This window comes from Chiroxiphia lanceolata, chromosome 2 (assembly GCF_009829145.1).
Source record: "Chiroxiphia lanceolata isolate bChiLan1 chromosome 2, bChiLan1.pri, whole genome shotgun sequence".
NCBI classification, from domain to species: Eukaryota; Metazoa; Chordata; class Aves; order Passeriformes; family Pipridae; genus Chiroxiphia; species Chiroxiphia lanceolata.
Window position 1 is genome coordinate 56,906,776 of NC_045638.1, and position 251,078 is coordinate 57,157,853.

The 251,078-nt window shown below is 40.4% G+C and overlaps 1 protein-coding gene and 3 long non-coding RNA genes across 38 annotated transcripts; 2 read left to right on the top strand and 2 right to left on the bottom strand.

The window, feature by feature from the left end:
* Window positions 1-112,310: 112,310 nt before the first annotated feature.
* Window positions 112,311-155,508, bottom strand: LOC116783192. 4 transcript variants are annotated; one of them, XR_004355555.1, is made up of 9 exons: window positions 155,361-155,508; window positions 134,494-134,559; window positions 129,288-129,412; window positions 122,321-125,065; window positions 120,374-120,539; window positions 119,128-119,228; window positions 117,923-117,981; window positions 117,482-117,689; window positions 112,311-112,714 (listed from the first exon to the last, which is right to left on the bottom strand). It is a non-coding gene; the product is annotated as an uncharacterized LOC116783192 (long non-coding RNA). The 4 variants fall into 4 exon arrangements; XR_004355552.1 differs by having other exon boundaries at window positions 120,374-125,065; XR_004355554.1 differs by lacking the exon at window positions 155,361-155,508 and adding an exon at window positions 136,511-136,640 and having other exon boundaries at window positions 120,374-125,065.
* An 8,081-nt stretch (window positions 155,509-163,589) lies between these two features.
* LOC116783191 lies at window positions 163,590-239,767 on the top strand. 5 transcript variants are annotated; one of them, XR_004355548.1, is made up of 8 exons: window positions 163,590-163,852; window positions 185,416-185,516; window positions 190,520-190,569; window positions 218,500-218,590; window positions 230,264-230,422; window positions 231,960-232,159; window positions 233,560-233,646; window positions 235,252-239,767. It is a non-coding gene; the product is annotated as an uncharacterized LOC116783191 (long non-coding RNA). The 5 variants fall into 5 exon arrangements; XR_004355549.1 differs by lacking the exons at window positions 163,590-163,852; window positions 185,416-185,516; window positions 190,520-190,569 and adding an exon at window positions 211,685-211,777; XR_004355551.1 differs by lacking the exons at window positions 163,590-163,852; window positions 185,416-185,516; window positions 190,520-190,569; window positions 218,500-218,590 and adding an exon at window positions 229,394-229,588 and having other exon boundaries at window positions 235,237-239,767.
* On the top strand, window positions 164,869-171,129 carry LOC116783193. Its single transcript, XR_004355556.1, has 3 exons — window positions 164,869-165,309; window positions 166,390-166,574; window positions 170,291-171,129. It is a non-coding gene; the product is annotated as an uncharacterized LOC116783193 (long non-coding RNA).
* LOC116783189 lies at window positions 169,528-211,372 on the bottom strand. 28 transcript variants are annotated; one of them, XR_004355527.1, is made up of 11 exons: window positions 211,169-211,372; window positions 209,649-209,769; window positions 206,404-206,478; window positions 203,756-203,821; window positions 200,816-201,040; window positions 200,643-200,721; window positions 181,264-181,761; window positions 181,006-181,146; window positions 178,271-178,531; window positions 172,941-173,124; window positions 169,534-169,616 (listed from the first exon to the last, which is right to left on the bottom strand). XR_004355527.1 is itself a non-coding variant. In XM_032680527.1 (9 exons), the coding sequence occupies exons 3-9, from the start codon at window positions 206,444-206,446 to the stop codon at window positions 189,018-189,020; spliced, it is 402 nt and encodes a 133-aa protein (XP_032536418.1). In that variant the 5' UTR covers window positions 206,447-206,478; window positions 209,649-209,769; window positions 211,169-211,372; the 3' UTR covers window positions 188,454-189,017. The 28 variants fall into 28 exon arrangements, 3 of the variants coding, with proteins under 3 accessions (XP_032536418.1, XP_032536419.1, XP_032536420.1); XR_004355529.1 differs by lacking the exon at window positions 172,941-173,124 and having other exon boundaries at window positions 178,271-178,411; XR_004355528.1 differs by lacking the exon at window positions 172,941-173,124 and having other exon boundaries at window positions 178,271-178,422.
* Window positions 239,768-251,078: the final 11,311 nt, after the last annotated feature.

Consider the following 251,078-nt stretch of genomic DNA (forward strand, 5'->3'; position numbering starts at 1 on the left):
GCACCCTTCTTCAGTTGGGGAAATCAGCACTAGGAGCAACATCCCACAGTGATGCCAACAGCAGATGTAGCTTTCCGGTTCCTATTTAGCAGTCTCAAGACCGGCTTTTCGGAAGACAGCCTTTCCCAGCAACTCCTACTTGACTCACATGCAAACACCCCAGTCCCACCTTCTTTGTAGCTCAATGGCCACATCCACATGCAGCGCAGTACAGAGGTTTAGGGGTGCATTGTGGTCTCCTCCCAACATCACTTATCACATGTGGGTGCAGGTCACCCTCCTGGGTTTGATTTGGGGGAACTGAATCCCTGCAGGGGAAAGTAGTCAGGAAACTGCTTCCTACATGCATCCCAGCCACTGCCACTAACATTAGGATGAATGTTCAACCAATGATTAGTCTGGGGAACTCAACTAAGTCTGATTTGATATCAAACACTGTGCCACATGTAGAGAGCCCAGTGTGAGCTGCTACTCCACTCCTGTTCAGCCAAATGATTTGCTAATGTAGATACGGCTAGTGATATGGCTAGTGATTTTGCAGAAACTGACTGAAATCCTACTAAAAAAAAAAAAAACACCACTTGATTGAATTCAGATTCTCAAGTAATTCAAGTGATTCTCTATTCACGTCTGTATTTCACTCTGCTGACTTTTTTTCTCCTGCATTAATTTTTAAGAACAATTATATGTAACATCCCAGACAAACCTCTAGAATAGCCAAAGACCAGCTATTACTTGTTTGAGGACACCATTCAAAGCATCAAGTAAGTGATAAATTTTTACTAGCAATTGTATTTTCAGAACAATAAGTGTGCCAGCATTTAACCCACTTTCAGTGTGACATGACAATTTCATATTTGTACAATTAATATTTATAATTAAGGAAACATTTGTTTTCTCAATCAAATCTTCATCAGGTGCCAAGATAAATGCCATACAGAATTCAAAGTACCTTGCATCAAATACTATTACATCAAATACTATTACCTGTGTTTACCATAATGGTAAACCCATTTTAAAAATACATCAAGTTATCTGCATAAACATTTATTGAAAGCTTTTTTAAAAATTATAGTCTCCTTCACAGAGTTATTAGCAGTCTGACAACAACTTTAATTTCTCCAAGATGAGAAGAAGTCAAATGGAAACGCACGATTGGTGTTCTCATCCTATACGTGTCATACAAATAAGACTGTATCTTTCCAGTTCTCTCAAACTTTCCTAGTGTTCATGTCTTCTAGAAAACCATTATTTACAATAAAATGAGTTTCTTGACTTGTTCTTTTCAAACTTGTGGACAGAAGCTGTTCAAGCCTCTCATTTAACATACCTACTTTAGTAGCTGCTGTTAAAACATTTTCTTGAATTATTGTTGTAATGGAAAATACATCATCACTTTTCCAGGATTATATATTTTCAGCTGTTTTTTTCCAACCAACACAGAAAGCTATTCTCATCTTCTCTGTGTTAGTATAAATAATTCTACCATTTCTATCCACTCAGAGAAACACTACTAATAGGTTTTCTTTCCTAAGGTGCATCAAAAACTTCTTGTCCTTAACTTGTATGATCTGTAACTCTGTTGGGCAAACACCTCTACTTACACTTGCAAATTTATCACTATTCCTATCTTCTGATTTAAATTAGTTTTTGTTGTGTCACTCTTTCTTCCAGTTATTAATGTGGGGTTTTGTATAACAAAACAGCTTGCACTTCAGCTGTGTTGTTTTGGTTTATAACAACTACGGCTTTTTAGAAAAATGTTTTTAAACAGTTTGCAATTATCATTCACATTTTTCTGTTTAAATTCTCCCAATAGATCTGTCTTATAATTGTTTTCAGCTTTACAAAGCTGGCCTTTTCACAGAACCAAGAATCTACATTACTGATTAGTATTTTACTCTTCTTGCACACAAATACTATGAAGACATGAACTTTTGCACATGAGCAGACATTTACTTCAGTCCTGCAATCAATTTCTCTCTATATGTCATAACTAGATCAGGTTTTTGCTGAAGAAATAAAATCTCTACTCAGTCATAAGGGGAGGATGGACTCAAGGCTTTGATCCACATTTGGTAGAGAAATTTGGACCCCTGTAGTCCTGGATGAGCATCCTGACCCCTGAATAATGACCCTTTGAATCCACCCTCCTACCAAACCTAGCCTTTGTTTTTCAATTTTATTTTGCTTTAATAATAGAGCTTTAAATGCTCCTTGATTGTAGTTAATCTTTGTGGTCAAAGTTGCATGTTCATTTTCTTATTATTCACACTTAGAATGAGGAAAGTGTTCAGATTACCTCAAAAAGATATTTTAGTTAAGTCACAAAGAAAAAAAATGTGCTGTTCATATTTGTCTAATTATTGCCAACCACTTAATATTCTACTTGTGCACATTATCTCACCCAACTTTGGTACCACTGCGTGAAACATACACCCAGTTACCCAACACCGAGGGGTCAGGAATGACTGAACTTGTTGGCGTCGTGTCCTTGGACTGCCTCATTCTTTACATGCTTGGGAGTCTGATTTTCTACCAAGCAAAAGTATATTGTTCCCTCTTTTTAACTTCTTCATTATGACTTTAATATCCTCCTGGATATTCAAACCAACCCCTCAATTAATAAATTGTTTGCCTTTCCTGTGAGTAAAATGTAGCCAAACTTTGCCTGCCTCTGTTCTTAATGAAGGTAGACAAACATGCTCTAAGCCATCCCTCTATCTTCAAATATGGTCAGCTTGTAGCACTCATCTATATGTTACTTCTGAGCCACTCTCTTTAGGTTGCCTCCCTCTGCTTTAGGGATCCAAATGTATGTCCTGGGAGGCCACCTAACAAATTCAGGGCTGTCATCACAGAGTCTTTTCCTTTGAATCCAGGGTAACTTAACAAGACCAGTGGTTTAAAACCTCCTCAGTTTCTCCAAGTCCCTTGAGGTCTATAATTGCTTCTGCTACCCAGTACCATTCTCTGATGAACCTGCAGCACACCATTCGTACAGAAGCCCTCATTCAGACATAGTTCTCTCCCTTCCATGGGGCTACATTTGCTTCGGACAGTGATTCTCAGAGATTCTGTTATGCATGCCTACCTAAATGGCCACAGTCATTACTTTCAGATGGATACCTTACACTCATGATCTGTGTTTTTGTCATTTCTGGCTTAGTCCTGCAGCACATCCTTCACCCTGGGGCTACATTGTGATTTAATTGGAAGTAGGTTGTGGTGGGGAAGGCCATCACGCACCTGAGATGTGCATCTTTGCTCTGGGATCCAGGTCAGCTACTTTTGAGTGACCTGACTGATTTGAATATGATGGTTTGGACACAGGAAGCCCAGAGTCTCCAGGGAAGATCCTTCCTAAGACAAATAGTCACGTGTCTCTCAGAGATGCAGACGTTTAGAAGAGACTGGATTATATTCCCTTCAGTATAACAGAGAAGGCATAGCCAGCAAGATACTCACAAAAAACTTCCATGCCTTCATAAGTCCCTTCTTGTAGTCTGACACCATCTGTATTTATTGACTTTTAAACATGCTACAAGACCTGTGTGCTGGAGCAGCTCTTTGAGGAACCTTAAGAGGACTGATTGATAATTGGGGCTCCAGTGTTTATTTACTCCAGTTTGGTAGAAACAGTGAGTCAATTATATTGTATTTTGATTTTGCAGTTATAAATTGGCAGAGTGCTTACAGCCTATGTAGGAACATATTTTGTTTATTTTAAATATCTGAAAAAAAATTGAATAAATAAAATGATACAGTTGGGGTAAGATTTATGGTGTCCTGAATTTTCCATGATTTTAAGTGGTTGAGTTTGTACATGACGTGTTAGTCAAGTATGCAGCCCAATACCAGTCTTGTCTAGCTTTTGAAACAAAAGATCTTTTATTGTGGTGAATCACAGAGAAAGCTTTGCAGGTCCTATTTTTATGATGATACTTACAAGCAAGAATTCCCATAAAGTCCCATTGCCCTTTCTGCATAGGAAGGGTTAGGATTCACACAGCAGATACATTGCTCTCTGTCAGTCAGAAAGCCCAACACTGAAAAAAAATGTAATTGCTGAACAACTTCACAGTTTTTGCCATCATTATCCACACAAAGTATCCAATCTGCATCATTCATCAATGAACAGAGAGAACCATAATGGTGTCTCTCAACACCATTCATTCAGTTATGTGCCTCATTTAATTTTCCGATCAAATTAACTAACAGCAAACTGACTGCTTTCTAAGCCAAGCTCAGAACTGAAAAATTCTCTTTGTCCTGTAATGTTGAGAGTAGATTTATGAAAAATACTCTTGCTTAATAAAATAAACTGAATAGGTACTAGAACACACAATTCATGGATGTCATACAGTCCTGTGAATGTTGTCTTCAAAGCAGATACACAGTTTAGCCAACTCCTTGCTTAGAGTATTCCAATAAAATATATCCTGAAGTCACTGGGAGTCTTTCTGCTGGCTTCAGTAGACATTAAAGTACCTTCTAAAAAGCCATCAAGGCTCAACAGATGAGCTTATAGAGGCTTTTCTGACTGTTAGGACAAGCTTTCCTTAAAATAAATTTTGACTTCAGGAAGGCTCCCTAACACATTACCAACAGGACCATGAAATGTTTGGCTTATCACAAATCCTTCCTCACCAAACAGAAACCTTCTAATATACTGAGTAGCCACAGGAAACTCTTATGGGAAACTCTTATGTAAAGTACTTTAAGGTAAATTTGGAAATTAATAGATTAGAAATATGTTGGGTGAATCATTAACTGAGGTAATCCAGGCCTCCTTACCCATGTGCCACCATATGCTCTATGTTCTTCCTTAAGCTTATCCTAATGCGTTTTCCTTAAGCTCTTTTCCACTTCCTTAGTTCATGAAATAAAGCAATATTAGCTCGTCTCAGTGTTAACAGATGTTACAAGGAATTATTTTAAAGTCACTTATATCCTGTATCTCTCCATATCTTTCAGCTCAATTGGAGCAAATTTTAGGAGTTTCTGCCCAGGAGAAAAAGAAAACTCAAACTCTAGAGATTTACACCACACCCTCACTATCATTAAATAAACCTAGCATCAAGCTAAATCACTGCAGTCCAAGTATTTTTATACTTTTTAGAAGTCTTCTCACATCCTCTGTTCTCCCTTGAACTGGCAGAGATCCAATTTGGGACACTAAAGTTCATGCACTTTAGTGTACAGCTCTGATTTGGAAAATCAGAGAATGGTGAAACCTCAGGGCAGAGAGAAGTGGTTGCACTCATCACTCCCTGCCTTACAGACATAATAGCAAATCTGAAGTTTCAGGAGCACAGCAAGAAGCTCTAGTGGATGCTGATTATTAATTATTATTACTCACTGCCTTTCAGTGGTATACCCACCCAAATGCAGCCTTCCTAGCAGGGAAATTGCAATCTTAGTTCAATGGAGAAGAGAAGAAGGAACACATAATGGGGACATTTTAAAAGTGTGCTTCCCATAAATTCAGTGGAATACCCCAAATTTTACCTGTCTACCTAAAGCCGACATAATAACAACACTAAGAAGCTTTCTTGGTTGGTATGGACCCAAAGGTCAATGAAGGAGGTGGAAAAAAAATCATATGTACTTCAACAGGCTGTTCTTTAAACCCCAGTTGTTTCAGAAATTGCTGGAAGATGTTTTCCAGGAACACTTCATTTGAAGATTTTAATTCTATTTAAAAAAAATCTCCCCCAAAAAACCACTCAGTGATATCAATATAACCTATGCTTCACGAAACTCTCAATTTCTCCTTTGTGAGCCCCTCTGCAGGGGTTATGAAGTAGTCTGAGCAGTCAGTGCGTGACACAGATGCTTCAGCAGGCTCACCCCCGAGTACAGACATGACTGGGACACAGCACCATTACCACCAGGTTGTCAACATTAGGCTTCCCCGGGGTGGAAACCAGGGTGGGAAGTAGTAGGCACTAGAGTGAGCACTGCTGAACCCTGAGGCTCAGGTAGCAAATGCCAGGCATTGGGGATCATGCACAGGCCCCTCTCTTTTGCTGCAGCTTTTCTGTCTTGAGGGTCTTAAGGTAACAGAGCTGGGATTTTTGTCTCAGAAAATCGCAGTTTTTGGTGCAAAGGTCTCATATTCAGTGTTTATGGTCATCAGGGAGGGACAAAACCACCCCATTTCTTTCTTATAAAATTGTCTGTGCTGTGTTAGACTTTCAAAGGTATACGTGATCCAACAATCACAGAAATGCTTAATGGAAAATGAGTTTACTTAGTTATTTTTATTGTTTGTTCATGATCCTGGAGTAATTTCATGTAGTGGCTGGCTCTCTCACATGTCATTTTTTTCAGAGAAAACCTGCACTGAAATGGGACTGGGTACAGATCATACTTTCCTTTGATTTAGGCTCCCCACTATTCCTCCAACAGGAACAGCAGGACTGGAGCAGATTCACGTTAGGGCAGAACTTGGCCCACTGATGTCAGCCATTGGAATACACATACAATATGCTGTAAAAGCAAGTATTAATAAAGACTGTACAGTGAATGTGAAGAGATGGGGCTGAATCATATTCTCATCATGAATGAGTGATGACACCCTTTTATACAAACAAAAGAACTAATGTCTACTGGAAGGATAGCCTGGGGCAGTATTGCTTTAGGAGAACAAAGGCACTTAGTTTGTTGGAACATATGTGGTAAGAGTGCCGACAGATCAAGCAAAAAACACAGTTTAGCTAAAGAAGGACATTCAGATCTTCCCTGTCGATGGGACCAGGGGTCTGGCATTTACAGATTACACATTGGTTAATTAAATAGAAACTGGTGACAAAAGTCTGATAACAATAGTAAGACGGGGGAGGAAAAGAATCATGAAATGCACAGTTCTCACATGTTGTTACTGAGGCAGAAACATGGTTCCTACTTGACTTAAAGGCCCACAAGATATGCAGGGAAGCATATACCACTGAGTGAGGAAGAGCATTTCATTTTACATGATGATGTCTTCAGCAGAACTTCAGCTGAAGAAAGAGACATTGGGAAGGGGCAGACCTTCAGCTGAAGAAAGAGACGTTGGGAAGGGGCAGACATCAGGGCAGCCTTTAATTCAGAAGGAAGTTGCTCAAAAAAATCAAATTGCGATTTATATGTTTGTGAGCACCAAGTAGTCAGGGTATTTCCTGAGAAACTTTTTCCCTCAGGTGAAAGACAGTGACCTACATCCCCTAGGCTGCATTGCTGTTCCTCCTGGTCTGCCCTGTCACTCTGCTTGGCTTCAGCAACCCCGTGAGAGAATCAGTAGGATTAGAGCAAGAAGCTTTCCTGGGCAAGGGCTTTATCCTTCAGGCTACGAAGGATGTCTTGGTTCTCTTGCTGAGGAGCACCATAAATATCACATCACTCAGGGAAGTTTCAGTGCCCACCTCCACACCCAAGTTGCAATGCCAGCAACTTCAGAGCATGTGTCCTGGCCCCAGGGTCAGCCTCCACCCTACCAATGAGAGTTTTCTGAAGAAACTAGTGAAAGCTACATACTTTTAGGCCAACACATGTCATTTCTTTTGACAGAAAATTGCATGGTGCCCTGCAGTGCTGACCAGCCTGGCATGCTCTTGGGTTTGTAAGCCACCCTCAGCCATTTCATGGTTGGCTGGGTGACTGCGCACTTGTTCCTCATGAGCACTTGTTTGGGGGATGAGGGCCCCCAGACATATGCCCCAGGAATGCAGCATTTGTATGATTTATATGTGCATTTTATACCACTTATGGGATACATATATGTAATGTAGTCATGACCCTGCCCTCCTCTGATGACAACATCGCAGTACAAACATCATGGCATCACTTATGCCAAAACACAAACACCATAAAACAATCATCACGCTATGGGGGCTATAAACATCACAACATCAACCCAGGCCCTAACAGGCCTAATTCATTCCTTTAGGCAATGCTCCAGGAAAAATGACACAGGAAAATAAAAGAGAGAGAGAGAAAGAAAAAAAGCGAGGGTAGTGTATGGCACATGCAGGTGGGGAGCGTGGGCACCTAAACATCCCCTTCCCCCTGGGTTCCCCAGGAGGTATCTACACTTTATTAAAACTGGCTCTTCTCATCCCTGATTCATGCATCTCAAATCAGGATAAACTCCTGTAACCACATTAGTCAATCCAGACAGATTCATCCATTACTTAATGCATTACTCAGATTTCAGTAACAGAAGGTATGTGATCTAGAGTCAAGTTCTCCTATGCTTGGATGAAAAAAAACACTAAAAGAAATTTGTGGTAACTGCATCTGTGAGACAAGATTCACTGATTTTGGGAATGACGGTTACAACTTTTCTAGCAAGTAATTAAAAAAATACATGTCTCTATTTACATTAACAGCTTTGTTCTGATGATCATGTCAAAGGCCTAATTGACTAGCAATGAGTTACCTCTGCCAACAAAAAGCAAAGGGACTTTTTCCTCATCCCTATTTCAGCAGCTTGGTTTGGTCCTGTACAGTTTTTCCTACAGTAGCAGGTCAACACAGAAGATCTGTGGCTGTTTATTAGGAAACAAAACAGGGGAAAAGCCAAAGTTAAGGCAAAGAAACCATGCCCACTGTTTCATGGTCAAATTTTGAGAGAGAGAGAGAAAGAAAGAGAGAAAATAAAATCTATAGCTCAGTGTTTTGATTTAAACTCAAACTTATCTATCAGAGATTGTGTGGGCAGGAACTTAATTTGTTCTTTTGCCAAGAAATATCTCCCAAAGGTTGCAGGGGATTTGAAAACAAAGAAAATGCATTTTAAAAGATAACAAACCTCCTCTGCTCCTTGCCCACTCTTGGTTTGAAGCTCAGTTTGGGCATTAGTGCATTCCTCGAGTCCTCATCCATGGTTCTCAGCAGTGTGCTTGCTGGCTGCTCTCTGTGGCCACTTTGGCTAGAGGTATCCCTGCCAGAGGATACAGAGCTGTTTGCTGCTTTGCTGTTGCAGCTTAGGAAGAAAAGCCAGGAAGTGAGTTTGTGGGACTTTGTATCTGCAGCCTTGTCAATGTGTGTGTTGAAATCTCCCAGGATGACAAGTCAGGGCATTTCATCACCATTGTCAACAAGGTATCAGTGAACTCCTTTATGAACTCTTTGGTCTGTAGAGGTCTGTAAATGAGCATAAAACTCTATGTTAGCTTTGGCTCAAGTTTCTATTGTCAGATGAATGAATTCAAACCTTACTCTCAGCCTCCTTTGGGCTGCCAAATCCCACCCAGAGGAACTAACTGGGGCAGCAAACTGCTTTATCAAAACTCTGTACCCCTGTACTTAGCTGAACTATTTGCCAAGTGCTGTGGATGATGTCCTTGCATTACAGGAAAGATCACACACACCTAGAAAAGTTCACGAACAGCATAGATCCTTTCTAATCCTGCTCATAAAGTGACTGGAGACTTCCCACCTTGGGGAACATTATATTCACTCATCAAGGGCTATCAAACACTCCCATGACTGCAATCAAATTGCATGGGTTAGGGCTTCAACAGCTCACCTGCAGGAACCTGGAAGTATTGGAATTTTTTTCTCCCATGTGCATGTCTCTGACTGGTTAGTTTCTTCCTTACCTTTCTCTGAAGTCTTGCCACAACTCAGTGCTCAAGCGGGTAGCAGAGAAAATTGTCTCTGTTTTGTTTTGTTATGTTTTGTTTCATTTTGTTTTTTGAGGTGTGTCTTTTTCATATCTCCTGAGATAGCAGAAGTCACTCTAAACCTTTTAAAACCTTTTAACTTCTAAAACTCCATTGTCATCTAGGAGAAATCACTGTTCCCTGTAATTTTGGCAGAAATCCTCTGAGAAGGACAGACTATTTGAGGGCACTTTTCTGAGACCCGTTCAGCCTACATTCACATCTTCCTTAGGTCTGCCCAAGGATGGCTTCTGTCCTTTGTGGAGTCCTAGAGAATGAAGCCAACAGCAAGAATGTGAGTGTCAGCAGCATCCACAGCAACACAGGTAACCAGACAACAAGGGACAATCCCAGCTAAATGAACAAGACTGTGACCATGCTGCTAAGTTTAGAAAAGCACCCCTTTTCTTGCTTATAACACATGGGCTATAGGTAAAAATAGCCTCTAGTCAGCAGCAGTGTATTGCTCACATGTGTGGGCAATATGACAACAAGTTTATTTTCAAGCCCCCTTTTTCCTATTAGTTCCTCGTCTTTGATTTTATGTGGGTTATCCAAGGATGAAGGTTATCTGAGGACTTATTTTCAGAAACAGATATTTTTAAAGGGCTGGAGGTTATCTGAGGTTTAGCTTGAAAATAACAGTACTTTGGAGAGTTTGCAGCCCCACCTAGTATCATTTAGTTGAAGATATGCCCACATGCACGACTAGTCAGTTCACTCTGGTAATTCAAAAACGTTGTTGAATTCTTCACTGATGCAATGGTTTCATTTGCCAGCTTTTATAAATAACACTTTCTAAAAATCTCTGTTTACCCAGGACATCCTGGCTAACAGTGTTTTGGCAGAGGGTACTAGTTCTCTCATCATTTTGTAGCAAGACCTCAGCAAAGCAATACACACAGACATGAAGCTGTCAGCCCTTACAGAACTCCAGTTCAAAACACAAGAGTAAAATCTTCCTCACTATCAACCCATATTAAACCTATTCTTCACCTTCAGCTCTACCCTTCCAAAAGATTCAAGTTCATAGTCTTGCGTTTTCTCTTCAAGGCATCCATTGGTCACAGACTGTGACATCTTAAGTTCATCTAAATCTGTAGGAAGAAGGGTGGTTTACAAGTGCACTCCTGACATGTTAAAACTGCCCACAGCAGGACAAAAGCCCATGTGGAAACAGAGGTTTCCTATAGGCATATCTTAAAATGTGCAACAGATTCATCAAAAAATCAGTGGGCTGGATAAATCTCATTACGAGCAGGTACACTATCAGTGAGTACACACTTGTTTAGCTTCTTTTTGTTTCTAAAACCCTAAAGCAATGTTGATAAAATAAAACATAAACTGGAAAGACTGTGATCCCATCTGACAGATCCTGAGAAGAGAAGGAGGAAGCCACAAGGGGCAGCGTTAGTCACCTTCTTTAATACCAGCTGGATGGGGCTGGAATACCCTGATGATGAGACCAAGCTTGCCCCAGGCAGGTTTCACACAAGTTTGTGTGGTTCATTTCAAGCCATGGAGTGAGCTGGAAGGAACTTCTCCTACAATGCTTCAGGCAACTTCCAAAACTATAAAAACAGTCACAAACTAAGACTCTGTGTATCATTACCTGAATGTAAATAAACATCAGCAACTTGCCTTTTCTATTGAAACCCATGTTTGCTTTTGTTTTAATTGAGTTGCTGAAGAGAGGGCACCGATGTGGTTAGAAATAGCACATTGAGAGGTCAAGAATTCAATCTGTTCTAGAGAGGCCTACTGCTGGTTCTCTTGGCAGGGCTCGCACAGGGCTGCCGTCAGCCAGTCCCCAGGAAGCATTCTCACTTGCGGATCAGGGGCGGTGTGAGTGGCCAACATTCAGCCTTGGCTGCCTAACCAGAAAAGGTTTTCAAAATGTCAGCTCAGATCAACCTGAATCATTTTCCCAAGGCACAAAGGGATGGAGGGAGAAGTGAAAAGTGTCCTGTACTTCTGTTTCACAACTCTCCGTTTAATTTTCAGTTATTGGAATGAAATGTAGAGGGAACAAAAGGCCAGGGAGGTCCTTTACCTTCCCTTTCCCATAGCCCAGCTTTTAAGGAGTCCACGATATGAGTAATCCAATTTCATTTATTTTTCCCCTTTTACTGAAGAGATTTGATCCCCACTTACTCCATTCACTTCCCAAGAGTGCCTCAGAAACCTTCTCATGCCTTTCTGGGCATGACCCTCCAGTCAAAACCAGCTGGTCCTCAAGATAGACCAAAGATTCCGTTTTTAGGGTATACGATGGGGAATATACTCATTTGGGCTGGCAGTATAAGTTTGGAGCCACTCGGACACAACTGCAAATGATACCTGGCTGGCTCATACATTTGATGCACCCTCTATCTACCTTGTGATTGCGTGAGGGTGTTAGGACATCACCACAAGTTTCGGGAGTGCCCCCTCGCACACAAGCTTCAAACCCACGGATTCATGATTCACTCAAGATGACTGCAATCACATGAATGGAGTGTCTTGTTTCATCTTGGTTTTTTTTAAAACTTCAACTGGAGGGAGGCAGTCCATCTCAAAACGCCAAGCTTTGGCCCACTGCTCCACATGTCTGAAATCTGATGCCTGTGTTCGATATAAGGCTGGCTGAAACCTGCAAAGACTGAGAATTTAAGCCTCACTGTAGTCCAGGGTACTGAGCAGCAGCATCTAAACAGAAATAGCCTTTTGGGGTTGCTCTGTATGATGCTGGGGTTTTGCAAACCCTTGCATTAGTCTCCAAAGGAGAGATATAAAAGCACTTGGAAGGAAAAGGCCTTTCTAAGAGCAAGAGGCAGAAAAAAAAAACAACAAAGACAGCAAAGCATCATGCTGAAGGCACCAGTATAGGAAAGGGCAAAAATGACATTTCAACATGTGCTATGAGGGAATTGTTCAGCATCAAGAGAAGGCAGAGAAACAGATTTTCCTTCAGTAAAGATGCCATGGTGCTGTGTTCAGTGTTCAACAGCCCCATGCTCTAGGCAGCAACCAGAAGCCCTTAACCCTAATGTCAGTAGAGGCACAGAAGTGGTTCTCCTATGTTACTAAAACAGCCTGGGCTCCAGGGGATTCCCTGTCCCTCTGAGCACTTTGTGCCCATCTGTGTTGCAGATAGCAATTATTATCTCATCCAAGAGAAAATGAGCAGCGTTTGCAAAGAAGAAGCAAAAGAACAGCAGGCTTTGCCAAGCCAAAGAGGGCTCTTCAACAAAAAGATGGTTATTTTTCAATAAGGGCCTATTTTTACTAAAGTGTGGTAAAATGTGTGTCATTGTGAAGGGCCACACATGAAAACACTTACAAACATTGGCATCCATGTGATATATGGCCCTTGTTCCTATGGAAATTTTGTTCAAAAGAAAAATATGTATCACTAACTCAGTATGTTTTCTTAGAGTGCAACTAACCCTCTTCAGGACTGTTTGGATGAAGCAGTATTTTCAGAGGACTGATTAGGGACAGAGTTTCAGTCTTAATTATGAAAACATTTGTTTTTTTTAAATCAAAAGATGCCCAGGCTTCTTGGACTCGTATTTGACCCCTCGTAACTTAAATACTATTCTGGGCTGCGGTGGTTTTTGTGGGTGAGATTTTGGCTATCTTTTCATAACTAGGAAAAGCATCTTGCCAAAAATCATGATTTTAACATTAGATTTGCAGTATGTATGGCTATTCCTAAAGACCCAACTCTTGACTTTTGTGAACTTCTGAGAAAATCCTGTTTGAATTTTATTTGTTTGCTGGTCTGTTGAAAAAAAAAATTAAAAAAGCAATTTCTGAGCAAACACAGGGCACATTAACTTTTAAGATTCCCATACCCCAGATCAAACGTAAGAACTGCAAAAGTATTCATTTTAACTAAGATTTTTGGCCTGTAACTTTTCATAGTTATAGGTTGAATATGTACATTCAGGTTATATATTATATATAAGATACACATGTATAAATATAATTTATATTTTTTTCAGGCTTACATATAAATAAATATATTTAACAAATATTTTCAGCCATACAACCTCCAAAGGTTACAGGCCTGTGACAAGATTTGTGACATTCAACAAAGTTAAACTGACATGTTAACAGGATACCTAAGCAGAAAACTTTGCTGTCCAACCTACATCACAACTAGAGAGCTTTTGGGATATGAGGCTTTACATAATTTGGGGAATATATTTCCATATACATCTCTAAAGGCGAAAGAAGGGGGACAGTAGTAAAACACACACACAGTCACTATTGATAGTGTCTGACAAGCCTAAATATTTCTCTAATACTCTGTATTGTGCTAGCGAGTAGTAGATGTAGCATCTGTGAAGAGCCATTTCACCCTAAGAAAGCCTTCATCTAACATCAAGGAGGATTTAACGCATCTTTAATAGTATTTCAAATGACAGTCTCAAATATCCTTTAAAACAGAGGAGAGACATATTGGGAGATACCCACAGGTATCATTACTGCCCTCCTTGTGGATGTTCCTTTGGGGAGGAGAATAAACAAACTGTTTTTCCTTTAGAAAGAGAGGTGGAGAGAGAGAGATTATTTCTAAGTGGATGGAAAAAAAAAATAACATCGAGTGCAATTAGCAGATCTAGAGGAGTAGTTATAAAACCTACATTATGTTTGTAACACGCGTCGCTGCAAAGATACACTACTCTTCTGATAGACAGCAAGAGGTTTGTTGTGATGCAAATAAATGTCACAGACCAAGAAGAAAATGGGCACAACCAGCCCTGAGCAAAAGCCTCTATCCTCTACCAGGCACATGCACAGAGGGGAGCAGGCAGGCTCCCCTTTTTTTTCCTCAGTCCAGGGCACTAAAACAAAAGAAGGGGCAAGCTCCAATCCCTCAGATCTGGAGAAAATGGTACTTGCTATCTCCATAACAGAAAATAATTCAGGGGCGTGGAGCTAGATAGCGAGATGTTGAACATGCCGCTCACAGCCAAATGCCAGATCTGGGAGGTGGCTGGAAATGCTCACAAACACCCATTTACCCCCTGTTTCCTCCTCCTCCTTTTCTCCAGCCTTGGCACAACAGTTTTTCTGGGCTGGTTTTCAAAACCGCCTGTGGATTGAAGATGAAGCCTAAGCACCTGACTTCAGTAGTCTGGATTGTCCATCTTGGGTAGTGCAGCTCCCAGGCTATCTCTCAGAAAAGCAAGTCTAGGCCTTGTCCTGCTTCCTTGCAGGGAAAGGCTTCAAAACATATGGCTTCAAAATAAAGGGGAAGCACAGACTGATTCTCAGCACCCAGTCATGTCTGTGGCACCTTTACAACTGGCTCCTTCCCCTTTAACAACACCATTTCTTGAAAATCCTCATTCTTTTCCCTCCTTGGTTGTTTTATGGCTGTGAATCTCCCTCTAGAATGAAAATAATGCACATTGCAGTCTTCTTTGTTGCAGTGGCTTTGACATGCCAAGTATTTTCATGCACATTAATAAAGCAAGAACCAAGAACTGGCACAGCTTTCTCTCAGTTCAGTTTGTGCTTTTAATACTTGTTCTTTGGGTGCAAGCCTTACTGTCAGGTCTATTCTTTATGAGATGGAAAGAAGCTCTTCTAGTCTTATAATGGGTTTCATTGAAAAGCAAAGCCACTTCTCTGCATTTATTTTAGTCCAGAGCTAGAATAGAGACCAGCATGATGAATTTTAAACAGAGTTCACATCTGGTCCAGAAACCACAATCAATTTATTGCTGTATCTGAAACATTTTCAGCATCTGTCATATAATATATTTTCACACGTTTCTAACAAGACATTTTCTTGGACGTAACATAGACAGGTATATCTGTCAGTTCAATTTCATGCAAACAAAACAGAAGAATTTTTGGCATGGTTTGTTATACTGTCTTTGGAGCAGTGTAACTATCATGTGAAAAGGGTATTATTTAAGCATGCCAGAAGCTCAGCAATTTCTTCCAAAATGTGGAACTACTGACTACACAGCAGATTTTAATTTTTTAAAAAAATCTACACCTTCCCTTTTTTCCATTTTGACAGAATCCATTATCCAATGAATTTGAGAGAGAGGTGCATACCTCCATATTATGAAACCTATCTTAGCCCATACTGGGAACTCTCACGTTTTATGTTAAAGTGGAATCTTCCACTCATGATGGCCATTTAATCACGACTTTATTCAAAGTTTTATTAAAAATTAAATAGCAGTGCAAATCATATTAAAATTCTTAAGAGCTTCATGTTTTCACCCAAACCTGTCATGGGCTTTCCCACACAGAACTACAGATGTATCAAATAGCTTGACAGCACTGCAGCCCTATAAATAGGCAGGCCAATTTGCCCCCATATTGGCCCCAGTACAACCATTTACCACCTCATTTTTGGCTACATAAACTGCCTCTAAGCACTTTCTCGTTTGAAAACCCTGGAGTTTCTGTAAGAGCACTGCATCAGCAGACAAAATCCTGCACTCCTCACCCTTCCACCTGTGCTCACATAAGATTGTCCACAGCCGTTACCTCTCTGAGGAGACAAATAGAAGGCAGTCAGCGATCTGTGATGAGTATCATGTCCTAGTAATAATTTACTTGGTTTGTTTGCCCTTTATTATCTCAATTAAAATGAGACAAGATGAAGTTTGTTGGGGTGTACTGGGGTGCACCCACAAGTGAGTGAGCCTATGCTTTTGCTGTAAGCACACTTGAGAAGTGGGGAATTTGATGGGCCTGCTGCATAATAGTCCGCCACTGTGGGAGGGAGACCCTGAAATGATTGAATATCTGTTCCTATTAAATTAATATCTGCCATGATTAAGGGTGTCATTTAGCTCCCTGAACCATGAAGGAGGGCCATACTTGACTATCAGCAGTAGATAAAACAACACAGTCTCTGCCTGGCAGAGTGGTTTTGGTCTTTTGGAATTGGCTTAGATACTGGCTATAAAACTGAGCAAACTAACTATCTGAAGAAAATGTGCAAGCAAAATGGAAGAGGTGGAGGTTTGTAAGCAGTGACTGACCAAGGCTGTTCACACTATGGAGGAAATGAATATGGAGACCATGATGCCACAGGGTTTGGTGGCACTGTGCAATAGGACACTGGGGACTGGAGGGTCAAAGCTGAGCAATTGAACAAGATGTTGGTTTTGGTCATCCCATACTAGTACTTGCTTATTTTTTCAGCCTTGCAGAGGTTTTTCCATCACTGAACAAAGAGGAAAATCTTGTGAGGAGGGGAGTATAAAGCACCCCCATGCGTCCTTTTCCTCAGGGATTCTCAGCAACTTGTTTTCCCATGCCAAAATCTAGGTGGGAAGTGACAGTGCAGGGGCCAAGGCAGGGCAAGGTGGGTGCCTGTTTTCTGGGCTGTGGTGCTTTCAGACTGGTTGTCACCTCTGAGTTTCTCCCCCAGAAGGTCTAGATAAGGCTTGAGTCACACATGGAGCTTGAAAAAAGGTCGACTTGATTTTTATTGCATTTTAATTTGTAATAAATGTTTTATTGACTTTTTTGATAAGCCTGTGGTAGTTTGAAAGTTTGCTTTTATGAAGCTGAGTTATTTATCTAACTTAAATACCTTGTGCTCTTAACAAAACTTAGGAGCCTGATTCATACTATTATTCTTGTTTTATTTTTCCTCCACTATGAATCCAGGTTTTCACAAGCAGATTCTCTCAAGACTTTTCATGTGGACCTGGTTCCACAGTAAAAATAAATGTATTTCCAGTGAATATGCCACAAGAAACTTGCCAGCTCCTTTGAATAAGTTTAACCATTTGACTACTAAACAGTACAGCAGGTGCTGAGCAACTCCGTGTCCCACACATGTCTGATAAAAGGTATGTATCAAATTAAAGTGCTAGTATCTTAGTGAGACTTTGTTCTTTAAAGAAACCCATTAAAGTTATATTGGCATAGGCCAGCAAAGGGTTAAAGAAGTATACATCACATTGTGGCATGTCCTGAATTAAAAAGAAAAAATGGAATTACTTCTGGGGGAAATTAGGTGATATCTAATATTTACTTAGAATAGAGATTTTTCAATATTTATTTCTAGTTATTTTAGCCTGAAAAAGAGGACACAGTACTTCACCTGTGACTTTAAGGGCTCTAAGGTCCCCACTTAATTGCAATTTTTAAAATAACTACACATTGGCTCTTAGTACCAAGTTACTCAATCAAGTGCAGGACGGATGAGTTACAGAAAATCACCTGTGGAAAGAGCCAATTTTTATCTTTCTCAAAACACTGTGATATGTGTTGCCAAGATTTATAACTTCCCTAGAAGCTGGAAATCCAGCTTTCTCCAAAGACACGGAGAAGTCAATGGCTGCTCTGCAACAAGAAAGCCAAATCTATGGAAGAAAACAGACTCTTGAGGAAGTGGAACGCTTACATCTATTTACACATCTGCAGTCATCTGGGACAACTGATATTCAAAAAAGAAAATTCTCATATCTTTCTCCCACTTAAGTCATAAATATTTAAGACAAGGTCCTCACCTCTCTTAAATTTTCCTAGTGTGCTGTAAAGAGGTCACAGGCAGATAGGGACTGACTTGAGAAGTAGATGGAGACAGGGGCTGCAGATGGATGATACAGAGCGGCAGGAGACAGCTGAAGGGGTTAGCACATCACCCAGCACATCCCATGGGCAAGGGTCAGGTGAGCAGGGCACCGAGCATGACATCCTGGCACACCAGTGGCTAGTATTTCTAATGATCAGGCTGTGACTTAGGCTCAGACAGGTCTCAGCCTGCATCGAAAAGCAGATAAGTGGTGCCAGGCTGTATCAGATTAGGAGCCGCACAGTCGTGTTTCTGATTGCAAGCATTTTAAATCAAAATGCAATGATCAATTTTCTCCTCTCTCCAACTGTGCAGTTCTGCAAAATATTTTTACGGTCTCAGCCTTAAATATTGATGCTGAACATATGTATAGTATGACAATCCACAGGCATTTTGTACTTTAATTCTGCAGTGATAACTCAGCTGTCTCCAATACCTTGCACACTGCACTAGTTGTAGTTTAGTGTTCAAAAAACTGGGACCACTGTATTTCTTCAGCTTTTATTCAAGTTGGTGTTCATACACATTATGCTTGTTTCCTGTCACTGAACATCTTGAAGCCATAGGAAATCCATGTGAGTACCCAATTTGTCTGTGATGAGCCAAGTTTGTGAGTTAAAGCAAGACCACTTACACATCTTTCCAAAAAATAATATGGTCCATACAACCCCAATCTCAAAATGTGATATTGCCTACCATGGCCAAAATTATGAATGAATAAGAGTACAAAAGGCAAAAACTCATTGCCTGGCCTTTGCCAGAAAGCTCCATAAAATTTCTTCCACTGCAACTTCTAACTAAAAGGCAAATTAACCACTGCATCCAAATTGCCCACTCATCAACCTTGAGTAGGCCAGTTCACTTTAACACTGGTTGTTTGTCAGGCTGGATCCAGTCTTAGTGGGTATAGCCCATACATCTAATTCACAACAGAGGATCTCCTGAAGCTACCTTAGGTTGTAGACCTAAAAGGCTCAAAGGGAAGGAAACTTTAAAATGCATTTTTCAGCAAGAAAAAAAATACGAAATTTCATCCAGATCCATTCTTGAACGGTTGCTTTCAAAAAAAAAAAAAAAAGCCCTTTGCTCTGCTGTCACTCAGTCTGCAGCCTACAGATGACTGGGATCAACACTACAGTTGGGAGCAGTTTGCAAAATCACTGCAAAACTGCACTTCCAAAGGAACATGGTCACAGTTTTTTGTGCAACCAGTGGTTGTACAAGTGTTTTCCAAGAGACAAAGGTCAAAGCTGGCTCCCTACTGCTGTCAGTTTCCATGAGCATCATCTTTAGGGTCTTCAATTTTTCTGATGAACCTGATTATTAAAATTACAAATTTTGGTAAAACATCATCATACTGTGTATCTAAATGTTGAATACTTCATCTCTCTCCCTCTTCTCCTTCCAGCTAGTAAACACCAATGGAACACAAGACGGAAGTAGGTTTTCTGGTTTTCTCTTTTTTTACTGACATGTGAGGTGGTAGTTAGTCTGAAGAAGACTTCTGTACTGCATTAACTCAGAATTAATTGTGTGAACATACCTGGCAATTATCCAGTAACTAGCAGAGAACAGAAATACAGAGAAGGCCTGTTTCTCCTCACTTACTCTGATCTGTGTATGGCCACAATGGTGCATGTCACACAGTGCATCTGGAAAATCTCATCACAGTGTCAGGCAATATCTATATCCACCTCTGCTCTGCTCAGATGTAGACCTATGCAGTTAGAGGAGAGGAATTCCACCCATAGACACTTCCAATGACTAATGCAAAAAACAAATACAGAAGCATTCAGTGAGTGCTCCCCATTACCAAATAGTTCATATATTTTATTCAATAATCATGTAATGCCAAAGGAGGAGTAAGTCATCCCAGAGTCCTGAACCTCCAGCTGAGAGATCTAATCTCCAGGCATCAAGGGGAAGCACCCTCCTCGTGTGGCACAACTCTTTGTATTGGGTTTGCATGGCCAGGTTTTGTTAGAAGGGAGTGCCTTCTGTAAGAAGCTTCTAGAAGCTTCCACCATGTCTAGCAGAGCCAGTGCCAACCAACTCCAGGATTGATGGGCCCGCCACTGGCCAAGGGCAAACCAATCAGGAACAAGGGGAACTCCTTCATGATAACATATTTAAGAAGGAAAAAAAAAGTTATTGGGCAGATGTAATTGCAGCCAGAGAAGAGAGGGGTGAGAATATGAGAAGAGCAGTTCTGTAGACACCCAGCTCAGTGGAAAAGGAGAGGGAGGAGGTGCTCCAGGTGCCAGAGCTGAGATTCCCCTGTAGTCCCTGGAGGAGACCTACACCGGAGTAGGTGGATGCCTGAAAAGAAGGCTGTGAATCTATGGGAAGTCCATGTTGGAGCATGCTCCTAGCAGGGACCTGCAGACCCATGGAATGAGGAGCCTATGCTGGAGCAGGTTTCCTGGTAGGACTTGTGACCCTGTGGGGTACCCACGCTGGAGCGGGCTGCGCCCAAAGGACTGCACCCCGTGGAAGAGTGACCCGCATTGCAACAGTTCATGGAGAACTGTTGCCTGTGGGATAGACTCACATAGGAGAAATTCATAGAGGACTGTCTCACGTGGGAGGGATCCCATGCTGGAGCAGGGGAAGGACTCCTCTCCCTTAACAGTGGCAGAAACAACTGTGATGAACTGACTGTAACCCCAATTCCCCATCTCCCTGCACCACAGGTGAGGAGGTAGAGTTTGGGAAGGAGGAAGGGGAGGGGGGAAAGGTGTTTTTGTGATTTATTCTACTTCTCATTATCCTGCTCTGATTTTGTTAGTAATGAGTTCAAACAATATCCTCAAGGTGAGTCTGTTTTGCCTGTGACGGTATTTGGTGACTGATCTCTCCCTGTCCTCATCTCAAATCATTAACCCTTCATTATATTTTCTGTTCACTGTCCACTTGTGGAGGGAAGTGATAGGGTGGCTTTGGTGGGCAGCTGACATCCAGTCAGGGTCAACCCACAATAGTTTTTCTTCCTACAGCCTGATGAGGGGACATGGAGCTGCTGTGCTGAGATGAAAATTGTATGCACAGATGCAGATCCCTTCACAGTCAGTGGAAATGAACCGTGCACCCTACCAGATCACGGTCCTTTTAACATCTAGAGGGATGCTTCCTGTATTGAACAGTGACACATGAACCACACCATTCAACCCTGATGAGATGGGAGCAGTCCTGGGAAAGCACAGCAATATGACCCTGGGACACACTGGTGAAAATTCAGTGAAGTCATAGTAATAGCACTTCTAATAATAAAAAACACGGTGCGAGTTTTGAGGACCCCTATCTGGGATTTGGGAATCTTAATTCTACCCTATTTTCTCTTTAAACAACCCAACCCTCAGCTGCTCATTTGAATCACTGAGTCTTAGATTCCAACACTCACCAGCAGATAGTGGTCTGTCAACTCATCCCTGGGGGGGTGAGAATGAACACCAAAACTTCCAGGCTTTGACAACTCTCACCTCAGGGCGGGTCCATACATTAAGAAGTACATTAATCATCACAGATTGGACCTGTACTTTAGCCACTGTGAACTGCACAGGAGAGGCAGCTGTAAACATTAATGTTTTGACCTGCAACTGTTGTAAGGGAATTGTCTGGTCTGATTGGTTTCTGTAAAAGTAGTGTAATAGGGAATGAAAGAAACAGTTTTCCAAAGGACCTCAGCTAGCAGTCACATGCATCCTTCTACCCAAGTAGCTCTACTGACTTCTCCAATGTGCTCTAAGAAGCCTCTGAAAGCTGTTTGCTGAATGACTATTTGAGTTGATTTTGTCCTGGGCAAATCATACCTTCCAAAGGACAATTTTTTCCATTGGGAAGAAGCTATCAGTGAAGTGCTGCTGGAATTGAAACAGAAGTCAGCAGTCTCAGTGAAGACACAAAAAATTGATGATCAATTTGTCTTGTTTTTCCATAAACCATTCTTTCCGCATCAAACCTCAGACATGATAACTGTATAAAGAAAACTTCCAGATCTATAGCAATGTGTTGCAACAGAGCAAGCTGCTTTTCAGAGCCAGAAGTCTGGCTCCTTCAGCAAGCACTACCACTAAAAAGCTGTTTTAAAGGCTATAGAAAGCACACTCTAGCCAACTTGCCCCAAAATGTGAAATCAAATAGACTGTGTAAGTTCAGTATCACTAAGGCTGGTGAATAATCAGTGGAATGAAATTCCTGCCCAGAAAAATACCCTGTCTATGGAGTAATGCTGTAGACACCCCTGAACAGATGGGATGCAGAAAGGTCCATGACATCTAGAGATGAAAATAGCTTTTACAAAAAAATAAAAAAAAACAAGATCACAGGCCTGATTCTGATCTCACCTTGCTGTAAATCGTAAGTCACTCCATTTAGGCTGGAAGTTAAGTCAAATCAATTTAAGACCCTTAATTTTTAGGGAAGGATAATTACTTTATTCCCTCCTTTCCAATTTGAAGCAGCCCATCAAGCATCCAGCTGGCTGCAGGCTGTAAAAGAGCATTTCTCTGGATGAAACCAACCCTTCTCCCTCCTTTAAATCCCCTGCCCTCTAGTAAAACACTTTAATAATGTGTAAGAGCTATTTTTGTTGGGGTATGCCCAGTTGTCCTAGACATAATATAGACTGTCTCCCAGTCCAAAATCAACTCAGGTGGCCGCTGTGAAGCTGTGAAGTCAGAGACATGCAGCATGGGAGCACCAGAAGTACCTTTTAAAACAAAAGGTAGGTCTTTCCCCTTTCTGTGTCAAATCACCTGTAGCCAGTAGAAATTCCGCTAGCAAGTGGCTGCCTGCCCTGTCATTGTCCTCTGAAGACATCTGTCTCTGAAGGGCTCTGTATTTAGGTCACATACATTTTCAAAACAACTCAATTTCTTTGTGGAAAATTTAAAAAACTACTCCAAGATATATTCCTTCCTGCATCTGTAAGGATAATGTTACACATCCTGATCTGCGTGAGAGATGTGTCCTGGTTTTGAGCCAGACACTACAATGCTAAGACGTGCAGCTTCTGTGCCCAATCCAGCATCCAAACTGAAATTATAAAAAAACTGTACAAAACTCTCAGAAGAACCCATGTGATTCTTACCTTTTCTCTCACTTGCCTGATTGCAATAGCATTAAATTTTCACAAAGTGGGGTTAATTTTACCTTTTTAATTTAAATGAAAATGTTCTCCTTTTCCCATGCGAGCTTGTAAAGTCATGGGAACATATTCTGCTGCCTTCCTGACATAAATCAATGGATATATTGGGGGGACAGGCCAAAAAATATATACATTTCTTGCCCTTCAGCTCTATTTCACCCATAAGCATTTGCCCACATCCTGGAACAGAAGAAATGTTTTCTTTCCATTGAGTTTCCGACTTTCATATTTCTACAGAAGTTGGCCATTACCACACAGTTGATACTAACAACTTGACTCAGAATCTGTAAGGAAGATAAACTCTTTTAGCAGAATGACAATTATAATTCATCCAAAAATACCTACAAACAGTGAAATAAAGTGAAATACAAGTAAATGTTTTTCTTGAGGATACTGTCTAATACAAACCCCTTTGCACTATGATTCTTCTTCAAACATACTTTCATTTAATAGGTAATTGCCAGCTTATTCATCCTACTCCTGTTCAGAATACGCACAAATTCATTGTCTTGAGTATAACAAAAGACTAAAAATCTATGGAAAACCGGATATTTCTTGGCCAATAATGTGAAAACTGTGACAGTTTATAAATTCAGACTGCTGGAAAGTGCAAGTTTGTGGTCCTTACTAAACTACCACACACAATAGTTACAGGCAAATGTTAAAAAAGGTAGGTTAGAAGGAGAGAAAATCAAAGTTCATATTAGTTGCATGTAATATACTGTAAGATACATCTGTCGTTCCTGTGGACCACTGTTCATCTAGGGGCCTGTGAATGCATGATGAACCTCAGGGCATGATTCTTTTCCATGTTCTTCATAACAAGTATGTTTCTGCAAAAAGTAGCATTATCCATTGTCTTATCTTCAAACCTATCTTGAGCAAACCTACGCAGTTTCTAAAGTTCACCCCAATGCATTCTGTGGCTGTGATTTAGCATTTTTCTGCTGTCAAAGGAACCTGTACAACTCCAGCCCCATTAATATGAGAGTGTAATCTTTACTGAATTCATCCTTAAAGCAACCCTCACGACAAGGGAAGGTCACCACCCCTCCCCACCCCAAGGTAGAGAATGACATCTCAGGAAAATCATCCTCAGGATCCATCACAGTGCTTAGGCAGTTTTTGATACGTGAATACCTCCTACTGGACAACTTTTCCTTAGAGTCTCATCTGATGGTCTGAAGGACCCTGCATACTAAAATACCCCTACCACTTCATCTGGTAGTCTGAAAAACCCACTCTGTGCCAAAATAATCCTAACAGCTCATCCTGATGGTCTAAAAGATCCCCTGCACCAAAGATCTGGACTTCATAGACCTGTGTGGGTCCTGCTCAGTTAGAGACCCACTACTCTTGGTGCATCACTCAGAAGTGCTTTGCTGAAGACAACATTTGGGGAGTCTGAGATGGTTCAGAAACATTAGTCCAGACCCACTATCAGCACTGTATCCCACACATGAGACAAAACAACAATGTAATCCTCAACCATAACCAGCCACTGTCCTGTGTTCTCACCTGCCCTGCTGACTTCACTGCCACCTTGCATCTCCTGAGGTCTGCACACAGCTTGCACCTACTACTGACTATTTTTGCTCAATTTAGCCCATTGCTCACCCTCTTGGAGTCCCTCCACCACTTCCCCAAGTCAACAAACATCCTGTCCAGACCTACCCAACACTTGTTAGCCCACTGACAGTGTTTTATTTCTTGACAAGTAAATCAAGCTTTAACTTTTTTTCAGGCATTTGGCTTCAGTCTTTATGTATAGTTCCCCATGCAAATGAAGGCTCCTCATGCATATTCACTATGTATCCCATGTCTCCAAAAACACGTCTGTCAGAAAATGATCTTCCTATAAGTTGTCCATTCTATATGTTCCACTTTCATTGGGATTTCCTTATCTGAGCCTGGTAATATTTCTTTTTGACAAGACAAAAATTTGTTTCAGAAGGACAAAATAAATTTGGGTTGAATTTGGCTAATCCTGTTTCTTTTTTCAAAACGGCATTGATTGTTCCAAATTTGACCAAAATTTAAAAGCAAACAAAAAAAACCAAAAACTGTTAAACACAGAAGTGAATGATCTCCAATCCGAAGATGACATTGTGCAGCGAACCAAATTATTTGAATCCAAATAGTTTTTCATTTTTTCTCTTTGCAGAAAATGGATCAATTCCTGTCCCAGGTGAGGATCTAAGCCTCTCACCCCTTTTTATTTCTGACATGTCCTGAAGACCTATCAATCCTAATGGTCTATGGCAGCACACAGCAGCAAACAGGGCTGTGCTCCTATCTTTCTTCTCCCTATGTGGATCCATGAGCTGGTCACTGGGACTAGATTCACCCCAGCTTGCTTCAGAAGTTTGAACCACCACTTACCAACCTCAGGTCACCCCAGAGTAATGGTCAGTTCTGGGGGCAATCCATGGGGCTTGCTTTCTGTTCAAGAGGCTGAGAGAGATTTACAAATCTGAATACATGATAAGATGTCAGAAAAACCCACAGTCTGAGATCAGCTTTTAAAAGAAAAATAGTCATATGTTGTCATCAATTTGTCAAAAGGTTGAACATAAACATGATTGAAGGCACCTGTCAGTCTTGGAAATAAAAGTTAATCATCTAGTCTGATTGACTCTAATCTATGTTATTTCTGAATTGGTCTCACACTTTGAAGTTTTGACATCCTTTTTAGCAAGGTGAATGCAAATACTGTTTCTAGATAGTGTGTCACTGCAGTGGTAACAGCCACTCAGGGACATTCCTCTTTAACTTGAAAGTTTCCATGTAGTAAAGAGATTGTCTGAATTATTTTATGTTATGTTTATTATTATGTATTACTACTTTGATTTTTTTCTTATTTACCTTGACTTTTTTACTTTCCCAGAGATACACAGTGAAATGACAACATGAGCAGTATCATATTACAAATCTATTTGGATATTAGGGAAGAAGATCTTACCATTAAGGTGGTGTGACATTAGCATAGATTGCCCAGAGAGGCTGTGGAACCTCTATTCTTGGAGAAATTAAGAATTTGACAGGACATGACCCTGAGCAATTTCCTCTAATAGAGCTGGACTTCAAAGTCAGCTCTGCTTTAAGTGGTGATTGGACCACACAACCTTCAGATGTTCTGTCCACCCAAGATTATTCTACTCACTTATGTGTTAATGTCTCCTTAAACCTTAATGCCTGTAAATCTTAACCTCCATTTAATTTTTCAGCTTTTGACAAGTTTTCTCAAACAACTTCTCTAGTGTCCCAGTTGTTTTGATGCCTTGAGGAAAGACAAGAAATTGTTTGGTTTTGTGTTTGAGACCACTAGGGTAGACGTGCTTCATTGCTGTGGCATGTCCATCACTGGGCTGACACCAGTCCCAGGCCTCACCTGTGTGCAGCTACCTAGCAGCTGTGGACAGAAGGCTCCATGAGGAGCTCTGGTCCCCCATCAACCTACCAGGGCTCAGAAGCTGAACCTCCAACATCTGCCCACTTCCTAGACATGTGAAGACATCCATCACATGTGAACAAGAGGTTAAGGCCAGCAGGTTTGGGCTGCCCTTCTCTGGCAAGCCATCAAGTTGAAGCAGTTGCTCAGCAGAAGTTTGAAGACTGATTTTTTTTACTAAGGAAAAAACTTCCCACTGGACATATGTCAGTGTCCAGATCTGGTGAGAGCTGAGGGAGAGCTCAGACAGAAGGTGAACCGAGAACACAGTCATAGCCCAGTACACCTGGGGACCTAAGTAGTACTACAGAAATTACTTTCTTTTTCCTTAATAAAGCCAAATAATTTATTTCCTGGCCTTTGCACTTTTATTACAAGCTGCTATTCATAATTGGCTTTGTTTGTTTGTTCTATAGTTTTATAACTGGACACTTTTGTAATTAAGAGTGTTTTTAAGTGATATGTGTATAAAATTGAAGTGGGCAAGTGGAAAAAATAAACAGAAGGAAAGTTTTTAAGAAGTTATTTGAATTGGCTGTGATATTCTTCCCCACTAGCTAGTGAGGTTTTAATTAGCATTGAAAATCATAAGTAACTGGAGATGAAAGAGCCCTATTAGGTCATCCAGCCCAGTTCCCTGCCAGTTCAGAATTGTACCCAACAGTGTATTTCCCAGTGTTTTGTCAAGTCCGGCACTAAGCCTGTTCATTACATGACTAATATGCTCTTTTGAAGTAGCAGGAGGGAAACTGCTCACAATCCAGATCCAGGCATTTTTTTACAGTTTATAGAAAAAAAGAATGATAAGCAAAGATGCGAACCAGTATAGAAATTTATATGCAGGACTCCACATGGGGCATTTATTCTCATTCTTATAGGGGAGCTCACACGTGGCCGAGTAAATATGAATGATGAACTAAATGTCATAGCAGGGATTGCGGGAAAAGTGTTTAACTGCTTCACTGAAATGAAGGGGCCCAAAAGAGGGAGAGAAGCGAAGCTGCAAAGCCGTCTTCACTCAACTCCTGGCCTAGGTCAGCCTTCATCCCAAAGGAACATCATGCATAGTTCACTTGCATTTTCAAAAAAATCCGAGCAAGAATTAAAAAAAAAACCAAACAAACAAAAACCCCCTCTAGATTATATGCCTTGGTTGACAAATCCCATAAAACAAGCAGCCAGCAGTGGGTTGTCAAAAAGAGGTGAAGATTTCGGATAGACCTACAAGTCAAACCAAAGATCAGAACAGCTAGTTTGAAAACTACGGTTTGGTAGATGAAGACAAAAGATCCCTCCACATCTGTAGCAAGGCATCAGTAGGATTCTTCAAAATATCTATGACATTTTTCTAATAAAAATGCTTTGCATAGAATACAATTCTTTATACATTATAGTAAGTAAAAATTTTAGGCAGTAAACTGCAACAGCAATCTCAATAAAAAAGACATCAACATGGACCCAAAAAAAGCCAGTTTCAATCATTAATCTACTTAAATACAGTTTTATAGATAGGGTTACACAAATAAAACTTCTCCAGTGCTACAGAAGATGCTTCCAAGTAAAAAGAATAATTTAAAAAAAAATGGAAGCAAAGTTGATTGGGGATTCAAAACTAAGAAGCACAATTGTAAATGACAAATGGAGTTTCTTATGTCAAAAGCATAATGACATTGCCTAAAAGGCTATCCTGGTGCATCGTGTCTGGCTTAGATGGAGTTCATTTCCCGGTAGCAACCCTCACAGTGTTTTGCTTTGTATTGGTAGCTAGAAGGATATTGATAACACACCAGTGTTTCGGCTACTGCTGAGCACAGCATCAGTACTGTAACATTCCTTCTGGGAGGGGACACAAGTAGGCCAGCTAATCCAAACCAACAAAAGGGATATTCCATACCATATGACATCATCTCGGACATTAAAGCTAAGGAAAGTAGCAGGAAGGGGGGCATTCGTTGTTTCCAAATGCTGCCTGCTGAGAAACCATCACACATGCTGAAGCCCTGCTTCTTGGGAAATTGGTCAGCCATCACTGCTGATGGGAAGTAGAGAATAAACCTTGTTATCTTTTGCTTTCCTTTTGCCTTAATAAACTGCCTTATCCTAACCCACAAGTTGTTTTCCATCTTACTCTCTCTCCCCTTTGCATCTGGGAAGGGGAGTGGGTGGGAAGAGCAGTGGATGGGCACCTGGCTTCCAGCCAAGGTTAACCCACCACACTTGGTGAATGGAAAGATGAAATTAGACATAAGGGAGCAATATATGACAGAAAGGTGAGGAAGGAAGAGAGCAATTAACATAACCTAAAACCCAAAGTATGTAAAACTGAGACAGAGATCTGAAGACATCAGGATAATCTACTCCTAATAATAACAACAAAGGATAAGTTCTTGTTAAAAATCATTCTAGATAATATCTGAATTTCAGAAAAATATGTGAGGAGGCAGAAGTGTCAGGCATCTAGTTCTGGTCTATGTGTGGAAAGCACGGTAAAATATAAATAACATATTCATATCATCTGAATATTACAAGAAACATTTGAATCCATCCCAATAAGAAAGATGTTGAAGATCTAATAAGGTGAAAACTTTTGTATGAGAAGGCCCATAGAATGTACATTTAAAAGTTCTCAGACTTCTGCTTAAGGCAGGAATTTGCTAACTTATATTCAATTTTGATGTTCTCTGAATGCTGGATCCATGCCACAGGCTTAAAGCATACAGAGGTGAACCAAAACAGAGAAAGGTCAGCCCATGAGGCACAAGTAGCCAAAATCTGGGTAAGTGAATGTAAGCCCTAGGCAAAATTTAAAAGTTGTTAATGAGTAATTCTATCAATAAAGAATGGGATGATGAGGATATAATTATCAGTAATCAGTACAGTTTCACAGGAAAGAGGTCTCGTCATCCTAAAAATTAAGTCAGACTGGTGTTTATTAGGTTGTTAAGTGTGCAGCTAAAGTATACATCAACTTCTCGGGTGTGTTCATCTCCCTAAAATTAACATTATCCACAGTCAGTAAAAGCTGTAGTAACTGAACAAAGTGCCTTCAGTACATATCCAAAAAGTAGTTATCAGCAGGTGAATTTTCCATAAGGGTGCACCTGATCGTGGGTCATCTACCGCCACCACCTGCGACTCCTAGAAAGCTTCCATCAATACTGTCTCTGCACAAACCTAAACATCCACTGGTCAGATTACGTGACTAATACATCTGTTCTAGAACAAGCAGCAGTTACAAGTATTGAGGCCATGTTACTGAGAACACAGCCGCAATGGGCAGGACACATCTCCAGGGATGAAGGACCACCACCTCTCTAAGATCTTGCTTTATGGTGAACTTGCCACCGACTGCCACATGAGAGGAGCCCCGAAGAGAAGACACAAGGACTCCCTGAAACAACATCTCAGCCTTGGCCACATTGATCAACATAACTGGTCTACTCTGGCCTCCAATTGGGAGGCCTGGAGACACACCATCTATAATGCTGCTATGCTTTTAAGAAAGCACGCAGGATCACCCTTGAGGAGAAAAGACAACGCAGAAAGAATCGTACCTTGCAGAATATACCACCTAGGGAGTCTTTCTGCTGTGCCTTTTGCAACCAAACATGTCTATCTTGTATTGGCCTTTTTAGCCACCAACGTGCTTGAAACAAACATGGGTAGAGCCCTTCCCAAATCTTCGTTCGCGAAGCCCAGCCATGATGATGCACCTGATGGAGAAGCCTGCTGTGATCACAGTTAGGCTGTACGCTATTCTGCTCGCTTTTCATCAGTGGTTCAGGAGTAATAAGGAAAGAATGTTTTAAAGCAGTCAAATGAAGAACTACAGACCTAAGAAGGAATAGAGAGCAATGTGACTCTATGAGAGTCCTAAACCTCTTTATATTTTTCATCAAATTTTTCTCATCTTCAAACTGTGTGATGATTAGGTTAGGCAGAAGAGTTCCCAAAGGAGAGGAGAGAGGAAAGCTCCATCTCTCTTAGCATGATGAGAATATTCAGTTGCTACCTCAGAGCTCATGGTCAGATTACATGTCCAGTGACTTAGAACTATGGCTCCAACAGAAGAGGTGTAACAACAGCAAAATCCACTCAAGAATGCCTTACTGAGGTAACAGGCATGGAGATTCAAGCCCTTGGCTGAGCTTCACCTTCTCATGCTTCAAGAGAGGGCCACAATTAGCTTTCTTTCTGTGAGATCTCTGCAGAATGAGAAAGCTTTTTAACCCTCTCAGATGTGAGAATGTGCCAAGCAGTAAAAAGGGGTTTTCATGAGTTCCATCACTCCATCCCCTTACAAATTATAAAATAGCAAGCTAAGGCCAGAGAAAAGCATGCCCACCTGGGCATTGCCCACAAGTGGGTAGTGAGATGATATTCACAGTAGACATACGTCCAGATCTGAGATTTAGAAAATTTTCCCTCTATTCTGGCAAGACAGAAAGAATATTTCCTGCAGTTCTGTCATTTTTCTCCTTAAAAGTATTGTCAAATACCAGAGAAGACAATTAAATAATTTTTAAATGTTTTTAAAATTAAATAAAAAGTTCCTTATTGGGAGAAAATCATAAAACACAATCAGTTTCCAATATTTTTCTAACAATTAGAAAAAGGACTGGGGTGTGACTTGATTACTGTGTATATATAAGTACCATAATGGAGAGAAAATGCCATATACCAAATGGCTGTGGCACCTGGCAGAGAAAAGTATAACAAGAACCAAAATCTGGATTCAGCTTCCGACCAAATTCAAATAGGAAATAAGGCACAATTTTAAACCATTGAAACAAACTACCAAGGGAGTATCAGACTCTGTGTCCCTGGATGTGTTCAAATCCAGGCTGGATATGTTTCTGTGTTCAGTGATTTAGCCAACTCAGGCATTATTTGGCTTAGTGGGAGGCTGACTGGGTGAAATTTAATGGATTGTGATGTGCAGGTGGTCAGACTAACTGATCTAATGGTCCCCTCTGGCCTTAAACTTTGTGGAAAACTTCAGATAACTAGCAAAGCAAGTGCAAACGACCCAGAGGCAATGTATTGCTCCAAGTGCAGTTGACTAATTTTAAATAATTGATTAGAATCAAATCTTCTCTTAATCACAAACAGAAAAAAAGAAAGGGAGAGAGGGAGTTAGCCCCTAAGAATAGTTCACTCAGCTGTAATCCAGAGAAAAATTGCATCAAAGCCCCCAGAAAAAAAGGTTTGCAAGTCTTTTTACAAAATCAAACCTAGATTTTACAAGAAGAAAAATGGCTTACATACTTAAAAGTCCACTTAGCATTTGGCATAGAGCTATTCCTTTCTGTTCTGAGTGCTAGCACACTTCAAGGGCACTGAGGATCCGATTACTATCCTACAAAGTGTAGGGGTTGGCTGAACAACCCCAGAGTAACTCAAATACCAGGGAACCTGGCCTATTCCCTGTCCATAAAATACACAGAAAACGATCCCACTCCCTGACATTTTTTCAGCTGGGACAGCTGCTATAACAGCTCAGAGCTTTTCAGCCTCTGTACAAAGCTCATGTATAACCTCTTCAAGTTTTCAGTCTGGAACCACTTTTCTTCCAAGACCATTTTGCTGGAGCAACCGAAAGTGTTCAGGGAAAAGCTGTTTGATAGCCTCTGGAGGGGGAGCATTAGATCAGTGAAGAATTTAAAAAGTGGGGAGGGGGACAGGGGAGTGGGTTAGAAAGATTTACAGCAAAAAATAACATACAGCTTGAGTCTGGTCCAAGAGGAGCCACAGGGGGCTGGTGCCAGTCATCACTGATGAAAGGGTTTGGATTTGTCAAGGAGAAAGATGCTGTGTAAAAATTGCATTCAAAGTCCCAGTGAAATTGCATTAAGAGGCTGGTCCCTTGGAGCTTTGCCTGAGCAATGAGTCCAGATTTGTGCACTCTGGGATGCATACCAATCCCCTTCTTCATGCCCCACTCTTCCACAGCAGCCCTGCGAATCCAACATAGGCTGCAGGGAAATGCTGTGTTTAGAAAATCAGCTGCTTCAGCTCTCACTTTTGGATTTAACTGTTTAGCAATGTTTTCCAGCCACTTGACTCTCTCCATCACCCAGCACAGCCAGAGGGCTTAGCCTCTTTGGAGTGTTTCTTTATGTGTTTTTTTGCTCAGTGGAAATTTGCTATAGTTATGATATGACTCAAAATCCTCCCTGTGTGTCTGCTGTTGGGTCAGAGAGCCCCACAGCCCACTTTTGCTTGGGAGAAAGCTTAGCAAGCAGCTTCAAGAGCTGCTTCCCATCCTTCTTCTAAACCCTGCCAGCCCCTCAGTGCCCCTGGCACCCACTTCTACAGCATCAGGGAACAGAGACTAGCAATTTGTAGTACTGTGCTGGTTTAAAGGCAAACCAGCTGGAGAAATGAACCCAACTCCAAAGAGATTATAAGTCAGAGTTACAATTTAATAAAAATAATACCATAAATACAATTATATGGACAAACAATTGGTTTAACTCACAAAACCCAGATGTATAACCCAGCACTCTGGGGCACAAGCAGAGTGGTGTTCGATGGCCCCCGTGCTGAGCCCCACGTGGTCCCCCTGAGTCCAGAGTAAAAGGAGAGGGAAAACTTGTTGGTGAGAGTGCTGGTCGCAGTCTGGTTGAGGTCTACTGCATGGGCAATCTCCTGTTTAATCTGTTCGAAGGCTTGTTGTTGTTTGGGGCCCCACTAGAAATCAGTTTTCTTCCGTGTCACAAGGTAGAGAGGGCTTACAATCTGACTGTACTCAGGGATATGCATCCTCCAAAAGCCCACAATGCCTAGGAAAGCCTGTGTTTCCTTTTTGCTGGTTGGTGGAGATACAGCTGCTATTTTGTTAATCACCGCCATTGGAATCTGATGACGTCCATCTTGCCACTTCACTCCTAAGAACTGGATTTCCTGAGCAGGTCCTTTGACTTACTTTGTTTAATGGCAAAACCAGCTCTTAGGAGAATCTGGATTATTTTCTTTCCTTTCTCGAAAACTTCCCCTGCTGTGTTCCCCCACACAGTGATGTCATCAATGTACTGTAGATTTTCTGGAGCCTCATCCTTTTCCAGTGCAGTCTGGATCAGTCCATGGTAAATGCTGGGACTGTGTTTCCACCCCTGAGGCAGTCGATTCCAAGTGTACTGCACACCCCTCCAAGTGGAGGCAAATTGTGACCTGCCCTCTGCTGCCAAAGGAATGGAGAAAAAGGCATTGGCAATGTCAATGGTGGCGTACCACTTGGTTGCCTTGGACTCCAGCTCGTACTGGAGCTCCAGCATGTCCGGTATAGCAGCACTCAGGGGTGGTGTGACTTCATTGAGTCCACGGTAATCCACCGTCAGCCTCCACTCTCCACTGGACTTACACACTGGCCATATAGGGCTATTAAAGGGTAAGTGAGTCTTGCTGACCACCCCCTGGGTCTCCAGGTCATGGATCATCTTATGTATAGGAGTCATGGAGTCTTGGTCGGTGCAGTATTGCCGACAGTGTACCATTGCTGTGGCCATTGGTACCAATATTTCTTCAACCTTCAGCAGTCCCACAGCAGAAGGGTCCTCTGAGAGACCAGGCAAGATGTTGAACTGTCTAATTTCCTCTGTCTCCACAGTAGCTATGCCAAAAGCCCAACGAAGTCCTTTTGGGTCTTTGAAATACCCACTCCTCAGGTAATTTATGCCAAGGATACATGGGGCCTCTGGGCCAGTCACAATGGGGTGTCTGTGCCATTCCTTCCCAGTCAGGCTCACTTCAGCTTCCAGTACAGTCAGTTGTTGGGATCCCCCTGTCACTCCAGAAACAGAGATGGATTCTGCTCCTACGTATATTGATTGCATCAAAGCACATTGTGCGCCAGTGTCAGCTAAGGCCTTTGTGAATCTGATGTGCCAGGCCACCGAATCCACACCATCCAATAGACCCAATTGTCTCTCTCCTCTACCTGGCTAGAGGCAGGGCACTCCTAGTCCTTGTCATAGTACTCACTGCACTCTTCTTGTAAGTATGACCTAGAGGTCCCTTCGAGAGGATCAGACGTATCATCATTCCTGTACCATCTGGAGTCTCGCCCATGAGAGACTGGAGCAGCATTTATCCTTGAAGAGTTCCTTGTGGTACTTGTTCCTCTTTTCAGTTCACGTACCCGGGCTGCTAAGGAAGAGGTGGGTTTTCCATCCCGCTTCCTCATATCTTCTTCCTGCTCATGGGGGTAAAACCATAGATTACCACGTGGAGTGTGCCCTCTCTCCTTAGCTGGGGGACGTCTGCTCCTGATAGCAGAGACTCTTGTTTGTCCTGGTGAGATATGGAAGATCCCTTCCTTAATTTCCTCTCTTAGCTTCTGGTGTCCCTCTTCAATCTTCTCTTCCAGGCTTTGGACATGTTCAGCCAGTTTGGTTTCCATAGATGAGACGTGGGTTTTGTAATGGGGCGGTGACAGTGTCTCCATAAATCCTGAGTTTACTAACCAATACACCCACCTTATCCTCTCCCTCCCTCCATTGCAACATTGCTAAGTAGCAGGAATACATTTCTCGCCCGAGTTGTGCAAACTTTAACCACATCTGAGATGCGCGTTGTACACCATCTGGACTTTTAGGGAATCTTTCGTCCTCTGAAAAGATTATCTCCAGTATGGCTAATTCCCTTAAGCACCGGATACCTTGTTCCATCGTGTTCCATGTCCTTGCTGTACGTGGAGGTCCTCCTTACAAAGGTATCTCTCCCTCACACTGAACAACAGTCATCACCAGAGGCTGAGAGTTTCCTGCCTCTTTCCAATCCCCTGATCAATGACTACATCTCGAGACAGGGATCCCAGTTGTCTGGCTTCACTCCCATCTAGAATTGTATCATTAACTGCGGCATCCCAGATTCGGAGCAGCCAGGTCAGAATGGACTCATCTGCCTGTCGCTCAAACTCTCTTCGGAGCTCATGTAGCTCACCCAGGGATAGGGACCGAGTGATTATTTCTGGCTCTGTCTCCTCCGGTGGATGTGAAGGTCCTACTTCTTTGTCATTATTCACTATATGAACTGATTTAGTCTTTGATTTCCTTTTCTGGACAGGGGCAACTGCTATTGGCTTCGGTTGTCCTTCTGGCTCCTAGACGGTTTGTGTGGACATGGTGCTGGTTGATTTATTTCTTTTTCCTTCTGACTCAGCTGTGGTTTGGGTGGACGTGGTGCCTGTGGATTTGCTCCTTCTCTCCTCCCCCTGACAGTGCTGTACCATGTCAAGTAGTGTGCGGTAGGCAGTGGCCAGGGCCCAGCAGGTTGTTGTGAACTGGCCATCTCTGGAGCTGCCAGAGTATTTTTCCTTCACCAATCTTATGATGCTGACAGGATCCTGCAGTTGTTCAGGGCTGAATTTCCAGATCATTGGGAAGACAACTTCTCCAAATAGTGGCCGATGTCCTCCCTGCCACTCAACATTATCTATTCCCAGGGCAGGCCTCCAGAGGCCTTGTTCTGACCCTAAACATGGTGTAGACAGAATAGAGCAGACAAAGCAACACTAACAACAACATTACACTATCTTTAACATCAAAAGGAAACTCAATATTTTTAAAGACTGTTGTAGCAGGTCTGAAGGGGAAGAAGGAGGTGAAAGGCTGGGAACAACCATTCCCTCCTGCTCCCCCAAAAGGCTCGGTGCGATTTTCAATGAGGCCCCAGAGGTAGCAACCCAAACCAGGACAGGCAAACAAGACTGAATACACATTCACAATGAAACTCACTGCTTCTAATGTTATGATGACATAAACATAGTAGTATATTAATAAAGCAATTTTGATCCCTCTCCCTGGTCTTAAAGAAAGCATCAAAATAGGCAAATAGTTCCCCCATATGTGGAAATATGAACAGTCTCAGATACAACATCCATGCGAATACATCAAGCAACATGGTGATCAGGGAGTTTCTTTATGCAAATACACAAATGCTTAAAATGAAATTGTAATTCTGACTTCTCTCTCCGCTTCATGTTGGGCCAAGAAATGTGATGGTTTAAAGGTAAACCGGCAGGAGAAATGAACCCAACTCCAAAGAGATTATAAGTCAGAGTTACAATTTAATAAAAATAATACCATAAATACAATTATATGGACAAACAATTGGTTTAACTCACAAAACCCAGATGTATAACCCAGCACTCTGGGGCACAAACAGAGTGGTGATCGATGGCCCCCATGCTGAGCCCCACATGATCCCCCTGAGTCCAGAGTAAAAGGAGAGGGAAAACTTGTTGGTGAGAGTGTTGGTTGCAGTCCGGTTGAAAGTGGTGGTCACAGTCCAGTCAAGAGTGGTGGTTGCAGTCCAGTCGAGGTTCTGGTCCTCCTCTGGATCCAACGAATGGTACCAGAAGTCCCAAGACCCCAAGATTATATGCACTCAGGTTCAGGCAGGAATGCCCAGAACCTCCCCCAGAGTGAGGAGTTCTACAATGAGTGATTGTAAGTCATGGGTGTGAGGACAGGAGCATCCTCCTGTCTCACAGGCCTCTTAACACCCAGCGTATAGCCTGCGGGGCCAGGTGTGCTCTGGGCAGCTGCTGCAAATGGTCTATTGTTAACAGTTTCTGGGAAATGGCATGGGGGGTGTAGAATACACAGTTTGGGTTACACCCACACAGTGAGGAACTGGTCCCAGCTGTTCTAACTAGGACAAGTACATTGCTAGTAAATGTAGTTTGCTTGATTTGGGGACGCCTGGTGGTCTTGGGGACCCCTGGTGGTCTAGTGGTTAGGATGCAGCACTCTCACCGCTGCGGCCCCGGTTCGATTCCCGGTCAGGGAAACTCCCCCGGGCAGATGGAGCTCGTCAGCCCTGTAAGGCCATCCATCTAAGAGAAGGTTACTCTAAACAAACCTACGTCCTGAGGACCTCACTGCCACTGTCCAAGCTCGCTCGGCCCCGGCAGATGAACTTTAGGATTAAAGGGTGGGCTCAGCTCAGCGCACGCTGTGTCTCACCTAAAAAATCCACTGAGCAGGCTCGAAGGGTAATGACCTTTCCCAAATCTTCGTTCGCGAAGACTGGCCACGCTACTATACTAGTTTGCTTGATTTAAGGGGCTGATGGCTTCCCCTCCAGTATTTGGCATGGAGATGTTACCCTTGGCTATGCTGATACTCAAGGGCAGAAGTTTCCATCAGCAGCCTGAAAGCCCTCTAATGGAAACAAAAAGGCTAGAGTCAATATAAAATCTCCACCAGTGAAATCTGAAGCATTCAGCAAGTAACTGCGAAACACAAAACAGTAAACAGTCTTCCAGTAAGCTGTTCACTGTTGTCTTTTGACCAAAGCAGTCAGTCAATATTCAGGGTATTAATCTTTCCAGTGGGCTGGAGAAACTAATGATAGTGCCAGGTTTTTCTTTGATATGAAGTTTGAAAGACTGTAAACAGAGTCTTATTTCATGGGACAAACTGTGAATGGAGCATCAGATTTGTCTCTTTTTAGTCACATTAAATCTAAAAATGCTTCACAGCAAAAATGCCTTACAACGCAAGGTCTTCTCCAAGGTGCTGTTGCTTCCCAAGTGCTGAGCAATGACACTGAATATGCCCAACCCCTCCTCCAGGAAGGACTGGCAGCCCCCCCCCATAGGCCAGCTGCTTGGCAGCTCCAAACTCTGACTGCACATTGGGCACAGGCTCTTGTGTTTCAGCCCTCTCAGACCAAAATACACCTCCCCATAGTCACCCCAAATTAGAGAAGGTCATATCTGGCACCAGTCCTGGCAATGACAACTAGGACAGCAACCTCAGCCCCACAGGTTCCTGCCCTGCCCCTCCACACCCCAGGCACTAGGCTTCTCTGTGCGCTGGCCTCAGGCCATTCAGCCTGTCCCAGCAATAAATAAACACTGCACTGTAAGCTCTCCTTCACTCCAGGGCAGAGCAGGGGCTTTCTCGGAGGCCTTCATGAGATGCGAAAAGGTTTTCAGCAGCTGCTGTAACCCTGAAGTATTGCTTCAGCTGCAAAGACACATGCAGCACACCTAACTCTTTTAGGAATTTCCCTTTATTACACTGTCTAAAATGTGTCTCTCATAACTTTCAGGTTTCAGTCTCAAGGGTGAAAAGTTTGAGATCTCGCTGGACTCACCTGGACAGTTTCTTAGGGACCTTCAAGGGGAATGACTTCAAACTAAGGGAAGGAGCTTTAGGTAGGATATTAGGAAGAAATTCTTTACTGTGGTGATGCACTGGCACAGGTTGGCCGGAGAAGTTGCAGATGTCCCGTCCCTGGAAGTGTTCAAGGCCTGGTTGCATGGAGCTTGGAGCAACCTAGTCTAGTGGAAGGTGTCTCTGCACATGGCAGGGGATTTGGAACTAGATGATCCTTTAAGGTTCCTTCCAGCCCCAACCATTCTGTAATTCACATCAGGTCCAATTTTGCATGCTCAATCCAGGTTCTGCACCGCATACAAATGTAACTCCTGGTTTCCCTAGGGTTTATTATCTTATTGGGTTGCAGCCATGATGAGAATCATGCTCCCTCTGGAAAAGAAGCAGTGCTATTTGTGCCACAAGACCCATCACTGTCCCACACTGTGATCTAAAGAATCTGCAACACAGCTCCAGTAATGTGAGGGATAAACTGAGGCTTTAGGCATGACTTCATTTCTTGCTACTTTTTTCTGACTTGCAGCGTCATCATTGGCATAAACAGCCCCGACTTCTCCATCAGCTATTTCCATCTCCACTTCCTCCTGCACTGAGTGTTTTTCACATTTGTATAGTACTTGAAGCTCAGAAAAGCTCATCTGACTGTGACGGAAACTCTGGCATGTAGCTTGATTTTTTTTTCCCCCTTTTGCTGAACTAATTTTTGCATGATATGCTGCCAACTTCGCTATCCCTCCTTTCCCTCTATATAAACAATATTCTTCTTCCAAATATTTCTTAAACATTTGATAAAATGTGTTGCATACATAAGATGACTTTGGCTTAATTTTGTAAAGAATTGACATAATGCAATATACTAACTTAACTTTGATTCACTAAAAAAATATATGCCATTAAGAGCTATATATACTTCTGATTTTAGTGCACAGCCATGATTGACTGTTTCAGTGGTAAGTGATGAAGGCATGGCCAAATATAAATAAAACCTGTACACCACCTTTCAAAGACATGCCTTTTATTTATTTTATAGGAATGGATTAGGTTCTAAAGTTTTCAGGAGGTGTTGCTTTACCAGTGGCACATCTGCAAGTACAACAGTGTTAACCTTGGTTTCTTGGCTAGATTCCAGTGTGGTTAATTATATTCTACACACTGTGAAATTCTCACATAATTTTCAATTAAGGAAGTTATTTACCACTTCTCCAACTCCTTGAAAATTGTTGGTAAAATCTGCTGCATACAAAATGGCTGCTGTGCTCCATTCCAACAATGGCTACATGTTAGCCAACACTCATGCGCAAAGATAACTTGGATATAAAACAAGTTTAGTCCTTTATTCCAATCAATGTCAGTAGAAATCCTTTGGTCTTGTGCTTCATAGGCAAAAAAAGGAAAGTCAGGGGCTGGGAACATTGAAGATGTCTAAACGTATGCATGTACCTCACCTTGTTAGGACTGTTTGCACTCAAACTTTAACTCAAATAGTGAATTGTTTGCATCAAAAGTCCCTTTTCTTGTTGTCAAACCCCTGAGAAGGTGACAGAAGGATTACATTTGGCTGATAAGGTCCCCCCAAGAAGAAGAAAAATCAAGCTAACATTTAGGCCACCCTTTCAAGGACCTCTTCAGACTGGGGGCCTCTGGCAGTGAACTTTCCTGGCAAGCATATTTCTTGCTGGCTGAGATATCTTCAGGCACATCCAGAGTTGCTTTGCCCTTGTCTTGCTTCATGCCTGCAGTGCCCCAGCAGATTCTGGTCTTATTTTCCATCCCATCCGCTACGCCAGGAGGTCATTGTTGTTAATGAGGGCAATGGGAAGGAGACTATTTATGGAACTGTGACCTCATGTCAATAGCTTGAATTTCATGCCAGATATTCAATAGCATGCCTTGTTTAGCAAGTGAAGAGCCTTCTCCAATGTGACCAGGTCTATACTATATCACACCCTTCATGGCCCTGCACCTTCAGCATTCACTGACAAGGCTGAGTCATGCTCAGAGAGGACACTGCCAGGATCACTGTGTGCTTCAGCTTTTACAGACCAAAAAGGGAAAACTTCCAATTCAGTAGGGAAGGATGCATGCTGGACTGTGCTTAGTCAAACCAAGGCTGACCTTGGCCACAGGCTCAGCACACATATCTCCTGCAAGGACAGGGTTGTGTCTGAAGTCACATTCCTACACCATTGTATTCTTCCGAGTCCCTGGCTACAGTGGCTTGTTCCTTTCCATCTCTGCCTGGTCTTAAGACATTGGAGTCTTCATTCTTCCTTTCCAGTCCTTCCAAGTTTGATTCACTCCCTTACTATTAAATTGACACATTTCACTAGCTCTTCTTACCCCACTATTGATATTTTCTATAGTCCCTTACCGCCACTACAAACTGCCATGTTCAGCATGTCCACTAATTGTTGGATGTCCCTGTGCTTTCTCATCAGAAACACATCCTTTTGTGAAATAAAAACAGAAAAATCTTTGCTCTCTCCTGTGTTTTTTCCCAACTCTGACTGAAGATTCCTCTGTACTGGAGGAGTAGCTATTCTCTCTGTTTCCAACAACATTATGTGACACAGACATGGTACTCTGTACACTGGATAGTATGACTAAGGGTCTCTACCAAATGTGTCACCCTCCTATCTATCCAATTGTACATATGACAAGTCCTCTGTACTGTAACACCATCTCAAAACTGCCATGCTGCCAAAACCTCTTCTTGCAATACAGTTTGTGAGCAGATGCCTCACCCATTCACTTTTGCTTGGAAGTCACAACTGAGCACTGCCTCCCTCCACTATCGCACTCTCACCTCTCAGATCTCTTGCAATAGGATTCATTATTTCTAAGATTTTATACAGGTAAATGACATTATCTTCAGGAGGTGCTTCTCTCATCATAGTGAGAGAAGAGTGGTGAAGAGTCAAATCTGTCATTTTTTTCTACTGACAGTGCCCTCACCATCTCATTTCTTAAAATATTTTCAGAAGTAGTCTATGCCATGTCTTTGTCAACATAAGGAAGGTCTCTCAAGGTATTACATTTTATTTTGGATTGCTAAAATTGAGCTTAGCTATGCCAAAATTACTTTTCCAAATACAGTCACTATTTTGAAGGCCAAATTGTTCAATAATGGCCTACATCTGTCAAACAGGGGCACTACCACTGACCAAGTGATAAATTTAATCCATGAGAAAGCTCAGAGCACATAAACTATATTGCTCCCCATCCGACTAAGCTAGAGAGTAGTTAACTCTCTGTGAAATCATTATTTTATAACATCTGAAAAAATGTTCATCATAATGATTCTGTGGAGGCCGTTTTAGAAGTGGGTATAATACTGGAGTGCCTGTGGTAGTGACCCCCTGGGAAGAGGCCCTTGTAAACCATTCATAAACAACATTGAGGGGGGAGCTCTGTGTGTGGTCTCGACTTGATCTCGCAACTTTGGGAGTTGAACAGCTCAAGGTGGATCCATTTCATAATCACTTTATTTGTTTTGAAATCTCTCAGCATCCTTTAAATGACCTTCATAGGAGTATGAGGCAAGAACTTTAATTATTATTGTACATAAATATAATGCTTATCACAGAGAGGCCCTCAATCTCTGTTGGAACTTCTATGTGTTACTGCAATAAAAACAAAGTAATACCCCCACTAATTACAAACTGAGTACTTAATCTCTCCATCAGTAAGTCTGATGCTGCCAGCATGGCTCACAGAACTGCCCTGGTAATTGGCACACAATAAATTGTGCAAATGCTACGTGACAGACATCTATTTTGAATATCCTTCTCAGCTCCTTGACTTCCTGTGAGTTTCTCAAAATAACTTGGTAAACAACCTGCTAACACGGATGGTGGGAGCACTGCTAAAATTGGTCCCTACTTGCCCACACAAGCCTTGAGATTCCAGGACTTCAGCAGTCCAGACTTTTGTGGTCATGCTGGGTATATGAAGTGACATATATTGCAGTTTCTTGGCAAAACTGAATTAATGGTGGCATTCAGACCACCCTGCCTTGTAATTTCGAAAAGGTCACCTCAAAGGCCACTGGTGCAGACACAGGAAGAGACAGTGTTCTTATTTTATACAGCTGCATTGCAGAAAGTCCCAGCAATGGAAGGAAATAACAGATAACTGTTGATCCAATATATTTGAAGAGTTTGGTTGTAGAAGCAGGAACCCAACTTTACAAACTATTCCCTTCCAGCAATGCTTTATACAAGAAAGGGGAATATTTTGAATGAGCTTTTTATATCTCTCAAAAAGTCTGCCTGCCACTTCACAGAACAAATAAGAAGGTGTTGTCCTTAACAGAAGGAGGTAAAATCTTATTTCAAAATTTGTTTAACAAAATGTTATCAACTGAGTATGTAGAGGTGGAGAAAGAACAGAGATTACTTGAAAGAGTAGTATGTCGGCCTTGTCACAGCAGGACATGATATCACCATTTCTTCTAAAAATACAAATAAAATACCTTCACAGAGATGTAGGACGTCTTAAAGATCTGAATGAAAACAGAAGAATTATTTACTCAATGGACAGTAAATGCAATCTAATCCTTTCCTGTTTATTTTTTTACTGCATAATCAATAAAATCAGCTAGGAAATAAAAACTGGAACAGTTTGTTACTATGGCAATTGTGTCTTGCACAACAAGGTTTGACATTATCTGATGGGAGGTTAATTAATAGTTAACTTGGATAGCACAATTACCTCGTGAAACCACATTATTAAACCTCTGGCTGTAACCAACTTGTAACTTGAGAAGAATTTGCTCACATCTGGCTCTGTCTCATGTTGGAGACTGGGGATTTTAATGTCTACTGACTCCTGCCAGTGCAGCCACGTGGTGTACATCCAGCATGGAATTCTCCTGGTTGATATCTAAACATCAGTTACATAAACACAGGATTGACTAAAAGGAAGAGCAAACCAGTCTGCCCTAAGCTTTATAGAAACGGGTGGTCAAGTAAGAACATAAACTCTGTTTTTGCGATTGGTGCTTTTCTCATTAACTGGTATGGCGCCTCACAGGTATATGATTTGGAAGATACATCCTCAGCCCAAGCCCACTGGGAAGCCTGGGTTTCTAGTAACATTACACCTGTGACTATTCTCGTGAAGTGCAAAGACCAGCGCATAGAGTACTTGCTGGGTGAGCTGACACAGTTGTGTGTTCATCACACAGGGTTTGTGACCCGCCTGTCTCACTGTATCAAGTCTCAGCTGATGTTCGCAGAACCTCTGACAGAAAAGAGAATTCCTTGCTTCTGAAAACTAGCTGAAAAGTTACTCCTCATAATTTCAGGAGGTAAAGTCCACTTCTAAGATTCAGACAGTTAGTGGACCTACAAAAAAAGCTCAATACTCTCTGTTTGTTTCTATACTGCTAAGTTAACCAGTGCCTGGAAAAAGTCCTGAGTCCTTAAAATAGGGATCACCCCTACTGTTAAGCTGTTAGAGCAACCTGATTTCAGCACAGCTGGGGCTTGTGCCAGTTAGAGCGTCCCCCCACAGTTTCCAGGCATAGTTTGGGAGCCAGAGAGTGTCCAGGAGCAGGTAGTGTACAGGCAGGAACCCTGCTCTGAGCACCGAGGTCCTCTGCTGGCCCAGGCACTCTCTACTTAGCCTCATGGGGGTCAGATGCAAGCACGTTTCGTGTGATAACACAGACACAGCTTCAACTCTCAGAAGAAAAATCTGGCTTAAAGTTGTCAGAAGATATAAAAAAGAGCAGATATGCTTAGTACTTGATGATTAAAAAAAAAGAAGTTAAACCAAACATTTTTCAAAGCTAAAGAGATGACTTCACTGAGGACAGAAAAGTCTCTTTATTGAAATGCTACTGAATTACTTTTATACAGAAATATGTAAAATTGTTTTTATCTTGATTTCAAAAGGAATTTTATTCTCCTTTTTATTTTTTTAGATGGAGGTGTGGTTTTACTTTCACTTTCTCCATTTCTCTCTGTTCTACCTTTCTTCACTGGAAGAAAAAAGCAGGGAAGTGGAATGAAAGGAAGGGGAGATCTTTGGGGTTCTGCTCTCATTTGTTTTTCTTTGGTTCAGAAGATGGTAAGGAAGAATAAAACAATTCTCCTTCTGAAGAAGTAACAGCCATAACACCTAGCTGTTGAAAAGAAGATGAGAAATGAGAATGAGAATTGCCGGAAAAAAATTGTAATAGACATAGGGCCTGGGCAGAGAGATGTAAGGCATTGGAAACAAGGTTGCACATAACAGTTGACTGGAGATGAAATCCATCTGGAGCTGACCAGCTGCTTTGGGTGTTTGTTCAAGCTGTACCAACATGACTTGAGCAATGAGTCTTCTGCTGGTCCAGGTCCAACCTCGATTCTTTAGTTCCGTCTGCACGCTCTGGATGTCTGCATCTTCAACAAAAAATAATCATCAAGGTGAAAAAAGGGGTTTAATTAGGCATATGGCGCTCTCAAATGGGAAGGACAGAGGCAGACCCTTCTTTCTATAGCAAGGAATTTTGTTTAATTTCTGACTTGGGTAAAAGACACATACACTGGATAACGTAAACAAAAGGGAAATAGTGTGATATTGGTCAATAAAACAGTGAAAGAAAATCCAGAAAGCGGAGAAAAGATGGGCATCAGTGATTAATATTAATCAAATCAATTAAGATCTGTTGAATCAGCAAAGTCACATGTTTGAGATTTACTTCATTTGCTAACTAAATCCTGGCACGATTAGGTGTGATTCAGTTTATATACAGACACTTTTCTCGGGAAATCAGAAGTACTAAACACAATCTGTCTATTTGCATTTCATATGGGAGAAAATGCAATGTAGTATGTCGGCGGCAGAATTTGGCCCACTAATAGAACTCTAGCTCACATTTATCACGAATTCGTTTCATTTCATTGCACTAATCTGACAAAATCAAGGGTAATTCACACTGAAAAAATAATATTTTTTTTAATGGAAAGATAACTGTAAAGCTTCCCAGTGCTTGGTAAAGCCTAAAATAGAATCCATTTCTCCCATTTCTAATTTGCAAGTCCATCTCTCAATCTAGCACAGCAGCATTGCTATGCAAACACTTGCACAGTGGCATTAAAAGCCATAGGCCGGAAAAAAAGCCTTGGGGAAAGCGCAAATCTGAGACATTGTTAAGCATTTTGCTACTTTTTTAGGCTGATTGTGCTTACATGATGATTGCCCATGCTCTGTTCCAGTTCTTCAACTGGAATCACCAACTGAGACTGAAACCCTGGTCACTCTGTGGTCTGCACCCTGAGAAAATAGAGGATTTCATAATTCATTGCATTTTGTAAACAATTCCTTGCATACAAAAAATCCCCCATAAATATTATTTTTATCGATGTAGATTTCAGAATGCCAAAGAGCCAGAGCTAGTTAAGGTTCAATGACAGATTTGACAATTTGAAGTCCATTTTTTTTCTGTTATATTATTAAGAAGAAAAGCAATGGCCATTATGTCCTAATTTGTAAACACTTTATTTGGTGGTTGAGACTGGAAAGTATGTAAGTGTTGTTTGTCCTGTCAAAGACTTTGGAATGGTCTGAAGTCTACAGAGATACATCTGTTGCTATTTATTGGGAGTGGAGGAGTTGCCTTATTTCTAACACAGTTTATAAAAGCAAGAAAAATTTTAAACACTGCCATTAGAATTTAATAAGGGTGCTTTTTCCTCCTGACAAAAATTAATTAGGTCTTTCTTTGAACTTCCAAAAAGAATATGTATCTCGTAACACAGAGACCCAAAAATATTCTTCAGTTTTGCATCTAGATTTTGGTTGCAAATTCTTGCAGATGTTCAAGTTCAGAAGTGGACTAACAGCAGGAGAGCTAAGCTCAAACACCACATTTCTGTTCTTCGCACATTCTCACACCATGGAAGTGCCTGAACGCCTTCATGGGAGCACCCAGCAGTGAGCTGCTTCCCCCATCCACTGCTCACAGGACAGAACCCACACCCAATACCAGGATTCATCCTGTTGCAGTTTTAAGCATAGAGCTGGAAAACCACTTTCTGTGTGTCATCCCGTAGATGCCAGCAATCCACAATTATTAACTTGGTTTTAGTCTCACAACACCTTAGTGAGGAGGGAAAATTTCATACCTGTTGTACTGAAAACTGAGCCAAGGATTGAGCTGAATACCATCTTAATACCCTGCCCTGTCTGCTATTTGTCAGCTTTGATGGCATACGTGCTGCTGTGCCAAGGCCCAGACTAAAGCAAAATCCTCTCTTTCCATCTTCTTCCCTGTAGAACAGACACAAAAAGGGGCAACCCAACCACAGAGTGCTTTTGAGCTCTCTGTGGGTCTGGCAGCTCTGGGATTTTAGCATGCAGTTAAATAAGACATAGTCTCCTGGGGGGGAAAAAAAGGAGAAAGTGTTGGAAATTACTCCATTCCTAAGAAACAATGTAGGAAGAGGCAGAGACAGAGCACAAAGCAAGTCATGAAGAGACCATCAAGATCTGCACCAGCAGCAGAGCAGAAGAGTTATAGGGGATGCATGGAGAAGACCTTTACACCAGACCAGTATTTACACTAGACTAGCATTTAAAGCAAGCCTACTCTCATAATAAAAGTGACAGTTTAACAGTCAGAGCCATAGGCATGAGACTGATACTAAGCAATTATATGGAAACATGTGAAGGGACTCAGGGATAAAGAAAAGAGAAGTAGAGTGGTACCACAAACTTTAGCCTCTTTCTAAGTGTCAAAATGTGTCTATAAAGGAAGGAGGGGGTCAGCTTGGGGAAGTGAGACAAATTATGAAGACATGTCTCTGAAGTGTCGTTGCCTCAGCTTCCTAATATTATGGGGAAAAATTTCTTTGTGACATTCCAGCCCCACTGAGAACCATGGAGCTGTACTTTCATCCCATCTTTGTGACACACCTCTTGTAAAATGTAAAACAGTGCAGGCAAATTTTTATATCCTCAGGAGTAAAATTCATATAGATCACATTTGTTGGCTTTGAAACCAGTAGGAATCCATCCTCCTGGTCCAAAAGTCAATATTTATAGCAGTAACAGTTCAAGACCAATTCATTTTTCCCCTGGAGAAAATGCAAATGACAGGGTGAAAAAAATTGTTAACTAAAATCTGGAAAAAAATATGCCATGGTAGTGTTTTTTGGGAGCCATAATGCATGTCTCCTGTGACTCTTTCCTCTTCTGCACTCTGAATTCTCTTATTATGCTGCATTTCCCATGCATCACAGACTTTGTCTTGTGGATAGGAGAAGGAAATCCCCTATGGTCCATGACATAGGAGTAAGTTCTTCCAACTATTTCCACCTTTGATAAAACTCATTCAGAATACAATGAAAAAATTATTTAAAAAAACTTGAGTTCAGCTAACCCAAACTTGAGCAGTGCTATTTTTACCTGAAATTATTTCAGTCCTGGTCAATGCACTTAGGCCTTCAAACAAAGCAATAAATAGGAAGCACACATAGAAAATTAATGTTTTCAAATGAATAGTTTCAATGAAATACTGACATTCTGACAGTGGTTGTCATTGTGAAATGCCACTCAGCACTGGTAAGTATTTTGATTTTAGCATTACTAGCAGCTGAAAATATATGAGAGAAATCCAGCTCAACACACTAACAAACAACTTGAGCTGTCCGCAAAACATTTTATATGAGTTATTAGACTAATGGGAAATTAAGTTGTTTCAATATGAGAAGTGAGTGTGATTCAATTTCCTTTTAACTTTGTTTTTGCTCATTTTAATTAATATTTATAATTGCTACAGTAATAATGTTGCTCACACTGATCATAGTTAAAAAAAATATTCCCATTTTCCAGATCCCCAGCCTTTCCGTGGCCCTTTCACATTATTGGTGGCATAAAAATTCCTTATAAATCTAATTCAAGAGACACTACAAGCCGTCCATCTTCTGTGCCACATTAGAAATATCCGTAGGATACAGGAGGCAGGTGGGATGTGTCACAACAGCTAAGTACAATTTCCAACAAGATAGTCTGTCTTTAGGAAATTACAGAATCCAAGAAAAGCAATGGGTGGCATGAAGCCACATTTATCTCCTCTCATAGCTACTTTGCATACAACCATAGCATCCACTAGCCACACCTGAAAACTCCTACATTACACTCTTAACAGACTCAGAAACACTGCACTGTAAAGAGATTCCTCTTGAAGAGCTGCTGGGCACAGCCCAAACAGCCCCGAAAACAGAATCTGAAATACATTTATTTCTTGCTAAAATCAACATCCCTGATATTCTTTTAGGAACCATCAGAAAATACTACTTTCTGAACAGCATTCCTTGAAAACAGTACTTTATTTTTAGGTAATTTTCCAGTCCTAAATTTGCCCAAATATACCCAAACGCAAGCAGCTTGCAGAAATCAAGGCAGAATATCACATCAGTTATTAGAGAAGGTGATGAGTGTTAGATAACAAGAGATCCATTAAATATTTTGGTCTTCAGTGTAATGAATACTTCAAAACAGTCACATGAAAGTTAACAGTCACCATAGAAAGTGGCATATGCTTACATAGTAGGAACAACAGGATATACATTAACACACTTTATTAGTAGGATCAAAAAAGCATTGAAATTCCAGTCACAAACTCAGTGACTTTGCAAGAAGCAAATGACATACTAAAACCTCAGCTCTTGCAGAAACAGCTCCTTCTTTAACTGTTACTGTTCTTTTTAGTTTTAAAAACCTTCTCATCCATGTATGCATTGTCACAGCCTTGAAATTCTTTTTTCTCATGAGTGATTCCCCATTTGCTTTGTTTCTGCATCACAGTGTCATCTTAGCCACAGAGTTGCCAAGTCTTCCTTTTTTAAGGATATCATAACCAGAAGACTTGCAACTCAAACACCTAATCTACTTTGCAGGTGTTCAATATAATAAATTTGTGTACTAAACAAGTAATGCAACTAACTATTCCTTTATGAGGAACCACAGATCTCTCTCTCAAAATTCATTGTTAAACCTTTGTCTCCAGAATGAGATGCTCACTTCTTTTATTCCAAATATATCTATGTCTGTTAAAGAAATCAAGATATATTTTTTCACAGGCATCTGAGAATCATGTTCCTAGGTTAATAATTAAACATTAAGTGTTATGATATAATAGACCCTGTCACTACTTTCAGAGATCGTAAACCCACTGTGAGTTAGAGCCTCTAAGTGAAACTGTTTTAGGAAACATGGAAATATGTTTTGTTTCAGTTTTATGGAAAAACTCTCCAATCTGTGATGGCTATGACAGCCTATTCTGAACCCATATATCTAAGCCTTTCTCTCTCAGCTATCCTTTCCAAAGCCTGAATATGTTTATGATATTCATAAGGATAACAAACATCAGCTCCACATCAGAGTAACAATCACAATTAAGACTCATTCTTCAAGCTTCACCTGTATTTGTCAAGTGCTTTTGTATGCTTGGGATGAACAGCTTCGAGATCTGGAAAGGATTTCCTCTGGGCAGGCTAAGAGAAGTTTGCTGTCTCTTCTCCTGGTGTAATGCACCAACACCTATCACCTTGAGCCACACAACCACAGTGGCACAAGAGGCTTCCTGTTCTCTGTCAACAGCACTCGAGTTTTGACAAGAGGAATATTCCTCCCTGTCCTGGCAAGTGAGTAAAATGTGATAGTGATAAACAAGAAACTGGGCATAATCTCTGTGAAATCTATGAAATTTGACTACACTCCAGAATCCGAGTGTATTTACTAGCTCTTTGGAGAGTTTGGTTACTGCCTTTTCAGTCATCAATCACTAATATAATTAATAGGGTAAATTAATATGACAACTGACTCCTCCTGACTTAGCTTGTAAATGACACCTCTAGGAAAGAACCAGTTACGTTAATTACCAAGGGACAGTTGTATTGGTCTGACTAAGATGGAGTGAATTTTTCCCATAATAACCCTCATAGTTCTGTGCTTTGTATTTGTAGCTAAAAAGGTGTTGATAACACCCTGTGTTTTGGCTACTGCTGAGCAGTGTTCACACAGCATCACACACAACATTCTGTCCCCCATCAGTAGGCTGGGGATGGGCAAGATCCTGGGATGAGAAAAAGCCAGGAGAGCAGACCCAAACTGATCAAAGAGTATGCCATACCATATGACATCAGCTCAGCAATAAAAGCTAAGAGAGAGAGGAGGAGAAGAAGGGACGGCATTCACTATTACAGTGCTTGTCTTCCAGGACAACCAGTGCACGTACTGGAGCCCTGCTTCCCAGGAAGTGGCTGGTCATCACCTGCTGATGGGAAATAGAAAATAAATCTTCTGTTTTCCTTTGCTTCTGCATGCAATCTTTGCTTCTGCTTTTATTAAACTGCCTTTATCTTGACGCAGGATTTTTCCCCATCTCCCTGTCTTCCCCCTCTATCCTGCTGAGGACAGAGAGAATGATAGAGTACCTTGGTGGGCACCTGGGGTCCAGCCAAGGTCACCCCACCACATCAGGAAATCTGGGTTTTTTTGTGAAAGGTATAAGACTGTAGGCTGAGGAAGTTAGAGGCTGTTATGTGTCTTTCTTGGTTTAAACTAAGAGCTGAGTTATCTTTTGCCATGTTTCTCCAGTCTCACACCGCTGCATCCTTCAAATACGTTACAGAAAAAACTAAATGGTAAATGCTGCTTCAGACCGTATCTTGTTTGTAGCTGATAACAGGGGGTGACATCCCCGAAAGGAGAAAAGCACAGGTACAATAGCACCTCTGCAATTAAGCATTTGAGTTGTGGGATTTTGTAACCATAATTTAGGTCCTACTCGACTTTCTCCTTTCTCTTTTTTCATTGTCCCCTAATTCAGTCCCATAATTACTTGTAGTTCTAGGTCTCCCCATGGACTAATAAAGCTGCACGTTCTGTTTACTGGTGACACGTCAATTTTTCCATGTTCTGATAGACAAACATGACCAACCCAATGCTTCCCCAAATAGCTATGGCATGATTTTAACATTTTGAAGATTCGTATTCTCCAGAGAATTCTGCAGGTACTTCATACCTCTAGAAAGACTATGATGCTTGACTTCAGGCACTATGGGCCAATATTTTAGTAAATGTTTTCACATCAAATTATAGGATTGCTTAAGCCGGAAAATATGTTTAAAATCATTGAGTTGCTTGAGCACTGCCAAGTCGACCGCTAAACCACGTCCCTAAGCGTCACATCTACATGTCTTCTAAATACCTCCAGGGCTGGGGACCCCACCACTTCCCTAAGCAGACTGTTCCAATGCTTGACAACAAATTTGGTAAAGAAATTTTTCCTAATATCCTATCTAAACCTCCTGTGGTGCAACTTGAGGCTATTTCATCTTAACCTACTAGATACATGGCAGAAGAGATCGACCCCACCTTACTACAACCTCTCTTCAGGTGGTTGTAGAGAGTGATATGGTCCCCCTGAGCCTCCTTTTCTTCAGACTAAACTAAACCCAGCTCCCTCAACCACTCCTCATAGGGCTTGTGCTCCAGATCCTTCAACAGCTTCATTGCCCTTCTGTAGAAACACACCAGCACCTTAATATCCTTCTTGTGGTGAGGGGCCCAAAACTGAACACAGTACTCAAGGTGTGGCCTCACTAGTGCCATGTACAGAGGAACAATCACTGTCCTAGTCACTCACACATGTAAGTACACAAAACAATTACTCAGTGAGATAAAAGGTCAGGTTCATAAGAGGCTGCCTTAGCGCTCTTTCCATCCCTGCAGTTATTTTACAGAAAGAATGTGTAAGGCCTAAATATGGAAAAGATCTTACAGAGTCCAGTAAAATTTTGGAGAAGACATCCAATACATCTGAAGTATATGAACATGTATTCTGTTCTTTTTCATTTCACTGATATCTGTGATGATATGCTGAGCACAAGTTCGATGTTCATTGACATTCAACAATGAAGAATCATTAATCAAACCTCATAAAGAAATAAGGAAATTGTAGCAGCCCTAAAAAATGTCAAGCTGGACTTCTCCAAATTTATTTTCTTCCTCTATATAAATCAGAGTTCAGTTTACACTAATTGTTGTGGGTTGAATGTGAAAGGTATGGTTACGCAGCCACTGAATGTTTGAGCTTATTTCAAATATCTGGACATATTTGGTAAGATTTTCAGACCCTACTTCATCTCTGTCTCTGCTGCTCTGTGGGAAGACTGTTTCTTAACAGCTTGACAGCCCTCTCCAGATTTCCCCTACATTGAGTTGAAGTGGGTACAAGACACAGCTGGGGATCTCAGTAAGCCTTACACTTTCAGGGCTTTAGTTAATCGCCTTCCTTACCTTCCCTCCTACACAGATGGCTCATGAATGATGGAGAAATGACATTTTATATCTTATCTGCAGTCTTTATAAGAAGTAGATTGGGAGTTCCTAGTGTCATTCCCAACAGAAGAAAGAAATCTACATAGTAAATCCTTTTCCATCACTAGCACTGGCTTTTTTTAAGTGACAGACCATTGTGTCGTCCGTATTATCTCTAAGATGATCTCTCTTCAATATTTCTTCAGTTCTTGCCCTAACAAAGCTTAAGCTGACTTAATGCAGAAATAAAGAAAGTTTGTGCTAGCCAGTGATATGTCTACTGGGGGAAACCATGAAGGATTTTCATTTCCAGGGTTATTGCTAGGGCAACTTGTGAGGGGTGCAAGATGGGGTTGCTAGGAAAGCAAGAGCAGGAGTATCTTCGCCCAGAGAAAAAACATCACCTAACCACAGGAAGGGCTAAATCTAGCCCTGATGCACAGGCAGGAGAGAACAGCATCTGGTCCTCACATAACAGAGAGTAACTGAGTGGCATCTTGCACAGAAACCAAAAATGTTTCACTGTGGCTATGCATATCTTGCAATAAATGAATTTACTGAAACAGAGGTAGCTTGGGTAGTGAAGGTCCCTGTGCCATATGAGACCATTTATTCATCCCTTCTGCTGGTGCCTTTCTTTTACTGCTGCTTTTCATCCTGCATCATCTCAGCTAGGGAATGGGTGTGGATGGGAAGAAAGGGATGCTCCCCATGGTTGTACCATTATCCAAAAGGGGAAGTGAGGAGAAAGGAAAAGGGAAAATAGTTGAGCCTGTTGGGACCTTTCCTTTATCATTACCATTTGTCTCAGTTGTCTACCCAAATGAAAAAAGCCAAAAAAATATATCTGAGGAGTATGTTCCTGCATTCGCAGATTCACTCCATGAATTTGTACAATTTGTTAAAATCTTCAGTATCTAAGATACTCTTTGTAAAATGGAGCTAGGAGGTGCTGTCCTTTAGAAGGCATTTTCAAAATCTCATATGAAAAGTACTTAGCTGTATGTCTCATTTTTACCATTGCAGTTGTCCTGCTCGATTTATTTCTTCCTGAAGAAAGTGTGCTCTACAAAATAAGATAATACATTTTCTTGGCGGTGTTCCTCTAACACATGAATACAGTCCCCAGCTCCACTGAACATTGTAGCAGACAAGCTGAAGACATTATTTGTGAAGCATTTTAGTCTTAGACAAGTGAAGGAAATTAATTGGTTTTCCATACAACCCTTTAGTCAACAGTGAGCTCATGAACAGCATTGAAACCACACCTCTTCAAAAATATACATTATCATACTTTAACTACATTTTATCTGCTCTGTACTTCAGCAGGCCACTCTAAAACTCTTAAAGACTCATAGAATTTGACTGGTTTTGAATTAGACCATAGATATCTTACCTAACATTCAGCTACTCAACTGCATGAATTTCCATCTGAAAACAAAAGCCTCACTTAGAAATGGAAAAAAATTTCATGCCTTATTCTCTAGCTCTGTTCTACAAACCCATGTATGTCTGTCTGCAAAGAGCAGCTACCACATCTCACCCGAAGTATACAGTGCCCACCAGAGGTTTTAAACCTTTAGCAAGGTTAAGAGCCAACATAAAAAGTAGAGAAGAGTTCTCTGCAGCTCACAGTGAACTCAGCTGGTCTTCCAAAATCCAGAGACCACCTTACTTATTCTTGAGTACCTCCATCTGATACCATGGCAAATCAGATCTAGATCCAGCAGCTATGGAAAATGGTGGACAGTGATGAGGTCCTCCATATCGCCATAGAAGTGTCCCAAGAAGGGAAATGTGGAGAACAGAATGGGCAGGGGCTACCATCCCCTGGTCTCATAATGTACTCTAGATATGATCTTTATATAGCACTCTTCTATACCACAATGTGAACAGCACTGAATTGTCCCAAGCCTTCAGTCCCATCAACACATGATGAAAGTAACAAATTTCCCTTGAAATCCATTTTCAAATCATAGATATTGTATATTGTGGAAACACATAAATAGCTGCTTGTGAGTAACTAGGCTGCCACAGCTTCTTGCACCTTGATGAGCAGTGGCTTTTTCTGTAAGCATGAAAAAATACCAGGTAAAATATTGAAACCTGGTGCCCCAGTCAGATATAAGACATCATTTCCAAGGAAACCAGATTTTGCAGAGCTCACCAGCATTTCTGGAACCTGACACTGTCCAAGGGCATCAACTTGAGATGCAGGCTCCCCTTGGTGACAGTGGGATAGGTAGAAAGTTTTCATAGAAATGTAAGAAAGCAGTCCAAGAAGTAGGCACTAATTTAAAATATAAGATTCTAATTGAATCCTTTTGTGACAGAGGCAGTCCCAGACATTGGAATTTGTCTATCAAACCTCCTATAAGTGTGGTGCTACTGTTTCTAAACTACTTTCATTCTATGGAGTCTCCAGGTCCAAGCAGTATTTTCTGAGGATTGGTCTGATCCTTTGTTTAATGAGAACACTGTGACAGAACAGCTATTGCTCCTGCAGAGATCATCATCATGTCTAGGCTTCGTGAACAAAGATTTAGGAAGGCTCTATCCACGTTAGTTATAAGCACGCTGGTGGCTTATGAGGCCAATACGAGATAGACATGTCCGATTGCAAAAGGCACAGCAGAAAGACTCCTTAGGTGGTATATTCAGCAGGACATGATTCTTTCTGAGTTGTCTTTTCTCCTCAAGAGTGATCCTGTGTGCGTTCTCAAAGGAAGCAGCAGAGTTATAGAGGTGTGTCTCCAGACCTCCCGATTTGAGGCCAGAGTAGACCAGTTATGATGGTCAATATGGCCAAGGCTGAGATGTTGTTTCAGGGAGTCCTTGTATCTTCTCTTCGGGGTTCCTCTCATGTGGCAGTCGGTGGCAAGTTCACCACAGAGTAGGATCTTAGGGAGGCGGTGGTCCTTCATCCTTGAGATGTGCCCTGCCCAGCGCAGCTCTGTTCTCAGTAACATGGCCTCAATGCTTGTGACTGATACTTGTTCTAGAACAGATGTATTGGTCACATAATCTGATGAGTGGATGTTTAGGATTGTACGGAGACAGCGTTGATGGAAGCTTTCTAGGAATCGCAGATGGTGGCGGTAGACGACCCATGATTCGGAACCATATAAGAGAGTAGACAGCACTATTGCTTTGTAAACACTGATCTTGGTGCTTTTCTTCAAATGTTCATTACACCATACTCTTTTATGGAGTTTTCCAAAAGCACTATATGCTTTTGCTAACCTGTTGTCTATCTCTTCGTCAATCTTACCATCCGAGGAGATGAGGTTACCTAGGTAATTAAACTGCTGAACTGATTTGAGCTCTGATTGGCCAATGGTGATATGGGGATGATGGAAGACTTCCTGAGGTGCAGGTTGATATTCACTCCTGCAGAGATACATAAGGATGAATTATCTCTTTGTTCTTTTGAGAAAGTGTTTCTGTTTCTTTTGAGTGTACCTTTGAATCCTTGAGGTTCCTATGTCTATGCAAAATCTAGGCGTGCTGAGTAGCAAAAGGTTTACATGAACCTGGTTACACAGTGGGAAAAGAAGGTGGATTTTGAAAGGTAAGGGATTTTTGCCCTACTAGCAAAAGTCATAAGAACAAGCCACAGCCTGCTGTATGGAACTTATCTTTTGCATGCCAGTTTTGGGGGTTTTTAGTGAATACAATGAAATTTCTTTCTGTAAGACAAAACTAGGGAATATGATCTGGTAGCCACGTGGTAAACACAAAATGAAATCACAGATGATAGTCTCTTCAGAACTGGTGGTCACACTACTAGGACTGTGTCCTTTGCTCCCTTGCATTTTATTAACCTCTGAAGTGGCAGGCAGAGAAAGTAAACTGGATGTGATATTCTCTTCCAGTCAGGAGAAGAGAAGGATTATCAGGATATGGCAGTTGAAAGTGGCTGACCCGCCAGCAGCTCCAACAGCCCACTGCCTTCTTTGTGGTGAAGCAGCCACTACATACCACGTGGGAGGACACCATGGCCCAGAAATGCCTGGCATACAGAGCCATGCCATCACCCTTGCTGAACCACTGTAGACCCATTCCCAAACCTCCCTTCAGCTCCCAGTACCAAAAAAATTGCATCATCACAGTTTGGTGCAAACCACACCTTCAGTATTTTGGCCTCCTACTGAGGGATGCATTATTGTAGTGGATTTACAGACACCAGGCATCCTGGGAGCAGTTACCAAGAGGCTGGCAGAATGGGAAAGCTGCCACTTCCCATGGAGTTTAACACAATAAAGGTTTTTTCTGCTTTCACTTTTTAGCTTTTCTGCTTTTTTTTGCTTCACTGCATACCCACATGAAGGACACAGTAACTACACTTTAAGGAACACATGCTGATCTAATTTTTCCTGCTTATTCTTTCACTTGAGTTTAACTCTAGAGACTTTACCTAACTCTGATACAGGTTTCAATCACAGAGAGCAGTTTGGAGAGACACTTCTCTGGTTTTTTTTGCTTCCCTTCCTTCTGAAAGGGGAGGAAAGGGCAGAGGAAAAGGATGAAGCACTGGACGACTTTAACTATAGCTAAGGCAAATGCAGTCCCTTTCTTAGAGCTTATACACATGTAATTGGTAACAGTGCTTGGACCTTGGACTAAAACTGCAAATTTCCTCTTATTTAGCCAGTCGTTCCCCCTGAACACCCGCCCAAAAGGCCCTAATCTAAGTCAGATCTGGATATTCAGGAAACATACAGGCCATTACAATGAGCAAAACATTTACAAGTCATCCAGAAACTCAATTTCCTTCCTAAAAGAGTAGCACAACGGGGTTTATTTTGTAAGGAGAAAAAAAATCCCTTTCTGGTTGCCTACAGTAAGTTTGCTGTCTCTTTGGCTGAGCCCCTCTGGAGCACCCAGGAGCTGAGGACAACTTGTTCACTTCTTAATGATTTTTTTTATCACTACTTTGTCCACTTCCAAATGTGGGAAAAAATCTAGCATCAGACTGGTAACACCAAATAAAAACTTTAGTCATTTCCACCCTCTTAACAATAAAGAGAGAAAAGTGATGATAGTAGAATTTTATTGGCTTTATTTAAACAGGCTTCTTCTTCCCCAACAATACTTTGCTACCACTATAAAACTTTTCTGACATATTACTTTAAACGTTAACACATGGACATGCCAGCTCTGCACTTCAGGAGCTACAGTTCAATGCCAAGAGCTATTAGTCACATTAAGAAATCTATTCACAATACAGCAGATAGAGAGTGTCTGAATCCTCCTGCCTTCAGTGCCACCTTGTGCCTTGTCACCCTCTCTGGCTGCAGCCAGAGTTGTACACAGGTCAGCTCAGAGAAGTTTTCTACTAGGTGGAAGCAGGAGAGGTTTTGGGGAGCAGGAACTTTCTTTTCTCTGGTTTTAAGGTGGATGCTACTGCAATACTCCACAGGGATTGCTGCAGCCAGCTGAGGACAAGTGATGAGAGAAGGGAAGAACAATGAAGTTAAGCAAACAAATGTCTTGTCTAGGTCTGGGGAGCTTCTGGTCTAAATACATCACTATCCTCCTTTGGTATACATGTAAGTACTGATCTTCAGGACAAATGGGGCCTTTCTTTTCAGACCCTTTGACTACAGCAAGGATTGCGCAGCTGTAATGATGACTTGTCTCCTCTTATTAAAACCACTTCTTACAAGTGTCGTCTGCGTCTACATGTTCCTCTGAGTCACTTCTTCAGAGGAAAGAGAAAAATATTTTAAGACTCAATCTATCATCTTCATGCACTTATATCTATACTTAACACGGTTTGGGGTGATACGAAGATATCTAATGTTATTAAAAATTGTTAATTAATAAGTAACTATTCTGGGTGTTTATCTGTCTGCGTTTTTCCCCACGTATGGGTAAAAACAAGAGAATCTGAAATGACCAGAGCACTCCTAAGCAAAAATACAGTCTAGACAAAGCAGAATATTCCAGAAGAGACAGAGAGGGAGACAGCATCCAGAGGGAATCAAACAAACCACTTATATGACTGAAGAGAAGGCTCAACCAGACATACAAAAATAGTAATATCAGTAGGTTGATTTTTGTTTGTTCCTTTTACTTTTGCATTTAAAACAAGCCCATTCTCCTGCTGATCTCAGGGGGGGGCAGTTTGAAACATAACACACATGCTGAAATACAATATGGAAAATGTGTGTACACACTGCATAAGAGAGGTTACAATCTGCAAAAGGGAATGTTGCATCCATATATCAATTGAAATGGCCTACAATTCAGGGAGTAATTGTTTTGAAACAATCTCACATGAATTCACCTTCACAAGATTAGAGGCTGATGTCACCAGGAGGGTGAAGTCATCAGCAATGACTTAAGCTAATGGGATAATGCCAGAAAAACTCGATCAGTCTGTTGTGAAGAGCTTAACTCCTTCCAAGCAACAAGGAATGCTGAGAACTATTTACCTCTTTTGTTTGCAGCATTTCCTGAGTGGATTTTAGCACAGGAAAGCTCATGGTTGACTAACAGGGACAGGGAACAAAATCTCCTTCCTGCAATGCTGCTGACGATGGTTTTTGGAGATTTTAAAGCCATATGTCTGAATTCAATTTGAACTTCAAGACAGAGAAAATTCACAGTAAGCTGTGGAGATGATTTTGTGATGTACGGTTGAGGTCCTGCAGTACTAATTCATGGGAGTAGTCCCTCCTCATTTTAGATCACCAACGCAGTGGGATTCAGCAAGGGGACTTGGGCTCAGCTTTATATTCGTTGGAGACAAAGATGAAGAACAGAGGCATGGCCTGCAAGTGATCATGACAAGCTTTTCCCAGACAAAAGGCAAACCAAGCTGTCCATAGCTGCATGTAATGCAGCTGACACCAGGTCATACCAAGTAGTCGTGCCAACTCAACACGTGTTGGGTGTTTTCCTGAGGTAACAGCAAAGCACATGATTTAGAGTCAGTGGCATTAAAAAAGATTGGAGTCATTGCAGAAAGTAGAGATATTTTTGTCTGACTGTGTAAAGCGTGCTTGTGTGGGAGTAGTGTGAGCTTGTTCTATTTCCAGCCTGTGAATGCCGCGGTGTGACAAGCCCGCTTCACTGCTCATTCGTGGCAAATCGTGCTGGCAGTGCCACTCCCTGGCAACGGTGAGGAGTTAGGACAAGGCAAAAAACATCTGAAAGAGCACTAAAACTAAGAGGAGGGCCTAGCCCTGGCTGCCTCAAGGTTCATTGGCTTCTTGCATTTGGATTCAGTGCCCCAGCTAGAGCATGCAGGATTTGCTGGTGTGGTCAAGTGACCTTTGCCAAGTTGGAGAATGCATGCTGCTTTCACTCCTGATGTGAATATTCCCGATGCACACAATCAGTATGGTACCTCAGGCACCTCATCTGGCACTAATAGCATTTAAGAGAACCCCCAAGCCCCATGTTAACATGCTACAGCTTCACACAGCTTCATACAGCTACACAGCTGCAGAGTTCAGGTGGGCTCCAACTCTAGTGAAGCCAGCTCTGCTCTGCTCTGCTCTGCTCTGCTCTGCTCTGCTCTGCTCTGCTCTGTTCTGCTCTGCTCTGCTGGAAATAAGATTAGAGCTTGGCCCTCTGTCTTTCTTAAATGTTTCTCATGTTTTAAAGCCAAGTATTTTCTTTAACCCCCCCCTTACTCTGCAGCACTCTTGCAACTCACTTCGTAAAGCTTGAAAGATAAAAGGAAGGGCAGTCATTTTTGCATTCTCTCACAAAACAAGTCTATGTTTTGGGTTGAAATGCTGAAGGTTAAATGTTGAAAGCTCCTCTAACAGTACCCACTGGCTGAATTATAAATATGAAGATGCACAAGTCCAGCCAACAGGACATATCAATCCTAAAAGACCTTAAATAATGATCTTTTCAACATGGCTCAACTGGTAGCCTGTAGGCCAGATGTTGTTAAGCAGGTTAACTCATCGTCTTTTCTACAAAGGAGTTAAAAGACAGCTATTTGGACAACAGGCAGAGCCAAATGTCCCCTGTGCCTGCCCAGCTCTCAGATCTGCCACGACCACAGATATGCAGGACTGCTGCCTGCTCCTGAAAGACAGGCAGAGAAGTCTGAGCTGCTTGTCCCTCTGGTCATGTCACTGCAGCTTCCCATGTCACAAGGGGAAGGGGATCCCAAAAATTATTTGCAGCCTTTTTGGCCACCAAAATGAAATCCCAGCACTTAAAAGATCTATGTTTTAGTTTCAAATGGCCTCATGTTTAACAGCATGCTTTCCTAAGCAAGAACTATTTGTTGAAGAAAAAACCTACAGCTGAAGACAAAAGGACTCTACAGGATTTTAGGGCCTGGTTGTCCTTGTTTCACAGGACCCACACCATATCAAACAGAGAAATATTGAAAGGTTCAGCAGTGTACTGCAGGCAACTCTCTTCCTTTTCCATTTCACTCCATCCAGGCAGATCAGTTTCAAAGCAATCTCTCCACCCTGAAAATATATTGACTAAGTATGAACTGGCCACAGCTGTGTGTGCTGGAGTAGAAGACACCTTCCATACAGATAACTCATGCTTGTTTTGAAGAAATTAAGAATCCGTGAATTGAGGTGTAGCTCAGTGTTTCCAATTTCTATGTGGGCCTCATATTCTGGCTTCTTAAGCAGACAAAGAACCTGTTGTTCCCGATAGCGCTAAAGGGTACAAAAAACGTTCAGTATCTTCTGAAACATCTAGCCAAGAGACAACTTCTGAGCTGCATAACATGCTTGCAATAAAACAACAGATCAGGGCAGAGCTAAGAGTATTACTGCGGTTTCTAAGGAGTAGGAACTATCATGCCTTCATCCCAAACCCATCCTGACTCAATATCCAAAGACCAGTGCTCCTGTAGGGCTTACTGAGCTAACACAGTTGGATACTTCATCTACAAATCTCTACTTAGGGTCCTAATCAAATGTTATCCAGTTAAATGGAAAAAGAGCCTCCAAATTCTGCAGTGCCATAGTTGGACAGAAGTGCGGTGACCTTAACTCCCTTTACAGCCAGTGAAGGTGAGGGAGCTGCTCTACAGCTCAGCACACCAAAGGGCTACCTCAACCTCTGAAGGCACCTGTTTCCTTCCACTGATTGCAGAGGGAGTTTGCAGGGACTGAGCACCTGATCGAGGCAGTGCAGGTAAGCACCTAAAGTTTGCTGGGGGTGACCAGCATTTCATGCCCCGGGAAAGCAGTCAGTATGCACTTTGGTCTCACAGACTTGGACACAGGTTGTGGTGCCCAGTTCCTCAGGAGGCACTCTGAACTTTTCCTTCTAACTGAGAACTCTATTGGGACCATCTACCTCCTTGGCTGAAGGGAAGAGAGAAGGTAATTCTACCTCTCTCATTATCCTAGTGTACCTTATGTAGTGGCCTGTACTGGAAGGTTATAAAAAATACCAAGACCTTATATTCCACAAACCAAGTCCTGAAAAGGGAAATTTCTACAATCTTAATTACAATTAGCTGTAGGAGGTCCAATTCTAGCCAGTTCTCCAAGGCTTGCGGCAGCTGACTTATTATTCTAGCACGCTTGATGGAAATACAAAATTGCATATCCTTCTTTGTAAGATGACTTTTCAGGCTCTGGCTCTCACTGGCTGTCAGTGGATTATATATTGGATTTTTCTGTCAGCATGTAATAAAAAGTAAGTTTAAAAAAAAATAAAGCAATACATGAAAATAATTCCATTCATATTAGGTATTGTAAAACCCACCAGCTAGTTTTGGGCTGCCCATGTATGGATAACTGAATGAAAAGTAAGAGGTCTTCAACCCCTCACAGAGCTATGCAAGGGCTGGCCATTAATTTCATTTTTATGCTACCAGGGAGAACTGGGGATTTCCTGCTACCAGTGGTGCTCACACACTGTAAAGGATCTGCTCTAGATTTTGGCCACCTTTAATACACAGAACTGGGGTAACTGGCAGGAGAAGCTTACACAGTGCTTTCTCCCAAGGCATCCATCAGGGGGCTTTCCCCATGCTGACTGGCTGAGATTAGCCAGAGAAACACCAGGAAATTACTGTGGGGATATCTTTCTCTTCCTCCTCCTTCCTCACTACCTCAAACTGCATATAACAGAGCAGAACCATAAATGTCTGTTCTAAATGCCTTAGCAGTGTTCCTCTCAGCAATTGCTATTCACCATGTCCTGCTATTTAGCCTACCAACGGGTGACACTATCCAGTCTTCACCAAACAAAACCCCCACATACATATTTCAGCAGTTCTAGTCTTTGATGGATCCAACAGGATGCAGTGCACACCATTGCACATCATGCAGCCCAAGGGACATCTCTTTTGACTACTGCAATCATCTGCTTCTCAGTCCCCACATCATACAGGAAACAACTTTCACAGAGCAAGTAAAACTGATAACGTCTGCTTGAGAAGGCAGCACCAAAATGGTTAAGCAAGTCAAAAGAGCTACTTTACTCATAAGATTTTAGAGAACTGGAATGGGTAGGAAAGTTAGTCCAGCCACACCTATCTACCCTCTGACTTAGGAGAAAATTGTCAGTTATTTCATTAGAACATGCCTGAATTAACAGAGCTACTTAAAAATGACCCACAGCTCATATTGTATCTTGATAACCTGTTCTTCAGTTCCTGGGCAAACAAACAACAAAAAGTAAGAAAATAATTTTATAATGAGTAAAAAATTATTAATTTTAAAGTGTAATTTAATTCCTGTATAAGTATTTAAAGTTAGGTACCTTTATAGACAAAATGCCATTTTGGAAACAAAAAATTATTCTATTTAGAAAACAGCCTTTACAATTTTTAAGAGGAATAAGCTCTTTTTCAACCAAAATAACTTGATGAGCTCAACACAAATTTTGCCAGCAGTTTCAGTAACCCAAATCTGCTTTTTTTCTTTTTCATATAAATTGAAAGACCAAAACATTTCACTCAGCTCTGGTTACATCTTTTGTCCTGAAAGACATTCATGTTTTACTTCCCTGTGTTGGATGTGGCATATTTTTCTTCACTTGCTCTTTATATCTTTCATGGTATTAGGAAATTTTAATAGCAAACACTGAAAAGAAGACCTTGCTATTTGTTATCTGATCTTTAATCCCAGCTTTCCCCTTTGTACATTATGTCTAGGGAGCTATGTTTTTCAAAAACATAAGGGAAACTCATCTGCTAATCTGTCAACAAGCCATTCATCTGTAACGTCTGCTCCACATTTGTTTTGCTATGTCACTATGCACCGAATGTTTGATGCAGATGTTTTGACACAAGTGGTAGAGGAAATTGAAATTTGTTGTTTCCTACCTGCCACCACCCTCAAAAGAAGATTTATTTAACAACAAATTCTGCCCAATTTTTAAAAATAACAGAGTACTCCATGACAATGTATGACTTCCCAATACCTCCAGTCAAGGTGTTGCCTTGCTGTTTTAAGGAAATCACACTAGAAAGTGATATTAACACTACAAACCTTTTATATCTTCTAAAACCATACAGCAGAGTGATTTGACTCTGATTTGCGTATTTATGTTGGAATCCAATGCTCACCTTCTGTTAAAGACAGGTAGAAAAGATAGTTTGCAAAAGGCACATCCCAGATGAGAACTAACCCAAACAGTCAAAGCCAGAACTGAAATGTTCTGTTCCCATGTGTTGCACCAGTAATTGTGCGAAACATCTTACCACCTGAGGATGGATGGAAAGACATCTGCTTCATTTCAGGCAGCGCCTTACCCCGAGCTCTGGGCTCCTGCTCACACAGTCTGCTTTCTTTAACTGCTTCCACATCAGGAGAGGGGAAGGAAAAAAAAACAAATCCCTCTTTCCAGCAAATATTATATGGGCAGTATGACTCATACAGAAATGGTTGGTAGGACATGCAAAACCAAAGTTTCGGGTTCAGATTATACTGTCAATAGGTCAGTAGATATTTCAAGAGATATGTAAAGGCATGTGAAGTCAAACCACCTGGGTGTTACTAGGTTGTTGGATGGTAACTTTATGTAATCTTTATTTGATACACCCCACTGTATGTAGGAAAGGGCCATGGCCACATCACCTGCTAGTGGATGGGATCATGCCATGCACAGGTGGTGTGCAAACACGGATATAGATGCTTGTGCCTGACCCCAAGCCAGCCTGTCTTCCTTCCATCTAGCTCCAAAGGGCAGAAGCCATGTCTGAGGGCTGTGCTCAGGAGTCCCCACTAACAGCAGGGCTGGCAGGTCAGTTTGGACTTGAGAACAAACTCAGACCCCCCTGCTTATGTGGTTGTGCAGGCACACTATAGGGTTAGTTCATCCCACTGAATTTTACCTATGGACCCCTTCAAGTCACTGGGTTGAGACAGGCTCATCCCAGGAGCAACGCCTTGCCTTAAGGTCTAAATTATCTCAAAGTAGATCACATTCTGGAGCAACTCCTTCTCTGCAGACTCTCGAAAACTCCTACCAGCTGTCTTACACCAGGTGTCTAAATGTAGATGGAATCAGCTCAGCCGTAGTGCCAACACCAGTACATTTCTTTTTTTTCTAATGTTCATTGCTAACCCTCTTCACTGCAAAAGGATCCTCAAAAATGTTTTATTTTAAATTTACAATGGAGAGAAATATGTCACAGTCACACTACCAAGCCTGGATGAGGTACCCCCAGAAATCATCCAGGAAAGAGCCTTTAGGTATGAGAAAACCCTCAACCTGTAAAGGCATAAAATAAATTCACGACTGTGAAGATGATGCCACCTGGACTGCTTCCAGAGGCATGATGGCCATCATAAATTCTCATGTGGCTGCCAGCCAACAACTTGCAGCTGAGGCAGGTTTTCTGGTATCCAGCTGGGAGGATGAAACACATCAGGAGAGGCAGACTGGGAGTAGGGGAAACAAGGAGGAAAAACAGGAGAGCAAAGGACTGATGACTTCTAGCACTCTCATTGTATAACTGACTTCAGTAGCTAGAAGACTCAGCAGTACTTTTACTGCTTTACACCAATTTATCCTCTGATCCAGACCAGCTTTTCAAGTCATTTCCTCATCACTGTGAACATGACCATGCTTGACGCTGATCCATTTCCTATTTTTACATCCACATTTCCTCAGTATGCTCATGACATGAAAAATGAACCTTAAGCCAAAAAGCCATTTTCTGGAACCGCTGTGTTTGTTGGAGAGTTGCAGAGCCTCTATTCCTTCCTCTTGAGCTAAGGATAGAGAAGGAGTATGTGTCTTGACAGGAATCACTTAGGAGGTTTTTACTGCAACTTGAATGAAGAATCAACTTTCTATCTGCATTACCTGTGCCAACTGCTCTCCTGATTTGTATGTATGACATACAAGGGCTGTTAATATCAAATATGTCTATCCTCTTCGTACAATTGTTATTATTGTAGCTTATCCAAGAATTGTACTTTAGCAGGGGAAGGAACCGTGATTATCTGAAATGTGATAGCAAGCACAACTTTTCTATTCAGGGATTTTTAGTCATTTTCCCATCCAAAAACCTGGTCTTGTAATTTTGGAGGGCTCTGTGCATTTTCGGTTCCCTGTCACGTTGCGCGGCCAGTTCAAGTTAGCAAAATTAAAGAGGTGCTCTGGCTCCTTCAGCTATTTCAGTATGAGAATGATTTGGTTTCAAATCAGAAAAATCACCACTGCTCCATTAAAGAGAACCATCTATCTGAGTGATAAATTACTTAAAGAGGAAATTAAGAACTAGCAGATGGCACAAGAAGTTGTACATGGCTTTATGAACACCAATTTAATCTGGCTGACTTTTCTCAAAATTAGCAAAGACAGCAATCATGTAAATCAAGATGAAGTTGTTCCTCACAAATCAGTCCTTTTCTGGATGTGTTTTAACTCTGAACTCTTTGGAGTTGCTTTGCATCTCTGGAGCTTGTCTGGGGAAAGAAGTATTAAGCATCAGGAGACAACCCCAACGTTCAGGTGCACTTTCACCAAAGTCTAGGGGCAAAGGAGAATGGCTATGCAGGATACAGTGCTTTTTTATAGGCCCTTCCAAATAACGCTAATCTTTTTTCCTATTGCCATGTTACATTGTAGACTCCTGTCTACTGTGCCATTCTCTGACACATCTTTCAGCACTTCCCTTTCTCTTGCAAACCCGCATTTGCAATCCTTTTTCAGTGGCTGCTTCCCATTATTCATTCCATTTCAAAATTCTCTCTCCATGCATCAATGGACCATGAAGGTAATTTTTCCATTTCCATAGGTCCAGACAGGTGCAAGTTTTTAATTCTTCTGACTGAATGAGTACATCCACTTTAAGGTTTCAGTTTGGATCAGGAGCATGCTTCGAAGTGAATGCCCAGGTTGTCCCCGCTTGGCTCACATCACAGAATGGGCTCAGACCACACGAACTGGGTTCCTTTCAAACAAAGATGTTACAGAAGTTGTGCCTATGGAGCCAACCTGCTCCAGCAGCTAATGGACGTGCAGTGAATGGCCCAGACTAGAACCAGTGCAAAGTAAACCCCCCTGAAGCATGCCTGGTGTGGATGTCAGGACCTCAGACACAAATCTTTTGCTTTACAAACCTCCTGTCGGTCTGCACCACCTAGTAATACAGATATAGTCAGCAAAGGCTATAGGAAGCCTAGGCTAAATTCCAAGCCTAAAATCTTTAGAATGTATGTAAAAAGAACTTACTTAAAGCAATAGAAGAGATGTATGGCTGTTGATATATAAATCTTATCTTTGTGTGAATATGGTTAACCTGCAATACAAGCATTCCCAGAAGCACAGTTTATTTCTACTGTAACCTGAATTTACATTTGGTCTTTTACTAGTATAAATATCTTAGTAAAACAGGCCAGATCACAACTGGCACAGTTTTTATGGTCTAAACTTTTATGTCTAAACTGTTCTCAGGGTGAATGAGATTTAGTCCTTCATCCACAATCTGTGACTGGCATAAGACCACTGCAAAACTGATCTCCTGAAGCCAGAGATCAAGGCTGAACACAACATCAGAAGGATGCTCCTTGCTGGAGGAGAGACAAATCTGTAACTTCTCCTAAGGCCTCTGAAACTACAGTGATTAGGGAACAGGTGATTTGTACACTAAAAATTTAAAGGTAAATGTTGTTCTCCTTGCAGCTAGTGGAAAACTAAGCATGGGGAAAATTCCCTCTTTACCTTTGGGGAAAACAGTAAGTGTGATATTTCCACAAAATTAGCATCTAATGAAATATTCACATTTAATATACAAGAGATGTGTTGTTACGTACATCATGACTTTGGGGTTGGGCCTGCTTACCTTTTCACTGGTTGAATGCAGATATGATGCTAGGTTGCTATAATAGAGCTCCTGATTTACAACACTGCAAGTGTTAAAAGATCTGTCTCCTCAGGTGTATGGATATTTCAAAAAGCATGAGTCCAGTGGGTAAACAGAGTTACTCAAGGATAATATTGATCTCTTTGAAATACAGTGTGTCTTGTTCTATTTCTACTATAAAATGAAAATTACAAAGAAAATAAAAGAAACAGCTCCATCTCCATTTACAGGAAGATATTTTATATAATGTGACACCACTGGGAGCTGGCAACTCTCTCTGTTCAAATCTATCTATCTAATACCTTTTCAAAATCATTCCCTATATTATTGCCATCATGCGTTCTATTCCAACCAACTAGATCTCTGGTCTAAGAGCAAATTCCTCTTGAAAAAGGCAGTTGTTAATGTGTAAGATCATATGTTGACGATATGCTTAAATGCTTTCCTAAACTGAGCCCTGGAACTGGTGGAAGAAGACACAGAAAGTCCAGTACATTCATTTCTAGAGCAGACATCCTTATTGCACACATTAACATACATATTTGCTCATCAGCACCATTCACACAAATGTATTTGTTCACTTCAGTGTCATTATTTATGCCAGTGCTCCTACAGGCACCCGTCCAGTAAATTTTGCATTTCAGCTCAGACCAGTTTCTTTGCCTAAAATTTCAACTTGCCAAATTGGAGGACAGAAATAATAACCAGTGGTCATCTGCACCGTACAAATACAGAAGATCAAAATGTCACACAGAATAAAATGAACAATGCATGCACCAAAAGCAATATCCAAAACACGTGGTAAATGTTTGCTCTACTGAAAATTACAGTGAATTTCCAACATATTTTCAAGCAGACAGAGGGACTATGTTAACATAATTTACTCATGAAAAATCATTTAGCTGTTCTACTAAGGATGAAATGCATTGAATACTGCAAAAATCTTTCCAATTTCAAAACAACTTTCCTATAAAATTTGAGACCACTTGGAGTGGGCCTTGTCTGCTGTAACAACTTTATACAGTGAGCTTGCACCTCCTTATATTTTGTTTTCTATTATTCTTATGAATTATTTGTATTTTGGTGATTTCAAAAAGCCCCAGGAATGGTCTAGGACCGAATTATGCGAGGATTATACAGGCACAGAAGAAGAACATGCACAGCAGTGTTAAAAGTAATCTGCAAGTTGCGCTGTGTCTGAACATGCTGTATTTGGAAATTACTTTGTAAGCATTTTTTCAAAGCATCTACCACTCAAATACCTTTGGGGGATCTCTACACGACAGCATACATTCATATTAGACACAGTAAATTTAAAATTCTCTCCCATATTACACAATAATGTTCGGTCCTTTGAGCTCTGTGAAAATGAAAATGTCTCAAGACTGTTGTACTTCTGCTAAGCATTTTTTAAAGCCTAAATGAAATGAAATTATGTAGAGAACTACATACTCTTATAGTTTAAATATATGTTTGTGTCATATTAAACTATAACCAGGATTCCTAAAAAAATCAGACTCAGAAATAATTCACCATTTATGATTCACTCTAAGATGTTTTATCATTAGCACTGTGCAGATCAAAGAAAGAACACGTAGAAAAGCCATATATATATAAAAAGGAGAGTATTTCTTTGCACACTGGAATGAGAGTTTTGTGAACATAAAGCATAAGAGAAGCCTCTTTATTTAGATGCCTGTTTAGTAGCTGAGTCACGTACATATTGTTGGACTAAGGAAAGTTTTAAAACAGCCTGACAAAATCTTCACTCCCTGGGGTATTATTTTTTCAATAGAAAATATCACCAGTGTTCTCATTACCATAGTAAAGGACAGGCAGTGAGTTCTGTACCTTGGCTGGCATACGTCTATAATTTTGAAGAAATGCTTTAAGACAACATATCAAGCAGAAAATAAGCAATTGGGCGGCTCTTTCAATTTTTATGCAAGTGTGTACCTGCAGCATTCACTGTCTACATGTAAGAGCCCCTCTCTGCCTCACGTGTGTTTCCCCCACATGAGAGGCGGCAGTGCCATTGCGCACTTCACCAGGGTGGAGGAGGCAGACAAAGCATGATGGCGCAGGATGCCAAAAGCCATACCTGCACCCAGAAGAAGGACAGGAATCTCCATTCCTTCCACTTTCTCCCCCCTCTTTCCAGCTCACATCCTCACAGAAAAGGGTAGATATGCTCAGTGCTGAGGGTAGTGCCTGCCTCCCCTCCAGAGTCTCCAGTCTGGGAGAGGACGAGGCCGCAAACAGGAAGGGAGACCACCTCCAGCTTAAAATGGTGAAAGCTCCAGGAGTGCATGTCAGTGATATGTGGGGAATGAGAGGACACTATGAGGTGAGGGTAACTCTGTCCAAGGGTACCTGCCAGGATGCTGAACTTCCCATGATGCCCATCCCCATGCCAGGTCCCATCCAAAAAGGCTTTGACTCAATTGGGAGGGATGCTTCACGATTAATAAAAGGTCACTGTATTTGTAACAAGTTCTGCTTACCTCTGTAGCATGAGAAGAGCTGGAAAAGCTGAGGCCAACCGGAGCATGACCCCACTGTGAAGCCAGCAAGGACAGCGTGAGACATCCCTTGCCTTGGGATATCCGAGTCTGCAGCTTTTCTGGTCCCATCTCTTTCACACGGGGGACTAGGTCTGCATCCACATTTCAGCATGTGGGAACTCTGAGGATTTACTCTGAGGTAAACGATGATTTACTATATTGTAAATCACTGTCTTTTACTATATATTACTTTTGTAATAACACCAAATGCACACTTTCTGATTACTAATAAGCAGGGAGCAAATGTTAACTCTTCCCTGAGAGGCAGAAATTAAGTAGAGACATTTTGTTGCATGTATGTACATAGCTGATCCTATTTTTCCTCTTGTGCCTCACCTCACAGTGAATTCATGGTCCGTGCATGTCTGCTCTTCTGCAAGTGTTGCCTCTTTTTCATGACTCAGTCACCCATATTTTAAAAACTTAATACAAATCTTCTCAGCTACCTCTAATTTTACTATCCTACTATCCTTAGGGGTGATGGTACCTTGGTAGCGTCCCTTTTATTAGATCATTTATGAAGATGATGACGTATACAGATGCCTATAGTTACCTTCAGGTAGCCTTTCTCCATTGTGTAAATTAATAACTTCTTCCTTGTCCTCTTCCCCACCTTTTAATCAAACTTTAACCTGGATCTCCAATCTGATTCCATTATAGCTGATTTTTTTAGTTTTGAATTGAAGTTTTTGGAAATTTCAATCCACTATTTTAATCAGACAACATGTACCTGCTACCTGCTTGTGGACAAGAAACTCTAACATTTGGGTTAGGCTGTAGCCAGAGTCTTGAAAGAAACTGCACATTTAAAACAAATGTTTTTAGGTTTTCTGTCTTCATAGAGTCTCTGGGGATATCATAACAATAAAAAAGCAAAGCAAAATTTTCACTTTGGCCTGAAGTATGACTTTCAACTTTACATGTGCCAAGTTTTGTGAACTAGTTTATTCTCCCAGTTATGTCAGCATGCAACATAGATGTCTAGTTACCTGATTTGTGGGGGTAATCAGGTACTCAAATGACCTAAACTGTGCAATTACTGGTGCTGGCAGATTACATATGGAAAACTAAGACTAGGCCATAAAAATTTGATCTATTTTGTCCATAGTCATAATAAAACTGTTACGGTTGGTGATTGATTACAGGAATATTAAAATGCAGAACAAGAAAAAAAGCTGGTTTAAATTGCATTGTATTCTCGTGTTTAGGGAAAAAATGATTGCCGTTATCTTGACATGTTTATCACTTTGAGGCTGAGCCAGTCGTTATCGTGTGAGTTCATTCTGTCCCATAGCTGACAAATATTATCATATACTATAAAAATCATTATGGCTCACTTTTGCAGCTGTAATAAAACAGGAAAGCAAATACAGTAAGCATTTATATTTAGGACTTTAGTTCTAGCGCACATCCAGTAAAACTGTGACTTAAAAGTTTAGACAGAAAACAAGACAGATTCTAACCTTGAATGCACAGATTTTATTCCAAAATTTATTCCAGAACTGGTCTCAATGGCAACCATTGCCATTTGTGTACGAAAAAGAGAAAACAGAAACAGAAGCAATATGCTGACACCACGTATTGCTGATCTCATTTTTTTGCCAAGGACTCATTTGTATTTTTTTGCATTTTTGCTTCTTTCTTTTGGAGTGAGTCTTGGAGATCTGAAAGTGTCCCCTGGCTGCACCTCCTATCTGAATTTTCTTGCCACAGTACATTTTGCAGCTAAACTTTCTGCAGAAGTGTTCTCCTGCAGGGTCTTCTACTCTGAGCGCTGCTCCGTGGGTATGTGCAGACTGCTGCCATACTGTCAGTGTTTTGCTCAAACCCTAATGCCCCAGTTGTCCCACAACCCAACACTGATGTGCCTCTGGATTGTGCTCCACCACGCAACAAATTGCTCCCATACCAAAGGGATACCAGGCTACAGTCACATACTGCAGCCAGGGAAAGGACAAACTTGGCCTTAGAGATGTCTGGTGCTTGTGTATTTTTCCTGTAGACGTTTCAATTCAGTGGTATGGTCAATCATACCTACCACAACTCCTATGTTTGTAGAAGTGATGTGGGGTTTGTCGTATGCCTCAGTTATGCTCCCCGACCCAACCAGGTACATCATTTTGGTGTCAATTTGCACCTCCCCTTAAGAGTCTGCTGCCCGACTCCCACCCTTCAGACTGAGGGACTAAAACAGTTGAGCAATCTCACATACCCCACGTTTTGCTTTTTTTCCTCGTTCCTCATACTTGAAAATGCTTGAAATATTTTTTGGTTTTGATCATAGAAACTAAATCAAGAATATTTTACAATCCTCATTTAACTTTCACAGCAAAAAATCAGATCAAAACTGTAACATGACCATGGACACCTGCAACATTAGAAGATGCAAATGGTCTTTGCTTGCATTTATAAATAGACAGGTGTGCTTCAAGAAGTAAAAGAAATGGGTTTCATCTGTTTTCCTTATTTCAATACGTGGAATTTCCAAAATCTAAAAGCGTGCTAAGCAAACAGTGAAGATAAATACAAAACATTGAACCATAACAGGGGACTTCAGGGCCCATCTCAACACTTCACACCATTGTCTTCATGGACTCACATCCTATCAAGGATATATGTGAAAACTGATTTGGTCAGATGACCAAATTCAGTACCATGCAGGATCAGTCAGTTAGTTAGTGAGTTGACATCCTTGGAAGACCGAACCTAATATACCATGAGCTGGAAGAATATAAGAAAAATATCATATCCAGGACACTTCTTCCATGCTTAAACATACCCTCCCCAGATGATTCACCAAGGCCTGTATCAGTCAAATTCTCTTAAAGCCATCATCACGGCTAATGATAATCTCCAAGACTGATATTCTTATGGAAACAAAATAATGACAAATAAGCACCTGTGACTGAACAGGCACTCCTGTAGCACTGAATTATAACTGTCTGATGACCTAAGCTATTTCCTATATGCATAGACTGCCATGGTATATTATGGGGCATGTATGCAAAAGCGAGGAGAATGGCTCAGGATGCACTACCTCCTTATACTCATTTTGGTTATGTTAAGAGGCAACGGTCACATTTTTTGCTCTCCATAGTCTTTATATTACGTCTGGGGAGCTCCTAGAAGCAGTGATGAGAACCAGGGCCAAAGAACACTGTGGCAGTGTAGCTTAAGCCAACTGAGGCAGGTACCTACAAAAGAATCCAAAGAGTTTGTGCCTGTTTCTCCTATAGCAAGGAGAGATGCTACTTTCAGTCTGCTAAATATGTTGATAGTCTGCTGTTTTAAAACCGTTTCATTTCAACTGCTTGCAAACTACACTGTTGGAAAACAAGAGACTTGGCGTTAAGCAATTTAACTGTCTATAAACATCACCAGTCCAGGACCCTTAGCAACAAGATATGTGAGCAGTAAATCCAGTTAGGTAGGCTGAGTAAATACATTGCTGCAAAGTACTGAAGGCTCATCTGAAAAGTAGAAAAGAATCCCACTTCAAGAGAAATAAGGACATTTACAACCTAATGCATCAAGCAGTGCCAGAAAAGCTAGCAAGGATCAGGTCCCACCATCTCATCCAGTAACTGTTTGTTCAGAACAGCTTTTAACCAGAACAAAACAAAAAGTACTTCTGAGCTTCTTTCTCTTTTTTTTCCTATGAGCTTCAGGAATATAACCACATGAAATGCTTCAGCCCTTATTGGCAAGTTTCTGTATTGATTGGCTTCAGAGTTTGATTAGATAAAACGGAGACATCTAATGAGAGCTACTAGAAAAAAATCTGCTGGAGTATTATCTGCTGAGATAAGCTCCCCAAACCAGTCTATTTATTAGATCTTTTATCTAAACATATCCTGATATTGCTGACAGTATTGTGCACAAACAAAACATGGGATACTAACGAAAGGGCTTTGTAAAAACAGGTGACTACTGTCCTGGAGAGAAAAGAAAGGAGATAGCCTGGACTTTAAATCCAGAAGTAAGACGTGGGAGAGTAGCATTAACACTTGCCATTCCTTATCTGTAATTCAAACTCTCCCTCAAACCCCAAAATATAAAAAGGAAACTCCAGGATAGTTTTGTTAGATGCCTCACATCCCATCATACTGACAACATTAGCCATTATCTCCTTCAGAGAAGCAGCTGGATATTGGATGTTTTGTCTGGTAAAAACACTTTTCTTAAGCTGTGTGCTTGCTTATCTTCTTTCTTTTTACTTTATCGTGTTATTGTTTAGCTATTGTATTGGATATGCCTGAAGCCCTCCCTCAGTTTTCACGTAGCTCTTTTGGAAGTGAAAAATCCTAACGACTAAGTAGGGGCTTTGGCTGATTAAAACCTAAGGGAGGCAGGGCAAAGCCAAGCATTTGTGCTTCAGCCTTTCCCTGCTCAGTCCTCCTTTGAGACCAACCAATCCAAATCTCTGTGTTTTCTGTAGTGTGGAAATACTAGTTGTTGGAAGTGATTTGCATGATACATGTGATACATGACCTGTTGGGACCTATGAGATGCACAGCACTCATTTAAGGCAGATGTCCAGGAAAGAATGCAACCCAGCCTTGAGCTTGGGCATCAACCTGAAATAATTAATAAGTCTAAAGAGGAAATAAGGTGTTTGAACACACTGTGTGCTCTGAATTTCCTCACAGGAGTTTGCCTGGGAAAAGCAAGAAGCAGTCCTCACCCTGCTCCAGCTCACACTGACAGAAGGTTAAGCTGCAGGGATGTCCCAGTATACTGAACTAAGCAAGGGGTTTTCAGAGTTGTTATCTATTTTAAAATAAACATTCCAGTGTGTATTGTTATCATATTTTGTCTTGCTCTTGTCATTTAGGAAAAAAAATAAAAATAAAGGCTTCTGCATATCAGTTTCAGGGGGTATTTGTATAACATCAAACTCACAAACAAATATATAATTTTTTTTCTTTTTTTTTTTTCTCTTCACTCTTCTGTTCAGGTTTTTATCTCAAGGTGACTTTGTATCCCAAGAGGGCAACTGCTCCTCTAGACTCAGGCAAAAGTCTGATTATTAGGCATACATGGCAAGGCATTCTTCCTTTTAGGGCTGTCATTGCACCAAATAAAGTTTTCTCACCTAATATCTTAAGTTCAGAAAGTCCAAATTACCCAAGAAAAATTTCAAATTGTTTCAGAGAGAATTGTTTCTTTCCCTTCATTGATGGTACTGCTTGCCTAAAAAAACCACAGTTTTCTGCGCACTCCAGAATATGCTTGCAAGCCTTAGGGCACCAGGTCTGGAATGCTGATGCTCCTTGCAGAGGTCACACAGTACAGTTATGGTTTGGATTTTTTATGAGAATTAAGTAGTATAAGAATTCCTTAGATAACAAAGCAGCAGCAAAGCCAAGTGAACTTCTATGCCTCAAAATAAAAGTGGCAGGAAATAACCAACAGGTTGTGTAGGAGCTTCCTACGCTTGGCCACCAACAAAATCCAGGTAGCTGAGCAGATAGGCAGAGCTTTGTTCCCGTTTGGTTCCTACTACAGTAGCAGTACACATTCAAAGCTGTTGTTATCTTAACAATCCTGTAATAAAAGTTCTGCCTTCCACGTCAGCGCAAAGGTTATCGGCTTGCTCCTAAAACACAAATTCACCACAGAACTTCAACAGGGCTGGAACAGCTGAGGTGTTTCCTTCACAGGTGCCAAAGGAAGAGGGCTAGTCTCCATAATGCTAAGCAGTAGTGAGGGGGCCAAACTCAACCTCTCTTTTTTTTTTTTTTAATTTATGTGTACCACTTCACACAGGTTATCATGTTAAAAGGAGAAAGTCTATTGGAAATCCCAGGGATTTGTATCTCTACCTGGATACCTCTCAGACTTGGAAATGGGAGCTCCTTTGTGGGATCATGCATAGACAAGTCACTAATATGAAGCTTATCCTGGATTTTGTCTTCTAATTAGAGGATGGGCAGGTTTTCAAGGGCTTACTGCCCAGGTAGGGGTAAAGAAAAGGAGTATCCAAATGCTAAGATGAGCTCACAAGTCAGCATGTGGATTTGCCTACTCACTTTGATGCTTTGGCAGAAGTTGGGCAATTCTGGAAACCTACTGGTTGTAGTCTCTGAGTCCTTTAGAAAAATCTGCCCCTTAACACTGTGCAATTATTAAAAGGTTTATAATTACCTACAAGTTTAACAAACAAAGACTAAGGACTTCCTCGGCTGCTGAATTTTGAAAGCTGCTGTACTTTTTTCCAGTGACTTATTTACATCTAAGCTGGAAGGTTCAGCTGTCTGTGTATATGATTTATTAATAAGACAAAAAATTCAAATACTTAGGCAAAACCCAAAAACATACAATATAGTTTTTCTAAAATTTAAAGCAATTTGTAAAGCACTCAAGGACTTTGCACCTCCGACATGGATGAGTCAGTTCCAACACAATGCATTAACAAAGAGTAGTTTCATATGCTGAAACTGAGTCAGACACTACAAAAATGAAAAACACCCTATACTCTGTGTCGAGGAGCGCTTTGCATCCTGAATTGGACAGAACAAATGAAGACAAGAGTCTGTCAGCAATCTTTACTCAAAACTGAGCTGAAGTTGAAATTGGCTCAGCAGATAGCAGTTAGTAGTAGGAGAATGGGAATTACATCAGGTCATATTTAAACCATGTATCCCAGGATGAATTTATTCACAGCCAACAAAAACAAGACTCTAAAATTTTGTTCTCATATATGCTGTGTGCTCTAAGGGTGGCTAAAAATCTTTTTGTTGAAGAAGCAAGGCACCACTGGACTTTGTTTTCCTTCCAGATCTGTATTCTTACCTTAAAGTATTTGTATTTATTGACACTATATTCATAAGCTGCTTAATTTGGGGGAAATACCGGAGAAAAACTGAACATATTTGCTACAAAGTGTGCTCCTTTCATGTGGAAAATCATCAAAAACTCAGAGATATATCAGGTCTGATGAGAGATGTCTTTCACTAAGTTGAATCAAACCATGAAATGAGGAAATGTTGACAGGATGTTGTTCAGTTATAAATTATCTACAAATGTGAAATTGTTCCGTGTTAACTGTGGTGCTGCTTAAAATAATATTTACCAATGATTTATCTCCTGAAGTCATATAGGTAACGTTTTTGTTTCCCTCATTTCTGCACCCTCTTTGTAAAATGGAATATGCTCCCTGAGATATTTTGCTGTATTGAATCTTGTCTTTTCTTACAATTATCTTGCTTTACGTCTCTGTTCATTGACACACTTGGATTCTTACTGATAACAATTAAATTAAGATTCGATTATGTGCTTTCCTGGTATCTAGTATAGACCTCTTAGATACATGAAAGATGTGTGCAATGGAGAGTGTATATTCACATTTGTGTTTGTCCTGCTTGCTGTATTCAAATACAAAAATTAAGATAGTGTTCCACTGTGAAATGCAACTATGTGAATATCTCTTGTAATAGATGATAGGACAAGGAGGAATGACTTCAAATTGAAAGAGAGTAGGTTTAGATTAGATATTAGGAAGAAATTCTTTACTGTGAGGGTCACGTCAGTCAATCTCTTACTTTTAGAATGATAAAGGCATGAAATATTTCCAGAACTCTGTCTGAATCTCTAAGTACTTGCTTAATTTTTACTGAGTTCTTACTGGGGCAAATTCTGTTTGTACTAAAACAGAGTTCATTCTGTCAGCTGTGCACATCACACACATAGCGGCATATCCCACCTCTGCAGGGGTGGACTGTCAGTGAGCACCTGAAGATGCAGCTCTGTCTTTCTACACTTATTTCTGTGTTTTATTAATAATGCTGTGCTGTGGCCAACAAAATGGGAAACAGGCCAGTGCACAGCTTTGATGGCTAGCCCGGTCTTCCTATGAAATTTGGGTTAAACCCTTTGCAGCTTCTGGTCCAAGAAGAAAATGGATAGTCTCACAGCTCAGGCTGTTAAACTCTGCTTTAAAGAACTGGATCTATCCTGGCTGCTGCAGCAGGTTTTCTGCGCAACATCAAATTAATGGAACCAAACTTGTCACTCAAATTCACTAACGACTTGCACTTTTTTTTCCTGCATGCATAGCTTGATAATCAGAAGTCCAAAACATTAAGCACTCACAAATGTAAATGAAGCCAGTCTAAAGATGCCTGAATATATCTGTGCTGTGTAATGCCAGCCATAGCAAAGGTAGGCCAGAGCATGCGTTGCAGAAGACACGGAGTGACACCTCGAATAGTGAGAGAGAAAGAGCTTGCACAAAAGCAACTCTTCCTTAAGGAAGGTGATCAAAGAGAAGAGTACATCATCTGAACCGAGGAGGGCCAGCACACACAATGACCAACATTAAAGGCAGTGATCGACTTTGGAAAAGCTGTAAAAGCCTTTTAATCCAACTTTTAGTACACCATGGCCTCTGTGCATTTGAGTCCATCAGCTGAATGTTTCTCTCTCTTCAGCAAGAAGACTACTGCAGAGACTGTAGAAGGTGACAGATGGAGAAGTTGTGCCTTGATCTGTAAGGAAAATTCACTCTCCTATATGATCCTGGCAAATATTAGCTATGTGAAACTGAAAATGTCCTTGTCAAAGATTGAAACTGAGCTCCATTCACTGCATTACCTCCATTGTCCCCCTGAAGAAACCAGCCATAGGAAAATCAGCTCAGAGCTGTGACAAGCGGAATTTGCATCCTACTTGTGTGGGAGGGACTATTATTCATAAAGGCCCAGCATTTAATCAATATGGCAACAGTTGTCTCCCAGCTGTAATAACTTAGGTAGCACGGAAAAAAAGTAGTCAGATTCCCCAGCGATTCAGGCTTTGAGAGTGGTTTACACTGAAGCTCCAGGGTCTCCACAGCTCTCAGATCTTTACCAGTGCCTAATCAAGGCCTTTATCTTAATCAACAAAGCCACTAATGGATTAAAAGCAAACAATATCTCCATGACATGCTGAGGCAAGTCTGACTTACTTGGGCATGCAATAACAATGCTAAAACTTTTCTGCCATAACCAGAAGCAGGGAGCAGTGCATAAAAGCTCAGATTTTAGAAGGATATTAACATAGATATGAAAAATATAATTTAGACACCCAAAAAGAGCAGCTACTTAAGTCCCACGGCAGTGAGGGCTTCAGCTCCCTAGTCTGTGGAGAGTGGGTCCCTCAAAGCAACATTACCTCATCATCACTGAAAAACTACAAGGAAGGTCAGAAAAGAAGAAAAAGAAGATGCAAAGCTTACATCTTTCTAGTGAGTCAAATGATCAATAAAAAAAATATAACAAAAGTATAGGCTTCACCAGTACAGTTTCTGTATCAGAGAAAGCAGAATCTCATCTTGGTATTTAGGAAGACACTAAAAATGATAGCCCTGCTATCTACTCAAGCTTCCAGGAGAATATCCAAAGAGTGTAGTTTCTCAGCAGCACCTTGGTGAAACAGCCAGTACTTGACATCCCACTGAGAATTGTCAGCTGCACCATTTAGCCCTGGGACTTGAAAGAACTGCATAAATTAGCAGGGTGTAATTGCAAATATGATCCAAGAACAGTCTGAAATAAGTTCTTGCTGAGTCTGAAGTGGGGTTAGGATGACATGTTTCCCTGACTCCTGGAAACAAGGGGAAATTTTAACCATTTATTTCCTTGGCCAGGTTGTCCTAACCCGGGATTTAATCATATTCCTGCAGTTCCCTGTGACCCGAAAACTTTCATGCAGAAAAACACTGCAAAACCCTTCTTTTGCTTTCTTTCAGAAGAATGGCTGCTCAGCCACTAGCAGTCCATTACAGAGCCAGTCCCGCATAGGGAAAGCAGGATTAGGCCTTTAATGAATACTTCATCCCAGGGATTGATTTTTGGTAACAGAATCTCTTTTGGTTATTTTTTTATTTCTATCCGTGTCCTTTTTTTGGGGTTGTTTTTTTTTGTTCTGGCATGTTTTCCAGGGTCTGGATCCCATATTTAGTTTCGAACTTCTCCAATATTCATTCTAGCCATCCTGGTTGTCTGCCATGAGTATCGATTTCCTTCCTTCTAGTTAAGAGGGCAGGGAGGGAGGAAAACTGTTCCCAGGCCAAGCAGCAGTGCCACTCTGGAGATCATTTGGCGGGCTGTGCAGCCTGAGAATGAATCACTGCTAGCAATGCTTAAATCTTCCTCCATTTCTCACTTTTCCAGGAAGCGAGGAAGAGGCTGCTACATTTAGTTATGTGTGAAGTAGAAGTAAACAGTTAAGATTAAAATTACCTTGATTGCTATTCAAAAGCCAGGCAAATGTTATGACTTAATGCTTGTGAATTACTGGAATTACTCATCTTTAGCAGAAATTACTATTTTTTAGTAGATTTTAAGTTAATTAAACCACATAACCTATGTAGCAGCTGTAGCCTGCTTCCCACAAAATGCCTCCACTTCTCTCCTATACCTCTAAATGACTAATAATGGTTACTTACATTTTCTCTATAGCCCATGCTTGTTCTAACATGTTCATTCTCCCTCTGCATCCAATGCTTGATGGTTTTCCCCAAGAAACTGTCTTTTCTGAATACAACTTAGTAACCCCCTCTTTTATCTTGAAATCATGCTTGCAAGCACATCAGTTTTCTTTAAGATTGTGCTCTCAATAGTGCTGTAGACCCTTACATGACCATCTTAAATACATGGAAATCATAGGCAGTGCCCTAACCTTTCACTTGCATTTAGTCCTTCATAAAAATACATTCTTCATTACTGAAGGCGTAAGTTTAGTAACACAGTGATGTAACACTCACAGCCACTGCTGCAGAGTCACCACCAGAACATGGTCTTTCAGATCAAACATGGAAAATAGCTACAGCAGCTTGTTTGTGGTACCTCTGCTCAGAGGGACTTTACACTTCCCAACATAGGCTCAGTCCTGCCCCTACTGCCTCTCATAGGAAGAAGGTATAGTCTCAAAGGAAACAAATATGTTTCATGTTTCATCATTCAAGGGTCAGTGCTTAAACTCACAAATCCATCCTCTTTGACATTCTAATCTCTGATTGTAAAATGGATTTAGTGATTTAACATTAAAATTTCAGGCACAGTTAAGGAAGGGATTGCAAAAGAGTTAATAAGCAAAATAATTTAACAAACTTTGGCAGAGAAAATTGAAAAGATCAAATGATCTCCTGGTGAAAAGAGTTTAGGCCTGGATTTGCCAGTCTTTCCATTAAAAACTCTCTTATTTTTGCTTTGTTTTTTAGTTTGATCAGTTTTAGTACTCCTGGAACTTAGAGACTTTGAAGCACAGAGAAAGCCAGTCAAATTCCAGGTAATTGTTTTGCAAGCTTTTGCATTTCTGCAGTCATGTCTCAGACCTGACATCCAGTACTCTTTTTTTTTAACTCTTGGACCTCCATTGACATTTATGGACAGTTATGGTAGTTGGTGTGGGTCTCCATGGTGGACACAGACACATTAAGAAGAATCAAAAAATTGCCAAATTCATTGTTGGTGATGCCACAGACCACATAATGAACTTGTGTATCTAGAAGCAATTCCATTCATGTCTGCATGAATTCCCTTCTCCCTTGGTTTTCCAAGGTTTGTGTCCAGGGTGTTTGACTGAAGCATATCTCAGGGCACGATCATGAGAAGCCTATCTTCTCATGATGCTAAAATGCTGGCAGCAAAAATCTCCCTAGCATTAGATCACTTCTGCCAACAAATCCCTTTTGTCTCCAAAAATACAAAAGCACAGAAGGAGAAGCAGGAAAGAGACCTGACCTAGGCTTGGAAGCACATCCCTTCGAATGGCCTTCTGCAGAAACATCTGTTCTTGCTGAGACAAGATGAGTGAGCATGGAGCCATTCTGTCTGACTAAGCAGAAAAAACTAAAAACAACTGAGGCCTCCGGAGTTGCTAAAAACAGCAACTCCTCCACCTTTTGAAAACAGAGTCCTACATTGACTCAACTCCCTTGATGTAGCTCTGCTTCCAGCCCAGCACCTGGAGACATCAAGCTATTGCAAAGTGACACAAAGTGTCTCTTGACACTCTATATTTTTGTTAAATGTAATCAACAGGTCCTTTACACACAAAAAAATTAAGTCATTCATTGCTCTCTGTGCAGTGAACATCTGGCCACAACATCTCCCTGTTGCTCTGCTCTGCAGTGACTGCTTGAAAAATCATACTTATTGTTCCACACCATTCTAATGCACAATCATATTACATTACAGGAAACCACAATAAAAGGGATAATCTCCCCCAGGCCCCCTCCAAAGTGACTGGACTTTTCACATATAGCCAAGTTTACTTAGGTACATGAAGTATGGCAATGCATGACTTTTAGCAACAGTTACAGTAGATTAATGAAACAACCAAAAAAAAATCTGAACTCTCGGAGGAGATTGAAAGCTTTAAATAATTAAAATTCAAGAAAGGAAAATGAAATTTCATTTTCAAATGCAGAGATACTGGAGGTCAAACACTGTTGGCAAGGGGATTTTTGACCTGGATGAACAGAGCCAAGAAGCAGATGTGCACCTGCTCTATTAAGCAAGACACTAGATTCACTGTTTCATCTGTCATTTGCTTCTTGGTTCAGAGATACAGGAGATCCTAGCAGCAGAAATGTGTCAGTGCAGCTCTGAGGCTGGTCTTCAGTGCATTGGGATGCAGAGAAGTTAACAAAACATAAACTTGGTGCCTGTACAGGAAAGGTGGTACTTAATATCATTTTCAAAGCTTGCACAAGAAGGGTGAATGAGATCTGCTGGAAAATAAGGGCCGTGAAGGGGAGTTCCTGAAGCAAGTTGATACAGTGATATCAATGAACTCATTTTGGGTGATCCTACAGAAACTAATAGGTACAATGGAAAGGTTTAAGGGAGGAGGTTGCAGGGGTCAAGACCATAACCACACTGAAGTTTTAGGGAAAGCAAAGACACTTGTCTTTGTCACATTCTCTTTTCATTAACTTGCACAAACAGTCTTTACAGGAGTCTGCACCTAAGATTAGGGATCAGTTCAGTAACACAAGGGGGTGTCAGAAAATATAAAAGTAAATTTTGCAATAGGACAACTGTGGTAATTGCTTGCAAATTAGCAAACTACACACACACACACATATATGTGCGTGTGTATGTATATATATATATATATACACACCTATATATATATCAGCAATTTTCCAAAATAGAAATCCTGCAGAACTGGAGGGCAAGAGGATGCTAGCTAACACAGTCTGTTTCAAATACTGTTTCTGAATTACTCATTTTGCATGTCCAAATGTGAAGTCTCTTAAAAGGCCTGGCTTTCAGAATGGATGAAAAATTTCATTTATTCAAAGGGTGTGTCATGATGGGATCTTGGGTATAGGTAAGTCCTTAAATCATCAACCCATCACATTTGAGAATCTTTTATCTATATATTTTTCAACACCAGAAAGAGGCCATTCACTCCTCCTACCTCCCACAGTAAATAATTTTCTTTTCTTTTTTAAGATTTTTTTCTTAATGCTATGAAGTTTGAAAAGAGACATAAAGTAATATCCTGTTAAATAGCCTGCTCTCTGCCATGTATAACATTGTTCATGTGCTGGGAAAATACAGTCCATCATCCTGTATCTACACCATATCCTGCCTTTCTTGGCAAAAGAAAAAATAACACTGGTACATCTCTGCAGCCAAAGATGGCAGACACCATGTCCACCCCATCCACTCTCAAGGACCTGCTGAAGCTCTGGGGAGATGGCAAGCCCATAAATCATATGGGTCTATTACAACCATTAGAGACAATTAAAGATGGAGGAAGTTTGAAAGAGGTGTGTAGAGCAAAGCAGGGAAGATACAGGAAGGAGTGAGAGCCAGGGTATTGTTTGAAAAAAAAGAAGGAGAGAAAAAAGGATATTTTACTGTTTCATGAGGTGAGTAGATGGGTGCGAGTACACATGTGCCTCTAACCTCTCCTGAAAAGCAAAGGAATTTCTGTTCTGGGCGCCCAGCTACAGCAAGAGCCAGAAAATAACTCCTTGTAAGTAGATCATTGCACCGGGTAAACCAAACCTCTTCCCAAGAGACTGCTCACCTGCTAGTGTGCAAGCTGAAGTGCCCATCTTCCTGTACGGCCTGGCTGCCAGCCTGCCATGCTGCTTTTGAGGCCTCTGGGAAGGCCTGTTTCCCACTTTTTCAGTCCCTCTTCTCCCAAGGTCCCCCCAGTCCTGTTGGGATAACAAGCCTTCTCCACTGGCACCAGTGCCCAGTGGTGCTATGAGCCCTCAGAGCCACAGAAGGCACATGTGGCCACTGCACTCCTAGAGAGAGGTACAGATGCTGCTGGTGCCAGGGATCACATCTTATTGCTGCAGGCAGGCACATAGCACCAACAGCACCATCTCTCACAGAAAAAAAAGGAGGAATTTGAGGGGGTTGAAAAGAGTGTTGCTTACAATGGGTAGCACCCATGCACTTGTGTGTCTCTGAGCCTGTAAGTCAGTTGAAAAGAGAAAAAGGCCATCAGGACTTCAACAAAATACTATGCTTGCAAGGGCAAGGAGTACGAGGGGCTCTCATTATCCTAAAGCAGTACTCCACCTCTAAGGAGATGAACAGCCAAGACCTTTCTTTTGCTTCCAAAGCACTCAAGTCATTGACAGCCCTTGTCTAGAGCACTGAATATCCAAGTATCACCGTGCAGTGGAAAATAAACATTAATTCAGTTTACACTCGGGATACCTATTCCTGGGAACAGCATGCTGTCAGCCTTGCCTCTTTGGGAGAGCAACCACAGCAAGAAGGGTGATAAAAGCTACATGTGCAGGGAGAAGAGAAGACAAAAAAATAGTGAGCACACCGAGAATTTTAAACAGAATATTTGCGTCCAAGTTTCAGTTCTGAGGCATACCCCTTGGTAAGTGGGTGTAACACCAGCCTAGATTTATTTACACTATTTTAGCCCCAGAACACAGAGACAAACAACATATACAACACATAGGTCATACCTGTCACACTGCAAACACCTTCTAGACCAAAACAGAGCAATTTGCTTTCAAATCTTTAAAAATAGAGCCTTCAGGAACAACTAAATATGTCGAGAATCAGAGTGTTGCAATTAAGGTCTGTTCATACTAATGAGTAGAATAGCATTAAAAAACAGTCTAACTGACTAAACTCAGGCTCTGTTCAGTTGTTGCCCTCACATTTGGGATCCAACCCACCAAGGCCTTCAGAGCTCCACTTCTCTCTGATGTGGTTACCAAACAGTGGAACATTTCTAGCATGACCAAAACTTAGTCATGCCTCAATAACTTAACTCAGATTCCATGTCTTCAAACCTGAAAGTAGTTTTGAGGGGCACAATTTTATCCATGCCATCCTTAAAATGTAATTTAACCCTGTTTTTCAGATCGATTTGGATGTTGTGGTGTGCACACACCCTGCTTATGTGCATGGTGTTGTTGAATAGGTCATAAATCTTACGGCTGTAGCCATACAGTTATGGCATGTGAGAATTTTCCTTTAAAAAACCCTCTCCAGTGTGAGCACAATGGAACTTGTATTCTCCCGACTGTCAGAACCGAGGCTTTTAAACAGCTACATAATACAAGTAACAGGGGCAAAACCACTATCTACTTTTATGATGGAATGTGATAGGTGTGTGAAAGGTCCATATGATGTAGTGACAACAGCAGAAAGAGAAGGGACCGAGTGACTCAAGCTTTCCTACCAGGCCCCTGTTACTGTGAGGGTTCCCAGGGGCTCTTCTCCTGCTATTAGATAGTGTAGTTCTTTCCACTGACATGCAGTTACGTCCAGCTCAGTGAAAACTGAGCTTGTTCCTTGATTCGCTCTTCCCTGAACATCAGGTGAGTTATAGTAGGGAAAAGAAAGCCATTCCCTTTTGCCCTCATCTCACTGCCTACATGCCAATGGCAAAAATCAAGTCCAGAAAACAGATTCTTAATGACTTAGAGTGGCGAGAGCTCAAAAGAAAAAGACAGTAAGAAAGTGTAATATATCTCTGAATACGATTCTCCTCCATGACTGTCCTTGGAGCCTCTATATGTTACTACTGGAAGGTAACTTGATTTTTAAAACCCTGGTCCTATATAGCCAAAGAAAATAAGAGGCTGAAGCAGATTCAAACATGTTGATGAAACACTGCATCAGCGTATACAGAAACATGCATTAGACAAGTGTCACTAAAGTCACCACCTGGAAGTGGCACAGTTCTGCCAGCAAAAAGCCAATTCATCTTGAAACAGTAGATGGTGTAAAAGAAAGTAAAAAAATTAAATTTAAAAAAACTTGCAGTCTTATTTTACAATTTCAGGATGTTTCATGGACCACTGGGTTTGAAAAGTGTGTGTTTGTGGGAAGTGAGGTGTGGAGAGGGAGTGTTTTTATAGCCAAGTGCAATAGAGAGGGGTCTTGAGAAATAGAAGATGTGATCCCACAATGAATTAACCGGAGCAATTTTTACTCACAGAAAGCGTTGGAAGGGTGAACCGTAAAGAGAGAGAATTAAGTATGTTACAACGAAATTGTCTTGAACTTTAACTACTTAAAGGCGAGTGGTACACAAGCTTTCTCTTTGTTACACCAGAAGTGTACCACTTCCATATACAAAAGGAACAGACTTCGAAGTAGATGTCCATGACCAGTCAGAGTAATTTTAGCATTTTTTAAAAAAAAATCTGTGCACAAGAGAGTTTAAAATTCTAGACAGTCCCTTGGAGGGCACATTTTTCTGAAGAGTAATATATTTTTGTGTGTGGCATGCTGGCACCCAACCCACCTTTTTTTCCACATAGTGTTGTCTGGGAGTTTTCTCTTGGGATGCCTAGCACCGCCATTTCTGTATCAGAAATCCCCTCTGTCTCAGCACCCTGATCCAGCTTCATGCCTCTCATCCTCCCTTACTGTGTTTCTCCAGCTCCTCATTCTCTTGAGCCTTTATCTTGTTAACCAACTTGCTCTATCTGCCCACGGAATTCTCTGCCTGATGAAAACCTCCTGCACACAGCTTTTCCTGGTCTCGACATTTGTCTGCTCTCAGACATGTAGACATAATACAGTCTGAGAAGATCAATTTCTTCTTTGAGGTCCAGTCTTATCTCCCAGACAGTGGTTTATGCAGTGGGTTCCCTGGGGAACTTTCCTCTTTGCACATGGAGCCATTCCTTTAGCCAAATGAATGTGGCACAACTCCAGACTGCACCATGAAGACAGGCAGGAAGGATGCACACCCTGGTGAGTTTCTTGTGCACTTAGGCATCTACTCCAAAGCATGAAGAGAGGCTTTACTGCTGGTACAGCTTCCTTCCCAAATGGGTGAAATATCCCAGTCTTTCAGCAAGGACCGTACACAGACAGTTTGGCTTTTCTTTCCCCATGTCTTCAAGGTGCACTGGGGCATTTCATGGCTGAAGTCCAAATCTCTGTATTTCTCTCTCATCATCATGATACTGCTATTACCAGACCCTCAGCACTGTTCCCGTTGTGGGCGGTGTTAATGACCCATTGACTGCAGTACAAGAACATCAGCAATTTGTTCCTGGGTCTCCAGAGAAGGGAACCAGAGAGGAGGTACTGCTTTGGCCTAGCTCAGGGTAGCTTGCTCCATTCTTCAGAGACTTTAGCACTCTTGTGCAAGTTCCTTGTGCCCTTTGGGTGCTCTGGAGTGTAGCTTGGATTCCAGTTGCCCAGGGCTCTTTCCACTGCACTGTGAAAGTACAGTCCTTACAATGGCTCTGGGGAAATTGGTAACCTGTTTTGTAGCAAGCAAAACATGCTCTGGAAGGTTCAGGTCAGATGCAGACCTCTTCCAATTTGGAAACTTCCACATCTGGAATTTGATTAGGAGCATTTCTTGCAATTAGCTGCCCACGGCTGTAATGATACGGACTTGAAAACAAGTTGTCTTCCCTGCCAGCAACAGGACCATGGGCACAGCTCACAGGGCAGCAGAGCAGCTCAGTGGTGGTTTTTGGATCCAGAGGCTGCTGGTATAGGGCTGTACTACTGAGATCTGGATGGTATAGATGGAGCCATCAAATACTGCATGAGGGACCTTCAGGGTGTGGGATCCAAACCAGCTGTATTAGTTTGTCTTGCCTATTTACACATGCCTAAGCCCTGCTCTCCATTGCTGGCAAGACTCTGGCAAGAATGCTTTTGAACAGACTAATACTCGCTATAGTAGAAGAACTTCTTCCTGAAAGCCAGTGTGGTTTCAGAGCCAACAGGAGTACCACAGACATGGTATTTGTTCTCAGACAACTGCAAGAGAAATGTAGGGAACAGAACAAAGGTCTCTGTGTAACCTTTGTTGATCTTACAAAGGCTTTCGATACTGTGAGCAGAAAAGATCTGTGGCAGATTTTGGAACGTTTAGGTTGTCCCCCCACGTTCCTTAAAATGATCATCTTACTTCATGAGGATCAACACGGCCAAGTCAGATATGGCAATGCACTTTCTGTACCCTTTCTAATATCCAATGGTGTGAAACAAGGCTGTGTTCTTGCACCAACCCTATTCACAATCTTCTTCAGCATGATGCTCCAAAGGGCCACGGCAGACCTCGATGAAGAAGATGGTATCTACATTCGATATTGTACCGACGGAAGTCTATTCAATCTAAGGCGACTGAAGGCCCACACTAAGACTTTAAACCATCTTGTTGGTGAGATGCTTTATGCTGACGACAACGTCCTCGTCACTCACACAGAAGTAGCTCTGCAGCATTTAACATCCTGCTTTGCTGAGGCTGCTGAGCTTTTTGGGCTGGAAGTCAGCTTGAAGAAGACAGAAGTTTTCTGTCAGCCTGCACCTCAGGAAGTCTTCCATCATCCCCATATCACCATTGCCAAATCAGAGCTCAAATCAGTCCAGTAGTTTAATTACCTAGGTAGCCTCATCTCTTCAGATGGTAAGATTGACGGAGAGATAGACAACAGGTTAGCAAAGGCATATAGAGCTTTCGGAAGACTCCATAAAAGAGTCTGGTGAAATAAACACCTGAAGAAAAGTACAAAGATCAATGTTTACAAAGCCATTGTGCTGTCCACTCTTTTATATGGATCCGAATCATAGGTCATTTACCGCCACCACCTGCGACTCCTAGAACTCTTTCATCAACGCTGCCTCCGTATAATCCTAAACATTCACTGGTCAGATTATGTAACTAATACATCTAATACATCTGTTCTAGAACAGGCAGCAGTTACGAGTATTGAGGTCATGTTACTGAGAACACAGCTGCGTTGAGCAGGGCACATCTCAAGGATGAAGGACCACCGCCTCCCTAAGATTGTGCTCTATAGTAAACTTGCCACTGGCTGCCGCAAGAGAGGAGTCTCGAAGAGGAGATACGAGGACTCCCTGAAGCAACATCTGAGCCTTGACCATATTGATCTTCATTGTTGGTCTTCCCTGGCCTCCAGCTGGGAGGTCTGGAGACACACAATCCATAACGCTACTGCTTCCTTTGAGAACGCACACAGGTTCACCATCGAAAAGAACACAGAAAGAATTGTATCCCGCCGATACCATCCAAGGTGTCTTTCTGCTGTGCCTTTTGCAACCGATCTTGTCTATCTCACATTGGCTTCTTTAGCTGCTAGCACACCTGTAGCAAATGTGGGTAGGGCCCTTCCCAAATCTTTGTTTGCAAAGCCCAGCCATGAAGCCAAATAACTACCCGTCCTGCTGCACCCTCCTCTCACACCACCCAGCACAAGATCAGCTGTCTTCCCTTCTTGTGGCAGCAAGTCCCCCATTCCACCCCTGGGTCATCTGGCCCTCCCTGAGCAGAGACCTGACACTCATGGTTCAGCCCTCCAACTTCTAGGGCAATGATGTATCTTCAGGGTACTTCCTCTTTCTACCTGCTCCAGCAAGCCACTTAAATTACCACAAAACCTCAAATTATTATCATCACCCTCCCCCTTTCCACATAATTCAGATGCAGAGATATGATCTTTTCACAGCTTTCCTCTAGAGGGACCCGTACCTTGATTTTAGTTTTATTAGCTGTGATTAAAACACATTTAACTATAAAGAAGCCTCACTAAAATCCAGCTGCTAACCCTACAGAGATGGCACAGTAACCATTCCAACCACAGGCTGTACTGAAACCAAGGGTAGTCCTGGGTGTGTGAGGAATCAAAACAGGACTGCTGCAGTGCAACTACTAAGTTTTAATGAACCATACAAAGCAAATATATTTGTGTGTTTAGTCTTAAATGTAATTAAATGTTTCAGTAGCAAATTAAGCGAAGAAACAAATCAACCACATGTTTCCAGATACTGGGTACATAAACAGTAAATCGTTATAAAAGGCATATGAAGAGGAAAATGCAAACATTATGCAGATTTTAATTTCCTCAATTATTCCTAATTCCCCTTGAGCCCTACATTCATTTCCAGTGATTGTAGACAGACTAATCACTCAAAGCAGGACACCATTTAATAAGATGCAGCAGTTGAAACCCAGAGTTTGCCACTGGTCCTGTGTTGGCACTGTTGACATGGTGGCACTGTCACCTTGATCAAGCTCCTCAGCCACAGGGGACCATGGTTTGCAACTGTCGTGTCTGTAGGTACTTAGGTGATGTTCATTTCACACTACTCTGCAGTCTATCTGGGAAGATCTATCCATCAGCATCTGTCTTCTAAAGCCTACAGAGATCTATTTATGTAACTCCCTCTCTGGAGGAAAGGTGCTGGGAAAGCAGCCAACAATAAATGGAGTGGGTGTGGGAAAACGAAAAATAAGCAAGCAAAAATACTACATAAAAGAATGACCATATGGTTTAAGACACAAACTATATAAGTCTCAACTCTAAAGTTATGTCTGATAACAGATTCAGCAGAGTAGGTGCGTATGGCCAGAAGCTCTGCAAAGAGGGTCCCAGTGGGGGGTCAGGTGTGGGAAACAGATGCAGGCTCAGAGACCTCCAACAAGCACAAAACAAGCTAGAGTAAGCCCAGAGGCAGCTCTGCCTTTTCTCAATCAGCCATAGACCTGCTTTACCCATCCACAGACAACACCCTGCAGCTGACACCTGCCATGACGTCCATTCACTGGCCACAGTATAGAAGAGGAAAACAAACATCACTCAAACCTATACACTGATCCACTTTGAAGACTGGTACTGAGTAAACCAAGGTGTTGATTCTGCATCGAGAAAACCATGCACACTCTCCTGTCTCATTCACAGTCTTCTTAAGGTCACTTCAGTGGTCTCCAAACTGACTGTCCAAGCAGATGAAGAGAAAACCTGATGTATAACACCTCTCTCATTCAGTATTGTGTAATGCACAGGCTGGATCAGAATTTAATGGATAACAACTGTATTTCAAAAAGCAAATTAAGATACTTACTATTCTGATTAATCTTTAGTGCAAGGGCTTCAAAGCAGCTCACTGTTCTGGTGCACACCATGGGACATGGGTGTGAGAAGTGTTCCAGCTCACTGCCCACGCAGTCCCATCATCTACCTGGGGTTCAGCACCCAGTGCCTTTCAGAGGGTTGGAAATGCTTACATAAACCAAAGCAGAAATTAAAGCAGACCCTAAAGGGAACATTTGAAATGGGTGATGTAGTCAGTCGCTTTGGAAAAGGGAAGTCATTTGTCACTTTTTAACCTCCACCTAGATGAAACCATGTGGATTAGCTCTCTTTTAAATCAGGTACCCTAATTAATTAGTTCCAGCATGCCAGTCCTCCAGCGTGGTGGTGAGAGGGACTCCAGGATGACAGCAGTCGATTGTCAGTGGGGGAATTAGCTGCTTTGAAGAAAAAAGCACTTTTATTACTTAAGAAGACAAGATACTACTAAAATAACACCTTAGAGAGCTACTGCAGGATGAGAGACATTGACCAAGAAGAGCTGATTTCCCTCCACTGACTTCAAAGGGACCTCAGATTTGAACCTCACCTTTGATCAAGGTGAATTCCACATCTTCACAGCAGAGCATTGCCCCAGCACACCCATACTGTGCATGAAGTCACACCAGCACAAGCCTATCTCTCATGTAAAGATACATGTTTATCATCTCAAGCCATGTTTCAAAATAGACTCCTAGTGTTGCCTTATCCCTCAACCCATAAAACTGAATCAGAATTGGAAAGGCTGTTCCAAAAATCCACGTCTACCTACCACTCATCTTGGACAGGTACCTCTACAGAGGGTCTTACCCAACTCAGCAGCAGTGCTGGAGATGAGAACAAGGTGGGCAGACTTCCTCTTACATCCCAGCATGTTTGGCAAGAGAGTGTGAAAATGATGAAATGGGAAATATTTTGGCTATGCCTGTTCGTGTCTATGGGAACAGTGTATATATGCAAGTCATTTATCATCCTCAAGCTTCCTGTGGCAACTAGCAACAGATAGTTTGGCACAAGATAACAGAAGGAGCATGGGGCAGATCAGACTCAGGGGCACTGTTATGTGTACAGCACAGTTCAGTGCCATCTGCAGAGCAATACCACATTCAGAAGGAATAAAAAAGCTGACGAAATAGCTCATCGAACTGAAAAAAGGGGTGGTAGACAAAACGAATGTCACTTTGCAAAGGCCATTTCTTCTCCTCTAAAACTGATGCAAGCAATAGTAGCAATTTCTAAAGCAGGCAGCTCTGCCTCTTGCAAAGCGGGTCAGAGAATGGAAATCTGAGATTGATGCAACCATTGTATATGATAAACAAACCAATACTCCCCAGTGTCTTTGTGCAAGCCAGTTTTGGGGGTTTTTTTTTGCTTTCATATGTCTTCTTTTTTTGTCATCAGGATTAAGTGCAATTCTTGTCAGATACTTTTTCAGCAGGAAATGGAGTTTTTAGTTGTGGTTATTCACGTCTATTTTTCTTCTAAAAGCAATTGTTTCCCAGACTAAATTTCAACTTTTCATTTTAAAAAAAAATCCTTCAAACCCCAAAGTATTTTACTGGGTTTGGTCCAAATGCAGCTCAAATGCAGTCTACTTTGAATATTATCCTCTCTGAGATGGAGTAACCTATTTCAATCTGCCTCTTCTGCAGTGTTAGGTGACCTTCTTTGTAGGGAGATGCCAAGGCACCCTAAGAGCTGTGGCATGGCAAGGTTGCCTGACTCCTGATGGAAAAGTGACTTCATAACTTCAGCAGCATGTCTTTAACGACACCAACATGCTATGCCACAAACCACAACTATCATTTGCAGTTGAAAGTAGTCACATTTTGATTTTTCACACCTAGTGAGGTCCTCTAGAGGACCATGCAAGGACATGTCTGTCCTGCGTAATACAGTGAAATGTTTGAGTTGGTCCCACCAGAGTGCTCAGTAGTGCAGACTTATTTAAAGTTATTGGTAGTGGGGTAGAGGAGGGGAGAGAAACATAACTGCTCACAGTGGAGACCATCCCAGGTCAACTGCAGGGCCTTGGAGTGGGAAATAGGCAGAAAGTGGATGCTAGCTGGGGGAGGCTGTAGTGGAGTACCTTACATGATGAAGATGTGGCCACCAGCAAGGAACACCCCTGATGAACCATCAGACTTCTCCCTGTTGCAAGGCTGTGTTTCCCATCCTCTCTGTATTCCTGCACATGTCCTGGTCTCCCAGTGAAAACTTCTGTCGTCTGCTTGGGATTGCCGTATAGACCATTACTGAAATCCGAATGTGCAGCTCAGCTCAAGGGTAAAAGTCTGCATGCCACTCACTATTCTTCAGAGACTGCAGGCACACCCTGCCAAGTCAAAAGGCAGAACACCAGGACTACTTCTGGCTCCAAGTCCTACACATGGCAGCAGAAAGTTTCACCATTCCACTGCAAGATTTCATTTTCTGTGCCATGCCCATGTCAGACATCACATCAAACCTCTAAATTCTCCTTTGGGACTTTTCCTTTCAAAAAAAAAAAAAAAAAAGGTGTAATTTCTGGGAGGTAGGAAGCTATAGACTGCTGTCTGGTTCGCTGTGTATTTCTAAACTGAATGAAAAATGTTCTGGATGGATACAGAGCAACAATATGTAAGCCTGAGGCATCAGATGGTTAGAAAGCTGCATTCTGTGTGTGTGCAGAGATGTAATTCACTGTAAGGAACATGTGACACCGCACAGAAGTTCAAAGCAGCAGGCTGGTACTAATTACTATGCTCTTAATCACTTCATCCATCAAGCCATAACATGTTCTATAATTATACATCCCAGTCATATGACAACCAAATGCCCAGCCACTATTTCATAGAAGATGGTTACACAGCAAAATTCTCTTTTGATTACAAGCATAAAATTTCAAAAATAAATGCATTTAAGTCATCTGAGTCCTCAAAATTACTTTATTTTACCCTTCTGTGAGGAGAAAAGGTAAAACATTGAGGGTTTGGGAGGAGAAAGGTTGCACACAGATAAGGCAGGGAGGCTCTGGCAGGATTTGCCACTTTTCATGCAGATGTCCACAACCCACAACTTGGAACACTCAACACCAGGTAGATATGCCTTGGCCCAAGAGAGTTGTGCTTCTCCACAAGGAGGGTTCAGTGGTGTGAATAGCACCAAACTGTGACGAGAACTGTCTCACAGGTAGGCAGTGGTCTCAGCATCTTCAGAGACTGCAATAGGGGAGAGTTTGTCTACGACAGATCCTGAAATTCCCCACGACTGTGTCAGGGCTTTCCCAGGGTCTGGGCACCATCACCTGTTCATATCACCTCCATCTGCACCAACATAACCCATATCTTGGCTCTTTCCCTCTCTAATATGATTGTACTTAGCACATCTACCATCAACAGCTACCCTCCTCCCCAGCAAAACAGCATACTCCAGTGCACACACTTCTCCCCTGGGCAGAGGGAGTGAGATTAAACTCTGCAACAGATGCTATTCACGCTGCTGCATGAACTACAAAAAGATGCTTTGGTGCTAGAGCAGAGGAAAGCAGGGGTCTGGCCCCCAGTTTTCTGCAGTTTTTACTTCATTCCCTCCCAAGATCCAGCCCCTCCATCGGTTCTGCCCACAGGATAACATCCTGCTCAGTGGCACAGCAGAGATGGGGGTAAGTATATCTGTGCAATGCTGACTTCACCCATTTCTGTACACATCAGAAAAGTGAGTTTCCCACATTTTCATTTACTGTTTCACCACTACTTTTCTTCCAGAATTGCTATGGAGGGTGTTATACAGCAACATAAACAGTAAAACTACAGATAATACAGAATATATCAGGGAGGACAACATATTCCCGAGCTAATAAACCGTGAAGTTAATATTGCACAGATATCCTGTGACAGACACCTGCAAGCCCTACAGCTGACTGCTGGCTGCTCGAGGCTGCAGTGGGCCCATATGCACTCAGCTCTCCTGTCCTCTATCCATCACAACAAAGCAAAAGGTTTGTTCCCACCTTTCAAACCTAACTTGCAAGAAGAGGCAGCTGACTCACCTGTTCGGTTTCCCTCCTTCAGCTCTACTGAAACTCCAGATAGATTATCCCTCTGATTCTAATATACATCTCTAAGCCATTGTCTACATGTGCTTGTTTGAAAGACACACTGGTACAGGGATGCAAAGCACTGTATTTGTTAAATAGTATGAGAAAACAACGGGTTTAGAAAAAAGTGGTCAGGAACAGACAAGAATGCATCAGATGGGTTCTTATATCCCAGATCAGCAGAAAATTACTAAATTTCAATGACCAGGTCTTGTCCCTAACTTGGGAGAGATGCAACTTCTGCGAACGGTATGGCACAGACCCAGTCAGGCAAACTGAACCGGTAGTCTCCAGAAAGCATTAAAAAAATGCAGCTATCTTGCAGGATACCTTAGTCTTTGGTAAAATATATGCCACAGACTGTCAGGGTCACAGTCACAACACTAATTCAACAAATTTTGTCAATCAATTCCCAGTTTTTCCAGTGCATGGGTTTTTACACAGACATCGATAACTTCTCAGCAGTTTTAACCAGACACCTGCGCTCCTGATTCAGAGATGCAACTAACTCATCATACAGAAATGAACAAATGACTGTATCAGTGTAAAACAGTGCTTTATTCCAGGAAAAACAGGAAAAAATATTTTGATTTGAAAAAGGACAAAATGCACAGTTCTTGTTTCTATTAGAATTTCCTAAATCTTTAGAGTTTTTCAAAATTTAATCATTGGCATGAAACTCACAATTCATAAGTATGAAAACAAAAATTTTAAGTGCCTTTATTCTAGTAGCAGATACTTGGGGTACCTACCTCTATGGGTTTTCTTGCAAGATTAATACAGCTGCAGAGAAAGACCTACATAAAACAATTCTATTATATCAGTTATTATATTTTTACTGAGTGTGACAAGGTCCAATACTCATCTTGGCGGTATTTTTGCATTGATGTATAACATAAAGCCTTCAGAGTGCTGTCATCATGCTTTCCTTTCCTATCTCCACATGGCCACTGGTAGCATTAACTGCAGAGCTTCTTGAAACTTCTAGACCAAGGTGACCAAGGTGACCCTGCTTCACTGCCACCTCTCCACCTGCCTTTTGGCTGTTTGGAGCTTCATCAGGACAGTTGCATATCCCAGGGCCTCCTCTTCTCCTTCTGGGTGCCACGTATTTTCTGTGGTCATGGGGCACACAGGTCGCTGGAGCTCAGTTACCTGAAGTGCCTTGTAGGACTTGGGTTTGGTCTACAGAGCCTAAGGCCACTGCATGGTTTGCTTATGGTTCTTCTGGTTAAAACACGTAGTTCAATATGTAATGAGGCACCACAGGAATCTCCTGGAGCTCTTAAAAAGGTTTGAAACCCCTAAAAATCCAGTTTCCAAGGTTCCCCACAATTTGCTTCAGTGTGAGAGGGTTTTCAGACATAACACATCTACTTACATGAGGAAATTATATCAAAATTTATTACTAACACAATAAATACTATAGAAACTAAAAAGCAAACAAATACAAAAACAAATACAATCTCTACCACCCCTGGGGTCCTTCCACATCAATCCAGAAGAAGAACCCTCTAGGATGATAGCTAAAGTCTCTCATTGGAGTATCAAGGAAGGGGTCTTCTTTACCCCCACCAGTTGCTTGGTCTCTGCTGAGGTCTCCTCCTGGACTACAAAAGAACACTTGTTTTACCAGGCCTTCATCACGATTTACGGGGGGTCAGCTTTTGAGTCCTTTCCCCCTGTTTCATGAAGGTTCCTTCCAGAGAGTAAGATGTCCACTCTTGCTCTCCAGGGTGCAGGGTTTCTGGGTTTTGCTCAGTCTTTATACCCCAAATAGTTTTCACCAAAAGTCCTGCTTGGTTTGGCTTCTCTTTGTGCCAGCCGCTGCATCAGCTGGGCTTCCATGTGTTACAGGGAAAGCATTCCTCCCCCCACATTCCTCCTTCGGTTTTCGGCCTCCTCCGAGCCTTTTGGCCCGTCTCTCTGTTGCGCAGTCTCTCCGCAGCCCAGTCGGGGGGGCAGAAAGAGGACCTGGCCCCCCACAAGGGTCCCACAGGCCTCTCTCCCTCCTCTCATGGCTCCGAATCTCTGTCTCTCGCTGCCAACAACTTCCTTCCAGCTGTTGTAATATTCTAATTTCACAGGGGCAAAACGCAGTTCTGATTGGCCCCAGTCGGAAACTCACCTGGGACCAACCACTTCCAGGCTCCCCGGGAATGAGAGGGGGCGGCTCAAACCATGACAGTAGTGAAATAGCATCTCAAAAATATTTCCTTTTTTCCCGATTTATTTTACCCCCACCACAAGCCATGCCCTACACTGAACAGAGCACTTCTTGAGCCCCATCATTTGCTGGCTGTCAAGTGGCTATTTATTTCTACAGGTCAGTGCCTGCCTCTAGCAACTTCTCACTCCTGTACCCACAGATCTTCCTTATGGGGGATTTTGTCAGAAGTTTAAATGACTGAAGTCAGCATATGTCTCCTCCTACGTACCATCTTGTTGATGTCACAGAGAAGATCAATATGTATAAGCTCAGGAAGAACTGTTTGCACCTAAAGGAGTCAGCATGGTTAACCACAGTGACCTGTTTCTGTACGGGAAAAAAGAGCTGCCATCTCACACCAGGCCACGAGCTACCCCAGTAAAGTGACATACTGCCACCCTAGACAGCACAGTCCAGGTAGTGCTGGCTCTGAACGGGAGGAGAAAAATTATACTTTCAGTGTATGGAGAGCATTGGTACACGAGGAGACACTGCCAGGTTCCACCAGTTTGCTCCTGCCTAACCACCAAGATTAAAGCCTCTGATAAGGCTGCATCAGTCGCTGTTCTCTGACATGAGGAACATCACACTTACATTGGATTTTTCTTAGGCTTATCCTGCACCTTGTTCCTTTCTGTATTCTGTGCCTAAGCAGCAGTAAGCAGGGCAGGGATGGATTGCCTTTATACTGTGTTCTCTTCTGTCTATGTCACCTTGCTAGAGCCATGTGCTCTCTCTGGTGGTTTGCACCAGTCCAGCACAGTCAAGGGTTCATTGCTCTGTGGTCTTTGACATGAAAGGAGACGCTTAAAGTCAAGCTCTCCATCAGTCAGCAGTTTGTACTTCTTGTTGTGCTGTGGGCTTGGGTTTTTATGCCTCTAAGGCCTTGCACACTGTTGGAAAGTATATTCCATTGCCATCACTTTAGATGACCCTGGCAATAGGTTGGGCACAAGTTACCTTGTGCACCTCCACAAACATAATCTGTGTCTCAAAGCCTTGCAGGTTGTTCAGCTCCCATAGCACTGTTATCTTGTCTCTGCCAGTTGCTCATCTATGAGTCCTTACCCTGCTCCTCTGGGGTCCCTCCCACGGGAGACAGTCCTCGATGGACCTCTCCAACGTAAGTCCATCCCACAGGCAACAGTTCTTCCCAAACTGCTGTCCCATGGGTCACTTCTCCACAGGGTACAGTCCTTTACAAATGAGCTGTACCAGTGTGGGTCCCCCACAGAGGCCACAAGTCCTACCTGAGAAAAACCTACTCCAGCACGGACTCCTTTCTCCATGGGCTGCAGGTCCCCAGCAGGACCCTGCTCCATCTTGGGCCTCCCACGGGGTCACAGCCTCCTTCATACATCCACCTGCTCCAGCATGGGCTTCTCCATGGGCTGCAGGTGGGTCTCTGCACCCCAGTGATCCTCCATGAGCTGCAGGGGCACAGCTGCTCCACCATGGTCTGCACCACGGGCTGTGCAGGGGCCTCAGCTCCGCCGCCTGGCTCCTGCGCCTCCTTCTGCACTGACCTCTCTGTCTACATTGTCGTTCACATGTTCCCGCTCCGCTCTTCCCTGGCTGGGACTTTCATCCATGCAACAACCTTCTGTTCTTAAATATGTTATCACAGAGGCATTACTATCATTCCTTACTGGCTTGGCCTTGGCCAGTGACAGGAAGTCCGTTCTAGAGCTGGCTGGTATTCTCTTCACCAGACAGAGGAAGTTTCTAGCAGCTTCTAACAGAAGCCACTCCCAGTGCCTTCCCAAGGCACCTGCAAACACTATCTGCCCAGATTCACAGTGAGAAAATGGTCAGAAGAGTTTAGAAATGCTGGAGTAAGCTGGAAACCCATGAACTGGACCAGGAAGGCAAAAGATAACTTACTAGCCAAACTGGATATAGCTTTCTTTGCCTTTCAGTAAAGAGACTAGCAGAAGTGCTCTCACACAGTCAGTCTTAAAGAAGGGCATCATCACACTGCGACAGCCACAAGTTTACTTTGTTTTCATTATCACTACCCAAAGAAGAGTTAAACACACACAAAAGACTGCGTCACAGAGAATCACCTTCTATAAAAAGCCCATTTCATAATAGGTGACTGTATTATCTTTCCCGTCTTTGGGAGTTGATGGAAAGGGAACTCATCACCAGCTACACTGTCTCCAATATGACAGGCCAACATACAGGTGATATTTCACTCTGCTTATCAGCAAATTCATATCTCTGTCTAACACAGGACATGAAAGAACCTTGGAGGAAGTTCATGGGATGCCAGGCAATGGCCTCAAGGGAGGGGCATTTTTAAGGCTAGAAACAATAGACTTCTGTTCTTAAAATGGGGCAAACCTTCAACATCATATGAAGGACAGATACAATTGTGTATATATGTGCATATGCATGTAAACAGATACACAGACTCGACAGGACAAGCATGTGCTTAGTTTAACATATCTATCAAGAGTCATAGCACTGCATTTCACCCAACCTCCACTAAAATAATTTCAAAAAACAACAAACAAGTATATCAAGATACTTAGGAAGTTTTGCAGGAGCAGTTTAATAACTGGCATCATTAAAACTTCACATGTCTGGCTGTCATAGCTGTATCAACAAGCAATGTGCTGCCACCAAAAGGGGTTGTCTCTATGAAACAACACAGCAGAGCTCACATGATCTGTGGGTCAGATGTTTATACAAGGCCAGTACTGACCCACTGTCCATAAGCCAAAAGACGGAAGTCACAGAGAATGAAACAAGTACACAGAAGTGTCCAAGCTGTGGTGGCTGCATGTCTTGTCCAAGTTACCAAGTAGTGACTTCACATTCACTTCTATTTCTCTTCCTGAAGAAAGTGCAGCACGTGTTCAAGCTCAAAGGCAGCTAGCTCCTGCCAGAGCCCCCTGTGCCTGCCAAATTAGCAGAAGGCAGTGCATAATTTTAAACCAAGAACAGTGAGGAACAGCCATGTCACAGGGCAGCTCTTCCTCCAGTGAAGCCCCCTTACATCTCCATACTCTTTCTCTCTAAGCAGGCTTCTCCTCAAGGGGAGACACAATGGGTAAGAGTCTGCTCTTCAAAATTCATTAGGTAAACACTGAAACCCTAGATTGCTGTCTTTTGCAGCAAGTGCCCAGATACTGATATATTGCTACAGTATCTGACTTGTCTTAGATATGACTTTGGCAGTGAAAGGAACATAAAAATTTAGGCAGAATGAATCCTACACAAGGCCCCAAGAACCAGAAGACACTTAGCAATTTCCTTTGCTTCCACACTTTGGAAGCTCATGTTCTTGGTCCACAGACCAGTCCTTCTTTACTTGGCTTCATGACACAGGAGGCATCTCCTTTCTGTCCGCTGTCTTGAAGACAGAAAGTCCCATCAGTTTGTGTAGGACTAGAAGGAAGCATGCAACCTGTAATTACTACTCCCTGTTTTCAAAGGTCCAAAGGACATTTTAAGGAAGATAGTGGGTTTCCAGAACATTGGAAAATGGTTCCTTTCAGTGTATTCGAAACAGGAAATGGTATCATCCAATAGACCTGGGCCAGAGGTTAAAAATCAGCAGACCTGAACTCCACAATTAGTTTACTAATTACCAAAGATCAACTCTGGAGCTCAATTTCTTTGTCTATAAACTGTAACGTGTGACTTTAAGTGTTCAAAATGCTTCTAATGCTGTTAATGAAAGGTGACATAAGGGAAATATTTGTTCTTATGTTGAAATTGATTTTTTTTTCCCTGAACATTTCTTTCAAATTAACACATTTCATTGAGTAACACTTTGTAGTGAGTTACTAGGGAACTCATCATACGAGCCTCGACAAGAAGAAAGCAGAGAACCTACTGTGATAAAACACAGCAGGAAAAGGAGAGTGTGTGCTTTCTTTCTTTTTTTTCTGACTCAGTTACTTTTGGGAAAATGTGGGGTGGTGTACTGGAGATCTGAGGAGAGAAAAAGTGATCATGAAATGACAATACTCCTTTTGAACAGGAGTAGCACTATGGTATTTAATTTATTTGAGGCTGTAGGCAAATGCAGAGTCAGAAGAGACAGAAACCACAGAAAGCTGATTTGGTTTTGAAAATTTGAAAACCCTTGCTTGCAAATAAGTTTGGGGTTGTTTAGGGGTTTTTTTCTCATTTGGATTTTTTCTTTTTGGCATTAACTTGGTCTCACAATCAGTGCTATGATAAAAATTATTGCTGAAGGATCTCAGAACTGAAGGAGCAGTTCTGGTTCTTTGGGTTTTATGGGCATAATGCCTAAATGAGGAGCTGTGTGCTGTGACAAATGTCTCATGCATGCCAGCTGACTTAGAAAAGGTGACTCGGAATTTTTCAAGTTCAGTGTTTTTATTCTTTTTACAGTTCTCTGTTCTTATCTCCTCCCCCTCAGTGTATTTCCTGTTTCCTCATTCTGTAATAGTTAAGTACACTTCAATGGTGGATCAAACACCTTTTGAGCTGTTGTAAAGTTTTATTAACATTTCCCACATCATTTCCTGTTTTGATACTAATACCCCATTAAAAGTCTGCATGAGCGGGCAATGTAGCTGATCAATACCAACTCTGAACTGCTGGCAGATCATTCTCTTCATAAACCATCACCCATTCTGAAAGATATTAAAATGTTAGTGTTGCAGACATAAATTTAGTAGACATTCAAGGAATCATTTCACCCAGTAACAGAGTTCAGCCAGCTTTGAGGGAGGTGCAATAAACTTTAAATATAGCAAGACTGGACATGAACCTAGGCCAGGGAGTAGCAAAGGAAGTCGCATGTACTTGAAAACACAGGAGAGAGGTATATTGGTAGACAGTCATTTCATTTCATGATGCCTCTCACAAAAAATGACAAAAAAATCCCATTTTGTTTGTGCAGGCTGGAGCACATCAATACCAAGTCCCATTTCTAAGGTTATGCTTCCAACAGTGCAGTGTCCCGAAGAACACTGAAGGCAGACACTAATAAATTTAAGAGAATAAATAAAGCTTCCACCAGCTTCAAAGCCACAACCACAAGAACAAGCATGTTGCTTGCAAGCATCAAGGTCTACTAATATAATACTTAGCATGCAAGATACCCCAGTCTACAAATATGCCATGCCATAGGAAAATGGTCCATCAGGACCAAGTCAGCAACAAGCAGTGACTTTATGGAGGCTTTTGCCTTGTTCTCCCATGTAATACCCCTGCAAAATACAACAATATTTTGCTACAGAAATACAAAATATGAGTGTCAGTAGGATGGAACAAATCTAGTGCTTTGTTTTAGCCAGCAATATTAAAAGCAGCGGACACATCAAGGCACATTCTGAATATGTCAGACAGTGACTGAAAGCAGTAGGAAAAAAAGCCTGTGTTCTCCCACATCAAGCTTTAACAGGGTTTGAGGGAGGGGAGTGGAGCTTTATATGGTTAGAAGATTAAAAAGAAGTCAAATCACAAGAGAAAACCATTTCAGATCCAGTATATTTGTGTTTCTAACCAAAAGTCTGTGTTAGAAAAAAAAAAAGTAACAGAGAAGTGTGTTTTTCACAATTTTCTCTTTGGTGTTTTGCTAAGTCTGTTACTTCACAGGATGTTCTATTGTCTTCACTGCCATGACAAACAGAAATACTCTGCAAGCCACTGTGGCTCATACGGTGCCCGGTGACATGAAAGAAGTGGTTTTGCTTTTAATACCAACAGACTGAAAATCAATATCTGGCAGCTTTGCCACTCACACCTGGCAGGCAACCTTCCCAGTTCAATGAGATTTTAATGCTAAGGAGAAAAGCCACTAAGTCCGCTGCCTCCAGGTTGGTATTTGTTGGACCCCTGAAGTCCCAAAGTGTTTTCTATGAACCTGGTGGGGATAGAAGGAGGATCACTGACTTTTCAAGGTTTTATTTACCCTGCTGGAGCTAAGTTATTTTTCCAAAAATATTCACGGCTGGGATTACTGTGTAGTCACGGTCTAGGACTACAAGAGAAAGAAGCAAAGTTTTATTTGGAAAAGCTGTTAGCACACACTGGGGACTCCACAAAAATCAGCAGCAATCACGTCTTTGCTCTGGTGATCTGAAATGAAGGCCCAGCATCAGACTACAGGAAGTCCAGACCCTGTACAACAGAAATCAAGATCCCTTTTTTCTTCATAACCCAGAAGAACCTGGATTTCCCCATTCCCCATGAAGCAAGGCCCTGAAAGAGTGGTAGGTAGGGATGGGAAAAGTTTGATGTCCATAGATCTGGGACTACACTGCAAGAGAAAGGAGCAGACACAGGGTTATGCTTACCTCCACCAAGACCTATGGCCACCATCTGTCTGCGCACCTATAGCAAGGGTCAGCTTAGGTCATAGTGGGCTTTTCCACCTGAGGGACTTTGGGGAGATAAGAGCAGCAAGTCCTGCTCACATCAGACTTTTTCTCCAGACAAAACCAAAAGGTCTTTGTGAAGAATAATTCCAATAGCCCCTTGAAGATCCAAATCTACCTCCATGGACATGTCCTCCCTACTAACTGGCCCATGAGTTGGCTGGGATGAAGCCTGCCCAGAGCTTCCTCATGGTGCAGGACCCTGCAAGGGCCAGGTTGAGCAGCCTAGGGGGACATATAGGGTCGCCCTGAGCTTTATGAAGACTCCAAGATGCAGATGAGACGGGGGGGTGCTTCTGGGAATCCTATGACTGAGAGCTAGCTCAGACCTCTGCACTAACAACAGTGTCACCATACCTCAGCTTCATTGTGGAAAGAAGCCAGCCTATCTGAGAAGCAAATCCTTCACCATCTAGACCCATCCATCACCATTATGCAAATATGCTTCTCCTAATGTAAATCTGTCCTGGGACACACTGCTTTTACAAGCATTGCCATCAGTCCTTTATTTCCACACCATGCCTCCAAGTAATAAGGCTTTCTTAGCTCATGGTAGGTCTTCTCCCAGAAACTGCCTGGCTCAGCATTTTCCTGCAGCCAAGGAGCCATCTCTTGCCTGGGGCAGACCCCATAGCAGGGTGGGGTGAGCAGTGATTTCCCTCCCAAGCATCTGAAACTAGTGTAGGGTTTGCCTTAATCCACGAAGGTATGTGATGCTGAGTGTTTTGCAGATGACTAGTGGTGTGTATCCCAGACGAGCTGTTGGGTTTTTCTGCTTGCCCTTCTCACTGGTCATGCCCATGTACAATACGGCTTGCTCCAGTCTGGAACACTAAATGTACGACAAAACTCTCAAAGAGGGGTGAGATGAGCCAAAGTGCCAAAATAACACCTCTATGGGAGTGAGATTCCGTTCATTTTTAAGGCAGCTACGTTTTGCAATAGGATGTTAAAGGTATGGCAGGAGATTAGTCTGTGTCACAAAATGTCAGTAAGCTTTTTATACAACCACCAGAAAAAGTCTCTTTGGTGTTTTTTTACACCTACGAAGTCTTATATGTTGTTTTTTAGACACCCCAAAAATTCCCCTCAGCACTTTTATCATTCAGAATCACTCCAGAGTTTAGTCAGCCAAACCATACCCTTTCCCAGTGCTAGATAAAATGCATCTTGAAAACACCTCAGACACTAATAGAGCTGAGCCACATGTGAAATCTCTACCCTGTTTTTCTACAGAGATGAGTAAGATTTTCCTGTGTAATTAATATATAATATCTTTCTGTGTATTTGTGTAAATATATAGAGCAAAGATACCACTGCAAAGATAACAATTTCCCAAAGCGTTTTTTGCATTCTTTCAAATATGGGTGTTTTACTTGCAGTTTACTGCATTTTAGGCATGTTTTGACATTTGAAGAATTTTCACCGAAAATAGACCTTGTACTAATTACAAAACCAGACATAAAACTCATAGTAATAAGGAGCAACAGTAAACAACAGATGTACTATTTATTGCATATGTTTATTACATATTAATGTAATAGAGTATTTAAGTAAAATTGAAATATTTCTAGTGTTTAATTAATGAGACTAAAATACATTATTTAAGTTACTTGCACATATATAACAGCAATAATAATTATCATTGAAATATATTTTTGGACAGATTTTGCCACTTTCAGGCATATCACCCTCTTAAAGACAACAAATCTACTTCTGTAAGTCCTGCATAATGTAAGGAAGTCTGCAAGTTCTGTAATAATACCAAGATATAGAATAATTTACAAAAACATAAGAAAACAAAGTCTTAATTGAAAGAAGCCCATTATCATCAGATCTGCAAAGAATTGGGAATTCTGTCGGTCTTGGATTCAATCCTTATTTAATAATTCAACACTTAATTTAAAATCATCAAATACTCAATTTATCAAGTGTTTTTACAGAGAAAGAGTTACCTCATGATAAGCTGAGATATGGGACCTTATGAAATAGCATGTCCTCAACAAACAACAGAATAAAATTCATGAGTCACTGATTCATGAGCAGCAAACAGGGGGTACAGAAAGACCAGAGTATACCAAAATATGGACAACTAGCTCTCCCTATGCCTGTTAGTTTTGGAGAGGAGGTATTTGCTAAAATGCCTTCATTTATAGTGGGAAGCTTTTTCATGTTACTTTTCCTTGGTCTCACCTGTAAGTGTGATTCTTCTAATCTTTTGCAGGAATAGCAGTGTTTTTTAGGCATCATCTGAAGCACTGGAGCAGGAAGGTGACAGGGAGGCTGTTTGGCTGGTTGGCATAACCAAGCCATGCTCAGACAACGAGATGTTAACTTGGCTCCACTGCTTTGAGCACGCCTAGCACAGGCCTTCCTCCTCTTCCTTCCTCCTTTTAGCCAGCCCTTGTGCCTCCCAGCTTGAAGTTTTCATATCCAAAACGGGGCTGCTTTCAGTCACAGCTGCATCTGCAGTAACCGTGACACCTGCTCAAAGCAGTGCCAGCCCTTTGCCTTCTGTCCTTTGAGTGGCCTTCTGCAAAGCTGTACAGCCCGTTTATGCACCCCAGTGCATAAATACTACATTATCGCCCTTTACTAACTGTAGGGCACACTAAGGTAACACAAGATAAACAGCTTTCTGTTGTCTAAAACCCAAGCAATTACAGCAAGAAAAATGGCTGAGCTACCATTGCCTTGGTTCTTACCCTCTGTTCTCACCTTTTTAGGATTCATTTAGTTCTTCATTAACAGACACAGGCACATAACCACATACGTGCCCTATGGCTGCAGCCCACATGTGCCAACAGATTGCCATGTCCATGGCACGCTGCAGCTGGGAGCACCCCACCAAGGGCAAGTTCAGGCATCAAGCGTGACCAGATCTGCCAGAGGATTATGATGTGGAAGGGAAAAGGGAAAGGGCATTTCCCAGGAAAGGCTTGGGAGTATGAATTTTTGCCAGTTTTGCTTTGAATAATTAACAATGCTCAGGAATCCAGGCTATGCTGTCAACAGTGAGTTGTCTGGTTACACATACTGAGGTTGTCTCCATATCTGCCAACAGCATTCAAGATCCCAATGTAAAGCACTGCTCTCCCACACAGAGTGGGGCTGTGGCCCCTCTGTAAGGCCAGACCCTGTCCCAGGGCTGGGCAAAAATGCAGAGATTTCCAGACAGGGCAGCCAGCAGAGAGCAGGCAGGCACATGGAGTGCCCACTGTCCTCTTCAGACTGGAGCCCGTTGCAGCATCTGACAAACTTTGCCTGTGCAAAAGGGCCAGATTCAGAGGCAGAAGCAAAAAAAGCCCTCCATTTATTTCAGAAAGGCAGTTCTAAACATTTCCTTTTCTCCTTCTCCCCCACCTCAGAACAGTCCCATCCCCAGAGTAAAGGTTAGAGGAGAGGTCCTGTTCAGTGGGACATGCTGCAAGCACAGGCACGACACAGATGTCTTCTCAATGAACAGCATCTGCCCTACTTGCACCGCATTGTCACACAATCAGATGAGTCTGTGTCATACCGAAACTAGGTTAAATGAAAGGGGTGTAGCTCTGTGAACCTTAATGTCAGCATTGTTTTGTACACTCTGGGTCAAGACCTGAAGGTTTTTATCCATTCTGGTACAGAGAGGAGTAGGTCCACAGGAGATTTGTCTGACTAAGAGTTGAGGCAGAAAATTGGGATTTGAGCAGCCTGCTGTTTGGGAAAAAAACACTATCCTGAAAAATAAGCCTTATCAGCCTAAAAGTGCTACTACGTATGTGTGTTTTACTGTGATTTTAGCTGCCCCACTGAAGCCAGCCTTCCCAAAGGACGTGTTGGAACCTCAAGCCATAAAGCTGCCAATACCCCAGCTTTCCAACCAATCCAAGTCTCCCTGTCACAGTAATAAACACTTAAATTAATAAGCAAACTAGCACACTGTGCTGGGGGCAGGTGATTCCCCTTCTGGTATAGGCATGCTCCCCATCCCTTGCCCCCCAACTCTCATATCTCCTTTCTGCCCAGGGACAGAGGCCATGTTCCCAAAAACTATGATTTGCAACAACCAGGAACATGATGCACACTGATATTAAAAATACTGTTATGTTAGAAGATGTGGGAGAGCCATGAGCAACCTGAACTATAACTCGGAGCAGGTTATTCATTGCTAACTCCTACATGGGCCAGATCTTACTCAGCAAACACAGGGAAGGGGCCCAGGCTGCGCTTTCACAAGCAATTCAGCTTACTGAGAGTGAGAAAGAGTGCTTTTCTCTCTGTGGCAATGAAACAGTACACAGCTTTCTCAGGTGATATCACACCTGCTATGTTTTCAGCAACTGCCATTCACACTGGGACATCAGGGAGAGGGTGTTCGTGCAGATCTGGGCCTGTCTTTAAAGGAAATATTGAACTTAAAATGTGACATAAAGTTTATCTAAACAAAAAGTAATCTGTAAGGCATCAGGATATACTCTCCCAAACAAATTTCTGGTGGTGGACATAATTCAGGTCAGTAAGTTGGTTTACATTGTTTGTAAACTCAGGTTTTATTACAGGTGAGATATTTAAATGCTGCTCATTCGTGCTGAATGCCAATGACATTGTGCTTCAGTACTTGTTTTTCCATGTGTATCCATAGTGTGGCCATCAGCATCAACTGTGGTTTTCATGGTCTGGGTTACACCTTGTCTTTTCTTTCTCCTCCAAACTGCATCCTCTTTTTCCTCCTGAAAATCTCCTGCTAAAATGCTGCTTAATATATCTAGAAAGCAGGAGGAAATTAACATCATATGATTGTGTTTGAAGCCCAAATACCAACAAAAATATTCTGCAATAATAAAAACTATGTTTACAACATGATAACAGTGATTCCCCAGTGTGAATGGTACTGAAATCATAAAAGCAAACACCTTAGGCCATCTCTACTGAGCAGCTCACAGTATTGGTCATAGGGGAGCACGAGTACTCCTGTGCTCAGCGGAGGAGCTCTGGTATAACATATCCACTGACCTGCACTTGAACCTACCACTTGCTGTTTTCCTCTTATAATCTAAATCTGGAAATGTGCTGTCTGGTCAGTAGCATACTACCAAATCATTCAGCAAAATGCTCTAGATGCCATAAAAGCGTGCCTGTGCTTGCAGTGGCATAGAAAATGAACTTGTAAAATATAGCCCGAGCACGGCTCACAGCCACCAGTATCGCAGCCGGCACATGTGCTGCTGCGAGGCACCTTTGTAACGCAGCCAGGCAGCAGCTGTGTGCATTGCAGACATTGTGGGTGGGTGGCTGTCTGCATGCTCAACAGCTGTCCCTGCCGCCACGCCAAGCCAGCACCCGGCCTTCCCAGAGAGCGTCCAGGTTTGCTCAGCTAGAGCCGAATTTCAGAGCACCCTGTGAGAGCAGTGCTGTTGCTCACACCCATCATCCTCGGCGAGGTTTTGTGGGACGTGGCTGCATCCACCAGCCGCAGTCATTGCCTGGGTGCAGGGTTCGCCTCTGGGTAACTCAATTGGCTGCCATAGCCGTCTTTGCAAAAAATGTCTGCCGACACCAACTATTTTGTGAACACATTTGTGTTAAAAAATACCAGGCAGTAAACTGCAGCTTTGGAATTTTGTGCTTTTTATTCCCCAGCCATGAAGTACAGCCAAATCCTTCCATTTTGGTGAGCCCGCAAACATCTGCCTTTCAGCAAATCCTGTGTGTGGACCCTGGTTGCACTAAAGTCATGCACATGTTTGTGACTTCAGCCTCTGTAAAGGATGCTCTTGATCCCTACATAAACCTTCTTACCTTATGTCATTGTGTGAGACTAGTAGCCTTTAGTTTTTGTTACCAAAAAAAGTTCAACGTCTTCATTTCCAGGTCTACTTGGACTGCCATCAGTGGAGAGATTCTCTCAGCCACATTTGTAGAAGTCCCTGGTTTTTGGTGTGAGGGGGCTGGGGCTGGGGCAGGCATCACAAAAACATGAACCATGAGAACTGCATCATCTCACTGCAATTCAGAAACTGCTATAGCAGCTGTAGAGGCCACCAAAGGATAACAGCAAGACCCAAGGATACTGGCAGTCAGAGGGAGCAAACTGCATGACCTCACCTAAAACATCCTGAAATCACTCTGCATCTTTCTATTGGCTTCAGTGATCTTTGCCTCCCTCACTGAATGAGTAAAAAAGGATCCCCACAGATTAAGCAAGTGAGATGCATGAACAGTCAGCCATAGCAGTTTTGAAAGCACGTACTTATATTTAGATACCTTAACTTTCTACAAGAGTTTGACACTCTCACAGGTTAGCTTCTGAGGTGTTTTCTGGTTTCATAGCAGAATCCCCACCAGCCATTTCAACTGATCCTGTGATCAAGGGAGCATTTTTCACTGTGAATTGGTTTTTTTCAGGCTGCATATTGCATTGACACTTGAATAACATAAAACAAACTGTTGACTCTTCTTAAGTTGTGTCACTTAAAAAGCCTTTAAGCAGGACCATACACTTTGTTCATTCCGATTAAAGTGCCGGGGTTTTTTAAAGGGACACAATATGCAGGAAAGCACCCACTGTGCAAGCGAAACCTTTTTCCTTCCCCGGGTAACTGGTGAGACCTACTGAATTTTCCATGCTGGTGATGTACTCTGGCTGCAGAGGCAGGGCTGTGGCCCTTTAGGGAACGGGGTGGCAGGGTTGGGCACAGAGAGATCTGAGTTTTCAGGTCTATTTTGGGAGTGCACAAAACATGAATGGGTGTCTGATTTTAAAAATAAGATCTTCTTTACAACTGTCAATACTGAAGCTGCAGCTCAGGACATGGGGATCACAACAATGCAAGGTTAAGCAGCTTCAGTGCAGGACTGGGAAACCGTAGCTCTAAACCCTTCTGCAACATCTAACTAAAAAGAGAATAGGACTTACAGGCTTAATGACGTACTGAAGGGGATTCTTCTAGGCTTGGAAGAGCGAGGGAAGATGGGAAAATGGACAGGATTTTTTAAAATCTTTGTCTGATGATTATTGGCTTTTTTCACACCAAAATATTCATCCTTCTTCTTTCCTCTGTCTTCATGTGGCAAAGCAGTTCTGCTGCCCCCAAAGAGAGGCAGGCACAGGTTAGGTCTTGGGGCCAGCTGGGCAAGACTTCCTCGTTGTCTGGCTGAGGTCTTTTCTCAGCCATAAGGCTGCTCTACCTTACCTAGAAATGTCTTTTAAAAGCAAACTGAAAAGGGGAAAGGAAAACAGAGTTACACAAAGGATTTCTATCCCACTTGCTCCCTCCAACCCAACAGAGAGGAGAGGCAGGCAAAAGAGAAAACAGAGCTCACAGAAGAGCCTCTGCAGATGCTTTTCTGCTGTCTCAAAACCCTCTTGGTATTTCCTGGTGCAGTGAAGATATCTCAGAGCTCATACCCAGTGGCAGCACAGACACCTTGTGTCTCAGGGAGCCTGACACCCATGCACAGCTTTGTGATATTGGAGTTGCTCCATTTAGATAACAGTAAACAACAAGCACCAGTACTCGTGCTTCTCAGCAGGCCTTCAGGGCTTGGCAAAGGAGACACAGGTCTACTTTGGTGACGTCTGTATCCCTTGAAGAAGCCAACTAAGAAGCCAAAAGAGAGATCTGCTTTTTCCAATGAGGCCTGTGGGTCAATGCTAGAAGAAAACCAAATGATAAATTGTATGAAATTATCAAATCCTAAACTGTATGATAGGAAATGTCCAGAAAGAGTTATTTTCATTACCCACTGAGGACCATCTATCTAGCAACTGAAAGACTTTGGAAGTTGTTTTATCAGTGCTTGCCAGACACCCACTTCTCTTATCAGACCTTTGCTCCCAGGGAGCACCAGGCTGGGAGAGCCCTCCTATGCTCACAACTTCTTCTTGGATCACAATGATTTCTTTTTATGTACAAAATCTTTATTAGCCTCCAGAGGCCCCAGATAAAGACAAAAGACAATAAAAACATCCATAAGAGGTCAGAGCAAAGGCTCCTCTAGCCCAATATCCCATCTCTAAAGCTGACAATAGCAGATGAGAAGAGTACAGGATGAGGGCAAGTCTATAATAAAACTACCATGATATACTCTGTCAACCTCCACCAATTTGGAGGTCAGGGACTTACTGACCCAGATATGGTATGTTTGTGTTTGAAGGCAGAGAGGGATTTGAACCTTTTTTTCAAGCATTTGAATGCTGCAGGAAAAAAAACAGTTAACTCAGATGGTGAGAGAAATAAATGCAAAGCTGGTGGAAGCAGACCAAAAGTGCATTTCAAAGCCCGAGACATTACCTCCAAGAAAACACTCAGCTTTCTGAGACCAAGAAGCATCTTTTAGCCTGAGAGGCTCTGACTGCTCAGCCTTTCTGGATCAGCACTCACTCAGACCTCTTCTTCCTTCCAGCTGATCCCCCCAGGAGAAAACAGGGAGGATGAGGAGCTCTCAGCAACATGTAGGGCTGGGACACCTGAAGCCTCCTGATTCAATAATTCAATCAAACACTAAAGGTTCTTCTTAGAAGAAATAGCAGGTTATGTAGGTATTTCCTTCAGGCATTAGACCAAAACAGTATCTCATACTGGAATGTGGTGGGCAAGTGAGTTATTCACTGGCCAGAGCACAAATACCATCCCAGCTGTAGTTAATGCGAGGAAGTAGCTAAGATGTTGAAGTCAAGGGCTTATTATGGTGGTCCAAATGCAGGCCAGACCACTGGACAATGCCCACACAGTTAGTGAGTGTGTGCTGACAGCACCTTGGGACCACGCAGCTGCAGCAACATGCTGCTGTACCGCAACCAGCAGCATTCAGACCCCAGTCACGAGGACAGCCACCACAACGGGTTTTGGCAGCAGCAACAACAAAAACAAGCACAGATCCCTCTGCCACATGAAAGACTGCACCAACATTCATTCCCCTGCAACCTTTCTGTGGGGCCCTGGTGCTTACTTGAAAGAACAACTGCACTTCAGACCTACCCCACTTTTCTCTGTCAGCCACCACATCCCCTACTGAAATCATTTCCTGTTTTACTTTTAAGAGTGCTGCTGTCATAAGCTGTTGCTGGCACGGGGGTGGGGATGGGAAGGTAGTTTCTGCCCAGTGAGCGCAGTAGCCAGCTGTCGCCTCCTTCCAAAGGTGGTTTTTACTGCTGCTGATCTGCAAGACAGCATGGTGGCGGCAGGAACACCGTGAGGAGCTAAGGGAGGGTGATGCTTGTCGCTTTGTAGCATCTCTCCTGGAAAATCAAGGAAAATGGACAGACAGAGAGAGCCTCATTCAATGCTTTGTCTACAGATCTGATGCTTCAGGTCCTTGTGGCGCAAGAAATAAAATGCTGCAAAGGACAAGAGTACCTGTTTGAGAATGAGTCTTTGTAATTGAAACAGAGATGCAGCACACAAATCCAAATTCTAGTAACAAGAGTGGCAGCCAGCATAGCTGTCCCCTCTCCTTATGGCAGACAGAGCAGAAAAAGTCAAAAAAGGGAACTTCAAACTGAAAATGGTGCTAAATGATACTGCTAAGCTGCATTATTCCTAGTTTCACCTTTGCCTCCTGGTCCCAGGTTCATGCTCAATTTACACTGGGACATGTCTGTTTGTCCATCATATCCTCCCATGAGGTTTTTTTATTTGTCTTAAAAATACACAAAGCAAATGGCATAATTTGAGTGAGATGAGAGTCAGATCAGAAGGCGGAACTGAAATTGGTAACAACTCAGCCGCTGGAAATTTTTTTGCAGACTCTGGAACAAACTACTCAGTTTCACTAGGGGCCACTGTGCAGCACAGGATGGGCCCTTTCCACAGGGCCGAATGACCAGTGTCACATCGTGGGCACCGCTCAGGAGAGGCGGGCGTGTTTTGGTGCAACAAATTGATTTGAGAAAAGCCAAGTTTTTCGTCTCAAAGGAACTTTGTAAAGATTTACCAGTGATCTCTTCCTAAAGGCAGAGTAACTGCAAAATTTAATTCCTTTTTTTTTTTTTTGTGCCAGAACTCATGTAATTTTGGCTGTGAATCAGATCATCTTCATTCTTGTGGCATGTATTTCACTTTATGAACATTAATTTCACTACATTTTTAGAGTGGTGACTTTAGCCACAGCGTGGCTGCTGCTAAGTTCCCACGGCTACCAGTAGGACTTTTATGTGGGAAATCTGTGGGCAGCAGGGAGCCTCCCTGTTTGTATCAATATGAACTTCCCAAGCACATCAGACTGACATTTTCTCAGCCCCAGAGTTGGAGCACACATGCTCTCACTTAGAGCTCCCTTTTCCTAAAGTGAAGGACATGTGTGATCATTTTAATTGCACCATTTTTCTAGCAGGCCTTTTGCATACACAGAAATCCTGCACAAATGAGGTTTTTTCTCTCCAGCCAGCAGAAGCCTAATCCTGCAAACTGCTGAATGCCAGTTGTAAGGCGCTAAGGGACTTGAGCAAATACCAAGAGATCCTGGTATGGAGCATCCTTCCAGATTCATAGGCCTAGCATTCCACAGACTCTCAGCACTGCAGAGGCTCCCATGTTCCCTCCCCATCATCAGAGATCAGGCTGTTGGTGCTGGCAGGTCATCATTGGCACAGCCATCCACAAGAGTTTCCCAGCCACTCACTCAGCGGCTAAGCATTCCAGAGATGACCAGACACAAACACATCTCCTGTACTTGCATACTGAAGCACTTTCTGCAGCTGGGTAATGAGTCAAAGAGCACATTAGAGACTGATTTTTTTGTTGTTGTTCTCAGAACATAAAAATGTAGCAGTAGGGCAACGGGTGAATTGTATAGCTTCAGCTTTCTTAGAGATAATACATTGCAAAGAAAAATCAGCCATGGTGGGACACTGTGTTCAGTCAACCTTTAGAGAAGACCACACAACCCACAGACAACATAAGACCACGCTCAGTGATCATATCTCACTCTTGCTTCCTGTTTGCAGAACTGCAACCACAGTAATTATGGAAAGGTTTCAGGTCCATAATCACTAATGATAGGCACCCATAATCAGGCCTGTGAGGCACTGGGAAGCAGGGAAGCAGAAACCTTCATTCAATTTTTTATCACTTCAATCAAAAAGGCTGATTTCTTTATCAGTGAGAGATACTCCAAATTTGCACAAAGCTGAAGCCCTGATCCTTGAAAACACTCACAGCTCTCCCTTTTTGATTCAAAGTGTTCAACTCTTTTATGAACCCTTCCTTTGGCAGCTGCTGCAACTTTCGCTCCTTGTACCTGGCTGCAGGTGAAGTCCACGTCACACTGCTCTGGGCATATTCCTCAACATCACGCCACGTGTCCCACATGAAGACAGTAATATTGTGAAATATATTGCTCTTCAGCTTGCAGTGAGAATGTCAACATATAATTTAGAGGGCTTGAAATGGAAAAGAAAATAAAAAGCTGAAGGTAATTTTTACTGTTGTTGCAGCCAAGATAGTCTAGGGCTGTAAGTGTGGTGAGGTTTGTGGAAAGAGGCAACATCTTTCCCAAGACCAACAGACATATTTAGGGGAAAAACGAGATAACCTTTCTCTAGCTCAAAACTGTCACTTCTGGACTTTTAAATCCTGCACGTTTTACTGCTAAAACCTGGAAACTCTTTCCCCAAGCAAGGCAGTCATGCTTGTTGAACACCCATGATCCAGTATGGCAGCGGAGAGAGGAATGACCTCTCCAGCCCCTTGCTAAATGGGGACTTTAAAGATGCCACATTTTGGCAGTGTTTTATTTAAAAGTCTCAGGACAATGAGCTTTTTTTTAGGAATGGAAGCAGTGGAGAGTGTACAGCAGAATTCACAAGCTGTGAGGTGCACCAGGAAGATTTATCACAGAGGACTTGTATACTTCTCTGACATCAGGACAGCTTTTTAATATACCTGTTAAACAATGCATTGAGCCATGTGCAATCTCCTTTATTCTCATTATCTCAGACAATGAGACTGGTAGCATATCCCAGGCCTGTTTCAACCATCTTTCAGTGTAAGTCAGAAACATGCAGAGACACCACAACTAGAGCTAATTTCCTTCTGAAAATCCTTACTAAGGGCTAGTGTAACCACTAGTGCAAGAACACCAAAAAGATTTCTCTGTTGTCTATAACTTATCGCTGTTTTGTAAGGCAGTTTTAGTGTCTGCATGGGCACATCTGTTTCTTTCCCCTTTGAAAAGTTGCTGAACTCCTTTGCCAAAGAAGCCAAATATCTCAAAGTTACCAGCATTTCTAAAAGCAGCATGAAAATAATTGGCCAAATAGAAGAGAGGATACCCACACACAAGCTCTACAAGCACTCAGGCTGAAAGTGGAGCTGTGGTATGAACCTTCATGTTATTGTGCCCCCTGACACCCACTATAGGGGGAGGAAGCTGTAACACTTCAATAGGGAGAATGGCTTCAACACCTCTTTGTGCTCACCTGTTAGACAAATCCACTAAGTTTCAGTAGTCCTGATGTTCGAAGGATTCCTTGCGGACATTAAGGGCATGCTCATTTTCAGGGTATGGGGCTACAGATGTGGTTTTGCTGAGGACCTCTCGGCTTCACCCTGTTGAGTCAGCAGCCACCTAATCACTCTCTACTGACTCCCTGACCTCAAACGACCACTGTCAGCCCCACCAGGCATCTGCAGGCAGAAGACGTGTGGAGGTGACCCAAGTGTTTGGACTGGTGAGAAGGGCTAAAAGTGAAGAAGAGTGAAGGGTAGTAGCAAAAACAAGGCAGAAGAGAAGCTGGAGGGATGCAGAAGGACAAAACTTTGGTCTCACTCTGCAAAACTTGTAAGAACTTCTTGGTGTCAAGCCATATGAAGGGAAAGTGGGTGGCTCTTGAAATACAGTAAAAATGAGATTAACTCACCTACTAAATTCTCAGTCATCCTCCTCTTCTAACCACTGCCAGGAAGTATGAATAACAATCTAAATTTAAATAGAACAAAAAAAGAAAATACTATACAGCATGACTAGTCCACAAAGAAACAATGAATTTGCTCTTTTAATAATTAAAAGTGATCCAACAAGTTTTCCAAAGCAATCATGAAATAAAAGACTATCTTCACTGACCATGTACGCCAAGTGTGCTGCATTATCTGTCCAGATAATTGCATTATTTTGCCCATTTGGAAGAAATTACATTTTGTGAGAGTGACAAAGCAATTCCCCAAGTGCCAGTTATTTCTCTGCTTAGAAAATACCATGTCAAATTATTCCATTCATGGAAGAATTTAAATGCTTTAACTACCTACTTGAGCATATTTTGTAAATTATGGAAGAAAAAAAATGTTCATTGCCACTACCAGCATGAGATGAATGTTTTACTGCATATGAACAGGCCTGACAAAATTTCCACTCCAAGCCCATGAGAGTTCAACTTGGGACATGCCTTACAGACCTTTTTTTTTTTACTTTTCACTGTGCAGAATCAGTATACTCCTACAGCTCAGCTAATGCTCAACATTCTTTGACCTTCAAAACTAGATGTCCAGATATCTTCACTCTTGGATCTTTTTAATGTGTTTATTCCACTGAATATTAGAAATATCATTAACATCTGTGTCTCAAAAGATCTTCACCTGATACTGTCTGAAATGCAGCTCTCCAGGAGAGAGACTTCACCATTTTTAATCCCTTTCAGCACAACTTCTTCGCACAAGTCAGTGAGTGTAAATACTATGCAAAATTAGTAAAGGTGGTAGGAGTAAGTTTGCAAACAAAACCCTCCATGAGTCAAACTGTGCCCCAGCTTCCACATTAAATCATGCTGATAGAGGTGAGATTGCATGAAGGCCTTGAAGACGGCTTTAGTTCATCAACATCTGTGAGAGTTTTTCTCAGACATGAGTGTGGTCCCAGAGCTGAAGTCCATTAAAGCCTTTCAACCACTCTGGACTTGGCTTTAAGAAAGAAGGGCAGTTGCTGGTGTTGAGTTTGATTGTGTGTATTGAAACAACCCAAGTCATTGAATAGTTGGTGCTGCTGCAATGGAAACAAGGGAGGAAGCAGAGCTGACGGGACTTCGGAGAAACATCGCAAACCAGTTAACCAGACAGGAACTGAACAACCTACCAAGCCATATGGAAAGAGGCTCATTTCTAGAGATGTGCCGCCTACAGCCATCTTGTCTTTCAGTGCTCCAGTAATCAGATCCATACACATGGATATTGCTACTGGGCAAGAAAAAATATATCCTTTAACAATGTCCATAAATTACAGACATAAGCAAAGTTTAAAAATGCATCTGTTTCTCTACCACTAAGCACAGCAGTTCTTGAGTAAAAATTCATAGTGTATTGCTTATTGAGCATCATACTGAACCTCAACAAGTCTAATTTCATGTTAAAATCATGAGCCTTTGCCCTTTATCAGAGAAAAAAGGGAAATTAGCACTCTCTTTTTCATGTTTCAGAACAAAAGTATAAGCTTTGAACTGCTGTATTTGTGAAAGAAACAATCGTAGCCTGTTAAAACAAGCTTTCGGTACTGAAAAGGTTAACTAATTTGGTTTCCCCGATAAGTTTATCTATGATCAGAACTGAGTCATACAGAAAACTCCTACAAGATTTGACCTTTTACTTGTATCCCACACTGAGATAATATTATACTTAAAATGGATATCAATAAGAACTTTGTTTTAAAAAGTATATTTAAAATAAATTACTTTTAAATAACAGAAACTGTTTTCAATTAGCCCTGTTAAAGGAAATCAACTAGAAAGTTATGTATGCTTTTTTATTTTCTTTATATAAATTATACCCAGGAGTCCTATGATAGCAGCACTGTACAAACTATGCACTACCTTTATATTTATTTCTTATCAAAATAAACTTAACAAATTAGATTTGTTTTTACAGCACTTTATATCCAATAATGACAATGTTGTATTGGTCCCAGGATAAAAACAATGAAGTAGCAGCTGAATGGTATTTTATTAAGAGTTAACAAAAATGTCTTGTGCAAACAGAGTATATAAAGAAAATTAATTCCATAATTCCTCATGATGAAGGCGTTCTTCTCTTTTTTCTTTTTTTTTCTCACAATATCAATCTCATTTGGAAAGATCATTTCAAGGGGAAAACTTTAAGTTTTAGCATAACTTACTCAGCAAAATGATATGGCTGAACTTAAACACTGCTGACTGCTAGGATTTAATACTAGAACCTGGCAAATGTTTTGATAACTTAATACTTTTTAAAAGAAAGCTCGTTTGTTAATGAAGATTTTGGAAGTTCAGAAGAAATATAATCTAAAAAATAACAGAGCTAAAGATCAAAGAGGTGTTTCTTCTTTTTCCCACTTTTTCCATTTCTTCTACCTTAAATGCGTTCCTCCATGCTAGCATTTTAGAGGCCTTTTTATTAGTAGTAGATTCAAATATCTCTGAGATATTCACCATACAGCTCAGTAAGAGTCCAGGTTTTCTTCCAGCAGTGGAAAAATGGCAGGTCTAATAGTCTGGGGTTTGTTACTAAAAATGAGTCCTTATTTAAAAAAAAAAATAAATTAGAACATTGTTTAGAGCATGTGGTTTGCTGCTATTAAGTTAACAGTGGAAAATCTCATTACTTTTAAAGTTAATTTTATTTGTGGTGGGATTGTTCTCTAGGTTGAAGCAGATTTTCTCTTAAGTGGAGCCTCTAATCCTACCTTACAGTCTTCTGTTCAGCAGGTCACTCTCTGCATAGCTTGGCTAGATGGATGTTTAAGTCAAGTGTTGAATTAAAAGGAAAAAAGGAAGAAAAATAACTTTTCCCCACATGTGACTCTGGGGCTGCCAGCAGGCACCCATGGGCTGTCTTCTCCAGCTCTTGCTCTGACTAGTGGAGTTTTCCAATAAAGGTCTTGGGTTAAAGATGCACTTTGAGCAGTGCTAACAAAGTTTCTGCCTCTAATGAAAGATTAGATGCTGCTGAGTGCTCTGACAGGACAAATTAGAGATTGGGTAAATTCTAAAACCAGCTCCATGCAGGAAGCACCGTGGAGAAGTAGGGGTGAAAGAGGGATGTAACATGGTCTGGTGGCCCAAGGGCTCTGAATATCAAAGTGGTCAAACAGAGAAGAAGAAAATAGAAGACTGTTCAGCTTTCTAGTTCAGGTTTCTTTTCAAATTTTGGAAGCAATTAATCTGACTTCTGACTTTTCATTAAGGCTATAATGATTTTCAGCAACAGAGAACCAAATCTGCGATTTGAGGGGAAAATAGCACCAAAACAGAAGCCTTGCTTACAGCTTGTATGCTATATATGTATATATATCTCCTACTTAAAAGTTAAGATGACTCAAATCTAAACTCTCATAGTTTAAAATACCAAGTGAGATTCAGAGTCACATAATATTTGTGTCCCACCAACAGCCCAGTGTTTTTTTTTTCTTCGTAACATATACTCACACGATACAAAATTCATTCTTGTGCAAAGGTGAGCCATTATATTGTAAATTCCACTCACAATAATTCTCGTGTAACTTGCGTGAATCAGCCTATGGGCTGTAGTTCAAGATACCCTTAGAACTACAACCATTCCCCTTGCACGTTTCTAGTTATCAGTTCACCATGAAATGTTAACATGTGAATAACCAAAATACATATGCACCAGATCACTGATTATTTGATATTATGGTATGAAATATCACTTTGGCCAGTTTGAGTCACCTGTCCTGGCTATGCTCCCTCACAGCTTCTTGTGCACCTACTCACTGGTAGAGCAGGAGACAGTGAAAAGTCTTTGATTCAGAGTAAGCATTTCTTAGCAACAACTAAAACATCAGTGAGCTATCAACATTATTCTCATACTAAATCCAAAACACAGCACTGTATCAGCTACCAAAAAAAAAACTTAATCCCAGATGCCGTCATGACAATCTCACTGCAGTTCATCACTTTGTTTCAAGCCTGTTACACTAAAATTTTACAAAAACTGAAAGCAGAGCAGAAGACTGTTCATTACCCCACTGTGAATAAGAGCACATTGGGATGAGGGGTCTGATCTTCACAGGGGCATGAGCTCCTGCAGCTCCCGTACTAGGTAGGAAGAGTAGCAGGTGTTCAGCATCTCTGAATACCAGGTTTTGACTTAAAACACATGATCCTTGAATGACCTCCAGTGATGAAGTGGCTCCTGTCATTTTGGGACTCAGAGCCATGTAGAGCATTGTCACAGATTTGGGAAATGAGTTCTCAGTGCTGGATACAACTATAAAAACATACAGACTGGAATTCGGGTCTTACCTCAAATCTCTTGTTTTACAAATGAACGTAACTAACCTGGGGCTGAGAAAATTTCATCTCTTGCAGATGTCTTAAGTATCAACCAAGACAGAGAATGAAGACAAGAACAGAGAGTGAGCCTTAGAGCTGTGACATTCATCTGTGCCACGGGGTTGTGAAACCAACTCATTTTTTGACATCTCACACATGTGGCAATTGAAAGTGAATCTGCAGAAAGGGTTATTTCAAGAGCTGAGTGAAACTAGTTTGCTCAGTTAGCAGAAGTTTTGTGTTAATTTTCTTATATTTTGCTGCATACAGTTCTATCACTCCAGGAGTTTTGCTTTGAGTTTTAGCTTCAAACAAACCAAAACTGATGTCAACCACTGTATTTCGAAGTTTCATGTTGAAACTATATCTCACACGGAAGTTTCAAAGCCAAAGAGCAGAGTACTGGTAGCCTGGGGTAGCTCAGCCCATGTTCAAAACCATCAGACTGAGGGCCAGCGACAAGATCTTCCTACATGTAGTGATATTTGATATCTAGCTTTTCTGTGCAGTACCATGTCTGTATGAAACTACTTAACCACCAATTTTATGTAGTTTTCTTCCAGGAATAATAGACGAAGCTATCCCAGAGCTGTCAGACTAACTAATGTTAATAGTAGCAAATTAGTAACTGTTATTTTTAATAGATTTGTTTCTAGCTAGATCCCATAAGATTATTATTAATGATTGTTTAAACAAAATCCACAGATACAGATAGCACTATTTTCTGCTGAATGAATGCTGTTGCTTACCTGTATCTTATCAAAGATGAGTTGCCAGAAGCAGCATGGTAGTGTCCAGAAACACCTTTCTGAAGGAAACTTTCCTTTATTTTATTCACTTTCACATTTGTTTCTTAGGCAGCCCTTCAGCTGAATGGTTACCACCTTGGATTATTCTTAATGGACTCAGAAAATCATTTCTGTCTGATTATCAGACAGCACTTATCATATTTCCATGATCATCATTTAACTTTCCACTACATTAATAACCAGGACTGATTTTACCTAGCAAGCAATCTAAACCCTGTAACTTGACAAAAATATCCTGTGCTTATTTCTTTTTCTAACCATCTAAGAAAGTGACTGTGACAATTTTGGGTATCAGCATTTCTCCTGTGTGATTCACTTACACCAAGTAAACCCTCTAGACCTACATTTTTCCTTTTTTGCATTTCTGCTTAACCAATAGGATTAACAGGTCTCCTTCTCTGTGGGTGGTGATAATGTCAGTACACCACTGCCCAAATAACCTTTCTCTATAGGGAAATGCTAACATTTAATTCTTCAAATTTAAACCACATGTATTTTGGCCTCATAACAGCACTCTGTATTACTGCCTTTTGTTATTAATTTGTATCACTAAAAATTCTAATGAAACCAGTTATTGGAAATGTTAAGTGTAGTAGGCACCTAAAATTTGTGTATGAACTAAATATTTAAATGGTGGCTAAATATTTTATCTAGTCACTGTAAACACATTTTCAGAATTACTAATGACACATCTCTGTATATGTTCAGTTTAAAATTGTGCCTCAGAGGAGCTATTCTTTTCAGTCTGTTTCAGGGGACATAAGCAATGGCTTTCAAATGGTTTCTATCTTTTACCTTCATCTTATCCAGAAATAAAAAGTGTCATTTAAGTGCTGTCTACATGATACCTCCACCTAGAAGAGCAAATATGTGTGCATCGGCACATCCAGTTTCCCTCCTAGTATTCTCTGGAAGAGGCACTGCCACTGTATACAGTCTTTGCATATGTTGCCATCAGGTGACCACAAATATACAGGTGCCAGTGTAGTAAAAATGTTGGTATTTGGGACAAATACTCAGGGACTTCTTGTTCAAACAACATAAACCACAGATTCAATGGTTTCCCCAAACTAAATTGTTCCTCAGTAAAATTTAACACAACGGTAAATATCAAAAAACTAATAGACAGATTAACTTTAAACCTGCAATTATATTAAAAACTAGGGAGGGGGAAGTGTAGAAAACTGTAAAAATTTTAAAGTGTTTTCAGTGACCCCTAGAAATGAAACAGTTTATGTAACGTTTACACACAGGATTTAGGCAATATTTACATAGTTACATACTTATAGTCATTGTTTTAATTAACATTCATGTTTTATCATAGAGATGTATTATTTATACATATAAAACTGTAAATCTTTATATTGCAAATAACAAAGTTTAGATATAAGCCCATTATCTGCAGAAAAACATTTTTAAAACATATACCAACACACAGGTACAAATTTCCACTGTCTTTTTTTTTTTGTTTGAATTCTGTAGCAAATTCCATCAACTATATCATTCATACCTGAAATATACTTGAGTCCCCTGGACTAATATTATAAAAGGAATGTATTTCCCCAGTCTGTCTGGGGAGGGCTACAGGGGCTGGCAAATTATATTAAAAAAAACCCCAGTCATCGGAGATGTTTCCATCAACTCCAGTGATATTCTAGGAGCTTAGGTCGTAGCTCTCCAAGGCCCATAATGTGCATTCTTTCCCATTTCACAATCTTCAATTAATTCTCAATCCATAAACTTTTATCACAGTCCTGGTATTGGTGAAAGCATTAAAAACGCCATTACTCTTCTTAAGAGACAAACCACTCCCAATTCTCTGTAGGAATTTTCTTCCACCTTCATTCAAGCTCAGACTCCCAGTGATCACTGAAAAGAATGACACCAAGAGAGTTCTATTTTTGTTTCAAACAACATTACAGCCATGCTTTGGGGGTTCATCCTGAAAAAGATTGATAAACACTTTAAAAAAAAAAAGGACATGAAAACAGTTCTACTTCACTCGCAAATCATACAACTAATAATGTACATTACTAAATTAGATTTTACAATTGCTTTCTAAGTCACCCTCCATCATGACCTTTTCTGTAACCATTTCTTTTTTTTAACTTCTGTAAAAATAATCCAAATTCCTTTCAATCATAATGCTAGTAAGTGATTTAAAAAAGCCCATGGGAAAGTGTTCTCTGTCTATACAATCCTAATATGCCTGTGGTGAATTTTATGCAGAATTTGCTACCTTCCAATAGCTTTAATTTTATTTTAAGATGATTATATGTTTCATACATACAATATGTAATTGTATATATTAATACAATGAATTGCTCTTGTTATAAAATAGCAATTCAGAAATGCTCAACTCCATGTGTACAATTCGTATATAACTACACTAACTAATATTCAAGGTTTTTAACTTCCCTCTGGACCATTTAAATTGGACCTGATTAACATAAGTTTCTAATTGTGTGAATCAATGCAAGTTTATTTTCAATGCAAGTATTGCTTTTTATACTTCTATCAAGTGCCTGGTACCTGAAATCACGGCTTTCTCAGCACGATTAGTTCCTGCATCATGCCCCAAACTGAAGAATCAAGCTTCCTTTAGCCAGACTCCCAGCAGTTTTGAATATCAAACCCCTATGGTCCTGATGAGAAGCCCCAGGACCTTTCATGGTGCATAGTCTCAACAATAGCAACTCCCAATTCACACACAGATTCAGCTCAGCCACCGTAATTCAAAACAGACTCTTGACAGCATCCTGTTGAACGCAGTAACTCTGTACTTGTCAGATATGAAATTACTTTCCTGCCTCTATGTCCTGTTAAACTGAAATCAAACACCTTAGATGGAACTACCTTCACAGATGTAGTATCTTTAATTTTGTTAAGCATTTGTAGAGGTACATTAACTTTTACAGCAGTTTTCTAAAGGAGAAATTCAGGTGCCCAAAACAAGGTGCCTGATGCCTGCTAGAATACCCTGGAGTATCCAGGATATGTCTGTGCAGGGTTGGCATGATGTGGGACCTACAGGAGACTTTTGAGCTTTGACAAAAGACCACACCTTTAAACTGGCAGTGAGAGACCAGGTGGGATCCCCCAGGGCTCTAAAATGGCACAGGAGGTCTATGTCTAGGCATGCTCATTTTTTTCTAAAATTAGTAAAATAAAACACTAAAATTAAAAACCAAAAGAGACTAAACAGAATTTTATATTATTTCACTTAGCTAAAAACATGGAAAAAATTAGTAAAAACTATAAAGAAATTGTTGTATAAATCTCATCCTTTACTGTATAAAAACCTGTTGGAGATCATCACTGTTTGTTATCTTGATCCTATAAAGTTCATAATAAACTAGTCACATTCACAATACTTTTATACTTTCTGACTTGAAATTTTAGAATACCACTACATTTCAAAATTAAAAACTCAAAAAGACAGAAAACAGTAATACAGGCTTCATGTAAATCTAAGAATACAGCTTTTAGCTATTTTAGAGTGAAGTTTTTAATTCTAAGTTTATGTACTATTTTTTCCCATTCAGCCACTGAGTGCTTGATACTGTTCACAGGAGAAGCATTGTGACATTCATAGTTAAATAATATCTTGGAAAAAACATGGCTGCCAGCACTACAATTATTTTACATTACTTTGTTGCAAATACAAATTTTATAAATGTAAAATTGATTCCCACTTCAATGTGCTCCTTGCAGCCAAGCCTTGGAGCTTGTTCTCATACTTTTCCTCAAGCAAATTTCCCTTTAATTCCAAGAAGAGTTTTGGTGGAGCATCACATCATAGTAGCAAACTATCCTTTATAGTAACACACCTAGAAATGGCTAAGAAGAAGATAAGCCTGGCTGAACTAGTCAAATGGAAGATGATGGTGATGAATTTACCAGAAAGAAATCAGATACAGGGCTAAGACCTATCAGGTGAAGTATTTCTAGTAGGGTGTGGAAGCTGTTGCATTAATGTTGTATACAAGGCAACAACAAAGGATGCACATTCCTGCTTGCCTGTTTAAAGCAGATAAATTTAACTTAAAGTAATGCCAGGAGATGGAAAATGAGCTTCTGGAAGAAAACTATGCAAACTGTATTTGTTCAGTCTAGGGTGCTTGGGCCCAAACCTCTCACCTACATGCTGATGTAAATGGTAGGAGAAAAAACTAATGCAGAAGGACAATATAGATAAAAGGCATCTGGATAAATTTGAAAGACAGAAAGACAGAAAAATATTTATAATCATCAGAGCTGTGATGGGTTGGAACAAACTTCTAGTAGCCTATAGGGTGGGCAAGGCACCTCCTGCATGAATTTCACAGTGAGTTTGTTTTTAACAGCCAGAAGACTAGACTTTGTATATCAGGAACCCTCACAATGAACCAGCAGGGTCTTGGTTCTTTACAACTCAGCCATAGCTCTCTCACTGTGATTAAGGGAAATCAAAGAGTCTCTACATATTAAAGGAGGTTGCAGCTAATACCCAGATGAACACTTGAAGGGAAGCATAAATGTTATAAGAGACATTAAAATTACTATGAGATTATTTTCTGCTTGAGGCTCATTTATGGAGTAGAAAGTTAAATACTACTTTCTTTTGATTACTTCAGACTAAATTCCAAACATTTCTACTGATTTCAGTTGCTTCAATGAGATTACTTCAAGTTTACATTGAAGTAAATGAGATCTGAATTCAACATCTAATTCTTTTTTTCCTTTGGGAAGATTGATGAATATCACTGATTTTACAGGCTTGGGGGGTAAGTAAGCAGTGTTAAACATGTCACAGAGAACAATAAAAAGCAGAAGATAGCTTTAAGCAGACATTAGTTTGCTTTACCAGTTGTCTGCCCTTTGTTACTTATAGGTCAGGATAACTCACTGCACATAGATTATTAAAAAATGCAGACGAGCCAGCTTTCTTTGGGTTTTAATTTGGAATAAAGTATCCTTCAAAAGCCATATTTTAAGCAAACTTTTTTTCTTCTTTGTCACAGCCAAATTCTCCAGTTCAGGAATTTACAATATTTTCCTTTTTCCAGAATGACACCTGCTGGTGGGAGAAGCATGGATGAATTGCAGACACTTTATGGGTTTGACTGCAGCTAACCTGACACATTGTCTGAGCATGCTCATCACCTGTGTCCAGGCCAACTATTGAAAATAAAGATGTGAAAACTGTAAAGGTCCTATAAGGAGTATGTTGTAGAAGTAATATATTTTTCCAATCTGATTTAATATTTTTTCTTAATAAACCACAAAGCTACTTACTACTAAGACAATGCTTCCATGGTGTTTCAGTGTTGGACACTAGCCCTATTTCGGGAAGCCACAGCACTAAAATGTCAGATTGAAGTGAAAGCTAGAAGGAAACACTCCCTATCCTATGCAAAAAGCTGCTGTGCTGCTTCAAACCCTCGACTGCAAGTAAAACCAGCTGCTAATGCAACTATTGGTGCTTAACATCCCAAAAGATCAGCATGTCACAAAGAAGTATCGTGCACATGATCCTGACTCAGTATAGGAGGACACAGCCACAAGAGACAGAAAGCAAGTTGTACCTTTGCCAAAACTGTCCGATACTGCTCAATACACCAGGGCTTCCATAATCATAGCTCCTCTGCTGCCTGGGTCCATTGCCATAGCCTCCCCTACAGCTAAACCGCAGTCAGACGTGAGCTTTTGGTGCTTCCAACACACAGAAATATTTCTAAAAGTGATTTCCAATGCTAAGAACAATATACAACTTTATTTCCTTTTCCAGAGCTGCAAACCATCTACTGTCTTCTATAAAGGTAAGCTGAAGTGTAAGATGCTCCAAACCCTGAAGACTCTAAAGTTGGACTCTAAACTGCATGTTTTAAACATGACTTATGAATAAATTGTTGTGGAAAAATTGCCCAGTTATCTTATACATATATATATATATATATTAGATATTAAATTCAGAATTAGAATTCAAAGAAATCTTTTGAATTATTTACAAGAACATAGGCAAATACACACACTCAAATGTGTTCATCTTGGGTAAATTATTAATATATAGGTATTGCTACGGCATAACCTATATATAATATATAGGTATTGCTATGGCATAACCTATACATAATATATAGGTATTGCAATAACATCAAAAGACAAACTTTCTTGTTGATTACATTGGCTTGTTGATGGTGTTAGGCCTCAACTTGGGAGACTTAGCTTCTGTTCCTGGATTTATCACTGGCGTCTGTTACGGCTTCGAGGAGGTGACTTCACAAATGTGTTCCTTCAGTTGTCCCACCTGTGAAAAGAAGATAACATTGCATTATTTTGATGGTTAAAAGATTGATTTTCAAAAATTGTTTTTATTTTGGTAAATGCAAACACATGAAAAGGGGGTTTCTTTCTGTAAACTCTGTAAACTCAACTCAATATAAGACACATGAGACTTTTAAAAGACGGTATAGATCTAGAGAGTTTTCTTAAACATATGTATTGCAAAGTTGATGAGAGTTTCAGTCCTACCTGTGGTTGTACATACTTCTGTTTATAGTGTCCATGTTTGTCACACATATAATTGTGACTATCAAAACTGGAAACATCATAACTGTGGTTTATCCTCCTTAACCTTCTTAACAAAGCAATGACTTCATGAAGAGCACTGCTGCATCCCGATGCCTTCCAAGTAGTCCAGGGCAAGCACATTGCTGTGAACAGCAGCAGGATGGAAGAAGAAAGACTGATCTAACCCCCAAATCTCTGCTAGCCTGGACATCCCAAGGTTTGAGCTAGCAGAAAAGCAAAGAGTACATTGCAGAAAAAATGCTTATGCAAATATATTCCTACTTTTTTGTGGTGAACCCTGAGGAACTTTACAGAAACATTTTCTAGCTGCTTCCACTTAGCTCAAGGAGTGTCTTCTTGAGCACATCATTACCAACAATTGACTATGACTGTCTCAGTTCTGTGCTAGAATCCAGCAAAAAGACACTTCTAATCCCAAAGCATTAGCACTGCTTTTCTTGTAACATTAGAGGTCAGCTTGAGTTTTGATCTCAGGTTACTGCTCACCCTTAAGCAGTCATTCCAGTTTTTAATGCTATACATGCTGAAGAAAATGCATGCATGGGACAGAAACAGCCTGGGATTCAAACAAACCTCTGCACAAGGATGAGAGCTCTGAATTTTGCTACATTTTTGTGTTCTCTCACTCTACTTGTTGAACTCACATTGCATGGTATAAACTTGGAGTTGGGAATACTTTTCATGCCCCATTCTTTTTCTTTCACCTGGGATGTTCTTAACTTCAACGTTTTAAGCCTTGCTCTCTTAATCATGAGATGTGTGTGATTGCCATAGACCCATTCCATTTCTTATCCAGCAGCTATTAGGAAACTGCTTTGGACCACAGCACTGCAGCTGCAATGTTTCTAAGTGCTCTCATCACTTCTGGTAATGTGTTTCCAGCATAATTTCCCATAGAAGTCCTCCCATCCCTTCCTCCACCAAGTAGCATATGCGCCTTGACGAGTCACAGCTCATCCAGACTCCTTTAGCTGCTAAACCACACTATGACCAAGAAGCTCTTCCTCAAGGGCATTCTGGTTTCAGCTGATCTCCTCAGGCACAGCCAGCAGAAGTGACCTCTAACATCAGAGTTAAACATTACTTTAAACTGATGCACACAGAAGAAGAAATAACCATAAATGATACCATGGCTTAATCTTCTCAATAGTTTTGTACGTGTAGCTTTTCTTCCTCCTGTAACCAGCTTCCTCCAACTTTGGTTGATTCTGTACTTCTAAGAGTACTTTTTTCACATCAAAAAATAGGTCCTTACCTTCCTCTCTTTGTCTCATGTTTTCTCTATTTGCCTTACGTACATGACTTCTGTATTTGTAAGGGACTTTATCAGCATGTACCTTTTTGTTTGTTGCTCTCAGAGGCAAACAGAGAAATTCATTTCCTTCCAACCATAGTCAAGTCAGAGGGAACTGCTTATCCCTAGGGCGCAGTAACTTTTTTGGGCTGCACAGACACCATGTCACCACTGCTCAGTGACAAAGGATTTGTCCCACAAGGATGAATACCAGGTAACTTACATAAGTTTGGGGAATGTCACTTACTCTATATTGGCCTGAAGAGGTCTGGAAGACTCCGATTTACAACTGGGAAGTGTGTCCATTTTTTCAGAGTACTAAAGGTCAGTGAGTGCTGGGAGTCTTCAGTGTGCAAGGGAGCAACGCTCGGAAGTGAAATGCTGTGTAGTCAATCAGAGTTCCTGGAAACCTGAACCAACCCATCAGTCTGCACTTCTGTTTGTGGGACAGACCTGATCGCAGACATGACCCTCAACACCCTTGTTGAAAGCTCACTGGGTTCTTTCCTGAGCAGAGAGTCTCCCTGTCCAGACCACAGGGCAGCAGAGGAGGTGTACACTGCTATTTCCTTCCTCTTGGGAATTGTTAGGGCTATATGGGAGTTTGACTGCCAAAAGTGATACAGATACAGAACCACGACAGTGGTAGTAAGTAAGAAGGTTCCTGAGTGTTGCATATTTTTTGCACTGTCTTTTTTTGCATCGTCTTTTTTTAGTTTTCCACACTGTTTCCCTTTCTCCCTTTCCCCAGTCCTACCCTGAACACCAGAAGGACACTTACGGTTCTCCATCTAAAGACATATACTTTCAGTCAAAATGTCATATATTTTAAACTGTGGTAAGAGCAAAGCAAGAGAGAATCCACTCTCTAAGTGCCTTCTGCATCTGCACAGGACTGCTAAACACCATAGATTGCACTGGACATAATTTCCATGGGGAAAAAATCATAATTACCTGACCCAAACTAGCAAGTAAACTTGATTAAAGAACTGCTGCTTCACTTCTTTTCTCCTCCTTACATTTCCCTTACTTCCAAATTTGTTTCCTTCTTCTCAGAGAAATATATTTTCTGGGGATATATCAAATATGTTGCTGTATGGCAGCAAATTCTTCACTGAGATCCAGAAAAGTTAGCTTCTACAAGTTGTCTTTTTTCCAGCTAATCAAAGTACCAGATTTGCAAACCATGTACAAGGTGGGAGACTTTTTAAATTAATTTTCCCCCTGCCCCATTCCCATTTACTATGTAGAAATTGCGTTCCTTCAAGATCTCTTTTAAAGCTTTGCACCCTGAAGTCAGACTAATAGGCCTGCTGCTCTTGTTCACGCGGATCTTTCTTCCCTTCTTACACAGAGAAACCGTGTTCTTGTCAAATGATCCCTTTATTATTTATGAGATAGTCACACATATGGTTTCATATACCTGTTTTGTCTGAACTTTGGAACTACAGTTATCCTACTCCTCTGAATGAGCCCGTGAGTTTTCCTAAGCTTTGTCCACCTTGGTGTTTATTGCCATTTCCATACCCACTTAAAGCCTCCAGACTTTACTTGTTGCTAGATCATCATTAGTTTATCCGAGATAAATTACAGTTCCTCTTCACAGCACAAGAGTCTTTCTCTTTCCCAAATTTTTCCTAGATTAAGAAACTTTTGCTATTTTTCTCAAGCTCCTTTCATTTGTTTTTACTTTGTTCCTATACATCCTGCCTTCCAAGACACATTTTTTTTTCTGATCTGTCTTTTTCCTCTGTCCTCGAGTTATCTACCAACATCTTTTCTGTGATGATTACCCATCAAATTAGATGTGGTGCTTTTCCCAAATGTCTTTTTTCTTTTGTTTAGGATATAAGTTCTAGGTAGTTTTCACATGCGAAACTAAAAACTCTACACCTCCTCCACATTTCAGCTTGTGAGTACTTGTTTTGAAGTCTCTTTTATTTTTATTCTTCCACAGAAGCCATGGTGGTCCTCAAAACTAACTCTAAAACAGGATTGACTGAGAAGTCGTTTGGTGAAGTATTTCATCTACCATGTTTATAGGTACCTTGAGAAATAGGACCCTACTTCTGCATATCTTCCCCAACCTACATCTAGCAAGTCTAAGTCTCACATAGACACATAATTTCCAGTAGGTATTTATTTCTCTAATTATACTACAGAGATCTCTGTCCATGTCTAGACTTTAAAGATGAACTAAGGGCTCACAGCAGCCATTTGGAATGATTTCTACAGGTTCTCTTTACTAACTCCTCCAAAGTTTTTGACACATACAAATTTTGTCTTAGGCCAGCAATAACTACTAATAATCACTTCTTTTTTTCTGAGGAAGAATTTATGACACACTGGGTTTTTTTGAGAAAGGCAGTATACAATATTTCCAGGCCACTCCCAAAGCAATTGCATCACTGGATAGCACAAACCCCAGGGCTGCTGGATTCCTGGCTGCCCTAACACTGGGACACTTCAAAAAAAGCAGTCTCCTATGAAGCCCTGGGGGAAGGATAAGCTGAAGGGGCAGCAGCCTGATGACTCAGTAGGCCTGGGGCGGCAGACCAGAAAGGTCTGACCCTCCACCAGGAAGCCAGAGAGCTGCTATCCCACTGCAGGGACAAGGTGGGAGCTGGCTATGCTGGGGCAGGTGAGACTTGTGGGCGGGAGGGAATAGAGTTTACTCACTTCTAACTTTGGTGGTCTAGCTTTTGTCCATCTTAAGAGGTGACTTATCCATTTCATTATTTCTTAGCACACCAGCAATCTTATCAGCCCAGCAGAATCCCAAGGGCTGACTGGTGGGAGCAGCGAGGGCAGGGCAGTAGTCCCTCTGCTCCCTCTGAGGCTTCAGTGAAGCTGATGCACCTCAGGGACAGCATTTCCACCCCCATACAAGTGGCATTTTCTAACTGAGCATGGCCCCGACCAAAAACTCGTGGCAAACTCTTGTCTGCAGCTCTATCAACTCCAGTTACCAACAAAATATTTAAATCTTTCACAAGCATTAAAAGTGTGAAGCAAGACCGGTATTTCAGCCACCAAATGAGTAATATCTGAAGCAGACTCAACGAGAAACTTGTGGGAATTTTTGTCTAGCATTATTTACTACTTCAAATTAGTTACCAGATCTAGCCTGTTCAGACTGCCGTGCTTGTTACACTAACAGGGAAAGAAAGCTGAATTCTGGGAGTCTTTTTTTGTTGTTGTGGTGTACTGTCACTCACTTTCACTAACACAATACAAAAATGATGCCTGGGATTACAATAGCATGATGGAAACTTTCTACTACACTTCAGTGAATCTTAGGGAAAACATGTACATATGTGCTACAGATATTACATGCATTTCCAGGAACGCTGTCAAAATTGATGACATCAAAAAAACAAGACAATTAGGAAGAAAACTGCTTCATCAACTTCTTCCATTACTCATAACATGGGGCAGATGTAAGATCAAAACCAAAAGCATAATTTTTGAAAGGTTTTTGAAAATTTGGCTGGATTTCCTACCTTGTCACCTTCATGAGCCATGGAAAGAATGAGCAGGCTGTGATCTTTTGAGAAGGAAAACACAACCTAAAGTATCGATGGAGTTCAGGATTAGGACCAGACACCGAATTCTTTAATTCAACAACAAACCACACTGTACTTTTCTTATGCATCTGCAAAGAGAATAGGATATGATGAAACAGAAAATTCTCCTTGTGGTTTTGTGTATATCATCCTTGCCACTTTCATAATTAGAGGACATAGGCTACCATTAAAGTCAATTGCAAAGTTCCCGTTGACTTCAGTAGATGTAAACCAGGCTTTAATATTACGCTTTTCAGTTTTCTTGAGGTTTAAACACCTCATAAAATAAATTTACAGATGAACTAGTAAATGTACACTTACAAAGAAACCTCCTAAGGAGTCCCTGAAGCCATATTTTTAAATGCTGCTATTCATTCAGTTTATGTCAGGCAGATTAAGGGACTGTCAAACATGGGTGCATATATCAAGAACAGCAATAAGAAATGCTGAAAACATATTCCAGAAATATAATTTCAAAAATATCATTTGATAGATTTGACAAAACAGACTTAGAAGAGTGTTTTATATGATGTGACATATTTCACAAGCTCAGAAAACCCTATCTATTTATTTATCTGCCTATCCATTTCACTGATCTGTAAATGAAAACATGTACAGTATATGCAGCAAGTTTTTTTTTCCAAGAACCCTTTCAAAACCACTGACATAAAAATGGAAGAAAAACTAATTGAGAAAGTGAAAAAGTGTGTGGGGAGAGAGAGTCTAACAGAAGTCAGAAATACTACCATCCAGAACTGACGTTTCTTCTACAGTGCTATGTGCCCATTGGGTATAGTTTTTGATCTCACAGATTTTCCACATGTAAAACTCGAATTGACTTCACTGCAAATGAATGGACTGCAGAATCTAATTAAGCCTGCTGAGGTTTGAAAAACAATCTCATATGCTGCCTGAACATTTCAATGAAGAGGCAAGGATACTGTCCAGCTCTCCAGAGCAGACTTCAACTATCCAAACCTGGAGCTCTTGTTGTTTTTTTCTACCATGCCCTGCTTCATTCAGAAAATACCTTGCATCTTCTCAACAACTGCAGTTAGCATCCACCAATCCTCCTCAGTGCTGCTTATCTCCAGAACAGATCCATGTTAGATATAGGGACGAGAGAAAACAGAGTGCAGTTGCAAAACTAGAGTCAGTGTTCCAATGCAAATATGTGTTGGGAGGATACTGAGGCTGCAGGGATCATTCTGCTAATCTTAATTTTAGTGTACTTGTCTATGCATCTTGAATATTATTAATGAGGGTGTTGTGAATACACTTGTTTTTAAAAATAAACTAATACAGACTACTTTCATTTTGTGCATCATACCCACAGAAACCCATCAACTAGGATGGTGCCTTTAGGCCTACACACACTAACAGGGAAATGGACAGTAAAGAACAGAACCGTGGACTTAGGTTGGGAAGGACCTCAGGAGATCATGTGGTCCCACCCCCTGCTCAAAATAGGACTAATTTCACCATTAGATGTGGTTGCACAGGGCCTTGTTGAGGTTGTCCAACTCTCTATGTGCATTCAGGCTAGTGGCGAAGAGGAACAATGCTGGAGGCTTGCCAACAGCACACAAACTAAAATTTGGGAGCCCTAAGATGCAGTCCAGCTCAGAAGGGAGAGGCTCCCTACTCCTGGTTCCACCACATAGCGTCACTGTAGCTCAAAGTAATACACAGGGGCAATACTACAGGGGTTGCCTCTGTTTTGGCCTCTGGTGCACCCAGTTGGTGACTGTTCAGTCATTCTGTGAGGACAGTGTATGGAAAGTCTGATCACGGGAAGGAGCTGTGCAAGGCGGAGAAGATGAAATCTCTGGAAATATTTGCTGTTAGGCTTTAGTAAATCCCTATGGAATATTTGGTAACTGTGGTTTTTTCCATGTCTTGAAACAGTTGACCAAACTTGAAAGGCTTTGTGAGGATGGTAAAAGGGACATACCTGATCCAAAGGCAGAGAAATGCCTGTCTTTGCTCAAAAAATACAGGGGTCAGACTATTTCTTTATGTAAGCAGAATGTCTAGCCTTCTTCTTATAAATAGTTCAATCACTTTTCAATTCAAAGATTCAAAAACCTAGAAACCGACATCAGATAAAATAATTTTAGCCCAAATACATTAACATTGGCAAAGCCCTGGAAAAAAAAAACTAAAGCAAAATATTATAACAGGAAGCACTGGGAGACCTTCATCATGGCCAGAGCTGCCCCTACTGCCTGTAATATTGTTTGTTAAGCACTTTGGAATCCTTAGAAGTGAACAGAACCACATCACTGAAGCTGATGGACTGCATTTCTCTGCTCCCCATTTCTACTGCAGTATCTTACTGTTAATTATTGTTGTTGTAAACCACAGCTGGGTGGTGGAGCACCAGTCAAGTTATGTTTTCCTCTGGAACTAAACTCCAGGAAAATAAAAAATTCTAAATATGCATTGCATCAGGATTAAAGACAAATTTTGAAGTTTGTTTCCAGAGAAAATGTTGGTGCATTCAAACTGTATTAATATACAGGGGAGGGAGTGCCAAAGGACAAGAGCACTCCAAAATACAGCTGCAATTCCTTGAAGTCAGAGCAAGCAGCTCCTTGCCCACAGGATGAGGTAAGTAAGGGATGTAGTGTAACAGCCTGAATAACACAAACGGATCGTGCAGCTCTATCTGGGCTGTGAGGCCCCAAAACTAACAATATTAAACACGTCATACATATAGTTTTTGTATTCAGCTTGGATTTTATTTGACAGTCCTAAATCCTCATTTTCTTTAACAGTATTCTTTCTATATATTATTAAGGAGGTGATTTTTTCTGAGCTTCCAGTATGCAATGTCACTAGCTTATAAGGGATCACTCATGGACTCTCCATCCTATCATACTCAGCAGAAAGTTTGCTGCTGATTTCAGAGGAGCAAGATTTCATCCCACAGGAAATCAAGGTAAATGGGAAATAACACTCATTTCATTCAATTAAATAATAAAGCTCACGTTTTCAGGATCTCAGTCCACAGACATTTCCTTTTCTGTCAGAAAATTACAGTTGGGAGGATATGTAACATAAAGTACAAAAAAAAGATGCTGTAAAACAGACTGAGACAACGGCCAAAGCTGTAAATTCCTTCCATCAGCATGGTAATCTGTATTTGTAAAAGGCCAATATTGAGCAGGCAGTAAAAACAGAAATGCATAACCACATCACATCATTCCAGTGCCAGAAACATTCATACTAATTTCCACCATCAAATACACAGTATGATTACTTAAAGGTTTTTTAACCAGTCCTACTTATAAAAACAAAATCCTCAGATGGTATAACTTCATATTTTCATATTCTCTGACATGAATATACATCAAACAATCTGTACCTTGTGTACAAGTCTCCTTCAGGGTTATTAACACGGAATCAACGTCTTGCAGTAAGTAAACACTTTTTTCTTGGGGTTTATGTTAAAATTGTAAATTAATCTTTTGAACCAGCAAAACAGTATTGACAAAGCAAGCACTGTAGTATGATATCTTTTATTAGGCCAGCTTAGAGTTCAAAAGTATGCAAGCCTCCTTGACCACACACAAGTTCATGTATGCAGAACACCAGGCTGGACCCATAAAACATATTAAACTACTTGTTTGCCATTACAGTATAGAGTTAATTATTAATGCTATATATCACATTTTAAAAGCTTCAGAATAAACTGTTCATTGATACAGGTTTAAAATAACAACTCTGAAGGATTTCTGTGGGTTGGCATGTAAGCTTGCTATATATAGGGTTTATAAAGAAAATTTAGCAGCACACAGAACAAATCCTGCTTCTGATTTCTAATGAGGTCTAATTCCTATGAAAAAAAAATCGTAGTAATAGTGTTAGCAACCATATGTTCTTTGCTGTTTATAATAATAACAATGAGAATACCTGGCAAAGATATAGCACAGTGTTTCACAAAGTGGAGGAACACAAGGAATAATACAGAGGGTAACTAACCTTGTAAAGCTATGATATTTCAGGATGCTTTATGCAGGTAAGACCCATTCTAAATGGATATGTCTTTTCTGCATAAAATTTAAATGTTTCTAAAGTTGTTAGTGTTCCAGCAAGGCGTGTGCATCACCTCTGCTTGTCATCCCACAAGCATCTGTAAACAGATCATCACCCAGTTCTTAAATGGCTCTCAGTCCATGTGACAAGCCTTCCTTCCCCAGAACAGAATGACCAGTTGTGGGAGCTACAGACAAAGAACATATCAAAGAACTCTGATGGAGGCAACTCTTTTTCTTCGAGTTCTGGCACTTGTGAAATTCTTTTTGGGTGTTTCATTAGGAGTGCAGTTGCACCAGCAAATGCAAGCTGTTCATTGGAACAAAGACTGAAGAACTGGTATCCTTCAAACCTTTGGGCTACCAGCACATGTAGAGCTTCCTAAATGTGAGTATCAATGACTGCACGGTGCCTCTACACCCCTCGGCTACTGGAACTCTACCAGTGCATGCTGTGGCAGTACCTTATGGTCTAGTAGTACATGCCTTGGGATGGGTTGGTGGATCTAATCTGGCAGTGTCAAATGTGGCTCTGATAAAGTCTGTTAACTCATTTTGAATGAGTTTGAAGTTGATGCTACATCTCAGATTTGATCCTGAACAACAAAAGCTGTTTGAGACCAAAGAACATCACAGGTTTGCAGAAGAGCTTTGTCTAGATATGACGGTACACTCACAAAGGATCAACATTTTGATCCTTCTACTGGTGAACTGGGTCATGGGAAAAAAATATTGGTAAGTGGATACACTGATTAATAAGTAACCTGAAACCACCTTTAGAATAAACTTGAGATGTGGCCTCCGTGTTACCCTATCCACCTGAAAATAATATGGAGGATTAGACATAAAAGCTAGAACTTCATTTACCCTGAGCTGAGGCAATGGCTACTAAAACTGTGGATTTCATTGACAGATGATTTAGTGAACATGATGACAGACATCAAACATGGCTCCATTAAAGATAAAAGCAACATACTTAAATTCATGAGGAGGGATTTTTTCTTATTGGTAGAGAATGTATGTCAAGACCTTTAGAAACTTAGGAACCACACAATGAGAAAATAACAGAGAATCAGCATCATAAGTGTCTGGCTAAGTTTCCACTAAGTGGGCTTTGATAGACCATTTTTCCTGATAACAAAGGCACCAGAGGGATTGGCTGGATTGCAGTTCTACACTACACCTCTGGTGAAAAATACTTCCTGTGGCCAAATTGCAAGACAAGGAGAACACTTTCTTGCTAGAAATGTGGGCTTGTTTGCCTCTAGAGTGAATCTCGTTCAGAGATATCATCTGAGAACATCAATACCATCAGGGCCAAAGGGGAGATGGAGATGTAACATGTCCCAAATATTGGGACACTATGTTCTTTGAAGTTGAGAGTTTTATCGGTGACTGAAAAGGTACTGAAAAACCAAAAACTAAAATTAGCTATTCTTTTGCTTTTGGGAGTTCAAACTCCACTGCCAGCTGCAATGCACTGGTTCAGTCAGCCTCAGTATTTTGTGTCCTCTTCATGTTTAGTATCAATGAGGGTGACTGAAAGGTCAGCCAAGAGCTGTCCTCCCTTTCTCTGTGGGCCTCGGTGACAGCTGACTGCTGCTACAGTACTGATCTTCTGGAAACACTGGTCTTGGGTGTAGCTGATGACAGTGGGTGGCCTCAGCCCTCTCATTAACAGGACACTAGAGCAGAGAAACAGGCACTTCGAACGTGTCATTCTTCTCACCACAAAGGAAGTGTCTAAAACAGGTAAGATGAATAATTCCCCAGGATTACCCACTCCTCTCCATTAATCAGAAATGTTACCTAAGGTGACATGCTTAGATACAAACTTCCATATCACATACATCTACAATTAGATTAGAAAAATCCCACCATAAACATAAGAGGAAAACATTGGTGCCTTATGGCACAGATGCACCTAAGAGGTGATGTTTATATCAGTCTTACACATCACAAGCGCTAAAATTTTGACTCCCAAGTCTTCTCTGGACATTCACAAAGAATGTCAAACTGCACATTTGGAAGGAAACTGGTCTATTTCTCAAAAGGAGAACACAGATTATGTCCATCATGTCATACATCTTTCACATATGGGTGGCTCAAAGCCTGAGAATTTCATAAAGCTGACCATTAAAAGAAATTGCACATCTATTAACTATTATTTTACTTATTTGCCAACAAAAAACACCTACGCTGACAAAAATATAGCAATTATGAAGTACAGTAATAACAAACTATCCCCAATTAATATATCCAAGCAAACACTAGGACAGATCTACTACTTTGCCAAGGAAACAAAAGGTAGGTAACTCTAAAGTTTGAGACTGCTTTTCACCCTTGGATAGAGCCCTGTGCTGAGAAAGTATACATTTTGTGATTTAACAGATTCAAAGAAAAATAAGCTCTTTATCTTGCTTTGTAACAAGATTTCTCCATAATATTTCATAATTAAAAAATAAGAGTAGGCAGGTGAGAGGCAGAGCTGTTCCATGCGAACAAGGAGAGAAGGAAAAGCGTAATTGGGGCTTCTACTTCCAGTTCCTACTGCACAAGCTAAAATTGCTGTAATGTCTTTCTCAGAGAGCTTTATTAATGGCATATTTTCATACTGTCTTCCAAGCTAGACTAGACCTAAAGGCTTCTTTGATATGTTTACATTGAATTAATGTTAATTAATGATGAAGGGTATAATAAATGATCTGTTGAGCTGACTAAATGTAGACATGTAAATAAAAGTGAGGTGAATCGTCTCTAAGCTTCATTGATTGTATTGATTAGTTGACTAACTCAGGGGAGATTCAGGTTGGATATTAGGAAAAATTTCTTCACTGAAAGAGTGGTTAAGCATTGGGACAGGCTGCCCAGGGAAGTGGTGAGTCATCATCCTTGGAACTGTTCCATGGACATGGCACTTCACGACAGGGTTTAATGGGCATGGTAGTATTAGGTCAAAGGTTGGACTGATGATTATAAGTCTTTCCTAACCTTAATGATTCTATGATCTATGATTGTGGAGCATTTAGACACCCAACTCACATGTGGACATCTACAATTATCTGAAAGATAGGCTTCTAAAATCTCTCCTAGGCCCACAACTCTGACTGAGAGGTGAATATTCCAGACTAGTTTAGTGATAATTAAATGATCTTAAAAAAAATTAGAAATGGTCTGAAAATAGGAGACAATTGTACTGAGACAAGATTAAAACTCTACACTTGGGTAGCACATGAAGGATGATAAGCTCAGGAAGAGTTCTGAGAAAAAAATTGAACTGGAGATTAACCAACACTGTCAATCAGTAATAAAAACCCAAAAAAACAAAAATCATTCCATAATATAATGGAATGTAGACCTGACAAGGCATAAGAAGGAATCCTTCATGTTTGGGAGAGGTTACATTGCATGCAGTTTTGGGCACTGTGCATCAGGAAAGATGGAAAATAAAAGTAAAGCTACAAAAATGGTTGGAGGTCAAGAAAATTAAGTTATTCTCAAGCCATTTCAAATCAAGATCCAGAAAAAGTAGCAATGGCTTATCTTGCAGCAAAAGAGATTCGGATTGCAGATCAGACTTGTACACATAAATTGCACATGTTGAAAAGGACAGTTTTCTAAAATGATTAAACACTGGAGTTAATCACTTTGAGAGATTCTGCAATCTCCATCCTTGGAGGTCTTAGAAAGCAGGTTAGTGAGTATCTGTTATGGAGAACATAAGGTTATTTAATCTGCCATATCAGAGGGAAGGAGTAGATGACCTCATCTGCTCTAGTACAGTTTTCTCTAATTCTGTGATAACAAGTCACTTTAGAGACTTGCCTTTTTACTACAACAGTGTGTATATCCAGAATTAGGAACCCAGACTTTTCTCATTCTTTTAAAAAACACCAGCCAGTAATATTGACCTATTCTTAAGACAAAAATAAAATCTCTTTTAAATAGTCACATTTTAAAAATAGATAACAGAATCATAGAACAGTTTGGATCAGAAGGGAACTTTAAAGACAATCGTCCTGTCATGGACAGGAACTTCTTTTACTAGATCAGGTTGCTCAAAGCCCCATACAACATGACCTCAAACGACTTCCAGTGATAGTGCATCCACAGCTTCTCAGGGAAACCTGTGCCAGTGTCTCACCACCCTATAAAAAATTTCTTCCTTACGTCCAATTTAAACCTGCCCTCTGTCAATTTAAAACCATTCCCCCTTCTCCTTGCCACTACAGTCACTCTGTCTTCCTCACAAGTCCCCTTTCTATATTGAAAGGCCACAATAAGGTCCTTCCAGAGCCTTGTCTCCTCCAGACTCAACTCTCCCAGTCCCATAGGAGAGGTGTTCCATCCTCTGACCATTTTTGTGCCCCTCCTCTGGACCTCCTCTAAAAGGTCTTGTTGTACTGGCGAGTCCAGAACTTAATGCAGTACTCCAGGTGGAATGAGTAGAGGGTCAGAATCACCCCCGTCAAACTTGGCTATGCTTCTTTGATCTACCTCAGGATACAACTGGATTTCTGGGCTGCAAGCGCACATTGCCAGCTCATTCCGATTTTTCATCAACAAGTACCCTAAAGTCCTTCTCCACAGGGATGCTCTCAATTTATTCATTCCCAGTCTGTATTGATACCAATAATTGCCCCAACTCCAGTGCAGGACCTTGCACTTGGTCTGGTTGAACTTCACAAGGTTCCCATGTTGCCAGTCCCAAGCCTGTTAAGGTCCCTTATGGATGGCATCCTTTCCCTATAGCAAATAAACTGCACCAATTAGCTTGGTGTCATCTGCAAACTTGCTGAGGGTGCACTCAATCCCACTATCTGTCCTTGATGAAGATATTAAATAGTATTGGTCCCAGTATGGACCCTTTGGAGACACCATCATCGCTGGTTTCCCCATGGACGTTGAGCGTGGACTGTAACTCTTTGGAGGCAGCCATGGGAGAGACTTTTCTCCTCCACTCACTGTCTTCCAGTTCAGGGGTTTGAGAGTGAGAAGGATGTAACATTGAAACTGAGCCAAAATAAATAAAATGAGTAACTCATACTTCTCCATGTCATCTATCACTAGTCTTCCTATTTACTGGGGCAAGGAGTGGTGTTGTACTCCTTGCAAATTTGAAAAAGTGCATAACTACATTATTGTTGAATCTTTAAATACAAAGTGAGCAATTTCATCATTTTTATGTCTAAAAATCACACTTCCATTTACAGCCACATCAATTGCATAGCACAGTAAATATATCATGCGGTGGATACAAAACTGTGCATGCAAATTGATGTAGTGCTTTTGCATCTTTTTAAGTTGCCTGTAAAATCCCAGAAACAAAGACACCAAAGAAAACCTGAGGACTCTGTCATACAAATATCACTTTCTTTTTCTTCAGTGACTTCCCTGCAGAATAATGTTATCACAAACCCAGAAATAGGACCTCATTCTTTGACCTTTTCAAAACAAATGGTTTGGGGAATTACCATGAAAATTGCAACTTCATAATCTTCTAACACAACCGTTAAAACTCTGTACCTTCTCAGAAACCATGCAGATCATTTGAACTGAGTTAAGGCAATTTTGTGGTATTTCAATGACCTTGTGCCCAGGGTTGAAAAATACTTTGTAATTTGTTCTAGATGGACCAAGCATGTACCTACCACTTCTGTGAGTGAGGTCCTACGGCACTACTACAGAGCCATCCAGCAAACTGACATTTGGGAGGAGGAGAAGTATGAACAAAGCAAATTAGCACTAAAAGCCAAGGTTCCATTTTTGTGGCTTGACCTGCCTATGCTTCTTCCTTCCTGAAATGAATTATCATGTTACTGTTATCTATTTCTTAGGAGTTTTTACCAAGCTTTAGAATTTAACTGAATTGCCCAATTCAGTTTCAAGACAAATATTCTTATTCGCATCCCCAGAACTCTGGGGGAAAAGCCAAGCATAAATGGTGTCTCATGTTCTGCATACTGCTGTAGTGTAGATACATACAATGGTGCTTCTCCATGCCTTGGCAAAACTCCCTTAAAAAATGTTGTTCAGCATGCTGGGCTTTTATATGCCAAGCTTAAAAGAGTAATAAACATGCTACCAGATTCCATATTGTGAGGGTATATTTAACAAGGTCATCAGATCTATCAGATTACAAAAATTCAATGCCATTTTTTTGCTTCTATAATCCCTCAAGTAGCAATGTAGAAGCCAGTGGCTCTGGGACAGGCACTGTCTTTTGGAACTCCGTCAGTGACACTTGTCACCCAGGTCCACAGATACTGTAGCACAGACAGTTTAGCTCTGTTATCAGGTCAAAGACATGCTCAGGATTTGTCTAGACAAGGGCATTGAGAAACTAATCTGGATCAACCAAATGAAGTGAACTAATATTGGATTTACACTCTGACTAAGTATCTGCACAGGTGTTTAATACTATTTAGTAAATCTGCATTAGAAATCCATTGAGATTAACTCGCATGTCTCAGATGAGTGTTTTATGCTCAGTGACAGTGGCAGTTTCTTAACAGAAACTCCTTAATGTGAGCCATAAAGCCATTCTCTTTCTTAAGACTTTTTCAGCCAGGAGCAGCTCCATCTAAACCTGCAGTTCTTAACCAGGCAATTAGAGAAATTATGGCATCTATAAGAGAAGTGATCTATCGAGCAAATTAGAAGTTTATGCTTACATTTGATGTTATAATTGAGGCATTTAGACATTGTATATTTAAATAGTGCCCTGTTGGTATCAAGCTTTCCTAAAATTTATATTAATGGTGTGTTCCAAGTGTGGAGATAATGCCCTTTTTCCACAAGAATTGAGAGAAGTGATTTGCAATGTACGTGACACGAATAAAAGCAAAAAAATGCATAATTTAACATTAGACACAAAATACAGATGTCTACATCTGACCTGACAGATCACGCTCTACACAAGTGGGTATTTATGGGTTCATCTCCTCTCTAAAACAGACTAGATGAATTATATACTCAAAGTAGCTACTTCACCAACCAAAGAAGTGCAATGTCACATGGTACAAGCCAAACACTTCTAAAAATAAATTACACTAATGTGTATCAAGTTTTCCCTAATATTTGTTTCATCTTATCATGCCCTACTAAGGATGATCAAGTTAATGACTCTAAGTTTCAGATCGCTGGCTTCAATCTGTGACCCATCCCTCTGCAGGTCATCTGAGCATTTTCATTATACACCTGAATGAAAGTCATATTTTATTGGTTATTTTTCCTTTGGTGTTCTCCAGTGATCCAACTGTTTTTCTTTTGCTACTAATAGCATCTGAATGTCACTTGGCTCAAACACCCCTGTCTCAAGACACCATACTCACCTGTAGAAAAGACAGATGGAAAATGCTCTGGGGCAGTGTCTCACATCACATTGGTCTAGCAGTCCTGCTGCTTGAGACTGTAACACCACATTAACCCTGGCAGATGTACTTCAGCCTGTGAATCACACTCCTCCAGTTTTATTTCAGGTTGGTGCATTCCCTCATAGGCCCAGCCTTCACTTGAGGCCACAGTTTGGGACTTGGTGCTCCAGGCCTCATAAAGGCTTGAACTAAGCATATATGGTATTTTCTGAATAAGACTAGGTGGTGATGTACTAATCTAGTTTCCTTCTGCAACAGGATAACAGATGGGAGAAGCAGGAGGGGTCATATCGTGCCTGTGTATTACATTGACATGTACTATTCTTCAACCTAAGACAGAGAAACACAGTCTACAGGAAACTAGCAAAGGAAAAGTGCAAACTGGCAGGGAAGTCATTCACTAGAAGCATTTATCAATGGTTGGTTATTGAAATGGAAGGATGTATAGAGTGGGATTCCTCATGAATCCATGAGAAATTTGGGGCTTCTCAATATTTCCATTAACTACCTGAATGAGGGAAGATAAAATAAGTTTATTCATTACTGCAGATAATCTCACAGAGATTGCTAGCTGACTGGAAAATAGAACTGAAATTCAGATTATCTTGACAAGTTGGAGAAATAGTCTGTAAGGACACAGGCAAAGTCCTGCCCTTTAACACAGCACAAATACAGGCTAGGCAAGAATGAGTAGGACAGCAGCCACATAGAAAGGAGCTAGGGGAGCACAGCCAGAATATAATCAACTGTGCTGCTGCAATAAAGAAAATTATAATCAAAAAAAGGAAATGCCACAGTGGGATACATTAAGAGTAAGACAGCCTTTAGGAGATTTAGGTTGTGACAAGGTCATAGCTGGAATACTGAGTCTAATTTGAGATATAGCAAAAGAGAAATTGGACAGAGTTCAGAAAAGAGAGAGAAGAATTGTCAGAGGTCAAAAAAAAATTACACCTATGAAGAAAAAGCAAAGGACTGGCATGGTTTAGTCTACAGATGACTAGAAGACAAGCCAAGAAAATACTGTCAACAAATTGCATGAGGGGTGTGTGAAATCCCAATCCCTGGATGTCTTCAGGAATAGGTTAGACATGGAAAAGACAGAGGGATAGCAGGTTATCAGGGCCTGCTGAACAGGGACAGGTTAAATGATCTCTGAGGTTTCTTCTACCAGTGTTTTCTAGGATACAATCATTCCCCATATTCTAAACTTTTTGTTGTGAGTAGTGTTTAGAGTAATTGTGCAAAGACCAGCATTTCTCATTCAGCATCCTTGAAGCTGAATGAACCTGAGCTTTTTACTTGTTATAAATTCAGAGTTCGCTTCTTCTCAGAGTTCACTGCACTAAAGCTAAGGCAGTTAGACAGCCTGCTTTTATAATGCTTTCATTGAATAAATTTGCACAGCTGCTACCTAGAGTCTACATTATTGCTCAGCACCACTTTGTTAATTTGGAATCCAGATCTGGTGACTGATTTAGGAAAACAGTTCAGCTAATCCCTAGTGAATAGAAATCCTCAGCCTAAGATTGTATGGCTCACCAGATTCCCACACGTGCAGATGCAGCAGCTGCCTTGCAAAGGGAAGTTAAAATATCAAGCACAGACTTCAGGGGGTTTTCATATGACATGCTTATTTTTCTTCCTCAGACATCTAGGGCTCCAAAAGGAAGGAGCAGACACAATCACAAACTTTCCAAGTAGACAACTTTTGTAGTAAGGTGGGAAGTGCACGCATGTATTCTAGAAAGTTCTTTGAGGGCAATGACCCTGGCAGGAGAACATTCAGGACTAGTGTTAAAAAAACCAAATTCTGCTAATTAGCCTTTTCTTATTTCTTCAATCAGCCAATACAATTACCTTGCATACCCATGTGATCTCTACAACCCATATATTTTAAACTATCTCCATGTAATTGCCTTCTGCATGATAAAACACATTCAGGTAGAGTTCTGTGAATTACAGTTCCTCGGTAAGAGTTTCTGGGAGGGCATTCATTGTTATCCTGTGCAGATTGCTTCCTGCCTGATAGGAAGCCCTTTACTGACCCACAATCTGCTGAGCTTTGGGAGACCACAGAAGGCCCATTTCTTCACTCAAACTTGGTATGAGATAGGCAAGCATGGGATAGGCCAATCAGTCAGCCATATGTTACATACCATACCTGCTCCTGCAGTAGCCATCCAAATTCAGAAATAAAATAATAAACGTAATGAAAATAACTATTTTACTTACAACAATGAAAAGCCATTTCTTCCTTGAAATTATTATTACAAAGACATTCTACAAGCTCTCAGATACGTCCTTCTGAGTGGCACTGTATTAGTGAATAGTTCTACTGCAGCTGAAACTAGTTTCTATTAAAGACCAGCAAAAAAATTCCACCTATCCACACTCAGGATAATATTCCTCAACTACGATTCTTTCTATTGTCATATTTATGAGTTTAAGAGCATTATGTAAGTTACCTAGTTATATATTGATTTATATATGACCCTGGATATCTCAGATATGCTTCATCTTCTCATCCTTGCTGTGTTCTCCCACCACTCATTTTCACTTCCCCCACATATTTTCTTCCACTGTTTCTGAGATTTCTTCTTTTTCCTTCCAAATGAAGCTGTATGGAATTAATCTTAGAGGTCACTTTTCAATAGAATTATGTTTCTCTCCTGTTCTCGAGATCAAAAACATTCACTGTTGCAATACTCTCACCTTCTGCCAATTACAAAATGGAGCTCAGTTCTCTAACAGTGCAGTGCAGGACTCTAGATCAGAATAGCTGAAATCTGTTCATTAGAAGCAGGATATTCTTGTCCAGGGTTACTTTCTAGCAAATATACATTTACAGGTGCAATGAAAGATCTTTGACATAACACCTAAGAAAAAAATGAGGCTCAGAATCTAAAGCTACACAGACACCTATCTCCTTGTGCCCAACAAGAAATACTTAAACAGGAGTCAAATGCTCAAGGATCCCAGAGATCGATTACTTTCAGAGATGCTACAGTCTCAAGACTCTTGGGAGTCTCGAAGCTCCATTGCAGTGGAGAAGCATGTGGTCTCAGAACCCTGCAGGGTAATTAGTCAAAGGACTATTAGTCAAGGGTCTATTAAAGATGCGGGTTGGAAGCTGGTCACTGCATGTACCAGAAGGAAGGTTCCTTCTCAGAATTTGACAGGTAGGACTGCCACCTTCTACAACAGGTATGAGGCTCTGGAACTAGAAGACCAGACAACTGAGAAGGTTGGTGATGGTCTTCTGAGGTAGTGGGGCCTCCCAGAACAACATCACCTGCACCCTGCATCAAGACCTCTTCTGTTAACAGGTGTAGTGTGTTTCTGTGGCTGGGTTTTGGGGGCTACAGGGGTGGCTTTGTTAGAAGCTGCTAGAATTTTCTCCTGTCTGGTGGAGCCAATGTCAGCCAGCTCCAGGATGGACTTCCTGCTGATGGCCAAGGATGAGCCAATTAGGAGTGATAGTAACGGCTCTGGGATAACATATTTAAGAACAGAAGGTTATTGCGCAGAAGAATTCCAGCCAGGGAAGAGCAGAGTGAGAACATGGGAACATGAAGGTAGACAACAAGGTAAGTGCAGAAGGAGAGGAGGTGCTTCAGGCAGCAGAGCTGAGGCCCCTGCAGCTCATGGAGGACCATCGAGGTGCAGAGACCCACCTGCAGCCCATGGAGGAGCCCATGCTGGAGCAGGTGGATGCATGAAGGAGGCTGTGACCCCGTGGGAGGCCCAGGATGGAGCGGGGTCCTGCCGGAGACCTGTAGCCTGTGGAGAGGGAAGCCATGCTGGAGCAGGTTTTTCCCAAGTAGGACTTGTGGCCCCTGTGTGGGACCCACGTCGGTACAGCTCATTCGTGAAGGACTGCACTCTGTGGAGGAATGATCCATGGAACAGCAGTTTGGAAAAACTGCTGCCTGAGGAATGGACTCACGCTCGAGAGGTCCATCAAGGACTGTCTCCTGTGGGAGGGACCCCATGGGAGCAGGGGAAGGACTCCTCTCCCTGAGCAGTGGCAGAAACAAAACTGCCTGTAACCTCCAGTCCCCATCCCCCTGCACTGCTGGGAAGGAGGAGGAGAACATAGAAGGAGGGGTGGGGGGAAGGTGTTTTTAAGACTTTTTTATTTCTCATTCTTTGGCTCTTATCCTGTTAGTAATAAATTTAAGTACTATCCCCACTTTCGGTCTGTTTTGCCTGTGAAGGTAATCATTAAGTGACCTCTACCAGCTGTTATCTCAACTCATGAATCCTTAGCTGGTTTTTTTTCTCTCTCCTCTGTCCAGTTGCAGAGGGAGAGAGCAGCTTTATTGGGTACCTGGTATCCAGCCAGGGTCAACCCACTACAACAGGAAAAGAAGAGTAGTTGAAATAGGAGACTCCCTTCTAACGGGAATGGACCCAACTCACAGGAAGGTCTGTTGTCTTGCAGGGGATTGGGTAAGGGACATTAGTGGAAAACTCTCCAGTCTAATAACATACTCTGATTACTATCCGCTATTGATTGATCCAACTGGCAGAGATGAAATAACAAAGAGAAGTCCAAGGGCAATCAAAAGAGACTTCAGGGCCTGAGTCGATTGATAGAGGGATCAGGAGCACAGGTAGTGAAGAATTTCCTCAATTCTTCCAGTAATGACGAATATTGATAAGAATAGGCAAATCCATCAGGTCAACAATTAACTTCAAGGTTGGTGTAATTGGAAAATTTGAGGGGTTTTTGACCATGGGATGATCTACTTAACAGCTGGTCTATTGACATGTGACAGGATATACCTGTGTCAGAGGGGAAAAAGAGTTCCAGTGCAGGAGCTGGCGGCTCTTGTTGACAGAGCTTTAAACTGGCTTGGAAGGGGGAAGGGACAAAACCAGGCTCACCAGTGGTGAGCGATGGGATGGTGTGCCGAAACCAAGCACTAATGGCATCCCTCAATCTGCTTCACGAGGTCTTGGCTACAATGTACCACACCTGAAATGTTTCTACACCAATGTATGCAGCATGATGAACAAACAAGAGGAGCTTGAAGCTCTGGTCCAGTCCCAGAGATTTGATACCACTGGCATAAGCAAAACCTGGTGGGATGAGTCCTGTGACTGGAGTGCCCTGTTGGCACTTCAGGAGGGATAGGCAGGGCAGAAGAGGTGAAGGAGTGGCACTGTATGTAATAGAAGGGTTAGAATGTATGGAGCTCACGGTTGGCAATGGCACAGTTGAGAGCCTCCGAGTAAGAATCAAGGAGCAAACTAATAATGTGGATGTCATTGTGGGAGTCTGCTATAGACTTCCCTGCCAGGATGATGATGCCAACAAATTATCTTTGAGGAACTAAGGGACACTTCCAAGTCAACTGCCCTTGTCCCTGTGGGGGACTTACACTTGCCAGAAATCAACTGGGAGCATCATGCAGCTGGTACAACTCAGGCCAGAAGATTCTTAAAAAATCTGGGTGAACAGGTCCTCAGGGACCAACTCAGAATGATGCTCTCCTTGATCTGCTGCTTGTCAACAGAGTGGATCTCATGAGAGAAGTGGAGATTGGGGGTCATCTTGGTCACAGTGAAAACAAAGTGATTAAGTTTAAAATCTCTGTTGACAGGAAGAAAAGTGACAGCAAAACCTAAACTCTGGACATGAGGAGAGCAGGCTTCAGGCTGCTCAGATTTAGTAAGTAAGGTCCCCTGAGAAAATGTTTTTGCAGGTGCTGGGGTCTATCAGTGCCAGTCACTCTTCAAACATCACCTCCTAAGGGCACAGAAGCAGGCAATTACCAAATGTTGGAAGTCAAACAGGTGAGACAGAAAGCCAACTTGGCTGAGCAGGGATTTTCTCTTGGAAATAAGGCAAAAAAAGGAAGGTATATGCCAGTGGAAGCAAGGCCAAGTGACACGGGAAGAATACAGAGATGCTGCTTGCCAGGTAGGGAGAAAATTTATGCAGCCAAAGCTCAACTGGAGTTGAATCTGGCCAGAATTGTGGGGGACAATAAAAAGAGTTTTTCAAAACATTAATGTCAATAGGCCGTATAGAAATATCATTGGCCTGTTACAGGATGGGAATGGTCACCTCACAAACAGGGACAGAGACAAGGGAGAGGTGCTTAATGCTTTCTTTGCCTCTGTCTTAAACACAGATGATGGACCAAGGGTGTCTCAGTGCCTTGAGATGGAGGACTGTGACTGTGAGAATGACCAACTCCCCGTCAATCTTGAAATTGTGCAGGATCTGCTGCTCCAACTGGATCCCTACAAATCTACAGGGCCTGATGGGATTAATTCTGGAATCCTCAAAGAGCTGGCTGATGACATCACAAAACCTCTCTTGATGATTTTTTGAGCGGTCTTGGGAATCCGGAAAGGCCCTAGCAGACTGAAAGTCAGTGAACATTGTCCCGATTTTCAAGAAGGGCAAAAAGGAGAACCCCAGAAACTACAGGCTTGTCAATCTCACTTCAGTGCCTGGTAAAGTTATGGAGAAGATTATTCTGAGAGGTATTGAAAACACTGAAAGACAACACAGTCATTGGTCACAACTAGCATGGCTTCATGACAGGAAAGTTCTGCTTATCAAACCTGATTTCCTTTTACAACAATGTAACTCACCTAGGTGATCAGAGGAAGCCAGTTGATGTAATCTTTTTGGATTTCAGTAAAGCTTTCAATACACTTTCTCACAGGATCCTTCTGGACAAAATGTCTAGCAACAGCTGGATAAACACTCGTGTGGTGGGTGAGCAATTGGCTCACGGGTGGAGCACAGAAGGTAACAGTGAATGGGGTGACATCAGACTGGCGACCTGTCACTAGGGGGGTTCCACAGGGCTCCATCTTGGGTCCTGTGCTCTTCAACATCATAAATGGCTTGGACACAGGACTGAAAGGGATACTAAACAAGTTTGCAGATGACACAAAACTGGGAGGAGTTGTTAACTCCCTTGAAGGAAGGGAGGCCCTGCAGAGAGACCTTGACAAATCAGAGGGCTGGGGAGTCACCAATCATATGAATTGCAACAAGGGAAGTGCCAGATTCTGCACCTGAGATAGGGCAATCCTGGATGTATGTACAGACTGGGGAATGAGGTGCTGGAAAGCAGTGCCATGGAAAAAGAGACCTTGGAGTCCTGGTCGATGGCAAGTTGAATCTGAGTCAGCAGTGCCCTGGCAGCCAGGAGGGCCAACCGTGTCCGGGGGGGCATCAGGCAAAGCATCGCCAGCCAGTCAAGGGAGGGGATTGTCCTGCTCTGCTCTGCACTGGTGCAGCCTCACCTTGAATATTGTGGCAGTTTTGGGCATCACAATATAAGAAAGATATTAAGCTATTAAAGAGTGTCCAAAGGAGAGCAACGAAGATGGTGAAGGACTTTGAAGGGAAGCGTATGAGGAGCAGCTGAGGTCACTTGGTCTGTTCAGCCTGGAGAAGAGGAGACTGAGAGGAGACCTCATCACAGTCTACAACTTCCTCGTGAGGGGAAGAGGAGGGGTAACACTAACAGTGACCAGTGACAGAATCCAAGGGAATGGCTTGAAGTTGTGTCAGGGGAGATTAAAGTTAGATATTAGCAAAGGTTCATCACCCAGAGGGTGGTTGGGAACATGGAACAGGCTCCCCAGGGAAGTGGTTCCAGCACCAAGCCTGCCAGAGTTCAAGAAGCATTTGGATGATACTCTCAGGCCCATGGTGTGACTCTTGGGAATGGTCCAGTGGAGAGCCAGGAGTTGGACTTGATGATCCTTGTGAGTCCCTTCCAATGCAGCATATTTTGTGATATTTGGGGATCCAGGCCTACAGTCCCATCTGAGCTACCCAAGCCCCAAATAATTCAAGATGGTCTCAAGTGGAGGAAAGCTTCATGTGAAAAACTTTGCAGAGTTTCTGACCTAAACATACTTCTGGGCAGTGAACTAGGTGTTGTGGGTCTGTTTTCTGAAATCTGTATCAGATATAGCCAATGTGTACTAAAAATATGTGTTATATGTGAAAAGCATGGGCCTATAAAAAGATGTGTTGATAATTTAAACCTATGGTTTTTGTAGTGTCACACTAGCTGAGCCACTCTGTCGCTCTTTCTGAAATGTACAAAAAAAACCCCAACAAGCTGTATTTACTAAAATAATGTAACTAGCTTTTGATTAAATACTTTCTGAATATAATTTTACACTGACAAGACTTCCTTTTCACATAACATTTTATAATTTTCACCTTTAGCTAGATATCGTCATGTCCAGACTTCAGGAATCTAGACTTTAAGGTAGTATACAAAGTTCCAAACCAAGGGCTTCAATTTGCTGTGAAATACAGGAGGAAATCTGGACTCTCAGAAGAGTGACAAACACATAGTTGCAAACTATATGTACTATATATGTGCTAACATTAAACCATGTAGAGTTAGGTAATACAACAGGCCAGGCATGTGAAGCTTCTGGAATCTCATTTCTCTCTGGAGCTTGTGTATCTTGAAGCAACAATTCAAAACTGGTTTGAATTTTAGGCCAGAAGCTAGTATCTCCTGAAGCACTGAGCATTGCTAGATGAGTGAGCACTTCAGCAGGAGCATTGCTATTACAGTTGCACATTGCAAATCTGCCCAACCACAAGCACACACATTTCACTACCCAAACTACTTTCAGTTCTATCTATGCAGATGTACCTTATAGATATTGAAAATTTTTCCATACATTAGCCATTTAATACACTAATTATGATGGTTACTCTTCCTTCAATTCCCTCAAGAGTACTTACTAATTTATGACTGAGAAGTAGTATTAATTAATCTATTAAAAGCAGGAACGTTCAGATGTATGCAGAGAAACACTTTTTCTCTGTTTACTCTTAATTTACGTCTTGATGAGTCAAATCTCCACTGTTACACTGCCAAATCAAATAAAATCTCACCATCGATTAAAGTTGTCCTGTGGGATTGTACAAAGCACATCTTTAATGAATTGAAGTGGCTAAATGCACATGGTCAAGAAAGAACTGCATTCTATATCTCTAAGCAAAAGTAATGAAGAAGATTTTTTTCCAGAGCCATTGGCACTTAAGAGTGCAAATCATTTGCAATTTCAATAGATGAGTATCGGTGGAGTAGCCCCACCGAGCTGGAGCGGGGATCGCCGGCGATGCCGCTCCGGGTGACCCGCGTGGGCGGCGGTGGCGAGGCGGTGCGGGCGGCGGCCAGGGGTCTCCAAGGGGAAGGCGGGTGGGAGAAAAACCGAACGAGGGAGGAAACCACAAGGTGTATTGGGTGCAGCTGTACAGAAGGTAGAAGGAGTTGATGTTATCAGCCGCCTTTTCGAGCTCTTGGCTGCCTATCAATTTTTACACAGAAGAGATGCGGGATGCGAGCACTCCTTGAACGCCGCAGCCCCGTGCTACCTGAGAGCCAGTGGAGAGGCGGCGGCCAGCTGTAAGGAGCCCTGAGCGAGCTGCGCGGAGAGCCCGGGACGGCTCTGCAGACCAGCCTTTCCCCGCACGGACCCTTCGCAGCGGCCGCAGAGGCCGGGCCGGGCCGGGGCTGGGCCTGCGAGTGTCCCAGTGAGCTCTCTCTCCGCTGGGAGAGGAAGAAACGGAAGCCGAGGTTCAGCCCCTCCGCGTCCCGGCCCAGGTGTGGCGGCGATGTCACAGGCAGCTCCCCCCTCCCCGCCAACCCTGCCCGGCTCGGCCTCATTTCGACCCGGCGCCTCCCGGCACTGCCTCCTCCCAGCCTGTCCCGCACTGCTCCAGCTGTCCTGGCACCGTTCCGGCACTGGGCCAGGAGGTACCAGCACTGTCCTAACTGTTTCAGCACTATTCCAGTCCCAGCACCATCCTAACTGTCCTAAGACATTTCCAGCACTGTCTCAAATCTTCCACCACTGTCCCAAGACAGTGACAGGGCAGTTCAGCCTGCCCCAGTTTTGTCCCAGCACCGTCCCGTGATGTCCCAGAACTATCCTAACTGTTCCAAGACACTACTCGACTGTCCTAGCATCACCCCAACTGTGCCAGCACTGCCCGAACACAGTCACAGACTGTCCCAGAGCTGTCACAGGCTTTCCCAGCAGAGTCGTGGACTGTCCCAGCATAGTGCCAGCATTGTCCCGGCACTGCCACAGCTCCTCCCGTGGGTACCCCCCACACGTCCCCGGAGTGCCTTAGGGAGAGTTTCGTCCCCCGTGCACCAAGCAGGAGGCACGACATGGAGGGACTCGGCGAGTGCAGCCCTCGGTGACAGCCCCAGGGCCACAGGAAGGGTTATTCTTGCCCTGGGACAGCTCATGGCCACTATCACAGAGAAAAGCACGGGAAAAGGAGCCGGGATCTCTGCCGATGGGACCCAAAGTTGCTTTGCTGCCCGGCTGTGGTGTTCGCAGTAACTGTGCACAGGGAAAGACCAGCAATGCTTCATCTCCTCCAGGAAAGTCCGAGCACGGACAAACCCGCAGCTCGGGGTGTCAAGTTTGCACAAAATGGCCGAAGACACTTTTTTTTTGTTTTGGTTTGGTTTTGGTTTTTTGGGGGGGGGTTTGGTTGGTTGGTTGGTTGGGTTTGGTTTTTTTTACATTTTCTTCCCGGAAAGAAAAACAATAAGCTGAACCCGGGAAATAAACGCCTGTCTGATGGTAAATACTGACCAGCAGCAGCAACTGGAGCTGAATCACCAACACTGCCAGCATGTCAGCGGCAGTGTTTAGAGAAGACAGGGAGAAAGGCGAGATCTCCGGGCTGCCGCAACTGTCTCCACACCCACTGCTTTCACTGGTTCGAGTATCTGCGAGAAAAGATAAGAGGCTGGTGCAGAGAAACAATAATTGAAAAAAATATTTTAAAAAAGCATTAATGACTTCGCAGTAGCTGCAGAACCACCGGCCCCAGCCGGGGCGCGCAGGGCGGGTGGCAGCGGGTGGCAGTGGCGGTGAAGCAACCTTGCACAGGGCGGCCAAAGGGGCAGAGAGGGAGCGGGGAAAACTAATCCCGGCCACAGGGAGACCCCGCTACCCCGCCGGGAAACCTGTGGAAAATGGAAACGGCGTTCCGGCTGTAGCATGGATGGCAGGACCGGCGGTGCTGAAGGAGGACTCCCCTGCTCTCCAAGAGTGATGGAAAAGGAAAGACTGAAATTCTCCCAAACACAAACGTCTGAGTTTTGGCGGAGCGATATGGAAATGACTGTCATTCATTACCACGTCATGAAGGTTTATCTGGCTTTTCGGGGAGTGAGAAGTTACGTTTAGAAGTGGTGTCGTTGTTTCTGTCTTTACCTATTTCCAACACACTGGAAAGTTTCCATTCGAGTAATTTGAACATTTTACAGTAACCACTCTTTTCCCCGGAAGCCAAAACCAGCCTGGGAAGCAGATCTGCAGAGGGCTGGCAGCTGCTCTTCTCCTCGCTTCGTCTGACCGAGAATTGAGGGTAGGGATGGCTGTAGTGCCAGGACCCCCCGGGCCCTGGTCCTGCCCCCGCCTCACTGGGAACTGCGTCGCGTCGGCATCAGAATCGGGCCCCTCAGCAGCTCAGCATCTTCCCCGGACGAGTAAATAACACAGAAGCAGCAGCTAACTCAAGTCCAAAAGGCTACAGTTAGATAAAAAAAAAAAAAAAAAAAAAAAAAAAAAGCGCCAAAAAAGCCCCCACCCACCCACCCAACCAAAAAACCACCATAACCACAAAAAAACCCACCATAACCACAAAACCCAAAACAGTTGTTGCTTTTTTTTTTTTTATAGCAGTATTCCAGCTTTTCCCAGCTCTCTGTACTTTTTTGCTTAATTGTACCGTTTGACCTTCTGCTAAAAGGAGGTGATTCTTCGTTTCTTTCTACATGTTAAATAAATTCTTATGTACCGGGCGAAATAAAAGTACCATCGTCAAGAAATAAAGGTGCTGAGTATTTGCATTTGGTATTTTTAACGACGAGATTTAAAATGGCATAATTTTACGTCAAATAGAAAGATAACATAGTCGTCTGTAGAACTCAAAGTACCTAAACTTACACCCAAATCTAAGCAAAATTTGACAGGAGACGAAACCCCGCCCCAATGTCACTGGGGTGGAAAAGGGACAAGGGGACACATAAAAATATGGGCTTGAGGACAGCTCTGAGGACAAGGGTGTCCGAAAACGGAACGCTGAGAAAGCTGACATCGAGGGATGAGCTAGATGTTGAGCCTGGCACGAAAGCGAGCCGTCACACAGAGATTTTGTTATTATCAGCGAAATCTTTGGACTGGGGAACGAAAAGGAGAGAGACACTTAATATTTGCGGCTGGAGAGAAGCGAGCTCCCCACGCCCATGGTCCCAGTGCCCGACAGCCCCTCTCCGGCCAGAGGCGCTCGGCAGCCACGGGGGGGCATTCATGAAATTACACCCCCTGCTCTTAGTCACAGCTCTGAAATAAAGGAAGTTAAAAAAATTCAAAAGAAAAAAGAAAAGGAAAAGATAAGACCTCTCTGTGACATTGCTTATCCAAATCCAACTTACTATATTTCTTTCGCTAAGGGTCGTCATTATTTGCTCTATATATCCTGCCGCCAGTCAATCGTGACGAGAACGTTTTAAAGCCCTCACTAATTTACAAAGAACAAAGGCACTTAGGAGCTACGCTAGGAAAGAAAGAGAAGATGGGAGAGAAAAAAAAAGAAAGAAAAAAAAAAAAAAAACAAACTCGACTCAATTGAAAATAACGATTTTGTTCTTGGACGACTACCAGGATTTTCCTCTTACAGTCCCGGGACTTTGATTTTACCTCTGTAACATCCTGAAAGGCTACAATCGCTTTGCATACATTGTATCGTACCTTTTCGGTCCTGCAATAGAGAGCAGTACCGAGCAGATCGCAGGCTCGCCAGAAAGCTACTTTGTTCGATAAAGAAACGTGATGAGGCAGACGGGGTTAAATTAAACCTTGCAGAGATCCAGTTGCTATGAGCAAAAATCACCCACTGTTTAACAACCTGGTCGCACACGCTGGATATAGACAACGGTGTCTGAGAAAATAATTACGAAATTACGCGGCTCTAGACACACCCAAAAAAAGTTTCCAGACCGGAAAAAAAAAAAAAAAGGCGCCCCAAAATCTCAGTAGAAGTGATCGGTGTCAACCGCGGCTGCTGATCCTTCAGCTTCGCTTTGACACGCAGATCACGTCCATTCTTTCCACAGGTTTCCCAAAAACTCGCTTTTAGAGCCATTCTGTGGGCTTCACCGCACGGAGAGCGATTTGGGGGAGCGGAGAGGGCTCCGCCGCCGGTCCTCGCACCGCTCCGGGGCTGCCCAAGCCCTCTGGAGGCGTTTGAGAGAGGGGCAAGGGGAGGTCAGCGGGTCCTGAGGCTGCCTCGCAGAGCCTGGGCAGTGCAGGGGAGAAATAGCGGGGCTCCCGCAGAACTCCCAAGAAAACAGCCGAGGAGGAGAGCGGGACGCCGGAGTCGCTCTCGCTTCGCTGGAAGTGCAGACGCACCGTGTCAACCCTGGCAAAGCTAAACCGCTTCTCATCCCCTGTTTCCTCACACCCTTCTCCTCCCCAGCTATATCTGGGGGGGTTTATTGTTAAGTTTGTTTTCTGTTGGGTTCTGGTTGTTTTCGGATTTTTTTTTTACTTTTTCCTCTTACTTTTTCCTTTAAGCACAAATGTCTTCTCTCCCCTGCCCTTGACATTTGGGGCTTGTGAGCAAGGAGAGCTCTGAAGTGGAGGTTACCACCTCTCTCTTTCCGTGACATCAGGGGGAATTTTACGGGTTCTTTGAAAAATAAAAAATCAGGCAGGCAAAGGCGTTGACTTTATTTGGTGGTGGTTGGTAGCACCCGCCGAGCGCAGAGCCGGAGGTGGCTGCGCGACCGTGGCTCATCCCCACGGTGAGGAGTAGGGACGCACCCCCGTGTCCATCAGCAAATCCATCTGGTGGGAAACGGGACTTGGGGAAATGCCACCACCCATCGAGAAACAACTCTTCCCCGACACCCAAAATCTGAGGCAGCGTTTTCCTGCCCCCCTCCCTGCTTAGGGTCACGGGGAGATGCTTTCAATCGCTGTCTCCAAATCTTGCTGGTTTCTTAAGAAGGGAGACCGAACTATCACTGTTGCAGGAAACTCACAGCTGCTAAAAGTTGTCTGTTAAAATCGTCGAATCAGCACCCCACCACTACTGTGAAATTTTCTTTAAAAAAATAAAGGAAAGGAAATTGGATTTTTCTGTCTCATTATTAAATACAGCGAGTTGCCGTAGTTGGCACACAAAATCCCCCAAAAAGTTTCTATAAATACACCAGTCATAATGATAATGATACCAGGAGCAGCGCTCCGAGAGGTGTCCAAACACGGTAAACGCCGGAAAATCCAGGCGTTTGGAGCTAAGTTTTGTCGTTTCAGTTCTCCTGCTGATGGCAACGGAGTGTCGATAAACAAGAAGTGAGAATTGAGGGGGAGAGGCAGGGGGCAAGGGAGAGGCGGCCAGCACTGCTTTCCAAAGGCGGAGTTTTCTGAGGTCATTTCATCTCGACTCTTTCGTCTTTCTGAATACCAAAGAAAGCTGACTGGATGATTTTCTCAGTCCCTCGCCTGGTCAGGGTAATGCGGTACCTTGTCGCACAGATTACTTTAATCAAGATGTTAAAATATTCCGAATTCTTCCCCTGACGCTGATTGCGCGTTTAACAAACGGTCAGTGTAACTGTCCAAGTTCTCTGCAAACTGGCTTAAAGTATGAGGTTTGACAATGTGAACATCTGGAGCTTAATCGCTGCTACTTTTATATTACATTACAGAAGAAATATGGAAAGTTGTTTAGTAAGCTTTTGATTGGAACTTCAGAGTTTCCTTCTCTATCGTAAGAGCAATGCAGTGTGCAACATGTAATAACTTTCCCCTATAAGGCATCTATTGTCCAGTGCAGGAAACAATCGGTATCCCTTCAGAAATAAAGTATAGCTCTCAAAAACTTGGGGAAAAGACCTTGTCTTCCACTTAAACCAGCACTGAGGCAAGCAGTCTGCTCTGTCCGCAAACCTGGTAGGGGAAAAAAATAAAAAAGGCAGCGGAGGCATTCCTGACGGCAGAAGCGAAACCATCTCGATCCAGGCGACTTTGTTTGTAAACCCGGGAAGCAGCGAGCCCGGGCGGCGGGGGGGGGAGCGGCTCCGCCCGCGGGTGCGCGGCGGCGGCAGCGGGACCCGCCGGGGCTGGGGCTGCAGCTGCTGACTCAGAACAGCAATGTAGGTCATAACGAGTTTCCTTAAGTTACCTAAGTTCCAACAATTCAGCTTTTCTTCAGAGACTTTCAAAGTGCTGTTGCAACATTTCTGAACGCCGTGACTTTTGCTGAAGCTCAGCCGCCGGCTCCGAGCCACCGGGCTGCGGCGGGGCAGCGCCCGGGCGGGCATAACCGTTTCGGCACTCACGCCTTTCACATCTCGCTTTTATCATATCTCGCCTATTTCCACCATAACCCTATTTTTTCTTCTTTTTACTCTTTTGTCTCGGAGTGAAAAAAAAAAAAGTGCCAACGCTTCGCACTTCCATTTTCTTCTAAATTTTCAGAGCAGAAGCAAGCTAATTGCCTACCTACTGTCTACTTAGTTCAGTTCTTTAAAGGAAGGCTCATTCACGGTTCATAGTTTGAATCTATTCTTTTATTACCACTATTTACTACTTTCCACCACCAATCAATTTTTACACCACCAGTTAAAAGGCTATTAAAAGAGCTCAATTTTGCCTCGAGTTTCGTATGCAAAAGATGGATCCGTCTTTTGAGTGACACTCAACACTGTAAGTCTTCGAAATAGGTAGTTTTCGTTATTTTTTTTTATTATTCTTTCTTTCTCTCTCTCTCTCTCTTTTTTTTCCCAGCCACCATAGCGGGGAAAGAATAGCCTCAGTCCCCACGGAGAGCCCACAGAAGATGAGCAAGCGTCGTGTTCAGTCGCAAGAGCAGCGATGTGGGACGGAGATCTGGCGACGAAGTTGTAGAGGAGGAAAACCCGGCATCAAGGGACACTTCAAGAGAGGAACCACATTAAAGGAATGTATTTTATTCACTCGGAGCTTTCTTCAGGCATTACCTGCTCTCCGCACTCCTCAGGGAGCTCCCCAGCAAGCAGGGGCCGTGCGTGGGCTGGGGCGGGGCGGGAAGGGGAGATTTCCGAGGGACTCGCACTCTCCCCCAGAAAATCATCATCGCGAAAGCATCCGTTGTCCCGAAGCATAGCTAAGAGGGGAACTTATCCGCCCATAGAACTCACGAAAACAAGGAGCAGGGAAAAAAAATCCAAACCTCGCCCGGTCCGACGGCTGTATTTCTCCTGGGCGCACACATCGCCTACGAGTGCATCACGGGTGTTTTTAAGGGCGATCACACAACCAGTGTCACGTTCACGCATGCCTCCAGCCTTCCTCCTTCCCTCCAGTTCCTCTCTAACCCCGCGGTGACACCCCACTGGCCTGGGTGCTAGCAAGGGAGGATTTCCTCGTCTAAACGTGGAAGGATTTGCCAACCGAGCAGGAATCCCGTGGATGTTTCCCCGAGCATGTTACAAGTAGCAGCCCCAGCAGCCCCATGGAGCCCCGAGGCCGGAGCCGGGAGCGCTTGACAGGCTCGGGCAAGCCCGGTCCCGGCCTCCGCCCTCCCGGGGCACGGCGCCTCTGCCTCCTGGGGCGGAAGGGACGAGCCCTCGCTCTTAAAAAAAATAATAATAAAAAAAAAAAAAAAAAAAAAAAAAAATTGAAAAAACCCAAACCTACCAAAAACCGAGTAGAAAGGAAAAAAAAAAAGAATACTTTTTTTTTCCCCGAAATTTGCTACCCCGCGCCGTTGGAAAGTTCCCCCCGTACCGCAGCACCCGAGGGCGGTAGCCGAGGTGACCGTGAGCGCTAAGGATCAGGAGGGAAACGAGGGGTCGGCAAAGCTCGGCACCCCTTTGGGAACACGTTCCCCCAGCCTTGGCGGCAGTGGAAGGCCCTCCTCTGGTGTTTGCAGTTTTCTTTGTTTACATTCAGTTTAGAAACATTGGCCTTCGGCCAGCAAAGCGATGGTTCCCTTCCTCCCGCTCCTACTCCTTCTCCGGTGGCGGAGAAGAGACTTTTACGTTTCACGACCCCCAGGTTTTAAAATGTTTTCCTCTCGGCTCCCCAGATTAACCCTTCGGAGTCAGCTCGTAAAGAAAAACGGAGCCGGACCGTCCGTGCACCTGCCCTCGGAGCTCCCAGCCGAGGGGGTTCGCAACAGGTTCTACCGGAGATGGAGACGGAGGGTACCGGCGAGCCGGCGAGCACCGAACCAAGTGGGGGGCCCTCGCCGTGGCCGCGCCGAGTGGCTCGGCGCGCCTCGCCTCGCCGCCCGCGGGGCGGTGCTGTGCGGCGGCAGCCGGGCGGGGAAGCGGCGCGGTTCTCCGCCGCCGCCGCCGCCGCTGCACCGCCCGGTTCCCCCCGTGGTCGCGGCGGCGGCAGCGGCGGCGGGTCGGGGAGAGTCCTGAAGTAGCTTGTACTCGCTGGGCTTGTGTGTCCCCCCGCTGCCCCGCTCCGCCCCTCCACCCCGATATCTTCCCCCACCACCCCTCGGCGAGGAGTAAGTGCCACCGCTCCGCCTTCTCCTTTTCGCAATGTTGACGCAATCTATAAATAGTGGAACAAAAGGACCAACTTCCTCGCAGCTTTGCTGAAACTGCACAAAAAAGGCAACCGGGGGGGGACACACACGGTTATTTTTTGATTTTATTTTTCTCCGGTTAAAAGGCGAATCCTCCTCCTCCTTCCTCCCCCTCCCCCCTCAACCCCTCCCGCTACTGGAAGATTTTTTTTTTCCCCTCGCTATCTCCTATACTGACAACGTCCTGCGAGCGGCTGTTTTGCTTTTGCACTGAGAGAAAGATTCCCCCCTCACCCTCTCTTCTGACAGTAAGTGCCATTTAGCTACCGTCTTTTCGGGGGTTGGGGGGCTGCCTGCTTGCCTACCTGCCTGCTGCTCCAGAGAGCGGGCAGCAGGGACCGGGAGCTCCGGGAAGGGGGAGAGGTTCGGGGGCGCTTAGTGCGGTGAGGGACAGCGCCACGGAGCGAGTGGGGATGCGCTCAGGGGGGACGGGGCGTGGGGGCCCCGCGGATTTGACCGGGGAGGGCGACTGGTGAAATAAGGTGATCGGGAGAGGGGACGGCTGCCGCTAGCCGCCGAACAAAAGCTGACGCTGATATTAAACGGGCTTTTGTTAAGAGGAAGTGTGTGTGCGTGCGTGTGTGTGTGCGGGGGGGGACACCCCGCCCGCTGCAAGTTGTCGTGCGGCGGGAGGGCACCTTAGACTTGTTTACCGCTCGGCGCGGCTCTCACTGGCGTGTTTACCCTTCACACACGGCGCGGGGCTCCCCTCCTCCCCCACAACCCCATCCCTCCTCCGTGCCCCGGGGAGGGGAGGGATGAGCGGAGCGGGGTTTAAAGGGGGAGTGGGGGTGCGCGGTCAGGAGATGTTGATACGATCACGCGTAAAACACCACCACCCCCCCCTCCGGTTTGCAAGTCGGATCGGTGCAAGCGCAGGCAGTCACTGGCCGGAGGGAGAATTACATCATCCCCTGCTCCAGTGATGCTACCTTTCGTGCCGCTACCATGCGCGCAGGGAAACAACCGGGGGCGCGCCTCACACACCCCCCCCACCCCCCACCCGCGCCGGCTCGGTGCCACACTGGGGTGGGGGAGATCGGGGGTGGGGAGGCGCTCCCCCGCGTCATTCACACACACACGCCCGCCCGAGTGTTTACAGCGCTCACACAGCCGTATTGTGACGTCGCCTGAGTGACAGCCCGTCGCGCCAACGGGGGGGGGGGCGCGGCCCCCCGACGCCGCGGCAGAACACGGGTGCCCCGCCCGCTCCTGCCCCCGCTCCGCGCCCCGCGGGCACCGCGGCCGTGCGCGGCCCCACGGAGAGGGGGGAGTGCAGAGCCCCGCCGAGCCCAAGACTAAACACTTCAAAAGTTAAATCTAACTCACACGCCCCAGCACCGGTGTGGTTGACACGATGCCGATTAGTTTGCGTTTATGACGTTTTCTGACGTTTTAAGCGCTTACTGTACGCCCGAGAAGGGATTTCTCGTGGGAGAGACGAGGTGTATTTGTAAGCGTGGGGTGTCTGTGAAATTACACTGCTGATTCGAGTCCCGGACACCCGTCCGAGAGCGAGCTGGGACGCGGGGGCCGGTCTCTTGCCGGGAAACATGCTCCTTAAGTGACTGGCACAGGGAAACCGTCGGCGTAGAAGCTGTCATACTGATGGCCCTGGACACTCCATTGTCCAGACTGGACAATAATTTTTTTTTAAAGAGATATAGATTTAAGTACCGAGGACAAAACCTAAATTCCACACATGGTATGCTTTCCCCAGTGTTACAAGTGTAATGTTATAGGGTTAGAAACTTGTTGCAATATGCTACTGTGTTGGGAAAAAGTGTCTGTAGTGTTACTCAGTCTGTGAAAATATTGAAGCAGTACTTACCCACTGCAAAGTCCATAAAACTGTATCACACTAAAACCAACAAAAAGTGCTTCACAAATTGATATTTTCACGATTTGTCTGCCAGAATGCAGCAGTGTAAAAATTATTGCTAAAAACATCAGCAATTACTTGTTGCAAAATTCAAGTAACCATGAAGCCCTGTTTAATAGTACACACAGTTTTTAATGTGTTAATGGTTTGGGTTTCTTCAAAGCGTATTACTTTTTGAAGTCTGGGTGTTTCTATTTGTGCAGAAATAGACTGAGAAGCTTTGAGCTCCTACTGTTACAAAAGTTAAAAGGAAACAAAGTTGAGAGCTGCTAAGTCGGCAGTCTGGAATGAGTCAATAGTATCTCCTTTGTCCTGCTAGCTTTCTCTGCTGTGGTGTATCTTTGCTCTATTTCCTCTGCACAAGCAAATGAGGATTTCTACCCTCAGCAATATTAATAGCCTTTAATAGAACTCCTGGCTTCTAATATCTTATCTACCAGTAATATTTGAATGTCTGTCTTTCCCAGCTATATACAACAGTCATAATACCATCAATGACAGTATGCTCACTTCTTTAACCACATAGATACTTCCACATTTTCCATTATCTATAATTAATGGACCAAATTATTCTTGCTTTATTGTAGTAAGCCTTCATAAAAGAAATTAATATGCCTTTTTAAAGCAGTCCATCATCTTGGTTTTTTGTTTGTTTTTTTTTAAAAAAGATGGGTCAAGAGACATGTAGATGTAGATACCTCCCCTCCCCCCCATTTCACTTGGGGATTCCCTGGGAGTCTCAAAGGGCAAGGGAGGTACATAGCTGGCTTTTACAACAGGATGACAGGCCTGACACAGGGTCACAGAGAATCTATGCTTGGCTAGCCCTGTGCTCCAGTTTTTGTTAGCTGGTAGCTAGTCCCTTGAGGGATCAGTGTCAACTAAGCATGCTAACTTCTACAGGCAATTGGTTGGCCAGTGCCCGAGAGCTGTGACTGGCTCCTGCAGGCTCCCTACTTCTGCTGCACTTGGAGCTTGAGTGTTGGCGCCAGGCTGCCTTCGTGGCTCTGGAGCTTGTCACAGAGAGAAATCAAAGTGGCAACAGTAGAAAGCAAGCCCCAACACTGCCTGTTTTCTGAAAACAAAAGGTGGGTAGATGTATTAGTGTGGACTGACAAAGCAGCTTGGGTAGGGATGTGGCTTAATTGACTGAGGCATAGAAACTGGAGCCAACTCCCATTACCATGAGCTAAGTTTCTGTGTGCCTCAAACCCACTTTGCCCTCACATTCTGGCCTTGAATTGGTATTAGTTGTTCCATAGATCTGTCACATTCCCAGAGATGATAACAAATGTCAATTCAATATTCCACATGTAAAAGTATTGGTGTTCAGCAATTAAAATATCAGCATACTTTCTCTGTATTACATATGTATATCCTAAATTAACCCATTAAGGGAACAAGGTATATATATGTCTGTGTGTGTCCTGTCCTGTGTCTGTGTGTATAAATCTATGCCACACACACATACACACTTTCTCATATTGATAGCTCTTTCTGGTTTAAACTATCAAAAAGCATTGGAGATTAGAGTTGAGTCACTAGAGTTCAAAGAAAAGTGAATTTGTATTAACTCACTGGGAAGTTGAAACTTGTATTTTACTATATACAGTATGTAGTTTTATTTAATTTTATGTTAGAGTATGAAGGCTTTATAGGTCTGCAAGATCAAGATAATTTTTTTGTTTATAAAATAAGATTTGCTTACGATTAATTTATCTAAGTATCCTTTTCTTTTGATACTTGAAGTACACAAATGAGTAATTTAGCACATGATTATCTGAATGACCATTACTTTCCTTTTTCACACTTGAAAAAGATTATCAGTCAACTCCTGCTGTAGTGTTGTATCTGTGACCACTCTGACTGTACCATTTGGTGCCTGATACTTTTAACTTTTTTTGCCACCTAAGTCTGTACTTCACCCACCAGTTCTTTTAAAAAATGCAGTCCCATAATTCCCGATGATAACAAGCAGTTTTCTCTGGTGACCAGAGAAAATGCTATGGATTTCTAAAGCTTTCCTTTAAAACTCTAAACACATTTATATCTTTTCATTTGTAAAGGGTGTTACTAACTTGCATTTGGAAGTTTGACTGATTCAGACAGCATAGTTTTCCTGGTTCTGCAAGCAGGCAGTTCCAGTGTTTCAGCTTTTGCACAGTAGCACTTTAACAAGCAGCAGCCATGCATAACTAACAAGACTGTAAGTCCAGTTACTGCTTTTTAGAAGCTTCTACCCAGCTCTTATGTTATCCAAAGTGTCCATTTTATGTTGTTGCAGCCATATGACAATACTATTAACAGCAGGAAAGTGCAGTAGTTATTTACAATGAATAAGATACCGGGGGGAGAAAAAAAAGTTAAAAAAAATGGAGCCTGAGGCACAGGAAGAAAGCAGCACAGCTCCAGCTATCCTTTTATAGTAACTGGTGTTTTGTGCAAAGTGGTTAAGAAAAGAAAACTCTCGCTTCCTTCAGCAGTTAGCCAGTGATGGCATGATCCTTCTAACTGAAGACTGATAGCATCTTGGATAACCTTTATGCAGGTTTCATTTCTAGTATTTGGAAATGAGCAGTAATTACTTTCCTGAGTTTCTTCTCTTAAACCTACTTCTGGATTCTGGGTCTTATCCTCTAGCTATATTGATAGATCTGTGATAGAACAGTTTCAAATTTGGCATTATGCTTCATAAAAAGCAATATATATCTACGAAATTTTAAGCACTGTAGTAGTTTTCATTCATATTTATACACGTACAGCTAACATTTTGAGTAAGTATAGACGATATTAGCTAATCAGGGCATTACTTCAAAATGCATACATAATGTGAAACAATATACACCTGGCATAGATTAAAAAAGTGCTCTCAGCAGGGATACAGGTACAAACAAACATTTGTAAAAGAGGAATGGAATTAGGAAATCAGTAGTAGTTCATCAGATGAGAAATATGCCTTTAGACTGCATGAAGCAGTAAAAAATAAATGTGCTGAGAACTAGGCAACACTAGCTATCAAAACAGAATATCGAGACCACTGTACTTTTTCAGGACTCTTAGTATCCTCATTTGGGGCTGAATGTGGTATTTGCATGAAAATCCTTTCTTATAAAACAGTAAATTTCACAAAGATTCCACTGCATGACAGTGTACTGATTGGCTGTCACAACTGCTGACTAAATATTAATTTTGGTAGTCTTTCCAAGTTAAATCTATAAACTCCTATGTCTGGATAACTTTTAAAAACCTACCCACAAGCTGAAATTCTCAACAAAACAATTCCTGACTTGCACATTGTCCATCCCTCGTTTTAAAAGATCTGTTTAGTACTTTCTTTAATTGTCAATTTTACTTTTATTAGTTGGATGGAGAAATACTAGATAGTCTCTTTTGATTTGAAGTGCATTTCATCTTAGTTTTACAACTCTAAACAGAGTGACAAACACTGCAGACTAACTAACTACATTAGTGCAATCACTTTGGTTTTATAGCTTCTACAAATTTCAATCCCTTACAAGCAATGATTTACATACCAGTGAGGGAAAATGAAAATGAGGGGGAAGCTCATTATGACAATGTAAAGTGTATTTAGTTTCTCCTAACACAGACTGGATTAAACCTGGCCTACGCCATAAGAAATGTGAAGGGTGAGAGCAGAGGGTACCTTCTCATTATGGTCATGCACAATTAATGCTCTCTTCACTCAATAGAGAAAACCAGACCCAAATGGGAAGAAAGGATCTGGACTACTATTCTTTCACCTCTGCTCTCCACCCCCACCCCTTGAGCTGTAAAGAAGGATCAGGTTGCACTATTTTAAAAGCTGGTGCAGTACACCACACTTCCTCAGTATATTGGCAAGCACTGGGAGAAAATCTCTTCAGAGCTCCCCGCAGGAGTTCAGACTGCTTCATAACATCCTTTAGTTAGGACCATGACTTATCAACAAAGCTGAGCCTTCAACTGAGCGACAAAAACTTCTCCCAAAAAAACACACAATATTTTAGGGACATATATGAATAACAATATTATTGAAATAACTTACCTTGACACATGCTTTGAATGCTTCACACTTGATGCAAGTCATAAAACAACTATCACAATAGGTCAGCTCTACAGGTAAAGTAGACCTGTAAATAAATTAAAAAAGAAATTAAGCAACTTAGGATAATTTCCTGAACACGCTAAATAAACTGAACTGATTAACACACTAAGGAATATAATCACTTTATCCTACCATCTGAGCGCAGATTGCTACTCACTGGTCTTACAGACACTTCAAGTTAAATCATACTGCTGATGTTAAATCTACATCAGAGTGGAAGATGGATGGTGTTTTGGCCAAGGTTTGAACGGGAGTTTAAACAAGGGCCATAATCCTTTCCTCAACTCAGAATTTCACCACTGGCTTTTTGATAGGAGGGACAATTAAATTTGATAGATAGGGACAATTAAAACTGTTCTACCTCTCACTGAATCTAAGAGACAAAATAATGCTTATAGGATGCACCATGCACACATCCTAGGGTTATAAAAAGTCTAAAATAGGTAAGATCCGAAATAAGCGAAAATCTGTAACAGTTCCCGAGGCAAGGCACCTAGTTAGCTGTGACTACTGAATGTCAGAAGGCTAACCCAGCTATGAAGATCTCTCTTAAAGGAGTTCTCATGTTGTGTCATACCCCCACATAAAAAAGAAACCCAAAATTACAATGACTGAAATCCTCACCAGTCTTCCACACTCTTCACATTAGATATGAGACCTGAACTGGGAAAGGGCACTAAAAGCCTCGTATCTCACCAGGGATCCTCCTGGAGGAACTATGGAAGGAAGTCATGAGCCTCCTCCTGTTGGAATAGGGGAAGGTTTTGGATGCAGTGGAAGAGTCAGTACAAAGCACTGCATGAATGCTGGGTGAGTCAGTAGCACTTGGAGGCTAGAAGAGCTGTTGAGAGGCCCAACAGTGAGAAGGTATAAATCCTGTTAATCTTGCCTCAGCCACTTCTACTTGAGCTCTGAGAGTTTACAAGGAGTAAAATCTCATTGCAGGCTTAAAAGAAGCTTGAGGTCTATAGATAAAAGCTGTATGTTACACCTCGGTATTACAATTTTAGTTGTTAATAATACACAGTTTCAACATATAGACTGGCCAGATACTCCATTTGAAAGTAAGAATTAAATCATGACAAGTTGTGTCACATGACAAAAAATTTACAGGTAGTAGCAAAATTCTCCTTTTCTCATGCATAAGAGTCATCCTTCTAAAGGGAAGCCTGCTGGAAACATGCAAGAGGTACATGAAAATGGAGGGAAAGATAAGAAGTTTAATGGAAGATATTGAGTTGGATGACTGAAGCCTTCACCAAATAAGAAAGCAGTCTCCTATCTACTTTCTGATGGTGTGTAAATGGTTGAAATCAAAGCCCACACATTCTCTTGCAAATCATGTCACAAGGATTCTACGTGTCTATGCCCCTGAGGTCATGAGTGACTATGTGTTGACCTCTGACAGACTCCTGCCGCCTTTCCTTTAATACAGCGAGCATACACCTCTCTAACCACGTGAGTGCTATACATCGCATACTGCCTACCCTTCCTTTCTTTATTTAGAGCGATTTATAGTCCCCAAAATTTCCTATAATCTGTGTATTTCTCTACAGCCTTTCCTGAACTGAGAAGTTTCTTGATACTTAAGCAGATGTGTTAAGGAATAAGGAAAAGCATAAGATAAGATTATTACAGGGAGAGTCCCAGCAACTTTCAGAAAAAGGAATACTTTATTTCAAATAAAATAAAATTGTTTTCTACTGAAAGAGGCTCATGTTCACATTATCACTAAAACTTTTGCCGAAAGGGGAGAAAACAGTAACTGTAGGCAGTAGTTCAAAGGAAGTTCTGTACAGTACAGACCAAAAAATTTAAGTTCTTACAGTGTATAAATATGTAATTATTGCTGAACTTCTGCATATGCCTTAAATACTGAGCTGTGAGTGTGGACTGCTCTTTAATGTGTTCAACAGCCTTAACGCTGAAACCTATACAAGGAAATAATTATTACAATAGCATTCACGAAGCACAAAACCGAGATATTCTTTCACTGAAACTTCTCCAGCTCCAACAAAGACAGCATTCCAAAAAAAAAAAAAGAAAAAAGCATTCCAAAGACCACTGTAGATGCTGGACATAGACCGATTCTTGAGTCAAAGACAGACATCCGCCAGCCAAAAGGAATAACTCGAACAAAGGAGAGACTTTCAAGTTTCAGACTTTCAAGTTCGAGACCTCTAGTTTGAACTTATCTATGTTTTCATATATCAGTAGGTTCAGTGGAGTTAGAAATATCCAGTATGTGTAATGAAAACAACCTCTATCAGTGGATACAGCATGAACATGATAATATATGTTTTCCAACCCTAGAGCAATTGTCAAGCAATTACTATTTGTCAAGGCAACACAGTTGATAGTCAGGGTCATCTAACCCTAGGTCATCTCCTTCTGCCTTATTCTGAGGCAGGTCTCAGTAACTCAGCTGCCCAGCTTTCTTTGATTTGCTCTGAATGTAATTTGCAGATGCAGGTTTCTCTCCCTACACACAGTGAGGAAACCGAGGGAGGCGGTGGCAGCAGCAGCAGCAAAGGGTTGCACTTTCTGCACCACGATGGCTCATATAAGCAACAGCTGCTGGGGTTTTGTTCTAAAACGAAGGAGGGCCTGTGCGGAGTCAGAGGGGACTCCTGGACAACTGATTATAACCAGGACTTTCTAAAGCACTTGCAAGGCCCATATTGTGTTTGTTTAGGACCCAGAACTACAAGTGCATGTTATAAGTAGACTGGATGAATTGGTTTGTGTCCCTGAGTTCAATTATCAATTCTAGCTACCTTTTAAAACAGAAAGGATAAGAACTTTGTCTTAGTAAGCCTATTTTGGTCTGGTTTTACATTTCCTTTTTTTTTTTTTTTTTTTTTAAAGGCCCTTATTCAACTAAATATAACCGCTTTACAAAATATGATTCTTTTTGCTATCCAGATTGTGATTTCAAGCCTGTAAAATTTTTATTTAACCATCTATATAATGAACTTGTGATTCTTAATTTTTACATTTTATAATATAAAATTAATGGCTTCTCTTTACCATGACTTGGTCTTCCAATTATAATTTATAAAAGTGTGTGCATAGATGGAAAATGGAATTCAATCCAAATGTAATAAAGAGCCCTTCATGTTTTATCAGTTAAATTAAATAACCATAAATGTACATAACATTTAAGAAAAAAAAAGTTATCAGAACATGCTCCATTGAAAACAGATTCATTCAGCAAGAACTGATCACTGCTAGTTGGTGAACTTAAATGATTGTTTCTGGCTAGCACAACCTTCAAGACTTTGGAACTAGTACGTCTCATCCTCTTACAGACTTCATTCGTGGACCTGAAGAGAACAAATGACATTACCTACTTTTTCATCTCCCAATGGATTTTTCAACTTTGAACATACTAGTCATTAACATAAACTGGATGAGTACATTAAAAGAGAAAAGGAAAAGCTATCAGAAGCAGGTTCCACATTCTGCAGGTTATAGTTCCAACTGCTCTGCCAGTGACTTCCATCCCTTCAGCGGTTTGACTTTATCTAAAACTTCGGCGTAAAAAACATGCAACTCAGTATTTTTATTGTGTTATTTTAAAATACTATAGTAAATTTAACTTTAATACTGGCTCCCTACTTTCATAATCAAGCAGTCTTGTTAAAAAACCAACATTTAATTTAAATAAAGTGTATCTATAGAATTCCTTAAACACATATTAATCATTCCAGGAGGCCACAAAAATAACAGAAAATGTGAATTCCTTCCTTTCTTTTTTGTCAGCCATTTGCACTACAGTATGTTCAAACCAGAATGGGTTCCTACTGTGCCTGTTGGTGTACATACAAAGTTAAAGAGATAGAGTCCTGGAACAGAGGTTTGCCTTCATTTCCTCAACACCTGAGGTGGTGGAAATAAGAAAACAAACAGGATAGGGTTTTTTTTTTTTTTGGTGCACTGGCTGTTCAGGTGCAGATTTACCAGAAGCAGGAGGCACAGGTTAAAAGGATGCTATGGTGAGTTCTAGATCCTGCCCTGTTCCTCCATCCATTCTTCCCCTCCCCAAGCTCTAGCTGCACCTATGCCTATCTACTGAAAATTGGAAGGACTTCTGGCTAACCAGGGAACCGAACATAAGCATTGACCACCTCAATCTCTGCTAAAAATAGAGACTTCCCATTAAATTTCCTTGTCCTTACTAAGTGACTTAGGAGGATAAGCTAACTGTCAGGACAACTTCCTAAGTTTAAAGGAAGAGAAGGAAAGTTATTTCTGAGAATGTCCAAAGGCTTTGATCCTGGCTTGCTGTATTTTGGAATAGATCTGTGGATTTGATTTATTCACTTTACAAGGATCAGAATGAAATTCCTCCTCCCAAATTACTGTGATGGAAACAACACTATCCCACAGATTTTCTATTAATTTTCTTGCTATTCTCTTTGGCAGGCTCAAAGATTTCCTTTGTAATAAAGAAAATCTGAAGGCCAGCATAAGGAACAAGAGAAGTCACTACTCAGAATTACAGTGGTAGCAACAAGTTTCTAGAGAGATGAAAATGAAGAAATTTTGGGTTAGGTGAAGGCAAAATTAAGTGAGGAAAAAGAGGAGAAGTAGAGGCATTTCATTAACGTGTTATAAAATCTTTGAAATACTACAGACTATGAAGTTAGCAAAGCTGAGTGTGCAGTAAAAGGAATGAGAATGACTGAGATTGACTATAGTTGATTGAATTTTAAAGAGGGCAAGGTCCTAAAAGTATTTTGTTTCATTTTTGCAAAGACTGTGAGTAGGTCAAGATGCATAAATAAACTTTACTTTAAGAATACTAGAGAGGTCAGACTGGTTCAGGCCAGGCATACAGTTGGCCCATTTACCTATCTACAACAGCTGTCATAAGCCAATTCTTATCCAAATATTCTCTCAGTGAACAGCAGGCCCAGGACAAGCACATTTGATAATGTCCATAGGTTCCAGCATCCAACTTTGTTTTAGTTTGGAGGGTTTCCTGAACCTGATGTGGTTTGTCTAGTTAGTGACCTTTACTAGATCTCTCTGCCAGGGTCTTGTGCAGTCTCTCCTTAGATCAATGAGAACTTCTTTAATCCATACTGTCATTAGTTACATAATGTTGTGAGTATATTACCCATGAACATGTAAGCTAATATAATTTATTGTATTATTTGCTTTGAACATGCCTACTGCTAGTGTCCTCTGATGCACCCTCATTTATTTATTGATAGAGAAGGTGAAAAGTTGGTTCCTGTCCATACTTTTTGTCTGTGATTTTAAAACATTTATTGCTATTTTGAAGAGGCAAATTTTGGTATTTGTTAGAGAGGTGCTGTAATTACAGTCTGAAGAAGACTCCATTGCCCCTGGTCTGGAAACCTCTTTCTTCTTAGGTCTGCCAATCAACCACCAGTTTGCCTGCTATCTGTGGCAGATGCTGAAGCTGCTATTGCAAAGAAGTCCTTCCAAGATCTTGAGAACTGGAAGCTTAGATGAGCACATTCTGACAGAGCCATTCTTTTCCACTGTTAGGGAAGATGCATTAGAGGAAAAGATGCAGTCGTGCATATTGTGCTCTTAAAACCCTGCTGGTCTTTCTGCAAGCAGAATCTAAAAAAATAGCAGGGAGTGGAAACAAAGATAAGAAAATTTGCCAATCCACATAAATCAGCCCCATTCAAAGCAAATTACTTGTAATAACTAAAGCTCAAGGAAGCAATGTAAACTCTATCTAAAATATGAAGCAGAAAACTGAAGATAAAGTAGTTCAAGCCTCCTCTAAAGGAGAAGGGCATTGTTCTTTGAGTTTGGCAGGAGACCTTAAGTGGACACAATTAACATCATAATAAAACCAGCAGAAGCTTTTGAGAGTTTCCTATTATTTCAGTAGGAGAGTCATATATACATACCTATGCAGTATACTCCCATTTTCCCTACTATGTGCTTTACAAGGCACAGAAATATTTCTCAAGCAGGCAGGAAAGCCCAGTTTCTGTTAGTAAAGAATTATACAGATAGGTAAGAGAGGTCTCCGTTCTTAGGTAAAAATATAAACAACAGCCTTTTAGAAATCTTACTGCAAGGTAAGGTATATTGTACCGCTCTACAGAAGAAGATAAGCAGCTATTGCAGAAAAAATGGACTTTGAGAGAAAATATGTTAACTCCACTTAGTGTCAAAGCTATTGCACAGCCCCATGCTACTGAAGTAGAAGAGGTTAAGGGATACCGATGATGCCAGGATACTCAAACAGAAAGTCTTTTCATTTAGGTTTGTGAGTAACTCTAAAGTGACTCTATTTGACACAAAATGATCTGTACTGTTGCAAAATAGTTTCTGTCAGCAGATTTCACCTAAGCAACGCCCAGTCTATCAGCTATAATCCTACTGGGTTTGGCTGCAGGATCTGATTATTATTTCAGAACAGTATGTCTGGCTAAGCAGGTAAAGAGAATGTACTGAAAGTTTCACAAGACACAAAGAAAGGCAAAAAAAACAAACAAAAAAAGGCACGCAAAGCCCATATTATTAAACAGGTAAACAAAACATTTTGTCAGGAGCTCTCAGCATCCTTCTAGTTAGAACAGACACCTATTTGTATCTGTTATGAACAAGCACACATTTAAAAGTCCCCATTTGAAAAACATAACTCTGGAAGACAGGTCAGTCCTGTTGACTCCCTGCTACAATGGTTAGATATGCTGAAGGTTTGAAATGCTCGAGAGCTTCTAACATTATCGGCCCTAATCCCAAATGTTGCCTGGTTCTGACTGGTTTAACTCAGAGCCATATGTCACATGAAAGTTCTTGACCCTCAATGGCTTGTTGACAAATAGATAATTAATTATCACACTAACTATTGGCACTTGTTTGGGAAGTCCCTGAAAAACAAACTCAAATTTACTTTCTGTTCAAGACAGAGGGTACTGACTGAAATAATTATATGGAGAGAAAGCATCTCCTGAACATCCAGAGATTTGAATGGGAGCAAATCCCTCTCTCTGTCACCCAGACCCTTAGTACTTTGAGGTATGAAGGTGACACTGTAATAAGTGTCATTTGTTCAAAGTTTAATGAGGAAAGGACTTCTTTATGTACCCCAGACATCTGATGCAGCATGTATCAGGTCATTGCAAGGCTGTGCCTTTAATCAATTTTGTGCACAATGTAGATAAAGTACAAAATGTTTTGGGAGAGACTATAATTGCTGAGATGTTTTCACTGATCTTAAAAGATGACCTAGAAGCTGATTTAGTGGACCTGTTGCTGTCTAGGATCTCTCCTCTGGGAAGTAAAAAGCCCTTGATAATATGATGTATAACAGCAAAACCATAACCAAGCGTTTTAAATCAATGTTGTTTTTGTAAGTCTAAGAACTGTTGATCATATAGTTTTAGACTTGTGTGAACTGAATCAGTGATCTGTTGTGGTACTGCACCTCAGTCCTTTATCTGCTGAGGCACGCTGTGATGATGGCTACTTTTTCTGGGAGGAGGCAGCGCAAAGTCAACAGAAAATTCCTGTTTGTTTCACAACAAAGACTGAAGAGTAGCACTCTAATATAATCTAGAGTTCCTATGAGGAATCCAAGGTCTTTTCTCTGCTGCATGGATCCCTATGTAAAAATAGACATCTTGTAGGCTGGCAGTTCAAAATCCCTGAGGATTAGTGATTGGTTAGGAGATTATGGATACTACTCCAGTCTGAATTTGAAATACCAAATGAAATTGCTGAGGCACCGATAGTTGACACAGAACTGCCAGCCCCCTCACCCTTTCGGTAAAGTTGTAGAGACAGAAGGCCCTGTCACTGATTTGTAATGGTACGTTTACTTCTGCAATCAGTCATAGAAGGAAACCTATTTCTGCTGTTTATTGTTTCTAATAAACTTGATAGCTTGTTATAGAATATGAGAGAGAAAAGCCATGAGGCCAGCAAGTCACTCAGCACTAGGTATGACACAGTACTGAAATACAAAGACAATTGCTATTATCAGGGCTATAAATACATAAAGCACTTAACACAAAGCCAGTCACTATCAAGGCCCCTGCAGGGAATGCCAGGGTATTCAAGTAATAAAATTGATCTTTTTAGGACCCGGACTTTAAAATACACAAATCAAAGACATGCCATATTGCTGATGAATTTTTCATCCCTTGCTACATGCCTGGGCAGCAACTTGTGTTGAGAATCACATTCTTCTTGCCTCCACCAGTCTTCCCTGCCAATACAAGTGGACCCTGATACTGGATATGTCCCAGAAGATCAGAATCACAGCTTTTAGGACACTGAATAAGAGAGACTGTCTTAAATCATAACTATAGCTTTACTCGTGGAATTTAGCAACAAAGGGACTGTTTAAGAAGGAGGTCTCTTCCTCCCCTGCTGTATGTTTCCTCTTGGAAAGAGGAAATGTTACTATGGGATATCTTGCTCTCCAAAGGATCACATTAAAGAAAATCTTAAACCCCAGTAACCTATGACTCCTTTATCCATATATAAAGAGATATATCTAGTATGTTAACTCAAACTGTATTTTGCTAATGGTCATAAGGGGATTTAATTTACTCCATGAAATTAATTATACTATCACAAATAAAGTTAAGTAAATCACACAGTGCATGTACTGCATTATTTCCATCTCTGTGGTATGATGAAAATAATGAAATCATCAATGGTTGTACTCACATGGCTATTTAACGCCCTGAGGACAGTGAACATGAAGGTGCTTCAAGTAGTAGTCTGCTGATACCATTTAATGGACTCTGCTTATCCAAATAATTTGTCCTTGTGCTCCAGGGACACATGCACACCAGCAATGAAATCCATCTACACAACCACTCAAAGAGGCATCCAAAAGCATCCCAGATGAGTTATTAATGTTCTTTGTAAAAACTGGGCAATTAAAATAACTCTCTGTGCTTTGGTCAACTTGGGTGGAAAACTGGGCTATACAAAGTAACACAAAAACTGCATTAATAAAGTAAATACTTCTTTATACTGTTGCTGTACCTCACACTGTTAGTCTGGAGAGCCCAAAACTACAATAAACGCAATTTCTAGTTTTCTAAATAAAATATTTTCATAATTATCTGTTTCATAATTTCTTATCTATTTCTCAAAACTGGACAAAAATTATCCACACTCCTAAACACTAACGTTTACACTTTCCAACCTATCTCTTTCTGATGTAGAGTTTGTACTACTTTGTTCAGTCCAATTGTGGTTACGTTAAATATGGGGATTACATTACATTATTAAATCTGCTAAAACAGAATAACTCAGAATAACTGCACACCATGTTTTCCCAATTCTACCTCCAATCATAGATTCTCCTGCCAAGTTAAATAAATATTATATCATTCCAGTTTCCTTATATGTGCTGTTTACCACACTTAATCAAAGTGCATATATTTTTTATTCCTAACTACACTTTAATTATTCTTACTGTTTCTGAATGTCCTTATTTAATCTGTAAATAATATTTTTTAAATTATTAAATTATAATTTCATTAACACCTTTGAAAATGGAGGTTAGATCGTTCTATATTATTAACTCTGTATGTTTCTGAGTATTCATACTACGCAAAAGAGACACAGGCACCTTGCTGGGGATTGATTTCTGTAGTAGTTGTGCCAGGCCTCTGAAGATATGCAGAAAAACTAAATTTCTCATCATAATAAATCCCCTCTGGTTAAGTAAATACTCTCTGTAGTCAGCCATTTTTTTTTAAACTGTTCAATAAAATATTAAATGGGAAAGCTTAAAATATAGTTTGCATTTTCAACTGTAAAAATGAATGTTCGTTTACAGTAACTATTAATATACATGTTGAGAAGCAAGTTGTCACAAGTAAAACCAGACAACCTGAGGTTTCAATTGTAAGTAAAAGGAGCCTTAGTATTTTTTTCATTTTTTCTCCATTTGTTCAATTGATCAAGGCATCTTGCAATTTAGAACCATTATTCTTTCTTCATGAAACATCTTGGATCGTAAGTTACTTCTTTGACTGTCATGAGAAGTCAAGTCACATAACTTTCAGAGCCCTTTTTAAAGCAGTATTCACTTCTATCCAGGAATTACATTTTCCTATGCTTGTAAAAAAGTGTGAGCTAAACATTCTAAAGTTATTTGCTGGACATGTTCCTCCAAAAACTTCTCTCACCTATACTGTTTGTCTTCTGTATAAACTGCATTAATATAAAGATGCAGTGGTATGTAAGTCATATTCTTGAATAATTCTATTCAAGTTTACAACAATCTTTCTCCAGATCGGCTTGTATTATAAAGGCTGTAAGACTTTGGTGGTCTATTTGTAAGTTAATTCTCAAATATCATAAGCAGATGCTTCCTACTTTAAAAAAACAACCAACCAACCAACCAACCAACCAAACAAACAAAAAACCAAAGAAACAACGAAACAAAAACAAGCAAGCAAACAAACAAACAAAAAACAACCAAAACCAAACCATAAACCAAAGCCAGGTAAATCTAAACTATTCAAGTGTAGTATTAAATAGAAAAGTTATACTCAAATCCCTTGGTTCCTTATCAAGTTAACAAGACACAACAAGCTACAAAAGTGAAGGGGTGCTACTTTTCTTATTTAATCTTCCTCTCCGGGATGTTAACTGAGTGAAAGCTACTTGATTCTCTGTACACAATTCACATTTTTAATACAGCTGCTTCTAATAATTGAAATGTTTCTAACACAATTTGAGGGGTGAGGGTACAATAAAATGTCCATTTGCAAACTTTCACAGCCTTTCCTGTCACAGACCCAGTACAAGAAAAACCACTGGAAGATAAACACTTTAATTTGAAGACTTTAACTACTGTTTGATATGAACACATAAGTCCTTAAGCACCTAACAGATTTCTTAGAAAGCACAGACATGCTAGCCAGTATTCTGAATAGACTGAATTCTGTCAGTATTCTGAATAGTCAAATGATCCTCATTCCTTCAATATTCTTACTCTTATGTTATATATTTTATGCTCTAACAAAAGCATGGATTGTCCCTGTTTTAATAAAGGTCATGAATGTTGGTAACATGAACCATACATTTTCTTTAATGTTGTTTTTTAGTACAGAAAAATAAAATAACTTGAGGTTTGGAGCAGAAATGCAAGTGATATTTTCCAATATCACTAACTAATTTCACTTTAGGGTTCCATTATCACAGCACAGATACTAGGTTTCATTTTTATTACTAACAGACTTTATTTATCACTGTAAAAATAGTCCATTAACCACAGAAAGTAAAATTCACCATCAAAGTTCTGGTTTTGTTTAGGAATCAGACTTTTTCAGATATTCTGTCAAATAATAAACCCTAGTCATCTATATCTGACTTAAAAGAAACTATATGTGTTTTGAATTCAGAATATTTCCCTGTAATACCTACAAAGGTATACATACTTGAGGAATGTGTGCTAGATAGAATTAGAAGCCAAGAAAAAAGGGTATTGACCAGCTTCCTGACCACAGAACCAAGCAGTGTAAGCAGAACAATAGCACTGCTTGTATGAACAGGTAACATGCTTTATCCTTATTGATGAACTCTAAATAGAAATTATATGTATACGAATTTTGAAATTCAAATAAGTGAAAATTAAAATATACAAAGGCATACAAAATTCAAGAATACATCTTTCAGCAAAAAAAAAAAAAAGATACCTGCATTTATGATGATTTATCATGCGTTCGGACTATCCGATTTCATCTCCACATTCCAAACTTATTTCTCAAATTACTTCTTAATATTCCAGATTATTTATTGTGTGGAGCCAACAGTTATAAAAGAAGATAGGTGTAAGAGCATTTTGATGACAGAAACTTTTTGTCTAATCCATTCTAAATTGCCAGTGAGGAAGATGCTGCATCACTGACAGATAGGTTGGTTCCAGTTTTTAACTGTCCTCGTACTTAGAAGGATTTTCCAAATATGTAGCCTGTTATTTTTGACTGCAAACTAAGATAACTTTTTTCCTGTTCTTCCACAACTGGATACAAAAGACAATTGGTGACCATCTTCTTCACAATGATCTTCAGATGTCATATTATTTTCCCCACTCTGCTCTTGACTAAACAAATACAACTCTTTTGAAACACGCCTTATAAATCTTGCTTTCCAAGAATGTTTTCACTCTTGTTCTTCTATGGATTCTCCTTTACCTGAAAATTGAAATAATTTTCCTTTTTCAGACTTTATTTTAACACAAATAAAACAATTTTATTCACTGACTTTTACTCTGGCCATTTTGCATGAGTGTTCTTTGATTTTGCTTCATCTGTAAATGGCAGTATCAACATTACTTGAAATTTTACAATTACTGTAGAGCAGTAGGCCCCACAGACTCTTGAAAAAAAATACATCTCTATATCTCAGTAACTTTTCTGGAAATGAGTAATGACAATTTTCTTTGAATCTAGAGTAAGTAACTTTTTCTTACTTTTTCCTTTTCTTCAAAGAACTGGATAAAACAGGGATTTTGTATATATCTTCTTAGTTTTACAGTTAATAGCTAAAACAAGAATTATGCTATTCTTAATAAATAAGCAGACAGATAGATGGATGGACAGACAGGTATAAATCTAGTTTTTCACTGAGAATCAAGCATAACAGAAGGGAGATTTGACTCAAAGCCTGTATCTCTCTCTATTGTCTCAAAAAAGGCAATGTCTGCTGAAATAGAGTTAGAAGGTTGTTGCTAGTTGAAGTATGCTATGGAGTCTCTCTTTGATGATTACACAGTTACTTGTTTGTGGTAAAGGTATGTCATGCTTTACATTGTTTTCAATGAGTTTTGCCTAAATAAAGAGGAAATATTCTGGACCAAGAAAAGTAAAACAAAGGATGTATGATAATAAAAGATCAATTCTGCAGTGGTGATCTGTCTTCACATTTTTTACCAAATGCCTGCCTTTAGAGAATCTAGTTTCTTTACTTTTTTTAATCACAAATAGTTTATCCCAGGAATCTTCAAATTATTTCCTTGGAAAGAAGGGGGGAAAATAAAAGGAAGTGATAAACTGCACAGCAGTTTATGACATTTAGCCCAGATTTTCTGCTTCTTTGCTCTACTTCACTTGTGCAGACCACGGAACTATACCACAGTCACATATGAAAGTTCTTCTCAGAAGCAGTTTCTACAGTTTGGTTTTGCTTTTTAATATTCATATAGTTTAGTCATAGGTTACTTTCACAATGAATTCCTGAAATTTAGTAGTTGTTCTTTGTAATCTAGTTAATCTATCCATCTGCAAAATGTGCATGATGCCTAGGTGTACTCTCAATACACTGAGTACATAGGCTGAAGGCCTCCCAGCAGCACTGCACTCATGCTCAGAGACACCCAGTCTCCACCTCCAGAAAAGCCTCTACCCCTTCGGCCAAACTTCTGAATGCAGTTATTTTCTCCTTCCCATATTCCAACTTAGCTTCCAGCAGCTCTTACAAACTATGTCCCCCCACTTCCTCAGGAAACATAGAGAGGCAATGCCCCAGCAAGTGATTATTTAAGCAGGAGTGATGGGCACAGAGTGTATTCACCATGAAGGGAGAAGCAGTCTATGAAAACTTCTCTAGCAGACAGTCGTACCTGCAGTATCTGCCATAAGATTTTTCAGAATGCCTTTTTGCAGAAGTCTTCAAACTACTCTTTTCCTCAAAACAGGAACTACCAGTTCTGGTAGTTCAGACATTAGGTTTAGAATATGTAATGTACTCAGAGAGAAGTGGATAACTTCAAGTATTTTGTTTGGATGTTTCATGTAATTTTCAAAAACTATACTCAGGGGCATCCCAGTATTATAATTTTATATAATTCACTTGCATTTCCAAATTACAAGGTCATTATAAGAACGAATACTTCTTTTTTTCAGTTAGGTATGTAATATATGTGACAGATTTGCTCTATGTTATTCTTCATCTATATAATTCTACTTTCTTATATTCTTCATTGATATTCTCTTGCTTTTTCAAATGTAGTTTCTATTATTGGCAAAAATATGTTCCTACTGATGTCAAAGCAAGCCAAAGGTACAGAATTGTACATTCATACTACAGAAGTGATTTTTCCTAACATAGTTCCCTACTGTGCTGCATATCTGGTTGATGGCAATACAGTAAAGCCAGAATAGCCACTTAGTTCCTCCAGAAAAGCTGCCTGCATTTCTGCAGGACTGCTTCTCCAAATACTAAATTAACAGGAAAATTTATGCTGAACAGTTGTTAAGATGGTCTATTTTCTTATCAGTGTTCCATTAAGAATAATTTCCTATTAAAAACTGTTTCCAAACACCTACTTCCAATTTTACTTCTCAAACTCTGGCTATTTTTATTTGATTTATAGCATCCTAAAATTTTGCCCATTTTATTTCATTTATGTCCTTTATGTCCTCAGCACCCACCAGAGTAGCTGATATCTTTTCAGAATCTGCATGTTGTTTTTATCTGAGTCACTCTTTACCTCTGAGTGACTTAAAAGATAATACTCAACTGAACCCTAACAGATCATATTCCAACATTGTCTGACTTGCCACATTTTCCTTTTCTTTTTTATTTTCTGTCTTCAGATTTAAGATGTTAATCTCAGGTCACAAAGTAGTCTATGAATGTAAATTTATTTTTTCTTTTTGTGCAGTTTTTTCTGCACATAGTTTTCTACAACCTATAAAACTAGAAATTATCATGAAAATAACTGGTCAAATATGACCTGAAACCTAATAGTAATTATATCACATGCTGAAAAACTGTCCAGGTAGTACAGAGATTACGCTAATCCCAAGACATTATTGCATATCCTTTTTTGAAAACTGTATAAATATTCAGTAGAATCCTTATCCTATCATGTGCATGATGAGGTGACTATTTTATATTGAAGCATGTCCACTTCAGCATTAGATCCTTCTTGAAAGTCTCAGAATAAAATGCTATAAGCATTAATGCATTATATTTCAGGCTTTTATCCTACAAGGAGGTCCACACAGGTGGGACCCAAACTTCATTTTAATAATGAAGTAAATCCATTTACCCAAATGGTCCTATACTGACTTCTTTATTGTAACCTTGCTTATCTTGAAAAGAATATTCACTCATCTAACTGGCTTTACAGTTTCAATTTTAAAATGCTTCTACATCAGCCAAGTATTGTTTTTCCTTTTATTGTCCTCCTCTGACTTTCCTAATTTACCAGGTTTTATTTTATTAGATTTTTTATGCTTTCTTCCCTTTTAATTGTCACACATTATACCCAAACTTAATACATTCATTGACGTTTATGGTCTGAAAGACACCTATAGATTACTGGTTTTCATGCCATTGCATTTTTGATTTAGAGCAGGCTAGTACAGTTGTAATTATTGCCAACTGGATGTAGTGCATAAGATTACATCTGTGCTACTGAGCTAAACAGGGCTCAGGCACATGCTTGAGCTCCATCATATAATAATCCACGCCATTTAACTGTTAGCCTGCTCTTTGGTATGCTTCTCACCTAGGCCAGCAAGCACTCAGGCAAGACACTGCAGGATGTGGGGAATAGCGTGGGTTAGGGAGTCTTCTTATAGGCAGTATGAACAAGGCCACCCTGGCTCAAGAGAGCAAAAGGGTTAGCCAGGTGAATGTGAGCTGTAATTTGCTAATGACTCTTGACTGGGTTGTGGAGCATTTTGTTTTCTAGTATAGATGTGATCTAAGAAGTTAAATGCCATCAAAAACTGGTAGAGTGCCTTCTTATGAACCTGTTACCAGATCTATGCAAAGGATTTGAGCTGTTGGCATGGGAGAAGAGTAGACAAGGGTTGACTGTGACTTCCCCATGGCAGGCAAACTCTCAGCCTGTGAGTAGGAGTGGATCTTGGCTACCTTGTGCTACCTCCAGTGGACAGAACAGGGGTACAGAATCTGGACCCCTTCATATCTGCAGGTACTTTTCTATACTTTCCATTAGCATTTCTGTTAGCTGCCACTTCAACTATCTTTTCAAATAAATGTTCTGATTTGTAGACAGTGGTCTTAGATTTCCTTTTATTCAGTACTATTCTACTGGAAACAAAGAAAAAATTAAACACTCCAGAAACTTGAGAAAAATCTGCTTTCTAATGTTTCTTTAAAAGTCTGACACGTTTTCAGAATATATTACCCAAATGATACTAAGTCAATAATTAGGCTCCCTTAGACAGCATCATATGGTCCAAGCTCTCCTTCGGTTTATCTTTGCATGATGGCGAGCTTAAAGTTCCCATTTCCAATTCTGTTTTCCTTTCACCTACTTTATACTTCACTAAACATTTATTTACAGCAGAATCTTTCTCATAGTCTATCGTAATGTTACTGCTGAACCAGCTGTCTGCTATTACTCTTCAAACCCATTACCTTCCCATCAGTGATTTTCACGATATGTTTTTTCTGGTCTTTCTATGAAACCAGAAGATTTGTACAGTCATAAGGTCTTAATTCTGGACCTAGTATCTCTTTTTTCCTGATCGCTATCAGATCCAGGACTGAATTAACTCTTATTACTTCTTCCAGTTGTTTTAAGTACTATACAAAAATATCCTCCTGTAACCTACTTTGAAACACCTCTTGCACGTAACTCAAATTCTTCTTTTACAGTTTTTCATACATTTTCATACACATAGCAATATATCTATATATATCATACATGTAAAATGTCTGTATATATATATATGATGATCATAGAGACCCTCATAAACCTAGAGAAAGATAAATGAATCAATCCTTCAACATAATCTTCAGGGATTTTGCATCTTCCATTTTCATTTGTGAAATTATTTCTGTGTCTGCCAGCCATGTGAATTTCAGGATCTGCAAGCAGAGTGGTTGTTTTATAAATTATGCTTCTCTCACCTTATATTCCTTACATTGCAACAGATAGTTATATTCTATTTATGTCTTAGCCAGACTTGTTTGTAATGTGATCAAAGAACATTTCTTGGAATTTGTAGTGGTACTGCACCTCTCAAGATTTAGATATACACCTGAACCTAAACTGTGTTTATGAACAGAAAGACTTATCCTTTCATGATTATTTCCTGCAGGACTTTATAGATGAAGTATGTTTTCACATCTTGATGTAGCAATTCACTCAACTTCATTCTCCTCCTGTAGATGTTTTCCTGTGGTTACACTTACTCATTTGCTGAAAAATCTTCCCTGTTTTGTTAGTATTTCCAGCTATGCTTTCCTCAATGTTCCTAATATATCTAAAAATAAAGACTTTTTAACTGATTGTTTTAACTGAGACATTATCACTCAAAAATTGCAAATCAAAAATATACAAAGTATATTATTATCTTCAAACTACAAGTCTAAATTCTAGATTAGTAGTACTATCAAGCAAGTAGTACTAATTAAAGAATACTATAAAACAATAGTTTTGTACCTTAACAAGCTATATCAATACAGTACTCTCAAAACTAATTTTCTAAAACTACACTAATTTAAGTCAGTTTCGTGTACTTCCTTCTAACAATAATACACCATTGTTAGAATTATATTATTTCTCATGATGAGTAAGGCTTTATACCATAACTACTCTGCTGTAAAATGAACATGACTATTAAGTGAGGGATTATTTCAGGATTTGTACTGCATTATATAGTTAATAAAAAGGACAAATCTTCAGTAAGCAATACTGACTTAAATGTATGCATGCCAGTTTATACCATTTGAGGATATACCCCAGAAAGTCCTATCAGGTTTTACATAGTTTTTAATATTCTTTCTTCTTCTATGGATGATTTCATATAGTTCTTTTTTACAAAAATCATTGCAGTTGATGCAAGTTCTTTCTGGCAAAAATCTTCCTGCTACTATTGTTCAACACAGACTCTATCATTGGTGTAACTGTTTTAGAGATTCCAAATTTCCTCTGCTTTCTAATCCTTGTCTATAATGTCATCCTCGTGCTCAGTAAAAAAATCTGGCAGAGAAGGTGCTTTTTTAATGCCCTCAAAATTATGCAAAGTACTGCCTGTAACTACACTAATTAAAAACTTTTAGGCACCATAAATTACATTCTCAGTCACATCTCCAATCATTTTCTTGCATATTGCTATTATTACTTCTATTATTATTACTGCAAATTACTTTAAGAATCAGAAGAGGCTTCAGAGTTATTTTACACACCTAAAACCAAAGTTCTGAACTGTATGATGACAAACACTATTTATGTTTTATCATGGTATTCCTTTTATTGTAATCCAAATTCACATTATCTAAAGGACATTTTGTATAGATAATAAAATATGTAGGTAGCTACCCCATAGAAAAAAATAACTTTTATTTAATATTTCTGCTATAAGAGAGTCTGATTTTCAAAAATTCTCCTGATTTTATGGATCTATATCTTTTAGTTGTCTTTTTTAAACTCCTTATATTAATATCAATATCAATATCAATACAAAGCACTCTTTCCACTAGCATTTTTCTTTATCTGCAAATAAAATCTGAAAACTTATGCCATACCATTTATGAACACAGCATGTTTGCTTTTATTCAGATGCTCCTTTTAAGTTAGCATTCCTATATTGAACAAGTACCATAAGTCTTTATTTTTACAGGAATGTTTATCTCTGTCCATAATTATTATTCCATGGATGCAGGAAGCAAGGTACTTTGATCTTGTGAAGGCACATTTATCATAAAAAACTTTAAATGCTGTCTCCGAATTGTTAAGTTTCTTCTTTTCCTTACTGAAGTCCTACAATAGCAGATCCATCCAGTGTTTAGAAGTATATATATTCTTGAGTATATATGATCATGCTCAAAGCAATATTTTAGGCAAATGGATGCACACATATGAGAAAAAAAGTACCAGTATTGAACCAAAAGAGTTAGGAGAGTCCAGTGCAGAAAGGAACCAGAAACTTAGGTTAACAGAAGGAACCAAAAAAGAAGGGAAGAAGACAGAGAACTCAAGAGAAGGAGATAAATCAAGAAAATATTACCATAGGGAGAAGGAAAATAATTTCACCTTTTAATAAGTCAGACTTTACCAGTAACCAACTTTGTAAGTCTCCCCCACTTTCTGCAAGTGAGCCATATAGAAATTAATTGTTAAAATAAAGACTAGAGCTGTATTTTATTAAATCTATATGTCTTTAATATGGATTTTATACTCTTCACACTGATTTTACATTTCTACAAACATCTTTAAATCACAATTACATTAGGAAACCAGCACATTTTATATGAAGGCAGAAGAACAATATTTTTTAACTATTCAAAATCATAAAAAAATTAATGAGTGCCATATTCTTCTTTTTCTATGTCTTCACTACAGTACTATCAGTCCCAGAAAATACTGGTATCAGCATCAAAGGAAGGATCAGCAATCTTTCACATCAGAAGTTAGGACAATACTTTCAACATGGATTGTCAGAGAGGTAGCAAGTGAAAAGCTTCAGAAGGCATGGTAGCTAAAAAGAGTCAGGAAAAGAGAAAAAAAAACAGGGAAAGATAAGATAATAAGATCAAAAAGGACAGGAAAAACAAAATACACAGAAAATGGCAACTGTAACAATTGTGTTTATTCATATTAGAAACAGTACAAGAACACTGACAGAAAAGGTGAGGAATAAGGCAGCCAGTCTTAAAGAGGTCTAGAGAAGAGACCTAGTACGGTATGAAATGCTCAGTTATTCCTCAATTAAGGTGACAGCCCACTCACTTAACTTTAGCTTGAGCAAGTCAGTTCAGAGGAGGATTCCTGTGAAGTCAGTAGACTGAAATGGGCACCTCCAGAGGGCGATTCATCCCATCCTAAGGTCTGAATCTTAGAGTTTGAATCACATAGTTGAAATGTAATTAATTTTGTGAAGTTCACTAGGTATTTACAAACCTAGCATCATATCTTAAAGCTGAAAACTTACAGATAACAACATCTGGATTAAAATGAGATACAGCATATTTTCAACTTCCTTTAATTTGAACAAGGAATATTTACAAATTACTTTCATCCACACAGACCATGTAATATGTTTGAGTGGCATAATATTTTACTACCAAACACTACTTGTGTGTATTACACTGAGCACAAAAATGAAGATCGACCCTAACAAAATAAAGGAAGTTTGTTTTTCTGTTAAAACTAATTAAGTACTACTGGGGCTTTATGTTTATCTGCTGCAAATAAAAATTAAAGCTTGACATCACTGGGATTCTGTATTCACAACATTCACAACATAACAGTAAGGGCTGATTATAAAATACAGCATGAAGTCTCTTATTTAGAACTTCTAAAAGTTTTATGAATGAATATGAATAGTACAGTTATGTCAGTTTTTCAGTATTCAGACCTTCACTGGGTGCCCTTAAAAACTGCTGCTCAGTGACACAGACATGGCACAGGAAAACGAAACCTGTCACACAGCAATTTATAGAATAGTTCCTATGTAGACCTATCTCTATCAGCAGAAATTAATACACTATATTCCAAAAAGTAGATGTTATCATTTCAAAATTAATTGTGAACTGGCACCATAAGGCCTCTCCCTGCTCCACCCATTTTCCACTCTCTGTCTCCAGTCAGCAAAGGAGCAGTTTTAGAGGGGATGTACATTTACTGCTGTACATCTGCTCAGAGCTCAGTTACACTAGTGTTGCTCAGGTGGACAGTTGAGGTGTTTTATGCATACCACTGAGTGAATGTAAGAAAATGGGAGGTCCTTATCTCTGTAGATAAAAATAAACAGGTTTTTGCATGGTAATTCATGAAGACCAGTTATACTCACTGTGTGAATAATAGTTAATTGCTCAGTTTAAAACACAAGATTTCCCTAAAGATTTACTCTGCTATAATACCATATATACTCATAGGAATAATGCAGTAACTAAGCACATAAATGAACAAATTACAGAATTAAACTTTTTGGCAATTTCCTAATTTATTTTATTTTATTACAGCTTATGGATGAAATCCACATACTGATGTCTAACCTGTAACAAATGCCAATGTAAGTAATCCATTGTTCTACAGCCAGATTTGATTATGAAAGGATTGACTTTGCCTAGTCCTGCTGAATAATGATTAATTAGCAGTTTCTATTTTCAATTTCAGCATTATTACAATTAGGTTTTACACACAAATTTTGCCACTCCTAACTGTTATTGCCTGCCTGCACTCTTTCCCAAATGCTAGTGAGTAGAATTAACAGAAATATATATTAAAAAATGGCTTTGATTTGGTCATGTCTAATAGTGGGGGTTTTAAGAGCTAACCTGGGAAAACAGAACATTGGGGCAGTCATCATTTTATAGTAGGAGAATGCATTTTGTGATTCAGGTTGGCCCTGAAAGTCAATTTAAAGCCTTTCTTAGAAGAGACCATGTTAAAATAAAAATGCACAGTGAGTAAAGTACAACTCAGCACAGCAGTTAGTCAGAAAACTGAAGTCTCGCTCTGTTTTCCATGTAAGCACAAAGCATAACGTATCTGAGCACTAAATACAAAATATTACTGTAAACACTTACCTGACTCCTCCCTTTCACCCTATTATTTCTCCTATGCTCATTAAGTTTTTTTAATCTTTCCTTTCCCTCTATAAAGGAAAATAATTTCCTCCTCTCCATTTCAGTTTCTTTCTTTGCTTTTTCCTACTCACCTGCACAATTTCTGAAATTCCAAATTTTAAAAGGGTTATGAATCCAATCCTGGGGTGAAATACCAAGTTCTGAAAGGTTTTAGCATAGCTGAAGATCAGTGAGTGTTTGTGTTCTCTCATTTCCAACAAATTCATAAAATCACCAGAATAAAGTTAATCAATGAAAATCTATTTAGATAACTGTAGTCTTAGAATGAAATCACCATTCTGTGAAGAGCTCTGCTCACACAGCAAAACATAACAATGATTTTTACTGATCTGAACTATATCATTATCTCTGGTACCTTATTTTTATGCTTATCTGTTAAGAGAAGTGCACGTTCACTTCTCTCCTTTAGTAGCCATTCTAAATGATGCACTGAATGCTTTAACGAATGAAATTATTTATGTCTTTAAACACTTTATAACCACCTTATTATATGTAGAAGATAAAAATAGCTAGCGTTAAGACTAGCATATTGTACAGAAATGTAAATATTTTCTCTCCTGTAACAATTCATAAACAACATTTATTGCCTGCAACCACTACATATATTTTTAGATGCCAGCTCTTCTAAACACAAAATCCATCTTTACAATATTTTTTCAAGTAGCTTAATAGCCATAATATCAAATGCTGTTTCACATAATATCAAATGTGATGTTTCACTGACATGGTAACAGGAAGTTAGCTCAGTGTAAGTTACTTTGTAGAAGACAGTGCCAGAACTTCAAGGTGTTACCTCTCAGGAATCATGAACTCCTGCAGTCTTAAAGATAATATGACATATGACAAGCAACGAGAGTAATACAAATTTTTAGGAACCAACATTGACTAACTAAAAGAATGATCTCTACATGCACTATAGAAATCTGCCCAAGAAAGAAACACCAGAATAGTTTCCTATTAAAATAACGTGCCCTCTAACAAAAAGAAAAAAAAGTATGCTTTATTTTACTATTGTTACAGTCATCTTGGTACACAATCTGTTCGTATGGTCACATGCTGGAAGGATTATTAATTTCTGAATTTTAAACTCTAGCAGAAATCATGCATCTTGTTAGCTAAGTTTAGTCATAGACATAAATATGCAATCATAATCAATATTAAGAAGCAAAACTGTCAAATAAAAGCTTAAAACTTATTAAAATATCTGTGACAAAAAAAACCCACTGCATTGAAAAAACGCATGCACTTAAGGGGATGCCCTATCACATTGCTTTCAATATTTCTGCTGACTCTTTAGTCTTCATGAACAACCTTCTAGGGATCAGCAAAGTAATAATTAAGAAAAGCAACCATACTGTTCATAAGCTTCAACTTATCGCCAGTAGATGCAATAATGCACTGAAATTATTCATTTATTTTTAGGAAGGTCATAGATCACAGAAAAGTGTAAATCAAAAGGACCAGGGTTTAGAAACCTGAGATTTTTTTTCCGCTGTCTAGTAAGACAAACATTATCTAAAAGTCATAACTCACCATGTGGAAAAAAAAAATCATCACATTCTTATGAGTGCTACATGAAGAGGGGAAAAGCAACAAATTACTTAATTTATGATCAGCAGATTTCAAATGACGGGACATGTCCCACTTGAAGAAGGTGCAAACTGTATGTTGGAAAGGAGAAGCATTATTTTTTCACCCAGCACTTCCACAGCATCTCATTTGGATCCCTTTGTATTCACTGGTCAGGCTACACCACCAATAATGTGTTTGGGGCTTCTTGTTACGAGTCAGACATTGAGGTGCTGGAGCACCAGAGAAGGCCAATGAAAGAGTTGTCAAGCACTGGAACAGGCTGCCCAGGGAATTTAAAAGATATGTAGGCATGGCGCTTAGAGAGACAGTCTAGTGGTGGACTTCATACTGTTAGGTTTATAGTTAACTTGATGATCTTAAGGGCCTTTTCCAACCTAAATGATTCTATGATTCTGTTCTATGATTCATTTGTCTGTTTGCATCTGCAGTGTGGAACCCGATATGCAGGAGGCAGAAGTATAGTGGGACAGAAGAGAAGCTTTAGTTAGGAGAGATTTATAGGACCATTTGAACCTTCGTGTGTAACTGTTCCTGGAGTAAGCAGAAAAGTAGGTTTTCCACTTAAAAGGGTCATGTGCAGGAACTGGAAAAGAAGCTGAGGTTCCAGAAGACATGGGGAAGGGTATAACTAGGGCAGGTGTGGAGTGAGCAAGAGTCAGTTAGAGAGCTGTAACCATGCTTTGTAGTAAAGTAACTTCTAACTGATACCAGCATATTTATCCAACTGTGATCTTTCCACCTCTTTACAGAAACTCCTTTTCTGATACCTGTTCCAAATTCTTCATTCACATACACTAATCCCCAGACCTATCAATGCACATCATTACTGCTTCTGTACCCATATGCCTTGTCTAGTCTCATGAATCCCTCTTTTGTCACTCACGGATGACACCAGGAAATCACCTTTTTCTACACTATAGCAGAAGTCACTGTCTCCTCCCTTACATGTTCCTTTCTGACATAAGACAAAGATTCCCCTCCATCTCATATTCACCTAGTAGCTCAAGTCTGAGCAAAGACAACTTCAGAATCATATAAATTAGCAACGGGTATTTGGGAAGATAATACAAAACATGCACAAATCACCTCATTTTACATATATGTATCACTACAAGAGTAAGAAATATGGAACACGAAAGTTAAACAGAGCATGTTCACCTGCACCTTTCTTTAGTCCCTTTTAAAACACTACTGCTTTCCAGTATTTTGTTTAAATTTCATAAAATACACCATAATAGTTTTAGATAAATTATTTCTTCAAGATAAACATATTTATACCATTTGAATATGGCTTATAATTTGGTGAGCCTAAAATTTGACACCACCATAATTCCTCACATAAATATGCACAGTATGTTAGAAAAGATAACATCTCTACAAATTACTTATGGATGTGCTTGTATGACACTCAGGTCAACAGGATGTAAGGTATGTCAAGGGCAACTAAAATACAAATATTTTATGATGCTGGAAAATTTTCAATAGCAAAAAAAAAAGTATCCGGAGCTGCTAAAATCCGTGCAAACACCAGTAAGGTGGCTTGACAGCCCTGGCATCTCACAGCAGCAAGATATTCCTGATCACTAAGAGTGATATTCCAACTCTGTGGCAAGCAGGAACTTCAGGTTCAAAACCTGTACTTTAGGCTCATTGAGGCTGTGAAACCCTAAGAAACAGGGAGAAAGAATCTTCTCTTCAATTTGCAGCCCCTGCTGTTAGAAAGAACAGCTACAAGTGCCTGCCTTTCTGAGTGGCAGAACTGGTCACAGCCTGCTGAGCTCACAGTTTACGGTGTGATGGCTGCTGTAATCCAACAGCCACTGCCTCTCTCTGATGATAGATATGGCTGAACAGTGGGGTCAGCAATATCTGGCCACTCTGACAGCCAAGGCTCCTGGATCACCACAGATCCTGCTGTGAGATCCTTCAGGGTCAACAATAGGTCTCACTCCAACTGTGAATATTTTCCTTTTATCACCTGCAATCTTTATCACTTTTTCAGACTGTTTAGGAACGGGTGGACCAGCAAAAGTGCCAGTACAAAGTTTTGTGAGGCGGCAATGTGAAAACTGCCCATTAGCCGCTACACTGTTCCTTATCTTCTAACACTTTACTGATCCACAAAGAATTCTAAGTGACTATACTTCATTTTGTTAACAGTTTTTGGTTACGGATCTTTTTAAAAACTTTTTCACTCTTTTCTGTGAATCTGCTGACCCCTTCAAATAACTTGCAAAGCTCTAAGACAAAACTACTTGTAGAAAACCCAAGACGATGGTCGCCTGTTACACCTATCAATGTTCTTATTAACTGTATTCTTTATCACATTTACTGGCATTTCATCTGTCGTGGTAGCCAGACTTTTTAGTTCCACTAGTTCATGACCAGCACTAGAGCCCTTTTTAAAACTAGGGTCAAATACATTACTTTCCATTCCTCTGTTATCAAGGCTAATTTAAATGACAGATTACAAAACACAGTGCATGGCTCACCAATTTAATTTCTGACTTTTTCTAGGACTACTGAATGAACATGTTTTTTGGCAATTTATTAAAGTTTATTCTATCAATTTGTTAAAACATCTTTTATTGATATTTCAAATCTGAACTATTCCCTGTAAAAATGATTTCTATGTAGGGATGTCCCTAATCTCTATCATAAACCTTGCCAATGCAATGAATTCAATTGTTTCTTTCTGTGATGGCTTTGTCTTCAATATTCTCCTTAACCACAATTACCTCTTAAACTTACCTCCTTACTAGCAAAATTTACACTTGAAAAAAATGGGGTTTGGTTTTTAGAATTTTAGCCCATTGCATTTCAAAATCTTTTTGTTCTGCCTTATAACAGGTCTACATTTAACTTGCCAGAATTGTGCTCTTTTCTGCTTTGCTTGCTTGGATTTTAACTTTTTTAAAAAGCTCTATTAATTTCTAGTAATTTCCTTTACTGTTGAATTGTGTAAGATAATTCTTATTCAACTGGGTTAGGCTCAGAAAACAAAGCCCCTGTGAATTTTTTAATATTTATTTAAACTGTATCTTCATTAGTATGCAATTCTTTTTTACACAACACTGGGCCTTTTTTTCATTTTATTTTAATCTTTTTCTCTCCTACAAGTATGAGAAACTTGAATATGATATCTCACTACTGAATGGTTCTTCTATTTGTTGTGTGCTGATCTTGACTAAATCAAGGGCTGTCCCCCTCTTCTGGATTCTCTAGCTTGTTTGCCCAAAAAGTAGTTCTTGATGATATTTAAATACACAGCCTGTGCAAGATGGTGTAATGTAGCAGAATGTTAAGTTTATCCAGTCTGTACATATATAACCAAGGACTCTTGCTACAATCAAGCTTTTGGGGTGTACAGCCGCTCCAATCTCCCACAGTATTTCACAGCAACTGTCTCCATCCCATCAACTAGCCCAGAGCTCTTATTAAACTTCTCCTATTCAGCTACAGAACCACTTGTAATTAAGTTTTTTTGCTTATTCTGATAAAATTATTTGACTATAATTTCTTTGGTACATACAGCATCATTTGTCTGCATAGTCTAATCTACCATCTCTGTATCAGCCAGGCACTAAACATTCCATCATCTCTGTATGACCTATACTCTGATATTTCATCATCCCTTTGAAAGAAAGGAAAGGGTTACATGCAGGCTCACTTACAGAAAGAGGGTGACAGACCTGGGGAATTTCTAATGGAATTCATCCTTAACACTCTTCTGAAGAATCATTACCCTCAGGGCACAATGGAAACAGAGCACTATGAGATAGCAATGTGCCAAGATACCAAATAAAAACTAAAGTTCCTTCTCAACAAAAATCAAGTGGCATTTGAAAAAAAAGACTGACAAATGGCACAGTTGTGGTTATTCAAGATTTCTGTACCAAGAGAGGCTGTGTCAGGAAGGGAACGAACTAAGGATGCTATGGAAGCACAAAAAGTCCTTTAACCTTCTGCACACACTGCAGAACTTTGTGATATTTGCATTTACTTCCTTATGTGAGGAGGGAGAATCTGTTCTTATAGCTATAGAGAAGAGAAGAGAGGGATGCTTTCAGGATACAATGCCAGTAGCTACTGACTTGAGTTTGACAGCTGAGAAGGCCTCTGAGGCTAGCATTTTTTCTGTTGGCTGCAACTCACTTCTTTCCCTTTTGTGAGGCCTCTAGTTGGAGAACCTTCTTTCTGCATTAAATATGATGTGACATTAGGCACAACAGAATCTAACAGCTACACTACAGCATCCAGCGGGTATTCATTATTATTTATTTGTATTACCATAAATCTTGGAAGGCCTTACCCTGGACCACTTCACATTACGCTGGACCATGAATAAACACAAAACAAAATATAGATGTGCTTAAATTCTACATAAAGAGACAACAGAGAAATTATGGCAGAGTACAAATGCAACGACACAGTACTACTGTGATATGTGTTGGCATTAATATACCTGCAATATATCTGTTGTCTAGTGAGATTGTTTTAAGCTTCACAGTACATAAAACTTTTAAGAAGAAATTTAAAGGAAGATAGTGAACATTTCTGTTTATGAAGAAGTCAACCAATACATGAGAGGCAGTCGAGAAGAAAATATCCAGTGTGGTCTGAAAATGTAATGATTGAATGATGGAAGTTGGCATCCTATGTTGATCAAAACCAGAGTGAAACTCTTGATACTGAAGGAGAGGTATCAGGTAGAAGTAGTCTTGATGGGCCTTGAAAATAAAGACAGATAGCTTATCTTTATTGCTTTAAACGGAAGGAGAAAGTTGAAAATAGCAAAGGAGGAAGTTCAGAAAACGGTATTTACAGTAGCGTAACACTTTGACTAGCTAACAAGCATGGCAAGGCTGCAATTTGTCAAGGCAAAAGTAAGAGATTTTCCAAGAAAGACATGACCCATGAAAAACCTGGCTGAAAAAATAAAATCATCTGACAGAGAAGAATGACCATCCCTAAAAGATTGGAAAAAGATTCCCAAATGCAGATTTACCCTAGACTTGATGACAAAACAAATGACAGCATGACAGTGTCTTTCATAGAGAATATAGAGATTGAGGGTATCAACCTAAATATGAAAAAAACTACTAACAGAAGACCAATAGTTCTAACTGGAAATAAAGAACTGAGAGCACTGTTCAGGAAAATTTTCATGCATAACATCTGTTTAGTATTGGAAAACAAGAGGTATATGAAACACAAAACATTGTTTTCCCCATAAATACTGTGAAATGAGAAAATTCTTTCATGTCACATTTATTACTAACTTATTACAGCTATCTTTGCAGCCATGTTTTGACTTTTAAGGATTGAAGAAAAACAATGTTCATGACGCTAGATTATGAGGAGTGTCTCATTCGACACAAAGACATGCTACATCCAGTTTGAAGACAGGACAGTCATGATACAAGCCAAGTGCAAACAGCAACAGAGAAAAAGATCTCACGAACTTACAACTAACATGCTTAATGTTCAGGCACATTCCTTTGTTTTTCTTCTCAGTGCACAGAAGGAAACTTACTCTGTTGCTGTAGTTCAGCATTTCAGCTCTTGAGGTATTCTCAAGTCCACACAATGTGTAGCTGTGCAGCAAATGCCCACTCCCTACATTCCAAAACATCATCTCCTCTTGTTATCTTATTTCTTACTTTTCTCCTGGTTTCAGTCTTTTACAGCATCACAGCATAGGTTAAACCAAAGAAACAATCAGATCAGGTGCTCAACAACAGAGGTTAGCAGCACTGAGTAGTGGAGAGCTGGTACAGCTCCTCCTGTAGCAGGAGACAATTCAGAGTTCCTTTTCTTCCAAGCGTTCGTAGCAGCACTACTGCAGGCAGAACAGAGCTGAGCCCCAGCACTATATCCCTCAAAGTACTGGGAAGCTGCCATCATGGGAAGGAGAAGCAGTCACACCCAGGTAATCTGTCTCTCAGTGGGGAGGAGTGAAAAATATCAGATACAGATGAAACATCCAGGGAATTCCTCATAGCCCACTCACTGGCACATCACTTTCCTTCCTTTTCTCCTCTGAAACTAGATCTGTTCTGAAGCACTTCTTTTGGTCTAGAGCACAGCTAAAGAGCTGTGGTTTAGGTTGGTTTGGGGTTTTTTTTGCAGTCACCTAATCTCCCTCTACTTTTCTTTCTTTTACTCAACTTAATGCAAGTAAGAATATATATGGCCAATAGGATTAAAAGGCAAAATCAGTAAACCAATAGTTCTAAACATTTTTAAAAATATGCCAATCAATTTTTTTTATGCAAAATGAAATATCCAATGTTCTCAAATCATGATTTCATTGCATATTGAGAAATCTGCATTTCATTTTATACTGCAAAATCTCAACAAAATCACTATCAAAGTTTTTAAACTAGAACTCTGAAAATTCCCATCCTGTAACGAACATAATAAAATTGTGGTTTGAGCGCTGTTGAAGATGATGCATTTCAAAATCATTAAGTTTTGTGTTAGAACAAGAAATTACAGCTTCTGCTTAGCACTAATTTTATTTAGCAACCCAGTGTCCTCTGTTCTTAGTTGTAACTGTCACCTTGAATCCTCGGTTTATACAGGTAATTCACAACTAGTCAATGCATCTTCTTCAAAACTTCAAAGTCCTTATCCCCCCCTCCAACAGAAAACGAAACAAAAACCAAAATCAACAACAACAACAACAACAAAAAGTAGAGAAAAGCAGTTACCAAACGTTTTAAACTTAGATCTATCATATATTCAGTGCAAAGAAAAATACCAGTAGCTATGCATTTAGTTCTCCTTTCAGGTGTATTTTTGCCATCCAATTTCTGGTTCTGTGTTTTCTTTGGAGTTTTGTTTTTGTTTCCTTTTTTTAATTGGAGTCTTTAGTCTGCTTCTGATCCAAGTCTGATTTCTTCTTTGGTCATGCTCTTTCTTCAAATTATTTTCCTTTCATTCTGCTCTTGTGCCAAGCAATAAAAATAATCCTGTCCTCCTTAACCTTCGCTCATCAATTACTGTCTGTGTCCTTGCTCCACGAGACAGAATCTCTAACTGTCCTTACACACAACTCCTCTAGACCTTTACAGCCCCTTGATATTCACAAATTCAGTAACATTTCCAGTTTTTCCATTTTTTTGACACTAAGACAATTGAAAACATTCTTCAATTTGAATACCAGAAAGGAAATACATCATCATAAAAAAGGGCATAATTTACAATATTCCTTTTGTTATACAGGGAAATCCCTACATATAGTTTTTGCTCATTTGCATATAAAAATAGGAGTCAAAGCAATGACTGTACCCATAGCTACAAGAAAAGAACACCCTCCTTAATGCAAGGATAGATATTTATAGTTATTTTGGGGTGAATCCACTGATATATTATATGGGTAATATGTAGTTCCTGCCTAAAACTTCGCTAATCAGCATGTATAATCAAATTCACTCATAATGCCAGCTCAGTCAAGCTACTGAGCTACACTGACACGAGTGTAAGCATATATTTATTAAAATGTCAATGGTCAACCGAGCAAGACAATTATCTCAGTAAATCAGTTTGCAATATCTACACAACTATTAGTGATATAAACGGTTTTATAGAGCTATACATTTCGGAAAGTTTATGGGTGAAAATACAGAGCAAGTCACAGACATGCTATTCTGAAAATAAAGAAAATAAACAAATTAAAAGTCTCTACCTAATTGCAGTACAGAAGGACTTGAGGTTTCCACGTTGAATTACCCAAGAATAATGAAATCGTTTAACGAGTATACTTTATATATTTTCTAAAAAGAACTGAAGTAATTTGACATAAGTCAAACCTCTTGATTCACTTTTTATCATTATTAGATTGTCAACATCAGTAAAGACTAACTATTGAAAAAGTCAATCATTTCAATGTACTTACAGCTCAATTTTCTCATGTGACCAACTATCCACAAAGCCTCAGTGCCATTAAGAAGTTTTGAGGAATATAGTATTTGGTACTGCCAAAAAAACATAATTAAAAGAATGCATGTAAATTATAATCATTTTCTAATCAGAAATGTTTTATGATTAGTTCATGTCTAAAATACATACATTATCCCAAAAGGCAGGTTCCAGCACAATCAATGATACACTGACAGAATTCACAGTTAGGAGTCACAGTGGGGTCCTGATCTTGCAACTGAACTTTCACAAAAAGAACCCCGCACTACTGCAGAATCTCCTGAATTTCAATAGGGCCCTACCCACACATAATCAATTACAGTCTGCCTATGTGGGAGTAACAACAGCGAGAACAGGACCTGTTCCTCCACACACCTGCAAAAATACCAAGATTAAAAAAAATAAAATTAGTAACATGCAGCAAAACCTATTGATAGCCTGTTTTATTACAGCATTTAACACATAATAAAGGAGTTCCATACATCTCTAAGTTGCATATTATTTACAGGAATTTTCAGCTCGTTCTTTAAAGAATTTTGGCTTAAAATTGCTTGTGGATTTTACATGTAGTGGCAGCAAATTACGGGAGCTTTTACTGACACATACTTGAAATTTAAACTTTTAATTATTATTTTCTCAAAATTAATTATCCTAGTTTCTTTGGTCTATTATGCAAGTCACTTTTTAGTGCTTATGCCTTCTTAAAATCTGTCCCACAACACCCATTTTAGGGACACAGCATAAGCCTGTGAATTTATTGAGGTGTGCGTAATTGTGAAAGTGTCTGACCACACAGAGTAGCATCCAAGACCAAAGTCTTTGAAAATACATAACAAAAAGCAGTTTAGTGTTAGTCATTTTTAGACTAAAAAGGAGCAGCTTTTTGGAACAAAAATCCTCATGAAAATCAGTGATTATTAGTTATTTGCTCAGTTTAAGCACTTAGTGAAGGTGTTTAAAACACAGGGAGCACCCAACATGTTAAACAAGAATATACCACCACTTTGCTGCTCACAGAAAACTTAACATTCATAATTTGACCTTACTCTTCTTATTAAAAACACATTTATCTTGATGTTTAAAAGGAAAATGCTATAAGTTACAATGTTTTTATATATTATAAACCATTTAAAAGCAGGTTAGCCCTAGGTGTCATTAAATAATATTTAACAGGTGACACCATGTAAGATTCATGGTAATAAGGGTTATAAGAACCTAAGAACCACCAATAGATACTATAAACATGCAGAAAACATTTCTTCATTCCTATAATACAGACAGCATTGGAGAAACAATGACATTAAAAAAAAAAAAAAGAAATCTGGGACCAAATGAAAACATTTGGGAATCTAACAGAAAAACCAAAATTTTCACAAAACACAATGCAAGTTTGGTTTGGATATTTTTCTTTTTTTTTTTGGTAATGATGAGTTGGTCTCCTCTTGGCTTTGATTTCATGAAAAAAACTATAGGAAAATTAGCAAAAAAAGGAAAAGAATATCACAGGTTTTTGTTCCTTGCTGTCAGGTTGAAAACTGGGCAGGAGGACAATCAAAAAAGTTGAAATTTCAGGATGGTTATCTTACAATAATGGACTGGCAGTGTTTCTTCTCATGTTACTGCTTTTAAATTTCACATTTCATATGCACGACTCTTAGGCTTCTGTTACTCTGAGAAATTCAACTTTCTAGAGAATACGCTACAGTGCTACAGTTCTGTTTAAAAACTGTAATATCTTGACCCCTGTCTAAGGTTCCACGGAAAGTTTAAAAGTATCAGACATGTGCCAAATTAGCGTGCCTAAACAGTAAGTGAAGCAGTACCTCTGGCAAGTGTAATCCCATTTCTCATTGACTGAGATGAATGGACAGACCAGACCTTTCAGGACAATTGTGACAAAATCACGCAGCTACAGATTTAGCATTTCCCAAGTTGCAATGCAATGTGGTAACCCGATGCAACTTGATCCTAATATTGTTTTCTATCCCTGTATCAAGCTCCACATCTTTCTTCACAATTTAAGTTAATTGGAATACAATGCATATTTTCTGCACTGTTCCAAGAGTGTAGGTTGTAGGATGGGTCAGGGACACATAGCAGCAGTCTAAATTACAGTCAGTTTCTGGAGAGAGCTGAAAACGCAGTTTAACAATTTTGACGGCCTAAGAGTAACAGAGGTAACATCCAAACAGTCAAAGAAATTAAATAATGAAGCTGTCTCAACAGTTCCCTTCTCTGACATGGACAGGAAAAACATGTTTCTAATCCAAGTATAGAAACTACTATAAAATGGAATGATTCTCAAGCAGTTTTGGAGACTAGAAGGCCCTGGCAAAACCAAGTTTTTTTCATGACTAGCAGAAGTAATGAAGTCTAGCTACCTATCAGCAAGCTTGTAGGTACCACCAACACACTTCTGCAGAACGCCGGCCCAAACCTAGCCTGGCTGTTTTCCCATTCCCTTCTTAACAGATTTCCCCAAATTCCAGCTTCTGACATTTAGCAGAACAAGAGACAGCTCACATTGTGGCTAGGTCTGAACTACACGTGTTGACTGGCAGCCCAACCAAGCATGCCGACCTGCAAGTCAACATGTCGAACAGAACAGAAAATTTCTGAGTCTGTGCTGCAGCTTTTTCTACCCTGGGGGCACTAATTTGAGTCCCTTCTCTACTCACAGCTGCTAAGTTTCATTCAATTTGCAGAAACTTGACTTTGTGACCTCTAACTCTATATCAAATAGACCTGAAATTAAGCAGTGGATTGAAAAATTATTAGGAGATAACATTATCCTATATATCTTGTTTTGTTCAGAAACTAGGCATGAAAACACTGTAGCATAATCACTGGGAAAATAACTAATGATTCTTATGTCATTTATTGTTTTCATTGAGGAGTTACACAACAAAGTCAGTTATAACAGAACACAGATTTTTATGTGGTGATAGCATAAACGAACCCAGAGAATGTAGAGACTGTTTCAATAAAACGGGCTTTGTTTTGCCACAGTGAACAGGGCCCTAAATACAGGTTGCTTCATGAAGGTGAAAATTTAACAGAAATACAATTTTATATTTCTTTTTAACTTACCAAGAATATAACTCCCTTCGTGGAGATCCCTGCTTCTCTTCCAACTCCATGCTGTCTTTCCTAAGGCTTAAGAAAAGTTCAGTGATACATAGTTCAATAAAGCAGTGCCATCAAGTCTAATCAAAGTCTATTCAGTATACCTCGATTTTGTAGTTTCTGGTTGGTGGGGTTTTTACAGGTTTGTTTTGTTTTGGCTTAGTGTTTTTTCTTTTTAATAAACACAGTGATTTTTAATGCATCACTTTAAAATTCTGATCTCAGTACCTGGATGCAGATACTGGTATTCCAAATTAAGGAATAATTTTCAATAATATGCAAATCCCAGTTCCCTTCTCTATACATGGCATCCACAACGCTCTGCTTACCCCTTCTATTGATATAGCACTAAATTTTGACTTGTGTGTTTCTCACCAAGGCATAGTTGCAATCAGAGGGTTTTATTTGTTGCTGGATTCCAGGAACTGATGAAAGAAGGAAAGAAATTGAAAAAGTATAATGACCTCTCTAAAACTCCAGCAAAAAGAAGAGAGACAAAGAATAATCAGTGTGGAAAAGTTAATAGAAAACTGGACATTAGAGGAAAGGTTAGCAGGAATGGGTATAAGAAGAGTCAGGGAAGTGAAAGTGATTTGACCAAAAGGGGACAGAACAAAAGAAACAAAATTATATTCTTAGCAGAGTAATCAAAATGAGCTTTTCAAAACTGTTTTGAGATTGGCCCATCTCTTCTTCTACTGCAGTAAAAGCATTACATCAATTCAAAAAATGCTTTAGGAAAACCTTAATGCCACTTAACATGAACCATTCAACTTTAAGCATTTGGAGTATCTAAACTCTGCTCAGCTAAACAACTAAAGTGCTTAGATTTGAAAATAAATGTAATGATATTGTAATCATTCACTGTGTCAGTCGTATTGAGCACACATTCAAATCTGAGCCCCAACTCCTTACCCAAAAAACAGGCAGACTCACACTTCGGGGCTAGTCTGGATCCAGCCTATTGGTTACCAGATAGGCAAAGTCAAGTACAAGAGACGTAAAAGACTACTGTGGATTCAGACTCTTCTCTGAAAAGCCATACTCATGCAAGTATTTTAACTTAAATACAGGATTAATTGTTTGGTGAAGCAGAATGTAAATAGTTAAGTGCTTAAAGTTAATTCAAGAATCAGCTCCCTAAAAGAAAACTAAAGAAAAAGTGCCGAGAAAGAACAAAGAAATGGATTGTTGAATCTGTATTAAAAATAAATGACCTCTGGGTTACATCTCAATGCACTGTGCCTGAAAACTGCTGCTTCTTTCTGGCTTAAGTATTCAACTTTGTTTTTAAAACATGTAATGGTAAAGAACCCTGGCAAAGGTTAAATTAGTTCAGTGGTTGATAACAGTACTAAAGTAATTCTTAACACAGGGTGTAGTTCAGATATTGGTATAAAGGGTTCACCATCTCTCTCGACTATTTAAACAGACTGGCATTTCCAAACCCAATTTGGTAAACAGTTGGAACAGGGTTAATAACCTCTATTCCAACAGGAAAAACTGTGGAAATCATAAGCCACTAACAGGGTTCTGTCCCTTTGAGTTCTTACTCTACAATAGTTACTAAAGGGAAACAGTTATTGAGCCATTTGTTGAAATACCAAAAAATGTTTAGGGCATCTCTCAGCATTCTGTGAAGTTCTGACTACTGTGATCTGTTTCCTGAACTGCATTGTGTGCACTCTTATTTTAAACTGTCACCTATCTAAATTACCACTAAGCCAAACTCAATGCTCAACAACTATATTCTCACATGCAAGCCCCTGCTACCAATATTCCAGCCTTTATCTATAGCTGTAAGAAAAAGGGAACTCACTCGTTTTAAGATACATGTTTAATAAATCCATACATATAAAAATCATTACTTAATTATTATTAAGAGTAAGACTAAAGACCTGATAAGGCAGTGAATTAGAGAGAGAATTAGTTCCTCTGTAGATTCAGTTACCTTTTCTTAAAATGGCTAAACAAAATAATGTTTTGTTCTCAGAAGAATTATGAGCACTACCAAAATTTTATAAACATTGTGAAGCTCAGAGTTCAAAATTTCCCAGAAATTGGAAAACTAGAGAAGCAAATGAACAACTTTCATCAAGTTGTCTTACAAGAAATAAACTGAACTGCAAAAGAGCAAACAAATTAGTACTAGCTAAGAGCATTTCCAGATCCCTCACTCCTCCATTCATTTCAGTAGCATTTCATTTAAATGCAGGCATACGTATCTGCAAAGTTTAAGCTTCAGTCTTTCAAAGAGCTTCACATATCTGAACTTCACTCTTCTAAGTAGTGCTGCTGATAAAACTACTCGTGAACAGAGTCAAGCACAAGGACTAACATTAAAGAAAGTAATAAAGAAATTAGCTAATGAATGCAGGGTATCACTAACAATTACTTCTGAAAAGTGAAGGACAGCAAGGAAGAAAGCAAAGCTTGAAAAATAAAGAGCTGATATATGAGGGGTGGAGAAGAAATTAGGTTATGACCCCAGAAATTACCCTACAAAAATTTAACTTCAATACCTATAAAATAACAGAATCAATGCTAAGCAGAAAAAAAAATAATAGAGCATCCCTAACTTAACAGTCATGACAACCATGCTATTTTCTCACCATTTGATGAGTCCTCTTCAGTTCCAGGCTGAAGTTCATGCATGCTGTGGAGAAGATCACTTGGCAACTGTTCTGCTGTAATTAATCCATGAATAAAGAATAGGCTTCAGTTTTCACAGATACCAAGCCAGCACTTTTCACAATCATTAAATTCACAAAAATATTAAAACATTTAGAATTTACAGTTAGGCCATTTTAGCAAAACTTTACCACAGAACCTAAGTTTAATACCAAATCCTTTCTTAAATCCTCAGGGACATGTTTGTTATTATGAGTCAGGCCTATAGGTATTGGAGTCGATATTAAAAGATGTGAACGAAATATAGTAAATTCAACCTTTTGACAACAACATCATTAGTCTTTATGCTACACTGAGCATTTTAGAGGCTTAAAAAAAAGCTAAATGGAAAATGTGCTATTGAAAAATTAGGAGGTTAAAAAAACCAAAAAAACCAATTTTATTTTTGATCTGCAAGTTCATAGGAAGTCTAATAAAGTATACGTGGTCCTAAGCCAGTACATACTTCTTGCAGTCCTTACAGTCTATAGAAGCATCCCTAGATCAGGTCTATTCCGGCAAATTCAAAACTCTGTTTTCATTGTACAATAGTAAATTATGTCCACTTCAGTCCTTTCTAGATTACAAACTCTATCACTGCTAGCAGATTGAAACTGCAAAAGCAATTCCAAATCCTGTATTTGTCAGGGCAAATCAGAAACTGAAGAGCTACAGAAGGAAGTAGAACACTCACACATGAAAGAGGATGTCCAACTACAGTCAGTAGGTTATTAAACTGAAACTTTAAACTTCAAGTGATACAAAATTTACAGAGGAGGCCTGAAGGGAGGCTTAGGTGAACCTATAACAGGGATCTAGAAGGCTGGATGAAAATCAGGGGCAAGGCAGGGCTCAACTTAGAAAAATAAATAGAAAAAAATTCAAACTCCCACTGGCTGTATGCCCATATACAATACAAACACAGAAATACACACCAAAGTAATATGTAGGAGTGCAATTATTATAATTATGTGGGTGCATCTTAGCGCCCCTAAACTGGTCTAACTTACCTAGGAACTGATCCAGATGAAATGGAATAACATGCAAGAACCCAAGCAAGCCAAATAATCTAACTAAAAAGTTACATGGTAATGACACAATGCCAATTTTCATTACAACAAATTCCTCTAATCCTCACAGTTGTAAAATAAATCTTAGAAACACATAGCAAGGTAATTTGTAAAGCAATGTGTGCCTGAGTCAGAAGACAGCCTGCAGCTTTCTAACCACTCCTAGCTATAAGCTTCTGTCCTTTCAGCAGATAAGTACCTTGCTTTGGTTTTCCACCTCTCAGCTGGACTAGACAATTCAGTATATCCAAGCACAAAGTCTGCTGCATATAGGAAACTCCAAGTACAGGAATCTGTGGGGATGTCATCTCAGCAACACAGATTATATTATAAACCACTCTCTCTAATGATTTTCTCTAGACTTTTAATTTACAAATTCAGGGTCTCAAGATCCTCCAGGGCCTAAATCCAGGATTCCTAAAGAAGGGCCTACTAGGTCTCTAGATTGGATCCAGGTGTTAACAGTTTCCCTCATCCAACATATGAGAACCTATGCAATGAATGGGAAAAAAAGCTATCATTTCCAGAGACAGAACTTTCAAAGGGCTGGTGCAAGTCTAAGGAATGAAAGTGCCTAGAAGCTAAGGGCCATCAGAAACCTAACTGCACCTTGCCTGAAAAACAAAACTTGTTATTTCAGCCTTGCCTCACTAACATAAAGACATTATGTTATGTATATGGAAGAAAAGACAGACAAAATAAATTGAAAATATTCAACTGCATGTGCTCCTTCCCCTGGCAACAAGAGAATAGCTAATATGACAAATGCTGGTCATGTCACTTATTACAGTATGAGGAGATTCTCTGACAATTCAATGGCACTCTCTGAGGAGAAGAACTGAAACATAGGACAGGCACTACTAGGAGGTGTTCAGATAGGCCTGTAACGAGAACTGCATTAGGAAAGGAGTTCATTATAGAAACTGCAGCTTAACCTCATATTTGCTACCACAGCAGAGAAGACTTCCACCACTCTAATAAGCCCAAGTGGTTTGGAATGGAAATTTGACCTAAAGAATTGACATCACTTCTGGTGAGGCTACAAATCCCTTTCTCTCTCTTCTGTCTTCAGCTGTGTTCCTGCTGTGACTTTTTGGCTTCAGTAGTCACTGAGGAAACAAACTGATGATCCTCTCCCAGATGCTACAGCCAGGGAATGCAATACCCACCTCGTATTACATGGATTTTACACTACAGCAATTGCCTTTCTCACTCGTTCTGATTTTCAGTTAAATATTTAGCCATTCTGATCCTTAAATTATTTTAATTGTGCATTATTTAAGTTAAGAGATATGCATGGAAGACATAAACCAAGACTATTAAATTAGGTTTATGTTTTGGGCAGTCCTAAGTAATTCTGAGAACAATCATTATCACTATTAGCTTCTTAAATCCAAAATACAAAAGCATAATAATGAAGAGAACTACTCAATGTGCTTACACATAGTAATACTCATTTCAGTCTGTACAGGATTGGGGCCTATGTGCATTAAGTATGGAATCTGAAAGCAAGTACTAGATATTAGAGGATGTAAAAATTTCACTTTCATTAAAAATCTTAAAAAAATGACATCTGAAAGGATAATAGTGTGATTCATATTAGAGAATACCATGTATCATAGAAACAGTGTATCATAGAATACTGACATACTATCTTCTACACCTTATTTCTATACTCTGGTTGGAAAAATGGGTGAAAAATTATAGCTAGAATTATTTTAGGGCAAAAGTAAAGAGAAGTAGTATCAGCAGCATCATAATTTTTTTTTTTTACTGTTTTCACTGCTATTTCTACTGCAAAGTTTTATTTTCACAAGCACATAACCATCAGGAAAAAAACATGAAAAATATTTCTTTTCAGCTGAAAGGTACACTTTGAAAATTTTGCTCAGGGTAATTTTATTAAAAGAAGAGCAAAAACGTAAATACACTGCAAATCATTTATATTTCCTCCTTATTAATAGAATAGCTTTACGAACAGAAGTTTTTTTATCTGGCTCATTTTCACTGAGAACCTGGTTTAAAAAATTAGGAATCTGTTTCTTTAGCAATACCAAACTTCAAATCCGAGGAAAATATAATAACAAATGCCTAAGATTAGTTATGTGATTACTTACATGTTGCCTTGCACTACTTTCGTCACTAAGGAGCTCCAGAATTACATACTTTCTGAGTAGCAGTAGTTTTCGTAGCCATGATGGTCTAAGTTCCTTGAGACCAAAGGCTTCGTGTTTTCTACTGTGGCAGTTGGTTAAAAAAAAAAAAAAAAAAAAAAAAAGAGACATTACCTCTCCCTTTCAAAAACTTGTTCTGCTTACATTTTTGTCAGTGCAGCTCTAGCAGGGAGCAGTGGAATCATGAAAAGCATTAGGCCCTGAGCCTGCTAATGCTCGTCTGCCAGCAGTCAACCGAGTTCAAGATGACTCGCTCACAGACGTGAAGGGAAGATTTTGAAAGTCAGTGGGAGCAGAGCTCCCAGACTCTCATTCTGTACTTTTGAAAAATCTTCCCCGAAGTCATGGGAACAACAGTTTGCAGGTCTCAGGCCTCTGCTTTCTTTTCCCTTTTCAAAAAAGCGCATCAGACTAAAAAAACACAAAACCACAAAACAGAACAAAACACTCAAGTCAGAAAGCCCGAGGAGCGGCTGGCAGGGATGCGCTGGATCTCCCTGCCGAGGCAGGGTCCGCGGAGCTCTCAGGGAAGGACTCTCCAGCAGATACAAGTCAAGTGCAGACAGCGAGTGGCTCGGGCGGTACCGCAGCCTGCCTTTCCCCCGCTGCTTTCGGCAGCTCCCTAACCTCCATATCGGCTTCCCCATCCCTGAGCGGGGCTGGGAGCACTACCCGGCCATCAGGTACCTTACGCTCAGTCACAGCTCGGGCCGGAGGGGAGCGGGGGGGAGGATGCGGCGTGAAAATGAAAGTTCGCGTTTTCCCTGAGCGCTCCGTGCGCAGCCGAGGCGGGAGCGCTGCCCCAGTTGAACCTCGCTCCGTCAAGTTCCTCTGAGAGAGCTTTTCTCTTTTTTTTTTGGGTGGTTTTTTTTTTTTCTTCTTTTTTTTTTTTTTTTTTTTTTTTTTTTAGTTTCAAATGACCAGTGTAGGGCACTCGGGGCCCGCTGTGCCCTGCGATGCTCCCACACAGCCCCGCTCCGCCGTTCAGGGGCTGTTCGCAAGCCCGGGCGGGGGGCGGCCGGCGGGGCGCCCCCGGGGCGCTGCCGCCGCGCAGCCGGTGCGGCGGCGGGAGGGGGATGGGGAGCGGCGGCTGCCAGGCGGGATCGGGATCGGGCCCGCGTGCTGCGGGCAAGCGCCGAGCGCTCCCAACCCTCCTCCGGCTGCGGCGGGGTGCGCGGCTATGGGGGGAGACGGGGGGGGGGGGCAAAGGGGGTCACGCTGCAACCTGAGCGCTGCGGGAGCCGCGGGGGTCCTTAGAGGCGCAGGGGGAGGGCGGGGGGGACAATGTGGGGGAGGCGCTGTTCATATTTTCCTCAGGTCCTCTTGGCGCACATCCCCCTCCCCCCGCCGGGCTTCCTTTCCCTACCTTCCCAAAACCCTTTCCCTACCTTCCCAAAACCCGCTGTCGTCTCCCCCCCTCCCCCGCTATCCACCACCCCCCGTATCCCCACCAGCGCCTTTACCTTGACAAGTTCGCGGGGCCGGCGGAGGTCTCGCTCCCCCTCTCTATCTTTCTCTTTCTCTCTCTCTCTCTCTCTCTCGCTCTCGCTCTCCCACACACATCTCTAACGCGCCACCTCTCCCCCGCGGGCCCGGGCTACGGGTGACATTTCTCTCCCTCTCTCCCTCCTTCCCTGCCCCCCCCCCCCCCCCCTTTCCCCATTAGCGGCGGTTGGGTCGGGAGCGCGCGCTGAGCGGGGAGGGCGTGGAGCGCGCGCGGGCGGCGGGTGGCGGGCGCAGGGGGGCGGGGGGGAGGGGCAGCATTGACAGCGAGCGCCGTGTCCGTGCGGCGCTGCCGCCTCAGCCCCCGCGCGCCCCCCCCCCCGTTCCCGGCATGCCCCGGGGCGGCGGGGCTGGCGCTAACGAATTTGAATGAAGAGCCCTCCGTTCTTTCGGCGCCATTTTCGAGTGATGCCCGATCGCATCGCTGCTGCCGCCGCCGCGGGGGAGGCGCGGGGCGCGGGGGCCACCCGCCCGCCCCGCCAAACTCGCCCCCCTCTACCCTGCGCTATCCCCGCTTACACCCTCGCCGCCGCGCTTCGGAGCGGGTACCACCGCCGCCGGCACAGGCGGTAAGAGCCAGAGGGAGCGGGCGCGGCTGGGGCAGAGGGAGCTGGGCGGGCGGGCGGGGGAAGCGCGTCTTCGGCAAACGGGGGCAACCTGCGCCCCGCCGCCGGGAAAAGTCGCCTCAGGAGCCCGGTGGACAGCGGGCGGGAGGCTCCCGGAGTGGCGGCAGGTCCTGGGCGGATCTGTCACTTGCTTCCCTCAGCCCCAAGAGCGGGCGGGAGCGGCCGTCTCCTCCGGCAGGTAACCCCGCTTACCCCCCCGGGGCGGCACCGCGCCCGGCCGGGGAGCCCGGGAGCCCGGCTCGCACCCGGCCGGGCCCGGACACAGCGGCGGGGAGGCGGGCGGGGGACGCGGGAGCCGCGGGACAGCCCGAGCTTCGGAGGGTCCCCCTGCCCCGCGCTCCCGGGACATGACAGGACGGGCTTTCCCTCATCTCCCCCCACCCCGGTTTTCCAACACCCCTCCCCAGTGGATTCTTCCCTCCCGCCTTCTCCCCCTGCCTCTCCGCCGTGGAAATTTCGGGGCAGCGTTCGGGACACGGAGGGAGGCTCCTGCTTCCTTGCTCTGCAGCAGCAGCAGCCAGGATGACTTCCCCACTTACATGCACATCTCCCTTTCTCGCTCGCCGCCCCCCCCCGCCCCCCGCCTCCTCCTTCCTCTCTCCCAGTGTTTTCGTAAGCTGGATTATTGCCCCTTCGCTCTTTCTCTTCCCCGTCCCTTCTCTCTCCGCCACCCCCTCCTTCCCCCCCCCCCCAAAAAAAAAATAAGAGGACAACCTTCGGGGTTTTTTTTTCTCCGTTTGTTTCCTCTCCATGTTAGCAGATTAACTTCTCCGTTTAAGCGCTTTCTCCACCTCCCACTCAAGCGTTTAATTTCCCGTGTCGCGATATGGAGCCGCCTTTTGCAGGAACCTGGGTGACGGTCGTCCTGCCACATGCTGTCATATTTATCGTCTCTGTCCCTTTGGGTATTAACGAAGGACCAAAGTGCTCTTCATCGCCTATTGCACAGGGCTATTTTCCCTCCTCTTAGCGTTAAAACGCGAGTTTCCTTCCTGAACTAGAGGGGGGGAAACATAATCCGAGACCATTTAAATCGTGCCAGCTATTTCTAGGTGTTTTTCCTTTCCTCCTACACACCCCAAAAACGAGTAAATACCCTCCCCATAGATAGCCCAGCCTAATACTGTGATCAGAGCTGGCCATTCACCTTCTCTTCTCCGCCTACAAAATTCTCTGTCTCTGTCACCCGGGTCGCTATTTGTCATTGGCTTAGCTATTTTTTGGTGGCTGTTTCTATGTCATTTCTCGGTGGCCAGCAGCTCTCGGTCTCTCGTAGCTGTATGAACGCGATCGTGCTTATTGTGATAGGCGCCGAGATCTCTCGCAGCCTGTGCGCTGCGCGATTCCCCCGCCGCACACACACACACATACACACATAATATGTGACACGGTGCCTTTTCCTCCACGACGTCGTTTAACCCCCTCGGGGCCGGGTTTGGCGTGGGTGCTCGCGTTTCGGAGTTGCACACACGGGCTCACAAGGCATCTTTTTGTGGCGGGAGCGCCGGCGGGGACAGCACCGTGCAGTGGGGCAGGGAGGAAGCTCGGGCGCTGCCAGGCCAGTGGGCTCCTTCAGAGCCACAATTTCTAAGCGTTACTTTTTATTCCTCTTCCTACTTCCCTCTTCACTTTCGGCCGCCGGACCTTTTTTTTTTTTTTTTTTTTCCGAATTATTATTTTTAATTTTTTTAATTATTATTTTGTCCTGAGGAAGGAAGGCGTATGGATATTTTTCCCGATGCCGTGTGAGCGGCGGGGCTGCCGTCGAGCTGGCGGGCGCTCAGGATGCGCAGCTAATGCAGCATCGGGCCCCCCGTTAAGGCGCCCGTTCAGCGGAGGCTGGAGCGGCTGCTGCCCCCCCTGGTTGGCTGCGAGGACGCGGGGCTGGGAGGTTGGACCGGGTCACAGCCTTTCTCCGCTCCTCTTTCCCCCCCTCCCACTGCCCCCCTCCGTCCCCCCGTTACCCCCCCGCGCATCCCTCCGCGGCGTTCAAAGCCAGAAGCGGCCGCCTTGCGCTTTGCACCCTGGCCACCGAAAATAACGAGTTAACCGAGGGACGTAGGAGGGACGTAGAGAAGAGTTGGGGTGCAGAAGTGCTGTACAAAAGATTTCTGTGTACATGGCTGAGAGCGTGTAGTCTTAAAGTGAAATGCAAAACTTAGCGTTTCCAGCATGGCAACTAGATTGTGATTCAAGGTATTTTCTGTGTAATGCAGAAATGCAATAGTTCAAGGAGGTTTTTCTGCCTCGAATGCTTAGTTTCCCTGGATTCTTTTAATCCAGTACACAAATTATACTTTTTCAGTCATTTTTTTCCTGGGAATTGCTTCTTACTTTGTCTCCACAATTCTTACCTTTGTGCCTTGATAGAAAATTCAGCTTAATCCTTGAAATTACGATACTAGAAAGATCTTATTGAGATTTAGCACTCATTTCTTTAGATTTGGATGATTACTTTCAGAGTGTTTTCAGAAACGTTTTTAGCAGTCAGTATGGGAATGTGCACAGAGCTGTTTCATTGTAGCTCTGTATACTTTGAAATATCAGGATTTGAAGAGATTTACACTATTCAGCTGTGGAAGTGCACTCACAAACACTGACTTTCACTTTCAATAAAATAACTGTCCTGACTCATAGCTAATTTACAAAAAAACCCCTATAATTCAGTATTGTACAGGTGCATATGCATTTTTTCCCACTGTTCGATAGTCATGTTCAATAGAATGCAATTTTTATCTATTTTTGATTTTATTTAAAATCTGTGCCTAGCACATACTTGACTACATGAAACAACTGTTCTTTTAAGCTTTTAATTTCTCAGCTGCACCAGTCCCATATTTTACAATTACATAAAGGTGGGTGTGGCTAAAGCGAAAGCAGTAAGCAATCTAATATCGATATATAGTGTATGTTAAGTAGGTTTTCCTTTCTTATATTTGATGTACTCCTTATTTTGAAATATTTTGGGGGAAAAAATCATGTAGCTTAAATAGACCCTTGTAGAGCTGCCTGCATTTTTTACCTTAGTTAAAATGTCAAACATTAACTGGGATTACTTGGCCCTGGAAAAGTTACATTTAGAGGAAATATCAATTGAACTTAAAGATCTAAACATATATACTTATATTGATCGGTGAAAGTTGAAGTTCTATGCTTACTAAAACATTGCTTAGATACACCACATAGCATAGTGTGTGTATTAATTTTTTTTTTCTTTGTTTCTTTTCAGTCTAATCATCTATCTTGATTCTTAGGAAAAACATCCAAATAAGCTTCAGTTGGTTGGGGTTTGGTTGTTTGTTTTTTTTTTTTTTCCTCCCTCTAAGTTGTACTGAAAGTTTCCAAGAAGTACCCTTTCATTTTATAGATATAAATCTACTGAAACTTGGAATAACTCTTGAGATTTTTTTTAATTTTCAGAAATAACAGTAATTTGAAAGTGTGACTGTGTATCTATGTGACTTTTTAATGTGTTAGGTTAGTATTTGATAGGAAGCTTAATGTAGTAACATTTTAAAGGGAGACTATATATACGATACCAAGGTATCATGGGGTTCTTTTTCTGTTTGGTTCGTTGTTTGGTTTTTTTTTATCCTTAGCTTCTGGAATTCTGAACATCTTACTATTCCATCTAAAATGCAATGTCGTAGAAGGAAAAATAAATTGGAGTCTTTAATTCCTTAATTCTTTTTATGACTAATAAGTCAAATTCTTAGTGAAGTACCACTGGAACTGCCTACAGACTACCTGGCTCTGTACAGCTTGCCTTTGAACACTGTATGAAGGTGCACATCTCATCCAGCTTGAATGTCAAAAGCCATCCTAACAGGTGTATCAACGCTTTTCTGTCACACTTCTACACATGTACAAGCACATGACCTTCCTTTACAGAAAAAGTAGCCACATAACAGTTAGTATTTCTTTTATAGGACCTTACTGGGTTTTATTATTTTCATTGGGAAGCAATTAACTACTGAACATGTAAGGGAGAACCAAGAAGCTTATCGCTGTATTCTGCGAGTGTGCTGCAGGTATTCTGTTCTGTAGATGCAGTCATCCACCCACACCCAAAGGCCCGTTGCAAGTCATTCCAGTAATTTACATTCATTACAAACTGTCAAAGGCAGAGCGCATCTTGGACTAGTTTTGATTGTCTGTGAAAGAAATAGGGAATGAAATTGTAGGCTTTTGTGTACAAACAGAAAAATGTTTTTATCGGGTTTTTAAAACTAAAAATAACTTTATGTACATCAATAAGTATTCTCCACGGATTTATTTTTTTTTATACTTACGTATTATTATAAGTTCTAAACACTTAGTATTTAACACTGGAACCTGATCTCAAAAAATGATGATGTTTTCTATTATCAGTAAAGCTTTTTTTTTTTTTTTTAGACAGGCTGCCCAAATTTTTGTTGTACATAGTCCCCTGTGACTCTTCTCACAGCCATCTATTTTTTAATAGAACTAGTAAAGTATTTTAAAGATAGAAAAAATTTATATACCTCACAAATAGAAAGGGGACATCAGACAAAATGGAGAGGTGTAGCCATAGATTTCCAGTAACCTCTTTTTAGATAGTGAAAATGTTGCTTTGCAATTATTTTTTTTTTTGTGCATTATTGGCAGGAGTTATGTAGAATTTTTAGGTTACTGATGTATGAATATATAACAAGCTAGATAAGTTGGGTTTCAAAAGAAATCTTTATTGAAAAATATCTTCATTGTGGATACTGGACAATTTCAGAAATTCTTAGAGTAAACTAGGTATAAAAATTTCTACCCAGAGGATATAAGGCAATGTCCATAGTGATTTTTTTTTTTTTAACCCTTTCTTGTAAGTTTTTAAAACGCTCATTCTAATAAAGAAACTTTGGGATACATCTATTCACTGGACAGTTGATAGTACCACACTTGAGGAAGAGTTTTGATCTTAGCTTTGTGTGCTGTATGAGAAATCCAGAAGGTTTGCAGGAATATTAGAGGAGGGTAGCAGACTTGAGCTCTAGTGCAGCTAACATTTAAAGTTGGGCAATTTTTTACTTTAATATGTGCATCTAATAATGTTTTTAGCATATAATTAAAAACAAAAAAAAAAGTTCTCTTTACAGAGAATACTAAGCTTTTTAACTTTATGTAATTCTAAACACTTTTCCATATCTCGGTAATGAACAGTTACTAGTGTATAAGGATGACCTCACACACAGATGCACACAACAGTAGAAAATGTAATTTATGTACATTTAGCTTTTATTTTGTTAAAGGTTTCCCAAGATGTGTTCTAAAACTCAAGGCGATATTGTTATATTGCACAAAACTGAAAGATAGGAGTGACTTTCAGTGATCGTTATTAATGTCTAAAGGAAACCACTGTTAGAAATAGGACCCCTCCGCCCCGTGACTATTTAGTTTGTTTTCAGACACTGCAATGAGTGTATCCACAGTAAATAGATTATTAATAAACTTCTCAACATTTAATCTGGTCACAACTAATTATTTTATTTAGCATGAACTGAAATTCACTTGAAGATTTGGTTTCAGAAAAAGATAATTACACATCAAATGGCTTAGGCTTGTATTTTCATTTTAAATACCTTTTGTAAGTCCAGTTTCAATATTATCTTCAAGTATGTTAAATATCAGTATAAGCACAGGGGAGACCACAACTTTTGTGCTTTTGATTTAAGAACAGAAACTTTTTTTTAAAGGTAAAATAGATAATGTGTGGAATACATGAAAATACAGACAAACTCTTTTGTCTTGTTAAAGCAGGGTGCTTATTATAGTTCCACAGCTGGGGGGGGGGGGTAGTATTTTCTGGAATACTCTTAAAGAATAAAGAACAGATTTATGGAAATATTTGTAAGCAGGTGACTTGATCTAGGCATCAGCTACTCGTTTATTAGGCCTAGGATGTGTCTTGTCATAGTACCTACAGTAAAAAAGTCCAAATAAAGTCAAAATACATTTAAGATTTTGGCTGTGTGAATGCAATGTTTCCTCCAGTTATTTGACTATAGTTACTACCTCTCTCAAGTTATACTTTGTTCTTACCTGATCATGGCTACTTTTTTTTTTTTTAGTCTCTCAGAGTGTATTATGTTTTAAAGTAGCTAATATTTGTAGGCTGCATTGTCATAAAGGCAATAATGCTAGTAGCTTGAAGAGCAAAAAAAAATTAGAACTCCTTAAAGAGAAACACAAGAATTTAAATACTTAACAGTCAATAGCATATTTTAGGAAATATAACAGTAATAATCACGCATCCATTAAGTAGTTTACTTACTTAAAAACTTATTTGCTTGTTTGAGGGTGGAGGGAGAGATTAGTAGTGGGTAGGAAGGGAGAACAACACCCCTTACTCCCCCCCCTCTTTTTTTTTTCCTTTTTCATCTTACTTTCATCTTAAAATGCTGCAGGAAGAATGAAAGCAGAAACATGCTAATCTGATTTGTTTCAGGAGGCTTCTGATAATAAAGAGGCATATCACAGGTGTTCCTAATCAAGTCAGTTTGGTTTAAAAAAAAAAGTATTTTTAAAATTAGGATTTCCTGTAACATAGACAATGCGAGGGTCAAGCTGATGACCTACGTCTATGTTTGGGGATCAACCATGAAACTCTGGGTGTTGGAAATATGTTATAATACATGACATTTTTATTGCAGGTTTTGACCTTTCAATAGAGAGCTGATTTTGGAGAACGACTTACTCCTGTGATTGAAAAACTCTCTGGAAGGTTGATGGAGCATGAGCTTGGTATATATTGTATTAACATTTCTCTTATTTCATATGTTCTTTATTTTAAAAAAGATATACACAAGTATAACTCATTCAGATTATTCAAAATAGGCCAGTTATGCTGGGTTTATTCACGAATTTATTATTTGTTAAAATAATTCTTCTTTACACTTCTCCTGTAAAATTATAAAAGACTAAGTAAAAGTATTTACACAAGCTGTGCTCAGAAGGAAATGAAGTGGCCAAAAGTATGTCTAAAAAGCTGAGTTTGCAACAGCCTTCATCCATTTGAGTTATATAAATTCTCCATATAGTATTGTTCTCCTATTCATGCCTTGGGAATTACTCCAACTGAAATGTTGCTAATTCAAAAACAAAGTATGAATGAAATTAAAAAATTATTTTTCAATAACTTTTTTTTTTTTGGGGGGGGAGGATGTGTTAAAGAATAGAACAGAGTAGAGAGGTAGTTGAGTGCATTTCCATGTAGTGGGTAAAATTTGTTTTTAAAGACATTAATAAGCTAGCTACCTGACAAACAAAGAAGCAGAAAAGAGAAAGAAAAGTGGTCTCCAGAGCCCTCCACCTGTACCAGAATAGTCAGAAATTTCATTTGTTTTATCTATTTGTCGGTAAACAGATATTATATAGTGAACATGTCAGAGTAATTCATACGGACTATGCTACAGTCATATTACAAGTCCTGCTTTGCACTGAAAGTACTAATTTGGCTGAAACTGAGAAATCCAGTCAGAGTAATCATAACCTATCTGCTCATATACGAATACTCTTAACTAACCATTTACATAGACAACTGAAATTAAAATAGTAAGTGGTCTTGGATTGAGTAAATTTGTTTAAATACTAAATGGAGTAGTAAAAACTGCAAGAGTGTATCTTCAGCAGAATATGTTCTAGTACAACAAATTCTGTGAACGTGTTGTGACTCTAGCAATTCAGACTTTCAGCTGGAATTCAGTTTTTATCCTTAATCAGTTCTGTCTGTCTTCAAGAGCACATTTTTTTGTAGGAAGTAATTGTACCATAAAATAGGAGAAGTTTTAAAAAAACAAAATTTCAGATTATCCCAGTAACTGCTGATTTCTACCAAGCAAATCCAGTGAGGTGTAAATTTCATATTTCCTCACTGTTGTAACTAAGGGCTAGTAGAACTGAAGAATTGCTGGCATTTACCAGTAATACACCTCCTGTTATAGAAGTATTGAAGGCAGGCATGTTCTGAATATATTTTTCATAAAATACCATAATTTTAGGGTAATTAAGACCACCTACAGAACATTATCAGTTGAGTATGGGAAGTGAAACAAGATTATATATAATCTTTGAAGTTTGTAATTAGTGAGTAGGTAATTCTTTATTTTTTAATCCTTTCTTTATGTGTTTAAACACAGTGAAAGTACTTTTATTAGTGCTGGTGTTTGGGTAACATGCCTAATGTGCTCCCAAATAAAATAAATATTTCGGTCTGTCCAGAAACTGCTCTGAATGTACTGCATTTCTGTTGGGTTTTTTCTTTTTTTTTTTTTTTTTTCTTTACCCTCTGTTTTTCTCCTGCTTCTCTTAGAAAAATAAGGATTTCACTTAACAGTTTTTCTGTAAAAATTCTTTTTTTTTCTGTACAAAAGCAGTTACATTCTTGTTAATGAAAATCAGGATTATATTGCAAGGCAAAGGTATCTAAGGCTCCCTTGTGAGATATTTAAAAGGTGAAAGTTTGATGGAGTGTTCCTTGGTCTGACACAAGTTCAGAGTATTTCTTATAGATTCTTATTCAGCAAAAAAAGGTGGTTTCTGGTTCACAACTGTAAATCAAAGGGATTTTAAATTTAGGGCCTAATCCTTCAAACTTTAAAATACACAAGTAGTCCTAATAACTCACTGCCATGAATAAGGATTTGCAGAATCATATTCTCATTAGATGCACACTTTATTTCCTTTAATAAATTTAATATATATTAAAGTATTTTGAACTTTAGACAAGTCTAAATGATTTTATAAGGTGCAAAGAGTTTTTCAGTAATATAGTAATTGAGTCTTACTCATTTATGAGGTCAAATATCTTTTAAGACTGTTGCAGTTGTCAGTTATCATTAGAATCCACTTTTTAAGTGTTGATTTGCTCTAGAACACTTTTGTGCTGAAATTTGGGCCATGTTAATTTATTTTTTTTTTTCTAGAGCTGTTTTGTAATTGGTAGTCAGCATGACTGTTCTTGACCCAAAGAGTAGGTGAAACTTTCAAGAAAGATGATGGAGTGTGTTTTCTTTTATTTTTCTACTCTTACCCTCTGCTATTATAGTTCTTATTTAACAAAACTGCCATTGATTTGGTTGCAGCCTGAAATAAGGGCTGCAGTGCTTGCCCCTTAAAAATTGCTGATGTGGCTATTGCAAATTGTGTGCTTGACTTTGTAAATTGTTTTGCAATATCTAATTGGAATGAAGTTGAAAAGATAGAAATGTACAGCCTTCTTTGTTGAAGTTCTTCAGACGTGGAACTTTGTGTGGCCACTTTCACTATTCCTGCTGTAGGTATAACACTTGAGGCTCTACAAACCTTGTTGGCTGAATCATAATTTGAGAGGTGACAATGCATGCTTATTGCTCATCCAAAAGGAACTGCAGATTACTTTGACAACTCATTTCTGCTTTCCTTAATGACTTCTCTTGCTTTTCAAAGGCAACTTAAATAATATTTCTGGAAGAGATATGTAGCTGTAAATGCAACCCATGCCTAGTTATTACAACAGATGCAAAATCAACCATTGTTTGAAACCCTGTGATATCTTAGGCATGACTGTTTTAAGTTTTGGTATCTGAAGCAACTGAATTTTCTGGATTTTGTTAGTTTAAACTAAATCCAGCCCTACCATTATTTTAAAATGGAGTTTTGTATACTATTAGATTTAAGTAGACATTAACTTTTATTATTACATCAGGCATTTAATGAAACATATATATAGAAAGAATTTAAGACTGGCATACTTACACATCATTTTTCCTTGTCTCTTGATAAAATGCTCTTGCAAGGCAATAGAAAAAGAAAAGTAAAATATATGCAAATTCTTTAGGGAAAATAGTTAAAATATGCTAACTGGAACATTTAAGTGCTTATTTTTCTCAAGTGCAAACATTTAATTAAGCAAGTTATTGCCCCCCCCCTTTTTTTTAATTATTTTTTTTGTTTAATTTCAACAAAAATCTAAGTAGAAATTTATGTAGACCTGTACATTTAAGCTTTGGGTGGGGGAATGAGAAATGTAATCAAAGTTCTTAAATGTTCAACTACTGTATTGATGACTTCTTAATCCACCTTGGTTTAGACTGCTGTTTGCACACTAACATTAAAAAGGGCATGTATGAAGATGCTACTGCTTATTGAGTAGTGTGTTTGAATAAACCACTGTTTCCAGCTTTGTTAATTTTGAATTTATTTCAAACAAAGGGATATTCATGGTAATTTTTTTTCTGATTTTTTGGGGGGCAGGATTTTTTTTTTCTTTCTGAAAACAAGTTGTTTTGTTATTATTCTAAATTTTTACAGTAGTATTATGAGAAAATAATTGCTTTTTCTCAAACGATACTAGCAAGATAATTACTCAAAGCAAGAAATCAGCAATATTTGTTTCCTAATTTGTGTAGTACTTAAAAATCTTAGTAATATGCAAATACCTCTACAGTATTTACACCTTTCCTTTAACCCACTAAATTTCAAGAGCTTGCTTTTTATTTCCTGTGAATGTCCTATGTGGTCTTTTTTGTTTTGAGGGTTTTATTGAGGTTTGGGGTTTTTTTAAGCCTTCAGGTCAAAGATTTTCTTGATTTTTAGGTGTCCACTTCCTAGTTGATATGAAGAGCAATATAAAGAAATGTTTTTTAAAGTTCCCTTTCTTCCCACTGAAAGAAATGAATTTAAGTATTCATATGAAAGTTAACATAAACATTTTGAAAGTATTGTGATTATGGACATGATTATGATCTTCCCAACTTTAGCTGATAATTTTCTACTTCAACATAGATATAGCATCATCTAAGTCATTTTTAGATTTAGACAGGACTTCCAGTGGATCTGATAAACGAAAAAATTTGCTTTATAATTTCTGTATTCTTTTGGAGCAAAATTTTCTGTCAGTAGAATGGGTAGATACTGTGGTCTTAAGCATGCTATTGCATTAGTAATTCTGAAAACACTTTACTTTCTCTTGTTGCAAGCTAGTCCATATTTTAGTCAAATTCAAGAATTAGACAAGGAAGACGCTCCATCTGTTGTGAAATGTTGCAATGGCTCTTACAACAAAGTTTGTTGCAGACAGAGTTCTCTTTTGATACTGTAAAACTTATGTCAGCATTTTGCACAGGCAAAAAGAACTCCTGATCGAAAGAATGTTATGTACTGATTAGCCTGTCCCTAAAACCAAAAGGTATTTTTCCAGGCTCTCAGGAGAGAGGATAATGATGCTTTTAATGCCAAGCACAGGAGTTATAAGACCAGCAGTCAAATCTGTACTTTTCTTCATCTGTGTTATCACCTAAAATCCAAAAATAATTTTTTTATCTCTCAGTCAGTCATTATGAGTTAGGGATTTTAGTTCTGTATGACCAGACTATTTTTTTTAAACAAAAGGTCACACCTTTAATTCTATGTGTGTGGAAATCTGTAGCCTATATGATATGAAATTTTTATTCACTATGTTCACTATACTTCTTTAGGTCCCAAATTCATGGCCTCTCTAATCAATTCAAGAGTAGATAAAATATGGTTTCAAATAAACTCTCAGGAAAATGTTTACCTTTCTTTCTAGAATTACCAGGTTTAAAATCTAGATCTTCATTTGCATCTAGGTTTGGGGTATAACTAGGAGACTCTTGAATTAGCAATGAGAAAATAATTCCTTCCAGGGTATTAGTACTGCTAGACTGTGTTCTGTTCTGACAGCAGCAACTCTTCTGTTTTCACTAAGGCTTTGATCCCAGCTATATCATCATAATTATGGTGAATTTGGCTGTGAATGTTGAGTGTTTGCTTCAGAAATTGATATTTTTGTGAAACTGCATAAGAAACTAACAAATATAAAATACAAGAATGTTCATAAGTTATCTCTTAAATTTATTGTCCTTGATTATTTTTTTTGCCATTTAGATATACAAACTTCTTGTATTTTGGTGTGCAATACTTAATTTGTCAACCTCACAGTCTTCTGATCTGAAAATGAGTTTGAAATGCTGTTCAGGTTTTTTTGTTTTATTTTTTTATGGGAATATAACTTATGTTGCTGACCCATTTTCCAGTATTAAAAACCTGAACAGAATTTGTCATTGAGGTAGGAATTAATGAAGGCTAACACTAGAGGGCAATTCAAAGCAGCAGTGTACTCCAGAACAGGTTTGGGTGCCTGTGGCCCTGAGCTGAAAAAGAGGGAGGCTATGGAGACTTTTCCAGGGTCTCCCCAGGCAAAAGATGGTCTTTGTGATTACTCTCCTAAATCGTTTATTTAACTCACTTTTCATATCTTGGAGTGCTCCTCTGAATGAGAAGGAAGTTAAACCAGTTCTTATGCTTTGCTGAATTACAAGTTAAGAAACACCTTCCAAGAGAGTCTTACCCCACTCACTCTTGCCAGTGTCAAAAAGGCATAACTTATTCAGTGGTGGGTTTTGTTCAATTTTAATTTGCTGTCATGTGCTACAGCAAGCTCTTTGAAAAATACTAGGATTTGTGGGGTAAGATAACATTGCACAGAAATTTAAATGTCTTTTGTTAAGTGCTAAGGAAAATGGAATACATGGTGAGTAAAATATTTTCTTTCAAAATACTATAAAGTTATTCAAGTTAATAAGACAGTATGAATAATTAATTTCATATAAATAAGAAAAAACAAACCACCTGACAACCAGGATAAGGCATCAGATGGGTACTTTGTGTCTGTAATTTTATCAAAGAAAATATATTATATTGAATGTAACAAAAAAATTTCAGTTGAAGATGAGTAATCAGGTGTTGTATTTAATATTTAACCAAGTAGGAGGGATCATCTGTATGTATTGTGCACAATTTAAACAATTTATATAACAGTGCATTACATAATAAATTACAGTTTTCACAGTTGCAATGTTCATTATAGATTTACAGAACATCTTGAGTACTTGTAAATAATAACCTGTAATGCAAACGATGATGTTATGGTTCTTGAAAAGGACTCCAGTGTTCTTATTTCAGCAATGCAGATTTTCTCATTATATTGAAATGTATGCACCCAGCCATATAAATGCTTGTGGCACAGCACAAATTTCAAAACAAAACATTTTATAAGTGAGTGTGAGTTTATACCTGTCCCTCTACCTCATTTTATGTGAATGCATATAATATATTATTATATGTTTTATGTGTACTTATATATAAAAAATCTGTAATTAAAATAGCCTGTTTGTTCCTACACTCTATCAGTTTGTCACGTTGTATTATCTTTACATTCTTTTGTCATGTTGTATTATCTTTGCATTCTTTTGCACAACTTACTATAAATGTTCCGAACTCGCTTTCGCTGCTTTCAAGGGTTTTTTTATAAAGAATACTTACTTAAAATCACTCTGGCAGTGCCACAGATCAATAGAAATACTACAATGCATTGTTTCAGTAAACATTTACACCTATTTTCTGCAGGTCTGCTCAGCAGCTCCAGTGCAAATTGAAAATATGTAATCTGCTGGCAATGATGTGCCCAACCTTAATTGGTGCTGGAGCTTTTGAAAGAGAGATTGTGTCATCACACAGCATATATAGTCCAACAATGACTGACCTTGATCGATCTGTCAAAGGAGAAAATAGCTTTCTTGGTTCTTAATTTGCAAAATACACAACAGAAAAAAAAATGGAGCATGTGAAATTTAACCCACAGAAGTTATTAGGTTCTCTGGGGTTTCGGGGAGACTTGGTTTTGTTGGGGAAATGGGTTTGAGGGATTAGTTGGCAATCATGCGTGGTGATAAAGCGGTCTTAATCACACACATGAACTCCTAGTTTTGAGAATTTCTACCAAATCCACCTGAATCTAGGTGGTTAAACCAAGCATACATGTAAGCTTTTAAGGAACTGAATCCTTAGTCTTTTGCAGGTAAGACACTACCAATTTAAGAATTAGCATTTTCATGCCAACATGACTTATCTTTTTTTTTTTTTTTTTTCCTTTTACCAGCTTGATTTTTGGCCCTAAATCAAAGAAATAAGTTCTATCTTTAACATTAAAGCTGTCTTCAGAGTTTTGTTTATTTTAACAAAGCAAGAACAAATGTGTAAGTACCAGCAATGTGCAGAGCAATATTGCAATATTGGTCTGTTCTGTGTTAAGCAGGTGGTTTCATGTGGCAGGCTGGAAGAGAGATTCTTTTTCTTCCCAGCTTTTGACAAAAAGATGACGCATATGACTCAGAATTAGAAGGGGAAATCTGCCAGTTTGCATCAGTTCCTTAACTTGTGGGCTGCTATTCACCACAAGGAGAATCAGTATACTCGCACCAGTGCTTCTTGAGAGATGAGGAGTAGTCCTTTCCTTCAGAAAGTGTAGAATGATTGGAGTAGGCCTTTGATATGTTACACTAGGCTTTTCCTATATTAAAATATTTTTCAATTGTATTAAATTTTTAGAAAGAAAAAAGCACAGATAATTTTCTTAAATACTACATTTAAGAATTAATATAGGAAGCAGATATTATAACAATGCAGATTAAAAGCAAAGGAATCTGTTTCATAAAACTTCTGTTTTGTTGGCACTGAAACTCAGCTGTTTTAGATCTCCACAGTCAATAGGTAAGGGGTTTTTTTTTATATTTTTTAACTTAATTCCACATATCTGAATCTCCAATTCGAGCTTTTAAGTAAGTTAGTAGGACTGAAAAAAAAATAAAAATAGTAACTTTGAAGGCAGAAACCATCTGTTTTGAAGGGGAAAATAATTATTTGAAGTCTGAGTTTTCAAAATGTTTTGCTTTAGACATGCTAAAAAAGATAATGCAGAACTCAGTGATAATTCCAATTATTCTTTCATATGGGTTTGGATTATGATGGAGAGGTATTTTTTGTGATACTGATACTTGCTCAAAGAGTGTACTGTCAAGTAGCCTTTTATTAAAAAAAAAGTCAGATGCTAATTTTCAGAGATTAATGTTGTCTTTTTGGTTGTTGGGTATTTATTAGACAGTTTGATAGGGCTAAGAATACAACTTTTTTTTTTTCTTTGTAACTATTGGTGTATTTTAGGTATTGGATTATAAATCTTTTTTCTTAATATATTAACTTCTAGTTAATTCAGCACGGTGTTACTTAAAGATTGTTAGTGAAATATTGAAAATCTAGCTTAATATAAAGCCGTAAGAGGCACCCGGCATCCTTATCCTTTTTGTCTTTTTTTTTTTTTTTTTCAATGGATAAAGTTCCTTTCATTTGGAAAAACTGTTGTTGTTTTGAAAAAGTATATCCTAAGTGAAGCTCATTTTCTAGCTGGAAAAATTAAATTCACTGCTTATCGACATGTGTCAGCCTCAGAAAGCACCATTTTATTTTGTATTAGCTCAGTTCTGTGAGTAGTGTTTCCCATTGATGGGAAATAGGAAACCAAACCAAATGTTTCTGAAAGGGAGTATACAGATATGTGTGTTAGATGGTATCTGTTAATATTAGTATTATTCTATTAATATTTCATGGGCAGGTGGGGAAAAGATTGCTGCTCCTGCATATTTCCTCAGCTACCATTTAATAAACAATAATCTAAGTATATGAATCTGCACCCCAAAGATGTTAAACACACTTGGAACTTCTGCTGAAGTGATTAATTAAATAACGAAGTTGTAGAAATACAGCTAACAACTGGAAAAGTTATAGCAGTTACTGGGAGGTTCCTCTGCCGTTAACTAGGGAATTCCCTTAACAGTTAAATTGATTTCTTCTAACAAGTCAGCCTCACCTTTCATAAGTCATACTGTTGTCTGGCATTTTATAGAAGTCATGTAGGGATGATGTTAAGAAAAAGACAAATTTACTGTCTGAGCCAGAAGGCAGGCTTACAAAAAAGCAACTTCTTTCAGGACACGAAAAGCTCTTTGTTCTGTGGCCTTGGTCTTTTTGTGCTTTGACCCTTATTTTATAGCATTGTCGCTCTGACCCTAAATCATTGAAAGCGGACATGCAGCAAATTTAGCCCTTTACAAGTGGGGTTTCATTCTGAGCTATGGGGCTGGTTTTCATCTTTAAGTATTATAGTCCCATACAATACTGAGATGTAACAAAATCTGAATTTAAGATTTTTGGTTTGGCATAGTATAAATAGTTATTATTTACATATAAGACCAATTTTTTAAAAAATATATTGCACTACTACTGTCCTATGATTTATTCCTATTTACCAGTTTCAGATAAGACAGCAATTAGGTAGACAGTCTAGTTAACACTGTATTTTCCACTGTCCCAGAAATACCTTGGAAATTGATCCTGTGCACAGACCAGCAGGGTTCCTGCAAAATCTACTTGAATATTCTGTTGAGGACAAGAAATGCTTTGCTATATATTACGGAGTTAGAAGATTTAAACAGCGATACCTGCATGGCCATCTTTCATAAAAGACAGTGACAGCTTGGGAGAGCACAGAATTTTACACTAGGCCTGTGACTGCTTCCTGGGCTAAATCAGCAAGTCATCTGGGAATTTAATAAAACTAATTTATTTTTTTTTTAAGAAAGCTTGAAATTAATAGAAAACTAATAGCTGATATAATTTTAATATATTTTTTAAAGAATCTAATGTGTTTAAGAGGAGAAACTGTTTCCCTTTCTTAATAACTTCATATTTTTAGCTGGTTTGTATTGTACAGTTATTGTTGTTCGGAGAAGGATTGTTACATTTTCTCTTTTACCAGCAATGATTCTATATACTTCAGGTTTTGTAAATTTGAACTATAACAGGATACCTTTGCTGAAGATAATAATCTAAGGATATGTTTATTGGAGACCATGAAAAAATGTATCTTGGTTTTGGTTTTTTATTTTTTTTTTTCATCTGAAGAGGTGTTAGAAATTTTTTTTTAAATGCTAATACAGAAGCTGAAGATTTTAAGAGTACTCTGGCTTTCTTTTTGGTAGATCCACTATATGTAGTTTTAATATATTTTGTGATAAAATTGAGGGCTAAGTAACATTTTAATTACTAGTGTAATGGAATATAAAACTTACTCTGTAGAACTTAGAAAATAGCTTCTTCGTTTTTCTTAATTTTGTATGTGTCCTTTCAAGCAGAAAGAATGCTGGTACAGATTGAAAGTGTTCACACAGTTTTCTTCCTGTGTGCTTGCCAAAGGTGCAGGGAAGACAGATTTTTAAAAGTTGTGTGCTAGCTATACCAGTGCAGTCAAGAGGGATCTGGAAAGCTTTTATGAAATGTAGCTTTTACAAACTCTGTTAGAACTTGGAGATTGATACACTTTACAAGTTCCCTTTAAAGTATTTCATAGAGCAATCTAGTTAATGCATCAGCATCTGACAAAGCACTTTTTAGAAGCCAGTAAAAGAGGTGGGAGGGGTTAGTCTTATACAATTTTATTTTTAAGCTAGAGTTTATTCCAAAATATACTTATAATATACCAAAATATACATTAGTAGTTTTTGTGTGCTATATCAGCTTCCTATAATTCTGCTTTCTTTTTTAGCTAGCCAGCTATAAAAATTGACATACTGTGCTTGTTAAAGTCAGAACTGACTACCTTTATTTTCTTGCCTTTCACTGCATTCTCTTTGCTCTTCATCACTCCAATAGAAGCATCAATATTGCAGAACCAAGCAACTGTCTTTGGTTTGGTTTGTCTTCATGACTGCGGTGGGGGGGGAGTGCACTTCATACGAACAAATGCAAATCAACCTAGTAGAAGCAGTTGTTGGAGTCTTAGATTAAGTAAAAAGGATGTAAAACAGAACTTGATGCTGAGAGTCCTTAACTGCACTTCTAAGTTTCCAGGTATTTTTATACTTCTGAATTTCTCAATGGTTTTGCTTCCTGGTTTTTATTTTTAGCTGGCTTTGTTATTTCATGTTTATCTTATGCAGTAGTTCTCCAGCTAGTCTAAATCTGTTTGTTCATGATCCTTGGAGAGATGGCTGGACACATGATATAGATTCTCCAAATTTAGTAGCAGTAAATTTCAGTAATCAGCAGTCATCTGCTTCACTTTCATTATTAGTACTTTACATTGCAAACAATGTAGTTCTCCTAGGCTTTTGCCATGGTTGTATGGGGGATATTGTTGACATAATCAGGAAATAGTTAACAGACAATCTCTTTTTTTTTCCTTAGTTTGTACTAACAAAACTCTAGATCAGTGCTAGCTATCTTTGTTCAAATATGTATCTTTGTGTTCAGAAGATTATCTAAAGCATTAACTGTGATTTTTTTAAATACAACTTTGTAATAGTCTTAGAAATATTCAACTACTTGGTAGAAGGTATAGAGAGTGTATAAGCTTGGTCTTGAATGACTGTTCCTTTTTGAGATGAAGTGAGGCAAATTTATTTCTGGATTGCTGTCACTTAATTAAAAAAAAAAATAAAAACCACACACACAAAAAACACTCAAACAGTAACAAAAAAAACCCCACATGCAACCCTAGCAAAGAATTTATTTCTTTTTTTTTAGAACTGCAGTCTTAAACATGAATGCAAAATTTCACTGTTACTTCAGGAGAGGAGCAGTCAAGGTGTATAGTTTATTCTCTTAATTCTTCTTCATCTGACCACAAAGTAACCTCAATTGAGTTGAGTGAATTAACTGAATATGCCTGAAGCAAATAATAAGGTAATAGTAGCCAAAAGTACACTGATATCTTTAAAGTAATGTTTTGAAATATTTCCGTTGAATCTCTTTCCTCCTTTTAAAAAATACATGCATATTACATTGAAGGCTGCTAACACTACAAATTAGGGAGAAAAGATGGTTCCTTAACAAAACAACAAGAAGGCAGGAGTAAAAGGATATAGTTCTAAATCTAACTTTTAAGAATGAACAAGAGCTGTAAATTCTACTGTGTTTGCAGTATAAATATTGCAGTGTTGAGTAAGCATATGACAAAAAATAAAATGAAACTATTATTTAAACTGGGAGGGAGGAGTGTAAACAGTGTATTAGAAAGATACAGCTACATACACTTTCAGATCTTACAGTCTTAAAGTTTGAGAATGGAAGTGTTCAGATTTCTTGATCATGAAGAGTGAGATTTCTGTCTTTTGCCCAGATTAATTTAATAAAAAATCAAAAGCAAGAGTCACACTGTCTGTGTGTTTATTCATATTGAGTGGTGTATTAGTCTCACTGAACTGTGAGAGGAAAGCTTGGCAAATTCACCAGCAGTTGTCCAAAAAGCTACACTGCAAAATGTGCTGTCTAACACGAGTAACATACTCTCTGCATGGAACGCATAGAGCAGGACACACTTGTCAAAGATGCTCTACTTCATACTGTGCCATCTCAGTGTAAACCCTGTCTCATTTCTAGTTTAAACTTAGCTAAACTGGGAAAACTGAGATACGGAAATGTAATTTCTATTGTCAGTGTTATGGAGCAGAGTAGCGCTGCTGGACAAAAAATATAATGCTTTAGACTGTGGAACACCAGGAGTCTTTCATGTTCAGATTTCTAATTTTAAACTGAAATAAGGTTGGGAAAGGGTCAAAACAAACAGTGAAGCAATAGCTTTGCTTTCATAGTGGATCTGTGTTGCTTTGCATTAATGAGTAAGTAACAAAAGCAATGGAATATGGTTGTGTGCAAATGATGTTTAACACTATCAGTGAGGAAAATGTTTTGGCCAAGAAGTATCAGGAGAGTGTTTTTATTGTATAAGCAAAAGGCATGAGGTAAATTTTTAGTCTTATATCATGTTCTTGGGCATTTGAGACAACATAAAGTATTTAATACAAAGGCCTTTATATGTTTTACTCCAAATAACTGACCTGTCTGTCAGATTGCAGGCCTAGTGGTAGCTTTTTGGGTACAATATGTTACACAGAGATTTAAGAAGTTTATTGGTAGTTATAGTATTGTTTGAAGAGCTTATTAGTAGTTACAGTAGCCAGAAATTCACTTGTAGCTGGTTTTCATAGTGTCAGAAAGAGATTGAGTTTGGCTTGGTGTTGTCATAAGCTCTTAACTCTAAACAACAAAACCTGAAAATTATATTTTATGTTGGGCTTGGTCTTTGATAAATCAAATAAGAAACACTGAAATCAAGGAAAAGCTCCTTCCTTGGGAACACTCCAATTGTTAAAAAAAGCACAAACATGTGCACACACTTTTTTTTGGTTCTCTTTTTTTCTTTTTTTTTTTTTTTTAACAGTTTCAGTTGTTTTTTCGAACAGCATTCCTGACTTCTGCATATGTGTGGAGAGCCTGCTTCTATGGAATTTTGGTTGTGCATCTTCAAAATCCTTCTTCAGCAGAGCTCTTGCTTCCAGGGGTTTGGGAGAATCTAACAGAGCTGCCTGCATACATGATTCCCAGCTTTCATCAAGGTCTTCTTAAGACACAAGGATGGAGGTAGGAGAAGCACTCTCAATAACACGACTATATTAGCTTTATGACCAAAACATAGAGGTACACAGCTTTGTGCAGATGCTCCTGAATTTCAGTAGATTTCTGGCTTAGCTGTCAGTATACTTCTTATCTTAGACTTCTTTTCATCCTTTTGTGTTCCTCATCCCCTTTTCTCACGTACACGGCCTTCAATTTTATGTGAAAATTTTCTTATTCTCCTTACAGATAAAGTATATTTTAATAGCAGTGTAGAAAATATATAGTCATGTTGTGTTAGATTTTTATTTGGTTGGTTGGTTTGTTTGGAGGCATTTTGTAGTAAAGTTTAAAAAAAACAAACAAAACCCACCCCTCAAAATCATTAAGGAAAACCCAACCTAGAATCCTGTAATTCATGTAAGGTTTTTGTTCACATTTTGTATGGGTGGGTGGAATTACCTGCAAGTTTTCTTACTGATGTACTTACTGTAGAAAATGCCATAATGGTTCTGCCAAGTCTTCATTTCATGGTGTGTACAGTTTAATTTTAGAGGGATTTACTCATGCAACAGAAAAACGCTCTCCATGCTTAAGCTAGAAGCTGAAAACAAATAGGCAATTGAAAGAACAGCATCTAGTTAAACACACAGTTTACAAATGAAGAATTTGGCTTGAATGTACAAATGAGAAATGTACTTCCAAAGGTATTGAATGTTGCAGCTGTCTCATTTAAATAATTTTCTTTCAATCTTTTAAGGTAAATCTACAAGTACAAAGCAGTATTTTCTCTTGCTGGGGGACATTTTTCATATTCTTTTCCCATGATAGTTGAAATAAATCTCTTACTACTGGCTAGCACTTTTGCTCACATCTATCATTACTTTCCAAATTATTTATATGTGGTGAAGATTTTGTCTTTACCTTTTCTTCTCTTGGCTTGTGCCTAGCACAGTTTCGCCAGGGGGACACCAACTGTCACAGCATTTACAGTTAGGTTTATTTTGACTTTGCACTCAAGTTTTAATTTGCCATGGTACTGGGTAAGTTGGGCCTTAATTCAATCTAGTTAGCCTATTTTAGCTGTCTGATTTAAATATCAAACAGATAGTAAGCCGGGGGGGGGGGGTAGTGTACTGTAAATATAGCTGCACGTGTATAAAATACACTGGAAATGGCTCTTTGATACAGTTCCTAAAGTTAGCATTCCTACCTGGATAACTATATAAAAACAGTGTTGCTACAGCTACCTATAAGTTTACACTGGCAATCTCACTTTAATTGGCACGGTTGTGGTCATGCACTCAGAATTCTAACAGATATTATACTGCTTTATTATTGCAGGAGCAAAAATAGGAAGGGAGAAAAGAAAAACTCACTAATCTTTTCCCCATGTGGCCTGCCAAACCTTTTTTTTGTGCTTACAGATAGCCCTGTTAGTTTGCAGAAGTTGTTTATCATGAACTGACTAGAAGGCTTATTGTAATGAAGTGGAGTGCTTGGGTCCATGCTGTGTAAGTAGCTTTTGTCTTAATAGTTTGGTATAAAAACTTTAAAGAAAGCATAATTCATGTTATCTAGGGAACTAGTAAAAGTACTGCACACCCGTAAATCTCTGGCATACTTTAGTCTAAGAAAATGATACCTGGCAGGCATGTGAACTCCAAGTCTCTTGCCTACTTCTTCAAGTAAAAGTAGCATGGTCATTCTAGGTTGGGGGCCAATGAACCCCTGCTCCTAATAAGAGAGAAGTTACTATTCTTGCTAACAATCTGTTGTGGATTTTTTTAAATATATTTTGCCCCTGAAATTAATTAAGAAGCACTTGTAAATCTGTCTGTCCAAAAATTGCAGTGAGAGTAAGCTGCAGAGGTCTTGAGAACTGATATAGTAGTTGATAGAAGCTTATTTTGAGATTGGCTCTTATTCCGTTATATATGAAAGTTGTTGGGGGTTTTTTTTCACATCAATCTCCAGATGACCAAAAGTTGGATTAGAAAATAACCCAGACTTTTTTGTTTTCTTTTGAAGTAAACATCTGTATAATCTTTAGTTCCTCTAATCAGACACAATTTGTCCAGTTACTGGTTCATGTCCCATTAAGGTTTTATGCACAGTTGACAATAAAGTCTAGAGCACTGTAAATAAACAGTCAGCTTGGCAATGGACAGATGTTTTATAAACATTTTGTAGTTTATTAATACAGCTGATGTTACATGAAAGCTAACATTCAGTAAGAAAATTCTGCATTAAGCTCTCAGTGTATGTTTCTATTTCCTTGAAGCATGGTAGACACCTTGGCATAACGTAGCAGCACATAATGGTTTGTGGGTTTTGAAAAGGTGCAGGCCATATTGTGCTGCCTCAAAAATACAAGGATTTCATCACCCTGAAGAGACATATCACTTAGGAATTAGTCAATCTTGTGATGCTGATGTCTGTCATACTTTAGCAGCACGTAAATATTGGTGTTAAGACTGTAAATATCTCCAGTATTAACTGTGCTGCTGAAGTAAGGCTTTCCACTTCTGCACGCCAGTCATGGAAAAGGACATTTTGTGTATTTCCTTTGCCTTTTTGTTGCCACAAATTTGTATATTGTCTGTTTATAAACACTTTATTGGCTTTTGTTTGTATTTTGGTCTATTCAGAAACAATATTTAGAACTTCATAGTGTATGATGGTAAATATAGGATAGACATATATAACTTTGTGTTGGTTTACCTGAAAACTGAGCTTTTTAAAGAAGCCATCTCAAGCTACACCTGTCGAACAATGCTTTGGTAAGTGTGTTTGTTTATATTTTTTAAAACTATAAAAATTATATTACTTTAATTGTCAGTATTTCTTTATTAAAACTCTTAAAACTGGTTATTCATTTTTACAGCATTTTCTAAATGAATGAAACTGGGAGATTTTTGGTCATGCTTTTAGCAAAGAGAACTCACAGAGCAAAAGTGTCTTTCAAATTTTTTAACAAAACCTATTAAACACTTCATTTCTTAAACCGCTTGACTGTAGATCCATAACTGTTTTATGGTTAGAAGTTTAAACTGTGGATCTGACTGCAAATTTACTAATTTTTTTTCTCATCTTCCACTAAGATTTTTCTCTTGCAGGAGAATCTTTCATTGAGATGATTGAAATCGCTGCAGTGAGAATGGAAATTACTTGGGCTCCTTTCCTTTTAAAAGCTGCATGCAAGAACTGTGTGATGAGTCAAATGTAGACTAATGGTTATGTAAATGTCACTAATTTTAGATACAGATCTGAAAGTGTGTTTCCTTTTAAGATTTTATTTTCTTCACTATCATGACTCAGTATCACTTGCTAATCTAATTTTATTAGCCCTGTTGTATTTTACCATTTAAAATACACATGCCTTCTTCAATTAAATGCTCACAGAGTCAAGTTTATATATCGTATAGATGTTTTAAAAGGAGGAAAAAAGCTTATCTGCACTGGAGATTTGTTTTCACTTCAGCCTTCACAAGCCTGCTACTGGTGCAGTTGCACAGGTACAGACATGATGTAGATGAATATGAATCCAAGTTTTTATAATTCATAAATTTGCATTATTTGACTGTATAGAATTTCAACCTGGTGTATGTGCTGCTAAAAATTACGTTTTTCTTGTTTGCTACTGCTACGGATTTGAACTGTTGAAACTACTGATGGCTAAAATTTCCAATTTAGTTCAGACCTGAGCAGTTCTCAGCAGCAAACCTATGCATAATTAGATAGCCTACGTCTTTTCATAAAGAACACTTCCGTGTGTACCTTTACCTATTGCAGCTCTCAAGATACATGACCAAACTGAGGTTGATTATTTAGAAAAAATATGCTGTCTGGCTCAAAGGTGAATAGCTTTCTCACTGAATTTCTTGAAGTAGCACTATGTTATATTTGCTTATTTTTGACTGCTTAACATTGAAGACCTGCACATACATTTCAGCCATTTGAAAACTTAGAATTGCTTGGCTAGGCCAGATTCTGTGAGTTATAAAAGAAAAAGACGTTATTCTTCTTACTATACCACGTCCTTTAAAGATCACTGATTTTTGTCAGCCCAGTGCAGACTTCTGCTTGCAGGGGGCCATCCATCCTGTTGCTCTTGTTGATCTAGTATTTTAATATATCCAGGATTTTTCCCAGGGACTTGTATGAGTAGATATGAATCTAAGGAGCTGATCAGAAAGACTTGAAAGCATGCAACAAGTCTATTTGCATGGCTTTGTCAAAGTCCAGTGGCCAAACCGTGTGTTCCTGACTACTTCATTGTGCCCATGGAGGCCTTTATAGGAACAGACTGCTTCCTTCTGGTTCACCATGCAAACCCGTATTGCTGGCACAAAGCAGGAGATGGCAGGGAACGGGAAGAAGCAGAAGGGCAAAGGTTGGACCACCTTGTTCGTTGGCCCTAGCAACTTGGAACAGTTCAGTGACAGGATGAAAACACAGTTTGAGCACTTGCGGAACCAGAGTTCAACTGAGGAACCAAAGTTCCTGTCAAGATTAAGAAAATGACTTGAAGTGCTTATGAAGGCCTACTCAAATGATTTGGATCCTGAACCTTTGGAAAGGATGTTGTATTTCTCGCATGGTTCACAGGTGACTTAAATAATATTAGCAGTTATATTTTCCAGAGGTTTGCCTGCATGGATGGTGCCATAGGCTGTGACCAAATCAAACCCCCTCTGCCTTGCGACTCCGAGATCCTAAGGATTGTGCCTGATGTGAGAAAGGAAGGCTCACTGTTTTCAGTTCAGGTGCTTATTTTCTGCTAGGCTTAGGAACTGCACAGGAAAAAGATGCCTAATTCACATAAAAGAGAAAGAAAAGGAAGGCCTGCTTGAAAATAAACTGAGACTAGTAGCTATATAGGTGTGAAGATGTCTAGTGAGAGGAGCATGTCTAAAAATCTGGTATTGAAAGATTTGAGCTGAGAACTGATAGGGGAAAGACAGATCTGATAAACTGGAAAATCTGAAGGATTGAAATAGTTTAGGCAAAGATTTGGGGTTTGTTTCTTGAAATTGGAAGAAGCAGCAGCCTGACAGAAGGGATCTGGCTTGAAGCAAAGAGAACAAGTCAGGCTTGGGGGAAAGGACTCGCACACTTCAGATCATTCCTAACATTCACTAGGGTATTCTGCACTTGAGATCCAGAAGGGAATGTAGACTGTTAAGTAGTAGCTTTTGCTGTCATCTGCAAAATGACTATCAATTTCATTCCCCTCATCATATTCCACGTAAAAAAGAGCAAGCTTATTAGTACCCTCAGCTACTACTTTGTGGATTTTTGTCCTGAAAAGGAATCAAAAAATAACAGAGTAGTTAAGGTAGGAAAGGACCTCTGGAGATCATCTAGTTCAAGCAGGGTTGGGCAGAGCAGCTTCTTTAGGGCTGTGTCCAGTCAGCTTTTGAATATCTTCAAGGATGGAGACTCTGCAACCTGTCCTGTTGAGACAGAATTTCATGCAGTTCATTTTGTACCTATTGCCTTCTGTCCTATCACTGGGCACAACGGAGAAGAACCTGCCTATGTCTTCTTTACTGTCCCTTTCCTCCATCAGCAGGTGTTTAGAAACTTTGATAAGATCACACAAACACAAGCTTTTTCTTCTCCAGGCTGGAGTCTCAGCTCTCTCGGCCTTTCTTCGTGTGAAAAATTGTTCAGTTCTCTCATCATCTTTGTGGAAGTAAATAAAATACTTCAACTAATAAGGGGAATTAAAATTCAAAGGGGGAAATGTTTTTGTGGGGAAAATAAACAAAACACAACCTGATAACTGTAAAAAGAACATGAAGATCACAAAATGAAAAGGTAAGAGGTTAGGTAACTCCTACTTTAAGATTCTGCAATCTTCATTTGCCCCCTTGTGTCAGTGTACTATGAAGCAATCTTTGTGATCACACAGAATGTTCAACCTAATGATAGGACTGGCTGGGTGTGGGTGCTGGGCCAGGGAAGATGTTTTTGGGCAGTGCCAGCAAGAAGCTTAATGCTGCTGTAGGTGCTGCAGATCAGTAGAAAATTCTGTAGGCAATGGAATAACTGCTACAAGTAGAGGAAACCATGTCTTCGTGGTCATGTCAAGTGAGAATTCCTAAGAACTGGATGAGGTGTTTATTTTTCTGCCTTTATTCTTATATGATGCTAAACAAGTTACTGGGCCTTGGCTTCTGTAATACTTGAATTCCTCTTTAATTTAGAGGTGTCTAACTTAAGACTCTTATGTCTGAAGGAAACACTGTCAGTTTACATTTGTAGGTGAGTTTCTTGGGAGTTGTCATTTGAATTAAAATATTCTGTAATGTTATGTCTCCCGACAGCCTCCTATCTTGTTAAAGCATACCTCAAACTGTGGCATACTATGATAGTTTCTACACCTCCATGTCACATTTAAAATAGGGATAATAGAAACTTAGCTGAAGGGCTGTTGGGGTTTGGTTGTTTAAAAAAACGAAACACTTTTGTTTAGTAGCTGTACTAGAGTACATTTCCTTTTGGAATTTTCTATGGCATTCTTCAATTCTGATTTTGGAGGAAGAGGTGAGTATTGTGCATCTTTTAAAGACAAGATCTGCAATCAACTTTTCTTGTTGCCAGCTCAAGTTGAGAGTTTCCATGTTGTTTATTCATGGTCTATTTGTGCAGTCCTGTGAACTCCAAAACAGTCTGATTTTTGTCCTGTCTTGTCACTGATTCATTTTGCAAATGTGACTCTTATTATTAAATACTTGTACCATTTTTGAATGTCATTTCATAAGTAACATCTTCAATATTCTGTAAAATATTCTATACACTGAAGGTAATGTTCATGTTTCAACTTCATCATGTTTGACAATAAATTTACCTGTGAAGACCTATTTTGCAGAAAAAATGAACTAGTTGTACAGTGGTAAGCAGTGCATTGTTGAAAATGTAAAGTGACTTAGACCTGTGTATTTAGCACTTCTACAGGCCATTGTTCTTCAAATTTCAGAAGCAGTTTTCTTGATACTGCACATGGCACTCTTTGCTGAGTGAGAGTGGTCTATACTGAGTATTTGGATACAGAGATCTGAAAATGTTCCAGCTTTTCCCTTAGTCGTGGTATCTTGTTAAGTATTGAGGGAAGTCTGTCCTAGACAGGTAGCAATACTAACAGTAATGATGGAAATTTGAAATGTTTAGATTTCCTTTATCTTCTTCATCACAGCCTGTCACAGAAATCACAAGAAATGATAGAAATATATCCTAAGTGGCGAGCTGCTATTTTACCACGGTGTAACTTGAAGCCAAGCAGCAATTCTTCATGTAAGAAACAAGTAAACAAAAGGTTTAAAATGTATTTGAAGGAAAACACTACATCTGAGATATATGTAAATCTCCTTTCTAAGGTGGAAGTTGCGTGTATCAGAACAAAATGTTTACCTATAAAGAGAAATAAGAAAGAATTATGGAAAAAATGCAGTAGCATGAGTGACAATGCTCATCTTTCTGTGAGGGGGATAATAATGTTTGGAGTATTTTTCACTACATAGTTTATTTCTGTTAGAATTTATTTAATGGCTTTCAGGTGCAGTTTTTTTCCACATTTTATTCACTTATAATAGCTCTGTATTTGTTAATAAATCAAATTTGAATTTATCTAATATTGCTTCTGTCTCTTAATGTAAAATTCGAACCTTATGTTTGAAAGTTCTGAAATTAAAACATTAATTATAGCAGCATTTATCCAGTTTGTATCTTCAATCTAAAGTATACAGTGCTGAGTAGCTAAAGGCTGACTTAGTTTCTGTTGAGAGATGGGAACAATATATCCATATTGTTCTTTTCTGCTGTTTATAGCCATAGGAGACAGACATGGATAGAAAGTTTTACATTTCCCTATGTTTCTGCAGGGCAAGCAGTGGCTTTATTACCTATAAAGGAACGTTCTGTAAGCAGCTTTTACACTTTCAAGTGGTTTTAAAAGTAAAATATTTTGGAATTTCTCAACAAATACACAGAAAAACTTTTAAGTATTACAAAATTTGAAGTATATAAGACATAAATTGTAGCCTATAAAATCTCAGATGTATACATTTTAATCTTTTATTGAAAGAAAGGCAAATTAAAAGCTTCAGGGGTTACATTATTAGACCAGTTAGAATAGTCAACAATAATATATGACTATGGTTCTACAGTCCTGTGATTCTCGACCCAGACAAGTTTTGGGATTGAGAGCCTTCCTGTTACCTTGAACATGAGCCTGCCTCTGATATTTCCATGGTAGTTTCACTAAATAACTTTAGGTTAGTTTTTGGTGAGCTCAACCAGCTGAATGTGCTTGCTGTGTGAGCAACAGTGCTGGCACCAAGAAAAGCACCCTCCACTCTCAAGAATGGCAATCCAGTTTTAAAGTTAATTGCTTAAATCACTGTAAGGAATACTCAGGGCCTTATTCTTCCTTTCTTCATACTCCTACAGACAGGCTTTGCCTATCTGCTCTTTAAATCAGTGTTAAAGAGTCTAAAGACACCTTCATCTCTCTCTTCTGCAGAAGATTGGTATCTACATGTGAAACCAATACAAAAATGCTTATATAGATATATATAGCTTCTTAGCTATAAGAAGCTATATATATATATATAGAGCTTTATAGCTAAACAGCTGTGACACACCTTTCCTGTCATGAAGACAATGTGAAAGTGTCCCTCTTTTCCAACAAGCAATATCTGCTTTTTTTAGACACATCAAAAAATACATTAAAACTATATTATCCATCTATGTATAATGGAACTTCTGACTCAAAAATAAGAAATTTTCAGTAATATGAGACAAAGATGGACAAGAACTCTAATGTTTCGGAGGTATGAAATCTGTTAAATGGCCTGTGTGACAACCAATTTTAGGAAGCATCTGTGGATAGTAGGTGGTACAGTCAGAAAAAGGATTTCACTGCAGATGCGATGACATCGTGTAGCCAGACAGCCCCCTGTTGGTTGTAGTGTTGTGGAGGTTCCAGAAAGGAATCGTGCTTGAATTCAGCTATTCATTGCTTTCAATAAGCTGTTTTTTTCATTTCCATATCACAAATAGAGAAAATGGAGGGGCAAAAAATGTGTGTGCTTGTAAAAACTACCTCTGAATGAAGTTTTGTCTCTTGTATAAGACAAGTGTTAAAGGCTGGTTAAATAGAGTATCTCCACAGTTTCTTAATGCCTTTATAGAAGCTTATTTTTAAAGTGCTGTAGTGGAAATTTAGAGCAGTACTTTGTCCCTGTGGTAAAACTTAAGACTAGCATACTTTAATATCACATTTATAGTCTTACTAATGCAAAAGTACTTAGATAAACTGCTGTCAAGAATGCAAGTAATAGATTTTAAAACATAAAAGTTTGTAAGCTGGCAGTGAACTAGCCTGATACATGCTCCAGCTTTATTTAATGACTGAGACTCTCTTGCAGGCACATCTATGAGAGCTTGTGCTATTTAACAAGGTACAGTTTTACCAAGAGGCTTGGGTTTGGTTTTTTTTAATCGTTTCCTTTGCTTTAATCTGCTCTTTGTATGTGTTTTAAGTTGCTACCAATGCAAGTAGCTGTATACTTCCAGTTTGTGTTTTCCCCTGTGCTGAGAAACTAAAAACCTGGTTCTTCAAATGAAATAGATGTCTAATATATTGGAAAATTATAAAGGACACAAATTAGGTATTTTGGTGGGTTTTTTTTTCTTCGAAGTGTTTGTAAAGAGAACCTAGAATCTCCCTTGTATTGGTTACTGTATATCCATGTGGTAATGGAATGCTGTAGGTACTGTATGAGGTAGCCAGGAAAGTTTCCAGAAAAAACTCTGTCTCAGGGGCACAGGGTCTTCTGCTTTGATATAAACAATACAGAGGTGATATCTTTCTTCATCAGATAAGGCCAAGGTTATAACAGCTCATCTTCATCTGAGGAGCTGGATTTGTGGCTGAAAATCCACAGCTGCAACAGTGTTAGGGAAACTGATGTGAGAGTTAATCTTCTACTACAGTACAGAAGATGTAGCACGATGCCAAGAAAGCCTTAAGGAATCTTTCTGTCCCTCAAAACATGTTAAAAAATCTATTGTAATCGGGTATCTTTAAATTGCTGACAGAAACAACAGAGGGTAAGGATACATGCTGTGATTGAAAAGGGGGAATGGGAAAGATGGGGTCAGACTAAAGAGCTGGTTTGAAATTGTCATGACTTGCTAAAATCCATCAGAAGAGTTTAAGAAACTGGCTGAAACAATCTGAAACAAGGTGAGAGTACTCTTCCATGAAACAGAAAACCTGCTTTTCAGAAGCCCAAGGAGATCGAAGTTCACATCTCTTCTGAAAAAGTACCCCATGGAAGTTGCCACAGATGTTGCCCATCTTTCTTGCTAAATCAAGGATATGTACAAAAAAGAAATCACAAAATGGTTTTGTTCAAAGATTGTTGGCAGTGATAGCTATTACTCTTAGCAGATGAAAGCAAGCTGCAGGTAGAATTTCAAAGGGTAGTGGAATTTGCTTTTATTGGACTAACTGTGCAGTTCCTTGCAAGTTCCATATTTTTTCCTAAGATGTTTCCTGAAGTAACGGTAAAATGAGCATACAATAAATATAACTACCCATTAAAGCACACTAAAGGAATACCTTATGTTTCCAGCAGATGAACACTGCGATAACGAAGTGTTTCTGAATTGTATCACAGATCTCTATTATGCCAAAGTTCTGGTTTTTATTGCTAAAGAGAGCAACAGTAAAGGTGGCTTTAAACTGCTTTATGCTCCTACATTCTCTAAATCTGCTGAAGACAGAAAGCAGGGAGCAACTGCATGGCTGTTCAACAGCCAGCAAGGGGATTCACCTCTTCTCTCCTGCAATCTACCTCAAACTGTTTTCTTTTTATTACATTTGAAGAAGCTTTTTGAGTTTCAGGGAGGTTTTGTTTGTTTGTTTTGCAGGAGAGTTTACAATTCTCCTCACAAATTAGCAGCATAGGTAAGAACCTGTTCTAGGTTAAAGAAGATTCAAATAACTTCTCATGCTCAGAAAAATTACTACATTCTTCCTCTTATGAGGAGTGGTTACATACTCCATTTCCAAATCAGGATTAAACTTTAGGACTTCCTCATGGTTCTTGGAGTATCTTTAATTTTTATTTTGTTTGAGCAATTCTAGTAGCTTAGAACATACAACTAACTTGCAGAGCTCTTACATTGTGATTCCATTATTTTATGCTTACTCAGGCATAAAGCAGCCTGAGAAAGGCACTGCCTTACTCTCTGAATGTATCTCAGTTTCCTCTAAAACTGCAGCTTTTAGAGGCTGCAGTTTAGCTGTGAGCAGTTGTCCAGAGCAGTGGACATTTTTAATGGTAATTAACAAAATCCTAACTGTATCTCCATTTTTGGTTTTGTTGTTTTTTCACATTTATTGCAGAGTTCTTTTAAAAATAGCACCTGGTCCTGGTAGTATATAGTGTTTGAGTTTCTCAGGCTGCCAACAGGCTCTTTTCAGACACTTAGGCCTGAGGAAACTATTCTGAATCCCCATAAGGCTTATCCTTGAGATAGGAATTTCTTTGTCACCCTGTATGTTGAAACCAAATAATTTATATTGTGCTTCTTTACCTTTGTAATTTTCTTTCATCTGCCTCTTGGTATTACATAGATAAAGCCAAAAAAACCCCTTCTGAACTCTATTATCTTTAAAAGTACTTGGAATTCTTGTGTCTGTCTGTGTGTGTGCTGTGCACTGATACACAGGCACTGCTTGCAGCCATTCGTACCTGTGCATCTGGAACTCTTTGAGTGGGACAGTGTTGTTCAGCAGCACTTGTGAAAGCAACAACTGTTTCCTTGTGCAAGAGCAGTGTTAATCCTGCCACCCCCTCATTTTTTGGACTACCAGTGGCTACAAAGAGAGTTTTTCATTAGCCAATGATAGTAGCAATTTTCTTTTTCACTAATCTTTATTAGTGTTTTCTTATTCACTAATTTATATTAACACTTAAATAGATGTTAAGATGTGGTTTAGTTTAGAAACTAGCACTTCTGGTTTGTTGGGTTTTTATTTTCTCTTTGGCTGGAGAAACTGCTTTAGCCTTTGAAGAATTCCTTGTCAATGCATACCCCATGAATGAGCACAACCTCCCTGGTGTTCAGACACTTACTGTGTGATGTAGTGGTGTCATTAAAGACTATCTGCATAAGATACATTTTACTTGACTTGATGAACATCACATGAATCTTCTAAGAAGGCTGAGCAAGCAAAATATCTTGCCTCAAGATGTCACAAGTGATACAGGCAGGCACCCAGCCTCTGGTTCTAGTTTACCTGAGCAGAAACACTTGAGAAAGACCAGAACTTTTTGCTTTTCCCACTTCTTGTCGTAGGCTGTCAGCAAGTCTCCTAACATGGCTAGACCTTGATTAGAGGGTGACAAGGAACAGAACATTTGCAAAAGGGATCCTGATTTTCTTCTACATAAATTCTGAAGAAATTAAGCATAGCTCAAAACTGGGAACACCAGGCAGTCCAGTGATGCAGAATTGGAATTTTCCTGGTACGTCATCTACAGTTCTTGGATCCCTTGGCAGCCATGATTCTAGAGCAGAAATTATCAGTAACAATGACACCAAAATTATTTATGGCAAGGTCGAATCACTTTTGGATGGCAGTGTTATGAAAGTTCAGCAAGGCTAAGCACTTGTTAACTACTTACAGGCTTTTTTGGCTCAGCAAGTAAATCCTTCAACAGTTCTGCTTGCTTATTCTGCTATCCCATTAGACAGGATAATTTTGGGGCCAGACAAGAAGGGTTTTCACAATCCTATGCCTTTGCGAGCAGAAAATTCCTGAGTGTTTAGCATGCATTTCTTGCAAAGCCCAGGTGATGCACAAGAAAAGACCGACCCCCACTTTGCTACAACCTCCTTTCAGGTAATTGTAGAGAACTTCTTTGTTGTCCCAGGCAGCCAGCAACAGAACAAGAGGAAGTGGCCTTAAACTGTACCCAGGGGAGGTTTAGGTTGGACATTAGGAGGAATTTCTTCTCAAAAGGGTAATTAGATATGGGAATGGACTGCCCAGGGAGGTGGTGGAGTTACTGTCCCTAGAGGTGTTTAAGAGAAGACTGGATGAGGCACTCAGTGCCGTGGTCTAGTTGACATGGTGGTGTTTGGTTGGTCATAGGTTGGACTTAATGATCTCAGAGGTCCTTTCCAACCAAATTCATTCTGTGAAAGCTGCCTCCAATAACAGCAAATACTGATACCTAGAGCAAAAGGAAGCTGAAGTTTTATCTCTGCTGCAGAAGAAGCTACCTTCTGAAAATGAGTCTCAAATAGCATATGATTAATTCATATTGCACATACTAATTTAAAATTGTAAGAATTGCCACAGACATCTAGAGAGCAATTTAGATATGGTGCAGCAGAGAGCATTGATGGCAGTAACAACATTTCTGGAGACAGACATCTTTATAAAAACTATTTCTTTATGGGTTTTCTGAAGCACAGGCTTTGCATTCTCTTTGTATAGACAAGGTTGTACACACTGTTCTTAGATCCCCAAGACAAGTAAACACCAGTTTCCAAGCACAGGCATCACAGAGAACAGGTTTTCCAACCATGCAGACCTTCATGCCCTCCAGGAAAGCAGCGCAAGACTTTGTCTCCAGTAGACCTGTATGCTTGTCACCACTTGTTTCAGAAGAGCAAAAACTCACATATGCATATCCTGAACACTTCATAAGTGATCTAAGAACTGGCATTAGATCCTTCACGGATCCTCCATGGCTTTATCTTGGTGTTGAGGGTAGATCAAGAAGATCATCTCCAAAGAATAGAGATGATCCAAACCCCAGCCACCTGATGTTCCACTAGCCTTCTGTGCCTTCACATGATCAGCTTTTCTCTTCAGTCTCAGAGCCTACCTCAGAAGCTCAGTGAGAGTACGGGTCATGAGTCAGAGGACAGAGAGGCACTGGGACAGGTTGTCCAGAGAAGCTGTGGATGCCCCATCCCTGGAACTGTTCAAGGACAGGTTAGATGGGGCTTGAGCAATCTGATCTGGTGGAAGGTGTCCTTCCCCATGGCAGGGAGGCTAGAATTAGATGATCTCTAAGATCTCTTCTGACCCAAACCACTCTGATTCTGTGGGTCTGACTTTCAGTAGCCATCCACAAGACACTGCTACAGCACAGCTTATGAATACAAACTGTAGCCAACAGAGGAGTCACACAAATGTTCCTGTGCCTGTGAGTGCATTTTCCAGCCAAGTTCTGCAGGGAATCTCTGAAAGGTGAGTCTTGCAAATGGATCACCTTTTGTCCATCCTTCTTCCAAATGTATCCATAGAGATTTGGGGGCTGCGTATGGACACCAGGGAATTCTAGATTACACTATCACACTTCAAATGTCAAAGAAAACTCCATAAAAGCAGAAAGCACCATTGGCCTAATCAAGATGGGAGAAGTATCTCAGTTAAATTAAGGGCCATGCAGATACAATTTTTTATTTACATTCCTGACGTGGCCATAGTTAATCATTTAAGCTATTAATGTGTTCCAGAGATCCAGAGTTTACTGAGCCATCTTCAGAAGATAATGTTTTGAATGATCATGGGTAGCAAAGGAATATTATATGGCTTAAGGATCAAGTTGCAAATGGGGAAAACAATGTAAACCAGTCTGTTCCAGGAGATACATTTCCAATTTATGGAAAATTAGGAACTTACTAATAGGGTTAGTGCTCACCATACTGCAACTGGAATTGAAACAAAGTCCACCAACAAGAAATATCCAGTAAGTATCCAGCAGGCTTATCACCCCAGTGCTGCCAAAACAGTGCTGTTATTCTGATCTTCAGAGTTTGTCTATTTGACCTCTGACAGCTTAGCTTCTGTTTGCAGATGTGAGGTATCGACATAATTAATCCATCTGATGTCTGGATCCTGCAATGTTTCACTTCACAGCACATATGCAGAAATTACCTCATAGAGAAAAATTCTCTTCTTCAGGTATGCAAACTATTGATGTAAGATGTTCTGCAGATGCATTAACCTAACACATTGGAAAAAAATAAAGAGTCCCTATAGTCTCATGAACATTTAAGTCTCCTGTCTAGATATTCTGTGCCATTTCCACGTTCAAATAGCAGCTATCACCCACCCATTCATTCACCTCTATGAGATCTGCTTTTCCTTATCCAGTGGAATTGAAATTTCTGACAGTTCTGTTAACTATCCTCCCTTCAATACAATAAGTTCTGTCTCTTTGGTCCCAAAAAAGCTGTGACTCTTTCCAGCCTAATTTTATTCCTTAACACCCTCTTTGTAATAGGAAAGAAGTGAGTTGGCCACCTTCTGTGGATCTCTGCCTGCTCTCATCACGTAGCCTTTTCCTCTGTTCCACCAGTACCAGGCTGAGGAGTGGGCTGAAAGCATATTAAAAACAAGAAAATTAAAGGATAGAAGGATGAGCATGCCTTCTGTTTATTGTTGAATACAACATTGCAAATAAACCGGTATGTCAGCAATTATTTTATTACTCAGTTTAGATATCACTGGGGAACAAAACCAAAAACCATAAACCAGTCTTTTCAGAAGGCCCTCAATGAAAGCTACAAACTGCCTTTGAAATTCAAAGAAAACTCAGTTCCTGACTCCAAAGTAGTAGTAAAACCCCAGACTTGATGTTTCCAATCTATTGCCTTTTTTTTTTCCAGTGGAGAATCAGGATGGAACAATGTTGCAATGTTTAATTCTTCACAGTTTCAGCAAGCACTCAGCTGACTGCTGTAACAGTAACTTGCTTAGAAAGCAAAGCCCTAAATTAATTTTCTTCAGCAGACTTGTACACATTACTGTTTCCAACCTTTAGGGCTACATTCATTATCCTTCTGACCAGAAAGAAGCTACCAATTATTGAACCATTCCATTAGAATGAAAACAGAATAGAAATGGAGGAAGGATTGTTGGAAAAATTTACACATCAGATCACACTTCAGGGTGTTATTTCAGCAGAAACTACATGATGGTCTAGAAAACTGACATTCCCTTTTTTTTTTTTTCTTAAATAGAAGTCAGATTTATTTGTATTTTATATGATGACTAGTGATTTACATTTCACCCACCCATTTGAGAATATTCAGGGCTCCAGGCATATCTCCAGCCAGAACCAGACTATTCAAATCATTGTTGGTCCATCCATTTGCTAGTCACAACAAGGCCTTCTGTGACTAATTATGGCCTGACTGCAGCAGGAGAGGCAGCTTCAAAGAATGGGAATCTTCAGACACACTAGCAGTTCCTTTGGTTCCCAAATTTGTTATTTATGCGGATTACATTGAGTTGACAGATTTAACTGGGCTGTTGAAGATATGGTCAAAGAAGCAGAGTCATTCCCTTCCCTTTTATTGTTTTCTGAAGACATAACAGTCATATGCATCTGTCACTAAAGAGAGGAAGTTCTCCATCACTGGACTTCATTTGAGCTTTTATTTGCTGTTTCAGTAGCATCTGGGAATAGATCAATATAATATTTGGTAGGGAGTTTTATTTCCTTGTGATGCACTGTAAATCTTTTACTGAAGATACTCCCTCTGTTTATTGTTGAAAATCGATAAAAATAAACCTTGTAAAGTTAAAGCCTGGCAATGGTTCAGCACAAATCAGAGGGAAAGAGTAAGAAGCAGTGAGCCTCCCTCCTCCTCTTGGATAACTCCCAGCTTGTTTCTCAGTGAATATTCAGTAACACTTTCCAGCAATCTGAGAACAAATTTTAAAAATAAAAATATTCAAAGTTATGAATGCTTTGTTGTGAACTCAAACAGGGCTTCTGATCCACTTTGGTGGCTTTCTTGTACTGAATTGGAATATACCTTAGACTTATCCACTTCAGAGACAGATAAAAGCCCATCAGCCTTGCTCTGCTCGGATTAAAGGAGTTACTGTTGAGCGTTGGAAAGCTAGAAAACAACCAAAACAGGTAGAAAGTAGGAACAGCCCGGTGTGCAGAAAAGTTTCTCCAAAGTTAACAGAAGTAACTACCCCTGGGCATGATACAATTACTCCAGCATCATTCTTTCACCCTGTGGCTATTATTCCTCATATACAGCATCTTAGAGAGTAGTCTTCTACTATTTCCATGAAAGTCAGTGGTTTGGAATTATTTAGTTAAGGGGAAAATTTCCCAATGCTGTGGCCAGAGCAGAGATTGGTCTTAATCTAAATAGTATCTCAGTCTATAGTATCAATTTTAATAGCTTTATTTAAACATCTATTCTTAATCAATTATACATTCACATGAACACTGGCTACAGAACCTGTAAGAATGCACTGACTGCACTTCCCAAAGAAACAAAAACCTGCATGAACTGTCATATTGAAATCAATACTCAAAGAACAAAAAAGTATTTCACAACAGACTCTCTCCTTACTGGTATCAGCAGATTACTGAACAATTCAGGTGGTAAATAAATGGCAGGTCCCCAGAACAGATAAGAAGGACACAAGAGAACTTTCCACTGTGTGAAGAAGCAGATAAAAAATTACTTAAAAGCACAAAAAATTTAACCAATCACTACAAAAGGAAATCATCACAGTACAAGAACAGGAAGATGGAAAAGGTGTGTGCCTCTATGGCACTGGGATATCCAGCAGGCACCATAAGATTGTGCTGGTAAAGTCCTTGACAGTCTTGAACATAGAAATACAGGATGCAATCCAACTATAAAGGAGGGAAAAGTGATTAAAATACAAAAATATGAAGCAAATGAGGTGTTGTCTTTCTCAATCATCCGCCATTTGCAAATCCACCAAAGTATCACCTCTTCTTAGATGATCTACTTCTGCCATGTAAACTGCTGTCCGTGTGGGACAGGATGATGGTGTTATCTTCCCATTGGATTCCCTTTCCCTCTAGCGATCTGTTTACTGCTCTGACAGTCTGCTTGCCTGGTACAAAGCCAAAGAGAGCTCACTGCTTGCTGTGAGTGAGCGAGGGGGCTGCCCCAACACTGCAGCAGTCCCTTTCTAGCATCTTGGACAGTGGAACAGTTTGCACATTTCTGCTGAATCCACGGAGTAATAAAAAGGCAAATACCTCAGTTAAATTTACTGAAATCAGCAAATTTTGCATCTTCCCAGGAAAAAAAAGGAATTCTCTTGAGAAAGTTGGCAATGACTTGAAGAACTGGATCATGTCAGGGATAAAAAATTTCATCATTGGAAAAAGGAGTCTAAATGTGTCAAAATCCCATTCCTATTTAATCAAAAATAGAGTAGATGTGAGCAATCAGAGCTTCTGGCTCTCTCACATGTAAAAGCATGACCAAGTCACCTACAATATGCTGCTAGTCTAACAGAGATTGTGCTGTGGGGTATCAGAGTTAACTTGCCTGCCAAGATCTGGGTGAAAGTACTCGGTTTAGCATATAATCTGGTTTTGACCAAGAGGCTTTTAGAATCACTCAGACTCGTAGTTCCCATCAGCCAAACTCACTTCCACTTGTACAGCTGTTCCCTTCTCTGCAAATGTACCAGTGTGAACCGCTCTGCTGAGTGCATACCACATGGTCTGCTCTCTGCTGCATCCCTGCTCTTTGGGACCTCAGAACAGAAGGTGCAGAACAACACTGGCCACTACTAAATTCCTGCCCTAGTGCCTGCAGTTTACACTGCATACCACTTCAAAGAGGGTACAGAAAAACTGTCATCCTGGCTCAGCAATGCTTTGCAGTAGCATAAATGATCATGCAAGGTGGAGGCCAGCTGAAGATTCTCCTAGTAAATCGATGCTACTTTTATATTAACTTGTCTGCAAATGAACATAATTTCACCCCTTCCTCCATGATTACTGTTATTTAATTGTAGCTTGAAGCTACACAACACTTGTAGCTCTACCATCACTGCTTTCATTTTCTGTATAAAGAAATCCAGGAAGGTGCATTCCATTGA

What these genes read in the sequence shown, in the direction of transcription:
- LOC116783189 (XM_032680527.1), bottom strand. Translation starts at nt 206,446, where the DNA reads ATGCATGAACTTCAGCCTGGAACTGAAGAGGACTCATCAAATG. An exon ending in CGAAGGGAGTTATATTCTTG is followed by an intron (nt 200,722 to 203,755) that starts GTAAGTTAAAAA and finishes TTTTTTTGGCAG; the next exon opens with TACCAAATACTATATTCCTC. An exon ending in TGCTGAACTACAGCAACAGA is followed by an intron (nt 190,906 to 198,275) that starts GTAAGTTTCCTT and finishes ATTGACTTTCAG; the next exon opens with GGCCAACCTGAATCACAAAA.